The 203,165-nt window shown below is 38.7% G+C and overlaps 12 protein-coding genes across 24 annotated transcripts; 7 read left to right on the forward strand and 5 right to left on the reverse strand.

Annotated features, from left to right (window-relative positions):
- The first annotated feature begins 46,799 nt into the window (after positions 1 to 46,799).
- On the forward strand, positions 46,800 to 53,355 carry LOC148079446 (uncharacterized). Its single transcript, XM_087792287.1, has 5 exons — positions 46,800 to 46,869; positions 50,364 to 50,650; positions 51,991 to 52,182; positions 52,381 to 52,491; positions 52,588 to 53,355. Exons 1-5 carry the CDS (start codon positions 46,800 to 46,802, stop codon positions 52,624 to 52,626), a joined length of 699 nt encoding a protein of 232 aa, XP_087648413.1. The 3' UTR covers positions 52,627 to 53,355.
- Positions 53,356 to 54,831: 1,476 nt separating this feature from the next.
- On the forward strand, positions 54,832 to 68,189 carry LOC148079447 (phosphatidylinositol 4-phosphate 5-kinase type-1 beta-like). Of its 4 annotated transcripts, XM_087791009.1 has the most exons (15): positions 54,879 to 54,967; positions 55,121 to 55,207; positions 58,630 to 58,788; positions 59,102 to 59,232; positions 60,471 to 60,588; positions 60,656 to 60,808; positions 61,813 to 62,109; positions 62,354 to 62,538; positions 63,413 to 63,493; positions 63,559 to 63,607; positions 64,419 to 64,503; positions 64,575 to 64,712; positions 64,791 to 64,872; positions 64,949 to 65,042; positions 67,207 to 68,189. In XM_087791009.1, the coding sequence occupies exons 3-15, from the start codon at positions 58,735 to 58,737 to the stop codon at positions 67,252 to 67,254; spliced, it is 1,515 nt and encodes a 504-aa protein (XP_087647135.1). In that variant the 5' UTR covers positions 54,879 to 54,967; positions 55,121 to 55,207; positions 58,630 to 58,734; the 3' UTR covers positions 67,255 to 68,189. The 4 variants fall into 4 exon arrangements, with proteins under 4 accessions (XP_087647137.1, XP_087647134.1, XP_087647135.1 ...); XM_087791011.1 differs by lacking the exon at positions 55,121 to 55,207 and having other exon boundaries at positions 54,832 to 54,967; positions 67,203 to 68,189; XM_087791008.1 differs by lacking the exon at positions 55,121 to 55,207 and having other exon boundaries at positions 54,832 to 54,967.
- Positions 68,190 to 68,925: 736 nt separating this feature from the next.
- On the forward strand, positions 68,926 to 107,091 carry tjp2a (tight junction protein 2a (zona occludens 2)). 9 transcript variants are annotated; one of them, XM_087791018.1, is made up of 25 exons: positions 68,955 to 69,095; positions 78,646 to 78,775; positions 85,166 to 85,219; positions 89,799 to 89,923; positions 90,968 to 91,070; positions 91,157 to 91,916; positions 92,050 to 92,153; positions 94,009 to 94,162; positions 95,064 to 95,175; positions 98,705 to 98,835; positions 98,910 to 98,988; positions 99,052 to 99,202; positions 99,259 to 99,367; positions 99,441 to 99,660; positions 100,673 to 100,860; positions 100,944 to 101,039; positions 101,101 to 101,180; positions 101,249 to 101,459; positions 102,777 to 102,877; positions 102,946 to 103,170; positions 104,393 to 104,497; positions 104,574 to 104,783; positions 106,156 to 106,233; positions 106,336 to 106,421; positions 106,494 to 107,091. In XM_087791018.1, the coding sequence occupies exons 2-25, from the start codon at positions 78,770 to 78,772 to the stop codon at positions 106,648 to 106,650; spliced, it is 3,645 nt and encodes a 1,214-aa protein (XP_087647144.1). In that variant the 5' UTR covers positions 68,955 to 69,095; positions 78,646 to 78,769; the 3' UTR covers positions 106,651 to 107,091. The 9 variants fall into 9 exon arrangements, with proteins under 9 accessions (XP_087647145.1, XP_087647144.1, XP_087647138.1 ...); XM_087791012.1 differs by lacking the exon at positions 68,955 to 69,095 and adding an exon at positions 75,772 to 75,903; XM_087791013.1 differs by lacking the exon at positions 68,955 to 69,095 and adding an exon at positions 75,772 to 75,903 and having other exon boundaries at positions 98,708 to 98,835.
- Positions 107,092 to 108,811: 1,720 nt separating this feature from the next.
- On the reverse strand, positions 108,812 to 127,203 carry LOC148079449 (uncharacterized). 2 transcript variants are annotated; one of them, XM_087791022.1, is made up of 13 exons: positions 126,973 to 127,203; positions 120,117 to 121,726; positions 117,891 to 118,163; positions 116,917 to 116,956; positions 116,686 to 116,831; positions 114,056 to 114,088; positions 113,875 to 113,964; positions 112,738 to 112,932; positions 112,482 to 112,661; positions 110,598 to 110,810; positions 110,398 to 110,517; positions 110,191 to 110,331; positions 108,812 to 109,217 (listed from the first exon to the last, which is right to left on the reverse strand). In XM_087791022.1, the coding sequence occupies exons 2-13, from the start codon at positions 121,698 to 121,700 to the stop codon at positions 109,146 to 109,148; spliced, it is 3,087 nt and encodes a 1,028-aa protein (XP_087647148.1). In that variant the 5' UTR covers positions 121,701 to 121,726; positions 126,973 to 127,203; the 3' UTR covers positions 108,812 to 109,145. The 2 variants fall into 2 exon arrangements, with proteins under 2 accessions (XP_087647148.1, XP_087647149.1); XM_087791023.1 differs by lacking the exon at positions 114,056 to 114,088.
- Positions 127,204 to 127,207: 4 nt separating this feature from the next.
- LOC148079450 (MAM domain-containing protein 2-like) lies at positions 127,208 to 147,274 on the forward strand. The gene is made up of 17 exons (XM_087791024.1): positions 127,208 to 127,291; positions 128,944 to 129,065; positions 133,099 to 133,236; positions 133,344 to 133,454; positions 136,806 to 137,080; positions 139,958 to 140,042; positions 140,144 to 140,281; positions 141,961 to 142,238; positions 142,363 to 142,456; positions 142,526 to 142,672; positions 143,822 to 143,941; positions 144,004 to 144,146; positions 144,233 to 144,329; positions 145,526 to 145,681; positions 145,757 to 146,010; positions 146,736 to 146,820; positions 146,978 to 147,274. The coding sequence occupies exons 2-17, from the start codon at positions 129,041 to 129,043 to the stop codon at positions 147,022 to 147,024; spliced, it is 2,193 nt and encodes a 730-aa protein (XP_087647150.1). The 5' UTR covers positions 127,208 to 127,291; positions 128,944 to 129,040; the 3' UTR covers positions 147,025 to 147,274.
- A 689-nt stretch (positions 147,275 to 147,963) lies between these two features.
- slc30a5 (solute carrier family 30 member 5) lies at positions 147,964 to 155,845 on the reverse strand. Its single transcript, XM_087791025.1, has 16 exons — positions 155,423 to 155,845; positions 155,072 to 155,194; positions 154,931 to 154,997; positions 154,768 to 154,853; positions 153,778 to 153,865; positions 153,614 to 153,701; positions 153,465 to 153,541; positions 152,374 to 152,544; positions 152,022 to 152,310; positions 151,751 to 151,959; positions 150,876 to 151,033; positions 150,681 to 150,810; positions 149,538 to 149,808; positions 149,253 to 149,479; positions 148,994 to 149,122; positions 147,964 to 148,217 (listed from the first exon to the last, which is right to left on the reverse strand). Exons 1-16 carry the CDS (start codon positions 155,497 to 155,499, stop codon positions 148,047 to 148,049), a joined length of 2,361 nt encoding a protein of 786 aa, XP_087647151.1. The 5' UTR covers positions 155,500 to 155,845; the 3' UTR covers positions 147,964 to 148,046.
- Positions 155,846 to 157,282: 1,437 nt separating this feature from the next.
- On the reverse strand, positions 157,283 to 162,613 carry LOC148079452 (annexin A1-like). Its single transcript, XM_087791026.1, has 12 exons — positions 162,575 to 162,613; positions 162,415 to 162,508; positions 162,211 to 162,316; positions 161,959 to 162,053; positions 161,014 to 161,127; positions 160,830 to 160,920; positions 160,628 to 160,764; positions 159,545 to 159,638; positions 159,209 to 159,304; positions 158,957 to 159,015; positions 157,559 to 157,681; positions 157,283 to 157,493 (listed from the first exon to the last, which is right to left on the reverse strand). The coding sequence occupies exons 2-12, from the start codon at positions 162,481 to 162,483 to the stop codon at positions 157,437 to 157,439; spliced, it is 1,041 nt and encodes a 346-aa protein (XP_087647152.1). The 5' UTR covers positions 162,484 to 162,508; positions 162,575 to 162,613; the 3' UTR covers positions 157,283 to 157,436.
- A 1,544-nt stretch (positions 162,614 to 164,157) lies between these two features.
- tmc2a (transmembrane channel-like 2a) lies at positions 164,158 to 172,613 on the reverse strand. Its single transcript, XM_087792288.1, has 20 exons — positions 172,577 to 172,613; positions 171,418 to 171,456; positions 170,891 to 171,338; positions 170,653 to 170,811; positions 170,499 to 170,589; positions 170,352 to 170,433; positions 170,168 to 170,274; positions 170,010 to 170,108; positions 169,105 to 169,247; positions 168,877 to 169,024; positions 167,711 to 167,899; positions 167,452 to 167,631; positions 167,217 to 167,375; positions 167,016 to 167,144; positions 166,866 to 166,933; positions 166,391 to 166,630; positions 166,207 to 166,332; positions 165,987 to 166,065; positions 164,783 to 164,903; positions 164,158 to 164,351 (listed from the first exon to the last, which is right to left on the reverse strand). Exons 1-20 carry the CDS (start codon positions 172,611 to 172,613, stop codon positions 164,158 to 164,160), a joined length of 2,838 nt encoding a protein of 945 aa, XP_087648414.1.
- Positions 172,614 to 173,854: 1,241 nt separating this feature from the next.
- Positions 173,855 to 178,576, reverse strand: LOC148079454 (AN1-type zinc finger protein 5-like). Its single transcript, XM_087791027.1, has 6 exons — positions 178,346 to 178,576; positions 176,839 to 177,016; positions 176,617 to 176,761; positions 176,209 to 176,300; positions 175,004 to 175,111; positions 173,855 to 174,925 (listed from the first exon to the last, which is right to left on the reverse strand). Exons 1-6 carry the CDS (start codon positions 178,556 to 178,558, stop codon positions 174,777 to 174,779), a joined length of 885 nt encoding a protein of 294 aa, XP_087647153.1. The 5' UTR covers positions 178,559 to 178,576; the 3' UTR covers positions 173,855 to 174,776.
- A 667-nt stretch (positions 178,577 to 179,243) lies between these two features.
- On the forward strand, positions 179,244 to 181,086 carry LOC148079455 (G2/mitotic-specific cyclin-B1-like). The gene is made up of 9 exons (XM_087792289.1): positions 179,244 to 179,264; positions 179,360 to 179,496; positions 179,674 to 179,749; positions 179,821 to 180,009; positions 180,072 to 180,230; positions 180,299 to 180,535; positions 180,600 to 180,740; positions 180,806 to 180,916; positions 180,979 to 181,086. The coding sequence occupies exons 1-9, from the start codon at positions 179,244 to 179,246 to the stop codon at positions 181,084 to 181,086; spliced, it is 1,179 nt and encodes a 392-aa protein (XP_087648415.1).
- Positions 181,087 to 184,533: 3,447 nt separating this feature from the next.
- LOC148079456 (G2/mitotic-specific cyclin-B1-like) lies at positions 184,534 to 187,930 on the forward strand. The gene is made up of 9 exons (XM_087791029.1): positions 184,534 to 184,599; positions 184,682 to 184,810; positions 185,698 to 185,781; positions 185,862 to 186,050; positions 186,479 to 186,637; positions 186,702 to 186,938; positions 187,000 to 187,140; positions 187,203 to 187,313; positions 187,376 to 187,930. The coding sequence occupies exons 1-9, from the start codon at positions 184,579 to 184,581 to the stop codon at positions 187,475 to 187,477; spliced, it is 1,173 nt and encodes a 390-aa protein (XP_087647155.1). The 5' UTR covers positions 184,534 to 184,578; the 3' UTR covers positions 187,478 to 187,930.
- Positions 187,931 to 189,503: 1,573 nt separating this feature from the next.
- On the forward strand, positions 189,504 to 191,967 carry ccnb1 (cyclin B1). Its single transcript, XM_087791028.1, has 9 exons — positions 189,504 to 189,601; positions 189,687 to 189,815; positions 190,144 to 190,251; positions 190,314 to 190,502; positions 190,572 to 190,730; positions 190,798 to 191,034; positions 191,095 to 191,235; positions 191,306 to 191,416; positions 191,487 to 191,967. The coding sequence occupies exons 1-9, from the start codon at positions 189,581 to 189,583 to the stop codon at positions 191,589 to 191,591; spliced, it is 1,200 nt and encodes a 399-aa protein (XP_087647154.1). The 5' UTR covers positions 189,504 to 189,580; the 3' UTR covers positions 191,592 to 191,967.
- The last annotated feature ends 11,198 nt before the right edge of the window (positions 191,968 to 203,165 follow it).

Here is a 203,165-nt window from a genome sequence, read left to right on the forward strand (position 1 = left end):
TAAGAAATGATAAACAGATGGTAGATGAAGAAAAATACATGTATTTAAAGATACACTTTACAATGGACACCATTATTCACGACAATGTACTCTCTGAACTGAAGCAGCTTTCTGCCACACTCTTGTCTTTTCAGGGTTATTTTGAGCCATGTTTCTTTACTATTTAGTGTACATTTAATTTTTTTTAGGTTAGGTTAGGTTAGGTATAACTTTATTGATCCCTCAGGAGGTCTCCTTCGGGAAATTGTTTGTTTTTTTTCCAAATTATCCACAGCAAATACAGCAATTTTTAATAAAAAATAATCAAAATAAAATAAGAACAAGAACAAAGAGAAAGAACAAGATGATACGATCTAAGTCTAAAGATAAAGAACATAGATCAAAGAAAAATAACAAAGACAAAGGATACAAAGATTAACATAGAACAGAACATCATGATACTTTTACTCCACTCCTGCCCCCGGACTCAGAATTGTACAATTTAATAGCCCGAGGAAGTTGATCCACATTAACACAGCTTTAAAAACACCTGCTTACGAGTTTCCAGCTAAAGGTTTGGTGTATTTATTTTTGAAAACTTGTTAAAGTGATACCAAACAAATGACCTGTTGCTGACTCGTTGACACTCAAACACAACTCTGTGTACATCATAATAGATTTATAGATGGTTCGGGCTTATCCCAGCTACTCGGGGGAAGAGGCTGAGACACCCTAGCCAAATGCTAGTTACCCTTTTATTCTTGACGACAACTAATGTTAACTTCATCAAATATTCTTGAGAAAAGTTGTGAACTTGAGTTTCAATTTAGCAAATGTTGATATAGTATATATTTGTTAACTGAGTTTGTTTGTTCATTTAAGTGTATACACATAGCATATAACATAGTGACATACATGACTAATGCATAGATTAAAGATGCAAATAACATACTGGTATTTATGATGTATGTTTTTGTACTGAAATCAGATTAGTTCAACTTATTTTATTGTCAAATATACATGTATCAAGACAAACAATCGTAGTCCTCTCTGACCCACGATGCAAAACATGAGACAGTTTAAAGGACATTAATAAGACGTTATAAATAAATAAATAAAAATATATAATCAACGAAATGGAATAAATAACAGACAATACTTAAATAATTAACTAATAAACAGAATATTCACAAAATGAACAAAGTTAGGGCACATTAGTCATCTAGTTTTATTTGATCTATATTGTTTATAGCTAACACTAACTTTGTATGTTTATCCAGTGACTGTCCCACTCCCATGTTCAAGTAAACGTTATAATATTTGGAGTAAATTACTAATTTTAACAGATGTATGACTATGAAAAGTGCTTATCATGCAAAGCTTTTTAGAAACATAATTGTATGTCCAGTATGAACCAATACATGGGAAAATACACATAACCTTCATCTGGAATATTATGAGAACAGTTAAAATATTTTTTATTTCAATCTCATTTGAGGAATTATCAATAGAAATAAGATCCTTTATTATTTTAATGTTTATATTTCAGTCTACATGTAACATTATGTGGATCAAAGGCTGTGTTTTGAGCTCAGGCGCCACGTAGCGGTTAAAAGAAGAATTGCATTTCCGAAAACCACATACAGACAATTTTATCAAGAAATAGAATCCTTTTGTTGTGAGTGATGTCATAAAAGCCGATGTCTGGTGGAGTGCAGCTCTGTCTGGTGAGTGGTCCTGGTTCTTTACTGAGTCAAGGTTCAACAAAATCTCCTTAAAACAACAGAGGAACAGAAGAGCCTTATCTCTGGTCGTAAACTTTACTGAGACCCTGAGCAGTCTCCGCTGCTACTTTAACGTCAGCTTCTGTTCACAGATTTATGCCAACTTGAGAGGCCCCGTTGCTTTCAACGTTCATGGAAAACGTTTTAACTGTCAATAAACAATAAAATGAGAATAAAAGTGCAGTAAAGAGAGTCTTTTTACCTTCTGTTGTAGATTTACGAGGTGAAGTGTATTTCTATAGTTCTTGGTAAGTCAAAGTGGTTTAGTTTTGGTTATAATTGTTTTAATTTATTTATTCTTTTAACTAAGCTTTGCTTTGAATAAGAAAACATTTGTTTTGCAATTAAATTAGTTATTTTGTGTTTCTGTCACTCCCTGTTTATGTTTGTGCTTTATTAGCAAGTTAAGCATTTGTTCACCAATTCCAATTGTAATATTTCTTTAATATTTTCTTTAGAATACATGCAAAAAATGTTGTGCACATTGTCATTGATCTTTTACTAAAATAGTCACCACTTAAATTAAAAATAGAACTATTTTTTCTTTCATTTTTCCTCTGTCACTATAGATTTTGCCATGAAATGAATGCATTTTAATAGATCTCTCTGAGTACCTAAAAGAGATTTTAAGACCAAAATCTTAGTCCTTTAAATGTTTTTATCCAATCAAAGCGAATCGTGAAGCCAGTCACAATACAAGCAGTGACACAACATAATCATTTTTTGGGTAAAGAGGTGATAAAGAACTAAGGATTCACTGAACTGGCATTAGCCAATGAATTATCCATGTTCCCCTGTTTGAGTGGTAAATAATTTAGTTTCTAGATTGGTTGAAGATACTTTTAAGATGCAAACGAACTTGGGGTATACAGTGTTTTACACTTCAGTGGTCAGAAAATGTGTGAATTTAATCTGCATTATGGTTATGCTGTTTGTTACAGATGAACAAGGGCTTGGTAAGAAACACTGACCAGTCAATAATAAAAATCTTCATTTAAATAAAAACCTTCTGACTAAGAGGAATCACAAAGTGCCTACATAAGAGTGGAAATAAAAACAACACTTTAAGAGTTCAGTTAAAAATGACACACTATATTTAGAACAGCAGAGAACATCAATATGATTAAAAACAAGATAGATTCTGTGAAGGTATTAAACTGAGTACAGCGGAATTAAATGCTAGAAATGAACTAAATCAGAGTTTAAACAAGTGAAAAGACATGTATAAATGTGTTTTTTAAAAGTGTGTTTTTAAAAGAGATTTTTTTAAAGAGGACACACTAAGCTAGTCTTATCTTCACGACCAGGCAGTTCCAAAGTTAAGGGTCCCAGACAGAGAAGTTGTTTCAACCTTTGACTTTAGCCTGGACTTTGGAACACCTAACAGGGACCTGTCTGGGGTTCTAAGATTGCGATCTGGCTCATATGTGGTCAACATGTTTCGCAGGACGTACTTGGGAGCCAACATAACTTTTAAGAAATCTACTCTAAAACGCAGAGGAAGCGTGTGCAATGAGGCTAAAACTGGGCTGATGGGATACGGTCTGTTAAAACCAGTTAAAAGTCTAGCTACCGCGTTTTGAGAGATGTTTGCGATATGCCAGAAAGAAAAGACATGCCATTGTCCAGGCATGAGGAAATAGGGTGTGTGTACGTTTTTCCAGGTCGGCTTTATTGATCATTGATCAGATTTTTCTATCATTACTATTATTGGTTTTCCTTTACATTTGTATGTTACATTGTTATCACAATCTCCCCGTACTTTACTAACACATTAGCACGACTGGTAATCTTTCAATAGCACTGTGTGAAGATGACAACCTTGCTATAGAACTTTAGAAATATTATGGCCTTATTATTCCTGATTTTAGGCCTAAACAAATAAGAATGTAAATTAAAATATTTGCATCGCGTCAGTCATAATTCACGCTCATGAACTCGATATCCTAGTTTCCAAATGAATCGTCATTAAAGCCACAAATAATCGGATCAGAAGAGAATCACAAATATCTAATTCATTGGTTATGTGGAAGCAGACAAAGGCACCGAACCCCCGATATCAATACTGGCATAACGTTTGTCTAGGCTCGTGTTTGGGTGTTTTGTTGTTCGAGCAGACACATTATGTTGGCGCGTAACTAGTCACAACACTGTTGTGTGTCACAAGCACTTCCTCAGACTCCCGCTCATTGTTTACAATCTGCTTCACGCTGTGTTCAGTTGGTCTCGTGAGATCTCTGCTCGGTTTAGGACCAGTCACATTCCCTACATGCATGAGTGTGTTCGCACAAGCATGCGGGTCTGATTGGTTTATGAGCTGATGGGCATGGTTCTATTGTGTGTGTGTGTGTGTGTGTACGTGTGTGTGTGTGTGTCGGACAGTTCGCCATCCTCACCCAGCAGACTAACTAATCCATGAGCTATAATCACCTCATCTCCCCAGCTAAAGTGCCTGTCCTACTTAATTCTTGCCGGCTATACGTCTGTGTTCCCCAAGACAATAGAGCCATCAGAAATTAGGGTCACTGGGGCTGCCTGCTCCGCCGTCTTAATGTTTCTCATGGCCTTATGATCCTGGTGTCACACACACGTACCAGCCCAGAGATTGCTTCGTGAAGGTTTATAATTCAAGTCTGTTGAGCGGGCGGGGCTGCGTGAAGTCATTCGCATTCTGATGAGATTTAGCGATGACCCTATACCTTTGACAAATTTAAAATGAATGGGATGGTTGTCCAGGGTCTCCTCTTCTGTCTGGGAAAGAGCATCAGCTCCTGGTTAGACAGGCATTGGAATAAGTGCTGGAAAATGAATGAAGAAATAATTTAGTACGAGGGTGAAAGAGCCTCAAGATGGACTCGGACCTGCTGTAAAACAGACTTGCCACTGTGCTCTTGAGCAAGGTTCCCCACTGCTATTCAATCCTTCTGGAGCTAAGCAAGGCTTAGTGGTAACACTATGGTTGGGGGACAATGCAACTGTTTCCCAAAGGGCGACCATAAGTTTGGTACACAATCTGAATGGACTGATAAATTATATTCTTTGAATACACTAATCACATTATTGATCCGCCAATGAATACCAATGGAACAAGAAAGGAAACACAAATCCATCCATCCATCCACCCATCCATCCATCCATCCATCCATCCATCCATCCATCCATCCATCCATCCATCAACGCTTCCATGTACCTTAAGGTTGGATCCCAGATGTCAAATAACATCAGTGATTCAATGTTGATTATTAGTCCCGTATGTTTAGTTTTGGTTGACATTGAGTAATCAATGTGGATTCATGGTTGATTTAGTGCAGGGGTCATTGACTTGTTTGCAACTGCGTGCTACTTCTAGGGCACCATGTGACCCTAAGGGCTACCATAAGTTTGGTATACATTCTGAATGGACTGATAAATGACATTCCTCGAATACACTAATCAAATTATTGATCCACCAATAAATACCAACGGAACAAGAAAGGAAACACAAGCAACATAATATGATTTTTGAACAGACCCAGGAGCTACTCCTTTTGTGACCCCCGGTTTAGTGTAACCATTTCAAGGTTGAAAATATGTTGTTGAATCATAAGAGGAATGGATGATGGGGAAGAGGACGCCTGTGGTGGTTATTTGGACATCTGTGGCCATTTGGGAAAGATACATCGTATCAATTTCATCAATAAATATATAGTTAAATCCATGTTGTTTTACTGTTGGAAAAGGTTGAAAATCTAACGTTGTTTTAATGTCGATCATAGCAAGCATTTTCAATTTCAGATTAAATTTTAATTCAATGTATTCCTGCTGTCTGGGATATACAAGTTGATGTTGACATCAAATTCTTTTTCAAGATTTTGTTTTCGGCAGAGAAAATAAATTGAGTTAGCGTAACCATGCCAGTGGGCACGAATACAATAAGAAACTCTCCGAGGGTTCGTGAAGGTTTATTGACTGTGGTGGTGTCGAGGTCTGTTGATCCGATGCTGACGGTAACCGTGTTAGCACCAATTGATGAAAGAAACAATGTCCAGTGTTTTTGTACCTCAAAGAGTTCACTGAGAGGGTTCAGGTCAATAAAGGTTTTATAGAGAGTTGTGTGTTTACCAATGAGATTGTCTCGACACAAATGCGTAGACTCCTGGCAGCCCCGGAGTGAACGACTCAAATGCTCATTTCTCATCCTCACAACGTTAAATGCTTATCGTCAGCTCCTCGCGGAGAAGTAAATGTTTATGTCTCCCTAGTGGGAGCCGTTGGACCTCCTGGTTCTGCTCCTTCATCTCGTTGTCCGAAAGTGAAGTGTGAACCTTTCCAGCTGGACTGCCTGCCGCTTAACACATGACACGGACAAGAAAGATGAGAAAATGATTCTCAAACGTGGGACCTGGTGAAAACCACAGAGATTAAGGTGGAATGGAAGCAGATGGGGAGGTGGAACTAGGAGGATGTACAATGACAAACCCAACTGGACCCGGAGAGACGTGGGAGGTCTGATAGATTCCTGTCGACTCTGCACTTGTGGGTCTGTGTGTGGCACCTCGATGAACTCTCTTTATTTACATGACCCCCTGCAAACACAAATACACAAACTCACACTTCCTCACCCGAAAGCCCTGCAAGTGTGTGCCCTCGCGCAGATAGACAAACACACACATGCCTCATGTGATTTTCGTAGTAAAAAAAAACTCTCCCTCCAACTGTGTTTTCACAATGTTTCTCTGCTTGTAGGTGAGTAATGTCTGTGACCCGTAGAGCTGGTCCTGCTTAGACTCATTACAACTGAGAGCTGCTGACACCGGAATGTGAGCTATGCAGGAGGGGGTGCAGTTCTCACCAGATTTGTACATTTATATAGCGGCATGCCGGGTATTTCTCGGACACTCTCTATATGCATTTATGCCTTGTTTTCACACAAAAGGTGTCTTTGGGTGGCCCGAATACCGTTCTGGTTACGAGTGCTTCCCTGGTCAGACCTCAAGTGCCCTTCTGGGTCAACTAAGTGCGCTCCAGGGAGACAAAAGTGTCCACAAGTGGGTAAGTGGTGCAAACAAAAGCATTTTAAATAGAACGTATTGACCTTCCTGGTGATCCATTACCAACATGCTGGACATCTTGAAACTAAATTACCGTTATCACAGTATTAACACATGCACTGTGGTAAATTGTTGGTTACGAAATAATTATCACTTAAGTTCAGGTCATGTTATTCTTGATAATGTGTTATTACAGTGTATTTCCACCATCAGATGCTGGTATACAGTATATGTTCTGTTTCCCACCATTCTCAGAGTAATGTCAAAAGGGTCAATTCTGTATCTTAGTTACAGCTGGTTTGAGCAAAAGTGTTTCCTCTTATAGGCACTAAGTTAAAAAAAAGAACCATTCAAACCTCTTATTCTCTAAGTTATTCTGTTTTTCCACATTCAGTTCTCAGTCCCATAAAGCAGTGGTCGAGGTTCGAGGACCAGTAACTGGGCTGCAAAGTTAAAGAAATCTATAAATAACCTGTTCTATTGAATATTAATGCTTGAAATGTGTTTCATTTTGAAAACAAACCACATCTTTCTCCTAAATATCATTAGAATGTGACTCTTGACTTGTCAAAAATGAGTAAAACACAACATTTCTGATTATAAATAAATAATGCTTAAACATAAACATAGTCACACATTGGCACAAAGTCTCTAAAATCTAGGAGACACACACACATAGATTTACACAGATTCACTTGCTGATGAACCTAAATGTAGTTTTGTTTTGTTTTATTGTTCCTTTTTTTAATCTGAAGGTTCCGTGAATATAATCCTGGCATAATAAAGGTTGGGGACCCTTGCCTTAGGGCACTGTAACAATTGGAGATTTCATGACAGAGACAATAAAAATAATTAAATTATAAACTGTTTTTCTGTCAATCACTATTATATTTGTCTGTCTTGAGATGAGTTTTCTTGCTTTGAGCGAAACCAATATAAGAGTTTGGCTGTAAAGAGGATAACCCTCCGGAAAACATACTGGTCCTTTATTGTCTGAACGTCTTGCTCAGTATTCTGCAGAGATGCACAATTGTCATTTAGCAGCGCCAGAGTGATGTTTATCCGGCAGGACGAGTGGCAGCCTTGGGTAATCGTACCGTGCGTCGGTGCTAGACTAATCAAAAACAAATTTGCCTGTGGGAGACTGAGGTTATGCATGACAGATTTTGCTCTTGGTACTTAACTGTAGCAACGTGATGTACTTTTTTTTACCTGAAATATAAATGTTACCAAAGAGTCTCATCTACATCTAAGGTTAGGTTAATTGTGTTATTTTCCTCTATCAGATGCCTGTACATTAACCAAGGTTCTTCTGCGACCATGAACCTTATCGCCAGTTTTCTTCAAAGCACTTCTTATAATTATGACTCATTTTCTTTGTTGATACATGAGTAAACATGCTTTCCATGTCTACTCACTCACACAAATGTCTTTCCATTATCTACTAATAAAGCTGCATTCTAGTTGTGGTCAGGCGACTGCCTAAAGCAGTGTAAAATTGATCTAATTTCAGTGTTTGGTGGGGTTCATCAGCTCGTGTGCCTCTCATGACCATACGTTTGTCCAATAAATAATTAGTATTGTACAGCTCCAGGCTGTTTACATAGTCTGTCAGGGTTGTGATATAGGGTAGTACAGGGTGAGTGAAAACACATTACTCAAATTTATATTAAATATTGAAAATCATGATCACTTTTCTTGTGTTGGTGTCAGACAATAATATCCATAACATAATTTTGTTGTCCGACAATACATGATTTCATGTGACACGCGGTGAGTAACCATGCATGAAATAAAAAAATGGTCATATGGCTCCATAGGATTGATTAGTGGAGGAAATCATCACATTACTCATGTGTTAGCTGCCAGCCATGAAGAGAGTGTACCAGGAGTTCAACATTTCTCTTCACGAACGATGCTCCAATAAAAAAGGAAAAACCAGACCGTTGGCCTGGGTCTCTCTGGCACCAACAACAGTGTTTATTTTATGTTGGGTTTCACAGAGAAGCTTTCTTTGTTTTAACATTTATAGAATGACAAACACTTAAATTAAAAAAAAAAGCAAATGGTAATTGGTGGCTTTACAATTTTCCAAAGCAAAACAATGCGTCGCAATAATATAAGAAAATCTAACTACTGTTTCCCGGGTAGATCCGACGAGCATGCTCTCAGCCAGGATTCCAAAAAATGCAGAAAAATCATTTGCCCTTCATGGTAAAAATGAATTTTTAATGGCGCCTGCAAGAGCAACAGTGGAAAACAACCCTTGTTTTAAAATGCATAAATCCAACATATGGGTAATCAATCGTTCTTTCTTTCTACACATACCTAGGATATTTTACTCAGAAAACACAGTGACTGTACTATAAGTCATTTTCATTTTAACAAAGTCGAAACCATCAAGGGGAAAAAGGGGGAGATTAAAGTAAACAATTTTTTACCACTGCTGAAAATGATATTTCTCTCCGTTGATGGATATGATCTTTACGATCCTGATGGAAACATTGGGGTAGTGGAAATTTTCAAGCTCGCTAATAAGATTTATAAGAGACAGGAGGGATGAAAAAAAAAGCAAGGTTATCAGAAGCATTATCTTCAAGAGGACTGTCTCGTAAATGGGAAATGTTCCGATCCAAATTACCCTTCATTAGCACGAGCGGGGGGCATCAGAGGGGCATCCTTAAAGGTTTGCCAAGTTTTACTGCCATAGTGCGCTCTATATCCTCAGTGGTGCGTTTGTTAAGCACCACATGTATCCGAACTGCTGGACCTTACAATGGTTTGGGGTTGTGCGTGAGGTCGTTGACAAACTAGGCTCAGGCAGAATGGGGGACTTGTACATCTCCCCCGACCATGGTTATTATATGCATTAAGGAATTTATCTTTGAGATTTGCTCGGTCGGAGAGAAGACTGCCAAAAACTTATCCGTGACCCAACGAGATCTTCACCTCCTGATGACACAAACTAGAACAGGATCCACTCTGAGGAGATTCATGGAAATGGATTGAATGGTGGCTTCAATGGGGATTCAATGTTAATGTGGGGAAACATGTTTAAGCTCTATATCTTTAAAAAGAAAAGTATGGATCACAATCTCCCTGAAGGCCCTGCTCGAGCACCAGGGAAAAGTTTGGAGTGCAAATGAGATGGATGACGGTAGATTATTGTTACAAGTAACAACAAGGAGTTCGTGGATGATGAGAAGGATTTATAAATGAGTTAACTCGGGGCAATATTCCGTTCACGTCTCGGTTCTGTTCACGGTGCTCTACATACATTAGGCAGGCAGTTTGTACACTTCACTTTCACACCGAGGAGAAGAATTAGCCACAAGGATAATCTCCACCCTGTTTGTTCCACGCTACCTTCGGTGCGTTTTTTCGTCTTCTCTTTCTCCTTCATGACGTGTTTTAAATGTGTGTGTCACTGCCTCTAATCTTAGCTTATTACATACAGTTACAAGCCTGTCCCTCCCAAACTCTCCACCCCTCTAAGTTAATAGACAGACAAGTAAAATACATGTTAGTGGCTAGAATGACTTATGGAGGCAGCTCTGAGGAAACACAATAATGTCTGTTGCTATGCTTTTAATTCTTTAAACAAACAGTCAGTTTAATTTCAGAATTGTGGTAGAAGAACTTACCTTTCGCAACCAGAATCAATACTTGAGGAAAACGATATATAATGGTGTGTCTCTTCGGGTTTATCCTTCACAGGGCGGTTGAAGATGAATTGTCCCCCGAAGGTAACGTGTTAGCTTCCTGAATGGTCCTGCCAGACATGGTGGATCTACAGCGGAGATGACTGGTCCATCTGAAGACGGTTCAGGGGGGGAAGTAGAGGTCACACTTCTTTCTGATGGTCTGCAGGGATTTCTTTAATCCTAACTTATAACAGACTCTCCGTTTCAGAGACAAACAGACGTCGAGGACGTGACAGCGGATTCCTGAATATCTCTGGTTTGTGCTTCGCTGGGATGTGTGGATGTGACAGAGCGGATTAGTTCACCGCGGTAATGCATCTGTTTATCGTCAACACAGAGGTCAGTTTATTGTTCTGTCACCGCGCTGAACTCTTTCTCTCTGTGGCAGAATTGAAACACACTCCTTTTTTCCATTTACACGCACTCTCATCCGACCTAGAGTTAATATCCACATTGACATGTCTGGAAACTTTTTGTTGTTTTTTTCTCTTTTCCTTTTTCTTTTTTTTTCCGCTTGTTTTTTCCTTGTCCCATCAGCTCTCACTCCCTAACAACAGGAACCTTTCCTAAAACTGCAGAGAGAAAGAGCATTTTGGGGACTTGTTTTTATCGAGAGGCATTATTCTGTTTTAAAAAAGTGAAGCCTGTCACTGCCCTATATCCTGACGTGTGATACCTGCTGCCTATCTTGCTCTTATTTATTTCCTACCTCCATGCACATATGGTTGTATCAGAAAATCATAAAAAAAATTATTTACCGTATAGTACATCATGTCCTGTTGAATGTATGGGTATTATAATGACTTAATAATTAGAATATTTCCCGTCTTATTTCATAAAGTAAAAGCAATTAAAGTATGATTTAAGTATGGTTTAAAGAAAAACATAAATAAAATTGATTAATTAACAATCAAGCAAAGTTTAAAACATAATTGAATAATAGTTACTTTGACTGTTTTCTTACTAGATAAATTGATCTATTCCAACATTAAATACCATTGAGCAACTCTCACGATCTTCTGATAAAACCATGTCCGCACGCGGAATTGAAAATGACATCATGAATACGAGCCTGGTAGGTAATAGGGCAGAGACAATACCGAAGTACAAAAAGCATCAGTTCATCGAGTGTCCACTAGAGGCTGGCTGCAGAAGAACGGCAGTTACACACCCAGACAAAAATATGTACTTTATCTGCATTAAAACATATAGAACCTAGTTTTAAAATGGCTTGGTTCTTGGACTCGTATTTCCCTATCAGCACACCCTGTATGGGGGTGAATTATTTTGTGGAATTTTCCTTTTGATTATATTGCATTATATTGACTTAAAGTGAGCGCAAATAAGCCTCTGTAGATGTGTATCGTTTTATCGGCCAATCATAATTCAACCCACCCAAGCTCTGCTAAACCGGAAGACCGCATTTCCAAGATGGCCATGACTGGGAATTGTCTTCGACACCGTGGTCCAGTAATAGACGGATGATGTATGAGAGACACACAGAACTCTTTATAAAAACAACTTCCTCTAAATACAAAATAAGAAAAATAGGACTTGTTCAACAGGTGTGTGAAGCTTAATTTTAGAAGACCTTTGGAAGACATTTCCAAGATTCCATCAGGACAGAAGCTCTCGCAGGACAATTTTAGGCATTCAGTGACATGTGGTTCCTCGAAAGAAGATGTCTCTTTATTCATATCTAGTCCAACCGTTAATTTTCTTCTACTGCAGCCAATTCCAGTGATGTCAGAAATGGACATTAAACGTTCCACCAATCATAGCAACACACCTGCAGGTAAATTCAAGACTCCAATTGACCTGTAGAGGCAACAGGCTGACATAGAAAGTCTAATCGTAATAAGCCTGCCTGAAGTCATCCTCTCTGGTCCACCTTGTCATGCCGCTCAGGTACGCGAGCGCCGGAGAAAATGTTGCTCTACGAGACGTCTAAGCTGTGAGCTCACAGCTGGGTAAATAGATTAGTCTGAGCTGAGACGGAATGATGTGGTCCGGTGACACACCAGCCTTCTCCGAAGCAGGCGGTGACGTCCACCCTCGGGCTCTGGATCATAGTGTCACATGCACATACCGATCCTCGGAGGTAAACCTGGAGCACAAACATCCACTCGGTCTTGTTTTTTGGTCTTTTTTTTTTCTTGGATTCAAATGTAAATAGGCCTCAGCGATGAGTTACATTGTTTCTGTGAATCCTGAGCCACAGAATTTGAGGTTCAGTGGTCCCTTGTTTATTGCAGGGGTAATTTTCAGGAAACCCCCAAATACATGTTGAGGATTCATATTCCCTCCTTGCACTCTTTATAAACACCACTTACTCGCCCTGTTAAATATATTACTTGCCTCTGTCTGCCTGTGAGTCGTTTTCCTACTTTTTTATTTATTAAACCAAATATTCATACATTTGGGAGTGGAACCCTATAGCCATGTTGCTTTTTATTTCCTTTAGCACTGGGGTGTCCAAAGTCTTTACAAGTAGGGGCCACATTTGATGAAGAGAAATCAAGCAGTGGCCAAATATGAACCAAGACATTTAACCAATAGTTATCCTCTTAGAAGTTCAAAATAAAAGCTCCAGTATCATCAAGCTATTCAACACAAAAAATATTCTTAGACAGAAACAATACTTTAGGAATTAGAATTGACCCTTTGCATTGCTTTACTGTGTGTTCTTTCAATTTCACTTGTGTCGCATATAAAATTTTCATCATTTTTTTACTGTCTCTGGTTGAATAATACAGTTTGTAATGACCCTTAAGGGCTGCATAAAATCTGCCCAAGGGCCCCAAATGGCCTGACCTTGGACATGCATGCTTTTAGCATGTTAAGCAGTTTAACTATTTGAGCTATAGTTAGCATTTTCGTCTGAAGAAAATTCACAGTGAAGCAACTTAGAATAGCTTAATCAATGAGGCATGGAAACTACAGTTTCAGAACACAGGCAACAGAGTAACTTGAGTCCATATGCAGTACTGTACGCAAGAGAAATAACAAAACCACAGAAGGTGAACCACGATATGGAGAGGGACCACTGTATTTGTATTTACCACATATTGAGAAACACATTAGTATACCATGTTAAGAGGGGTGTAGTTGTTGTAGCAATTACATATAAAATATATTACTGTCTTTATTTCCACATCTCTGCACAACAATAGACATTTTTCCTGTATAAGAAGCACAAATATTATATTTAAAATATTGATGGTGCGTCTCAAAGATGAAAAGGCAACCGATCTTCAATCACTATTCCGAGTTAAAGAGCAGAGCGATGGAGCAGAAGATAAGATGTTAGAGTCCGGGAGGTGAAGCAGCAAAAGGTGCTGAAGAAAGGGAAGGGGTCGGGGAATTAATAGCAAAGATTAATAGGAGAAGGAAAGAGAGGAACTCCAGCGTCAGATGTGTTGCAGGTCGTGGAGGCCACAGCTGAATCCACATGTGGTGTTCAGTCTGGAGGATTTGCTGGTGACCTCCTCCCTCAGAGAAGAGGTGATTTATCACTGAAGCCATTCATCAGCTCGTCTGTCCTCCTTCCTTACAACTCACGCCCTCCACTGTTTACTCTTCCTCCCCGACCATCCATTATGTAGAGATACCGATGAACATGGAGACACACAAGGAGCTTTCCAGGACTGGATTTTTGTAATGATGCAATTATAGACTAGAGGAAAAACACAATACATCCCACAACACATACTTGATTTTCATTATCTTACATGATGAAACTAGAGGGATATGAAATGTAAAAAGAAGCAATTAATAAATGCAGTAATGTATGCTTATGTTAGTGGTTTTCAAATTGATGTGATACCCTTGTGGGTACCTTGGAATAAAATACCATTAATCTAGGATTTTATGTTTTTCTTTTTATTGTCATTCCCAAGAAATAAAGTGACATTTGTTACTGAGGCAAATCGAGACAGTAAAATACACTGATAAATCATTTGCTATAATAGCAACAATAACATTAGTAAATACAAAGTCAGGATATTCATTAACCTGCTAACCTCGTAAATCTTCACTGCCTCTCAGTCAACAAAGGTCTCGGCTCTTACTCTGTGACGCGAGCAGGGTCGGGGGTTTTTGTTGTGTAGGACTGTAGAAATGTTTTGAGACACTACGAGCAGTTAAAGAAAACAGCATTTAAAGAATGTAAATTAAATAGAACAGTACAACAAAAAAAATATATATATATACAATGGCATTTCAAGAATTTTAACAGTGTTTCATCTTGTACTAGAAAAGGCAACAAAGGCTCAAAATAACAACATAAATAACATGAAATGTCTATTTTCAAATAGGGGCCCCTTTTAAATTATTCAAACAAAAACTGTTTTATATCAATTCTCAATATATCAGTCACTTAAAGAAACACATTTAAATCTGCAATATGTGCATTTTTCTTCTATTGAATTACTAGTTTAACAGTTATAATTTATATTGCAACCAATCAATTAGCTAATTAATGAATTAATTTAACATATTTTAAATGATTGTTAGGTTTCTTTTGTGTTGTTCTTGGAAACTCACAGACATTTTTAAAAGTTCCAAAATGAGAAGCTGGTACAATTATTCTTATTCTGAAGTAACCAACGTTTTTACATGCGAGTCCATCATGTACATCACTTAAGACCTGGTCACTCGCCCTCTTCCATCTCCTTATCATTATTATCATTATTATTATTAAGAGGAGACTCTTCCTCCCAGAAGGTCACAGCGTAAGGACACACACATGTTCTGAATCTGGTTCTGCTCGAGGTTTCTGCCTGTTAAAAGGCAGATTTTCCTCGCGACTGTCGCTCATTGTAACTATTTTTCTTTTCTCTTATCAAGTGTTATTTTAAGTGTCTTCAGATAAATCTATTATGATTTAACACGCTAAATTAAATGGAATTAAGTCAGCAAAAGGTTCTTCTTTAGAACCAGGACGCTCTCATTGATGTCCAGGTGCTGCTGAAAAGGACACTTGGGTCCATTCCGGCTTAATTAGGTGTGGAATGTCAGTTCTTTTCTCCAAAATTCTTGCCTAGTTTGGTGAGCATCAACTCTTCAAAAGTGTTCAATTAAGTTTCATTTTTATATTTCATTTTTCAGTTGAGATTGTTTAAGGTAAAGCTAAAGAAAAGCCACTTCAGACAGAGAGGATCCTGGTTCACCTGACGGCGAACAAACTATTCAACATCAGAATGTTCTGATGCAGAAGGAATGCGATCCGGTCTTTAAGACACTTAAACCTATTTAACTTTCATCCGTCCGCCTAGTTTCCTCAATCCCTGACCACGCTGGGCGGAGGATTCCAGAGCCGCGAGTGAAGCGACTCATATAATTTCACTTTGTCTTGCATCACAAGAGCTTATGGTTCCTTTATTCTTCCGGCGCTCAGGAGTGGTCCACGGAACCCAGGACCCCGTCTCTCTACAGACAGGGGTCCTCATTAGCAATGACCCCCTTGTTAATAGCTCCTAATTTCACATGAACGAGGCAACCTTTACCACGGCGGGGTGAGGGGTTGTGACCCGGCACTCGTTATCTCAATGAGACGGCACTGGTTACATTTTATATCCTGGTGATTGAACCCATAAGCTGCCCCCCTACCCCCCCGCCCACCTTCTTTTTAGACTCCATTCTCCCAATGAGTTTATCCAACCCTAACACTCAGCTCTGTTTAGCGCCCAAGAGGGGGGATGTGACCCTTCGCCTAAGCCGGGTGCTTTGGAGAAGATGACACGGCTCTTTGTTATCTTTGGAACTAATTTACTTAGCTAAAGCAACGCCGCTCTGGTCGGCGGTGATAGCAGAACGGTGCGTTCACTTCCAGTTCGAAACTGATGGGAATAGACAAATATTTAAGTCAAATTATTTTCGGTTTCCAAATTCCGGTTAATAATGTATACATACTCACCTTTGTGTGGCAAAAACCAGGAGGAATAGGGCTTGTAATAATAAAAAGCTAACGTCTTTTCATGGTTTAGCGGCAGTTCAGCAAGTGTCCACTAGAGGCTGATGGCAGAAAAACTGAAAAATATGTACTGTAACTACATTAAAAACATATTTAAAGTAAAAATGGCTATTTCACTATCAGCATATTCTGTATCGGGGTTGAATAGATTGAAGTAATTCTTATTTAGGTAGAACTTTATTGATACCTCAGGAGGTCTCCTTCGGGAAATTGTTTTTTTCCAATTAGCCACAGCAACAGAGCAATTTTTCATAAAAAATAAATAAAGATAATATAAGAACAAGAACAAAGAGAAATAAAGAGAAAGAACAAGATGATACAATCTAAGTCTAAACTGTAATACCTGACTGGAAAAACGTGGTGACAAGACTACATAATACTATACATAATACATACTAATAAACTCTTTACCCACTGAACTCAGAAACATGGACTCATTTAATCATTTTAAATTTCCGACTCGAAACGTATTGATTCAAATCTGTTTATTGCACCTGGTTTTAATTAGGTTTTAATGTGTCTTTAATGTTTCAATTATGTTTTAATCTGTTTTATGCTTGGATGTTTTTAATTTCATGTACGGCGTCCTTGAGTGCAGAGAAAGGCACCTCTAAATAAATGTTATTATTGTGAATACTCAATTCTTTATAATAATTTCTTATTAACTTTATATTTGCAGCTAAACTCTCTTAAAATGCATCTAGAAAACATCTTCTCTGTCACTCATTTCCACTCATACTGAAGATTGTTGGTCTAACATTAGTTCTATCCACGTAATTAGATACTTTTTAAGCATTTGTAAATAGGATTTTATCCTTAACACTCAAGTAAGCATGAGCTCATTTTCACAGCAGGTGTCAGGAGCAACAAAGAACTCACCCGCAGAACACACACACAGTAAAAGCATAAACACAAGTGTCATCAGGTGATAAATACTTTAAATCAGTTGTCTGTGAGGCATTTATAAAATTAGTGAAAATGAGTAAAACTCAAACTCTAGAAACAAAACTGTTTCCTCATTCCATACAAATAATGCTTAAGCACAATGATGACAGTTTGCACAAAGTTAGGAGACACACACGTACAGAACTCCATCGTCGGCATACAATCAAATATAAATAGACAAAAGGTTGGGTACCCCTGCTTTAAATGATTCAATGATCCAAGTGTATGTCCAGAAGACAAGTAGAATATTGATTCTGTTATTGTTAAATGATCCACATTTCTTTAAAATTGCACTGTTTATTTTGCTTCCAGATGGATTGACACTGTACGCACATTTGGACTTTAATATTGCTGTACTCTACTGTAATTAGCATGTAACATGAACATTAAATTCCCCATTCATTGTTATAGAGATATTTCAAAATTCAAATTTCACTCGACTAAGGGTTAGGATTATTGTAACCCGTTCCTTTTTAGGGTTATAGGCAGAAATGTAAGTCCATTTTATGGTCTTTATTTAATATCTTATTTAAACCATGTTGAGTTTTCTTCGTCCAAAAAGACGCGCTTAAAAAACTTTGGTCAAACATCGCGAAAAGTTCTAGTCAAGCTCTCACGATACCTACCGGGAGTGTTTCCTGTCTGTGTAGCATGTTAGCATTTAAGCTTCTGCTACAAACAAGCTTAAAATAAAGACTTGTTAGATTTTGATGTTTATATAACAATTTTTCATGTCGAGGCTTAAATACAACAGGGGCGTTACAGGCGATCAGCATGGAAGTATTTGGATGTTTCTAAGTGTCTTTTTGGACGAAGAAAACTAAACAAAGTTTCGCAAAAGTCGAATGAAACATAAATGTTTGCCTCTAACTTCAGAAATGAACGGATTATTCTAAAAAATTATCTCAACCCTTAGTCAACATGACGGTAAGTAGTAAATGAGTGAAATTTGAATTTTTGTTCAACTATCACTTATATCAATTATTATTATGTTGACAAAAAACAAAGGAATGTGAGTCAACAGTTAGATAAACAGCCTTATGAGCAGAACATTATTGTTAGAATCCTAAACTTAAGGTAAGATTAAAAGTAAACTTTGTAACGTGAGATGTTAGACTAACACAACAAAAATGCGTCAACCTCAGAAATCATGAAGGAAATTAACCAGGATTAGATTTATCTGGTTCAGTGATCGTCCAGGGAGATGAAACCAGGAGGAAGTAAAGTTTGTTGATCTCCAAGGGGACGGTTAGATAAAGACAATAATGGTGTGATCACCAGAGGGGCCTGTCAACAGAGACGTTGACAAGACAAACATATCTAACCCACGCAAGCAGATAAACAAGACGCCCACGCGCACAGACGCAATATGGAGATCCCAGCAGGGGGTGTGATGAGGAAAGACTGTTGCACCCCGACTGACTCCAGCTGACGCCCACTGACACCTCAGCACAAACTCAAATAAACGCCTCCAATGAGCTCATCACGGCAAATGAAACTGTGACCAGTGTGTTTTTCTAGCGTGTGATGAGCCTATTAGCCTAGCTTAGCCTCCATCTTGCTGTCATCACAACACATCCATTTCAAAGAAAACAAGATGGCAGGCGTATCAGCAAGAGACTATAATGTGTGTACAAACAAGTTTATGCAATTACAACAGCAGCTCACATAATATTGTAATGTATTTGGTTTCTTATATTCAATCTTCTTTTGTTTATTGTAACACAAGGACATCAAATTGCATGTGTACTTTTTACTTTTTAAATGATTTATTTATGTCTTTTTTACATGTTTTGTATGTATGTATGTATTGTGTTATGTATTTATTTGATTGTATTTATTGATAGTTTTTACATGTATTTAAGATATAACAACATATGTAATGTCTGTACAAATGCGCATTTGTCAACACACACATGCACAGGGTATCATAATCATTTCTACTCATATATTCTATACATTTTCCGTAATAAGTAAGTAAGTAAGTAAGTAATTTTTATTTGTATAGCGCTTTTCCAGACCAGGGTCACAAAGCGCTTAAACAACCAAAACAATATTCAATAAAGTATATACTTTAAAGGTCCAAGATATTGTATTGGATGCATTTTTGAATTTCATGTGTGTTTTTAAAAGCTATTTAAATAAATATTTATTTCTTTTCAAGTCTTAATATAAATAGAATCTTTTATTGCAAGAGTTTCATTTTAATGAAAACTCATTATGATTTGGTAGGTTTTCCAGATAATTTGGGGATGTATTTAATTACTTGTTAAATGAAGAGATTACAATGTATTCTGACAAATATGTCAAAGAAAGTCGCGTGCCGAACAAAATCCACATTCAGGAAACAATATTCTTCACAATCTAAACACAATATGTTATACATGTATGGAAGGCTAATCTAGCATAACTAGCAAATAAAACAAATGTGTGTATCTCTTACAACTAAGTTTACAAATTTTATTTCATGTAATTTCTTTATATTACAGTATGATTTCAACATTGTTTTTAATCCTGTACGGCAGTTTCATATCTGGTCTGTGGGCTCTTAATCACGAAAATATGATAGAATTTATGTCATAGTGATGGTTAGGGTTAGTTCTAAAAGTGTTTTATTTTGACAAAAGTGGCATTAGCTGTTGACCCAAACGTCAAGACACTTGTTTTGGTAAAGTTTAATAATACATTAGTAAAAATGAGTAAAACACAAACTCTCTATCTGGATGTGGAGTAACCAGTCCAGGCTTCCTGCTGAGTCAGCATTTTTCTTTTTTTTTATGCACTTTACGTTTTATTTTCCCTGATCATGCCTTTTTTTTATTATGTATATTTTTCTCCTGAAGGTCGGTCTGTGAAAATAATGCCAACATTTAACGTGTCCGTGGAGCGTAAAAAGTCCGGGGACCCCCTGCTGTGCGGTCTAGTTATTATAACTTTTATGTATTTTTCCAAATGGCATGAAAAAATAAAACACACGCAGTAAAGTGATGACGTGTGCTGCAGCACATACATGTACCTTTCCAGATGTGTATATTTTTGACACGGACGACCATTCAGACTCTTCTCTTTCATGTGCTTGTAAACACTGGCGATGCTGGAGTGTTGGTCTAATGAGCGTCGCTCGCTGCTTTGAACGTCCATATGTTCCTGGGAAACACAGCACAGGTGCACGCGTGACATGTAACATACGACCTCCACCTGCGGCTGGATTTCTCATTGATAATCCAGTTGACTTCAGGTGTGTGGGGATTTGGAACGACTTAAAGTACATTCCAGTGCTGCCATGTGTCCGGAAAGAGCCATATGTATGAATGTGGAGCGCCACGTCGAAAAGGAAGGAACTGGACGTCCGAATGAATTTACATTTTTTTTGAATCCATATGATCTGACTGCGGTGCTGCGACACAGCGGGTTAGTGCTGCCTCACATCAAGAGTGTGGCTTCCATCAAAGATTGATTCTTGGAGGGAACAAGTTAAGAGACGTTTCTAAACGTGTTCACCTGATTGTTGGTTGTCCTGTGATGAAACAAGACTTTTCCAGGGTGTCCCTTGTCTCTCAACGTAAAGAATATCCTCTTTTCTAACGGCGATCATGACCATATTTGAACTGTAGTTTTCCAGTTTAGGTGGAGTTCCAGTGATCTTGTTTATGATTGCGTAACAAAACCACGACTATTTAAGTTATATTTCACCCAAAATTTTAATTTCACTCATTTTCTCTTAACCCTCATGTTGACTTAAGGTTGGGATTAATCTGTTCTTTTTTACAGTTATAGGCAACACTGGGAGAATGTTTTCCTTTTCCGTAGCTTGTTTAGCTTCCTGTACAAAAAAGCATTACATTTATTTATTAATTATTTTTTTTCTGAGCAGTCTTGGCATTAATACAAGAGGGATGTTATAGACGAGCAGTATGGAGGTATTTATATATGTTTTTAAATGGATGAAGAACTGTGAGCACCATTCGGGACCACCAAACGATATACATTTCTGCTTCTAACTCAATAATAGAAAATAATGTACAACTTTGACAAGAGATTCTATTCTATTTCTAACCTACCTACAGTGTAATCACATACTAAACTTAATAAAGTATGAATAAATGTCAATATATTGTTCCAGTGTTTGTTAATGTCTAATTTAAGAAATACTTTTATGAGACACTTTGTTGTTATTTGACATTGTTTTAGGGTTACTAGATAAACCAGAATTCCCAGGTTAGGATTCTTTCTTCTTGTCAACAAGAGTGGTGTGTTTTAAAAGTCTATTTAAATAAATATTTACTTCTTTCAAGTCTAAATATAAATAGAACCTTTCATTTCAAGAGTTTCATATTGTCTTAGTCTCTTAGTTTTCCTAGTTGTTCCATCTACTTTGGGGATGTATTAAACTAAATGAAGCTATTAATATTTATTCTAACAAAGGGTCATTTTTTATTTGTTTATTTTAAGACAGGGATGTTCTTACTGTGATGCTGTACGGATGGATTTCTTGTCTTCCTGCAGCCAGCCTCAAGTGGACACTGAAGGAATTGCAGCTGTGTTGGGTTCACCTTTTATAACCAGATGTTGCCCCTTGTTCTCAGCTTAAGTTGCTGGTATTGGATCCAGTTTCTCTCAAAGAAAACAGTCGAAGGTACAACAACATTTTATTACCCAAAGAACATAATATTCAGATGTTGAATCTACTTATTGTTGTTTTTTCCTTCCCGTAAGTTTACTGCACAACCAAGTGAAGTAGAAAAGATGAAAAAATATCATTTAACTGCAGCGATATGAAGCCATTTTGACCAGAAGTGTGTGAAATGAAGGGAAAGCTCGATCAGTAAGAAGGACTCAAACATCAGATGGTTGAAGCGAGAACGTTGGTGCTGCTTTTGAAACCTTATATTTTGGAAAACCGACCGCCTCACATCTGTAGAAATGCTTATGTAAAGACCAGAATCGACCTTCTGTGCTTCATAAAATGATCTTCTCTCCACGACATCCTGTTATCATTCTGCTCCGAGTCTCATTCCAGACTGTGAAGCCGTGTTGAGTTACCGGCCAATGTAAACGGCTCCGGCGGCTCAAGTGATTGTGATCGTCCAAATATCGTCTTTCCTGAGGGAAAACAAACGTTATTTGATCTGTTATATTTAAAAACGTCCGTTCACAAACGTCTGAGAGGCCGCGCTCTCTTTTTTTTTCAGGAAGTGATCCGTTAATTGACTTTGAAGGATGTCATAAATCTTGGTTCCAAAGTAAAGCCTCATGAATTCCTTCCAGAAACTCTTAGAGGTTCTAGAGTGTGGAAGCAGGTAGACCTCACACCTCCACCTCAAACTGATTTGACGGACCGACTTGTGGCTTTAAATGCATTTTTCACAAAATGTGCTGCCAGAATTCTATGGAAGAAACTTAGGAACGTTGAGTCCGATTCCCAGTCTCATAAGTTACTCAGTCGAGGACATGTCACTCCCTGTATTTTTCATTTTCCACGTTTTATTTCCTTAATGTGGTCGTGGAACACTGGGGCTAATCCCAGCTGCTCAGGGCAGAAGACAAGCAACACCCTGAACAGGTCATCAGCCGGTCACAGGGGAGATAAAAATAACCAACAATTTACAGCCATTAATCAGCATCTGTATGGTTTTGGACTGTGGGAGGAAACTGGAGTTCCCGAAATAAACCCAAGCTGGGATGGGAAGAACATACAAACTCTACTGGGAAACACAGGAAGCTGAACTAGAAACTTTCCTTTCCTTCTTGTTTCGTAAAAAAAAAAACGTATTGTCCGGAAAAAAGTTTCAACATTTTCAGCCGATTTTTATACTTCAATCAAACGAGACCCTGTACCTCTCTGTAGCCTCACAAGAACCACAAAAAAAGCTTGTTGGCTGTACCCAAATATGTTCTTTGTTCTTTTGACATTGTTTTAGGGTTTCTAGATGGATGAAGGGATTCTTTCTTCTTCCCAACAAAAGTGGTCTCTACCTTGCAAGATATTTTAAAAAGCTTTTTTTAAGAAATATTAACTTGTTTTCAAGTCTCAAAAGAAACGGAATCTTTTATTTTCAAGATTCAAAAGATTCTCACTTCTTCTAGGCAAGTTTTTCTAGCTATTTTTGGGATGTAAAGCGATCCTGAGCTTTGCTTTTTATTTTAGGACAGGGATATACTTATTGTGAGCCTGTACTTCTCAGACGTCAAACTCAAAAAGAAATGGACATAACATAATTAGTCGCGGTCCGAACCAAATCCACATTCACGCACGAACAAAATTATTCAGAATCTAAACAGAATCATGTATCAGTATATTATTTAATTAATTGCCTTATTTCATCTCTAGCTAATTTAGTGTAACTAGTACTAAAAAAAATGGTTATTTTACAACTAAGTCTGACCTTTTATTCAAATTGATTTGATTTGCATCAATCTTTAGTCTTTTTTGGGATTTAAAAGAGGAATTGTTAACATATACATATCCTGTCCACAAGCAGAGTAGTTCTATCGATCTAGTAGTTCATGGAGTGGAATGGATTTTAAAGGAACTATTTAGAAGTTTGACACGTTTCCTGTACATTCTTACGAGTTCATTCTTGATGCTTTATCTACTCAGGATGAGTAATATCGCTCTTACAGGGCGAATAATGTGAAAACCTCAACTCTTCTGACTCACATGTTTCAAATGTCTTCCTCTCCAAGATGCAGTAAGTCTCTCATCATGACCATGTTTTTACTTTATTACTTTATAAAGTTCTCCCCCGTCTGAAATCTCAGCAAACGAGAGGTTACGAGAGTGGAGTCCATTATGACGGAATAATGGCTTCACTCCTCCTCCAGCCTGCTGTAATCACGCCCCGCTTTTTTTTACAATGAGTCCCATGGAGGTGGATACTTACTGGATTGATGACACGTGGTGACAAACCTCGAGGGTGGGATGGTTATCGGTGGGCGGGGCTTAAACACATTTTCTAATGTAAATATTTCAATGAAAAGAGGGTTTTGTACAAACAGACACTGATGATACAATACAGTCCAACATCTATTTAAGACACACTTAAATAGATGGATAGATAAACTTAATCATAATAATTATAATAATATCCATTTGAGAAACACTTAAATCAACACATTAGTTTTCCTTATAAGTTCTTAAGTGTTTTATTTTGTTGTTTGAATGAGTAAACTTTGAGTTCAACTTCTTGCAGGTACGAGATTGTTTTGGCTTCTAGATTTCTGTTAATGAGCAGCGAAAACAGTCGGAATCCGTCCGTCCTCCTGACCGACGGTGGAAATCCCTCTTCGGGGTCTCCTTAAACCTCGCAGCCCCGCAAACAGACCCTTATCTTCCGTGTGAGGGATCAGCCTGTCAGCTCTGACAGATCGTACAGTGCCTGCCGTTCCAAACATAAAACCATTAACGTGTCGTGCTGGACTTTTAAACGGCCCCTGCGTCTTCTCACTGTGGATCAGCAGCGCCCCCCAACATGGCCCCCGTCACCAGCCTGTCAGGTGTTTGATTCCGGGGCCCCGCGTTGATGACTTGGACTATTATTATACGCTATATTTTCAGTCACAATATTTAAAGACGCGCATTAGCAGTTGACGTTTATACAAGGACACGTGAACTTTCACCTGAACATGTTTCCAGCGTCTGGTTTCCTCCCTTTTTTTTTTTTATGGAAGCTCTGCATGTTTATGGGATGTACGGGCGGCCGTCTAGCAGACCGTGGCCTCCGCCTGGCGCACGCTTGTTATTGCAGCTTGCTAATTATTCTCGGGGAAGAGAGTCGGGGAATGCGATGGCACCCGCGGGGCAGATAAAGTCAAACGAAGGCTTGATCAAACTTGCATCCAGTCATTTTTATATTTGTTTGTTCTCCACGAGACGTTTGTCAGCATCCTCCCGAGACCTTTTATCTTCGGAGGGGGGGGGAAGGAGGAAGCGGAGAACGATGGGAGCTGTCGAAGGAAGTGCCTTCTATGTGGAGCTGCAGAAGATGCTGAGTCAGCTGGATTTATTTTATCATGACCTGGGTTGATCAAACTTTAAAGTGCAACTAATGTGTGGATTTAAGTGTGTCTTAAATAGATGTTGGACTCTATTGTATCATCAGTGTCTGTTTGTACAAAACTCTCTTTTCATTGAAATATTTACATTAGAAAATGATCTTAAGCCCCGCCCACTGAAAACACTTAACCATTACCACACCCACTCTGCTGTGATTGATCAAGGTTTGGCACTGCATGTCATCAGTTCTTTAACTCTCCACCTCCAAGGGACTCGTTGTATAAACAAAGCGGGGCGTGATTACAGCTGGCTGGAGGAGGAGTGAAGCCATTATTACGTCATAATGGAGTCCGCTCTCGGAACCTCTCGTTTGCCAGGATTTCAGACACACTTTATAAAGTAATAAGTTCAAAACATGGTCATGATGAGTGATTTACTGCATCTTGAAGAGGAAGATTCAACATTTGAAACATGTGAGTCGGGGGAGGTGGGTTTTCATGTTAGTTGACCTTCAACTTTTGGAGGGAATTTAGGAGGAATCCTTTTATTCATTAAAGGGGCGATTTCTGGACTGATTAAAACTTGAAACTTGGAACTTCCATGTCTTTACTTTTAATGAGTGTTGTTTTCAATAAAGGTGCACAATATAAAAAAACAGGCTGTAGATTTTTAAACGAACGAAGATATTAAGGGATTCTTTTCAGTGAAATAAATAAATAAATCCATATTAAATTAACTTGCTGAATCTTGTACCTTCACCTTGTACCTGCAATTATTTAGACATTAGAGAACGATTTTGTTTGATGAAATCTGTCAAGACTACAGAGCCGCTCATGAATGAACTATTTTATATCTTGAGATATTTGAGATATTCAGATCTTATAATCACGTACATTCTATAAGTACCACCCGTTCCACTTACATGAGGAGAAGGTCAATATTATAATTATAATATAGAAATGACTTGTGAAGAGATTCTTTCCAGCTCAGCCACAAATGCTGTTATTTTGACCTCGACAATATTCAGACACAAGGGAAGTGATTTACTTTATCAGCGAGCAGTTAGCAGACCTTGGTCACAGGTGGATGTATTGAAAAGTCTCACAGCTTGACTCAAGGATATACTGTTGGACAGACGAGACAGTACTTCTTGTTCAGCAGACAGTCATTCTTCAAGCTCATTTCTCTTTGGCTTCTGGGCTCTCGATCAATCACTCGATCATCAATGAAGTCAAGAATAAGAAACAAATAAATGTGTGTGTGTGTGTGTGTTAAGTGTGTGTGTGTGTGTGTGTGTGTGTGTGTGTGTGTGTGTGTGTGTGTGTGTGTGTGTGTGTGTGTGTGTGTGTGTGTGTGTGTGTGTGTGTGTGTGTGTGGGGTGTGTGTGTGTGTGTGTGTGTGTGTGTGTGTGTGTGTGTGTGTGTGTGTGTGTGTGTGTGAGCAGATAAAGTGATAATATGTGTTACTTCTGACTTCTAACTTACTCACAGATCTCTTACTCTGTTCAAAACCCAAAACAAAAGACAAACTGATCTGGAAACAGAACTTGTCCTCTTGAGTCCTTACATCAACACGAAAAAACTCAGACAATGCACGACATCATTTGGTGGCTACAGTTACTAGAACTACAGTTATGAACATGAACCACCTGACCGGAAAAAAAGACTCATTTTGGCGAAACCAAGTTACTAAAAGTAACAGTTTTGACATCAATACTAGAGAATATCACTGGTAAGGATTTGTTTAAAGGTCAGTTACTGACTCACATGTTTCAAATGTTGAATCTTTCTCTTCAAGATACAGTAAGTCACTCATCATGACCATGTTTTGAACTTATTACTTTATAAAGTTCTACCCCGTCTGAAATCTCGGCGAACGAAGGTTATGGGAGCGGAGTCCATTATGGCATAATAATGGCTTTTACTGTAATTATTTCAATGAAAAGAGAGTTTTGTACAAACAGACACATGATGAGTACAATACAGTCCAACATCTATTCACGGGACTCTTAAATGAATACATCAGTTCAAATCTAAGTGAAATTGCTTGAGATTTGAATTTCGCAAGATACAAACATTATCAGAAACAAATAATTCTGATATCAAAATATTTAAAACATTTAATTTCGTGTCACCTCACGTGGGCTCCTTGCAAGTCACACCCTGTTAAAAGAAACAAAACTAGCATCAGTTGTGAAGGACCAAGCGTGAAGTGAGGGTTTGAAAAAAAAGGGAAAATACTTTAATTGTATTAAAATCAGTCCAGATGTTGTTATCTTTGACCACAAACCAAAAACTTGCAGATACGAAAGAGCAGCTGTGGAAGCGTCATTCATTCCTGGGGCGAACACTTCCAGATTAATGAAGGCTTTCGGTTGAAAGGGAAGTGATTCACTCTCATTGACCAGCTGGACCATCAGATAAATAAAGGTTTATTTTGAGTCAAGATAGTTTCCTCCACCACCAAGACAACGAGCACAAAGCTCCAATTTTCGAGACAGATTTCGTGATCATCACTCAAGGTGTCCATTATGTATGTCACGTCTTAGATTAGCTCGTCGTGTAATCTCCGCATAGCTTCGGGGGGGAGAAGGAGGTGTAAGTCATGGTGTCACGGAGTGTGGTGACCCAAGATAAACCCAGAAATGTTGGAGTCTCCTGGTTTTAAACAAACAAAAGCCTTTGAGCAAAGACATATCAAGATAGATGATTTACAGAGTGACCACTTAACCTGTGCCTGATAAACCGCAACATGTTGACTTCTGGGTTTTAATTGTATGCTGACAATGCAGCGTTCTAGTGGGATTAAAACTCTTCTAAGAGCCAAGGCTTGGATATCCAACCAATGGAAAGAACATTTAATCCACACTATTGTTTATTTGGAGTATAATGAAATACAATATGTTTTTTTAGAACTGCTTTTAAATTGGAATGTGAAATTGATATAAGAAATGAGTGTCAAACCTTTTGACGGATAAGGGACACATTGGATTAAGTGAAAACTAATGGTAGCCAAATGTAAACATTGACATCGAACCAAGATTTATCTCATTCAGAACCTTTTTCTCAAACTGGTTCTAGACAATATGTAGAATCATTTTTCAGTATTTTAGTAGCTTCAGTTCTGTTGCTCTCATTTGACCAATTGTCTCTTGTCATATAAAGCTTTTAATAAAAGTTTTTTTTTAATGATGACGCCTGCTTTAAGACCAAAGATAGGATTCAGTTTGACGGATTTGTGACAGCATCACAACATGACGATCTGTCTCTGCTTGTCTTTCGAAGAAACCGTCAGTCGTTCATCTCCTCTCTGACAATAACAGCTCATAATAGCTGCTCATGCTAACACTGCGATGCCATTCCTCACTCCACACTTCACTCGCTTTGCAAATCTTCACTCCCCTTTTCACTCCTCTTCAAAGTTCAGTCTTATCTCTTCCTCCCATAACTTACATGAGGGCGAGGGCCAGACCCTTGATCCAGAACTGCTGCCGTGATTAATGGTTCTTGGACGTCCAGCATCAGGCTTTTTGAACACGGTCAGGCATTTTGTGTGAAAGTGCGTGGATTCCTGGCTACTTTTCTTAACCTTTCTAAGGGCAGGGAGTTTATTATTGATCCCATCCATCCAGGAGAGTGTCTGATGAGGAATCAATAGTTGAGATGTCACGTTAAGATCAAGTGGATCGTTCACGTTAAGATCTTCTTCTGTGCCGGCGTGAAGATTGACTGGATGAGTTACAGTAGAAAAACCTCTTTCTAATATACACATTTCTTATTCTATTATTCTATATCTCATCTTATTGTATCCCCATGAAGAAAATATACATATTTTATAGATGGAATTCACCACAAAAACTTATTTAAAATGCATACAATACAAAACAAAACAAGATATTAAAAGACAAAATGAAACCTGAATCACTTGTAAACAGTAACAAATATCTTCCAATGCGATGAAAAACATGAGAAATTCAGAAATAGTTTTTGTTTTTAGTATCTCAAAATAACACAGAAGCACTTGCTTTGATTTCATGACAATATTTTGACACTACAGAAGTTTTATGCTTATGCTTAAGTTAATGTTTCTCTCTACTATTGTTGTAGACTATTGTTGACCTTTTAATGAATGTAAAAAGCCAAAAGGTTTTGTCTCAAGGACTCTTTATGAGTTTGACTTTTTATATTCAGAGTCCTGTCCACGGTTTGGTTGTTAATAAAGCAAATCATGAACTAGTTCATCGACTAATGTGAGAAATAAACGAAAGTATCGTTTGGAATTCAAGTGTTCGATGGTGTGGCATCGGAGACGGCAGCGTAAACAACTCAATGCAAAAAGGAAAACAAAAACCTTCATAGGGTATAAGAGCAGATGGAACAAGCTTGACAAACACTGCTCTAGTAGACTGTTCTTTGTTTTCATTGTTGTGCAACTGAATTGTTTGTGGACACCTGCGGCTTATCGACAGGTGCAGCTTATCTTAGCTTGTCTTAATCCTACCCATGAATGTCAAAAAACACTTCGACCTGAGTTTTTTTTATAAATTCAACATTTTATTATTTTATCTTTCACCTGGTCCGTCCATCATGAAACTATACACTAGTCAGTTAGTTTGACGATGAAACATTTTATTTTTAAACATCAATTGTGTATTGTTAAAAGGGTGTTAAATTAATATTTTCATAATTTTTAAATGTAATTATTCCTCAAAGAATTTGAAGTAATTGCTATGCCTTCATTTTAGTGAGCAAAGAACACAGTAATAGCCATAAATGGTACCAATAATGAGCATTATTTTGCATGTGCCAGTTTTTGCCAAGAATTTTCATTGCTCTATGATGATTAAAATGATTAAAAAGTTGATTAAGATATACAAGTGTATATCAAAGGAGATATAAATGAGTAGGACTGTGAGTTTCTGTTTCTATCTAAGTGTGGCTTTAACTCTATTTGTTTGTTTGTCTGTGTAAAATGATGGACTACAGCACGAACATGAGTGTGTCCTCTGAGCCGGGCTGCAGCTGCTGGTCTGATTCCTGCTCCAGTGATCTGTGTCTGTGTGGCTTTAGTTCCATCTGCCCACTGACATGTTCTTGGAGGGAGAGGCTTTTACTTCTGTTGTTTCTGTGGCGAGGTGAGGCGAGGACAGGTTCCTTCAAGCAGACGCTGGGGTTCGATAAGAGTCATCCATGTCACCGAGAGGGACTTTGTCTCTAACAGCAGATGATGAAGTCAAATGAAAAAGTGCAGGAAATGATGAAATACGGCTTTGGCTCCACAGACCAGTTTGATGTCATGACAAATAATCATTGGGCTCGTTTTTCCACGAGGAAAAATATGTTCCACACAGATTGTTGTTACTTAACTCTTGCTAGTTTGCAGGTTTATTTTGTGTGGTAAAATTGACCAAGAGAGACGTCTTGATGTATCAATAGTACTAATGCTAATGCGAATAAGTAAATAAGTAATAGTTACTTGTAAAGCGTCTTTCTAGACCAGGGTCACAAAGCGCTTTAACAATCAAAAGCAAAACACAGTTAAATACCTACAAATTTAAAAACTTTAAAAGGTCAAGAGTCCCAGAAGATTAGGAAACGCACAAATAAGAAGGTCTTAAGATGTTTCTTGAAGGAGTCAGTAGATCATCAAACACAGAGGAAGATCGTTCCAAAGTTTAGGAGCAACAGCCTGGAAGGATTTCTCTCCTCTGGTTCCGGAACCTTGTTCAGGAACCATCAGTAGATTCGGATCCACAGACCTCAGAGCCCAAGCTGGGGTATAAGTCTGGATCAGATCACTGATGGAAGGTCTGACCATGAATAGATCTGAAAGTAAGAACCAGAATTTTAACGTTAATCCTGAAAGAGAAGCGTTTTAATGATTGGGGGAAATGTGAGTCCTCCTACTAGAGCAGGTCAGAATTCTTGCTGCAGAGTTTTGTGGTACTTATGAGAATCCTTAGAATCATATCAGATACTTATAATCAATATACAACTTACTTAAAACAGATGTTAAAAATGTTTTCTTTCTCTTCCGCCCAGTATCAAATGACTCATAAACCACTACTTCTGGATTATGGGTCAAATATTTTTGCTACAACACAGTTGGTGATTGACGCAACAAAAGAGAAGCTTTTTTTTTAACGCTTCATATAGGCCTGGCATATTTACTACACCAATCTCTTTGTATATGTTTTTTTTTTCTATAACAACATATGGAAAGAAAATAAAGTGAGGGCCAAGCTGTTTTTTTTCCTTGTTTCACTTTCTGAAAAGTCAGATTTGAAAGTGATCTTGATGGAACACCTGAGAGTTTCAGGACCGGCTACAGCTGGGGGCATTTTGCTCGGCGAGAAACCCCCCCCAACCCCCTCGTCTTGTTTTGACACTTCATTTTCACCACATCCTGACATCCAGAATACATTTTTGCAATTTTTAGCAGTTAGACAGAAGCTGCAGGTGTCAACGCCCGTGGCAGCCATTAGCCACCAGAGGTGTCGAGGAAGAAGAAGCAGTTTACAACAGTTTCTTCTGCAGATCACGTGTTAAAGATCAGGAAATTCAAGAATAACTTAACTTTCAGGGTTTTAAATTTCGATGCTTGAAGGTGAAAACTTCAACAAAAAAAAATCACAGTCAAGAAATTCGCTTTTATCTATTTTTTTGTTTTTGCTTCACATTGATTGACTCGGCGCCGGCATCGTCTCCAAAATCTTCTTTTTATTCCCTGTTTTTCACGGTTTCGGTCACTGCAGCTCCCAGCAAGGGTACCCAGGTGTGCAGCAGGCAGGTACCCAGCTGTTAGACCCCCAGTCTGGGCATGTTCCACCCTCGCCTGCACCCGTCAGCGAGTCAGTCACGGCTGACGGAGGCTTCAGCGGGAGGCTGACTCTGTGTCTGATGGCAGGTTCTTTTGTTTTTTTTGGGGGGTGTGTGATGCTTGGATGTTCCTGTGTGTCCAGCAGCTGCTGCAAACACTACATGTATGACTCAGGTAAGAAGCGTGGCATCGAAACCCGCGTGAGGTCTGAGTGTGTTACCGAGACAAGAACTGGCGTCTGGGAAGCAACTGAGATTATTTTCATATATGAATCAAGTCAGAAAATATCAATGAAAGCAGGTTATTGACAAACTTTAACCCTTTTTTATACAGTGTAACATTAGGTATAATTCCCATTAAATTTCCACAAAATTATCAAACAATGAGTGTCAACATCTACTTCTTTCTTCCGTCGGTGCAAAGAAAAGCACTGCATCAGATCTCACACCAAAGATTCACACCTTTTATTTTAACAACCTCCCCTCGTGTTTTCACAAAATAAAAAAAAACCTCAGAAGATCATCAGAGGAGCTTTAAAGTCAAACTCTTTGACTATTGTGTGTACAACGTGCATTAATATACAACTTGTGTGACATCTTGGTTGGAGACGGCAGTTGCATTCATACCAGTTATAGCTAGGGTACTGAGAGTACTTTAGGAAAACCGACACAACCAGAGTCTTTGTCTATTTTTCTAAACAATAGAAAATGAGGACTATGTTCTCAGGGCTGGAGACTCTTCAGTTATCAGGAAAGTTATGCTGCAGTTACGATTTTCCAACAGCGGAGGGAGCCTTAAAAAATATGTTCAATCTTTGGTAGTATATATAAACAACAAATACTTGTAATTTGTAGCATCCATACACTGCCTGAAATTGTGAAAACCTGGATGGTATGGATTAAATATTTTTGCACAAACACAGTTGGTGTAGCTTGCATAAGATGTATACAGTACAGGCATATGTGCTACAATAATCTGATTTTTTTTGTGATCTTTAGATGTTTCGTTTCTACGTTTCCCTAATTTTAGTGTTTTTAATTACAATTTTAAGTGTTTTGCTAATTTCTAACGGCACTCTGGAATAGTCGCAATCTGGATTAAGATTATGTTGGCCAATAAAAAAGGTACCCTGAACTACTCACACTTGAGAGATCTGGAGTATGTTTGTGATTGAATTTTTGACTTGGACATCATTTCTTTGATTTTTTGGTCTTCCTTCCTGTCATCTTTATCCTTCTGTCAGATATGACTATATTTTGATTGCGAAGTGTAATTATGACCAGCTCTATATTATACAGCCCAGTGGTCTCTACGTCCACAGGACCAAGGACTAGTATGGGTCCACAAGGAATTTGATAAGGAATATTTCTTGTTTTATTTTATTATATTGATTATTACGGTCTGATTCTCTAAAGGATTCTCTCCAACGCCATACTAGCATGAGATACACATGTCAATAAGCTATTTTGGTCAATTTTTCTCAAAATCTTTTACCTCTAAATTTGTGAAAATTATTTAAAAAAGATAAAAATTAAAAAAAACTATCTATGGACCATCTTGTTGCAGATCCATCTTGTCCTAACTATATTAGTATTTATTTTACTAGTATTTTTATTCACTTGAAGTTTTGTTTTGCGGGTCATGCTTTTAAGTTTTCATCTGAAGGTCAGTTTGATGGTATAATATCAGTCTTTATCCTGCCTGTTGATCATATTTTCTGCACATTCCCAAAGTTTTGCACAACTTTGTATTATTGCATTTTCATTTTTTTGTGCTGCTTAAATCGTGAATATCTCCACAGACATAAAAAAAAAGTATATTTTTTTCATACTCCGAGCACTTCATACATACTGAGTTTGAGTACTTCAAATCTTCATGTGTCAAATGATAGGTGTTAGGGGGACAAATCTAACCCACCAATAATGTTTGATCCATGATGACTTCCATGCTGCTCAACACATTCCCAACATTGTAAAGTCATCATCGGTGTCTCAGTTCAAAGGTGGTTCCTAAAAATCAACATAAAGAAGTCGTCCTGACAACCGACTGACAAAATCAGATTAGTTTGATGACATCATAGTGTGATGTTGAATGTCAAACCTGTTGTGTGTAGATCATTTGTGTATTTTTGTCCACATTCCCCTGTAGGGGAGGTATGTGTCGTCTAAACACCACCGACATACCAGAGGAGGCGTTTACTGACCACCTACTGGTGCGACTCATGGGTTGATGAACAGGTGCCGGTTAGGAATAAACGCTCTGTGTTTGCTTTTGCATTTATATTGAGATATATTGACAAAATAAAGAGTTACTATTACTTTATTATGATTGAATTTTTCTGAATGATGTTCAGAATCGTCAGTTCCTTGAACTTTAAACTGACGGGGAAATGAAAAACACAATAAGGATAATAAGATAGTAAGTGATTTTATAATGTTATTTCTTAAAATAAAAAAGAAAATGTAGATCATGAGTCATGGGGCTGAGACTTTAAAGTCAGTCAAGTGTTAGGGACAATATTCAAACATATTGATTGATTCATTCATTTTTACTGTCTTATTTTTAATGCATTTATCTTGTTTTAATGTCTCTATCCTGCTTCAAAACTGTAGTACTTTGAGATTTGTTGACCAAATGTAAAGTGCAAAACAAATTAAAGATATTATTATTATTATTATTATTATTATTATCATTATTATTATTATTATTATTATTATTATTATTATTATTATTATTATTATTATTATTTGAATGGAACAAAACCGCAAGTAGAAGTTTAAGCAGAATGTGTGTTTAGTTTTCGTGTCTATTATTAGAAGATAATGGAGCCTTTCTGCTTTTATTTTGTAGTCACACTTCCTGTTTTCCTGAGTTACTAATAGACATCTTTCTATCATCATCTATCAAGAACTCTCCTACCCTTCCTTGGATAATGCAAAGTGGACTTTGTTGAGTGTTTAAACCTCCATGTTTTTTTTTTATTCAGTTTCCATGTTCCCTGTTATTTCCCATTTTATTCCTCGATCTGGTGGACGCTTTGGATTTTGGACTTTGAGCTACTTGGACTCTTTGTTTGGTATTTGTGTGATTAGTCTCCTTGTTAATTATTAAACTGATATTTAATCCACTTGTTATCTCGCCTGCAATTTGGACTCAAAATATTGAAAATAAGTCACAAAAATGTTACTCTTTAACACACTATACTACTTCACTCCTAATATAAATTCAAGGTCTTCCCGGCCATATGAAATGACCTGGTGGACCAGATTTAGACCCGAAGCCTGGAGTTTAAAACTAGTGAATTAAACCACATAATATCACAGTAACATGGAAGGAAATAACAATTTCAGAATGAATATGTAATGAAGCCTTTGTCAGGAAAATCCAATTAATTCCACTTGTTGTTTCACGCCTTTTGTCTGCAGCTCTCACCTGCTGGAGGAGGACGAGGGAATCAGGTGGTTCCTCATAAAACCACACAGCGTTATGTTTGTCTAATTGGTCTCTCCTGGGAACATTTGGATTCTCCGCAGCTTCATCAGGAAACAAGCGCTGGATCTTTGCTCTCCGCTGTGTTATCGGCTGCTTTTTCTGATCAGTGACACGTGTCTCGCCGAGAGCTTTAATTGCAGGATTGTGTTATTGTTTCGTGATCCGCCTTGACTTCTGCTCCGGCTGTCAGGTTATTGTTGTTGTTTCTTTGGTTCATGTTGCTTCTGTTGTGTCTGCGTGACTTTACTGTGTTAGAATAAGAATACATGATGGAGACAAACATGTGACGACAAACAACCAAAACATTTTTAATCAGAAATAGACCAGATTTGTTTCCCTCAATTTCATGTTGAGTTTATTACCTTCTATCAATGATGAGGATGATGATGAGGATGATGATGATGATGAGGATGAAGATGAAGATGAAAATGAAGATGAGGATGAAGATGAAGATGATGAAGATGAGAATGATGATGATGAAGTAGATGAAGATGAAGATGAAGATGAAGATGAAGATGAAGATGAAGATGAAGATGAAGATGATGATGATGGTGATGATGATGATGAGGATGAGGATGAGGATGAGGATGAGGATGAGGATGAAGATGAAGATGAAGATGATGATGATGATGATGATGATGATGATGATGATGATGATGATGATGAAGGTGATGATGATGATGATGATGAAGTAGATGATGATGAAGATGAGAATGATGAGGATGAAGATGAGGATGATGAAGTAGATGATGATGAAGATGAAGATGAAGATGAAGATGAAGATGAAGATGAAGATGAAGATGAAGATGAAGATGATGGTGATGATGATGATGAAGATCATGATGATGATGAAGATGATGATGATGATGATGATGATGATGATGATGATGATGATGATGAAGATGAAGATGAAGATGATGATGAAGATGATGATTAAGATGATGATGATGATGATGAAGATGATGGTGATGATGATGATGATGATGATGATGATGATTATGATGAAGATGATGATGATTATGAAGATGATGAAGATGAAGAAGATGAAGATGATGATGATGATGATGATGATGATGATGATGATGATGATGAAGATGATGATGATGATGATGATGATGATGATGATGATTAAGATGATGATGAAGATGATGATGATGATAAAAATGTAGCAGTTTTCATGTTTTTCTTTCAAACAGAAACCAACAAGAAACACGTCGTGTCATGAAAGCGACATGAACAACATTGACTCTAGAAGATGAACTGATGAACAGATTGACTCCAGAAGATGAACAGATGAACAGATCGACTGAAGTAAAAGAGAGAAGCGAGTGTTCCTGAGCGAGGGAGGAGAACGAGGCACAAAGACGACACACTGAGAATCATTTCCTGAGATCCATAAGTCCGCGGCGCTGCATCAAAGCGTGGACAGGCGTCTCAATATCTCCGTGGAGGAAGTGAAACAATGACACCTGAGACCAGCTGACCTTCACCTGGAGGTCACCGATGCTGGACACATACTTACATTCTGTCTGTTATCTTATGTGCAGGAACCTCTCGCCCCCCCAAGTCATGGTGACATTTAAAAAAAAAAACTTTATTTAAACGACTTAAGGAGGTCATTACGCTGCTGCTGCTTAACATTCAAAGATTCTCAGGTTGGAGGAACAGCCCGTGGCGAGAGAGAAACTTCCTGCATCAATATTCAACGCCTGATGAGTTCGGAGCAGGAAGAGAAGATCCACGCGGTCATTAGGAATAACTCGTCGGGAGTGAAGGAGCAGCACGACCAGAGGCGACAACCGGAACCTCTGCTGACACTCCTGTGGAGCCTCTGCACCCCTTCTTCTTCTTCTTCTATTCTTCTTCTTCTTCTTCTTCTTCTTCTATTCTTCTTCTTCTTCTTCTTCTATTCTTCTTCTTCTTCTTCTATTCTTCTTCTTCTTCTTCTTCTTCTTCTGTTTTTCTTCTTCTTCTTCTGTTCTTCTTCTTCTTCTGTTCTTCTGGCAAGAAGGAAACCGTGGGTTGTCCCCATAATCAAGAGCTGACCCCTAAAACTTATCATTTATCATCATCCTACTTTTGTTGGATCGTGGAGATGAATCCTCTGTTGCTAAACTTACCTTAAACACTCACAAACATGGTCTCTCTGGGAAACACGACCGCTCCATTATTCTGCCGTGTGTCCTGCATTTTGAAAGATGAGAGCAATTTTTCTTCATCCCCCACATCAGGTCCACTTATGAAGAAGCACTTACAGCAGATGTTGTTCAGACCAACACACGAAAACAGATTCACCTTCTTTTTTTTTATTCCTTCTGCTTGGTTGTAGTTCGTTGTTATTGCAGGATAAACCAGATGTTTTTTTTAAATAGTGGGGCCACCAGCATTTTATGTCATTTGCAAATGGGGTTCCTCGGCCATATGCTGATGGTGTCTGGAGGTTGACATGGTGAGGTTTGGGAACCTTAAACCCCCTGCCGGGTATTGATCCAGGACGAGGCTAGCGTCTAAGAAGACGTGATCAATAGCGTGTGCATGATTAGCAAGTTAAACCTCGGCCTTCTGCTACTTTAAGTAGCTTAAGTGGTTAGCTAAGCTAGCTCCAGCTATCGTCGCACATATTTGCAGTAACGTCGTCGTCATGTATAGAATAATATTTGGTTCAAACCATGGTTTGGTAGTTGTCTGTGTATCATGTGACAGAAAAGAAGACATGGAATGTCGAAAACTTGTACTTTTGGTTGGCTGTGAAAGATTATGATACATGAATGTAAATTAGGATGACGATAAAGATTATGATAAAGATAAGGATAGGGGTGATGATTATGATGATGAAGATGAAGATGAAGATGAGGATAGGGGTGATGATGATGAAGATGAAGATGAAGATGAAGATGAGGATAGGGGTGATGATGATGAAGATGAAGATGAAGATGAGGATAGGGGTGATGATGATGAAGATGAAGAGGAAGAGGAAGAGGAAGAGGAAGAGGAAGAGGAAGATGAAGATGAAGATGATGATTTGATGATGATTAAGATGATAATGAAGATGATGATGATGATGATGATCATCACCATCATCATCATCAACCTCATCATGGTCATCTTCATCTTCACTATCCTCATCATCATTTTCATCATCATCCTCACCCTCACCCTCACCCTCACCCTCACCCTCATCTTCATGATCCTGATGATGATCATCATCATCATCAACATCCTCATTCTTAACCTCATTTTCATCTTTATCTTCATCCTCATCTTCATCCTTGTCTTCATCATAATTTCCATCCTAATCTTCATGGTACATGAATGTACAAATGTGTGTTTAAAAAGCCATGGTTGGCCTGATAACTTCATCTTCCTCGACTCAACACATTTATTCATCTGTTCAACGTCTGTATTTGAGATTCATCTCTAAAGGAAACAAACAAACACCTGCATGTCATTAGAAAATCACAAACTTAACAAGTGAGTCGAATTAGCTCCACTTATTTAAGTCAACTCTGCAGGTCAGGTCCGGTACTGCATCATTTAAAGAGACTCTCATCTCAAGTGGTTTTAAATCATCCTGATGAATTATTTGGATGCAGAGACTTCCAGCTCTCTTTTCCTCCCAAAATAAATCACTTCCTTTTTTTATTTTTTCGGGGGGGAAACAGTACAACTTTAGCAATTAAAAGAGACTTAATGAAGTTCAGTCCCAGTGGGTGGACCTGTTGTTTTCTTTCATCCTCCTCCCTTCTTCGTTCTTCTTCTCCTGAGCAGTAATTGGCCTGAAAAGACGACTTCGGCGCCACCGGGCTCACGACGGTTCCAGCCGAAACTCAGCAGGAAGTTCCTGTGTGTTCTCAACTGAAAATGTTCTCCTCACCCCAACTGTTAATCCCTCCGTCGGCGCCAGGAGCCCCATCATGTGCCGTTGATTTCCTCAGGTTTTTTTTCAGGCGAAGACATCGATTTTCTTTCCTCCTCATAAACTGTTTATTCTCCACGAACGTCTGCCCAGAGGCTGGAACTCATGGATCTCTCCATCAAATGTCACTGCCGGGGCAGGAAGGAATAATAAGAGCGGCGCCGCGGTGCCAGGCGGACGGGCGGGAGCCAGCCGGGTCACGGCACCGGGTCACGGCGCCGGGCCAGACACCGTGCCTGGAACTAAATGAAGCTGCGAAGGGAGTCGTACAGGTTGTCCAGGGGTAGACGGTCACATGCTGACACGCCAGAGGAACGAGGTTAATCCAGTTTAGTGTGAGTCACGTCAGGTTTCCATCTCGGCTGGAGTTTATCAACAACGCTTTTGGAAGTGAAGGTGCAGAATAATAGGATGTGTCTGGTTGTTAAAATGTTCTCTGTACTGACATGTTATTATCACGGATTCTACATGATTCATGTATGTTTGTCTTCACTGTGGAGGTTCTTTATTCTTTAATGTGATGAATTATCTTCATCTTTATCTTTATCTTTACCTTTACCTTTATCTTTATCTTCACCTTCATCTTCATCTTCATCTTCATCTTCATCTTTATCTTTATCTTTATCTTTATCTTTATCTTCACCTTCATCTTCATCTTCATCTTCATCTTTATCTTTATCTTTATCTTTATCTTTATCTTTACCTTTATCTTTATCTTTATCTTTATCTTCACCTTCATCTTCATCTTCATCTTTATCTTTATCTTTATCTTCACCTTCACCTTGATCTTCATCTTCGTCTTCATCTTCATCTTCACCTTCATCTTCATATTTATCTTTATCTTCACCTTCATCTTCATCTTCATCTTCATCTTCATCTTCTTCTTCATCCTTTATCTTCATCTTCATCTTCATCTTCATCTTCATCTTCATCTTCATCGTCATCGTCATCATCATCGTCATCGTCATCTTCCTCTTCCTCTTCCTCTTCCTCTTCCTCTTCCTCTTCCTATTTCTCTTCATCATCATCTTCATAATCTTCATAATCTTCATCTTCATCTTCATCTTCATCTTCTTCTTCTTCATCTTCATCTTCATCTTCATCTTCATCTTCTTCTTCTTCTTCTTCTTCATCTTCATCTTCATCTTCATCTTCATCTTCTTCTTCTTCTTCTTCTTCTTCTTCTTCTTCTTCTTGATCTTCATCTTCATCTTCATCTTCATCTTCATCTAATAAAGCTTTTTTATTATTATTTGGTCCAAAGCAAAGCATCATGGGAAACACAAACAAGAGTCTGATGTTTGCTTCCTTCAATTATAAATCCAATATGTCGTCTGCATGTCAAGTTGTTCCTCAGTTACGTCTGCTGGTCTTCTCTGAACGAAGCAGGATCATCTTTTTTTTTTTTTAAAAGAAACGTATTTTCTCCGTCAGTAAGGTCTTGATCACACAATTGTCATATTTAATAAGATCACACCTATTCACTCACACTAGTTAATTTTTTTAATCTCTATAAAAACACAAACTAACGTAGGTGACGTCAACCCTGGATGACGTTATTTTTTTTTATTTGGTCCAAAGCAAAGCATCATGGGAAACACAAACAAGAGTCTGATGTTCAATTATAAATCCAATATAAACGTCGACCCTGGATGACGTCACTCGCTCACGGTGGTTAATGAAGAGAGAGACGAATGAAAATGGATTTTCTTTCTCTCCTCGTCGTGGAAGACGTCGTGACTCTGATGGCGTCTCTCGTTCTTATTCATCAACCGTCGACCGGATGTTTAATCGCTGCTCGTCTTTCCGTCTGTGATGGAACCATCGAGCCTTAACTGATCTGACATCTGCCACAAACAACTGCTTTGATTTATATATGTTGAGAATATGATCACTTTTCTGTACAACTAGAAAACCATCACTTCACAGTCTCCAAAATATAGTTTAATAGATTTATTTATGATATGTTTCTGTTCATCAACACAGTCGTTTTTTTATATTATATTATTTTATATTCAATTTATATTTTTTTCTTTTTAACATAACATTTTGGGAGAAGCAGATATGTATTTTGTCAATGAAATTCAGAAATAATTCATGAGTTTTTGTATTTTATGACTTAAATTATTTTAACTGTATGGTGTGTCGCTCCAAACTCATCTAGCAAGTAATACCTTATTTTATTAGATACAATCTTGATTTTATTGATTATTACTGACTGACAGGTGTTTCAAAAGACTGTATTTTATCAAAATCAATATTTCCATGTTTGTTTTTATTGGGTTTTTTTTATGAAGGTCAGTCTGGGAAAATTATTCTGATATATTATATATATAAATATATGTCTGTGTTAATTAAATGTAGCATGAGTTTGTATTATTTATATGTGTGTATCTTTTACATATGAAATTATACTCAACTTCTCTTTTCCTTTTTGTTTAATTAACTTGTTTATTTTGGAATACCAATAATAACTGTCATACCTTGCCTGATGATTTTATTTTGAAACTTGTTTTGCATATCCTTTTCTGTTTCCTGAGCTCCACGGCGCCTGTTGCTGACAACAGCTGCAGCTCATCACCTGATCACGGCCTCGGCAGCAGATCTTAAAGCCACCTCTCCTGCAGCAACAGGCGCCGGATTTATAATCGTCACTCCCCGGTATGTACGTGCTCTATTCTCTGTCTCTGGATTACATTTTTATCTTGTTTTAGTGTTTTTGTCCGCCTTGTGCCTGAACATGCTTTTGTTGTTTTATCCAGCGTGTGTGTATTTTCTGATCACAGCTATCTTTGTTTTTTTAGTCTCTAGTCTAAACCTCTAAAGTCTAAAGTTTCTCCTTTTTTATGTTTTATTTTGACAGGATTTGTATCCTTAGATCGTTGTCACGAGATAGAGTTAATTCTGAAGAATGTACGACCTCAGTTTATCAGACTAGAAGATATATATTACATGATATTTGGCTCAAAATATGAATATTTATACAGTGAATGTGACGAACTACGCAGCCTTGTTGCTGCACAAGTGAATATTTCCAGCATCATCCGGAGCGTTGATCTCGGAGCGTTGACCGTCTCGTGGACGAGGCCTGACGTCTAATCCCGGCTGACGGCGGGCAAATGAAACTCCCACACGATGGCAGAAGGTCGTGCACATCATCCACACCGTGATGAGGTGAATAATAAGATGGAAGGAAACCAACGTGTGGACGGAGAGAAGGAATGTTGGGAGGAAGGTTTTCACCATCAGAGCAGAATCAATACTGTTGTCCAGGTTGTGTTGTAGTGGATCCTACAAGTGAGTGTCGAGTTGTGTGTACTTACAAGTGAACGTCGAGTTGTGTACTTACAATTGAGCGTCAAGTTGTGTGTACTTACAAGTGAGTGTCGCGTTGTGTGTACTTACAAGTGAGTGTCGCGTTGTGTGTTCTTACAAGTGAGTGTTGAGTTGTGTGTACTAACAAGTGAGTGTCGCGTTGTGTGTACTTACAAGTGAGTGTTGAGTCGTGTGTACTTACAAGTGAGTGTCACATTGTGTGTACTTACAAGTGAGTGTTGAGTCGTGTGTACTTACAAGTGAGTGTCACATTGTGTGTACTTACAAGTGAGTGTTGAGTCGTGTGTACTTACAAGTGAATTTCGATCTGTGTACTCACAAGTAAACTTCGAGTTGTGTACTTACAAGTGAACGGCGAGTTGTGTACTTACAATTGAGCGTCAAGTTGTGTGTACTTACAAGTGAACGTCGAGTTGTGTAACTTACAAGTGATTGTTGAGTTGTGTGTACTTATACGTTAGTGTTGAGTTGTGTGTACTAACAAGTGATTGTTGAGCTGTGTGTACTTATACGTTAGTGTTGAGTTGTGTGTACTTACAAGTGAGCGTCGAGTTGTGTACTAACAAGTAAACTTCGATTTGTGTACTCACAAGTAAACTTCAAGTTGTGTACTTAAAAGGGAACTTCGAGTTGTGTACTAACAATTGAGCATCAAGTTGTGTCTACTTACAATTGCGTGTCGAGTTGTGTTTACTAACAAGTGAGCATTGAGTTGTGTTTACTAACAAGTGAGCGTCGAGTTGTGTGTACTTACAATTAAGTGTCGAGTTGTGTTTACTAACAAGTGAGCGTTGAGTTGTGTTTAATAACAAGTGAGCGTCGAGTTGTGTGTACTAACAAGTGAGCGTCGAGTTGTGTTTACTAACAAGTGAGCATTGAGTTGTGTTTACTAACAAGTGAGCGTCGAGTTGTGTGTACTTACAATTAAGTGTCGAGTTGTGTTTACTAACAAGTGAGCGTTGAGTTGTGTTTACTAACAAGTGAGCGTCGAGTTGTGTGTACTAACAAGTGAGCGTCGAGTTGTGTGTACTTACAAGCCTGGTCGAGTTGTTTGTACTAACAAGTGTGCGTCGAGTTATGTCTACTTACAATTAAGTGTTGAGTTGTGTGTACTAACAAGTGAGCGTCGAGTTGTGTGTACTTACAAGTGAGCGTCGAGTTGTGTGTACTTACAAGTGAGCATCGAGTTGTGTACTTGCAAGTGAGCGTCGAGTTGTGTTTCCTTACAAGTGAGCGTCGAGTTGTGTGTACTTACAAGTGTGTGTCGCAATAAGACAAACCTCATGACTGCTGAATAATGAGCCTCTTGTTCTCTTGGTTCTCCACTCAAGGGTTAATTCGATCCTCTCTCGTCCACAGAGACGATCTTGAGTTGATCTCACGCCTCACACCTGTCAGCTTCCTTCTGGTGAGAGATGGAATCGTACCGACACCTGTGACCTCGCAGTTCAACCCTGGTGTTGGTGGAGGAGTCAGACTTGGTTAGTGGAAGCAGAAGATTCTTCTTGATCTACTGTCTGTAGGAACGTGTCGCTCACACGACTCTACAGTATTGAAGTATCTCTCTCACAGTTTCAAAATAAAAGCTGAAATATCTCCAACCTGTTCAACACAACATTTGTAAAAACAGTTTCAGTATTTAGGATTAATAATCAACACTTTTATTGACTTAAAACAAAGTTGTGTGACGTTTAAAAGGTTTTATTTGGACAATAAAAAATGTAATGTGGGCCACAAATGGCCCCCAGGCCGCCGCGCTCTGGACATGCCTAATTTAGTAAATCTATAAACAGATGATAAACGAGCTTGTGTGTGTTCACCGTAATAATAAGTGAGTTGGATTTAGTGTGAATTAGTTTCAATGTTTTTTAGTCATTCTAATATATCTGCCATCAGAGCCCCCATGATGCACTGCAGTTGAATCAAATTATTTTGCAATGTTAAACTTTTATCAAACTATTTCTCAACAATTTTCTACTTTAATCAAACAATTTCCAACTATAATTAAATATTTTCAACTGTAATCAAATCATTTTCAACTATAATCAAACTATTTTAAACTGAAATCAAACAATTTTAAACTATTATTAAAAATGTTCAACTATAATCAAACAATTTTCAACTGTAATCACAAAATTTTAAACTATAATCAAACAATTTTCAACCGAAATCAAACAATTTTAAACTATAATCAAACTATTTTCAACTATAATCAAACAATTTTCAACTGAGATCAAACAATTTTCAACCAAAATCAAACAATTTTCAACTGTAATCAAACTATTTTCAACAATAATCAAACAATTTTCAACAATAATCAAACTATTTTCAACTGAAATCAAACGATTTTTAACTGAAATCAAACAATTTTCAACTGAAATCAAACAATTTTAAACCATAACTAAGCAATTCCAACTGAGATCAAACAATTTTCAACCGAAATCAAACAATTTTCAACCGAAATCAAACAATTTTCAACTGAAATCAAACAATTTTCAACTGAAATCAAACTATTTTAAACCATAATCAAGCAATTCCAACTGAGATCAAACAATTTTCAACCGAAATCAAACAATTTTCAACCAAAATCAAACAATTTTCAACTATAATCAAACTATTTTCAACAATAATCAAACTATTTTCAACTATAATCAAACAATTTTCTACTGAAATTTGGATTTCTGATGAATCTAGTTCAAATTAAATCCCACAATCCTCCTCTTCTCCTTTCCCGCATCCAGTCTGAGTCACTTCCCATCGCACCTTATCTCTCCGTCACCCATTTCCTCCATTTGAGTCATTATCACACTTTATTTCATACATTCTCACCATCAGGTAATCACAACACTTGGGCACTTGTTTAGTTCCATCCTAAAGATAATATTTGTGGTTCATTTTTGTGTGATTCATTTGAAGTGTAAGTGCGATGCTGTGCGAGAAACACAGGCGAGTGATGTATGGAGATGTGAGCTGTAGGTGAGGCTGCTGTTTGTCCGTGAAAAAGGTCCTTAATTGTTTCCTTGGAGACGACGAGATGATGCCCCTGAGTTCAGGCTCTGAGAGAGCGAGGGAGAAAAATCACTCCCCCGTGATTGGTCTCTTTCCTCTAATTCCACTTCTTTTATTACCTTTTTGAAATTCATGTTAACAGCATGAAAGCATCGCTCCGACCCTGCCGTTAAAAACATGTTAGAGAGGATCACGGCTAAAAACACATTTTCATTTCCTGCACCGAGAGTTTCCACCGGATCTTGGACCGGGATCACATTCATAGAAAATCCCATGAAACATTAAATAAATTGTTTTTTTAAAGCTGTTTAGATATGACCATGTTTTTTTGTACAGAAACAGCCGAGATTATACGTTTTTAAATCATCGTATTATTCATCATAACGTTGAGATAAAAGTATGATTTCCATGTTTTTATCTGAACCGAAGCATGTTTTCCAAGCGAGGCATGGAGAGCAAACCTCTTCCTCTTGTCATCGCCGGACCTAATTTGAAATGATGACACATCCTGCACTGATGTTTGACCCCTCCTCGCCTCCTGTAAACGCTCCGCTCTCCCCCGACCATCTTCATCGTGTCCATGACAACCGCTGAGTATTGATTTAGCCATTTGAACACTTTGCACATCTTGTTATCCCTTATTATCCCGGAGAGGCGTATATCACTGCAGTCGCCGGGCTGCACTTTCACTTCGGAGACTCGCCGGCTCTATTAAGAGGCGTCCTCGGCCGATTCTGGCCCCCGAGAAACACTTTAATAGTGCCATTAGTGCAGGGGTGGGGGGTGGGGGGGGGCAGTGGTTAGTGTCGGTGCAGATGGACGCAGCAACGGGGAGGAAGTCGTCTTCGAACCAGACGTCTTCGGGTCACCGGCTTGTGGCCGCAGGTGAGAGTAGGAACGTAGATCGAGTTCTGAAGCTCTGTTTTCTCCATCACTCAAGAACAAAACCCACCGCCTGATACTTGAGCCGTTCAACTTGTGGTAGCGTCATCACTTTTCTAACTCAGCAAAAATGGTCTTAGACTTATAGAATCTTATGATTTACAGTAAGAAATTAAGCGTTAATAAAACATACTGTATGATGACGGAGGGCCAGTTGAAATCTTATCCGGAGCCTCAAATAATAAAGTGAGGAAAAAAACATCTGATATAAAGCCAAAATAAAACCAATAGTTTGATAAATGAGCCACAATAATGGCTGCAAAATGTGTAAATTATTAGTATGAGAAGAGAGGGAAAATAAATTGATGGTTTAATCATTGTTTAAGTCGTTAATGTCCCTTTAAAAACATGAAAATACACGTTTAAATAAGACATGAACCTATATGTTATTAAAGCTCTGAAATTAAGGAGCCATTTTTTAACCATTATTTATTCATATGTTTAATTAATTTGTTAATATCTCAGGGGTAAAAAAAATGTATCTATGTTACGAGGCTTTAGAATAAAAATATATATTTACAAAAATGTAGAATAATCAAGGTAAAATGTGTGTCGGTATTAAGAAAAAACAATGTAAACAATGAATCACTAAACTAAGGAGAGGAAGACGATAACAATGCAGTGCAGATAATTTATGAAAAAGTGGTCATTTTAATACAAAATAGTCAATAAAAGAAACACTTCGGTAAAACATACGAGAGGAAGGCGCAAGTCCAAAGAATCCTAACAAAGTGAATTCAGCACAGTTTTTAACTCACTCCAAGAAACACAATAGAGGAATTCCAGACGGGGTGGCTGCCAGACTTTATCGAGGGTAAAACACAAAAGAGAACAAAGTCGATGAAATGCTGTGAGTAACTACGGGAATCGATGAAATAACTGCCAGGAGTCAGAGTTGGTTAATATGAGGTGGAACTGAGCAACGAGCTGACGCTGGTCCACAGAAAGTCCAGCGTACAAGTAGGAACGAAGATTACTGGCCAAAACAGAAGGCAGAGTACAGGTCAGGAAGTAACAAAATAAACACTATATTTGTTTACTTACACATTAAAAACACTTGGAAGATTATTTTACAAGAAAACTGTTCGCCTTAAACATAAAACACATCTAGATGCACCTTTACCTTTAGGTTCCAACTCCTCTCACATCTATTCAGTCGTCCTCGGGCATTCAACCATCAACCCAGTACAGTCTGGCCCCTGACAACTCCCATCCACAGGTTGAACGACCAAGATGAACGGAGGTCGACGCGCTGCTGGCTCTCCTCCATCTTCTCCGGTCAAGCGTTTGCACTCACCGTCACTCTGTCACTCCACGTCTCTCCGGGGTCGTGACCCCTGAAAGCTCCATTAATCACAGGTAAGGCGCCACACAGAGGGCGACAGCGAGGGCCAGTATTGAAAGGCAACCGGGGTCACTCCAGCTGGGCAAACTCTCGCAGACATAAAGGTTCTCAGTGAAGTCGACCAAAGATGTATCTAGTAAATTAATATAAGGGGTCTCAACCTTCACCCATGGGGGTCATGTGTGGCCCATCAGATGATTTTCTGTGGTCAATGGTTGTTGATCTCTTGCCCGAAGTTCTTTTTATGAAAGTAGACATCAAGTTATGAATCAAAATGTACCAATAAATGTTGACCAATTATGTAACTTTAACTTTTGTCGCCTTACAGTTCATAGCTGAAAACCTTGAAAGATTTGAAAATGTCCCCCTCGGAACATTCTTCGTCTCTTTACTTTAGAGTGGGTGTGTTTTAGTTCAGGCGATACAACATCGCCCACTAGTGGACAACAGTATTCATGGCTGAAGAGCATGAAGCTAGAACGACTAGAATGAACAGATGCATTACGTCTTTATCAATATAAATTCAGTAAGAAGGAGTCGATGATAAACACGAGACTGTGTTTAACAAGATTTTTATAAAAGTAAATGATTCATTTTTCATGAGTTTCTTTTTCCTTCCGGGTAAATTTGGTTGTCAAAATTAATAATAATAAATTCACTGAAGGTTCATGTTTATTGTTCTTCCTTGAATTGTTTTGTTGCATGAGGATATTTCATCCCCCATAACATTTTTTTTTATGTACTGTATATACATTTTTATTTAAACAGTTTTATAACAAAATAATTTAATAACCTGAATCTGAAATATCAGGGTACAAAGACACAGGACATCAACAAAAACAACAAAAAAACCAACAAAGTAGAAATAAAATAATAATAATAATAAACTAATAATAATAATAATAATAATAATAAAATACAGTAAAAATAAAAAGACAGCAGCGAGACAAACTGTTCATAGAATGCACATGTAGTCCAAAGTGATTTTTTTAAAATGTTTATTTGTCTCTTTTGATGAACCTAAGGAAAGGAAATTTAACAAACGATTGGAGAAAATATATGATGTCGCTTAAATCTTTAATCTACATTTAAATCGCACTTTAGGTTTTAAATATAAATCAAAGACAACACAAATAATTAATTTTAAAAATGTGTACATATTATGAAGGGGGGCATTTTTTCATCCTTTCATTTGTAACGATAAGTTTAAGTAAGTAAGTAAGTAATATTTATTTATATAGCGCTTTTCGAGACCAGGATTAGAAGAGAGAATGTGTTTTTTTTAAGACAGCACAAAGTACATTTTTAACTATTTGAATTTTCCGAATAGCTCCGAGATAAGCCGAGCAAGAGTCAAAGCCAAAGTGGAGCTGGTGGAGTGAGTCAGTCTACTTCCCGATCACCTGGAATTTCAAATATGGAATGTGACATTAGTTTATAAAAAAGTGTTTGTAAATAGAGACATCCACGGAAAAATAAATATGAACAAAAAATTGGAAATATGTTTAAACGTTTATCAATACTCACCATTAAATGGCTTTTGGTAAATAAATATACACATGAACGTTAATATAAATAAGGAAATACGTGTATCAATCTTATATTACGTATTACCTACAACTCTTTTCCCATATAGTCTTTTTGCTTATCTTGTTTTCCCTCACAGTGGATTCCCTCGTTCTTTTCGTCGTACTATACTGTAAGCATGAATACCAGTACTGCCACAATTAAGAAACAATTTCTTATCACCTTATTCTGGTACATTCCATATTCTAATACATCTAAAATGTGTTTTTAAATCCCTGCAGACTTAAGAAACATAGCGCTCGCCTATTTTTAAAAGAGCGTAGCGCCATCTCGTGGACTGAAGACAGAATCACACACAATAAATGAAGTGAACTATTCGGAATAAAGGGAACAAAAATGCATGATCTAACCTCTGAATATGTCAAAACACAGCAACAATTCAAACTGATTCTATATTCAAGGTGGTTCAAAGTGGTCTCACTCGGACCCTCCCTCCTTCAACGACTCTCCTCCCTCACTCTTCTCTGAAGTTCATCACCACTTTTCTTTTCATTTGTGATGACAGCGAGAGGTGTGACGAGACACCGAGAGCTGCCGTTGTTGGTTCTGATCCTGGGACTGCTGTGGCAGGTCCCGGGCGTCCGTCCTTCTGCCCACGAGCAAGGCCTCGTCCCCGTGTCCCAGCAGAAGGTCCTGTCTCAGGGCCTGACTCACCTGCTGCATGGGGTGCAGGAGGTCAGCAGACGCCTGGAGCAGCAGGAGGGAGACCTGGAGGCCGAGGTGCAGAAGGGGAACAGGAGCCTGGGAAGACTCCAGAAGAGAAACCAGTACGAAGGACGGATTTCCCGGCGGGTGAGTATATATTGACATGTGTCTGGTTGTTCATTTTTTAAAATTTACTTCACACTTGTTTAAACACGTTCTAGTATATCTTGCATTTCCTGTTTCAAGCTATAAAACTTGCTCATGATTCACTGTAAACATTTGGTAGTTTATTTGGTTAACCTTTGATGAAGTTACAACCATCTTGAACAGTGAATGACGGCGTCTCAACTTTAAAGATTGTGCAAAAGAGAAACGTTTGATTGTTTGAGTTTGTAGAGTATGTCATGAGACGCCTTCCTCCCGCACTATGAACACACATGTTTCTAACATGTTTCTAACAGGGTTTGATGAAGAAAACTTCTAAACCATCTAAAGCAATGGAGGGAAACGATGAAGTGAGAAAAATGGAAAGACAGAAACAGAAACAGAGAAGTTTACCTTAGTTTACTGCAAAAAGTCTGTTGATATTGTAGCTAAAAATATTTTTTAAGAGCCTATTTAATAATCACTGTATCCAGATCCATAAAAGAATAAATGTTTAAATAAAAATCAAGATTTCTTGAAAAAAAATCACAACTCAATTAAATACATTTTGTCAAATACTTTCAGCCTCCAAAGAAACACTATAACTACTTGAACTCACTATGAGATTAAATTAGTAATAAATAAATAAGTAAAAAACAGGGATTTAATCGAAAATGTCTTTTTATTCAGCATTTCTCACATTTTCTGATGTTTTTTTAAAACTGATTATATTTTATTTTGTATTATTTTGATATCGAGTTTTATTCATTAAAAGTTTCTTTTTTTTTTTACTAATTTTCATGTTGGCTTTGTCTGATTTTCTACTATTATATTAAAATATGTGACATAAATAATCGTATACCTAATGTTTAATTATTCCTTTATGGTCACCTATGTATCATCAAATTTAATGAGTATCTTACCAAAATGTATTGTGAAAAAAATGGATAATAATAATTAATATTGTGTACGTTTTTAGAAACGTTGCCTTTACCAAAGAAGTCAATCATTTTTTTGATGCCTATTAATACTGACCCAACATTGATAAGTTGTTTTAACATGCATACTACAAGTCCCACAATTCATAGCAACAGTGGCCGCTCACATTTTATTGGATGTTGTAAAGGGAAATGAGTTGATCACTTTTGATGTGTCGATGATGCTTCGTGAAACATTGTCCTTGTATTGAGAGCCCAGTAGATGTCTGCTCTATAATCTATTTCTTTGAACACAACACATTATTGTTGAGGGCGCCACTTAGTGAGCTTTCATGAAGCTTCATCGACCCATCACTGCAACAGAACCCGATCGAGACAAATCTGCTGTGACACTGTCAATTACAGGTGAGGAAGGACTTGCGAGTAATGAGTGCAAAGCAGGAGAAACTATTTAGGGAAGTCCAAGATTTGCAGAAGATCTTTGCAGACCAAGACCAGGAGCAGGAGGTCATGGAGCAGCGACTGACCCTGGTCCTCCGGCGACTGAATGCTGTGGCAGAGTTGAGGCCAGGAGATCTAGATCTCAGCTCCATGAAGGTAGAACTGAGGGGGACCGAGGACGGCCGTGTCAATTAGGACCCTAACCCTAGCCCTAGCCCTAGCCATAAGACTAGCCCTAGCCCTAACTCTAACCCTAGCCATAAGACTAACTCTAACCCTAACCTAGCCATAAGACTAGCCCTAGCCCTATCCCTAGGTGTTTGATCACCTTCATCTGGTGTGTTTTCTTCACAGCTTCTCATGGGCAAACAGACGCGTCGACTCGCTCACCTGAGGTTCAAGGTTTCAGCCCAGACGAGAGTGATCGACCGACGCGGGACGAAAATTCAACACCTGGAGAAAAAGGTGTTTGATCGTTCTACAAATGTTCCTGCACAAAGAGAAGAGAATAACTCAAGTGCAGGAACACAGACCACATCCTCGTATGTTTAATGTCTCCAGAGGTTCCTGCGCCAGAGCGACGGGGGTCCGACTGAGTGAACCCAGGAACTCAGCTGCGACAATAAACTCTTCAACCTCCTCCCCGGCAAAGCTGAGAACACAAGGTCGTCCTCCTCAGATATTCCGAGTGACTCTTGGATCATGCCTGAATAAAACTCCCTGAACACAAACACAACAAAGACAACAGATCATGATGGATGTTTGAAGTGTGAGTGTCGAGATAGTTGTTCTTCTGATGGTGATGCTCACACTTAATCAACTGACCTTTAACACCAAAGGTCATTTAATGTTGGGATTCAATAAGCACAGTGAAAAGAAAATCACTTTAAAAATAGATGTTTTACAACATATTTTTATCAGCAAAATACAAAATTAAACTGGATTTCTAGTTTTTATTAATACGTCATGTTATTACAATATGTTTTAAAAGACACAGCAGCACCCTCTAATGGTTAAAGATAGAAATACACACGATAATACTTTCTAATGTATTAAGGTAAGGCAAGGTAATTAGTCTCATAATTCCTATTATATATATTTTTGTTAGTCACTAGTTGAGCTGCATATTTTTTTCAAATTATTAAACGATGCGCTTGTTAGAATTAGTCATTAAATGGTATCAAATGAATAATTGTGAAAAAGTGTTTTGAAAAGTTTGGAACTGTTTGTAAACAAACCCACAAAACAAAATGTACAAACTCAGTACTAGTTCCGAGAATTAATCTTTTTTTTTTGCTTGACATCCTTTGATCAATAAAACATCTTTCATCTGCAGCGACCTCTGCAGGCCAAGAGTGCACTATTGAGATGAATGTTATTTAGGATAAAAATGAAAACTCATATTTCCAGTGATGAACTTTGACATTAAAGACAGTTACATGACATTCTTAGACAAAAATATGTTTTAAACATGAACATTGTTCACATCAGAATTGCATTCAACAATTTCCACATATCTGTCGGTGTATCTGTACAACAATCTCTCACCACTTTCCCAGAACTAGACATGTCTGATGTTTGTGGTGTTATTTTTGGCTTCTTAGTGTAAAATTAAATAAACAGACAATTTCATGAATAGTTAAACGTGCATTACTAAAAAAAATATGAGAGTAACCTGAAGAAGCAAATATGTTTTTTATGTTTTTACTGAAACCAATGACAAGCTAAATATGCTAACACCAATTTCAAGCTAAAGATGATAACACAAATTACAAGCTAAAAATGCTAACACCAATGACAAGCTAAATATGCTAACACCAATGGTAAGCCAAAGATGCTAATATCAATGAAAAGCTAAAAGCTAATACTGATGACTAGCTAAAGGTGATAACACCAATGACATAATTAATATAATGACACCAATGTTAAGATAAACACCATAACACTAATAACAAGCAAATACGATAACACCAATGACAAGCTAAAGACGCAAACGCCAATGACATGCTTAATATGATAACACCATTAAAAAGCAAAATAAGCTAACACCAATGACGAGCTAAATACGATAACACCAATCACAAGCTAATGACGCAAACGCCAATAGATAGATAGATAGATAGAACTTTATACAATAACACCATTAAAAAGCTAAATACCCTAACACCAATGACGAGATAATGCGATTACAGCAATGACAAGCTAAATGCGCTAACACAATGACAAGCTAAAGATGCTAACACCATTAAAAAGCTAAATACGCTAACACCAATGATGACATAAATACGATAACAGCAATGACGAGCTAGAGAGGCTAACACCAATGGAAAGCTAACAGGTAGTGATAATGGCAGGCAACAGGGAGTCACTTTTGACAAGATCCTGTCAGTCAAATGCAAACTACACAAATCCTGTGATGTATCCTATTTTATTGTTGGCCAAGTTAAAGCTAGCTAAGGAACTTCCGAAGGCTAGCTAAAGACTAAACTTCAAACTGAGTAGATGAATTAAAATCCTTCACCTTTTGCAATTTAACATAAATAGCTATATTTGTTACATATAACTAGAAATATTTGACTAGAAAAACATATATAATAACATATTACTTATGTTATTATATAAATATTATTGACATCTTGTTATTCATTCTTTTATCGGACCAAGACTTGACTGTATTAACTAATGATTAACGGTGTATGATTAAGTAAATAATCTATTCAGGGTTCACTTTTATCTGAAGTGTTACCATAAAGTTCTTTCTTCACACAGGAAGTACAGCAGGTAGGCGTGGAGAGACACGCTCGCAGATAAACACACACAGACACAGCTAAGGATGAGGAAGTCTACAGTCGGTTCGTCACTTTGCTCTGCAACACACTTGCTTCACTTCATTATGCTTCGCTGATCACAAGCGCTCTGTTATGAGAGAACACCTGTTCAGGTAAGACTGCTCAGTGTTGGTTCCGTGGTTCAACCACAGCATGCGTGTGCACTTGATGAGTCTCTGACTTATCCCATGGTTTTATTTTCTACATTAAAATATAGTTTTTTTGTGTATCACACTTCTCTGATCTCTCGTGTGAATGCCATGTAGGTGGTTGAACTGTCATGGTGGCACAGAAGGAGGAAATCATCTTTACTTCCCTTCACTCAGGGAGAGGATCTGTCCTCGCAATGACAGGTGTTATTTGTTTTCCATATTTGCTAAAGAGAGAGTCGTAACACTCGGACGATAACATCAATGGAACATTCACTACCTTTATTTTCCTCATACTTAACTGAGCTTACCTGGAAAACTTGCTTCCTACTACTTTAGATCAATTACACAGAAAAAGACGTTGTTCGATAAAGAGGAAATGTGAACACAGGAATCATTGATTCTTTTTTATTTAATTTTTATTTCTATTTTTTTTTGTTTTACATTTTTTACCATCGATATTATTTGAGACAGGGTTTTTAAAAAGGATCACATTATGAACAATGCACTTTAACCCTGGTTTCTTTCTTTCTTTTTAATCAAAAATAATATCTTTTGTTTAAGTTCAGACACATTTTTCCAAACGTCTGTCCATGAAAGTTAGTTTTTCTCAAGTTGATTTTAGATTGTTCTCCATTATAATGTGCAGATAATTAAAAACAATGCGCTTTACTATACGGATGGGATGAAACAGTGACATCTAAAGGCCAAAATAACTCATTACATTATCCGTCTTTCAACTGCGAAGTTGCGCTCGAACAAAATACGACAATAATAAACAAGTGTAACCTCTTTTAAAACAATATTTATTCATTTTAGTCACATCCTGAGGGCTTTTATGTCCTTGTCATAGTTCATTTAACTTCCAAATAAAATGAGTTATTTATTTTCAATTATGTAAAAGGAAACCTGGTTGATTTGTTTATTGTCCATACTAGGGCAATAGGAATATTTTTTCTTATCTTATTCAACTCTATTCTCCTGAGGGACGGATTTTTGTAGCCTCGACTACTATTTTCTGTTGAATTAAAAATAGATACACAACTTCTTAAATCATTTAGCACCGATTTATAGTCCTTGTTGACGGTGCAGACGTGATAACACAAAAGGAAACATTAGATTGTCTCGGGTTTTTCCCTTTTTGTAGATATTTTTCAGTCCATTCCTCTTCAATTATTTTATTTTTCGTACAGACTTTACGTTGTGTTGAGTTGTGTTATCTAAACTGGAGCTTAAAAATGACGCAAAAGTGCCTCAGATCAATAAAACTACACTTTTATTGGCTTTTTGATAAGGCATTATTTATAGGTTAATTGTCCAAATTGCTTGAAGATGACGTCCGTTGAACAGCCCTGGTCTATATAAGCTCTTTTGAATGATGTGGCTTCAATGAGCTTTGAAATGTACTTTTCCTCCATCAGTGTTTATTGTTTATGGGCCACAGAGCAGACCTGAGTACCTGTTATGTTCTACAGGAACAAGGAAAGGTCAACATTTGTCACTGACACTGAGTTAATGGCAGGCGGCTTCAGAGAAAGATGAAAATAAATGAGGTTGTCTGGACATCTATGAGGTGACGCAGCAACAAACACCCACAAACCATGAAGATAGTTTCTGTATTCTGACAACCTCAAGCATCTTCAAATATTTCCCTTTGACAACTGGTTTGAACCGGAGCGCTTTCTGCCGACTCACGGTCCCTCCAGCTTATTGTGATATTTCAGGTACCGCGATGTACCTCAATGTTTTTCTTTCACGGGCTGTTTTCAAAGCTCTCTGTGAATGTCTTGGACTGTTTTCGGGGCTAATGCAGTGACGAATGTTAAACCCTCGGAGTGAACTTAAATCATGCAACGTGAGGGTTTTACAGTAACTACGAGCGTTAGACCCGCACGTGTTGAGCAAACTTCCTACGTACTTGTATGATCAACGAGCAGAAGATGATTTAGAAACAAGTTCATTAGTCTTTTGAAACGACTCTTCCACAACCACAACCGCCACATCCTGGAAACCAACGTTAAATAAACACGATCTAGTCAGTCTGGTTTCAAACTGCTGCAGTTCCCTCATTAACACTCTGTTGAGGTTAGAATTGAAACGATCATTTACTTTTTTACTTCCAAGAGGAGTTTAGTATAGTTTTATTTCTAAATTATTATAGTAATAATTGATAATTATAAGTATAATTAGTGAAGTAAAATGTCTTTATGAACAAATGCTTATAGAAAAACACACCATTATAATTTTTCATATAATGACTTTATTACTTTTTGTTTTTGGTCCATTATTCCCTTTTTTAATTATTTCCCTATTGACATTTTAATTAAAATGTTCAGATTTAAAAACTGTTATTGCCAGCGTCATTAACACAACATAGGAGTTTGTTGTGGTGTCAGTACAGGATAACAGAAGGAAACAAATAAGCAAAAGAAATAAGAATCAAGCTGATTTCAATATTACATTTTTTCTCTGTAATACGTATATTGAGATAAATAGAAGAAAGAATTAGAGGAAACATAAAGAGACATTTCAATATTTAAAACATTATATTCTTAAAAAGAAGAATGAAAAGAAAACAATCATACAAATAATATAAATATCTTAAATAAATACAAGAATATAAATATAAGCTGTAAGTTGATTGACAAGGCTGTTTAAAATACATCCATTTCCTGTCATTCTTTTTGACCGAAAGTTGTGACAGTTTAGACCAGGGCTGTCCAGCCTGTATATTTGGAACAGATTATGAAAAAAAAAAATACTGAAATGAATGGAAAAAAACAAAAGTAAATAATTTACAGTAAAGATATATTTGGTCCAAATCTACACTATAGACATAAATGGTCCAATTCTACTGTAAATATTACAATAAATAGTTAAAATCTACAATAAATACACAATAGTTTAAATTTACAGTAAATACATAAATGGCCCAATTCTACAATAAATATATAAATAGTTAATATCTGCAGTAAAAATATAAATAGTCAAAATCAACAGTAAAAACATAAATAGTTCAAATATAAAGTAAACACATAAATGGTCCAATTCTACAGTAAATACATGAATAGTTAACATCTACAGTACATACATAAATGGTCCAAATCAACAGTACATACATAAATAGTTAAGATAAACAGTAAAGACCTAATCAAGTCCAAATCAACAGTACAGTAAAGACATACATACTTAACATCTACAGTAAATACAACAATGGTCCAAGTATACAGTAAAGACATAAATAGTTCAAATCTACAGTAAAGATATAAATGTTCCAAATCTACGGTAAAGACATAAATGGTCCAAATCTACAGCAAAGCATTCAACAACAGTAACAACATGTGTAGTATCTGTGGGTCAAGGGTCACCTACTTGGGCTCATATTGACCAGGAATTGTTTAGTTTCTCTCTCTGTTGTGTTATAAAAGGACTAGTTTGGTATGTAATCCTTCTCAGCTGGGATCAAGTGATCAAGTGAGGGACTGCGGAGGTAAACTCTCGCCCACAGACTGTGGAGGTGCTGCCGACACAGAGGTCCGCACACTTTCAGTCATCGACTCAAAGAGCACACTAGTGTTAAGAGCACTTGAGTGATGTGACATTTCGGTCTGTGTATCAACTGACAGCGATGCGTTGGAGCCAAAACTCAAAGTTTCGTGACTTCACTCAACTCTGAGCCGCTGAAGAGGAAAAAGGAACTATATCGACACAAACTTCCCACTGACGGTACAATGTCATCTACTGGAGGAAGAGGAACCTCCAAATTGACAAAGGTTCATAAAAAGGTATGAAGAGAGTTTTTTTTCCACCACTAAGTTCATTTTTCCAACTTTTGGACAATTTTAGAGTATGAGAGTAAACAAAGAAACACCCCAAATGTACACATATGCTGATGACACGCCGTTTTGGTTTCAGTGATTCTGGATTAAAGGAGTTATCTACACAATTTATACTATAATAACATAAATACAATAATAATGCAATTCTGTTATTGATATGTTTTCTATTGTTAATGGAATTTCTAAAACCACTGTCATAATCAGTCACGTTACAACTTTCAAAAGTAACAACCTCGATCGTTCTTCCGTCAATCGTCAGCCGACAGCAGCATCTCTGAAAGGAGCGATCCAGCTGAGCATCGGCTACGCTGTGGGAAACCTCAGCTCCAAGCCCGACAGAGATGTTCTGATGCAGGACTTCTCCGTGGTGGAGACTGTCTTCCTTCCCAGGTGAGCTTCAGCTCTTTTTGTGTGGATGTTCTCCTCGTGCTGAGGTGGGTTTACTTCCTAAGTGTATGGTTATTTGTTTTTCTTTGTTTTCATTGGACAGCCTGGCAACCTGTCCAGGGTGTCCCTTTGCCTCTTGCCATTGGTAGCTGGGATCCTGATAAGGGAATGAAGACTCGAAAAATAAATAATCTTATTTAGTATTTAGTATTTTCAGAGTTGTGCTTAAAAGGTTAAGTCTCATTATTTCTGCTACTTCCCTCTTTTTGACTGGACTCAGTCCAGGAACCAGTACTGGTCTATTAGGCATTTGTTTGTTTATAATTTATATTATCTCTGTTTTATTGATAATTCCTGTACGTAATGAAAGGCATTTTGGTTTTGAAGATAAGACTTTTTGGAGACTCTTGACGCGTACGGATGATATTTTAGTCAAAAAATAAACCTGTACATTACTGAAAATGAGTGAAACGTGAACTCTGTATGTGTTTTTATTAAGATGCTGTTTTTATTTGAAGGTCAGTCCGTTAATATAAAGCCAACTTTAAAGCGGTACATGATGCAAAAAAGATTCGGGGACCCTTGAACAAGATAACACATTTAATAACTATTATTTTTGTAAAATAAAAAGCGCAAATATTCCAGGAATAGATCAGTTTTGAATAAAATGAAATTGTAAATAATTTGTTAAGAAAAAAAAACATAATTATAATGAACTTTATAAGACATACAAAAACATGTTAAATCACTTGTAAATCAAAGTTTATTTTTAAATAATTTGTTAAGAAAAAAACATCGACTTGTTTTTTATTTAAAGTAACATAACATATATTTATATCATTATGATTTATATATGTTTTTATACCGTTTATATAGGTCTAATACATTACAGATAACTCTAGTAACTCTTAGTTATATTTGTTATGGTTATGTTTTACTCTCTTAAAACTGCATTAGGGAGATTGAAGAGTCAATCTGGCAACAATGGTTGTTCAATTCAATTCAATTTATTTTGTTGTTGACTGTAAAGCTCCTAAAATCTAACCTTAAAGTGCTTGTGATGTGTGTGATTTAATAAAGTCTTGTAGTTAAGATTTTATGTTCCAAAAGTCTGTTTATTTTTATGTATATGAGTCAATCCCAAACCCTTAAATATGAAGTAAATGGGCTTTATTTTATAATTTTATGAGAGAGTTTTCATCAAGTCCTATTTTGTGACTCACTCTTTCTATACTTGGCAGTGAAGGCAGCAACTTGACGCCAGCTCACCACTTCCCAGACTTCCGTCTGAAAACATACGCTCCTCTGGCCTTCCGCTACTTCAGGGAGCTGTTCGGCATCAAACCCGACGACTACCTGGTGCGTCGCACTCCTGACCGACGACAATCAAACATATTAAGTGTGTGTTCCTTTTATCTTGGTCCAGTACTCCATCTGCAACGAGCCTCTGATCGAGCTCTCCAACCCCGGAGCCAGCAGTTCCTGGTTCTACCTCACCAGCGACGACGAGTTCATCATCAAGACCGTGCAGCACAAGGAGGCCGAGTTCCTGCAGAAGCTGCTTCCTGGTTACTACATGGTACTTCATCTCACACCCGTGTGTCCTCGCATGTGTACTGAGGGTGTGTGCCGTGTGTGTGGTTCTGTACAAACACGAGACTTGCTCAAAATATGACTGAGAAACACACACTTTTCATGTTAACTCAAATGAAAGTAGATTCACGTTCGTGTGGATATGTCGACCTATAAATATGCCAGCGTTTTAAGATAAGATAAGTTGCTTATGGATGTCGACAATTATACAGAAACTTCAAATAAATGTTCAACCGATGTTTAAGATTCAGATTTAGGCAATGTATCGATCAGACTAATACTATATCAAACACAATTACAGAAGATTTTCCGCCCGCGACTCAATGATTTTGGGCTCTTGTGTGATGAGTTACACACTTCTGCTACACAATATGAGTCAAACCTATGTTGAAATGAAGTCATTTGTTTGTTAAAGGGGACAATTACAATAAATTCAGTGTCAAAAAATGTAAAGACAATTTCAAAATATAACTTCCTGTTGGTAAATATACATTTTGATCAGCCTACGACCTTGCGTGACAACCCCGGCTTGTAGTGTGTGTGTGTCTGTTGTGCGTCAACAGAGAAGAAAAGCCTGTTTAGATCTTATCTGTTGCAGTTTTGTTTGTGTGTCAAAGTCGCTGACTTATTTAACCATTCGTTTCCTGATGCTTTTTGACCTTATGGGGGTGGCGAGGGGGCTGGAGCCTATCCCAGCTTCTCCGGGGGGACACCCTGAAAAGGATGCCAGCCTGTCGCAGGACACACAAAGACACACAACCATTCACACACACACTAATACCTACAGACAATTTCCTCAAGTCCCAAATGAACCTCTGTATGTTTTTGGACTGTGGGAGGAAACCAGAGTGCCCGGAGTAAACCAACGCAACACGGGGAGAACATACAAACTCCATAAGTTCCTCACGCCCAACCTGGAAGCGAACCTGCAACCTTCTTGCTGTGAGGCGATTGCGCTTTAAAAAAAAAATGGTATTTGTGTTCCTGTAGAACCTGAACCAGAACCCGAGGACGCTCCTGCCCAAGTTCTACGGCCTCTACTGCATCCAGTGCGGCGGCGTGACCATCCGCGTGGTGGTGATGAACAACGTTCTCCCTCGCAGCATGAAGATGCACTACAAGTACGACCTCAAGGGCTCCACCTACAAGCGCAGGGCCTCGCGCAAGGAGCGCACCAAGCCCTCGCCCACCTTCAAAGACCTGGACTTCCAGGAGATGCACGAGGGCCTGCACTTCCCCTCGGACACCTACGGCGCCCTGATGAAGACCCTGCAGAGAGACTGTCGGGTCAGTGTGCCGGCTTACATAAGGGTGGATTGAGAGTGTGAACAGGGTGTCGGTCATGGAAGCTTGTTGTAATTAATTGGTCTGGATTCAGGGTAATTGGACCCGGATGACGGACCTCTTTGTCACATCATGGTTTACGGATTACGGCTTATTTCTAATCCATGTTTTAAACAGGAACCTTTCGTTGGTGTCGACGAGGGGACAAGCTTGTTTTTTTTCTGAATGATGTAAACGATGTGTTCAGGTGCTGGAGAGTTTCAAGATCATGGACTACAGTCTGCTTCTGGGGATCCACGTGCTGGACCAGAAGCCTCTGGTGCGAGGGAACCGCGGGGACAGCAGGAGAGGGCAGAAGGTCCTCTACTCCACCGCACTGGAGTCCATCCAGGGGAACGTGAAGGATCCGGGGCCGGTCGCGGACGATGACACGTAAATGCATATGAACTTATCACCGTGGCAACACGAGGGATAGCACAAACACATTTGTTTTCAGGGCCTTCGGGCCACCTTGAACTGAGTAAACAGTACAGTTAGAAGAGTCGATTAACCTTAACCCTTGTGCCTTGGAGGCACCAAAACAAATATGTTTGAGGTATCCCTTTTTTTGTCTTTGGGTCAACGGGAACAACCTCTACCACTGCATATTTATAAATGGAAGCTAGGGACCCAGACACAACACAAGGGATACCACAAACACATTTGTTTTATTTGGGCAATTGGGTCAATTGGGTTATTTTTTTTAGGGACAAAACTACTTACAAAAAGACCAGAAAATTAGGCTTAGTCTTCAAATTATTATTATTTTTAACAAATATTTAATCTTGATTTAGTTAAATTTGAACAAGTATTGAATAAGATTATTTAAAAAAAAAAAACAATGTAGTGTTTGCTATGACATAACATTTCTACATGATCAGTTTTCTCGGATCTCATGATGGCTTCACGTTTTTAAACCTTGTGTTATCTCAGGGTTAGATTGATTTAGAAAGTTAATTTTAACAAACACCTACTTTACAATTGTTTTAAGCACACATGTTTATATTTGTTTTATATTTATTATTTATACTGTAAAAATATACATGGATACATTTAACAAGTTCACTTGTGTTGATAACAAAAACATTCCTTACTTACCTGAGTTTGAAAAGAGCCACAGGCTCCAGGACTTTACTCCTCTATTAGAGGAGAACATCCACTTTTGGTCGAGCATCGGTCGGGCTGAACAAATGAATAAATCCCAACTCAGATTCAATCCAACAACCATCAGACTCCACATGACATTTTCAAATGTATGTTTTTCCAGAATGGGTGGAATCCCTGCGAAGCATAGAGAGGAAAATCTTCTCATATTCTTGGGAATCATCGACATCCTTCAGTCGTACAGGTACGAATCCATCGAGTGACACAACTTCACACGTCGAAGGAACTTCATCAATTATTATTTTATAGGTTCATCAAAAAGGTGGAACATTCCTGGAAGTCCATCGTGCATGACGGCGTGAGTATGACTGTCATTCTGCAAAAACCCTCCCTATTTTCTTACTTTTGAAAAGATATTCTTGGTCAAAACATTTTGAAGATCAACTCATTAGACAAGTTGTTTAAAATTATTCCTAATAATAATGTTAGAATTTGGATTTTTTAAATATATAAACTGTTATGGGGTGGAAGCACTCTTTGAAATGTAAATATTATGGAATGGGATGTAAAGCTTGTACAGGCATAGATATTTCCTTTTTTAAATCCATGTAATAAATTATGTATAGTTCAGGAAAATATATACAAACATTTTTTTAATTAATTAAAGGCTCCGTGACATGATGTTATTCAAGCAAGGTGTCATTATTAAGAAGGATTATTGTGTTTTTATTCAATGTATTCACAAATAAAATGAATACAATTGTATTTATTTATCCTACACTTAATAACATTTTCAGTTGTCGTACATATGTACACAACAAAGATGCCATCAGTGAGGCGGAGAAAGTTGTGAGTGATATATCAGCGAAAATATGAATTATTTGAGTAAAAAGAGTATTGAGTATTCATTTAAATCATTGAAAAAAGGCCAAAAAGTGGTTCTAAAGGCTAAATAAATATCAATACTCATGTAAAAAAAAGGCTAAAAATATACCAAAAATGTGTTTCTTGTTTGTAAATAAATACAATTTATTGTTTCATCTGATGTTCACTTTAATCACAAAACAAAAACAAATGTTATAATTCTGTTTTTACATTTTCAAGATTCGCTGAACTGGACAGGAGCTTTGTGGAATGATCAGTATTTTTTATCTTTATTCACCTCACAGGACACCGTCTCAGTTCACAGACCAAATTTCTACGCAGACAGATTCCTCAAATTCATGGGGTCGACCGTCTTCAAGAAAATCCACCGTGAGTTCTTCCTGCAGAAAGATTTTGATTCTACGTCCTGCGAGACCGACTGACATGTATTTGACCTCCAGCTCTGAGGGGAGCCTCGTCCCGGAGGAAGAGGACTTCCCTTCACGCTCACAAGTCGGCGTCCCAGGAGTATCTGTCTCCTCAGAAGGAGGAGAGGAAGGAGAAGAAAGCTCTAAGCATGGACAACCTGGATGGAGACTGTGAGCCACAAATGTTTCTGACATCAGATGTCAATAAAGTTACGTGGACGAGCTTATTTCATCTTGTTCTCTGGACAGTCGACAGATCCTCCAAACAGCCTGATCTCCTCAACACTGCAACCGTCTCCTTCCACGGCCTTGAAGACGACGTTCAAATCAGGTCTTTGTACAGAAGGTCATCATGAGTATCTGTCCGATGAATAGTGTCTCGTGATACTAATGGACTTTTGCTCCAGAGAGGCCAGACGATCCTCCAGTTCGACCATCGCCCTCGACGACCCGCTGTCCGTCAACAGACGCCTGTCGGACTCTGAGGTGGATGTTTACTTGGTGGGTTTCATGTTATAATAGAACAATAACAAAGATTAACTTTGTCTCCATTAACTTGGTAAATCATCTTAAGGTTTTTGTTTTATTCTACCTTGGTTTAATCATAAAGTTCAACTAATGTGTTGATTTAAGTGTGTCTTAAATAGATGTTGGACTCTATCAGTGTCTGTTTGTACAAAACTTTATTTTCATTGAAATATTTTCATTACAAAATGATCTTAAGCCCCGCCCACTGAAAACAGTTTGTTTCTGTATAACCACGCCCACTCTGCTGTGATTGGTCAAACATAGATGTTTGTCACTGCGCGTCATCGACATCGGAAGTCTCCACCTCCAAGGGACTCGTTGTATAAACAAAGCGGGGTATGATTACAGCTGGCTGTAGCCAGCCATTATTATAATACATAATGGACTCCACTCTTGTAACCTCTCATTCGCCAAGATTTCAGACGAGGGAGAACTTTATAAAGTAATAGGTTCAAAACATGATGAGGGATTTTGGAGAGGAAGATTTAACATTTCAATGTGTCAAGAGAGTTGGAGTTTTGCATTAGTTCCCGTTTAAATAATGATTAGATCTACATTTGGCACTTTTTGAAGACTCAATGAACAATGAAGGAGGACTATTTGAAAAAGCAATTCAATAACATACTATATCGGTATAGAGGTGCTACAATTTTGTAAATTATTTTAGTTTTTCTTGTTACAGAACAAGATAAAGTTGTTTGTTGTGTCAAATATCTTTTATTTTCCTGGTAAATTAAAAAAATTAGAGGTCAGTAGGTTTTGCCATCAGTTTTAAAGTTATGTGATGTTTCATTAGAACGGTTGTTCAAAACAAAGGACAATGTTACAGAGACCGCCATCTAGTGGACTCTGAAGATAATGGCACTGCTTCATGAAGCTTCACCAGACACACTACCATCTAGTGGACTCTGAAGATAATGACACTGCTTCATAAAGCTTTACCAGACCATCACTAGTGAAAGACTCCCCCACATCTTAAACAATCCATAAGGCACTGCAACAGTCAAAGCTTTTACAACTGAAGCGGCGTCAAACTCGATCATGCAAGGGACAGTCCAGGTTGTGGGGCGAACAAATGTGTATTTTTAATAAATTGTAGTATTCTGTCTTAGTTATCTGTGTTTTCTCTTCAAACACAAGATGAGTTTTAATCAATAACAATACATCACATCACATTATTACATTAATTTAGTCCCAGTGTGACACATAAAATAACTAGAGATTGAAACACTTGTACCACAGTTTTAATGCCTGATACTTTGGTTACACTTCGTGGACAGTTGAGATCTTGAAAAGGACAGAAATTATGAATTATTTCATTTCATTTCAGGCCGAACATCGTAATATCTTGTTTTTCAAGTCAAACTAATAATGTTTGCCCAGCTCCCCCCCCCCCCCTCTCCGTCCTAATGTTACAACCCAAAGATCCCTGAACACTGCTCGCCCTCCTCCAAGACTTCAATTACATAACCACAAATCCCCATTGAGGCTTAAATTTAGTCAGGCCACATTAAAGGACTTGCACTCAGACTCCGGGTGGGCCGCAGACGTCGCCGCTAATCTGATCTCAAAAGCCTGTACAGACAAATTGTTTCAGTTCAAGTGAGTCGGAGGGGCCGGCATCTGGAATCATGAGAATAACTTCATCAACCCTTGTTCGGGAAGCAGCTCGTGAAACTTCTCACTCGACGTTGTTTGACGATGAAAAAACAAAAGTACTACAGGTTTGATCGGTTACGTAAAAACCGAGCTCCATGTTCTCCCGGATGATTAGAAAACAATGTTAATGTTTGATAATAAATCTCCTCGTCCAGGACGGAATGAAATCAAAGCTTTCGCCAAATTGAGCTTCGAGATTAAATTGGTTCGCGGAGTTTAACATAAATGTTTTGTAGAAAAAAACAATTCCGATGATTGCTCCGGTTTCAAGGAACCGGAGAGAACTCACGCTGCCTAGAGTGAGATGAGGTCGACTGGGACCATGTTGAGGGTAGAAAATTACTTTTTTTTATGGATGTAAAATTAACAAACATGTTGTCAAAATGGAAAAAAAAAAGATTGTCTTGATGGTGGTTCTCTTGTTCACTTCTTCATCTAAATTCTCTTCCTTTCTCTTCCCTCTCTTCATGCAAGTAAGGCGGCAGCACGGCCTTCAGCTGCACGCCTGGAAGAGAGCGAGATATGAAGAACGCAGCGAGGACTTCCTGAGATGTTACTAATGACAAGAATACACTACAATATTTGTGTCTCTCTCTGCATCTGCTGCTGCTGCTCGAGATATTGTTCTATTTTCTTACACTGGGTGTGAAACCCCTCAGTGGCTGGCTCTCTGAGGATGAATATAGATTAATATATATATATATATATATATATATAAAATGAATCACCAAAAGAGCTACAGTCGTCCCTGTGAACTGTATTGTCCTTCAGAGAATAATTTTATACACAATGTAATTGATTTATAGTGTTTTGAATACGGTATAAACACATCTGTGTTATGTTTTAACATTAGGGACATAAAATTGGGATTTTATTTGATAAGTCATACATAACAACTTATAGTATGTTCTGTATTCTCATAGATTGATTCTACATATATATTACACAATGATTAAAATGTATGTAATATCATCAGGAATGCTGTATATTAACTAAATTAAGGATGTATATCATAGTTACTTTCACTGTTTTCATTTCAAGTGTGTCCAAAACATTTCATTTATTACATTTCTTGTGTCTGTTAATTTGGTAAAACAATGTATAACCAGTTATTTTATGTTTATATAGTCATATTCTTGTCTCATTCTCTGCTTAGAAAGTTTAAAAAAAATACACACATGCAATAAACTTTGCACCAAATGAAAATGTTGCTGCATCACATATATCAGAATAACACGATTTTTACAAGCTTAAATCAAATTTAAAGTTTAAATATAACATGTTAAAAAGAGAGACGGTTGAATAGAAACTTTGTTTTAAATCATTTTAAAATGGTTTGTTTATTCTAAATTCTGTCATAAAATTGTTCTAAACAATGTGTACAAAAGGTTAAATTAAAATAATATACCAAAATAGTGTCATAAGTCAAAACACGCTTAAAATAAAGAAGAAAAGAAAATGTGTCAATGTTGGTACTTAAATGAGGGAAAATGATGATGTTTTACTGTGAAATACAATTTTTAAATTACTATTATGTTGGAATTTAAAAAACTATACAAATTTAATTTAATATACTTTCACAAAAATAAATTAAATAAATATAAAAGGTAAGTTAAAAAACACCCTTACAATAAAGAAGAAAAGAAAATGTGTCAATGTTGGTACTTAAATGAGGGAAAATGATGATGTTTTACTGTGAAATACAATTTTTAAATTACTATTATGTTGGAATTTAAAAAACTATACAAATTTAATTTAATATACTTTCACAAAAATAAATTAAATAAATATAAAAGGTAAGTTAAAAAACACCCTTACAATAAAGAAGAAAAGAAAATGTGTCAATGTTGGTATTAAATGAGGAAAAATTATGAGGTTTTATTATGAAATACAATTTTTAAATTACTATTATGTTGGAATTCAAAAAACTATACAAAGTCTATTTGATACACGTTTACAAAAATAAATTAAATAAATATAAAAAGGTCTCCATCAGCAATTGAAACGTGTTAATTTTAGATACATAACGTTACAAAAATAAATAAATGATGGAAACGTCATCGTTTAAATATGACTAATATCCAGTTTCGACTTTGGTTTCTACTGCTATTGAGTCATGAAAACCGGACGCGTTCTTCGAACAGATGATGACGTCACACCAGCGTTCTGAACACACCTGCTACCTTAAGCTCCGCCCACTATACCTGCCCGAACAAGGAAGTCACTCGCGACGAACAGGTCGCGGTCCAAAATCTCAACTTTCGACCTTTTTTTTTTATTTGTATTAAATCCAAACTCATTGTTCCTTCTCTGGCGGACCTGAGGTGGATTAACTTGGACCAGCAGAGACGAGAGGACGAGCAGCAGGTATGTACCTGCACCGCTGTGTCGACATGTTGTGCCGAGAGAACAGCCATGTTAGAACCTCGGTCCTCCCTTCAACACACACTCGATAAATGTGTTTTAAATGTATTTTAAACCGTCAATAATACACAGTTTTGGAGCGAAAAGTTTGTTTTTGTTCACCTGTGGCAGGACTGTTGTTGCTTAAACAAGTATTCAAGTCAACAAGAGGTTGTTTTTTTTAGTAGTACTGAACCACCAGTATTTAAGGTGTGTACTACTTTCTATTTACTATAAAAGCCAGTTAATTTAGCAGAAACTGACTTTCTACTAAATAATCGTTTCCAAAATGTGTTTTCTGTTGTGTAACACAATGACCCTGAACGGTCAATATTCAGAATATATTCATTAAGAAACTTTAAAGAGGAAGTAAAAAAAATGTATTAAAAGGCAGTTAATGATCTTTAAAAATGGAAAATGAAAGAGTCCATAGTACTCATGGCCACACCCAGACAGGTACCAATTGGCAGAAATAATTGATCTAAAGTTGGATATTAAATCTATTTATAAAATCTGAAACGGTAATAATATGATACTGTGTGTCAGCAAATTATTTGTATCAATGATGGTGTTGTGCCCTGTGTAGCTGGGAACAGTCAAGATTTTGTCACTCTCGGAATGTTCACACACACATAAAGTTTACAAATATATTAAAACTAAAATGATATAGTTATTTGGAACTAGTCAATAGACGATGATGCTTGTATTAATAACAACCCTATTCATTTCTATTATACATGCACTGTATAAGTAATCTTAAAAAAAACTATTTTAAATTGAATTCTTGTTTTATATGATTATTAATATGTTTTTAAGACTTATTTTGGTATGCATGCTTCTAAGAGGTCATATTTTTTCTACTTCAAACACCCTCTAAAGACAAACTTTTTAACTTGTGCAACAAAGGATGCAAACGCAGTGGTTGGTGTTGTAAAGTTAATGAGCTGGATTTACGAGTGAAGACAAAAGCCTGTCATTGTTCTCATGGATTCTTTCTTTTATCTTCACCTTATCTTCAGAGTTTTTGTGGATTACTCCGGGGTCACTGTCCAAGTCCATACCTGGATTATTATTGAATTAAGAAGTTATTCTGTCCATTGTAGACATGAAAATCAGTGTGTTTTGTCTACTGACTCCTTCAGGAAACTTCTTTAGACATTTTTATTCGTGCAGGATTTTCCTTGATTTTCTGAGACTTCTGTGTTGTTCTCGGTGTTATCTTGACCTTTTAAGTTTATATTTTATTGAGTATTGTTTTGATTGTTTAAGCGCTTTGTGACCCTGGTCTGAAAAAGCGCTATATAAATCTAAATGACTTACTTACTTACCTTAAATGTCCAGTTAAATATAAGATATACCTTTATTCTTCCAGCATTGAGGACATTTCTTCCTGAGGGTTTCACGTTATCAGAGAAATTGAGCGAGGGACTTGTCGACTGGATACAGCCTCCGTTACCAACCATGAAAGATTCAGCAGTGGCAGCTTGTTGTGTTTTAGTAATAGCCGCTGAACTCTCCGTGGTACTTTGTCTTAGCAAAGAAAATCTCCTAATACAGCCTTAAAAAAAACATTGGTGTCCAGCATATGCTGTGATGAAGCTTGTCTGTCCTCATTTCCCCTTAAACCCTTAAATTATCACCCGACAAATGAATCCGCTGGACTATATTTAGTGTGTAGCGCTCACGCATGCCTGCGCCTTCATGTAGCGCGATGAACCAGATCCTACCTGTACGCACGATATCCTCTTCATCCGTCTGCCAAAATGTCTCCCTCTCCCTCTCTTGAGACGGCAGAGTCGTGAGTGGCATGTGTCCATCCATCTGGCCCTGCACACGGATTGCAGTCGGCGCGTTGCATAATGGCCTTTGCTTCTTAATAACTGCGCGCCGAGGCGCTACTACAGCACGTGTAGAAGTGACAAGAGGCGCAGAAACACGGATTATGTAAAAGTATTAAGATGACCAAAGGGGTCCAGCTGGGTTTTTTTTTTTTTGTTTTGGCCTCTGAAAGGAATGCGGAGAGACTGTAATCCACATTTGCACCACCGAGGCTGTGCTTCTAAACATTAGATTAGAAGATTTTTGACAAAAACACAAGTATATTTATTTTTCCAGTAAAAGTTAATGGACAAAACACTTGTTCCGTGTCAGGAAGTCTTGGAGCGTCATGTGTTGCAACGTCTGAAAGTACTGTGACAGTTTGTTGTGTGTTCTTGTCTTTTCAGCATCAATAGTTGAGAATTAAACCCACTTTTAAATACGAGTTTTAAATTCACAGGTACTTAGTCACAAGAGCAGTGTTAGGTGTTTGTCACCGGATACTCTTGAGAAGGGTTTCGGTCGGATGAATGTTCTCGTTTGTGCATCTTAAAAAGGTGCTTTAGTTTAAAACGTCAATTTATTTACTACCTTATCTATGTGATATCAGTTTTAAATATTGAGGAGAAACTTGAGTGTATTTATGAGTAATTTACAGTAACTTTTTTCTTTTTAAATGAGCATATCTACTTCTGCTGGCCCCAACACAAACATGTCTTCATATAACTCCAGCAAAGGATCATGGGATAGATGACACACAGGGCCCTGAATAAACAACTGATGGACTTCATGGAAAAGTCCAACTTCCGTTTTAAAGAAAACATTCTTGAAAGATGATGAAGCGAGTTATGGATTGTGAAGGAAATCGACACTTATTTGTCTATTGAAGAGGAAACGCATATAAGAAATAATCATTTATTAATGCATTGAACCAAATGCACTGAGTGGTTTAAATATACTTCAAATGTAATGTGTCAATAATTCATGTTCTTATTGATCGAGACTGTTTCTAGATATTTGCAAAGGCATCCTTCTTTTCTCAGTGCTTTTATTCACTGAGGTTAGTCTATATACCTTAAATAAATAAGAACATTTAAAGTTGTTTTGTTGCTAAGCTACACTATGGTTTGTGTCAGATGCAATAAAAATAAAACACGGTTTCTCTATTTTTTTTGTTAAAAAGCTGTGCTAAAAAAGGAGCTAATTCTAATAACATAACTGACGATTAAGGTGAGTTTTAAAACCTTACCATCGTTGCAGCCGCTGAAAGAAAAGTCTGTATATTCTTGCGTTTAAAATTATATCTAACATCTCAAAGATGAGTGTTGACTATATGGTTAAAAATGAAAACGCCAACATATTTCAAACCTCTTCTTTCTTTGATAAATTAAAAAATGGGAACTAATTAGGGATAAACAGTATTTGATCTTAAAAATTCATTTTCAAATAACGGAGGTTTTGACTAATAAAATAAATAAACGCTTACACTGACTCTACAGTAGGTGGCGGCAGAAACAAAAGCGGACAAAGCCAAAACGCATTTTCAGTATTTTTTTATTTTTTATTATTAATTTGCTTTTATGCTTGTTAAAATATGTTTAAATATTCAATTGGCGTAGCAGTTTTATTTACATTTTTTATTTTATTTATATGATATTTATCGTTACATGTTATAATTGTATAGAATTATTTGTTATATTTTCTATGACAGGTGTGTTGCTTAGTGCTGTGTTATTAATGTTTTCTATTTTTACAATTAAAAAGTTAAATTTAGGTATTTTATTAATGGTAATTTCTATCCATTCATCTAATTTCTTCATAATATACAGGCCTGACCTACAGAGGTTATTGATATTATCACATGTTGCACAATTTAAATATTGGTTTAAAAAATAGGATTTTAAAGCAATAGAAATTAGTCGAGGGGGCTGCAACATATTTAATACTGCCTGGCTAAAGCAGACCTGGAGTGGAAATAGGTGGAAAAAATAAATGCATAAATTCATTGTTCATGCTTTGTTGTCTTGATGTGTGCAAACATTAAAAACCCAGACTGCACACACGCATAAATGCATCTGGTCTCAGGTGTGTCTAGTGAGCGAGTGAACAGCAGTTGTCGCTCCCAGGACTCTCGTATGTAAGCCATGATTGTTTTTATCTCGGCCAGATTACAGCAAGGTGTTGGATTATGATCTCATGTGATTGTTGTGCTGCGAGTTAATGGATTCAACCCAGACATGACTCTTGGTCTGAGAAATATTGGGTATTTGTCAGTGACATTGTTCCTCTATATTAAAAAAGAAAAAACATGAACATTATTCAGCTCCGGTTTGTTTGTCATGGTCGGGATTTCAGGGAAATCTGCTGCATCTCTCGTGGCATGACCATCCATGGCCGTAATCCACACATCACAACTGTTGGGGTATAAATCCGGTCGGAGCTTTGCATTGGCTGGCAGCTCGTGAAGAGGCCACAGAGATTATTTATTTATTTGAAACCTCACAGGACAGGCTGCCCCATGTCAGCTGGCAACTCAGAGTAGTAATGCGCATGTGGAAAAGTCTGAAGCTGCCAAAACATCCATGGTGCTCTGCCTTCAACCGTTTCCTTCAAGAGGGGATGATTTTCATACACATTTTTGTTTGTTTACGTGAAGCTTAAAATGTCAATTGATTTCTTCATATTTAGCTTTCAAAAAAGCTAATTATAAACATCCGGCTTCCTCTCGATCTTCTGATTTCGATCACCTGCATATTTGTTTTTCCCCCAAATTACTTGAATACGGCTAAATGAACCAACAAACTCGGAACCTGAATTGACAACAATGAAAGTGTAAAAGTCTTGTTGCATGTGATGTGAAAGTCAGTCGTTTGGTTACAAGAACTTAACAAGATGTTACCCTGAAGATCCTGTGTTAGAGCTCTCATCATGATCTTGGGCAACCAAGTTGAAATCGGATCTGTACGAAGAATGTAGCGTCCTACTGTCGCTGTCTCACGTGTTAAACTTATGGTGGCCATATCTTGTTTGCCAATAAAATACTAGTATATTCTCATGATGATGATGTTGATGATATTATTGTGACCTTAAATGTGCTTGTAATTAAGATGTACTTTCTATGTCAACAAATATACCAGTTGTTCCAGTAATATTAGAACTCGAAATCGAAGAATTGGATTTCAATTGTATCGTTTAATGAACACAGGATAAATGGAATCGATTGAACCCGAGAACGAAAAGACAACATCCATTTAACACTTAAACTTACGTACCTGCATACATCCTGTTAAAGAGGAGTTTGGTAAATATGCTTTTGGCCTGCAAAGTAAACTGTTTAAACTCCAACTCACTCACATGTTTCAAACGTTGAAGTCATTCTATCTAAGACACAGTAAGCCCCTCATCATGACCATGTATTGAACTTATTACTTTATAAAGTTCTCCCCCGACTGAAATCTGGGCGAACAAGAGGTTACGAGAGCGGAGTCCATTATGACGTAATAAGGGCTTCACTCCTCCTCCGGCCAGCTGTAATCACGCCCACTTTGTTTATACAACGAGTCCCTTGGAGCTGGAGACTTTGGGGATTGTTGACGTGCGGTGACAAATCTTGATGCTTGACCAATCACAGCAGAGTGGGCGTGGTTATGGTAAACAGGATTTAATCCTTGGAATTTGGATACATTGTTTTGTCTAGTCTACATTTTCTGGGTACTAGAACAGTACTAGAATACTTTTTTTATTTGGTTTGGTCTTTTGTTGACCTTTTCTGACAATGATATCACGTGATATCACAACAAGATTGTGTTCCCCCCGTGATGGAAGTAGAAGCTATAGTAAGTATAGTCCTGAAAATGCTAAAAGGTCATGTAATAATTGATCTACTTGCTTTTATCTGTAATGATCGTCTAGAGAGAGAGAGGCTCTCTGAATGATCTCCTGCCACATTCTTAAGAACCTCCTTTTTAAGGAGCTTATAAATCCTGGATGATTGTTTCGTTTGGAATCCTCGACAATAAGACGGTCGTAGTTAGCTCGGATGTGCTTTATTCCGCATACTTCAATAAGGACATTATCGCAACCGTCCTCTTTATCCCCGTAAGCCCTGCCGTCCCGCTTTTGAAATCCATTCAAAGGAAATGATTGAGTATCATTCACTCTCCAGATTAACGCGGAGTCCTCGCTGGAAAATTCCCCTCAAACGAGCCGCTGAATATACCTTGAATTTCCGCCTGAAGTTGCGACTTTAAAGAGTGGCACGTGTGGCCGGGGGGACGTGGAGGTGTAGTAAGTGGTTGGACTTGATACGATGACTTCTCGTGGTTGGGGGATTACTGTGGAAAGGGGGCGGGGAGCATCCATGATCTGTCAGAGCTTAGTCCTGCAATTATTCCAGCGGCTGCAGCTGCGGGAGTGACGGCGGCCGCGGCGCAGTCGGTGCGAGCCGTGTTTTCATTACTGTAATGTCCAAAGAAGCTCCAGAATTATGTAAGCGTGACGTGCCGTCATCCCCTCCGAGCACGCCGGCTGCCTCGCACAAACGTGCCCGATTTTGTTTTCCTTTTATCCTCCTTCACGAGCGCGGAACAAACCAAAAGGACATTTGGACGGTCTTTTTAATTTGGGGGGCGGTGGTGGTGGGGGGGGGGAGACGAGGACTTGTAGTACTCCTCGCCATGTGGACCCTTCTGGGACGGAGACGCTGAAGCCTGAGAGCGCTCTCGTTGACGGAGACGCGAGGATGTTGTGACAGGAGCTTGGATGCGAGTGACAGGCTGAGCAGCAGCATCAGCATCAGCGGCGGCGGCGGGAAATACCGAGGATTGTTTAGAGGGAGATTGTAGAAGATGAAGTTCAAGAAGTTCATCACCATCATGCAGGCTGCCATGGGGATCGTACCCCTCAACAAACGGGAGCTTCTCCCCCCGGGCAGGAAACTGTGGAGACCCACGGGGTGAGTTCCACTTTCATGTTGGCCTCCAGCTCGCGTTGGAACGCTCGAAGACGGATATTTTCTGTGTCGAATAATAGATGAGCATTTCAGCATATTTTCAGCTCTTTATCTGTCGTCGCTCGTTCACTGCAGATATACACAACCAACTGTATGTTGAATATAATTTATAATTCAACATGTGAATTCAATTTTATTGGACGATTACATTTAAATGTTTTTTTCTTTTTAGATTTAACATAGTTGGGTCCTTTCACCGAATAAATTAGTGTTAACATAAAATATACTTAAATGACATACACCAGGCCATGATTGCTAGAACTCTTTGTATAATGTATAATCCTCATTACTTCAAAATATAACTTTCTGACTCACGCACACAACGCTTGAAACCCAAAGCAGAAAGATGAGTTTTCTCTTGTTCCTCTTGATAAATAATTTATATATATATATATAATGTATGTTTCAAAACTATTCATGGTCAAGCTCATCCTTACATCAGTGATCTGTCACAGACTTACACCCCAGCTCGGGCTCTGAGGTCTGTGGATCAGAATCTACTGATGGTTCCTGAACACGATTCAGGACCAGAGGAGAGAAATCCTTCCAGACTGTTGCTCCTAAGCTTTGGAACGATCTTCCTCCCTCTTTGTTTGATGATCTACTGACTCTTTCAAGAAACATCTTAAGACACTTTTATTTGTTCAGGCTTTTCCTTGATCTTCTGGAACTCCTGTGTTGTTGCTCAGTGTTTTCTTGATCTTTTAAGCATATATTTTATTGACTATTGTTTTGATTGTTTAAGCGCTTTGTGATCCTGGTCTGTAAAGGGCTCTATAAATATAAATTAAATACTTACTTACTTACTTGTATATTTAGGGTTCAAATGATAAAGAAGACTAAACTAAAATCATTTTTTCCATTTATTTCTATTTTTTTAGGCCAATGGACAGAAGTAATGAGGCTTTCTAGTGCGTAAAAGGATCAATTCAGAGCCTCAAAACAGTTTGTATTAGCAGAATTCTGGAACATTAAAGAGAAAGTAGTATAAAAATGACCCCCACATTCTCAACTTAAGTGCACAGATGAAGTTCAAAGTAGCATAAATATCTACCAGTGCACAAATATTGTTGAGCGTTTCCTCTCTTGTTTGCTTCTTAAACCTGCATGCAAACACATGCACACACATACACACAGATGGATAAATATTTTCAGTGAGCAGTGCCACACCTATTTGAACTTGGACCAGAAGAGTCAAAACGGCTCCTTGGTTCGATTCTTGGTTCGACCCGCCATGATTGTTAATGCAGGGTTTTTTTAATTGTGAAATTAATGATACACAACGCAAATTTGTATATTTGAAAATGTGAAGTAAACATTTAGCTTTTAAGAAAGAACATGGCACAATTATTTGTTTATATTATCATTTTGAACATCAAATTACAAAATCAGTCGATGAATTTATCCTAAACCTGCTTTATGTTCTTCAGCCTTTTATCATGACTTGGTATTCAACGTTTAGTCAGTTTTATTCATGTGCGTTTGTTCCATTTGTCGCTGCTTTCTCTACGTATTTTAAACATAAATAATACAGTGTTGCTTAATTTCATCAAATAGTTATCAGGCAACTGTGGTGAATAAATATTTGAGTAATTACTGAAGAAATAAAGAAGCAATAACATTGTGTCAAAGTAAAAAAAATAAATTAATAATTGCTGATTTGAAGTAGTGACTGAAACCAAGTCAAACTAAAGCATCCCCTTTCTGTTAAATCATGTATATATTCATTAAACCATGATTGTTATTCACCTCAAAGGAGCATGAAACTTGCAGGACTTATAACATAATTTCATTTTTAACGTTCACTTCTTTAAAGTTTAGGTTGTGTTAAGTCTGATGGAAATGATTTTCTCTATATAATTCTAGTATTTACAAACAGTATGGACTTGGTCGAGGTTGTTGACCCTCTTAAACACTTTATAATACTGGCTCTTATGTTTCACTGACACATGACACTTTTGTCCCGCAAAGAGATTCATTTCAAATCTGGAATGCACAAAAAAGATACAAAAATAAAGGATAGATTTGAAAGTTATACTCTGAGGAACTTCCTGTTATTAATACTTTATCGTTCATTCGGCACCGTGGCATATTTCTAACTCTTTAATTGTGATGGAACTTGTAAGAGGTGGAATTGCAACTTGTGATACTAAAGTTTCTAATCACATTTCTTATTTTCAGTTTCAATGCAAACAGATGATTACATAATCAAACGTCAGATGATAAGAATGTTGAAATGCAGGAAAATAATAAAGAATCTGCAAGTGAAGTTAAACTCGAAGAACGAAAATCTTGTTCGCTGGACTGCACTCGTCTTCAGTCATGTTTTTTATAGATATCGACTGCAGGTTCCGTGTAACTCGACTCTTCTCCTCACCAGACTGGCTTCTGATTTAACCTGTTGTAATGTCTGAGGAAATGTTTCGCAACAGAGCGGAGAAGCACCAGTCGGAACATGTTCTGCTCTGACTTTATGGGCGTCTTTTAAAAATGAATTCACCCCTCTTCATATTTTCGATGTGATGCAGAACTATTTGGGAATGTTTACATGAGTGAGAGAGATAATGAATGTTTATCATCAATCAAATATTTTAGGAATAATTCTGAGATCTTTAAATACAAAAAAAAAGTTTACTTTAATAGCTTCATCATTTTAAAACATTCATGATCACTGTTGGACCGCAGGGACCAGCCGGGTTTAGACCAGACCAGCACCGACCTGATCAAGTGTGGCCGCAGATTCTGCTGGTCCAGAGAAGCCCAGTACCTCTACCTTCGCCGCCTCTCTTCACGAAGCTTCTCAGCGATTATGATGGTACGTCTTGGATCTATTCCTTCTCTTCCACTTTGTGTCAGTCGTCCTGCATCCTTGCTTGCTGTCTTGAAAGTCACGTTTGTGTTCAGCGGTTTCTGATTTGAAGCAAAGTTTTTGGGAGAGACTTAAATATAAGATATTGACTCAGATTAAAAAAATGTAATACAAGTCTTAATAATGCTTATTCAGTTCAAATTTTAAAAAAAACGTACATATTTATTTACTTTGTTGACATTTTAACATACAAATTCATTCTTAGACACAGGAAAACGCTCTAAGATCATCTTCTCTTGTATTTGATTTTTAAATCGGAGCCGGAACTTCCTGATTCTGCTCCTCAATTAATCTGGAATTTTATTTTTCTCATTGAATAATTGGCAAGTCTCTGTTCATAGGATCAGGAGGGAGTTCATTCTAGACATATTAAAACCACTCGGCCATCATTTTGCACAACTTTTCTAAAATAAATAAGTCTTTTGTCTCGATCGAATCATTCTTAAGTAGTTATTATTTTAAACATTAACACTTATCTGTCCGTCTTCAACGATTGCAAATGTTCAGATTCAGTCTGGGTTTTCCATCCCAGCATAATGAGCTTTGCATGATGAATTTTAATCCTTTTATTTGCTGAAAATGGTGGGAGTTTGTTTTGTGTTTTATCTAAAAATAGCGAGCAAACAAGTCCTTGTTTCTCTTCCCAGACCCTCTTTTTCTTTTTTTTGTTGTTGCCTCATTAAAACGTGTCTCTGTTCCCGCATCACCAGGAATGATCGCCCCAAAAACATGTCACAAGTCCAATAGTTTATTCTCTTAATGACGAACGGCAAACATTTGTGAGACACCCGTGTCAGAGTTGCTGCACATTTATTCAGCTAACTAAGCTGAAAGATTTTCTGAAACACTTCATTCGTGTGGATGTCAGCGTCTTTCCATTCTGATGTGAGATTTTTGGGTCAGATGTATTCGCCGTTGTTGGACTGCATGACAGGAATTCTGTGGAACGGGTAGAAACAATGAGTACTTATACATGTGTACGTCCTGAAACAAAGACGACAATAGCTCATTGTGTGCGGCAGCTGGACGTGGTCATCTCGTTCGTCCTGATCTGATCTGCAACCTGCACCGGACATTTCTCACATACTTCTTTTCCATCACAACATTCCTCCCGTGTACTGGTCCGCTTCACTTTTGCGAGAACTGATACATCAAAGCACTGCAAGGTTTGAAACAGTGGCTCTTCTTGTTCACACTGTTACTGATATTGTGCAGTTGGACACACCCACGGTCCTGCTGTGGTCACTGCTTGACACATTATGCACTTTTGTATTATTTTGCTCAAGCACGCTCATGCTAATGACCCTGACCTACATCCACCCTCATTATGAATGTTTTTCACAGCTTCCAAAGAATAGTATTTACCAACCAGATCATTGAGAATAATAATCATTATTATTTATTTAATCATAAGTCACATTGTGTAAGTATCATGGTATTACCAGATATTAAAATGTATATGTGATATATTAGGACGAGATAAAGATAAAGTTAGTCATTAGTTAATATATGAATAAACGTTTATGTACACGGGTCATAATATTGTAGCATGTGTATATACATGATTTATTTATATCTGTTTAGTATATGCATATATATTGCACTATATCATGTTATATTTTTAATTTTTAAGGCAAAATGAGGTACCTCTATATGTAATGTATTGCTACGAGTGCTTGTATATTACATTTTTTATTAATATATGTATAGAAATATGTGGCAATTTCGTACAAACTGGAGAATAAGTAAAATTCAGTATGGCATTTAAAAACTAATACTTTTTCTTCTCTCTACTTTTATTTTGGCGTTATTTTTATGTATATCTTCTTTCTACTCTATGTATATCCTTTTTTATGTACAAATGATTACATTTTTTAACAGAACTTTCTACTCCTTTTTTTAACTACATTTTTCACTTTTATTTGGCTTTATTTTTGTTCATTTCTTTTTGTGTACAGATTATTAAATTAAAAAAATAAATTCTTCTTTCTACTCTATATCAAAAAAGTATTACATTTTTTAACAGCACTTTCTACTCCCTTTTTAACTACATTATTTTACTTTTATTTTGGCTTTATTTTTATGTATATCTTTTATGTACAGATTATTAAATTTAAAAAATAATAATTCTTCTTTCTACTCTATGTATATCAAATAGTTATTACATTTTTTAACAGCACTTTCTACTCCTTTATTTAACTACAGTTTTTACTTTTATTTGGCTTTATTTTGTGTATTTATTTTTTTAAGCACAGATTATTAGATTTTAAAACATATTTTACTTCTTTCTGCTCCTTTTTTGAACTACGATGTATTCTTTTTCTTTTTGTATTTACATATAATTACATATTTCATACATTTTTTTAAGTCAAGTGAATGGATTCATATTTAATTAATAAAAGTACATTTCCTCGCTTCATATGCAGGAAGTGTGAGCATTAAACTGCTTCGACACTAGTTTAAGTCTGTTGTTGTGTTGAAGTCTCAGGACCTTCTCAGCAGGAGGCCAATAATCACTCCAACTTCGGAAGAATCTATGTTACTGCTTGTAGGGACCATATGGTAAAGCGTATTTAAATAGCGATTATTTACGGCATCTCTCAACCCATAATTTTTACGCGAGTTAATCGAGTGTTAATGATAAACCAGCGGACATTCTCACGGTTGGATTTGTTTGCGTTTAAAGAATATCCTTAAAATTCGACCACCCCCTCTTCAGGGATTGAGAATGGTATCTTCCGCGCCGAGCCGGTAGAACTCGGTGCTTTTGTTCAAAATAAGTAAACTGTGGTGTTTGAAGTTCCACATGCGCCTCGTATTACTATGTTTTAAACTATTTCGCATCGAGAAAAGTCAACTTAAACCTCTCTCGAACACCGAGGTTCGGCGAATTTGTTCTTAAAAAAATCTGCGACGGGACGGTTCAAAGTGCGTGATGCCAGTGAAGGGAGGGGGAGCTCTCTCCCTCAGCTCCTATGCTACTCGCTATTTCTCCGTAAGTACACGATTATTGAACACTTCCTCTCCACTACATCATCCTTCTATACTCTTAGAACGTGTGGAAAGTACTTCACTGCTCATATATTCAAGGCAAAGTGCGTGTATTTTGCTCCAGAGTGACGTTTCTCGCCTCATCCTGTTGCACCTGCTGTTTGCAAACGTCATGCTCGGGTTTAGCTTCACACCGGCAGGAAAAACTACAAATGTCACTTTTATCCGAGGTTATGATGGTTGTCATGTCACTGCTGATGCAATGTTTACACGAGAACTTGTTTCCGGGTGTGTTTTTCAAGGTCTTGTCTGTTGGGTGTAATGACCGTGTGCTGCTGCTAGGGGGCAGGCTTGGATCGCAGTTTCTCTTATAGTAACTTTTAAAAAAAGTATGTGGGAAAACGTTAAACCTCTGTTTTTGTCTAATACAAACTGGAATTGCTAGATATTTATCCTACGAATATCCTTTGGTTTCTGTTTTAGTGATTTAAAAAGAAGGTTCAATGTGTCAACGCTGGGATTCAATCGAAGCAAAGAAGAGGAAACAAAACAATGGAGCATCACTCATGCATTCTTGTCCATGTCAACCCATTGATTGTTTCTGTTACACACGGAAATCCTGTTACTCTGAATTTTTTTTTGAACCTCCCTGTTCATGGGCTAGTGTTTGTACTTGGTTATATAACCAGCAACTCTCTCTGGAGACCTGGACTTATGCCGCCAGCTCAGAACGCTTTGGTTCTGTTTATGCCTCCGTTTATCAACACAATGCCTACATTTCCTGAACACTAACTGTTATTTGCTACAAGATGTGAGTCAGTAAACGTTATTTGTGAAGCGCCTTTTGTGAAACCTTTAGCTAAATTGTCCCCAAGTGGGAGCACAAGAGTTATGTTCCTTTGATAGCTTTCTGAACTCTTGTCCCGTTATATTATCTTTCCAAATAATGGTAACTATTTCTAATGTTGCCATGGGAACCTGAAGTCATTTGTGTAGTTTCTAAGATGGTCAGGATAGGACACAAGAGAGGAAGGATGAGATTACTAGTCTCCCAAGTCTGCAGTGATGTATACAAACTCTCTCACGTATCTGATCGACTATTTCCTCTTCCCAAGATAGATCAAGGCTTTTTTTTTTTTTTCCTTTTAAAAAAAATGAGTCCGAAGCTAAGCTGACAGTGACTTGAATTTGTCTGTTTTATATCTAGTTTTAGCAGTTATTTACGGGCACGTCTTCTTCAAGAGAATACATAGATGAACACTGGGTTTAACACAACAAAGATTGTAAGTAAGATGCCAAAGATTGACCTGTAAAAAGTTCAGATCAAAAATGTTCTTGTAAAAGCACATCATATATTTATATTTAAACGTGAACATTCTAAACATACACATGCATCAGGAAAGTTTCAAACGCAAGAAAGGCCCTTAACATCAAGTAAAAACATGAAAAGAATGTTATTTCTGCATAATATTATTAAACAAATGCATCTGAAGAAATACTGAACGTATTGGTTTGAATTTTCACAGAGAAACCATTACAATTAAAAACAAAGGTTTTGAACATAACGTCATTAAACGGGAAAGATATCCTGAGGCAGGAGCAGGTGAGCAATGAGTCATTTTCTTTTCTTTTGCAACAAAAGAAGTGAGTCTATAAATAGAATAGCTGCCTCAAAAGAGACAGAAGTGGCCTCATCAGATCTCATGTCCTGGTCTAAAAAAAGGAACTCTTGCAAATGTATCTTGTTTTTTTTTTTAAACTAGAATAATTAATTATTGATATTGTCATGATGTTTCATTGTTAACGACAGAACATTTGACATATTATTCAATTATATATGGATTAAAAAAGCCTATCAATTGGCACTGAAAAAAGAAAGAGCTAGTTAATGATTATATATAATGTTTCCTGATAATAAATTGATAAAATTCAGAAGAAGTACTTTGCACTTTATTTAAAAACTATGACAAATGTAGCTGATTGTAATATATTTGATCTTAAAAAAATATATATTCTTCAATAGAGATTTTTCTGATTTAAAAGCTCTTTTTTTTTTACTTAAATTGTAATAGTTTTAAATTATCATGTTATACAGTTAAAAAGGGACATTTTGATGGAGTTCAGATCCAGTATTTGTTCTAAAAGGGAGGAGGGAACGTGGAACCAATCGTTATTCACCGCCTGAAGGTCGTGGGAGCAGAATCATCGATGGAATGACCTTGTGCATAAATGCCGCCATTTAATTGAGGTCGACATATTCTTCGTCAGTTGACGCTTCAACCCGACAACTCGTCAGTTTTTGCTCATCGGAAAATGAGCAAAGAAGTGCAAGAAAAGTAAATTCACGAACAAAGTTACGTGTGATTACTTATAACTTGTAATTTATTGTGAATATTATTGGAAGTTATCGAATGAAATTACTTGGTTTATTAACTTCTGTAACTTTGAGATCCGGTCGTTCCGTTGGGAATCCACAATAAAGTTGAATCAAGGCGTGACAGTGGTGAGGTCCGTGTGTGTCGGCACCCGTTTGCAGTGGTTGGGATTTGTGGCGAATGTAGGCCAGCAGAATCCCTCTTACGTCAACGGCAGGCGGGCAGATGCAGGCATAGAGCTGCTGGTGGTTTTGCAGCTGTGTGTCCATGGAGGGGCACATCCGCCCGCCAGAGCACTGCTGCCGCTGAGCACGGGAGATACGCCGAAAATTAACAAGACGGAGAAGGGGGCGCGAGCGATGAAGACCGTCCTCAGCCTGCACCGAAAATGGGCTCACGCAGTCAAGACCATTCGCATCCTGCAGGGACTCGTGAGTGCTTCTGCTTCCATAGCTCAGGTTTGGTCCGATCTACGGTCGTGAAAGTAACTCAGCCTGGCAGTCCGACCTTTTTGCGGTGGTTCGACTTGAAGTTGTGATGGAGGATGGATTATTTAGAGCGGAAATCGGTGCGAGTTCTGTGAACTTTTGTTTTAATCTTTATTGTTTGTTGAGACATTTTTTGAATCAGAAATAAGTAAAAAGTTGTTACTTGGATTAGAATCTGAGCTAGTTCAGTAGGTCGGAGGTTTCCTTTTGACGGTTGCAAACTGTTCTGCAGATTTAAAAGTATACCCTGAACTAGTTGGTCAACACTTATTATATATTTATATTTATATATATATATATAATGTTGTGAGGACCCGGCATGTTACTCTGCTCTCGGTTTCGGAGTGTCGTTGTTTCTTCAAGTACCTTGTGTAGTGACAACAAGGCAACTGAAGTGGTCGTTACATCACTTAATGCATTATTAATCTGTACGGTGAAATCAAACCAACCGTGGTAATCTTTCCCCCTTTTTCTCTGCACAGAATCCCGCCATGGAGGAGACCGTGTGGGAGCAGTACACCGTGACCCTGCAGAGGGTGAGTCCGTCTGCACGTTTCATTCCCATGTTTACATTCTGCCGCCCGGGATTTAAGTGATGGGTTTTACCACGTGTTCATATATCTATGGATTAAAGACTAAAGATGTACTGGTTTTTGCTCGGAGGAGATCAACTTAAAAGATGTAATTCAGATGAAAAAAAAATGGAAGCAGGACAAGAGGTGAATAATCACAAACGGCTTTATTTGAAAATATAAACTCTGTTGGGAATTTTCATTTTATAAATATAATGGAAATAAAATAGGATGAATAACAATAACTGGTAGAAGACACAGGATTTTTCACATTTATATTTGAAATGGCAGAAGAGAAATAAACTGTCCTTGTGTCACTAAAGATGAATTTAGCTTTTTTACATGAAAATAATGTGTTCGCCTTAAAGACGTGTTCAATCGATAAACATTTTTTTAAGCATTACTGTATATTTATTGTAATTTTCTTATGTTGAACAAAACTAACAAAACACTAAAACAATACATATCAAACCAAAATAAATAAATACTATAATATGCATATATCCACTCAAACACCTGCACTATCTTAAAAAAAAGATTTGAAACCAAAAACAAAACGCATAAAAGTCAAATACAACAGATGTCATTTTAAATCAATATAAATTCCTCAAATCATTTTGTCCTTATATGGTTTCCAAAGATGTTGAAATTCCTTCTGCTTGCTCTTCAATATGTACTGTAAGTTTGTTTCGCTTCCATGTGTCCATATATGGATGATTTAAACCTTCAATTTAGTTTAACTAAAAGGTAAATATTGACATGTTTCTTTTTTATCTTCTATCTATTGCAACTCAAGTCTTTTGCATCCATGTATTTTTTAGGTTAACTACAGTTCACCCTGTGTTGGCTAATATTGTGTCAGTACAGATATGTCAGAAATATTCTACCATCTAGTAAATATGAATGGTTCAGCTAAATATGAACAAGCCATAGTTAGATACTTCAGTGTCTTTATTCACATATTTTCCATTAACATCAAACTGGTGAAAGGCTTTAACTAGCATAGTTTATCCACCACCAGGAGGGCTTTGAATACAACGATGGCAGGAGGCTGCGATCCAGTGCAGCAGGTGCACCAAGTGTACTCGCTTGAATATAGTTCTGATCTCAAGAGTAACCAAGCTAACATGTGTGTCATTATTGAGATCACACGAGCACAACATAACTTCCTCCTTTCTCCGTCCATGAAATGGTATAAAAGGTTTTTTATTTTGGTTTAAACGTTTCGATCTCATCTTCTCTCTCCTGCATGTGTCATCTGTGCAGAAATATCAACCACACATTCAATTGACTTGTGTTTCGGGTTAGCACTGAGTCATGATGCCGGTTTTGTTTATTCACACAGAGCGAGGGAGAGAGGGAGAGAGGGAGAGAGGGAGAGAGAGAGAGCCATTTCCAGGCTCAAGCTTCAGTGAATTGACTGATTTGATGTGATGATGAGAAATAAACCCCAAAATACACAAGATACATTTAGATGATGATGCGAGTTAGTGTCATGTTAAAGCATGGAACCCGTTCTTGCTCATCCAAGGTTTATTTCTCTTGTCTGTAGATCATATTATGTCCCTAGATTAGTCTTATCAACCAAGATCATGATCATATTTGGTTGCTATGATGTGCACCATCCCTTAGAAACCAGATACACATCATGAACAGAAGACCTTTGACCTCCACCCTTAACCTTAACCGGCTGTCAAACATCTCTTCTTTCCTCCAGCTTCAACACACACTTTATCATTATCTGAGCTGCACCTGCTTTATCTTTTTCATTTCCCAGTATAATGTTCATTATTCGCCCATGTTTTTGAAACAAAGTTTCTGGACAAACGTCTCGCCCTCAAGGTTAGGGTGAGCTTCATTATTTCCAGATTTATTTTCGCCCAGTCGAGCGGTGATGCAATCGTACCACGCACATCAAACCGACATCACACATTTAAGGGGAGAGATGTTTCCTCGGTTAGTGCAGGTTCGCTGCCCTGCTCGAGGGCAGGATCTCAACCGGCGCGTCTCCTCGCAAAAACACCGAGTGTAAGCAGTCATGCATTTGAGGGGATGTGTGTGTGAGAGCCAGGAAATCAAAGGTTGAGCCCTGAGAAAATGAAATGCCAAACATTCTCCACCTTGTTTTGACCGCTGCTCGCTTGCACTGCATACATGTACAGTAACAAGAATGCTACGAGTATCTCAGAACCCATGGCTTGATGTGAGTCTCTCCTTCCAAGAAGTATGGATTAATGTATATGAGCCTGTCTTTCATTTAATGTGTTTGACGTCGGCTTCAAATCCATAAAAGTTCATCCAAAATCATCATGAAATGGAAAAACCTCACTTGAAAACTGATCACATGCAAAGATCATTCATATTGTGAACTATTTGGATGTTTGAAAGTGTTGCCATTTGACAAAAGGCTCTTCTTGCAAGTGTAGATCATAATTGCCAAAAATAAATCATTGAAATCAATATTTTGATTATTGAATTCGCAAATTTGTTGTTGTTGTTTTTTAGTTTTGTCTAATAACTAAGTCAAGAAATTCGAAAATAAGAAATACTTTCAAAATAAATGTTTTTTTTTACCTTATATTAATATATAATAATATAGAAAATAATATAGAAAATAAATCTCAATTCTCAATACAGTATTTTTAAATTCCAACCCAAACTACTTGATCAAACTCTCAGCCAATGGTGTTGCTATTATACCAGCATTTTATTTTGAATTTAAAATAATGCAAATATAAAAAATATTTTTAGACTTTATAAACTACTTTTTTTTTTTTTAATTAAATTATGTATAAACGGAACAAAAAGAAATACATTTATTCGATGTTACATGCATGTATATAATTAAATTATTTAAAAAAAACAAATTCTACCTTTCAATAGATGAATTGTTGAATTAAATGATTCAATCATGTTTTAAACCTTTTTTAAACGTTAACATTCCACCAAGGTTCTTGCAAATGCAGATCTAAATTGCCAAACATTATTGATTGTCCTGAAAGGCTCCTGCATTGTTTGTGATTCATAAGACAAAAAGCTCAGGGATGCATGTGTTATAATGTGAAGTAGTATTAGTAGTATATTGTTTGATGCTAATGTAAATGATCCTCCAATAATTCAAGACTGATATAATCTGTGTTTGTTCGAAAGCATATTTTGTCTAAACACGCTTGAAAAGGAGAGGTTATAAATAATATCAATAAAGACGTATATATCTACGTCAGAAACGGAGAAAAGGGTTTATTTTTTATCCATCTTTCAAGAGCTCTTGGTCTAAATTTAGACGAATCCATTTCGTGTGATTTCAGGAAAGACGATATTTACACTACATAGACTCTCATGGAAACTGAGAAACTGAACCTTTTTGATCCAGTAAAAGAAGAAACTTTGATGAAACAGGGAATTGGTTTAGTGAACAAAATAATGCTTTCTTTAACTTTATATACGTGTTTTAATTGATTTAACCTGGTATTTTGTCTGTTTTTTAAAGTGGTATTAATAGACCTTTAAAAAAAACATAGTTTATTCTTTTTGGTCAAAAAAGGAGTACATTTCTGAAACATCTAAGTAAATGAAGTGCTTTATTTGGATACTCCGACTATCTTGACGTTTATCTTTTTCAGTGCACTTAACCCTATTGTTATTTCAGGGTCAAGGTGACCCAAAAACAAATGTGTTCGTGCTATCCCTTGTGTTCCTTCCGGATCAAGGTAAACAAACTCCCTGGCTTCCATAAATACATAGTGTTGTGGGGGTTGTTCACCTTAAACTAAAGGCAACACAAGGGATACCACAAACACATTTGTTTTCAGGCCTTCAGGTCACCTAGACCTGGAGATAACAAAAGGGTTAACTCAGCTTTTGATGCCTTTCAAAGTCCGAACAGTCCTTGAATCAGTCAGAAATGTCTTCCGTTTTAAACTATACTCATGTTAAAAAAAGGAAACTAACACTAGGCGATGAATGATGATGATTATATTTCTAAGCCCCAGAAGTATTATCTCAAGAGAGTAGAAGATTTACTGATTCATATGTTTGTTGTGTCGATATATATACATGTATATCAACAACATACATAGCAACATGTTTTGTGGGTGTTTTTCCACGTCATCGTTTCCTTACAATTGTTATTTTTCCAAGGAGAATAAATCTGCATTTGAGTGAGCAATAGAGTGTGTTCTTCATTAGTGCTGCTCTCCATCCTTTCCCTCCCTCTGCCTCTCACGGCCATCTGCTCTCCACGGGGAAAGTGGGGAATTGTGTGGTTTTGATGTGCAGATGGGAGGGAGGGGATAAACACCGAGGGGTCATTCAATCTCCAGCCTAATCTCATCTGGGCGAGCTGGAGCAGTGCGAGCAGGTAGACTCGTAGGCTCGTCAATACGCAGGCGACATCGCCAGCCGCCATGTTTACATCACACCCCGGGCGAGCGTGCGCTCAATGCTTGGGGAACGATGTCCATGGATGGATTTGCAGATTTGTCAAATCACAAAAGCACATGGACAAAATAATAAAAAATGAAAATCATTCTGTTGCTCTCAGGATCCTAAGATGGGCTTCGGTATCGCCGTGTCAGGAGGGCGGGACAATCCCAACGAGGACAGCGGAGAGACGTCAATCATGGTGTCTGACGTCCTGCAGGGCGGACCAGCTGATGGATTGTTGTTGTACGTATTACAAGCTTGTGGTTTTTTTCATTAGAGAAATGTGGACATAGATTATGGAGGTATGTCAGTGCCATCAGAATATTGCATCATCTTAAATCGGATATGGTTGTTTTTTTAAGCATTACATTCTTTTTTTTAATAATTATATTGAATATTTTTTATATTGAAAGGCTGGATTTATTTTTTATTAAATCTTTTTTATATTGATTTTGTTTTGGTTTTTTATTAACTGAATAAGGAAATTATATTTTTCTTTTTTTACACATAGTTTGATATTCTTATTCCAATAATTTAAAAATAAATTTCTAAATTAGTGTCACCATACAATACCGAGCTACTTGATCTTTCATCCAATCACGGTGTTGATGTTATACCAACATTTTTATAGTGTATTTGAAAAAGCTAAGGATAAAATAATAAGAATAAAACGTTTTGCATGTTCGTAGTACAGGATTTATTTTGAATATTTGTCATTAAAATATCAAAATCCATGTGTGAAAAAATTGAACCTTTTTAAAACAAATCAATGTATACAATGTATTTATTTAAAAAAACGAATTTAACCTTTTAATATAGAAATTGTTGAATTAAATTATGACATGCAAAGACCATTTATGTAGTGAACTATGTAGATGTTTTAAAGTTTTGCCATTTGACAGGCTCTAACAGTAGTAGATCATAATTGAAGTCAGTTTTATAATAAGCTGTTTTTTTACACGTAGAGTGCGATTTTGTATTTTCCATAATATAAAAAAATCATTGTTTTAATAAAAAAACGAATTTAATGCTAAAGAGAAAAACAGTTTTATCATTTGAAATGTTAATTTCCACCATTCAATATTTTGATGCTGTTCTTATACCTCCATAATGGATAAAACAAAAGCTCTGTCTTTGACATAATATTAGATATTTTGATCAGCGTTGTTGTGCGTTTCATCCGAGATTCTGAAAAATGATCAATTTCACTGATAACAGTTAATAAATATAAACTTTATGTTTACAGAAATTCTATATCTGATCTACTTTTTTTATTCTTGTGTCCAGTGAAAATGACCGAGTGGTTCAGGTGAACGCTATTCCCATGGATGGAGTCACTCATTCCTTTGCCGTTCAGACCCTGAGAAAATGTGGAAAAGTTGCAAAGATTGTAAGTTTTTCAATCGTCTCTAAAGTTGATCATTTTAAGATGTTTTGAGGATCGTTCGGTTCTAAACTTTGTCTGCATGACCACAGACTGTGAAGAGGCCCAGGAAAGTCCCGGTGAATCTTCTGAACAGACCCGCGTCCCCCGACGACCGGGTCTTCAACAACGACTACAACGACGACTACAACTACGACCAGGACCGGCCCAGCGTGTACAGCGCTGGGCGGGAGCACAGCCTGGAGCGGGAGCGCGGCGGCGGCTACATGGACTCCGGCTACCAGACCAGGGAGCGCGAGTACGACAGAGATTATGACCAGCGGGAAAGAGGAAGGAGCCGCGACAGGGACCTGAGCCCCGAGCGAGACTACAGGAGGGACGGCAGCAGGGGACGGACTTTGGACCGGGAGCGCAGCCCGGAGCACCACAAGAGCAACAACGCCTTGGACCGCGACTACAGCCCGGACCGGCGGTACCGCCGCGACCCCCCGGCAGAGCGCAGCCCCGACAGGCGTTACAGAAGCGAGCGCACCCTCAACCGCGACCACAGCCCCGACAGACGGTACCGGAGCGAGCGGACCTTGGACCGCACCAACAGCCCGGACCTGAGATACAGACGCGACAGCCAGAGTCCTGGACGCGCTCACGGCAGAGACCCCAGCTTCGAGAGAGGACGGGATCATGATCCCAGAAAGTACGAGGAACCCGTCAAGCGCAGTGCCAGCAGGGACCGCCTGGACTACTCGCCTCCCCCTGCGGACCTGCCCATCCCCCTGCCGAGACCGGCCCGGGACCTGGAGCCCCTGGAGAAACCTGTTAATGTGCTGCTTCTTAAAAACAGGCCGAACGAAGGTCAGTTATTGATCAACTTCCTTTTGGTTTTTTTTCGTATGTTCTTCATCTTAATCAATCCAAAAACAACCATCGTCTTGTATAATAAAGATCTGTCAAAACATCAGCAAACTTTTTCTGTTCTGTCTTCTAGAGTACGGCCTCCGTCTGGGCAGCCAGCTCTTCATCAAAGAAATGACCAGCACAGGACTGGCCAGTCGAGATGGGAACCTGCAGGAAGGAGATATCATACTCAAGGTCAGATTTCCTTTCCTTTTATCCATTTCCTCTGCACAACATCGTGTATACAGCTATTGACGATCGTTCCCCGGCAAATTAAATCTCAGAATCCATGCCACTGATAAACAGAAAAGGTCAAATTGAAGAGATTTTTTTGTTTGTCCGACAAGGATCTGTATTTCTGCTGATAATTCGATTTGTATAGTTCAGCGTAGAACTAATGTGAGACTAAATCAAGTTAACATGGGTCAGATATGAGGCTCTGTTTGCTGACACGGACGTCTTTGTTTATCCAGAATATCAGCTGCCGCCAAGTTCATGCCGCGATATTCTGACCTCAAAACACAGAAACATATGCAAGTAGTTCTGCCCGACATTGAGGAGTGTAGATCAGTAACTTCATTCTATTGGGAATTTTAAAAAAAACACCCAAGTTTTAGTAAAAGTGTGCAGTACACAATTGATTTGGATCAGAACTGGCCTAAAGATGCAAATGTATAAAACAAAAATTCACCTCACATATCAGTCCAGTGCACTCATCATTAATGACTCAAATAAAAGCTGAAAATGTCATCTAAATAATTAATTATTGATTGATATTCTTAATGATCATAATAGTGTTCAACTTGATAGACTTGTTCCAAATATGCATTGAGTGCTCATCTCTGATTTATTATTTATTTTCCTTAGTAATGGCATATATATAGAGAGAGTGACTGAGTCCACTCTCAAAACATTGACTACAGAACTAGTTGTACCATAAGGCTAACTAACTCATTCAGTAGATTGTTACTGTGTAAGATTGCACGATACATAATTCACAAAATACCACAAAGTTGATACGTAATTATGCGTAATAAAAAAAAAAAGTACTGTTTGAGTTCAAACTTAATGTAACTTGTCATATAAAAAGGCACCACAATGATGAAGGAAAAGACACAGTCCCAATTGTTGTTCACGTTGAAGCTGCTTGTTTTCAAATTAAAGATGGTTAATAATAATAATAATAATAATAATAATCTCTATAATGTCAGCAATTATAGGGAAACTTAAAAATAACTGGATAAAAAGGACAGCAAAATTTGATCAGGACCTGAAAACGCTTGTTTTTCTCAAGTTAAAATATCATTTACCATAACCACGTCCACTCTGTTGTGATCGGTCACACATCAAGGTTTGTCACCGCACGTAATTAATCCCAGAAGTCTCCACCTTCAAGGGACTCATTGTACAAACAAAGCCGGGTGTGAGTATAGCCGGCTGGAGTAGGAGTGAAGCCATTATTACGTCATAATGGACTCTCGTAACCTCTCATTCGCCATATTTCAGACAGGGGAGAACCTTTTATAAAGTAATAAATGTAACAGGTTCAAACTATTTTGTTTGGCCCTTTGACTTAAACTGTGATAAGATTTCTTGTGTGATTGAGTTTGTCACGACTGATCTAGATAAGGACCAGCGTGGAAGCTTGATGGGCAGAACAAGAGCTCCAGATATTTTATATTGAGGAAGAATGCAGAAGGAATGATGAGTATTTAAGGAATCTCTGGGGGTGAAGAAAGAGAGGGCGGAGAGCGTTGAACGAGTGGAGATGACGGGCAGGGTTATATATTTCACAAAAGATAAGTGGCAAGAAAGAAAAATAATATCTTTTAGAACGATAGTTTTTACCGAGAGAGACCAGAAGTGACAAGAATATAAATCACAGGCACGTCTTTAAATCTAAACCTCAAGGAAAGTTGGACACAGATTTATTTTCATGCGGTAACGTGGCATGAAAATAAAAGGTGTGACTACTAACAATAGTGATCTAGATCGGCTTCATAATTCTGTGGCATCTAAAGACTTTTTTTCCCCGTCCTCTCCTGTGCAGATCAACGGCACGGTGACGGAGAACCTGTCCCTCAGCGACGCCGGGAAACTCATCGAAAAGTCCCGTGGAAAGCTGCAGCTGGTGGTGCAGCGAGACAGGCGGCAGGTTCTGATCCGAGTCCCGCCGATGGTGGACAGTGACTCGGAGCTCGACGGTGAGAGACGCCCAAAGCTAAAGAGCAAAACCGTGTACTCGGTTTAGACCACCAAACAAAAAAATACTGGACGTGTAATCAAACGTGTTTTGTTCTCTGTTGTGTGTTTGTGCATCCAATAAAAGCCTTTCATCTCACCATCCGTTTTTAAGTTTCACTCGATCACTAACCTGGCCGGCCGCGCGAGCCAAACCACTCTCTGAAACAACTGCTATAATCCTCATTTCTCTCCACCTTCATAAATCTCTTTTATAGCAAATTTTACTGTCACATGACCAGAAGGTGAGCTGTGATTGGGCAGGACAGATTTAGATAAGCAGGGTGAGTGGATTGTTAGCTCACCAAATGTCTGCAGGAAGAAAGGACCAGCCCTGAAGACTCGTGACCCACTTTGTGTGTGTTTTTTGTGAGTGTGTGAAAACACTCATTCTGCCTTTGGCAGGGTGATCTAATCCAGCACTATAATCCTGCCATTGGAAATGGCAGGATGTCATTACGCTATGAAGCGGCCGCCTGGTCTCTGTCGCCCACCGTCCATCTCTTGACACGACAATAGTTTGTGTGTTTGTGTGCATGTCTGACTAATCGACTGGGACAGGATTGTTCTGCTCTGCGAGGCCCAAATCACCCAGAGTGCATCTGCTTAAGACGCGTCGTCTCGTGTCATTTGTCGGACTCCACCAAACCCCCGAACGCTCACTGAAACCGGTTCATTCCATCATGTTTAATCCACGTCATGAGATTTTTAAACCCATTGTTCGTTGACCTTTGCTGGAGCAGAGGGCTTTGCTCGTCCCTCTGATGGCATCTGTGAATACGTTGTCTTGTGAGTCATTCCTTGTGTCCAAAACGGAAACTTTGAAACTTCAGCGTTGAACTTTTTTTTGGGGTTTCTTTCCAGACATCTCTGAGATCGAGTCGTACCGCTCGTACTCGCCCCAGGACGACCGGAGAGGCCATCACTCGGACCTCTCGTCCCACTCCTCCAATGAGCGGCTGCGAGAGAAACCCAGGTAATGAACCCACTTCCTCGTGTTCTTTTGAAAAGTCAAATGGTTTATCCTGATAAAAAAGGAGAGGCTCTTGACTTAGATTACATTTGAGTGTGAGAAAATGTTGATACTTAATATCGCGACGTTGTTTTCACGAAACTCGATCGAGATTCAACAGCACTGTAAAACACCTTTTTTTTTTAATTTTGTTGCGATCCCTGCCTGGCCTGCCATCTCTTTTATGGTTAATATTTCAAATATATTTGATTTATTTATATACAGTTAACATGCAAATGTTCATGCTGTTTGTTAATTTTTGTGTTGCAAATACATTTCTGGCCGCTAGATGGCAGCGGTCATTACGTCCTTCGCAGCTAATGGAACAATGAAATCCCTCGAGATACTGGTGATGACTGAGGACGAGAGGATACAGTTGACTCCAGCAGCTTTTAAAGCTGATGTTTAGACTTTTTTTCTGGTTTCAAAACAAATGAAAGTAGTAACAACTTCGTCGAGAGTCATGTGGTCTGTAAATTCTGCGGACTGGGACTGGAACACCAGAGTCAAGTACTCGACAATACTACAAATATTGTTCCTACAGTATTGCAATATATCGTATTGTTGCCCCTGTATCGTGATACATATCGTGTCCAGCCACATACCAATCTTTTAAACATGACGTTAAATGACATTTAAGGAAACGGACAAGGTTGGAGAGGAACTTCTCTGTAGACCTAATGTAAAAATTTCAGGCCCGAGGGCCACATCTTGCCCGCCTTGTCATTTAATGTGGCCCGCAGGATGAAAAAAACTTTTTACCACTACAGATTAATGTTGATACAGTGATCCAGGAAGATAATATAATAAATTGAGCTTATTGATTTCAGTAATTTTAAGTAAACTTGATAAATAAATAAAGTTGTTGTGACAAGAGACTCTGATGAATTGTTTTGTTTTGTTAAAAAACTAAAATTCAAGTGAACTTTGAATTTTTTCCAACCCTCTGACTCAAGACTGTGTTAGATGTGATGACAATCCAAGTCATTGAGTTCCACACCCTTGCTGTAAATGTGTTATGTGTAATAACAGAATGCACGTGAGGTGGGAGGAAGAGTGAAGACAAGGGAAACAAATAAACAGTTGATTACAGAGTTGTAGATAAAGCGCATGGTAGGTGAAGAAGATAGTGCAGGCAGGGTGGAACGGGTAGAGAAGATCAGTCGGAGAATAGATGAAGAAATAATAAAAGTGTAGAGGAAACAATAATTTTGAGTGTTCAGATGTAAGGTGGAACGCAAATTAGGATAATGTAGGATTACGTTGACTCATGCTTAAGCCAGTATATCCCCTAATATCAGGAAGTGATAATACTGTTGTGGAATGTGTCTTTAAGCCGTCGAAAATCATCCATATTTTCACTGCATCCTAAGCCAGATCCATGTGACGTTAGTGGGGAAGTGACTCGGTTAGTTGTTAACATTTCCAACATTATTACAGTGACTTGTAGAAGCTGTTACAAACAATGTTAGTGTTGAAATTCACCATAAGCGTAACCAGTTATGGTATCAAAAATTACATAGTTCGATTAATACCCGGACACATAGTTGACCACCTACAAATGTTGCATAATCTGTCTTGGCTTTTAAGGTGCGTCATATCTGCCATGTTGTATTGGATAGTTTGTTGGGTGGCATATCTTTGTTGCCATGTTTTTAATATTTTATGGGGTGGCATATATTTGTTCCCATGTTTTTAATATTTTGTGGGGTGGCATATCTTTGTTACCATCTTTTTAATATTTTATGGGGTGGCATATCTTTGTTGCCATGTTTTTAATATTTTGTGTGGTGGCATACCTTTTGTTGCCATGTTTTTGATATTTTGTGGCGTGGCACATATTTGGTTACATTTTTTGGATATTTTGTGGGGTGGCATATAATTGTTGCCAGCTTTTTTTTTTTATAATTTAAGGAGCTGCAATATTTGTTGCCATGTTTTTAATATTTTGTGGGGTGGCAAAGCTTTGTTGCTATCTTTTTAATATTGTGTGGTGTGGAATATCTTTGTTTCCATGTTTTTAATATTTTGTGGGGTGTCATATCTGTGTTGCCATGTTTTTAATATTTTATGGGGTGGCATCTTTGTTTCCATGTTTTTAATATTTTGTGGGGTGTCATATCTGTGTTGCCATGTTTTTAATATTTTATGGGGTGGCATATCTTTGTTGTCATCTTTGTCATATTCAGTGGGGTGGCATATCCATGTTGCCATGTTTTTAATATTGTGTGGGGTGGCATATCCGTGTTGCCATGTTTTTAATATTTTGTGGGGTGGCATATCCGTTTTGCCATGTTTTTAATATTTTGTGGGGTGGCATATCCGTTTTGCCATGTTTTTAATATTTTGTGGGGTGGCATATCTGTGTTGCCATGTTTTTAATATTTTGTGGGGTGGCATATCCGTTTTGCCATGTTTTTAATATTTTGTGGGGTGGCATATCCGTTTTGCCATGTTTTTAATATTTTGTGGGGTGACATATCCGTTTTGCCATGTTTTTAATATTTTGTGGGGTGTCATATCTGTGTTGCCATGTTTTTAATATTTTATGGGGTGGCATATCTTTGTTGTCATCTTTGTAATATTCTGTGGGGTGGCATATCCATGTTGCCATGTTTTTAATATTGTGTGGGGTGGCATATCCGTGTTGCCATGTTTTTAATATTTTGTGGGGTGGCATATCCGTTTTGCCATGTTTTTAATATTTTGTGGGGTGGCATATCCGTTTTGCCATGTTTTTAATATTTTGTGGGATGGCATATCCGTTTTGCCATGTTTTTAATATTTTGTGGGGTGGCATATCTGTGTTGCCATGTTTTTAATATTTAATGGGGTGGCATATCTTTGTTGTCATCTTTGTAATATTCTGTGGGGTGGCATATCCATGTTTCCATGTTTTTAATATTGTGTGGGGTGGCATATCCGTGTTGCCATGTTTTTAATATTTTGTGGGGTGTCATATCTGTGTTGCCATGTTTTTAATATTTTGTGGGGTGGCATATCCGTGTTGCCTTTTTTTTTATATTTTGTGGGGTGGCATATAATTGTTGTCAGTTGTTTTTTTTTATATTTTGTGGGGTGTCATATCTGTGTTGCCATGTTTTTAATATTTTGTGGGGTGGCATATCCGTTTTGCCATGTTTTTAATATTTTGTGGGGTGGCATATCTGTGTTGCCATGTTTTTAATATTTAATGGGGTGGCATATCTTTGTTGTCATCTTTGTAATATTCTGTGGGGTGGCATATCCATGTTGCCATGTTTTTAATATTGTGTGGGGTGGCATATCCGTGTTGCCATGTTTTTAATATTTTGTGGGGTGTCATATCTGTGTTGCCTTTTTTTTATATTTTGTGGGGTGGCATATAATTGTTGTCAGTTGTTTTTTTTTATATTTTGTGGGGTGGCATACCTTTGTCGTTTATGTGGCAGCCATCTTGTAACCACGATGATTCAACTAATGATACAAAAATCATGTTTTCTTCTGACTTCAGAAGGGACGACCCCCCTAACAGGTTGGCTAAGATGGGGGGCCTGCCAACCCCCTTCAGAGGCGCCGACAGAGCAGAGGACGCCCGGCCGCCTCAGCCGGAGAGGGAAGAGTCACGAGCAGAAACTCCTCCAGGTACACGTTCTACTCCCAACAATCATCGTTGAAATCACACCGAAGGTATTGACGAGTCTGTTTGTCGCCGCCAGCTGTTGTCGTCGTTCCGAAGGTCCACGCTCCTCCTAAAGTTCCTCTCAAACCCAGCCTGGAGGACCAGGAAGTTTACGGGTATGTGTTCACTTCCTGTTTCCAAAGATGTCCGCTCATCTTTTTTTTTGTTGCATCTTCCAGACCAAATACAGTGATGGTTCGATTCCAGAAGGGGGACAGCGTGGGCATGAGGCTGGCAGGAGGGAACGACGTCGGCATCTTCATCGCTGGGGTCCAGGAGGACAGCGCGGCCGAGCAGGAGGGTCTTCGCACCGGAGATCAGATCATGAAAGTGAGTCAACGTTTCTGCCTCAACGATGTCATATTGAATCAAACGTCCCGTTGCAGGTCAACAACATGGACTTCAGGGGGATGGTCCGCGAGGACGCCGTCCTCTACCTGCTGGAGATCCCTAAAGGAGACGACGTGACCATCCTGGCTCAGAGCAAACCAGAAGGTACTCGTGATGTTTGACAGTATCATGATTATTTGAAGGAAGTAAAACTTTATTTTTTGTTGTTGTCCTTCAGTCTATCAGGATATCCTGGAGTCCGGCAGAGGCGACAACTTCTTCATCAGGACCCACTTCGAGTTCGAGAAGGAAGCTCCTCAGAGCCTCCCGTTCACACGAGGAGAGATCTTCAAGGTCACCGACACCCTCTACGACGGGAAGCTCGGCAACTGGCTGGCGATCCGAACGGATAAGAGCAACCAGCTGCTGGAGAAAGGAATCATTCCCAACAAGAGCAGGTATTTAGAAGATTCTTTTTTACACTGAATCTTCCGAATAGTGGAAGTTTATTTATTTTTTTGTTTAAATGCACGAGGCTTCAGAATTCCCTCATAAAACTTTCCAAAGCTGTCATGAACATTCAACACATTTTCATACTGTTTTTCCGCAAAAAAAAAATACATTATTTATCAATAATGGAAATGATGAAAATAACAAAATTAAATTAATAATTAATTTATACAGCTTTATTCTTAAACGTTGACACAGCAGGATACAAAAAATATTAAACACATAGTACACATTAAAAAACAATAAGAAAATAACAAGAAATCTAAATATTAGAAAATTAATATTTTAAAATGTATTCATCATTTATTCAAACTTACTAAAACATAACTTATAACTTAACTAAACATTTCATATGAGATGCCAGCCCTCTCAACAACCCCCTCAGTAACGGTGACCTGACCAGCTCTCGTAATGCTTTGCCGCCCAGCCAACCAATCAAAGCTGTCGATCACAGATGTAGCATTTAGGTACAGTATTGTAGCGGCCAATCAGAGGTCACTAACTAGTGTGCAGAAAGGGATCATGGGAGTTCATGTGATTAAAAATAATAACAATCGTACGTAAAAAGATGGTACAAAAGAATACTAACAAAATAAAAAGTTTCAGCCACATGTAATTGACAACATTTATTTCAACTTATAACTCTTAACAACACTTTCAGTAACGGTGACCCGAACAGCTCCTGCAATGCTTTGCCGCCCAGCCAACTAATCACTGCTGTCCATAGCTTTTAACAAGGCAACATGGGTAGTAGCATTTAGGTACAGTCTTGTAGCGACCAATCAGACGTCGCTTAGTAGGGCTTTGAGTAGAAGGGGATCATGGGAGTTGTCTCTGTCGTTGGCGCCATAACATTTTCAAGTACCGTGTGCAAAAAAAAAAAAAACTATAATAACGTTCTTAGCTCTGAACGGAGATAAAACAATATTGGATCTATTTTTCTCCTCGTCCACGTGACAGGGCCGAGCAAATGGCCAACGTCCAGAACGCCGCCCGGGCAGCGTCGGGTAACGACCGGGGAGACTTCTGGAGGCTGCGAGGTCAAAGGGCGGCCAAGAAGAAAGACCTGCGCAAGAGTCGCGAGGACCTGAGCGCGGCTCCGGTCACCACCAAGTTCCCGGCATACGAGCGAGTGGTTTTACGTGAAGGTAACGAAGAAAGAAAAAAAAAAAAGTAGCCGCGCTATAGCGCCGCCGTCATCCTGCGTCTGACCCGGGTCTTCCTCTCTCAGCTGGCTTCAGGAGACCCGTCGTCATCTTTGGACCCATTTCTGACGCGGTGAACGAAAAACTGGCCACGGACCTGCCGGGCGAGTTCGTCGTCGCCAGTAAGTGTTTTTTTTTTCCGGATGATTTAAAAATGTTTCGCTGACTCCGTGTTCTTTGAAGAAACGGAACCAAAGGACGCAGGAAGTGAGAAGTCGTCGGGCGTGGTGAGGTTGAACACCATCAGGCAGATCATCGAGCAGGTATGATGTCGCCACAGAGAGTCGGAGGTGAGATACGTGACATCGTTTTTGTTTTGTTTTCGTCTCAGGACACGCACGCGCTGCTGGACGTCACGCCCAAAGCGGTGGACACGCTCAACTACACTCAGTGGTATCCCATCGTCATCTTCCTCAACCCGGACTCCAAAGCAGGGGTGAAGACCATGAGGAACCGCCTGATCCCCGGGTCCACCCGGAGCGCCCGCAAACTGTACGAGCAGGCGGTGAAACTGAGGAAGACTTGCTCGCACCTTTTCACCGGTGAGTGACTCCTGGAGTTATTTTTAATTGTTTTTTTTTATAATTTAATTCAATTATTTCTTTAGTTAAAGGTTGATGTGTTTTTTAATAATTTAATTTTAAAAATTGGATCGTTTTAAAGCTTTTTAAATGTTGTCTCGTTTAATTGTTTTACAGGCAGGTTTGTTTTTAAGCAATGAAATGTACTTTTAATTCAATAAGTTCTTATTCATTTAAAAAAAAAAAATTAATAACCAAATTAAATTTCATATTTTTTAAATAAATGTTTTTTTTACAAATAGAGTTTGATATTCTTATTCCAATAATTCAAAAATAAACTTTCTACATGCAATATTTATTAATTTGTAGCCTTTTAAATTCAATATAAAAATGGCACCAGCCAATAGCTTTGCTTTGGTTTCTCTACGATGAATTGACATGCCAGTGCTTCCACCTCGTCATGTGACTGCTGTGTGTCTCATGATTGGTTGAGAGCTCGATCAAGTAGCTCGGTGCTCTTTTGTTATTGTCTGGTCGTACTATTATACCAACATTTTTATATTGAATTTAAAGGCTACAAATTCAAAATGACTACATATAGAAATTTAATTTTTGAATTATTGGAATCAGAATATCAAACTTTATGTGTAAAAAATATGAAATTTCATTTGGTTATTAATTTTTAAAAATTAAATGACTAAGAACTTATTGAATGTAACCATTAAAAATACATTTCATTGCTTAAAAACAACCTGCCTGTAAAACAGTTAAAAGAGACAACATTAGAAAAGGAACGATGGAAAACTAGACGTTGAAGGAGAACAGTTAAGACAAATTGAGCCTCAGAAGAATAAAAATACTTAAATCTGACATCTACTTGTATGTAAATATATTTATATATATATATATATATATATATAATATATATATTGGCCTAAATCTTCTACCTTTGAAAACAATTTGGTCCATTTTGTGAGTGAGTTTTAAAACCCCTGGTTTAATTGGGGGAAAGGCCAAAAAACAATTTTATTATCATGTAAGTCACTAAATGGATCAATAATTCTTTATTTTTTTCAATTTTATATGTTTGAAGTGACAAAATTGTATTGTAATTGTATATATTGTAGCTGTTGTGCTAGAACTGAGCAGCTTAGATGGACCTGCTGAGACACAGTTGAGAAACAAAACTCTAATAATCCAAATACAACTAACTAAAATAATGTTGCGTTCAGCGCTCCCATTTACTCACTCCCTCTCAGTGAACTCATCATCGCAGTTGTAGCGACTCATCGGTGCTTCATGTCAGCGTTCATTGACTCGTCCTCTCTCTCTTCGTAGCGTCGATCGACCTGAACTCGTCCAACGACGGCTGGTACGGCAGCGTGAAGGATTCCATCCGCGAGCAGCAGGAGCGAGCGGTGTGGGTGTGCGAGGGCAAGGTGGGCGACACACACCGGCGCCGGAGGCCAGAGGTAGTTTAAAAAAATCAACACGTGTTTATGTGCAGCTGGACGGCTCTGAAGAGGACCTGGACCTCCACGACGACCGCATGTCCTACCTGTCCACCATGAGCGCCGACTACCTGAGCATGGACAGTCGACTGACCAGCGACTACGACGACACGGCGGACGAGGGCGGAGCTTACACCGACAACGAGCTGGACGAGACTCTGGACGAGATTCAACCCGTGTCGGCCATCAGTCGCTCGTCGGAACCGGTGCTGCCCGACGAGGTGTGTGACTCCAAACACACTGATGTGTGTGTAGTAAACCCTCCTCTGTATGTGTGCGTTTGTTTGTGTGTCGCTCTATTGTGTGTTTTTCTGTTGTGTGTGTGTGTGTCCGTCTTGTGTTTGTGAGCGTCTTGTGTCTCCTGTTTTTGCATGTGTGTGTATATGTTTATTGTCTGTGCATGTCTTGTTGTCTTGTGTGTTTATCTGTTTTGTGTGTCTTATGGGTGTGTGTATAATGTGTATTTGTCTTATGTGTGTATTCGTCTTGTGTGTGTCTTGTGTTTGTGTCTTATGTGGTGCGTGTGTGTTTCTTTTGTGGTCCATGTGCATTTTTATTTTTGTTGTGTGTATCTTGTGCTTCTATGTCTGTGTTGTGTTTGTGTCTGTGTTATGTCTTGTGTGTGTTATGTGTGTCTGTATCTTGTTTGTATTGTGTGTGTGTGCATCCTGTGTGGGGTGTGTGTAACATGTTTTTGTGTTTCTGTGTTGTGCGTGTCTTTATCTTGTATATCTTGTGTGGTGTGTGTCAATTGTTTGTGTGGTGCTTGTGTGTGTGTGCGTCCTGTGTGGTGTGCATGTCACATGTTTTTGTGTTTCTGTGTTGTGTGTCTGTATTTTTCTGGTCTGTGTCATTTGTTTCTGTGTTTCTGTGTTGTGTGTGTCTTAATCGTGAATATCTTGTGTGGTGTGTGTCATTTGTTTGTGGGGTGCTTTTGTGTATCTTGTGTGTTTCTGTGTGTGTGCTTCCTGTGTGGTGTGTGTGTCACGTGTTTCTGTGTTGTGTGTCTGTATCTTGTTTGTATTGTGTGTGTCTGTGCGTCCTGTGTGGTGTGTGTGCCACGTGTTTTTGTGTTTCTGTGTTGTGTGTGTCTGTATTTTTCTGGTCTGTGTCATTTGTTTGTGTGTTTCTATATTGTGCGTATCTTTATCTTTTATATCTTGTGTGGTGTGTGTCATTTGTTTGTGTGGCGCTTGTGTGTATCGTGTGTGTTTCTGTGTTGTGCGTGTCTTTATCTTGTATATCTTGTGTGGTGTGTGTCATTTGTTTGTGTGGCGCTTGTGTGTATCTTGTGTGTTTCTGTGTTGTTCGTGTCTTTATCTTGTATATCTTGTGTGGTGTGTGTCATTTGTTTGTGTGTATCTTGTTTGTTTCTGTGTTGTGTGTGTCTATATCTTGTATATCTTGTGTGTGTCATGTGTCATGTATTGTGTGTGTGTGTAGCGGCAGCACCCTCTACCCCGGACTCGTATGAGGAGGTCAGGCAGCAGAGAGAAGCTGAACCGAGAGCCTAGCCCCCCCCCTACCTTTGTCCCTGAACCCCCCAAGGTCAGACCCCACCGTCCCCCCCACATAGACACCTTCATATCACCAGAACCCTCCTCTTAATGATGTCGTCGCACAGGTCCGGACCCAGACGAGGACGGACTCGTCGCGCAGCTACGACTCTCACTCCAGCAGCACCATCAGCAGCATCGACGCGGTGGGCGGCAACAGACCGGCCCCCCCGCCCGTGGCCTCCAAGCCCCACCCCAGGACCCTGAGCGCCCCGACCGAGGAGCACGGCGCGACCCCGGAGCAGGACGACCCCGCCAACAAGTCCTTCCTGGGCAAGGTCACGATCACTCACCCGACTTGTCATTTCTGACCACGACTTGCTTCCGGAATCAAACTCACAACCTCTTCTTCACTATCTTGTCTATGGCTTCTAATGTGACCCATCAGAGCGAGCAGGTAACTGGTCATGTGACCCTCTCACCTGCACCTGTGACTCATCGTCATCCTCACCCGTGGTCACACCTTGAATGAAAAACTCTTTGTTCCACAAGATTCTTGTAAAAGGAGTGAAAGTTCTGGAAGTATCGTGACATCAGAGGATTGAACATTTAAAAATATATATATATTTATTATTCCATTAAAAATATTATCAAAATTAATGATAGTTTGTTATTCTTATTCCAATCATTCAAAATTATTTTTTCTACATTCAATATTTTTGAATTCATAGCCTTTTAAGTTCAATATAAAATGTTATAATAATACGATCAGACAATACATGATGAATTTTCATGCCAGTACTTCTGTGTCGTCATGTGATCGTCTGTGTGTCTCGTGATTGGCTGAAAGTTCCATCACTATACCAACCTTTTTATATTGAATTTAAAAGACTACAAATTCAAAGATGTACCATTTAGAAAATGTATTTTTGAATTTTGGGTTTTAGAATATCAAATATATATTATAAAAATAATTCATTTTGAAAATGTTCGACTTTTATTTATTTATTTTTTAAAGAAATCAACCTTTTAATATAGAAATTATTTAATTAAATGATTCATAAAATACATTTTAATTCTTAAAAATCAACATTTTCAATTCATGACGTAATGTTTTTTAAAATTACGTTTTATTTTATGGAGATTTAATTAAAAAAATGCTTTTTAAACACTTTTTGTTTCTTAAAACGTCTTTTGTGATGCATAAAAATAGACAAATTTAAAGGGAGAAAACAAAAAAAATGCTTAAAAAAGTTGTATTCGTAGTTGAACTAGTGATCAATAATATCAAAAAATACAAAAAGTGTGAACTGAGGAAAGTTGTTGCCTTTTCAATTCAATATAAAAATGTGTTTTAATATTTTTATATTGAATTAAAAAGGTTATGAATAAACAAATATAATGTATAGAACATTTATTTTTGAGTTATTGTTATAAGAATATCAAAATCTATGTGTAAAATAAATGTAACTCATTTTTAAAACATTTTTTTTTATTATTTAATTCCACCTCAATATAGAATCGACTTAATTAAACGATAATTTAATCTGTAAAAAAAAAAGCACTGGTTCAATATTCTGACGTCTGACATACTTCCGGTCATCCAACCTTCCTGGTCGGCGCGGAGTCGACCCATGACCCCCTCATGAATCGCCAATCGTGGCCGTGACGGTCGACGCCGGCGCTAAACGACGTTTGTTGAACTTCCAGATCAAAGCGTTCGAGAAGATGGACCACTTGGCTCGAGCCCAGCGTCTGCTGGAGCTGCAGGAAGCTGAGAACGCCAGAGTGAGTTGTTGTTGTTTCGCGTGTTCCCGCACCTCGGCATGCTGGGTAAACGCTTGATCTCCGCTGACATAACTGGGGCTTCTCTTCTCCCCCCCCGCGCAGCTGGAAATCGCCCAGAAACATCCCGACATCTACGCCGTCCCGGTCAAGATGCCCAAACCCAACCTGAACCGTCCTCAGCCCATCGGGTGAGATTCTCTCCTCCTCCTCCGCCGACGACGACTTAAATCTCCGCTCACTCTTTCTTTTCTTTCCTTCAGATCCAGCTCCAACCCGGAACCGCAGGCCCCGGCCCGGCAGCAGTACCAGGACCCCCGGGGGCACGAGGACGACGAGATCGAGTACCGCCGGCAGCTGCAGGACCAGAACAAACGAGGCTACTACAACCCGCAGAAGTACAAGGACACTGAGTTATAGTGACGTCGTCACCGACTCTTCTCTGGCTCTCTGGACCCGCCGAGGAACTGGACCGTGACCGTGAGGAGTCAGGAGGAGGAGGTCCAACCATATAAAGTCCTGGATGCTGCAGAAAACCATCGCAAAACCACGTTGAAAAAGTAGTTACTTGTTATTAACCGGAGCGTCGTGATCTCAAGTGTTTTCTAAACCGCACTGTGTCAGGAGTGTTGAACATGTGACCACTTTTGTATCCGAGTCTTCGACTGTGTAGAACGTCCACCACTTTTGTGACAATCGTTTGTTCTTTTTTTTATATATATATAAATATAAGAAATGCTCACCTGTATCTCAACCGACAATCAGTGGTTTTTAAAAATGTACGTTTGTGTTTTTTTTTTTCCCTCTTTTTTTAACTCCTAAAACACTCACTGAAACTACAATAAATGCAATTTTTCAAGATGTTCTCTCGTCTTTCATGCGTTTGAAGATCAACTAAAGTCAAACTCTCTTGATTCACACGTTTCAAATGTTGAATCTTCTTTCTCCAAGATGCAGCTAATCTCTCATTATAACCATGTTTTCAAACCTTTTTTGAAAACATGTTTTTCTCTTTGTTTTGATTTGACTTCTTCTGACTTAAGTTTTGTGCCTCATCTCCTACAAATTTTATTTGAACCATTCAAACTTTTATTGATTTGGCTCATTCCTGGAATGTTCTAGTTTTCTTTTATCTCTTTAACTCTTTCTTCTCTTCCTCTTTCTACCCTCTACCCTTTTTCCCCCTCATTTACTTGAATGATAAAACTCTTCAACTTGTGTTTCAACTCCATCCACTTTGACCTTTATTCATCTATTCACACCTGGAAACTGTATTCACCTTAAAATCACTTTTGTCTTCTTACAACTACTAATAATACTACTATACTTGTACTACTCATTCTACTACTAATCTTACTGCTGCTTTTACTAATTCTACTAGGACTTCTACTTCTACTACAAATTCTACTACTACTTCTATATCTAATTCTACAACTACTTTAACTAATACTACTTCTTCTCCCACTACTTATACTTATACTAACAATTCTTATACTACTACTTATTATTCTACTACAACTACTACTTCTTCTACTCCCTCTACTACTACTTCTACTACAAAATCTACTTTTTCTTCTTCTCAACCTTTTTCAATTTATTTCAACGCTTTCACATCAGTCTTTCTTCTTTTTGCCATCATTTCAACTGTTTTCACAAATTTCTACTTTAAATACTAATAAAACACTTTTAAACATTTCTGTTTACAGAGTCAGCATTCAAACTGCATTTTCTTCTGGAAATGCAAATGTTGTAGTTATTTTACTTCTTCTGACCTAAACTTTGTGCCAATTTTGTAGTTAATTAATAAAGTTCTCCCCGTCTGAAGTCTCGGCGAAGGAGAGGTTACGATGTCTAGGCTTTTATATGATCTCAGGGGCCAAATTATACACTGTGACTGTTATGAGGGGCTTTTGTGTATATTGGTCAAACTTTAAAAAACAAAAGCCCCAAAAAATGGAAAATGTGTGTATTTTCCATTTGTATTTATATACAAACAGTTTATAAATACTCCATATCTGCGCAAATTACCTGGGCGAGGGGCAAGACATATTTGCAGAAAAGCACAAAGAAAATAATGGTTAAAAGTCCTTAAAATAAAAAGTTGTGTTTGGAGTTCATTCAATAATAAATACAATTGTTTGCTGTCACTATCTACATGTATCAGTTCTACTCTGACATCATGACGGCTGTACAAACACAGTCAAAAGTGCGGGGTGTCAAAATATTGTTACAGTTAATGCAGTACACAGAATAAAATGTATATTTACCAAACTTTCTTCAGCAGGAAGAACTAAGTCTGATTGACAGTTAGTTGAAGTTGAAAATCTTATTTTTGGTTTAATTAAACTTTATATATATATATATATATATATATATATATACATCACTTTATCAGCTACTGAGAACTCTTCTGTTGCCTCCACTGTCACATTCTTCTTGTTCTTCATTCCAGGTTTTATAAGTTGCCTTTTTTCTTTCTTTTCTTCCTACTACACATCTGGAAACTAAATACTTTGGCTAAAAACTCTGCTATTTTACCAAATGTTAAACCGAAAAATGAAGCCAAAATGAAAAAACAAGCCCAACTTGACCTTCACTTTATTCAGGATCACTCATGCAGCTTATTTCTTGTTGCCGTGGCAACGTCTAGGTCCAAACGTTTAAAGTTACATTCAAATATTGTAGCTATTTTGACGAGACTATAATAACAGTGAGTTACCGAGCGGTGCCGAACAAACCCTCAGCTGGTCTTTGGTCCGAAACATCACCAGCATCTGCTGCAACAACTACAGAGAAGTGGGTTTGTACAGTTTAAGGCCACAGAGGGCAGCAGCGGGTGTAGCCGGGTGAGTTCGGGGGGGAGGGTTGAGGGTGGGTGTGTGTGTGGGGGGGTGAGGGGGTCGGGGAGGGGGGTCTCAGATGTAGACGGGCTGCTCCTGTGCGGTCAGCAGACGGTACATGGCGGCAGGCATGGTCTTCATGTGGATCTGGAAGAAAGAATTTCACTTGCAATTACAGTTCTTGGCCAGAAGATGGTGCTGCACGTTTACTTTTTCTGTTACGCTGTTAAATAAATGATCAGAATCAGAAACAGCTTTTGTCAACACAGGGTTGAAATTATGAAAATGAAAATGAAAAATGTTTGAATCATAGACAGCAATGGAGTAAAACTTTTTAGTTTAAAGAGTTTAGAATGAGTGTTTAAAGAAGACTTTAAATTTAAATGTTATTTAAGATATTTACCGGCTGTTAAAATAACATCAAGATTCTGTTCTGGATTTTTGAAAAACACAAGTAATTGCGACGAAAACAACTGAAGTGTAATTCCTTGGTTCTCTGGGATCCATTATTGCAGACTATTGTGTCCTGCTAATGTTAAGGTAAATATAAATATGGTTTTAAAAGGACATGTATTCCTACAATGGATTAGCACCAACAAATATCCATTTAAATTTCCTTTTTTTTTAACTAAAATGTTAATTAATTTCATTATTCAAATGATCTTCTGATGGTATTCATCTGTTATTTTAAATTTAATGAGAATTTATTGAATACAAATTTTCATTTTCATTAGACAGTTTTACAGTTTTGAAGTTTAAAGTTTATTACAAAAGCAGTGTTTCTTTAATCAACACTACAAACAGTAAACAGTTGGATTTATTTACCCTTTTTTCTTTTTCTAATGTTATAAAAACTTTTGCTTTAACCACATTGTTAAGTGAATAAGTTGTATCTTATACTTGCTAGCTTTACTAGTACAAAACAATGTTAGCGTTAGTTTATCTTTTGTTTATTATTTAATTAATATAAATTATTAAGATCTAAAAATAAATAAACAAATATTTTAATTGAGGATAATTCTATGACATGATTATATTAGGTTCTAAATCTTGTTGAATATTTTTCCAGGTCAGAAAAGTTCAGAGAAAACTGTCTGAACGATCATCTTCTTGACCGTACCTCGCCCATGGCGTTGGACAGGATCTGGACGATCTTCTCGTGCGCCGTCGCCACCACGCTCTGACCGTTGATCTCGATGATGCGATGGCCGACGCGGACGCCGCCTCGCTCCGCGATGCCGCCTCTCATGAGGCTGCAGATCTGCACGGACGCACGGAGAGGTTGAGGACGACGAAGACTCGCTACCGCAAGATCGAAAATACCCACAATGCCGTTCTGCACGCTGAAGCCCAGCTGGTACCGCAGATCCGGCCTGCGGATGAGCACCATGGTGACGGGGGGGCACCTCACGATATTCATCTTGATCCTGGACTGAGACTTGAGACCCTGGTGTGGACAGAAGACAGACGTCAGACGACAGACGTCAGATGGCGGCGGCGAGAGACGAGAGACTTGTTCCGTCGTACCTTGATGATGCTCTGGCAGGTGGTGAGCGGGAGGCCCACCAGGCTGGTCCCGTTGATGGTCATGATCTGGTCCCCGATGTTGAGTCGCCCCGACTTCTCGGCGGGGCCGCCGTGCATGAGGCTGGCGATGATGACGGTCGGGAGGATGGACCCCCAGCCCGACTCCACGATGACGACCCCCAGCATTTCACCTTTCTGCTTCTCGATGTAAACCTGCAGCAGAGCGTCGACAACTTTGACCTTTTACCTCCCGTTTCTATGTCGGCTATTTCTAAGGGGCCACATTAGAGGGTTAGGACTAGGGTTAGGGTCAGGGTCAGGGTTAGGGTAAGGGTAAGGGTTAGGGTTAGGGTTAGGGTTAGGGTTATAGGCTCTGACAATTTTGAGGGCCCGTCAAAAGATTAAAAAAAAAGAGATGAAAAGATAAGAGAAAAAGATGGGAAACTAAAAAAGGAAGAATAAATGGAAGAAAGAAGACAAATTAAAGAAAGAAAGAATAGATATAATTAAAAATTATAAATAAAAGAAGGGGGAAATAAAGAATTATGAAATTATTTAATGAAGTAAATCTTCTTTGTTTTACTTGTATATATTTTGTTGGGATTTTACTAAAATAAATACTATACAAATCATAATATAATTGAATGTTTTGAGGTTTAATCACGATAAACCACCAATTAAACTAAGGAAACAAAGAACTAGTTACAATAAAAAACTTATATTCCTAAATATTCCTGGGCCGAACTGTTCATGTCTAACTTAGGAAGTATAAGTGTCATCTGAATATTTAATGATTAAATTTAACATTTTAAATGTTGATTTATTGAAACTTTTTTTAATAATCAAGTTTCTTTGGAATAATTAAATTCACTTATATACATATATCGAAACATTGATTTCTTTTTTTTTTTAAACTATTGAATTAAAAAAAATCAATGAATTTAAAAGGCTATAAATTAAAATGTATTTCATTTATAAAATGTATTTTTTAATTATTGGATCTAGAATATTAAACTCTATGTGTACTTTTTTTTTTTAATTCATTTTGACAATATTCGTAGCCTTCTAAAGTAAATATAAAAATGTTGGCACTATAATAACAACATCTTTATATTGAATTTAAAAGGCTATTAATCAAGAAATATACAATTTAGAAAAGTTATTTTTTAATTATTAGAATATCAAACATAATGTGTGGAAACAAGTTCATTCACTTTAAAAATATATTCGATTTTTAAAATTCAATTGCTAAAGAAAAATCCACATTTCAATATAAAAAATATGTATTATTTTATTAATTTATGAATCAATTAGTAAAATGTATTATAAAAATAAATGTAATTCCTAAAAACAAACATTTAATATATTGAATTCAAACATTAATGTTCTGATGGCACTGATATTATTTAAAACAAGTTTACTAAAAGTATTTAAAGCTCTGGGTCGTTTCCCTCGAGCCTCTAGTTTGACGCATGTTTACCAGAGAAGATGAATTTCAATTCAATTCAATTCAATTTTATTTAAAGTGTCTTATCATAACAAAGTTATCTCAAGACACTATACAGTTGAAATAAGACTACAGTTGATTAAGGAAAAATAGATCCCAGCAATTCAACAAAGAGCAAGAAACAAAACACTGTACAGTGAGCTATGGCGAGGAAAAACTTCCTTTTAGAAGGCAGAAACCTCGAGCGGAACCAGACTCATTGTTGACGGCCTGCCGCTTTGACCGGCTGGGAGGAAGGATGGGGGGGTAGACAGATGGATAAGGAGAGGAGTGAGGGAGGATATAGTGAGAGAAAAGAGGAGAGTGTAGGAGGGTCCATGGGGGTGCTGGAGAGAACTCGGGATCTGATGAAGAAACCAATGATTTCCAGGACTTACATCCCTGCAGTTCTCTGACTTGGAGAAGTGGATGAGGTCGTCGTTGTACATGTCCTGAGTGTTGAGCAGGTCGCTGTACTCGCGCTGACTCAGGTCCTGCGGGTCGATGCCGTTGGCCCTCAGGAACTCCTGGTAGGCCACGCTGAAGGACTGACCGATGGACTGCGCGATGAGTTGCGCCTGAAGGGGGCGCCGACAAGTTAAAGGGTCCAAAAAAAAACACAAAAAAACAAGTGCTGACGAGCGTTCGACTCACGTCCTCCGACTCGAAGACGTGACAGATCATCCTGTAGAGGCGCCGGTCGTCCTGGCCGCTCTCCTCCGGCGTCTCCTCCAGGTTCTCCTGGGCGCTGCGGGACCGAACCATCTTGCCTCGGGCCATCAGGACCACCATGTTGCCGATGTCCGCGATGTAGGAGATGGTCCTCAGAGGAAGGTCCATGAGCGACTCCTGGTGGAGGCCAGAGAGAAGACATGAGCAACAAGTCCACGCCAGGGACGTGTATTGACAAAAACGACACGATGCAATTTTTAACGATATATTTGATACTGTAGTAACACTTGTAGTATTGTCGAGTACTTGACTCTGGTGTTGCAGAATTTACAGACTACATGACTCTTAATGAAGTCGTAACTACTTTCATTTCTTTTGAAACCAAAATATGTACGAACATCAGCTTTAAAAGTTGCTGGAGTCGACTGTATCCTCTTGTCCTCAGTCACCGCTGGGATTTAGCAGTGTTTCATTGTTTCTTAAGCTGTGTAGAACCTAATGACTGCTGCCATCTAGTGGCCAAAAGTTTAATTGAAACACAAAAATGAACAAACCCTGTGAAATGTCGCATGATTTAAGTAAATTAAAAATGTTAAATATTAAATACACACTTGACTCTGGTGTTGTAGAATTTACAGACCACATGACTCTTGACGAAGTCGTAACTGCTTTCATTGGTTTTGAAACCAAAATTTTCAACCAAAACATTAACTTTAAAACTGCTGGAAACCACTGTATCCCCTCGTCCTCAGACAGTGCCAGGATCTATCAGGATTTTGATTTTTCATTTATCTGAGGAGGATGTAACGTATGCTGACATCTAGTGGCCGGAAGTTTTAATTGCAACATAGAAACGAATTTTTTTTAGTTTTACATAAAAAGAAAAAAAAGAAAAATTATTGTATTGTATACACACTTTAATGAAACATAAACCATAAAAAAATACTATAATAAAAAACAAAATATGATTTTAAAAACAAAGAAACAAAACAAAAAATTAAACAGTGCTGTCAGACGATGATACCGTATTGTGAAAAAATCGCGATATATTATGTATCGATATTTTCTCACACCCCCAGTCAACACACACACACACGTCTGCTAAACTGAAAACATTACCTGAGTGTCGGCGTTCAGCACCTTGATCCTCTGCGTGGACATGAACAGATCCACCTCGGCCGTGGGCGGACCCTCGCCCTCGTCCCTCTGCTGGAGAGAAAAAATGGCGGGCGAAGTGAAGTTAAAAAAAACAAAAACAAACAAGAAAAGCGTCTTGAACGAGCAAAAAACAAAGCGTCACCTTCTTCTTGTTCTTCGCCTGTTTCTGAGCCGCCTGCACAGAGAAGACGTGAACGAGTGAGAGTCCTGATCCCAGACGCGTCGCCAGGGACCAGGAGGACGTGTTGACGGCGCGAGTGCGACCGAGGACAGCGATGGCGTCCGTCAATCAACGGCTGACAGACACGAGCTGCCGCCGGTCTTTTTTTAAGCAAACTTCATCTCAACTCGGCTACAGCGGTGTGACACCAAGAACCCGGTGGGAAGGAGATGTGGAAGAATTTTGGGGGGAAGGTCACGTGATAATAATAGTTCTTAGAAAACCATCAGAGGAAGCTGAGGAGGCCAATACATTATGACCACTGATGATCAGGAGGCCCTTGGCAATTATTGACGTGTTCTGGAATTGACAGGCTGGTTTCAAATGGTTTAAATTAAAGGTTTTTTTTAAATAGCAGATGATGTCACTCAAACCCTTGCAGGAGCCAAGGTCACAAGTTCCAACACAATTATGTTTTTATGGCATTTGTATTTTTAAAATAAATATTTTTTTAATTTGTAGAAACAGAGCTAAAAGTGATCGCTTCTATTGATGTATATCACAATATTGAATGTTTAGAATGTAACATTTCAAATGCAGGATCTGGATTTGAATCATTGAAAGGTTTTGATTGAAAGGTTGAATTTGTTTTAATTAAAAATGTAATTTAATTATTTTTATATTAAAAGGTTGAATTTGTTTTTATTGAAAATTGAATTCATCATTCACATCATTTGTATAATTAAAAGGTTGGATTCGTTTTTTTTTCGTTTTAAATACAAATAATACGAATAAATATTAGTAAATAATGTAAATAAAAATTTGTTTTGAATTATTTGATTTAAAAAACTCAAACGAGAACCAAGTACTTCACCAAAACTTCAGCCAATCATGGTGGCACAATTATACAACATTTTTATATTGAATTTATAAAGCTTTGAATTAAAAATTAGTGGATTCAGGTATTTTATTTTTTAATTATTTGAGTAAGAAATTCAAAATCTGAGTAAAAAAAATGTGTAAAAATGTTTTTTTTTTAAATATAATAATACAAAATAATTATTTATACATTTAATTATTTAAAGAAAAAAATCAACCTTTCAACATACAAATTATTGTATTCAATTACTAAGAAAGGAAATAAAATGCTTACAAAACATTAAAATAATTTCAAACATTTGAAATATTAAATTCAACCATAAAGTATAATGATTTACTTCCATATAACTAATACAGATTAGCTAAGCTAGTTGATAGCAATGCTATTTTTAAGCATTTTGAATATTTATTCCAATAAAATGATTTCCAAATGAAATTAAAAACCTATTATTTTATTTATTTTATTTAAGAGGGTGAAACATGTAATTCTGGTCCATAAAATATGACAACAATTATATTGAAAAAAAATATTATCTTATGCTCACATTTATTCACCTTTAAACATGACATGTAAAGAGTATTAAACTTCTCAACTGAAATCCTCCAATAAATGCCTGGAAAACCTTCACTCGTCTCGAGGACAATCACGAACCTTGAGATAACTCGACACCAACACAGTCATAATAAAACTGTTTTGTAAGAAAAGCAAATATTAAACATGTTCATTAGAGAAAGTTAGTTCAGTGTCAGTAACATGTTTTAAAGTAAGTTTCATAAGTAGAGAAAGAAAGAGCAAGTGAGTAACAAATGCGTCTTTTTCTTTGTCCTTCTTCAACCTCGACTCAGTCTCTGCCCTGGAACTGTCACTCAATTCTTTTTTCGAGTTTATAACTCAAGAGTTTGTACTAATCCAACCTCTGGACTTATTCATGCAGCTCCAACATTCTTATGCTCCGCTTGTCTAACAGCCTCTGACAGGTCGACTCAAACCCCGGTCGCACTCGCCGCTCCTTAAGGGTCTCGGCTTCGACTGGATCTTCGAGTCTGAGGCGTTGTTGCTCGTTTTCTCCGGTCGTGATCCTTGTTTATACGTGTGGGATTCATGGACCTGATCCATGGAGCAAGTGTTTACCTGATGCTACCATGAATCTCTCGTGGAAGTATCAGATTATTTAATGGTTGAATTTAACGTTTTAACGTTTATTTATAATTTAATTTAAAAAAAATTAAAAATATTTTTTAAATAAATGAATGTATTTACAAAGAGAGTTTGATTTTCCAATTCAAATAATCAAAAAACAAATGACCTAAATTCATTTGTAGCCTTTTAACTTCAATATACAAACGTTGGTTAAATAGTACCACCAGAAAATACTACAATTTAAAAGAATACGAATGAAAAAATATGAATTATTATTATTTATTGGAACTACAATATCAAACTCTATTTGTAAAATGAATCATGGATTTCAAAGTGTTCGAGTTTTAAAAACTAAATTACATGTATAAAAAAAATTAACCCTTGTGTTATCTCAGGGTCAAAGGTCAAGTTGACCCAAACACATTTGTTTCCAGGCCTTTGGGTCAACTTGACCCTGAGTATAAAAACAACAACATTTCAAATGTTAAATTTAACCATTCAATATTGTCATAGCACTGATACATGTACCGCTGCAGGACATTTTATACTGTAGACATGGCTAACATGGTGTTCTGTGACGGGCGCGGCTCACCCTGACTCTGCTCATGGCCTCCTGAGCCTGCTGCATGCGGGCGCTCTTGCTGGGCGTCCTCTCCGACAGCAGGTGAGTGCAGCCCAGGTACGAGGCCGCGAAGATGATGCCGTCGATCAGGTCGTCGGGGTCACATGGTCCTGGAACTGCAACGGGCAAGTTAGACACATACACACTTAAATAACCTTCAGTAATTAAGACATTTTTATACAAAACAGAGAATCTACTTGCCATCAACAAAGGTGGGAAATGGTGGAAGAGCTCTGCGGAGCTGAGTCAGGACACAAGAGAACAAATCTTATCAGGTCGAGTGAAACTCTATCAGTAAAAACATTTATATCAGATATACATCAGAAAATGTCTATTGCCAGAAATAAAAAAATAAAAAAACAGGATGTATTTTTGTGTTGTTGTGTAAAAACATGATAATGTCAAATGAATTATATTAAAAAAAAGATCAGTCAAATAAAACAAGATCAGAGACTTTTAAACTAAAGTGAAAAGTAAATAATTTAACAATAAGTTACAATGATTAAAGTCAAAAGAATACAATAAAATAAAATAATTTCGATAAAACCTTATTAATTAATGCAAACGTTAAGGTGAAATTATTATTTTTTACGTTGAACCCTAAAAAACAGCCAAAAGGTTGACCCTTGTCTTATCTCTGGGTCAGGGTGACCCGGTGGCCCGGAAACAAATGTGTTTGTGGTATCCCTTGTATTGTCTCTGAGTCAAGATGAACGACCTTCACCACTGGATATGTATTTATGGAAGCCAGGGAGGTCGTTCACCTTGACCCAGAGACAACACAAGGGATACAGCAAACACATTTGTTTCCGGGGCCACCGGTTCACCTTGACCCAGAGACAACACAAGGGATACCACAAACGCATTTGTTTACAGGCCAAGTATTATTATGATTCAAGTATTATTTTATCACATAGATTCTTTGTGGTAAAACACAAAAATTGTACCATTATGAAAGAAACAAGTTATTTTCTTGACTCTCTCACAGGTCATGAAGGTAACAGTGCAGACATTATACTTTCTATAGATTTAAAAACTATATTATTTAGTCGGTGTTTAAAGCTCCTGTGACCTCAAACCTCTGACTAGGTGGACTGTATTCGAACCCCCAGGCCCTGAGTTTGATCGATCAATCCTGAGATGATCCTGTGAAGATCTCCTGGTGGTCCTCTCACCTCCTGGACGGTCAGCTGGGGCCCCGGAGACTGAAGCTGCTGCTGCTGCTGAGGCGGCGACTGCTGCTGATGTTGTCTCTGTGGATTCCCCGCCTGTGCGGGAGGTTGTCGGGTCGAGTCCCTCTGCTGCTGCGACGAGTGCGGCTGTTGGTGGTGGTGGCTCTGCCGGTGGTGCGTTCGAGGGGCTCTGGAGGACTCGGCCTTGGAAGGTGCGGCGGAGTGCTGCCTCGGGGCCGGAGCACCGCGGGACTCGGACTTGGACTGGAGAGTAGCCTTGAGTCCAGGGTTAGGAAAGACGGAGTGTTTACAACTTTAAACTTAGAACATCAACAGATTTTAATAGAACGATGGTAGACATATATTTATTTATTATTAACTTTATTATTACCTCTGGAAATCTCCTTCGGGAAAACAATGACACAAGGGCCTCATTAGATTGTGCTCTTGTTACTATCTTGAAGTGTCGTTGTGTGTCTATGTTCGATTTATTTTTGTTTCCGTGTTGCGGTGCAGTGTGTTTCTGTCTCAGTGTCGAGTGTGTTTTTTGTGTTGGGGTGGTGTTTTTAGTTTTTTTGTGGAGTAGTCAGTGTGTATGTTTTCTTTTTTATAATTCCTCTGGGGTGCGTTTTCCGTGTTTGTGTTGGGGTTGTCTGTGTTTTCTTTTTCTGGGGTAGTGTGTTTCTGTTTTCGTGGGGTTGTGTATTTTTTTTCAGTGTTTGAGTGGTGTGTTTCTGTATTGGGGTGGTGTGTGTGTTCCATTTTTTGAGTTGTTTGAGTGTGTATATGTGTTTTATTGTGGTGTTGGGTTTCTGTTTATGTATTGGGGTGGTGTGTGTTTCTTTTTGTGTTTGGGTGTTGTATTTGTTTTTCTGTATTGTGTTTCTGTTTATATGTTGTGTGTTTTATTTTCAGTGTTTAAGTGGCGTGTTTCAGTTTTTATTTAATGGGGTAGTGTGTGTGTCTCCTTTTTGTGTTGAGTTGGTGTGTTTGTGTTTAAGTATTGTGGTGTTGGGTTTCTGTTTATGTATTGGGGTGATGTGTGTGTTCTTTTTTGTTTTTCGGTGGTGTATTTGTGTTTTTCAGTTTTTTGGGGAGTAGTCAGTGTGTATGTTTTCTTTTTTATAATTCCTCTGGGGTGCGTTTTCCGTGTTCGTGTTGGGGTTGTCTGTGTTTTTTTTCTGGGGTAGTGTGTTTCTGTTTTCGTGTGGTTGTGTTTTTTTTGTCAGTGTTTCTGTTTTTTTTATTGAGGTAGTGTGTGCGTATCCTGTGTTTCTCTGGGTGATGTGTGTGTTTCTTTTTGTGTTCAGTTGGTGTGTTAGTGTTTTGGTGTTGTGTTTCTGTATTGGGGTGGTGTTTGTGTTCCTTTTCTGTGTTTTAGTATTGGGGTGTTGGGTTTCTGTTTATGTATTGGGGTGATTTGTGTGTTTATTTTTGTGTTTGGGTGGTGTATTTGTGTTTTAGTATTGTGGTGTTTCTGTTTCAATGTTGTGTGTGTTTTTTTTCAGTGTTTAAATGGTATATTTCTGGAGTTTTTTATTGGGGTAGTGTGTGCGTCTCCTTTTTGTGTTCAGTTGGTGTGTTTGTGTTTTGATGTTGTGTTTCTGTATTGGGGTGGTGTATGTGTACTCCTTTTTGTGTTTGGGGGATGTATATGTGTTTTGTTGTTGGGTTGTTGGGTTTCTGTTTATGTATTGGGGTGGTGTGTGTGTTCTTTTTTGTGTTTGGGTGGTGTATTTGTGTTTTAGTATTTGAGTGTTGGGTTTCTGTTTCTGTATTGGGGTGGTGTGTGTGTTCTTTTTTGTGTTTGGGTGGTGTATTTGTGTTTTAGTATTTGAGTGTTGGGTTTCTGTTTCTGTATTGGGGTGGTGTGTGTGCTCCTTTTTGTGTTTGGTTGGTTTGTTTGTGTTTTAGTACTGGGGTGTTGTGTTTCTGTGGTGGGGTGAGGTGTGTGCAACTATTTTGTGTTTAAGTGTGTGTTCCTTTCTTTTGTTTTGTTATATGGCATGGAAGTCTATGTTCGTAACACATTCATGAGTGTTGTTAGCCGTTCACTCATTTGGAAACAATACTTCATGAAGCTTCATCAACACACCACTAGATAAAGGCCTCGATGTATTGATCCTTCAGAAATACAACTTCTGCTCAGTATAAAAAACAACCAGTTGTACCAGGACTACACAGAGACACACTCTGGCTAAGGAATCCACCAAAAATGTTGACACTTACATTGACTTCTCTGCACTGCGAGACGTCCTCGTCATCCGTCGGACTGTCGTCCTGACGCATCACCCAGATGGGTTCGGCGATGTGGTCCGGCGTGTAAGGCGAGCGCACCGCCTTCGTCTTGACCTCCTCGATGGCCTCCCGGATGTCCCGGATCACCAGACTTATGGCGTCCCCCGATCCCTTCCCTTGTCCCGGAAGACTCGACTCCTCCTGCGGCTCACTGACCGTACCCTTGTTGTTGTCGGCGGCGTCTTTCGTCGGCGCCGGTTTCTTATGGATCGGGCTCTGATCGGCGCTCTCGCCGTCTCCGTCCGACTGGGCGTCGTAGTGGTGCAGCCGACTGCCCACGGACCGGCTCATGGGGGAGTGCAGAGACCGCGGCCTCGGAGCGTAACCGGAGCTCTTGACGGGCGGCGCTGGCTGGACCGCCGGCACCGCGAAGGAGTCCTCCTCCTCCGTCTCGGACTTCAGAGCGGACTCCGGGTACGACGTTCTGAGAGGTTCTGGGAAACTATTGGGATGCGCCTTTGGAAGAGGATGCACGTCTTCGACCGGACCCAGGTACGACTTCTGGTGGGACTCGGTGTAGAACTCTGCATAGGTCTTGGGGTAATACTCGGAGGACGGGGAAGGCCGCGGCGGGGCGCTCGACTCGGAGGACCCCTCTTCGTCGTCGTCGTCGTCGTCCGGCAGCAGGTCGTGGTCGGGCAGGGGGCTCAGGTCGGCGTCCTCGCTGAAGTGGTCGTACTGGGGGAACTGCTGCGAGTCCGGCGAGGACGGGGGGGTGGGCGACTGGAGCGGAGGAGGGCTGTGAAGAGGTCCGTCCATGCTGAGCGAGCCGGCGCTCTCCGTGTCGGAGCAGAGGTCGGTGATCTCGCTCTCCTGAGAAGCCGCATCCTGCGCCTCCTCTTTCAGGGACGACGTTTCTACCACTGCTTCTTCTTCTGGCGGATCCTCTTCGGTCTCTTTTTTGGGCTCCTCCTCACACTTCACCTCCTCCTCCTCCTCCTCAGGTGGGGTGTACGTGGACAGGTGGCTCGGGGGGACCACGGCCACGGGGGTCTGATGCGGAGGAGCCACTTCCTGTAAGTGTTCTTCAAAGGAGTCGTCGCTGGCTTGTCGCGGCACGTCCGGACTTCCAGGCGGCTTGTCCGAGTCCAGGGACGCCTCCTGTCTGGCTCTGACGGGCAGCTTCTGATGGTGGCTCCTGGCCCTGTTGTTTCGATCTCCATGACAGCGGTAGCGCGTGACAGCAGGACGTGGGTGCTGGACGGGCACCGACTCGGCGCCTGCACAAGCCGCCTCTTGATCCCGCCTCGGTCCGCCGTGCTGCTGCTGCCGCCGCCTGTGCCTGGACGGAGCGCCGGCCGGAGCGTCGCGATGGTTGAGGGGTTGATGTTGATGATGATGATGATGTGGGTTCGGTTCCCCGTCCTGATTGTGAAGCTGACACGGCCTCCAGGACCGACGGGCCGCCGGAGGCTCCCCCGGACTCGTGCCGTTTTGCTGCCGACTCCTCTGAGGGCCGGAGACCGCCTTTTGCTTCTCGTCCCCGGGGGTCTCCCCCGGATTCTTCTGGCTCATGGTTGAAGGTTCACAGCAACTTCTCTCTGAGAAACAAAGAAATAGAAAGTCACTTCACTTTGAGAGTTTATATATATTTTTAATCCTTTTACGACCAAATCTGACCGTTCTGTACGGACCCTAGGGCTAGTGTGTGAGTTTTTGTTTTGTGGTTGTTTTTGTTTCGTGTTTTTCATTCTTGTTTTTGGGTTACTGTGTCGTTTTTATCATTTTTATTTTTGGTTGTTTTGTTATTATGTTTTTGTGTTTGACAGATTTGTGTTTCTATGTTGGTGTTGGAGTGGTGTGTGCCTTCCTGTTGTTGTGTTAGGGCTAGTGTGTGTGTTTTGGTTTTATGGTAGTTTGTGTGTGTTTTTCATTCTTGTTTTTGGGCTATTGTGTAGTTTTTATAATTTTTATTTTTGGTTGTTTTGTTATTATGTTTTTGGTGTGAGTGGTGTGTGTGTTTCATTTTTGGGGTAGTGTGTCCTTTTAATTATTTGTATTTATTGTTTTATTGTTGTTCTGTTTTTTAGTGTGGTCTGTTTTTTGTTTTTATGTTGGAGTGGTGTGTGTATTCCTGTTTTTGTGTTAGGGCAAGTGTGTGTGTTTTTGTTTTGTGGTAGTGTATCGTTTTAATCATTTCTATTTATTGTTTTATTGTTCTGTTTTTGGTGTGGTTTGTTTTTTGTTTTTATGTTGGAGTGGTGTGTGTGTGTGTTTCATTTTTGTGGTAATGTGTTGTTTTTTGGGGATGGTTTAGTGATTGGTTTGTAGATGGTATTCGTGGATGTTTTCTTATCTGATTGATGAATCTGATAACATTCATTTAATACGGTAGACATTTTGACCAGGAACATAAAATGGATGTCAAAGTTAAGTTAAGGTTCATGAAGTTATGATCATGACTTCATAACCGCCTCAACCTTAATCCCTTTAATCCTCACCTAAACCCTAGACCTAACCCTAACTCTATAACAAAAATAAACTCATTAAATCAGACATTTCCACCTCCATTAACCAATTTATAAACACAGTAATATGTTCATACCCAGTTCTGTAAAACCCTAACCCTAAGACTGACCCTAACTCTTAACTATAACTGTAACATAATTAAGTTTGACATCAGATTAATTGCATAATCTCAGGTGATAATTGGAACGACGAGCTCTTCCGAGACGCCGCGGTGCGACGGGCGCTCGCCACAATCATCTTGAATTAATCCCCGCCATTGATGGTCGAAGCGCTCGAGTCTGCAGCCAATCGCGGGGCATCAGGGCACAGCTGGATGTTGCTACGAGATGAGCTTAAGAAAAGGTCAAAGAGAAGACGCCGGAACATTTCAGATAAGAGCCGCCAGATAGAGATGGATGCAGTGCTGATCTGAATAATAAACGCTCCGGTCGCGTCGGAAGGTCAACTCGGAACGTTATCCAATGTGATGAGACTATCAGAGCGACTATCAGTCATCCGCTGACCCACGCTTGACACCGGTGGACACCATGTCGCTGCTTATGGAGAGCAAGCATGTGGCTACAGGGTGTGATGAACGACCCTCTACAGGTTTAGATTTTTGTATAAATAGCAAAGACGTTAGCAACGATAAACACTAGAAAATTTATTCAACCGATATTATTGCTGTACCTTTATTTTATCTGCAGAACTAGGTTGTTTTTTTTAGCATTTGAAATACCATGGATCGCAATCAGCTGTTTAACCATACGAGATAGATGCTTAACAACATACGCAACACAGGCGACAAGGTTGCTAACAAACTCACAGATACAGCAACAGTATAACAGCAATAATATAACCTTCTAACTAGAAGTAACTAGTGACGACTTACATCAACGATAACACGGCAAATAACACACGAGTCGTGTTACAAAATGAATATGAATATACAAAATTCTGGATGATTAAGATAACCTGGATCCAATCTTTTTCTGAATATTGATTTAAAAATTTGAGATTATCTTTATTACTGAACATATATTTAAATGGTGATTTAATAAAAAAAAAAATAATGACTCACTCACTCTGTTTTACTCTATCTTTTAGCCTTAGAAGTCGAAACGATACCGAGCTGCCAGTCATATTGTCACCCCTCAAGTTCAAATAAAATTAATTAAAAATTAACAATCATTTTATAGTTCTTATATTGTTTACAGTTCAAAAAAGAGTTCTTATATATACATATATATATAATAATTCGATATATTTATTTATTTATTTAACATGCAATAATTTAAACCGTGTTCATTTTTGTGTTACAATTACACTTCTGGCCTGTAGATGGCAGCAGTCATTACGCAGCTATAGGAACGATGAAATCCTGCGAGATACCAGCGATGACTGAGGACGAGAGTATACAGCAGCGTGTAGCTGTTTCGACATACTTTCAAAACAAATAAAGCAGTTACGAATTCATCAAGAGTCTTATGGTCTGTAAATAATAGAACGCCAGAGTCAAGTACTCGACAATACTACAAATATTGTATATTCTTGTTCCTACAGTATTGTAATATGTGGGGAATTATCATACCGGTGCTTCTGTATCGCCAGATTCTTAACAGTACACCCTCCTACTTTTTAGTACCCTCCATGTGATCATCGGCACATTTGGATATATCTAGTAGTTTTTTTCTGGGTACCCCAGATCATGTCAACCTAAAATGGGTAGAAAAACTTGAGGTGTTAACTCACAATCTATGGACCTGTAGATTATAAATTGAGATTCATTCTGACATGTACAAGAGCAGATCCTGTGGTAGTTTGTTTTCTTTAATGAAGTCAGTATTAGACACACTGTCATGGTCACGAGTTCATCTGCACAGAATCCATCAATGATTCTGTTCTCTGACCACCGAGTCCAGCTGTCAATTTGTCGAAAAAGCTGCTTCGCTGTCATACTTGATGTTTTCGGGGTGGGAGGCAAAGGTCCCAGGAGGAGGCTGGATTGTGTCACAGATGGCTCGGCAGCACAGCAGCGTGTCTGAGGCGCCGTGAGCCGAGTGCTGCATTTCCATCTGTCCGGCTGCAGTGAAAGCTGCAGGCGGAGGATTTGCTAAACCATTAACTCCCTAATCTTGAACTGACAAACACACATTGACAACAAGACACGTGCCACTTGTGTGTAAACGTATTGACAAGAGATGTATTGTTCTGACTTAAATTATGAAAACAATACAACGTAGAAGTCAATGTGTCTGACTGGTACGTAGTATAATGTACTGTCACGACATCAGTATCTGTTGAGAAATATTTTAATTGAACAAAGAATTTGCTTAAAAGATTTAAATTAAATAAATATATTCTCTATTAAGGACAGAAAAAAATGAAGATAGCTCTTTTTGGCTAAATTATAATTAATTTAATACACGGATACATTTGTTATATATTCCCTCTTATCAGTGGTTATACCAGGGGTGGACAATTAAGATTCTGTGAATGTTGTTAGGGGCCGTCAAACAAAAAGAAAGACGAAAAAATCCCTAAAAAAAAATGACATGCGTCATTAGGCCATGTCATTTATTAAGCTAAATAAGCTGCAATTTTTCTTTCTTGTATATATGAGGGTTTTTTACAAATCATTTCTTCAATTAACTTAAAAAAAATGTTTTGAGGTATTAATATATACTCAAAAAATTACACACAAAAAGGTGGGAAGTGTTATGTAACAATGTAAATAAATAATAAATACAAAATACATTTGTTAATGCATTAGAAACGTTGGGCCGAACTTTGCCCAAGTCTGGGTTATACAGTAAACATCATCTGATTTTGGGCAGTAAATCACAATAATTTATTAATGCAAATCTATATTTTTTTCCTGTTTATTTCAGGTTCTATTCAGGTTGATTTTCATGAATATATCACTAAATGTTGAGATAATACAATGCATGGATGTTTACATACTTTGCGTCTCACTAACCATGATGCATCTGGATGAACCCTTATTAAAAAGTCATTAGCTAATATTGCCAGAAGCTAGTTTTCCTCTGATCATTAGGCGCAAAGACTTCAGCATTCACTTAAAAAATGTGTCACGTTCCTATTAGAAATGTGAAATGCTGTCTTTGGATTTATTATTATTCGAGGTCATTCTATTGGTGTTTTCTGTCGGTGGGCTGATGAAGCTTCATGAAGCCTCATTTTCAGAACACACTAGATGTGCAATATGTGGTTTTGAGCAGCTATTCTAGTGGAAAAGTATTATTACATTATGATAATTTAAAGCCAAGAGTATCATCTGCGTGGCTCTTAAAATTAAGCCTTTTTTTTATCAGCCCTTCCTAGAAGTCAAAAATATGACAAGGATATATAGACTTTTCCAAAACAATTTATCAACATACTGTAGTAATATGTGTATACCCAGTGCTGTAAAATATATATTTCAATGAAAACATCTAATCTTTTTATTATTTATTATTTATTATTGCATTTTAAACATTATTGAGGTTCATTATTCATTTTATCAAGTGCTACTTTATTTTTTGTCAAACATAAAAAGCAGTTTTGCGATTTACTGTCATTGCTGTGTGCATGAGTTACACACACACACAAAAATATATCTTATCCCACTTAAATTCCTTTCCTCCTTCTCATCATCCATCAATCATTGCTTCTCTGGGATGGAGTTTGTGTGCATGTAACTAAATTAAAGAGAAGATAAATATTGTTTTCTGCTTTATTGACATTGGAGTCCCAGGTTTGGATGGTCGCAGGCGGCAGATGGCGATTGCAAACGTCAGATTGAATGTTCCTCGGTCGCCTCATATGATACCCCATCAACACTATTAATCCCTTGTCTCTATTTCATACTTAATCCAATACTGCTTAGAGACATGGAGGGAATTACAAAAAAACTCCATCTTATGAGCCTTGTGTGTTTGACTCGGGATTTACTACATTTTCAAAAATAGATTCATTTACAGTCGGGATTTAACTTAATAATAATAATAAGGATGTTGATTCATACAAACAAAACAAAAAAATGGTATCGTGTTTATATGTAAATACAAGCAGTCCCGGGCTCTTATTTTGAAAGGCAGCTTCCTGTCGAAAATTAGAAAACGTAAGGAGATGTCAAAATAATTCATATTGATCATTATTACGTGTGATTCCTAATCATTTCATCTACTATTTCCTTTTTTTTAAATAAATTCATATTAAAATTGACAGCGGACTGAATGTCAAACGCGAAAGTACAACAACACCCTGAAGGTGAGAACATGTCGTTGAATATATATCTCGTTATTCGACATTAATAAATAAATAAACAACATTAAACCTGTGGTAACGCGTCGCTCGGAAGCTCCTTCAGCGAGGATTCATGTCCGATCATCTCGACACCTGCACGTCCACATCACCCTGGTCGTCGTCGTCGTGGCCGCGGCGGCTCCTCCGGGCATCCTGGTCCTGGTCTGGGCTCGGCTGGCGTCCTTGGTTCGGTACGTCCGTCGGAGAGAACATGGATCTACCGGGGATCTGAGCCCCTCCGGAACCGTGACATCAGAGCGGATTAGCGGTTGCACAAAGCGCCTTTACACTCGCTGCTGCTGCTGCTGATGGAGGAGCTGCACCGACACTCCTCCTCCTCCTCCTGCCTGGTGTGTGTGTGCGTGTGTGCGTGTGTGCGCGCGCGCGCGCGGGTGTGTGTGTGTCAACGTTGCATTGACTATCTATAATTTATCCGAACCACCGCACCCTTTCAATGTAGCTGTTAGCTAGCATTAATGCTAGTTTGCTAAGCTAACATTAACAATTAGCATTTCTAATAAATGACTCTTAAATGAGTTTTAATTTCATAAACATTTGAATGAAAATAATGATAATTCATATTTTGGACGTATGTTTTATGTAAATTATTACCTTATTTTACAATTGGGGTTGAATATGTGATGTTTTATTTCTGACTAGCTCACCCTTGTGGACCATTAATGTGTGACTGTACAAAAAAAAAAATAAGGTGCAGTTTTTCTCACAAAAGAAACTATTGTTCTAACTGGTTTAATGATGGATGGCGCAAGCAGAGCTTTGGTAACTCCACTTAAAAAATGAGACGCCTTGTTTTGTGTTGTGGGAATTTAAAGGGCAACTAATGCAAAACTCCAACTCTTTTGACTCACATGTTTCAAATGTTGAATCTTCCTCTCAATGATACAGTAAGTCTGTCAACATGACCATGATTTGAACTACTTTATAAAGTTCTCCCCTGTCTGAAATCTGGGCGAACGAGAGGTTACGAGAGAGTCTGTAATAATGGCTTCACTCCTCCTCCAGTCAGCTGTAATCACTCCACACTTTGTTTATACAACGAGTCCTTTGGAGGTGGAGACATCCGGGGGTTGATGTCATACGGCAACAAACCGTGATGATTGGCCAATCACAGCGGAGTGGGTGTGGTTATGGTAAACCAGATTGAATCTCCAGAACAACAAAGTGTTTTAAGTGGGCGGGGCTTAAGATCATTTTCTAATGTAAATATTTCAATGAAAAGAGAGTTTTGTACAAACAGACACTGATGATACAATAGAGTCTAACATCTATTTACGACACAATTAAATCAACACATTAGTTGAACTTTAAAGAAGTTAACACAAAACAATTTGATTTACTATAAACATTTAAACCACTTTAGCTTATAAGTTTGGTTTGTTTAATTTCATCGTTAAAGTGATAGTTCACCGAAAATTCAAACTTCCCTCATTTTCTACTCACCTTCATGTCGACTAAGGGTTAATTATTTTCAGAGTCATCTGTTTCTTTTAGAGTCATAGACAAAAAATGGACGTTACAGACGAGCAGTATGAAGGTGTTTGGATGTTTTTAAGTTTCTTTTTGGACGAAGATGAAGACGAAGACAACTGTGCTCCAGTCGCTACATTAAAATGAACAAACATTTTTGTCTATAACTCTAAAAAGAACAGATTACCCGGAAAATAATTAACCCTTAGTCGACACAAATACAATGCAGTGACTGAAAATAACTAGTAGTAGTAGTAGTTTCTACCTTGGTTTTGTATAGGTTTAACATGTGGAAATTACTAATAATAATACTGTAATTTTACTAACATTTATGTGACATTTCCTGAGTTGTCTTGTACTAGCAAATTGTAAACCAACAAAACAATCCGTAGAAGTACATTCATGTTATTATGCCATGACTCCACCGGTCCGGCCCACTTGGGAAAAGATTTTCAAACCCCTGGTCTACAGTGACACTTGTCCATCTGACGTTGATTTGCTTCCGTGTTGCCAGGTTGCAACTGTTGCTGTTCCTTCTGGGATTTCCACGCCTCCCTTTCCTGGCTCTTGACTTGTGGATCCGGGGATAAAATCGGCTCGTCTCTGTTCTCATGGGCCTTTCTGAGGAAAAACAAGGTGAGTAAAAAAATACCTCAACAGTCCTTGCTTCTGTCCATGTTGAGTAAAGTATTTTTGATATCAAGGAAAGAAATCAACTGGCACACAAATCCCTTTCCTTTCAGTCATGACCCCCAGTTATGTTGGGAATCAACTGAAGCTTTAAGCTCTCATAATCAATTAATCTCATTTATCTATATTTCAGTTATTGTTTATTGTTCATCCCGTCATTTCCTTAAAAATAAACGTCATGTTGTTCCGTTCATTCAATTTCATTTTCATGCTTGTTATCGATGATGTAAAATGGCTTGTGTCGCGACATTAAAGCTCGGGTAACACATTCTCACCTTGCTCACGTGCATCCATCTGTCAGGGCGGCCGTTACCGTGACAACTGCATGTGATGGAGAATGCTGATAACGGCGTGAAGTAGTCGCCATGGCATCCAATCAGTAAATGAAAGCGCAAAGATTAGTCTCGACAGTGTTATCCGGACGATTTTGTGTGTGTGTGTGTGTGTGTGTGTGCATCGATGAAGAGCGCGGCGTAAAGAACGAGGTCATCCAAGTGTGTTTGAGGTCATGTGACCATTTCACTGCTGCTAACAATTCATGTCACACAGCCTATATTTTCCGCACCGAGTCACTGCTCTCCCTTTTTTTTCGGGTAGTCTTGAATAATTTACGCTGTTCCATGTCTGCATATACTGTTCTTATTCAGTCACTTTTAAAGCTTATCATGAACAGGCAAAAGCACTCCCAGGTTGCAGGTGCAATTCCCTGTATTCTAGCCTGAGATTATCTTCAATTAGCTTGAAATATTTCTTTAAGTGCTGAGGTTCCAGGATTGTGTGTGTTTGAGATTTACAGCCGTGAATAACCAAAAGAGTGAGAAATATTTACAGCCATATTGCACAAGTGCAGTTTCATGCGGCCCCTGGGGGCCACGTGAGCCCACCCCCTGTGTTAATACAGCCCTTATGAGCTCAGAATAAAGTTCTATGTATTTATCTAAACTCATAAGCCTTATGATTATTTATAATGACTAAAAATGTATATTGTTTGATGATTCATTACTGATTTAACTCTTTATTTGAGTATTTCCTGTATTGCAAAATAAATAAAAAAGAACATTTATTTTATTATTATGTATAGATTATATTTACAATTCTAGTTCAACACTGCAGAAAACTCTTTACTTCACCTGAGAAAAATCCCTAAATTTAGGAAAATGTTGTCACAACAGGATCTGGAGTTTTTAATCCATGTGTTTGTGTCTTCTCGTTTAGACTATTGTTTGTGTCTAAACAAGAAGGATCTGTCTCGCCTGCAGTTAATACAAAACTCTGCAGCGAGAATTCTGACCCGCTCTAGTAGAAGAACTCACATTTCCCCGATCCTTAAAACTCTTCACTGGCTGCCAGTTTCTTTCAGGATCAACTTTAAAATTCTGGTTCTTACTTTCAGATCTATTCATGGTCAGACCTTCCATCAGTGATCTGATCCAGACTTACACCCCAGCTCGGGCTCTGAGGTCTGTGGATCAGAATCTACTGATGGTTCCTGAACACGCTTAAAATACTACTTTACTTTACTTACTTTACTTAATATATATATTGTGGATATTTAAACATCAATATATAATTAAATAATATAAAGTAAAATTACAACTTTAGCTATTTAACATTTTGAATTATTTATTTTGAGTCTTTCCTGTCAAGACTCTTTTTCTTCTTCTGATTCTTCATTTGATATAAAGTCCCCTCAAAAAAATGTCCAACATGTAATGTCGTCTCATAGGAAATTGAATTTGCCAACTCCTGTGTAAGTGATGTTATAAAAACATCATTGTATTGTTGAAAACATTATATTTTAATTATTTTAACTACTCACAATTTGTTAATATATATATGCATTTCTAGTAAATAAACTCTTTTTTGTTTTGCTTATTTAGTAATAACACATTCTTTTAAATATTTATTTTATTGGGGTGTTGAAACAAGAGGAAGTAAAATGTATATGCAATATTGTTTAGACTGTGAAAAGACCATTACAGCCTATGGAGCAAATCCAGTTTTCTACAGATGTCATCTGTGGCTGAGTTGGAAAGAAAAAGAAAATCTGTGCAACACAGCTGTGTTGAAATGAGTCACATGATAAATCGATGTTCGTCTCAGAGTTTTTTTTCTTCCAAGATCCTATTTTTTAAGTATATTTTAACCATAAACCAACTGAGAAATCTTTTTGAATGTTTCCTGCAAACGGTCGTTGAACTGAACCACATTCCTAAATTCAAGCTGTGCAGAATATAAAGCAGAACCTTTACACCCCTTCCCCGTGATTCTGGCAGCTACAGGTCATTTATCGAAGCTGAATCATGTTTTTCAAAGACGAGCAGGAAATCGAGCAGATGACTGGAGCTGGATTTATTCAGATCAACATGGGATCAGATTCAAGATATTCTCTCCGTCCACTGTAGTGGAGCCAGTTGTTCTGTTTACACGATGAAATGATTCTCTTATGAGTTGCAAGATCTAATGTGTTTGAGGTTAGTCAGATGTCAAGATTCTCGTGGAAGTCCTTAAGGGCTTCGATTTGTTTTGCATGGGCGGATAAAAAAATAAAAAAACGTTGAATAAGAAAAGTCCAAATGAAGTTGTTCAGAAGTTATCTCAAGATATATTTATTGAAAACATGCATTTTATTGAGCTGTTTACTATATTTAATTAGATGAGTGTGCAGGGTTAACGTTACATATATACTGATGCACAGAATCCTTCATGAAAGTTGCCTTCAGTCTCATCAATCTCTGCCTAGGACTCATTCTGAAGGCTGCCAATGAGGATTTGCTGTCAATCAGAGACAAGCTGCATTAGTTAGTCTGAACCCTGATGCTGGCTGATCATTCCAAACTCCCAGTGGGTGTTCCCGCTTTATCTCTGGAGATTGGGAGTGGGAGAGTCCGCAAGGTTATTTGGTCCAAAAGCATTTGCTATTAATCGTAGGGATTTTTTTCATTTTAAAACTGGTTGAAATCGTTTTTATCAATAATAATTGTATCAAAAAAAGTTCCTTTTTTAAAAAAATAATGTTGTTAATTCTACCGCCGTTTTAAGAAATGTACAATACATATCATGCCGGAAAATAATTGGAAAAAGCGACTTTTACAGAGATAGAATTCTCGAGTTTAATAAGGAACATTATCTTTTTGACCACCAGAGGCCGCTGGTGAGTAAATGCTGGTTTGTTTGGGTCCTCGTGTGCGTGATCTCACTGTATAGCCTTTTGAAATGGTCTTTTTGAGGTTTTTATTCTTATGACATGTTTGTTTTATAGAATAACGTAACTGTATTAGTTAGCCCTAAAGTGTATTCAAGTAGGCATCTGAATAATTTTTGAGAATACTCGAATATGTAGCAGTTATAATCAGGATAGAAGTACATTTTAGAACTTAAAAGGAATATACTTGAAGTTTCCTGTTTGAAAATAAAGGATTTTGTTTTACCTAAACTACGACTTAGAATGATTTATTATTATTATTATTATAAAATTATTGATTATTACATACGTGAACTGTAATGCTTTATATATTATTATATATTATATTATATATTATATTTATACCGATATTCTTCTCTGACTTGGTTTTACTGTTTTATCCTTTACTCTTGATGTTTATCCAACTGTTTTTTTGTTGCATCTTTGCACCTTAGATGTTATGTTTGAATGATATCAAAACAATCTGAATCTATATATGAAAAAAGTTGCCAAATAAATATTTTGCCAGGTATGAATTTGGCATGTTAGGGGTTAAATCACCTGATGGTTATGATCAAAAGAGAAGCGGAAAGAAAGATTTATGAAAAGGGAAAAAATGTTGGAACAAAAAGTCCCTTTTTCAGAAAGTTTCACAGTTGTGGAGTTTTATGTATGAGGGTCGAACCCATACTCCTGCAGACGTACCTCCCCAAACTGTTTTCCCTCTCTCCCTCGCCCACCATCATTCACCATCTCTCTCTCCTCCCTCTCCGCCTCCACCCTCCTGCGCTCCAGCGTCTGCAGTGTTCTGCCAGGGAGCTGCAGAGACACTCGAACCGGAGTTTTCTCCGGATCAAACTTTTCCCCAGTACCTTGACAACAACTCGCAGAGTTCGGCGATGATGCTTCTGTTCTTCGTTCTGTCCCTGGCTGGTGAGTTCTGCTCGGGCATCAGTGCGAGAAAAAAACACTTTTTTTCTGTTCATGCCAGTGTCCGTGATTCATACTTGCCATGTCCTCTCCTGCTCATTCTCTCCAAGCCTCCATCCAAGCCCACAAGCAGCTGCTGCCAGGATCCTGCGACTTCGAGTCCGACACCTGCGAATACACTCCGGATGCAGACTTCGCGAGCTGGACCCTCCACAAAGATGGTAGATCTAAGCTCGGTTCAATGGTGTTTAGAGATGCTGCGCTCCAGACCGGGGGGAAGCACATCTGCTTCCAGATTCCAGCTTCTTGCAAACATCTGGAATCGGTGAAATCCACACTCTTGCATTCTTGTCAGCTTGAACTCTCAGCTGATACCAATATGTGTCGTTCACACGCAAATCTGCGTCCTGTCAACGTCAGGTTTGACGAACCTATCAAAGATTATTCTGGGATTATTTATCGAGGCTGATTCACTACATCAAACAGGGATTCTGTTCTCCCACTGATGTCGCTGGTCTTTAATCTTATTTCATTTATTATTCCTGTCATTTTCACTTCCTTTTATTAACCTCATTATCATCTTTCATCTTCATTTGCTTTCTTACCCTTAAGTGTCCAACAGACCTGAGTGTAATTGATCTTCAACAATAGACTTAATAATGGGTGTCAAACTCAATCACACAAGGGGCAAAAATATTTTAGCACTTTTGAATTTTTTATCAACCGAACTGTCTTCAACAGGACGTATGAATCAATTTTCTTCAACCTCAATTTTACTTTAAATGGAAGACTATATATAATTTCAGTTCTTTTGTCTCTTGGAGCCAAATTTCACTTCCAACACGTGATCAAAACTAGTTAATGTGTGGATTTTTCACTGACAAAGGCAGTGAACATCAGGTTGATTCTTCACTTTAGGAAGTGTTCTTTTGCACTGTGTTCTTTAATATTTCTGTAAGGAAACAGCTTGGCTGTTAAAATGAAACTCAAGATTTGTACTATGTGTAATTTAATGTTCTTTTTGGTAGAATTGATCTTATGAAATTGGTATCGAAAAAAAAATATGGTTCAGGAACAGGTAATCGAAGTTATTGGTATCTGTAGCACTATCGAAAATGTTCGATCGATACCTGGCCCTACTTATTGTTGAAATAGATTAACTCTGTTCCTTATCTTATCTTAAACACAGGCATCTTTATGGGTCGCCTTATCAACATTGAAATTAGTCTCCATTCATCTGAATTAAACTATATTGCATCGACTTTATTTGAAGATTTAAACAAAAACAAAGACATTTCAATAGGTGGATGTAGATTCACAACCATTTTCGTTGAAGCTCAACAATTCCAAATGGTTTGGCATCATGTTGAGAAAGTCATTTACAGTCTTGACTAACAGTACGCTACCAGTCTGACTCCAGTTTTCCAGCCTGCATCATCCGCCAGCGGACCAAACCAGCAACTTATTTTCCATGTCTGAAAAAACATCCAAAAATATTGATAGATTTCCCTTTCATTCATGCGACTGACAGTATGTAGAAAATATTTAAATATTTGGTTAATATCTTAACGCCCTTGATTGGTTGGGATTCAAAAATTAATGTGAAACGTTTCGTAGTCCAGTTGTGTGGTTGTTTGTGTGCCAGTCACCCTGGAGACACACAGAGTGTTGTGACTGCAGCTTTTGTTCTCAACTAAGCGCTGAAGCTGCTCGAAACATGTGCGGCTCATCCACCCCTTTATTTATTGTATCAGCTTGTTCGTTATTAACCAGGGTTAATGGAACATTTGAGGATTTAGAACGCTTTGATACATGTGAAAGAGTGTGTGTCTGTGTGTGTGTGTGTGTGTGTGTGTGTGTGTGTGTGTGTGTGTGTGTGTGTGTGTGTGTGTGTGTGTGTGTGTGTGTGTGTGTGTGTGTGTGTGTGTGTGTGTGTGTGTGTGTGTGTGTGTGTGTGTGTGTGACAGTATGATGTAGCGACAGCATTCCACAGCCCCCCCGGTAATAAACGACAGACCTTTCAGGAGAGAACTTCATAAGAAGAAGAAGAAGAAGTCAGGAGCTTTTCTCTGATGGGAGGAGAGAGTAGTCAGATGTTCCCCCTCAAAGGAAACTTGCGTTCGCGTTCGTGCAGATGCACTTTAGCGGCTTTAAACTGTGACTCTTCGATTTGTGCTTAATTTATCTTCGTTCACAAGTGTAACTGTTACCATCTGCAAATATGGCCTTAGATGTGAACAGAGGACGATCCCAAAGAACAATCTTACCCTTAAGATGTATGTGAGAAATGCTTCGATGGGATTTAACATCACACTATATCAATTGGGATTTGTTTTATTTTTAAATGCAACACTGTTTAGTTCAGGGGTCTCAAGTCAACTGGCGGTGAATATAATCAAAGCTTTCTCAATGATTTCAACCAGTTGTACAATGATGTCCTTTATCGGGGTGTAAGAAAATATAGATCTTTTTTTCCTTTGAAATAACATTCTATTTTAATTCAAATTTATATAATGGTTTATATTTCAATTGTGTGTGCAAAGAAGACAATCATTCGATGTTTTACTTTTAAATTAACACTCGGCGTTTGAATTTTTGTTTGGTGCAATTAAACCTCCGGCCACTAGTTGGCAACATTCGTCATTGCTTTCAAAGTAACAACAAAACCGGCGAAAAGGCAGCAATGAGTGAATGGAAAGTACACACCAGGCTCCAGCAACTTTTAAAGCTGATGTTTACACTCATTTTGTCTTTAAAACAAAGTTTAAAGTTAAAGAAATGAAACACTGACAGATACTGGATATTGCATGTTGCTCCAGGTTGTTTGTTGAGGCACTTCAGTGTTTATTGTTAATATAAGTTTACATTTTTGGTTAATATTTTGTAAAGCACTTTCACATTTGATTAGAGAAAGTATTTACTCTTACTTTGTTGTAAAAGCCAGAAACAGTGTTGTCATTTAATGTGGCCCCCGGATGTTTGGCTCAAAGTGTGATTAATTCACACGTTGATATCATGAATTGAGCTTCAATAAATATTCCATGACCTGCTTGTTTATTCACCAATATCCTCTTTTCCTGAACTCTTTGTACTCTTTCACTAGTTTGGAAATTCAATATTTCCCCAAAAGATAATCATATTAGTTTCATGCTTCAGTGAACTCCTGAATCTCCCGGTCTGCAACTCATTATTTCATTATCCTTCATGTGTGCGGGAACAACAACCAGTGTTTGTTTTTTTATTGACTTGCTATTAACTTCATTTCTATGTGAATTAGGTCACATGAGAGATGGGGACGATCTTCTAAACTTACTGCTGGAAATCATTCATTTCAACATCTGCTACCTGCTCATTTAATGAGGAAAACACCCGTCGTGAACCGCGGTGTTGTAAATATCAGCGTTACCTATAAGTTGTGTAACTCTGACTCGTTGTTGAGCAGATATTTGTGATTGTTGCGAGGAGACTAGATTACATCTGGTTAACAGAGTTAAAGTCATGAGATCCAGTCAAGAACGTTTGGATGAAAAACACATTTCAATTAAAAATGAAAAATTGTGGTTTTTTTCCAGGCCGTTTCGTGGCCTTGGACACAGATTTAAGAGACAACGGCGAGGAAACTGGCGCCGGGACGAGGACGACCGGGATCCTGTTGAGTCCGGATCTGGAGCAGGAGGAGTGGAGCTGCCTGCGTCTGGTCTACCAGATCAGCGCCTCTGGCAGCCTGGCGGTCCTGCAGCGAACGGAAGGCGAGAGCCTGGACCGGCCGCTGTGGAGCAGCCAGTCGCCGTCGGATAGCTGGGTCGTCTCCAGCATGGACCTGCAGAACATCTCCGCGCCTTATAGGGTAGGTTGAGTCGATCGTCTTGTCGTGGAGGTTTTTCTTGGCTTTAGAAACTAGACCAGGGAAAAAGTCAGTGATGGAATTGTTACACCATCTGTTGTTTCTGTTAATGTTGCTCTTGCCCCTGCTGCACCTCATCATCACCTCTTTAAGCAAAGAAATCACTGAATTCCATTGAACAAAAAGCATGCTCAAGGGTTGAAGGGTCTAAACAAGCATATTTCTCTTCCTGTGTAGCAAGTAAGCGCCTATCAGTTCATGTCAACACAAGGAAAGGATACAGATTTTTTTCTGAAGTCTCAAAAATGTGGAAAAACAATTATTTTTCTTCAATATATAAAAAAACAACTCTAAAATTGGGAGAAAAATGGAGCAAAACCAATGTTTATGTCTCGGCAGAGCATGTAAACACAATTTTTCAAAAAGTATCAAAAATCTGGAAAATTTGTATCAAAGATGTGGAAATAATTGTTTTTAAGTCTCTAAACTTGGGGAGAAATGCAGCAAAACCAATGTTTATGTAAAGAATGAACCAGCAAAGATAACCCAGAAGCGAAGGACAGCAAGTTACCAGGCAGTGGTTTACGATAAACAGTTAAATAAACACAAAAAATTCAAAGTAACACACAAAATGATGGCATCAAAGGTTCAGAGTCGAAATCTCAGTCTTTTAACGAGTCCACTTAAAAACCAGATGTCCAAGAAAACTAAAGCAAGCGATTCCACTAGAAAACACCAAAAGGCAAAAATTAAATCCAGAACTCACCAAAGGAACACAAAGCGCTGACAGGAAAAAACAGGAGAATAATGTCCAAGAAGCAGAACTACAGAGAGGTTCACCGATGGTCCACAGAAGACATGCTGACGCCGACTCAGGTCAGGACCAGACTCTACATGCAACACCACTGATTGGCCTGATTGTCCATAACCGTGGATCTTGCCAAGCACCTCGCTCAGGAACTGTCAAGATATCAGCGCAAACACAGGAAACCCAGGAAAAGACTGTACAAAATAAAAGCCCCAGGAAAGGAAACGTGACAGTTATTTTACTGGCGGACCATGAAAACACAAAGAAATGTTGTCAACATGTTTCTGTAGTCTCGAAAAAGAAGAAGTTGAAACTTTTTTTATAAGTCTCTTAAATAGGGGGAAAAAATGCTGCAAATGTATTTCCCCGATGGACCACGTTAGCATTCCTAGAAGTTAAAAAAACTATTTAAAAGTCTATAAAATTGGGGGGGAAATGCAGCAAATACAATGTTTATGTTCCAGGGGACCATGTTAAGACAAAGAGATGTTAGAGAAATTTCAAAAATTTAATTTCCTGGAGTCGTTAAAAAAACGATTTTGCACCACAAACCTATTTAATGCTGAAATTATTTTTCACAAACAACACTCCTGCTAACAACACCAAAGAGGAAATGGCACGACCTGCAAAAACCAAACGTTAAGTGAATAAAGATACTTAGATGGCCTCGTATAGATTGTAATTATTTACATATTTACACACTATTTTACTTAAATCTTTGAGTAAACATGACAGAAATAACGTCCAATGGAGTTAAATAATAATATTACTTTTGTTTTCAAAATAAAAAAAAATCAATTCAAAAAAGAATCAAAAATAAAACATGATTCAGTCACTCATAATCAATACAATGTATATTAAATAATGTGTTTTCTCTGCCTGTTCTGAGTCGTGGACCGGCACCAGGTTCCCGGTGGTTGGGGACCACAGATTTATACACCGGACCCTGCTATGAAAGATATAGGTCGACAATTCAAGTTCGACTCTCATTTGAAGTGGAGAGAAAACACACACCTTCCCTCCCAGCCTGATTATGAAAACACTGAGTGGAAACAGTCCGAGATGTGTTTAGATTATCCGTGGAAGCAGAGCCGGCTCTGACAGGGTCGCGACCTACATAATGGCGGACTGGGGCCTCTGCTTGAAGAGCATGTTGGGTTTTTTTATCTCACGAACCCTCCGAGTCTGAAGCATGAAATTGTTACTGCTCACACGAATACTGTCGGTGTTCTCATCCGTTATCTACGACTTCTACCTCTGTGCGACTTCACAGTAGTGATGGATTGATGAAGCTTCATGAAGCAGATTTTTCAGAGCCCAGGAGGTGGCGCTCTTCTCTCCCAAAATAGATCGCAGAACTTAAGCTAACGCTAGCAGTTCTTTGATGAGGTTTCATGATACAGTTCGATACAGTTATTTTCAAAAACCATTAGAGGGCACTCTCTGCTTTTTAATTGATGGATTCAATGAAACCTCCCATCATTTTTAAACCGAGAGCGCCCCCTACAGAGCTCTGAAAATTGCAACACCGAATCATTGAAACTTCATCAACACTCATAATTATTGCCGGTCTTTTTAAGTTGCTAATCTCTATTTATTCATTTTTTGTGTTTGGCAAGTTGAGATTTTACCTTTGTAACTCAACTTAAAACCATTAATATAGGGTAAAATAAGATAGAAAATGTTTTTTCTTCATTAAGCAATTGTTCTGCAGTTGCTTTGAATTATCAATATGACAAAAAGGGATAAAAATATATATAAATTCACTTAAAAAAGTTGAAATAATAACTATTAATAAACTGAAAAAGTCTGTTATTCTCTGGGACAGAGGCAAGAATCTTACTGTTGTTTCCAATTATACAAAGAACTTAATCCCTAATAAAGTTACTCCCTGTTTATCATTAGACAAAGTGAAATTGCCTTATATTTTAAATAACGACTAAATGACTTCCATGTCCTCACAGCAGTTACGTGAGCGGCATGTCATTTCCTGTATTTAACATTTGAGCTGAAGTATCTCGGGCCCCGGCGTGAAGTCATTGGTCCGCGCCTCTACATGTGTTCCCCATTAGATCGTGATCGAGGGTAAACCTGGAGAGGAACCGGGCAGCAGCGTGGCCGTGTTCGAGATCCACATCAGACCGGGATTCTGCCTGGGTCAGTGACCTCCAGCACTCCATCCAAACCTTGATCCGGTTAGATGTGACCGGAACTAATGGTGACCATAACTGTGGTCGACCTTGTGTGTTTTCTCCCAGAGTGTGACTTCGAGGAGTCTCACCTGTGCGGCTACAGTAACCAGTGGAACGCCAACGTCAACTGGTACGTCGGGGGCGGAGGCGGGAAGCTGCTGCACAACAACATGATCGACGATCACACCTACAAGAACAAGTCAGGTGAGCGCGAGGAGATCTTCAGCATCGAAAAATTAAATTAAATATTTATATTTAAGACTTTTAATCACTTTCTGTGTGGAGTTTGTACGTTCTCCCCGTGTTGCGTGGGTTTACTCCGGGCACTCCAGTTTCCTCCCACAGTCCAAAACAATACACAGGTTGATCGGGAACTCTGGGAAATTGTCCATGGGAATGAGTGTGTGTATGAATGGTTGTGTGTCTTTGTCTGCGACAGACTGGGGTCCTGTCCAGGGTGTCCCCCGCCTCTTGCCCAAAGAAACTGGGATAGGCTCCAGACCCCCCAGCACAGAAAATTAATAAATGAATGAAAGAATATCACTCAAGACAAGCTTCATTTTATACATTAATCAAATATGACAAGAGAAGTTAAGAATAACTTAAAGTACTTGTTAGTCCGTTTTTTCAGTTTTTTCTGTTTTTATTGTTGCTTTCACCTCATTCAATTATCTATAATTCCATCTTGAAAATATCTCTGAAGTCACAGCACATGATAATAATGTAGGATTACATAGACTTTTATCTTTAAACTTTAGTTTCTAATAAACAGAGATGATTCACCAACTGAATACCTCAGTGGTGCTGTTGCAGAACCACTTATCATTCAATGATCTATCAAAGAAACAATATAAACCGTATTTAACTTGGAGAATAAAGATGGTTTTCTTTACAAATGTCACTAATACTTTCATTAGGTACCGTAATAATAATAATCGTCACATAGATTTGAACTAGATAGAACTTTGTTTTTTATTTTTTTATTGGGAGTGATGGGTGGATGAAGCTTCATGAAGCATTGCCTTTATTTTCAGAGCCCATTAGGTGGCGCTCATGCTCTAAAAGAAAATGCTCCAAAGATAATTAATGTGTGCCATCTAGTGGACACTGAAAACGATGCTTCATGAAGCTTCATCAACAGACCTAACCAACAGACCTGATCTTCAACCTCAGTCTCAAAATAGATCACGGAACTTTAGTTAACTCTAGCGATTGGTCAACGAGGCTTCATGAAACAGCTGATGAGGTTTCAGTCGATAAAGTGTCCTCGTTTTCAAAAGCAGTCGCTCTACACTTCGATGAAACCTCACATTATTTTGAAATTAAAAGTGCCAAATACTGAGCTGAGAAATGTTGCAACACTGTATCATGAAGCCTCACCGACACTAGCTGACACAAATTCATGGCCGGCCGAAACCAACTCATTGCCGGTGGATTGTCGCGTCTGTATCCATTCTTACACTTATCGTGGTTAGAGTTGTCGGACCTGTTCGAACACAAGACCCTGCTGGGCGTGAGAGGCGACTCAACATCTGCCTTCAATTTGTTGTGAACATTTCAGTCTCAGGAGGAATAGAACTACTGACTGTTGTCAAATTATTAGTCCTCATTTTTACATTATAACGTCACTTTTAAACAGGTGTTCCATTTATATTAGTTCACTTATCTAAATTCCAAATGAATCTCATGTAGAAAAAAGTATTGATATGTGAAAGATGTATTTAGGTATATAGAAATAAGTGATGATCATCATTATTATCTTATTCTAAGTAACATTTATGAATTTATTTTGTCATAAGAAGAAGCAAAGGTTTAAACACAGGTGACGAATAACAAGATCAAACAACAATATAAAACAGTTTTTCTCTCTCCACCTCTTCAAGGTCACTTCATGTACGTGGACTCGGTTTATGCCAAGACTTTCAAGGAAGTTGCCAAACTGGTGTCTCCGATGGCGGCGGTTCCGATGTCCGGCTGCCTGAGTTTCCAGTACCAGCGCAGCGAGGAGCGAGGAAACCTGTTCTCGGTTTACACCCGCGACCCGTTGAGACAGTACCAGGAGCTGTGGAGAGCCGGTCCCGAGGGCCCCAATGACTGGCATGCTGATGTTGGAGAGTGGATACCAGTTCAGGTGGACCTCAAGGCGCCGTACTCTGTCCAGGTCGGTTTTTATTCAGGAGCTAAAACGTCTTTTTTCTCTATTTTCCTGAGTGAGATGAGCATCTGGCTTCACGGCATCTTCACTATGGTTCATAAACTCTGTTTCCATATGTCGTTCCGTCCAGGTGGTTTTTGAAGTGGCCTTTAACAGCCCCAGAGGCGGACGTGTTGCTCTTGATGACATTTCCTTCTCCTCAGAGTTCTGCAGCACCGACACTGGTGAGCCACGAACACAACCTTCCTTTCCGGCAGCATCGACGTTAACATCATTCAATGTGTGTCGCACAGAGCCGACCTTCGACCCCTCCATCGCCAACTGCGACTTCGAGTCGGGTTTATGCCAGTACAAGCTGGACCTGGCACCGGTTTCCTCCTGGAAGAGAGTGTCCGTGAAGCCCAACATCTTCAGGAACGGAGATCACACCACGGGCACAGGTGAAGCACAGAACCTGACAAATCACAACATGATATATGAAGAGGAGCTTTGGTCTATATGAGAAACAGATGTGACCCATGATGCAACACTGCACAGAACTGCACGCAGCACAGAGATATGTCGACGACTGTCTTGTAAGACAAGAGGAAACACAAGTCAAACTACCATCGAAGACTCAAATGAAAAGGTTCAAAACTAGTTCAAAGTTAAATTAAATGAGAATATTCATTCAATTATTGGTGATTGATTGAGTGTATTTACTTGTTCAAAGTGTGTCTGATTAAGCTGTATAAATTCAGATAAAACTATGAAACTGATCATGTGATCTTTTGAACGTAAAGTCACAACTTTATTATTAATAATAATTATTGCTGTTTTAATTATCAATACTGTAGCTGTTTACATTCTTTGTTTGCGTCACATTATTTTCTATTTCTGCCATTTTCTCCATTTGGAATTGTTGCCAATAATTCTTGAATTTATGTTACTTACACATATTTTGTCAACAGAATACTTCAACAAAATCATGTTTTAATATTGTCAAGATTTAAACACATTTGGTCACAGCTCGTAATTAGACCCAGCATTAAATATAGTTACTCAAACACTTAATGGAAGTTCATCAGTGACTTCAGATCAATAAAGTTCTACCTTAACCTTAACCTTAGAATATTGTTGAATTTATTTATTGAAATGTTGTTGTTTTTTAGTCTTTAAAAAATACAATTGAATTTAATAATTCTATATTTAATTTTCTTTTTGATTAATTTAATGACAAAATACGAATATGTTTTCAAAGTATTATTATTTCTATTTCTCATAGAGTTTAACATTTTTATTTTTTCACATAGAATTAGATAATGTGTGTAACAACAATCATTCATTTTGAAAATACTCACATTTAACCTTAAAAACAATTGTAACCTTTCAATATAGATAATATTGAATCTATCTTTTTATTAAATATGCAAAATGCTTGTAAAAACTAGCATTTTAATAAGGAAATTCAAAGTTTAAATTCAATATTGACATACTTCCATAAGCCTGTTATTAGCTTTTCAAGCAGCAATATCATGATCCACCAGCAGGGAGGCAGCAGCCACAGCAGGAGCAGATCAGTCGTAAAAGTGATTTGTTTAATCCATCAGGCTCCTACATGATGACCCAGTCCCGCCTGAACTCACAGTCCAGCTATGCGAGTCGCCTGGTGGGTCCGACTCTTCCCGGCAACATGAAGTACTGCCTGAGGTTCTTCTTCTCTCTCAGAGGTGGGTCACGCCTTTAGCGCCGCCAGGTGGACACGTGTGTCACATGACACGTCTGTGAGCAGGTAACTACAACAACACGGAGCAGGCCCTCAGCGTTCTCCTGCAGCACGGCGCCAGCCACGAGACCATCTGGAACCTTGGAGAGAAGTCCAGAGGAATCTGGATCGCCACCGACGTGACCTTCCAGACAGCACAGCCCTCCAAGGTCAGGTTTGGGTTTGGACCCGGAAACCACAAACACTGTCAAACATGTGTGTGTCGTGGTGTGTGAAGGACCCTCTGTGTGTGCAGGTGGTGTTTGTCAGCGCCTGCAGGAGCCTGTGGGACTGTGGTTCTGTCGCCCTGGACGACATCAGCGTCCGCCTCGGGGACTGTGACCTCACCACAGGTAAACACCAGCGTCACAGCTGTGAGGGATTTAAACTCTCGCCTTTGATTCACCTTCTTGACATCTGTGGACAACCAAACTGATGATGTTTCATTAAACAGCTGATGATGGTTCATTAAACAGCTGATGACGTTTCATTCAACAGCTAGTTAGGTTTCATTAAACAGCTGATTAAATTACATGAAACGGCTGATGATGTTTCTTTAAACAGCTGATGATGTTTCATGAAACAGCTGATGATGGTTTGTTAAACAGCTGATGATGGTTTGTTAAACAGCTGATGATGTTTCGTTAAACAGCTGATGACGTTTCATTCAACAGCTAGTTAGGTTTCATTAAACAGCTGATTAGATTACATGAAACGTCAGATGATGTTTCTTTAAACAGCTGATGATGTTTCATGAAACAGCTGATGATGGTTTGTTAAACAGCTGATGATGTTTCATTAAACAGCTGATGACGTTTTATTAAACAGCTGATGATGTTTCCTTAAACAGCTGATGATGTTTTAAAAAACAGCTGATAATGTTTCATTAAACAGCTGATTAAGCGTCATTAAACAGCTGATGAGGCTTCATGAAACAGCCGATTTAGTTATATGAAACAGCTGATGACGTTTTATTAAACAGCTGATGAAATTTCATGAAACAGCTGATTTAGTTTCATTAAACAGCAGATGACATTTCATTAAACAGCTGATGAAATTTCATGAAACAGCCAATTTAGTTTCATTAAACAGCTAATGAGGCTTAATGAAACAGCTGATTAAGTTTCATGAAACAGCTGATGATGTTTCATTAAACAGTTGATGTTTCATTTAACAGCTGATGACTTTTTATTAGACAGCTGATTAAGTTGGTAAACAAATGATCATGTTTTATTAAACAGCTGATGATGCTTCATTAGGACGAGAGGATACAGTCGACTAGCAAATAGCTGATGAGGCATCATTAAACAGCTGATGAGGTTTTATTAAACAGCTGATGATGTTCAGCTCTGTGTTTGAAAATAATGTAAATTTTCATTGAATTGAACAATAATCATCAGCTCGTTGACCTTCATTAAGAAAGTCACTGTCCTGGCAATTCTGTCCATTTGAAGTTTGTTGTTTTTCTACCAGAGAGATGAAGGCTCACAAGAACTTGACCTCCTTGGCAGAGGTAACAATATATTTAGGCTGTTCATCTGGTCCCCAGCGTCCTTGTCCAGCCTCCCGGGTCAGTGTGACTTCGAGGCGGACCTGTGCGGCTACTCTCAGGACAAGCAGAGCGACGACGGCGACTGGGAGCTGAGGAGAGGACCCACCCCCACCTCCTACACCGGACCCCGAGGGGACCACACCTCGGGCCTGGGTGAGGGTCCACGATATAAGAACAACCTTTGCTTTGGTCACCATAGCAACCGATGTTTTAAACACTGACCCACAGGGAACTACCTGCACCTGGAGGCCTCCCCGCTGCTGCCGGGCCAGACCGTCCGCCTGCGGTCCCGCGCTCTGAGGGGCTCCTGGGGGCCTCAGTGTCTGCGCTTCTTCTACCACATGTACGGCTCCGGCACCGGGCAGCTCAGCGTTCGCCTCGACAAGGACGGAGGCGGCGCGTTGCTGTGGCAACGGAGCGGCGAGCAGAGCGTGGCCTGGCTGAGAGCAGCGATGGAGTATCAGAGCGACAGCCAGCACGAGGCAAGAAGACGAAACACTCTTTAGTTTTATTGTTAATAACTTAAAAGTTTTGAGAGGCTAATTCTGAGAAAAATGACTAGAGGTGAGAATCAGGCGAAACAATACGTATCATGATTCAGGGGCAACAATACGATATATTGTGATACTGTAGTAACGAGTACATGTGTGTAGTATTGTCGAGTACTTGACTCTGGTGTTGCAGAACTTACAGACCACATGACTCTTGACGAAGTCGTAACTGATTTTGTTTGTTTTGAAACCAAAATATGTTCAAACATCAGCTAGGAGAAGCTGCTGGAGTCGACTGTATCCTCTCAAGCTCAGTTATTGCCAGGATCTTGTGGAATTTAATTGTTCCTTTAGCTGCGTAGGATGTAATGACTGCTGCACAGCCATCTAGTGGCTGTAAGTTAAATTACAGCACAAAAATGAATTGAATGTGCAATCTTATTTTATTGAAATTCAAACCATAAAATAACTTTGATGAAAATGCAGGATTGGAAAGAAAAACTTAAATAATTTTATAAAAATCAATTCAGTGCTGTTGTGAAAAATAATACTGCAATATTTAAGTGTGTCGATTTCCTTAAACCCCCACATGTGACTAGCAAATATGTATTACATTTACATTTACAAATGAAGCCTAAATGTGTCGTTTAAACAATCTTCTGAAACACAAGAAGTGAGAAAGGTCACCTGACCTGACATTTGACCTCCTGCTGCAGATCGTGTTCGAAGCCACGCGAGGATCATCGGTGAGAAGCGACATCGCCATCGATGACATCATCCTGGAGGCTGGACCTTGTCTTCGTAAAACACTTTTTTTTAAATTTTAATGTGTGGCGTGTATGAGTCACACTGGCACCGACCATCTTGTGGAAACTTTTGTTCAACCTTTGAATCATTTAAAGTTCCTGTAAACTTCCTGACGATCTTCTCTCCCACGGTTCTTCTTCTTCTTCTGCAGCCGAGGAGCTTCGCACCGGCGTGGAAACCTCCAACGACATCGAGTAGTGGCGTCGGCTTCATTTTTTTTTTGATGAACATTTTTCAATTTGACCGGAGTCCGATGGATTCCCTCGTCTCGGGAGGTCTCGTGGACCACAAGAAACCGTTTCATTTTTCCGCCCGTAGGTCCGTCTCCGGAGCCAAACTCATCCCAGCGGCATCATAGTCTGCATCTCGCTCTGCACTGTAGCCTCAGAGTCTCTACACGTCTATGCATTAGATTAATGCTCAAATAAAAGCCAGTGGTGAACCAGGAGAGTCGCTGCTCATTTCAACAGTGACGTGTGGACGTCACATGACCCGTGTTAAACAGCTGATGATGTTTCGTTAAACAGCTGATGATGTTTCATTAAACAGCTTATTAAGCTTCATTAAACAGCTGACTTAGTTTCATTAAACAGCTGATGACGTTTTATTAAACAGCTGATGAGGTTACGTGAAACAGCTGATGACGTTTTATTAAACAGCTGATGAGGCTTCATGAAACAGCTGATTTAGTTTCATGAAACAGCTGATGAGGTTTCGTGAAACAGCTGATGACGTTTTGTTAAACAGCTGATGTTTTGTTCAACAGCTGATGACGTTTTGTTAAACAGCTGATGATGTTTTGTTAAACAGCTGATGATGTTTTGTTAAACAGCTGATTAAGCTTCATTAAACAGCTGATTAAGCTTCATTAAACAGCTGATGAGGCTTCGTGAAACAGCCGATTTAGTTTCATTAAACAGCTGATGTTTCGTTAAACAGCTGATGAGGTTTCGTGAAACAGCTGATGACCTTTTATTAAACAGCTGATGATGTTTCGTGAAACAACTGATGATGTTTAATTAAACAGCTGATGAAATTTCATGAAACAGCCGATTTAGTTTCATTAAACAGCTAAGGTGTTGTGGACGTCACATGACTCACGTCTGCAGAAGCTCAGTTATTGATCAGAAAAGTTAAAACAATATATTCACATTTATTCGTTTTTTTTTTAAACTCTATACACGAGAAAAAAAGGGTTTGGTCCGAGGTGCGTGTGAAGGTCACATGATGCACGTTCCGTCCTTCAGGGATCTCATGGATTCCATCTGCTGGGTCATGGCCAGGACCTCCTGGAAGCCGGTGCTGAGTCCAGACATGTGCTGGAAGTACGCCTCCTTCTCCACCTGCACCGACAGGTTGTTGACGCCCGCGTCCTTCAGGATGGCCGTCACCTGCGGAGGACACTTCTGTGTTAGAGCGCCACCTACTGGACGGAGGCAGCTTTTACGATAGAACGTTTTGGAGGCTAAACCCAAAAAAAGAATCTGAGGATTTACATTTATTGAACTGTTGCAGCACATTAAGGAAAACAACTAAAATGTTTTTCTTAGTATATACATTTTAAAAATGACTTTTTCCACTTTCAAAATATCCAATAGTTCACATGCAGGAAAGTATTAAGGATGATAAATTAGTTTAAATACATGTGTAAATACATAACTAAATATTTAAATAAATCAACAAACACGTGAATTAATATTAAAAAAAAAAAAAGATTGAATCAAATAAAGATTTTATTTTTGTTAAAGAACAGTTCTTATTCTTTTGTATATTTACATGTATGTATGTATATATTTTAAAATGTATTTGTACATTTATAAAGGTATTTATTCATGTATTTATAATATAATAATGTAAACATCCTTCATAGGAAAGAAACGACTTTAACAGAATAAAATGTAAATTGACACGATCTCACATGGACGGCAGTAGGCCGCGACGCAGTGCGCCAGCAATCGGCGTCTTGCTTAGGGACACAACAGAGCTGGGATTCAACCGACAACTTCTGAGGCCACAAACAAACCACTGTAACGTCTGAACATTTTATCCCAGCTGAAATAAATCATCTTAGGAATGACATTTATTAAACTGTTGCAGCACATTATGACATTTTTTTAAAACAACTTTTTTATGAAAAAATAAATGTAGTTTTGTGTGGTGTGTTCACCTGCTGGACGATCCTCTGCTCCACCACGTCCAACATCACCTGCAGGTGGATGGTTCCTGCGAGGGTGTTGGCTGAATGTCTCCAGAAGTGAGGGTCTCTGTAGGACAGAACCCCATCGATCTTCTCCACCTGCAGGAGACACGTGTGAGGCTTTGTTAGCGAGCCGAAGAGAAAGAAAAATCATTTATAAAATGTCTGTTTGATCGATTATTGATTATCTGAAATCTGTGACTCGTGAAAACGTCCTGATCGACGTCACCTTCTCCAGCGCCTTGTTGAGCTCCTTCTCCTGCTCCGGCGGCGTCCTCAGCAGCAGCACCTCGCAGGCGTCCTTCAGGAGAGGGATGACGCTGAGGAAGATGAGGGTGGCGATGAAGAGGGAGCAGATGGGGTCGGCGATGAGCCAGCCGAACTGTCGGATGAGGACGGTGGAGATGATGACGCCCACGCTGCCCAGCGTGTCGGCCAGCACGTGAAGAAACACACCTGAGAAGGAGGAAGATGAGATAAGATCTCCTGGATCTTTCAAGATTCGCTCTCCAACCTCTCATGTTGGCGTTCATGCCGCCGCCGCCGCCGCCGCCCGAGCTGTGAGGGTGGCTGTGGCCGCCGTGGCTGTGACCGTGACCGCCGTGGGAGTGTCCGTGACCACCATGGCTGTGTCCGTGACCGCCGTGGCCGTGGCTTCCGTGGCCGTGCTCGCTGTGGGAGTGTCCGTGGTCGTTGGACGAGCAGGTTTTTCCTCCGTGGGCATGAGCGTGACTGAAGGCACAGATCCCCACCAGGTTGACCAGCAGACCGCCCACCGACACCGGCTGTTCAGGGCGGGGAAAAAACTCATAAGAAACATTTTTGTGTCCTTACTTCAGATATAGTCACGTATAGGGGTGTGTCTCGGCAAGAATATGGCGATATAATGTATTTTGATTGAAGTATATATTTGTAGTATTGTCGAGTACTTGACTTGGTGTTGCAGAATTTACAGACCACATGACTCTTGACGAAGTCGTATCTGCTTTCATCTGTTTTTAAACTAAAATATGTCCAAACGTCAGCTTTAAAAAACTGCTGGAGTCGACTGTATCCTCTTGTCCTCAGTCATCGCCCTGATCTCGCAGTATTTCCTTGTCCCTTAAGCTGTGGAGGACGTAATGACTGCTGCCATCTAGTGGCCAGAAGTTTAATTGCAACACATATGATCAGACTTTGATAGTATTTGCATGTTAATTGTAGATATTGTACCTTTTTTTCCCCAAATCGAATTATTTTATTTTATTTTATTCACACTTTATTGAAGTATAAACCATATAAAACTGTGATAAAAAAGCCAAAATGAAAAATGTACAAAAAATGTTTTAAATATCAATAAAGCGTTGTTGAATATTTGATTTATTTGATAAAATGTATCTAACACCACTAGTGATGTGTCGATGAGGCTTCATGAGAGTGTCCTCATTCTCATAGGCCACTAGATGGCGCTCTCTGCTCTATACTCTTTGGCTCTAAACCACCTGACAACATGTTTAGAGCGCCACCTACAGGGCTCAGAAAGTAACCGGACACGTCAAACAGTAACTGACGACGACAGAGAGAGAAGCAGGATCAGAAGAGACGTGAAGAAGGAACATCTTTCTTCAAGTGCTTCCATAGATTATCTGCAGGATAAACAGCAGCGACTTGAACTCACCGTCAACATGTCTGTGTTTATGTTCGGAGGATCCACCAGCCGAGTGACGGACTCCATGAACACGAAGAAGGCGATGACCATCAGGAACAAACCGTTGATGAACCCGGAGAGGATTTCAACTCGGCCGAATCTGGAGACGTCATGCTTTTATTTTGATGCTCACGTTGCATTGCATTCCTTTACTTTCTTAATCACCCGTATGAGAAGATCCTGGTGGCCTTCCAGCGCGTCATGAGGGCGGCGAAGAGGCCCAGGACCAGAGCCGAGCAGTCGAACAGCATGTGGAAGCCGTCGGAGATCAGACCCAGACTGTTGGTCCAGACTCCGTAGAACAGCTCCACGAAGGTGAAGGCCTGAAGATCAAGAGTTCTTCTTGTAAGTCCACGAACACACATATGGACGTATGTCAGCGCCGACAGAATATTAACGGTTGAATTCAACATATTAAACCAAAAAAATATATATATTGAAATCCTTTTAAACATTTCAATAACTCAATAACTTTTATATGAAAAGGTGTTTTTCAATTTGTTTGATAATATTTGAATTTCTAAAATTAATTTATTAAAGATATGTACAGTATATATATTAACAAATTTAAGTACCAATTCCAAAAATAACAAATAAATAATCTTAATTCCATAATATACATTTTTAGTCTTTTTACTACAATATAAACTTTTAGCCAATCATGCGACGCATAGACGATCATGTGATGACGTAGACGCACATAATGAATTATTCAATTGTTCTAAAAAAAACAATACAAATGATTGAATTAAATTATTAAACTATGGAACTTTATGTGTAAAAAAATTAGAAATATATTATATAAATAATAAACAATAAATATATCCTAAACACTTCAACAATTACATTTTTGAATTACCTAATTTAATTATTTAAAAAATGTAAATGCCTGAAAAACAATATTTCAATAAAAAAAGTTTCAAAATTTGAAATGAATAGTTAATTCCACAATTGAATTCTGACGGAACTAACATACTTCCTGACACACAACACTTGCATCTCAGTCGCACTAATGGCTACATTATGAAAAACGTTCCCACCAGGTTGAGGCAGAGGAAGTAGAAGATCTGCCTGGAGTCGTACTCCTCCAGGATCTGCTTCAGCGAGTCTTTGATGAACCTCGGCAGCGACTGCGACGTGTGCTGCAGGGCGTCGCCCATGAAGTTGTACAGCGGGGTCCCCTCGGGGGAGTAGCCCACCAGCTGGCCCTTCTGACCCCTCCTGGAGGGCGAGGACAGGATGCCGGACGCTGCGGAGAAACGGAGTCAGAGGGAGGTCCATCTACAGGGTTCTGGAGGGTGATGGTTCTACCCATGATGAAGAAGACGGCGCTGACGAGCACGCCGCCGGAGAGCACGTGCTCCGTGCTGATCTGCTGCGGGGGTTTGCTCATGGAGCGCAGGTGGTCCGTGAGCGGGTGGGTCCAGAAGTTGGCCAGCAGCAGGCCGCTGAGGAGGAGGGCGGCGGTGCCGTAGCGAGCGCACCGGGGCGCCTCCATCTTGGCGCTGCACACGGCCTCCACGTAGAACTCCAGGATCATCACGGAGAAGATGATCATGGCGAAGGGCAGCAGGAGGGACCACCAGGACTCCACTTTACTCTGGAGAGACCGCTCAAGTCATTCTCTCCCAGGAGGTCCAGAACACGTACGGCTCGTACTCACGTCGGTGGTGGCCGAGAGCACCAGCGCCCACGGCAGCAGCACCAGCGCCGACACCAGGTTGTCCAGCGCGTACAGTCGCTTGGCTCCGCCCAGTTCCACCGACAACTTCCTGGAGAGGGTGTGGAAGCCCACCTTCAAGCACAGAGAGACCACCAGCAGCACCACGCCGCCCTGGCAGGACCACAGACACCAGCGGGATCTTCAGACTCTTGTACATTCTTTGACTAAAACCATCCATGTGAGGAACTTCATCAATGCCATAGAAATATTGAGAGGTTGAATTTAACTTTAAAACATTTTTTGAAGCTTTTCATCCATTTTTCAAATAAATGATTTAGTGATTTCTATTTGGACAGATTGAATTTATTAATTCAATTTAGAAATTTAAATATTTTCATAATTTTTTTGAACACATAGAGTTTGATATTTTTATTCTAATAGATAAAGATAAATAATAAATATATTATAATGAATAAATAAATAAAGGAATAAATAAATTCTCTATATTCAACATTTATTAATTTCTAGCCTTTTATATTCAATATAAAAATGTTGGTATATTTGTGCCACCGTACAATACCAACAAATATTTTTTATATTGAATTACCTGCGAAATTAAACATTCGAAATTTAGACAATTTATTTTTGAATTATTGGAAGAGATTAACCCAACTATGTGTTTAAAAAAATGTAATATTAAATATTGAGAAAAATATTTCAAGCTTTCAATATATACATTTTTAAATATGAATTTAAAAAAATGAAATACTTGAAAAACAAACATTTATGTAAAAAGTTTCAACATTTGAAATGTTAAATGTATTCATTCAATATTTTAACTAAATATTATAAACTACCATAAACTAAAAAAAAAACACGTATTGACTACAAAGCAATAGCCATCGTTCGATGATGCTTCACGATACAGTTTGATAAAGTCTTATTTTCAATGACCACAGATTTCTGCTCAACAATTTTTAGATAATTCAAGGAAACCTCCCAATCATTTTTCAACCCACAGCGCCACCTTCAGAGCTCGGAGACTCACGACACCGTATCATGAAACATCATCAAACCTGCTCGACACTCACCTTGTGGTCTGCGACGCCCAGGAAGGCGATGGCCGTGTAGAGGAGATGTGTGAGCGTGCTGTCGTGATGCCCCTCGGCTGGAAGAGGAGTTCAGGAAAAAACAAACAAACACACGCAGTTCAACGTCATCATAAGGCGGTCGAGGATACGGTGCTCGGCCATCTTTGCCATGAGGTCGTCGTTGTCGAACAGCAGAAGGCAGATGACGGCGATGATGAAGAGGGCGGCGCCTCGAGTCTGAGGAGAGTTGACGGAGGTTATCGGTCGAACGGTGATTATCGGGAAGAAACACACGACCCCGGCTATGTCTCACCTTGGAAGGTCCTCCGCCCGAGCTGGTGAACAAAACAGCCAGGAGGGCGACGACCACCACGTCGCTGTGTTCAAAGAGCAGCAGAGTCCTTCAAGACACAAGAGGATAAATCTATTTATGGTCATGATATTAAAGACTACGTTAAAGAAGGGAAGTGAAGCTTTGCACTCGTATAACTGCCATAAAGTTGGCATCAAAACACACATTAACTCACTCTGTGTAAAAAAATGAGCTGAAATATTGCAACATTTTTGACAGATACCTTAACACTGTATGGATATGGAAAAATATATATATATATTTTTAACATCATTTATTTTATGGTTTATATTTATTTAAAGTGTGAATAAAATAAACACATCTACTGTTTGTATTTACAATTAAATATTTAAATATTCACACCATTTCTATGTTGCAATTTAATGTCCAGACGCTAGATGGCAACGATCCTTATGTCCTATGCTGATAAAGCTACAGTTAAATGTTGCAAGATCCCGGCGAAGACTGAGGACGAGAGGATACAGTGACTCCAGCAGCTTTTAAAGCTGATGTTTGGACATATTTTGGTTTCATAATAAATTAAATCAGTTACGACTTCGTCAAGAGTCATGTGGTCTGTAAATTGTGCAACACCAGAGTCAAGTACTCCACAATACTACAAATATATATTGTCACGAACGTATCACAATAAGTATCATAATTGTATTGTGATATGTATTGTATCACCAGATTCTTTCCAACACACACCCCTCAATAACTCTTGAACAATCTGTGTGACTCAAGAAGCAGAAAATTAGAACTTTCTGGTGATATAATAGTTGCATAAAAGGTTCTTAGAAGCCCATAGCTGCAGGGATGGGTTCACTGGGAGGGAGTGGGACAAAGAGAAAGAGGTGCTGGAGCGTTTAATAAATTAAACTCTGGCCATCTTTACAAAACTGTGGTCACAAAAAACAATAATGTTTTTCCTAATGTCATAGGAGTCGTTACCTCAAAGGTCCACACAGGGTCAGTCCGAAGAAGCCCAGCAGTGATATGACGCAGCTGATCACTGCATGCTTTAATAACTTGATCCACTGTTGACACACAAACCGACACGACGATGAGATGCAGACAAGTCGACACCAGACGTACACTTGTTTACGAAGCACACCTGTCTTTTCGAGATGGCTTTGCCAGACGAGAACGGCTTTTGAACTAAAAGAAGGATAATTGCACTCCTGGAAGAAAGCGGAAGGCAGTGGTCAGTGACATGAGAAACCCAGAATAAAAACGGTCCATAAGGGCAACATACCCCAACTTGAGAATAAATATAAACTGCACAATGTGGACCACTTTCAGGATGTCGTAGGACTCAAATATCCCCAGCGCCTTGAGGACTTTGGAGACAATCAGGAGGACGATGTACCTGGTCAGCCTGCAGAGATGAAGGTGTGATGGTAAGAAAGATGACATTACTACTACTTTTATCTATTAAAAGTATTTTTCATGTCATCTTTAGAAGAGATTTTCCAAAGTCAAGATGCCAAAGGTGGCGACATAGATTACAAACAATAACCTTCAAGGAATATAGGTTTCAATGTTGGTTCAGATGGTTCTGGCTCTGTCTTTGAAAAACGTTATTACAGATGTCAGTGGATATTACCTGGAGTTGGGCACCTCCACCATGCCCAGCTTTCCTCCTGACAGAACGTTGCTGCTGTATTTCTCCTCCATTTTCATCCGCTTTAAATCCCCTTAACGCGTTTAAGAACCTGTAACATCACTGTCACCTGCATGCGGTGTTTAGCTCAGAGTCCATTTGTGGTCGTGAGCGACAGAAAGAAGCTGAATTAGCTCAACATTCCAGCATCACAACATCAGCAGTAAACACAAGCCTGTTAGCTTCAAGCTAGCTACGCTCGTCTTACGAGAAAACTACTTTGCTTTAGGGAAAACCTCAGAAAACTACAGACCCGTGTATATAAATTTCTTTAAAGTTGTACACCGTGTGTGTAAAAAGTTGCAAGAATAAACTCGTGGTGTTTAATTTAGAGTAAATACTGGAGCTGACTTGGACTAGAAACACTTCCGGACACGGTTTACAATCCACGTCATGCACACGGATGCGCGGAACGCTATTGGTGTGGACTTCACGTGCCCCGGAAAAAATAGGAATTTCCACTTCTCCCGATTCCTAATCGTATAAGTAATGTTAACTCGATTAAACAATTATTTGGCTATTTATTTATTTCATTATTTAGCTTTCGATTAATATCTTAACAATCCTTGTTTACTTTTAGACAAACTGTAAACTGTGTAAAACTATTTTATGTTAAAAAATAAGTATTTAATAAATAAAACCATAACTACTGTGTAGTCGAAACGTTTTTACTAAATTAAAAAATAAATGGTTAATTTAATATTAAAAATGTTGAATTTATGTATTCAAATTACTTTCTAACCATTTAATTATTTCTCTTTTAATAGCCTTTTAAATTAAAAAATAAAAATACATTTTTTTTTGTTTTTGTTCGCTATTTGTTACATCTTTGTATTGAATTAAATATTGGATTTTTAGAAAATTCTCTGTGTAAACAATTTGAAAGAAAACAATTAAATTTCAAATTGCTGTCTATTTTTTCATGCATCAATACAGTCAGTGTAAAATTGAAAGTGTAAAACAATTAAATCTAAGAGCAAAATTCAGTGTAAACCAATAAGTTATTTTAAAAAAACCAATGCAAAATAAAATGAAAGTAAAAAAAAAGAAAAGTAACTAAATGCAACGATTACAACTGCTATGTAGTCAAAATTAAAGTCTTCACGTGAGGTTATGGAAGTATGTCAGTGCCATCAAAATATTACATTTTATATTTGAAATGATTAATCTTTGTTGTGTTTCATTTAAATTGTTTTTATTTTTATATTGAAGGGTTGAATATCTTTAAATAAATAAATTTGAATATCTTCAAAATGAATAGGTTTTTTTAAATGATAGAGTTTGATTAACTAATTTCAATAATTGAAAAATTAATGTTCTTTATTTTAAAAATAACTAATTATTAAAATGTATTAATTATAAAAATATATATTTTTCATAGTCAGCCTTTTAAATTAAAATATAAATGTCTTTTGGTATTGTCCAGTGGTGCTGCTATACCAACATTTTTATATTAAATTAAATATTGAATTTTGAGAACACACTTTGCATGAAGAAAACATTTCAATTTCTCACACAGCATTTTTAACTTTGAATTGTTGATAAAAAATTATATTTATTTTCACTATTTATAATTTCTTAGAATGATCTTGACACTGAATTTATTAATGCATTAAAAATCAAATTAAAAAAACAACAACAGTGCTTGAAATGTAATGGTTTTGCAAATTTAAAGTATGTTTTTAATGCTGTAAAATACAGTGTGAAAACACCAAGTGACAAACATGTCCTTCCATACACTCCCTATCCTCATTTATGTGAGTATGATTTGGAATAAAAATGAAAGCATTAAACCAGAATATATACAGAATATTCGATCGACTTTTATTGCAACGATTGGGAAAACAATATAATAATGTTGTTTTCTTTCTTTATTTCCCTAATAAAACACATTTGACACAAGGAGCCGCCATCGCTCTGCTGAAGCTTCATGTCTCCTCAGGGTGGTCTCTAGACCTCAGTGGGGGCCACACAGTCCCAGTAGGACGGCCCGATAGTGTCCTTTGGTGTCGTGCTGTGGGAAGATGGGCGAGTTAGTGAAGTAGAGACGGCATCACTTCGTTTGTTCCATGTGTTCACCAGAATGTCCTCCTGCAGGGTGGTTTCGTACATGGACCGATATTCCTCCACGATCTTCTTCAGGTCCACCTCGGAGCGGCTCACCAGCACACGGATCAGGGTGTCCTCACAGGTGCCGTGACCCTGACAGAAAGTCGACCATCATTTACTGATTGTTGATGTTGGACTAACTTCAGCAGCTCTTTTAGGGTATGATTGAAACTGTGAGCCAGTTTAATGGATGATTAGAATTCATGTTTTTTTCCTACTTTATACACGACAGGGTCTAATTGTATCAGAAATCGATGCTGTTCAGTGAAAAGCAAGTCCTAAAAATAGTGTTCCCCACTTTGGACCGGTTTCATGTCGGCTTTATATTCACAGATCCATCTTTGGATGAAAATAGAAAAAATAAAACAACATTACAGTCCAAAAACACGTTAAGTGTGTGGAAAGTACACCTCAACATATCAACAAGAACTAGAAAAATAGTTTCACAGAGCATTTGAGTTTTATTTATTTTCACTTGTTTTAAGTTTTATTTTTGAGTGAATTTGACTGAGATGATCACCTTGACGTGTTAACAGTAAGTAAGTAAGTAAATAAAGTTTATTTGTAAAGTGCCTTTCTAGACCAGGGTCACAAAGTACTTTAACAAACAAAAACAATACACATTTAAAACTATATACATAAAAGATCAAGACACGTAAGACAAACACAGGAGTCCCAGAAAACTAGGAAAAAACACAAATAAGAAGGTCTTAAGATGTTTCTTGAAGGAGTCAGTAGATCATCAAACACAGAGGAAGATCGTTCCAAAGCTTAGGAGCAACAGTCTGGAAGGATTTCTCTCCTCTGGTCCTGAACCGTGTTCAGGAACCATCAGTAGATTCTGATCCACAGACCTCAGAGCCCGAGCTGGGGTGTAAGGCTGGATCAGATCACTGATGTAAGGTCTGACCATGAATAGATCTGAAAGTAGGAATTTAAAAATTGATCCTGAAAGAAATTGGCAGCCAGTGAAGAGTTTTAAGGATCGGAGAAATGTGAGAGTTTTGTATCAACTGCAGGCGAGACAGATCCTTCTCGTTTAGACACTAAAATAAACTGTTACAATAGTCTAAACGAGAAGACACAAATGCATGGATAATAAACTCCAGATCGTGTTGTGACATCATTTTTCCTAAGTTTAGAGATTTTTCCCAGTTGAAGGAAACAGTTTTTGGTCAGTTTTCTGCAACTAGAGACATGTCTTTGTCAAATACAACACCCAGGTTTCTCAGGCTCAGTTTTACACACAGGCTAATGTTACACCAGAGAACATCCGGTCTGTTTTTTCTTCCAAAATAAAACACAAAACAACAGAAAATAAACGATAAAGGTTATTTTGCCACAACGCAAGCTTCCCAACATACACACCTTCATGGCCTTGTGCAGCTTCTCAGCGAAGAAAGCTGGTTTGTTCCAGGCACACTTGACTGAGGACGGAGACAAAACGTCACTTAACAACCTTCGATTCAATTTGATCTAAAGTATCTCAAGATACTTCAGTTCACATAGAAGAGAAAACAAGGTCCCAGCCCGCCACAATAACGGGCAGAAATCTCAATCAGAACCAGACTCAGAGGGGGAGGAGGGAGAAGAGCAGACACAGGGAGTGAGAAAACTCACCGACGTCAATGAGACAGTCTTCGATGTCTCCTCGAAGCTCCAGGTCCAGGGCTTTGGGCAGCGAGACGTCACTGAGGGAGGCGTATCTCTGGAAGGCTGGCGACACAGTCGAACCATTATTTAGAATCGTTCGGGTTTCTTCCGGGCGTGTCTCAGCTCTGGTTCTACAGGTTTGATCGGGCGTGTGTCGTGTAGCTGCTGCTGTGACCGCACTTCTGTGGTGGACTCAGCGTTTTGACACATGAATTCATTGCCAACTTAGAACATGTTAACAGGTATTAGGTGAAGACAGAGTACAATATTAGAGTCTTCAAATAAAAGCGTCTCATCTCGTACTCTTGGAGAGCTGCGGTCCGCTGCGTTTGGTCAGGATGTTGATGAAAGTGTTGACGTCGATCCCCTCGCCGTCGTCACTGGCTTCGAAGAGAGTCTGCGAAGTGAAATATATTTTGTAAATAAACTATGTTGTTTCTGTTCGGCAATATTTTATTAGTCGTTTAAAAAATCCAATTATAATAAATACATAATAAATAATACTGGAGTGCTGGTGGTGTTTTATTTATAGGTATTTTTTGTCTCTTTAAGTGATGTCCCTGTTGTCATGTAGCTTTTTTTGTTTGTACAATTATGTAAAAAAGAAAAGATAACATCATGTTTAAAAATGCATGAAAGTATTACTGTGAAAAAAATACTCGTAAAAGGTGAAAAAAAAACCCAAAGCTAAATAAAAATGGAATCAATAAATAATTTTAAATTAGTAAAACATTAACACATTTGAACGAGAAGCGAAAAGGCTGTAAAATGCATCATAATTATAGACCTTGAATCATAAAGAAAAAGGTTTTTTCCTGCCTTGGCAGGACGTTTGAAACTAAAAGATTTTAACCCTTGTGTCATCTCAGGGTCAAGGTGACCCGAAGGCCAGGAAACAAATGTGTCTGTTGTATCCCTTGTGTTATCTGAGGGTGAAAGTGACCTGAAGGCCTAAAACCTTGACACTGAGACAAAACAAGGGATACCGCAAACATGTTTGTTTTCGGGCCTTTGGGTCACCCTGACCCTGAGATAACACAAGGGATACCACAAACATGTTTGTTTTTGGGGCATTTGGGTCACCCTGACCCTGAGATAACACAAGGGATACCACAAACATGTTTGTTTTTGGGGCATTTGGGTCACCTTGACCCTGAGATAACACAAGGGATACCACAAACATGTTTGTTTTCGGGCCTTTGGGTCTCCCTGACCCTGAGATAACACAAGGGATACCACAAACATGTTTGTTTTTGGGGCATTTGGGTCACCTTGACCCTGAGCTAACACAAGGGATGCCACAAAAACATTTGTTTTCAGGCCTTCGGGTCACCTTGACCCTGAGATAACACAAGAGTTATGAATGTAATCCCCGGGCCAGCTCACGTGCGCGTCCTTCTGAGCCAGGTCCATGTTCACGTCGTGGCTCTCGTCCTTGTCGGCCTTCAGCATGGCCAGCAGAGCTGTGTTGAAGTCTCCGTTGGTTTCATCGTGGATCACCTCGTCCAGCTTCACGCCGTACACTGTCACCAGAGAAACGTTTCGTCAAACGACACGATGGCGATCGGAGAAGAACCCGGAAACACACCTTTTTCATACACCTGCTTCAGCTCTCGGATCTGCTGGTTGGACCGCGTCGCGAGGATCTCCACCAGGACGTCCTCGTCGGTGCCCCAGCGCTGGAATTACACATGTATTCTTACTGTTCAGTTGAACTGCTTCACTCTTATTAAACCTGACAGGAAGTGGGATGACGAGTGTGTGTGGATCACCTTGGTGGCCTTCCTGATGAGGAAAGCATCAAAGTGGGCCGGAGACATCAGCAGAGCCAGAGAGACGTCCTCCAGGTCAAACTTTAAAGCCGACTTGAGATCCTCGTCCAGCTTCTGCGCCACAAACATGCACGACCAGTGTTACAGCCGTGTTCCACACTCACATTTGCCATTCAAATAATACACTCAAGCGCATTCATACATCTATACAACCACACACAAGTTTTAGTTACTTTCTTTATCCACTCTTGCTTTCACATGTCAGTAGTTTGTGTCGAGGTTTGGTGTCTATGGAAGTATCGGTGCCATCGACTTATCAAATGGTTGAATTTAACTTTTTTAAGGTTTATTTTTTTTTGTAATAATATTTTAATAATTTAATTCAATAATTATTATTTAAAAATGTTTAGTTTTTGTTTTGTCTTAATATTTGATTTTATAATTATTATATTAAAAGGAGGGGATTTATGTTTTCATTATATGATATTTTCAAAATTAATAAAAAAAGAGTTTGATGTTCTAATTCCAATAAATAAATATACATTTTCTAAATTCAATATCTTTTAATTTGTAGCCTTTTAAATTCAATATATAAATGTGAGTAATATAGTGTCACTGTGATCTGTATACCACTATTATACCAACCTTTCTATATCGAATTTAAAAGGCTAATTAAAGGCAAATTTTAAAAAATATTTAATATAGAAAATCTTTTTACTTATCGGAATAAGAATATCAAACTCTATGTTTAATTATTGTATTTAAAAATATTTAATTTCCTTTTAACCAATACTTAATAAAGAGATTTTAAATTCAACATAGAAATTATTTAAAATATAATAATAATAATAATAATAATAAAGAATGCTTAAAAAAATAACAATATATCAATAAAAGAAATTCAAGTTCCAACTGTACTTTGTACTTCCATGTGTGTCATCTCACCTCCCCAGTCGACGCCTCATAAACCGCTTTGATCTTCTGTCTCTGTTCGTTGTTTCTCTTGACCAGGACGGAGATGATCACGTCCTCGTCGACTCCTGTCAAGACCCAGTTGAGCGCACAGACGTGAGGACTGGTCAGAACTTTGACTCGTAGTGCAACATACATTACATCCCATTATTTATTGACATTTACCGTCAATAAAAGAAGATTCCGGGGGAAGACTTGGAAAATAACGACGGGAAGTTTACGAACCTTTACTTTCGATGGCGCTCTGGAGAACAGAGACGTCGCTGCTGGCGTGGAAATTGGGGTACGGTGCCACGGTTCCATAGAACTTGGGTTTAGGTTGACCCTTCACCTGAAGGACGGATACAAATCAAGTTAAACCTTTTTTTTTTATGGGTCTTAGAATTACAATTTCATGTCAAATTTAGGTAAACAAAAGAAAACACTTACAGTCACAGTGTCTTCCTCAGGGTTCCTGTCACGAATAATACTCTTGAAGAATTTCTGGAATATGGACATGTTGGCTGGTCTGTGGCGACGGTTCCTGTCGAGGACAAGAGATTAAAAAGATAAAGCGAGTGATGACTGTATTCCAGCTGGACGTCCGAACCTGTGGTCACACCCTTGTGCAGCAGATCTGCTGCTTGTATTTAACACGGCGGCTCCACCCCTTCAGGGCAGAGGATCGTCTGGCATGCACCTGCAGAGCATCGACCAATCGTCTGACACTTACCTGCCGGGCGACAGGTCGAGCCACTCCTCGGTGTGTTTCTTCAAACAAAAGTCAAGGGAAAAATGTAGCTTCTCAGTCGTTACGAAACTAGAAACTCCACATCTTGCCTTGAGTTGAGGAATCAAAGAGTTGAAACTCATTTCACTGATCATAACAACAGTTGATGATCGACTCAAGCTTTATTTCAGCATCGTTGCTACATTTGAAGAGGTGCCAGTCGATGACACTCTCACTGCAGGACGAGCAAGAGTTTACAAACACAGACTCGCTGATTCGTTTTTCAAAATAAACTTAGTTGAATTAGTTTATTTCACACATTCTTCAATGGAGCAGCGCGAGGAATCCTACGAGCCGAGTTTACTCTTGTGTCACATTAACTAAATAAGGTTCCAACAGCTTAGGGCGGTGGTGGGATGTTAAATTTCCTAATGGGCCTCATTTTATACAGCAGCTGTTGTGGGGCCCTCAAGAAAAAAGAAAAGAGCGAAAGGTATAAAATTATATTTATATGCTAATGTTATTTTTTGTACAATTCTTTTTAAATCTGATATAAATTGACCTTTTTCAGGGCCAAGAAACAAAAACCCAAAACAAAAACACCATAGTCATGTTTAGATATTACTAATGAATAATATAATTTAATACAAAATAAAAAATTTAGTTTCTAACTGGTTGTACAGACGTTTTTAAATTATTTTACACTTCCCATGTTGCTTTAAGATCAGTAATGGACAATTTTCCTCCAGGGCCACATTTAATACAGCGGCTGTCGTGAGGGGCCATCAAACCAAAAACATACCAGAGAAAAGTATTAATATAAAATAATAAAAGAGCTTAAAGCTAAGCGTTGTTGCAGTTTATATACATTTTTAAATTTTAAATTTCTCATTAAAATCACTTTATTTCCAAATGTGTTTATTAATTAATTAATTTTCTTTTAAGGGCAATAAATACTCAGAAAAATGCTAATGAAGGAAGACAAAAGTCCTAAAAACAAAAACGCTATATTCACATTTAGAGGCTAGTGATGAATAATAGAAATAAATACAATATAAAATTGTTAGTCTCTACAGGATAAATACAGATCCTGTAGAGACTAAATACAGTCAAAGTGCTGCATATCACTTCACCTCAGGTCTGCCTTAAGGTAAACATTTATTTATTATAAAGTTCCTACATGTGTTTCTTATTCATCTGTCTATGGTCACATCCCTCCAAACAATTCCATCATTTCTCATTATTTAAGATATTGTTTTAAAACATTAGCCTGAGCCAACAATAAACACACGTCTCAGGATCAAGCAGACAAGTTCAAGTACCTGAAGAGACAGATGATCACCTGTGTTGATGAAGAAGAATGAAGACGTGCAACAACAAAACCTTCAAGCTACAATCACAACACCTTGTTTGTGTCGTGTAGACATGACATCTTGCTGTAAGGAATGTCTGTTTTTACTGCTTCATTTCGGAGGCGGCCCCCTCCCACGACCAGGTCCAGCGCCAGGCCTGGCTCCGGGTCCCCTCGGCCCGGGTCCTCGAGTCACGGGACCTTGAGCGTTGGGATTGGACGCGGCCAGCGACACGTCTTTCTGCAGGTTGACGCCTTTACCCGGTTTCCCCCTGGTCGGTTTGGCGTCTGGTTCTGGTTTTTTCTCTGAAATAATTTGGTATTTTAAGTTTAAGAAAAGTAAAATACAGGAGCTACAAACTTCTGTTACATCAGCCGCCTCACACTTACATAGACAGGAATTTAGAAAAACGTTTATTTCCCAGCGGAAATTTGAGTTCTTATAAATATGTTGAGTAGGAAAATGAAGGTCTTCTGCGTCTAATGATTTCTTCTTTTTCACACCGGACTTTGTGTTTGGAAGTTTTGTGCCGATTTTGCACTTTTGAAATCTTTGTATCTCCAGGTTTACAACACAAAAACTTTTCCATTGTTCTTCTCCATTGAGGACGGAGTTTTAAAATATCAAAATAATTGTCTTTTCTAAAAATGATTGTATATATTTGATGCCAAATTGCCTACAAAGATGTTTCCTACATACCCGGAAATGTGTTTGAACGTGGCATCATACGACTGACCTGGCTCAGGTGGAGGAGGAGGAGGTGCGAGCGAGTGGTTTGGAAGCAGGTCTTCCAGGTCCTTCATCACCTGGTTGGTGCTGTCTGTGTTGTTCCGCCTGTTCTTCTCCTCGTCCCGAGCCTTGAATCACAGTAAATACCCTCTCATCACTCAAGGGTCACCATGCTTTATAATTTACATTGTTGACAATAGTTTATAGACACACGTTACATTTGTACTGCTGGTTATTTCTGTTTGTTTGCAAAATAACATCAATATAAGTTCCAGGAAATTTTGCTTCAAGACACATTTCAAGTGTATGATGCGATTCAATTTGGATTCTGGGTTTTTAAGGTTTTAGAATTCAACTTCCATGTGTTGCTACTTCTTATTCTATATTGTTTACTGTAGAGCTAATGTCACTGGTGGCTTTATAGAAGTAAAGGTGCTTCATGAAACAGCTGAAAAGCTAAAATAGATAAATAAGTTAATCGTGTGTGTTACTTAAATTTAAAGTTACGGCAATGGTGGAACTATTTTTCACGGTTTCTAGGTGGGGGGGGCTTATTGATGTACCCACAGGCAGACTGCTCACACAAGAGTACAAGTTTTTGGAAGCTACTTTTTCTTAAATGTCTTCCCGGCTAAATGTATTTATTTCCCATTATACATACAATAAGGTGAAGTGCTTCTATTTACAATGTTATCATTGTAATTATTAGAAGTCCGTTGTTTTTAAATGTCCTTTAAGACTTTTAAAATGTAGTTTTCACGGCTGAATAAATGCCTGTATTCACAGCGAGTATCCATTGGGTTTGTCATATGAAAGTCGAGGGAAGTCACAAGGTATTACGTCTTCACTTTAAAAGACCACTAGATGTCACTCTCTGCTTCATGATCTTCGGCTCTCACTGATGAACTAAAGATACTATCATGATACCTCATCAGTCGTCTCATTAACCCATAACTACTTTATAGAAAATTTGCTTTTACTCAGTTTTTGCTTCTTAGTCACAGAACTTTTGACGTGAGCTTGAATTAAGAACATGGTTTTGATTTTTTTTTGTATGCCTCATGGTTGTAGGATTTAACAAAGCCATGTGTAATTAGCTCCTTGGCAGACGTATGTGCCAGCTCGGTGCGTATTCTGTTTATACATTTCAATCACTGTGTGTTTTTAAACAACGTTAAAACTATTTTATGTGGCATATTGTGCACATTTACCATCTGCATCTTCTTCTTCAGTTCCATGTTGGAGTTTTGGTAGGCCTCGGACACAGAGTTCAGATAGTAAATGGCAAGTCTGCGATGTGTGGAGAACAAACAAAACATATATGATTGAAATAGTCATGTAAAACATTTGGGATCTTACTTTTATAACATTTTGTGTCGTTATTCAAGACAGAAAAAGATTTGAAGTGTGTGTGTGTATTTTGACACTCACACCATGAGCAGAACAGCTGGAATAATGAGTCCAGGATTAGCTGCGTAGCTAAACAAAGTCCCCAGGAAGGCTGGAAGGTCCAGATCGATGGTCTCCATGATCACATCAAACATCTTGCCCTTCCCACTTAAGACGGAAACGTATATATTAAACACGCTCTAGGTCTTCCCATCCACGCTCTTACCTGAAGGGTCCGCAGTCGAAGGAGGGCGGCAGGGTCATGATGGTGTAGACCACGGGCAGCAGGCTGAGGAAGAGGATGAGCAGCAGCAGACCCATGTAGAAGTTGTTGGACTTGGAAGCCTTGAAGACTCTCTCGTGTGGGACGTTCGTCGCCATCACTGCCCAGCACTGATAATACATGGAGCTGAGCAGACGGAGGACGTTGATGCCCACCAGACCGGGCGCATAAAAGGCACCCATCCTTAAAAAAAAACAGTGCACATGTCAACGGGTCTAGAGTCGTCTCCATGGTCTGCCCTTCTCTACAGTCTTCTTTCCATCCCTCTGTATCCCCTCTATGAGTCTGGTTCTTCTCGAGGTTTCTGCCTGTTAAAAGGAACCTTTTCCTTGCCACAGGAATTTGATTTAATGGGATTTCCAAAAATGTCTTCTTGACAATGATGTTAAAAAAAAAACAATCAACATCAACAACTCACCAGATCATTCCTTGGTTGAAAACCAGTCCCAGCACGTTCCCACTGATGTCAAACTCTCCGTATGACGGCTGTGAAATTGAAGGGACATAATCAAGTGTTACAACTGAAACTGGGTCTCACCTGAGAGACAAATTCAATCATCAGACTCACAAATCCTGCCTCCAGGTCCCAGCACCAGCAGTAGTTGAGGAACCGGACGATGACGGCTCGGGCAAAATCCCCGATCAGGATGGTCAGATATGTCACTTGGATGTCTGACACCGTCAGTTTGACAAACTCCTACAAATGAAGGTTTCTGATTATGAAGCTTTCATTTTCTTAAATACAAATTCAATCTTTTAATTTATTTACAATTCCGACAGCAGTCTCCCAGCAGGGTCCCCTGATAACATCTGAGGGGTCCATGGGTGGCGGAGTGGATTCAGTGTCATTTAACAGACGTGTGTAGTTTGCATAATACTCCTTCATCGCCCACAAGGACGCGTTCCTAATGGACTGCTCTTCCTTCAGCTGCAAATAATTGATCAAGACAATGAATAATCTGCACAGACGTCGAAGAGGAAGGTCTCAGTAGGAGCCGTTTCACCTTATTTTCCACTTCATCGAACAAGGCAAACAGAAACGTGTAAAGGTTCCCCAAGAAAAGAGCGAAGATGCGGCCCAGCTGCCACTTGAGGGCGATACGGGGGTGATAGTCCTCCAGCTCAGCGATGGTCTCGAACAGTGGCGGACAAACCAGACCCAACAGAGACATGATGATCTCCAGCTGGATCGAACAAAACTTGTATCGGTGAGAAGTGCAATTCCATGTGTGCTCGTTCTGGATTCATGGCAAACATAGTTACCTCGTTCTTCTCGTACCAGCTGAGATCATCTCTCGAAGCAAACTCTTGAGATCTCTTCACCACAAAGTAGATCAGGTAGCCGCTGCCGCCGAGGCTGCAGGTGATCAGGAAGTTGGCCAGGACTCTCAGGAACCGTCGTAGATGGATGTTCTCGTCCTTCTGGTTCTCTTGCTCGTCCACGATGGACTCCTGTTAATTGGACAGTGAGTCATGATCCTTCTGGAGAATCCAATGCACCCAAGTTTAGACTTTTGTAAACCTGCTTAAATCCACACCAATTTGGTGCTTGACTTGGTAAGTGAGTCAAAGCTCTGACGCACTCAAGGGACCACAATGTCAGACCCAGTCCAAGTTGTGAAAAATTAAAAATGTAAGTATTTTCAATTGCTTGATTAAACAGTCGCTTTGACTTGTATTGTGAATACTGCATGTACTCAATCATTCACTTCCTGTCTCTTCTACCTGTGTCTCTATTATGTTGAGCTTAACTAAAGGCACATGGTAGGAACTCATCATCATGACTAGACAACCTACTTCAACCACCTGAGTCCAGAACTTTTTGCCAGATCAAAGGAATTCCTGCCTCAGTAAAGTTGTTGCTTCAGTCTTGTTTCCAAGAGTTTGGACTCTGTGTAATTTGTTACGGTTTTTTTTTATGCTCCTATGTACGAGAGCTTTTGTTAGTTTCTTGTTTGGAGGGATTTTTACCTCTGCTCAGTTTCGAGGTTCCCCTTTTTGTGTCTTTTTGATTTATTTTTCATTCCCCGGTTCGGTGATATTGATATTAAATTGTATACTTTTTCTGCTCACTTTGTCATCTGCTAAAATCCCGCACCTGCTTTTGAGTTCCGTCATATTCAGACCGTAATATATAAAAATAAGTTTGTAGGAAGATATGGATCCCAGGCCTTGCATTTAACACGTGGAGTTTCATCAGTTGTGTGATTCTTGGGCACCCGTCTTGGTCTTAAACAAAACAACTGGGAAACCAAAGATTGAAATGTATAACTCATTTATTTTGCACAATTTGATAGTTCAAGATTTATCAGGGAAACGCTCTTGATACCTGGTGGTCATAATGAAATGGTCTATAGGTGTGTAGCTTATTTTTAAATGTTGGTGGTTGTCGTTCAATGTTAAAAAGTCCTTTAAGGTCCAAGAGATACCTTGAAGCTGGTGGTGATCGAGGCGTACTTGTTGTCAGCCGTCTCCGAGTTACCAATCAGGTAGTCCCAGCTGGTGAACATCTTCCAGGCAAAAGTGAATTCTCCTTCGTCTCCGTCGCCTCCTCCGACATCAGCATTCTTAGCCATTCTGAGGAACAACGTTAGAGTCGAGATTTAAGTTAAGTTAAGTTAAGTTAACATGTCGACAAACTTATTTTCAAGCCTCACGTGCGGATGACGACCATCAGGCTGTAGCCAAACGACCCGATCCCGACCATGAGGTAAGACAGAGGCAGTCGAAACTTCAACAAGCCGATTGTTCTCTGGTCGTTGTAAAATCCATAAAAAAGGACGGAGTATTTGCAGAAGCCCTGAACAAGGGAGAAAAAGAAATCTGGATGTAATAAGATGTAAAAATAATGTATTTATAAATCATTATAAATCATCAATTCTTTACCGGTATTAGTCCTTTTTGTTGTTTTCGTGCACATTTTATCTTCATAGTTTTTTTTAATTTTAAGTGAGTATAAAATAAAATAATTTTCCATTTGATTTACAATTAACAGACCAATAATACATTTGTGGATTTTTGTGTTGCAATTAAACTAGTAGCCACTAGATGGCAGAAGTCATTAGGTCCTCCGCAACTGAAGGAACATTGAAATCCTGAGAACATTGAGATCCTGGCTGTGACTGAGGACGAGAGGATACAGTCGACTCTAGCAGCTCTTAAAGCTGATGTTTAGACATATGGTTTCAAACCTAATGAAAGCAGTTACAACTTCATCAAGAGTCACGTGGTCTTTAAATTCTGCAACACCAGAGTCAAGTACTCCACAATACTACAAATATATCAGTGTCCGCAAAATATCGTAATGTTGCTCCTGTGCGTATAGAATCGCTTGTTTCTTGCCAATACACACAGTAACTCAATAATATTTTATATATTCAAGTAAGACATTTTTCCAATTAAAATGATCGAAATAAATGAAAGAAAAAAAGCAAGATTTTCTTTTATTCTGATGCCACCTAGCAAAATAAAGGATAATATAATTTAACCAAAACGTCTTTTTGACTCGCTGGTCATCACATTGAGGAGAATTCATTAACAATACTTCAGATATTATTCTTACATTGAAGTCCATGAGTACTGAGTAGTCCTGTGCTGTGTCCTGTTCTGCTCTCGGCACCGTCTTCCTGGGTATGGATCCATATGGAAGACCCATCAGAACCTGTGGAATGATTCATATAAGCTTGAGGATGAGTTATTGATACACCAACAGTATCTCACCTCCGGAATCACCACAAGGCCAAAGGTGAAACCGAACAAAACCAGGTTCATCCCGTACATCCACCGGAGGAAGATGAAATAAGACGCCACTGATGACCCGAAGTGACCTTGAGTGGAGGCAAGTTTCGACATGTCAACATTCTTCCACTAGAGGTCGCTGTTCAGCCCATAAGATGAAACTCACTTTCCACCTCTTTGATTTTCCTCTCCCAGGGAATACAAGCAGTTCTGAAATTCTCAAAATCTCTTTGAAACTTAATCCATTTCTGAGAAAAAAACAAACGTAAGACACAAACACATCGCAAACATTTACTGTCTGTATGTGATTCACCTTCGTCATCATCACTTTGTAAGCGTACCACTTCCTTCCTTTCCCCTTACCAAGCGCTCCTTCAAACTTATCCACAAATTCTTGAGCTTCTCTGTAAAGTGAAAACACGTTTACGGGATGAATTGGAATCACAACCGTGTGGGAAGCCTTTTACTTGAGGTGCACGAGCCGCCTCTTCATCCTCCAGGGCTTGTTCCTGATAGTTGCGATCAGTTTCTTCTTCTCCTCCACCTCCTCCATCAGCTGAGCCAACTCTCCCTCGGACATCGATTCTTCCTCTGAATCGTCGGAGTTGGAGCTTGAGTCGGATGAGCTGAGGATTTCAAAGAACATCCACTTATGGTCATTGAAATTATTATTTAATATATATATTATATTTAACCTGACCTCACCTGTCACCTTTCTTCTTTTTCTTTTTCTTGTCATTGTCTTTGTCCTTTCCCTTGTCTTTTCCTTTGTCCTTTCCTTTGGTGTCGCCCTTTTTCCCTTTGGTGTCCTGCTCCTCTTTGCCTCCTTTCTTTCCACCGCCCTTCCTTCCCTTCTTTCCTTTCTCCGCCTCACTCTCCTCATCACTGTCCGGAGCTGCTTTCCCTCCTTTCTTCTTATTAGCCGCACCTCCTTTCTTCTTCTTCTTAGGCGCATCATCTTCACTTTCATCATCCTCATCACTGCCGCCACGTTTCTTGGCGGGCTTCTTCGCGTTCGCCCCCTTGCGTCTTCTTGGAGCTTCATCTTCCTCTTCATCCTCCTCATCCTCACTTGCTTGTTTCTTGGCCCGTCCTCTCGCACCCCCCCGGGCTCCTCCTGGCCTCCTGTTGCCTCTCCTCTGTGCTACAGCATCTGGAAAAAACAACAACTTTATTATCAAATTACTGTCGAGTGGATTCTTGTTATGGTCGTGAAACAGTGTCATATTCACCTTCGTCTTCACTCAGCTCAGTGTCTATTTCTATCCCAACTGCAAAAAAGAAACGTGTTGTTTATCGCGGTCTCCACATAAAACATGTCATGTTGTTACAGATGGTTGCTTTAATGTTGATCATTGAAGTTATATTTACTAGTTTTTAAACATACTTTGTACAATCTTTAGCTGTTTACTGTCTGTATATATATGTACAACATTTACAAAAGCTCACTATAACATTTGTTGAAACTGTTTTTATATTGTTTAAAATTATATATTGAATAAATGTTTTATTTAACAGTTTTACGGTGCAAAATAAGCTTATAAATACACATCTGCAGTAATATTTTATCTATTAAATCGCCTGTATTTATTAGCAGCATTGCTAGCAACATGCAGCTAAAGCTAGCTTTCTCATCTAAAAAAAAAAAACTACTTTAAAATGTACCTACACACAGAGCAATAAAGTCTATTTTTCGGAGAACAAAAACATTGTAATAATCACAACTATAAAGCGTTCATGAACTTGCCTTTTCACTGTATCACACCATATAAACTACATTTAAATGACATAAACGCGCCCAATGCATCATGGGAAAAAATATCACATTTTAGAAATAATAAACAATTTATTACTCCCTAATATGTTTGTTTAAAACTCAATTTTAGTATAATTTTTTAAAGTGAAGGATAATCCGATATTTATCCAAAAAATGAATTGAATTGTGAATTTTAAATTTGCTTCTAATATGAGGTTTGCCAGCATTAATAATAAAAATACATTTTATTCAAGGTTGGCTTTCTAGACATTCAAGGTCACCATAAAGGTTCATTTTAAAATGCTAAACACATCACAGATAAGAGATGCAGAAATGAAAGTGGATACAAGTGCAAAAAAAAAATAAACCATGTGCAATAATTATTTAATAATATGACTTTATTATGTATATTCTTAAAATTAGCAACAAATGTAATAAGCACATGTAAAATGTAAAAAATGTAAGCAAGTATTGTCCTCCAACAACATAAATGAGAAAAAAACTTGAAATAGGTTTTATTTTTTGTGCCAACAAGATATAGAAATTTAAAGTAATCCCACTGATCCATTACACTTTAAAGAATGTTCAAGTAAAGTTTTCGGTTAAAAAAAAATTTTTTAAAAGAAAATGTTTACCTTCTTCCAGAGCAGAGACATCACTTTTTCGGGGCATGATCAAAAAACCGTCTTCGTCTTCTTTACTCTAGTATGGCAAAGGCAGATCTGTTCTACTCTGAATCCCAGCCAGCACCCAACTCAGGTATCCCTCAAGGTGTCACCATGACGACCGCCGCACGTGCCGTGAAGGACGTTTGGAGGATTGTGTAGAAAGTTTATTAAGAAGATGTGAAAGATGTCCATAAGCAAGAGACATGGAGGATCATGTTCATCTAGGACAAAAGAATGCAACAAAGCTTTATTTTTAACACCTTGGGTTACGACTCCATCTCACTTTTCACCTGGTAAATGGCCAAAATAGATCCTATTAACTCATGTGGAGAAACTCTCGCTTGTCTGGCTACTGTCTACACCACACACGGGTTTCAGTTTCTAAACACAGACCACAGCAGAGTCACCTGACACCGCTTTAAACTGTGAACACCCAAACTTTTTTTTACTTTCATCATTTTTTACATTGGGCAGGAACCGGCGGAGCTCATCTGTGCGTAGAACCGAAAAAGAAAAACCATCAACACCTCATTGAATAATGGAGTAGAGATCCATTTTCACATCCAAAATGATTCGATTACACGGTCTTCAGTTTCCACAGGTGATCACACACGCAAGGAGGCGTACAGGTGACACATCTGGCAGGAGAAACCGAGAAGATCCCGTTTCTCCGCCGGGCATCATTAATTCACAATTTTGACAGCTCTTCGTGCATCGAGTGACAGTGGGATTATGAAATTATTTAGAAAATCACAATATATTAAAACATTGGAAAAATAATGTACCTTATAATTTGAAATTCATTTTCCCAAACACAAATGTATGTCATTTCATTCTATTACTATGCGATGAGCATATTAATGCATCATTCCTGTGTAATATGCTGCAAAATAAATACAATCTTGAAGCTGAAATGCTATACTAAAAGGAGGGAAAAAGTGAAAATTGAGTCCAAATAATCAGCTCAAACCTCACGATGAGATAAAACATAGATCTGTGTCATAGACTAGTTTATCATGGAGATCTATTGAATAAGAAAAATATTGACATTTACTCATATGAAGCTCAGTTTTCTTTCCGTCACGACAAACCCCAACAGAGAAACATTTGGCGTTTCATTATGTTGCAGACGTCACATCCTGTATTTCCCCAGAGTGGCAGGAACAAAATGCACATCATCATCATTTGAATCAAGATTAAAAGTCGCTGCTAAATAATAAATAGGTGTTGAATTAGTGATCACTGTAAGGTTGTGAACATTTTATTTACATCATACAATTTATTTAGTATTATTAGAGGGTTGCACACACACACACACACACACAGCAGTATAAATAAACTTGTACAAACTTGCATAACTAAAGAGGATTAAAAACCAAACAACACAGCTCAAGCAGCCTGACAAAAGTAATGAAAACGGTTGATAAGTGGTGAACTCTTCTCTCTTCTACACAATCATCATAATAATCACATCTTGTGACATCGCAAGCACACTTTAAAAACTGAAGTGAAATAAGATATTGCTAATAAAGCTACAGTCTTTCAAAACGGAAAAATGAAAACACGGAACACACGAAACAGCTTTCATGATAATAATAATAATAATAATATAAAATAAAAAAAGATTGAGGGGAACTTTCTTTTTTTTCTTTCAAAATCCAGATCCAAACAGTTATTGTAGTTGCTGCACAACACACAGGAGGGATTGATGATCACTTTGTCCACTTTTTGTCTTTGATGCTGAAATACGCGTCACAGGCAGGTATGGACCGAGGGAAGCGGTTATTAATGGTCGCCCACATCAGGCCGGAGGAGGGAAACGAGTCTTCTACTTTGCTACTCAAGCCAGCAGAGAGCAAGCGCAACAACAACGACGGCGCCGCTCGGCCCACAGCAGTAACAGTCTGAAGAGTCCATACGCGCAAAAAAAAATACTTCACACCTTCATCAATGTAGCCCACTAACCCCAACGCAACAACACACTCACACGCACTTGAATCAACACAACTTCCAAAAGACTAACTAACAAATAAGAATATGGATGCTCGTGCACTTTTGAGTGTGAAACAAACAGCAGGTCCTTTCAGGAGAACGCTTGAGCTCAAGTCCACTTGTTTGAAAAAAACTGATCAGTCCGTGGATTCAGGGGGGGAAAACCATCTTCTCTTCATATTCTCTGGATCTTCTCGGCCATGACGACGGGGTTCTCTTTGCGGATTTTGGCAGCAGCTTCGGCTTTGTAATCGTACGGACAGTTGTGCTTGTCTGAGTAACGGTGGATTCCACAGAAGATGTTGCCGCAGCGGCAGTCGAACCCTGGGGAGGAGGGCGAGGAAGATGTCAGACGACAACAACAACATGTGCAACAACATCTCTGGGTAATAACCATCTTACCGGTGAGGCCAACTTTTTTGCGACACATAAAACAGCGGTTCTTTTTGGGTTTGATGGGTTCCGGAGACTCTTCGGTGCCAGATGCGGATGTTGTCGGCTGACACACGACTGAAAGGGAAGAGAAAACGACTAAATACTTCTGATGTTTCTGAGGTACGAGAGAAAACTAACCATTTACCAATGAATGTTCAAATCATGTCGTTTTCCGTTTCTAGTACAGTTGAGGAAAGATCAAGAATACAGACGTGGACATTTTCAAGACCAAATATAACGTCGGAGTCAGTGCTCGACGCCACAAACATTTCAAATGCATTGATCTAATAATCGGAATGCCATAATGGGAATTGGAAACGGCTGCAATTGTGTCATTTTACAGCTGCATATAGCAATTAGGGAGAGCATAAAATATATGTATATAAAGAATACATTTACAAATATGAATGTAGGCGCTGCAGAATAACTGCCTTGATGCTAGGTTATTATTCTTTATTGCCTTTTTGTGCGTTTTCTCATTTCATCCTTTTATTCTACCCTGACACCAGGAATAAATCTAATGTTCCAATGTGGTAATAAAGGTTTCTGATTCTGAATACTTTGAAAACTCTTACGACTGATTCTTAAAGTCTTTATAAGTATTTTCGAATGATGTAATATTGATCATCTTTCTGTGACACATACAGTACAGAACACAAGTTTGGAAACACTTTCTCATTGACTGATTTTTCTTTGTTTTCATGATTATTTACATCATAGATTCTCACTTAATGCATCAAAACATGCAGAATTATGTACTTGAAAAAGTGTCAAATCACTTTGAACTTGTCTTATATTCTAGTTGCTTCAAAGTAGCCACCTTTTTCCCTGATGAAATTTATACAGATGTTTGCATTTTTATGACCTTGAAAATAATAAGTCACCTGGAATGTTTCTTACTTCACAGGTTTGTCTTTTCAAGGTAACTTGGTACAATGTTTTGCCCTTTAAATAGGGTTGAGGCCATAAGTCGTGTTGTGCAAAAATCAGGTTGATACAGCCATATTGGACAAAAATTAATTTTATGGAAAGAACCAACCAGCTAAGTAAGGAGAAATGAGTGGCCATCATGACAAATATTCACATGTTATTGGACAGTTAGAAAGAGCAGTTAACCACAGTGTGAAGATTTTCAGCTGGGGACGAGGCCTGTACTTTTGTGGAATAAATACCTGGATCTGTCAGTTCTACTTTGCCTCCCGATGCATCCTTCTCCTCACAGGACAAACTCAGCTCTGTCATCTGATGTGTTACCGAAACACCACTGAAAGGAACAATTGAAAACACAGTTGGGAAAACACTCTTGCAAAAGTGAGGATTACACTAAGATGTGGATTACTAGCACCTTATTAAACACCGTCAGTTGGAGGATTGGATTTTACTAATATTTTCATGGTGGCCAATACTTCTTTGCCATCGAGACACAGTTTCATGATACTTTGACTATAATTTATAACATACATTAGAACCATTAGATTGAGGCAAAGTTATTTTTAAATGTGTTTTTGTTTTCTTTTTAAAACAATAAGAACATATTTTGCAATTAAAATAATGCATTTAAGAATGTGCTACATCCATACCTGAAGCTCTCGATGGCAGCAGCTTCTGCAGATGATGCAGATTCTGCCGCTTCTTCAGCCGCTGCCACAGCAGCAGCGGCAGCATTGTTCAAAGACGCTTCTAACCGCTGGATGGCCGACACCTCGACAGCAGAGCCACTGCTGCCTAGAGACACAACAGAAAAGGGCCTGTGAGGGCACACGTTGAGTCTAACAAGTTATGATACCCAAAGCCAGTCTTACCAATGGGAGCCATGGAATTTATTCCCCCATTGTTCTGTCTGGACAAGTGCTCCTTGTGGCACACCGAGCACATGCCATTTGTTCTTGGGTTGCCATAGAAACCACAGCCCGTGGTACAAAGAACAGGAACTGGACTTTGGTTGGTCTCTTGGGCCATCGTTTTGGCTGGTTGATGGACCTGGAGAGAAATAGGTTGACATTTTTAGATTCATGAATTTGAGCGTCAAAATTCAACAATTCCAGAAAAACATATCGATTTACAATAAACATTCACTTGTTCTTTGATCTATCTTTAACTTATACTTAGGGAACAAGAGCAAAGTTTCTATAAAAAGAAAGTGAAAGATTACACCATCTATGAATCGATCGTCTGCGTTGCTGTGGGCTGGAAAGGGATCAAAAAAGTTGTATCTAGTCAAGTCAAGTTCTTTTATGGTCAAATATACATGTATTAAGACATACATCAATCTATGTGGAAATTATCAGCTTGTTTTTATTTAAAGAAATTCTATATTGCAAAAGGCTTTATTATTAGATTTATGAGAGTTTTTGGTTTTACGAACTTGAATATCAGACCCAATACTTACAGAATATATTAATGTACAATAAATATTTACCTTATTTTTTAATCAATTAATATACTATATTTTAGATGTTAAGGCTCTACATTGGATCCGATCCACAACCATTGTCATTCGATCGTATAACCGTCTTTATTTCTTACTTACTTTCGATCTCTTGCTCTCCCGTTAATGTTTAACACTAAGATGGATACGGACATGCTCGAGCATGTTTGTTTACGAGACAAAGGCCAAGCTCACCAACACCGTTTTTTAACATCGAAATGTCAACTTTATGAGAGGAATCTGTGCGCACAACGCTTTATTAGGGGGTGTTGTTGATATTTTCACATTTATCAGAGAATCAAAGGCGCCTCGTCTTTATCAAAGACTAGCCACTGGGCCACTGTCGAGAAATGTACTGAGTCATGCTAGCGAGCTAAGAGCAGACAATAAAGAAAAGCGTCTTTTTATTCGTCATTGACATGAAAGTCGTTTGGCAGCCATAATAATCTACAACACAAGGCATGTCGGATAAGAAACGTGTATCTAAAACACTCCTAAACAACGAATCATAGTTTAGCTAACACTAGCTTGTCGTTGCTACATAGTAGCGGATGCTAACACTTAGCTTTAAAGGGAAAACAAGCAAAGGCCCTTGTTATTCGACAGCAAAAACGTTCTTTTTGTGAAAAGGTCGTGTTGTGTCAATCAATAAAGATTATTATTATTTTAAACTTGGACAGAATCCAAGTGTTGATCCAAACGTTAAAAGTGATCTGTACATTTTTTTAAACTAAAGCAGCTAAACGTGATGCTGAACAAACGCTCGATCAACAACTTTTCTAGATGAAAACAAAGAATACAAGTTGACAAATGACTCTTTAAAGATTGTTAAAAGCTGCTTCAACGTGATCGAATGTAAAGTAACCACTAAGACGTCTTACCTTGAGCTGTGAATAAATGTTTGGACGGACTTTGCTCGCTGGTTTGACTGTAACTCGGACTTTAATCCTAAAAAAACAACTAGGGCCGTCTAGGTTAGTCGTCGACGTCGTTCTTTTTATCGTTCGTTCCCCAAATGTGCCTCGACTAATCTTGTTGACGTCACCTCGTTCGTGATCGCATCTGTTTTGTTCAACGTGTTTGCGTTGGTGCATCCGGTGACGTCACAGGGACCCGTAAAGTCCCCCGGTTCTTGTTCGTTTGTTGTTATTTTTTGTCATGTTGGCACGCACAGCGCCCCCTCCGTCCAACCCCTGAAATAACCTCGTCAATAACAAGTTAATGCCAGGCGACAATATTTGAGAAGAAATTGCAATATTCCAAAATTAAACATTTATACATGAGCCTTCTTTACTTTCTTATTATATTCATGACCCATGTTGTTACACTTGTTTAGCTTTCCACAGATAAAGTTGTAGATATGAATGGTTTAAATTTTTAAAGCAAACATGTTCACTGTTTCAAAAAGAAAAAGGAAATTACCTTAAATGCATGTAAATACTCAATATGAACACAAGTTATCCGCATATATTCCATTTTTTTAAAAACATCTTTTTACATATAGACAGCTGTTTTTATAAATGTCACTAGTATGCACTTTTTAATTGAAAGATCATGAAGTGTTGAAGACAATTTGCAGATAAAATCAATTGCATATTCATTGAAGTGATTAGAAGCAGGTGTGCTTGACCAATTGGGTCAATCGGCCAATCACCTCGCTGCTGTTAGAGGCGGGAGATGTATATAAACCCAAATACCCACTTACAGAAACATTGCCTGTTGTAGCCTCATTGCCTGTTGTGAGCTCCTCCGCCTTTGTTGACCTGCAAGCGTAATATCATGGCCCTTCGTATCACAAGAGTAAGTTCTTTTTTCACTCTGTTCAATGCATGTTTAGCGATCATGTTCTTGCAGAAAATTGCGGATTTCATATTTTCTTATGTGTTCCCGCTCAGAGCCGCATGGCTATGACCAGGTCTGAGTTTGCCGGCAATGCCTGCTCTTTGAACGGACCTGCTGGTAAGTCACGAGCCGTCCTGGGAGAAATTGGAAATGTCGGTGTCCACAAAGAACTACAGAAAAAGGTAAAGGTGTATTAAGGCATTCTGAACTAGTATTTTCATCCTGAGCTTTAAGACTTAAAACAAAGTGTCAGTCAACATTTTGCAACAATATACTTGTACCAATTGGAACTCTTCCTAAAAGGTTATTTGCTGGATCCAAATTTAACCTAGAGATCTCTACTAAAAATGTTCCAGGATTCCACAAGAGAAGTGAAAAAGTCAAAAGTAACTAGCAAAGCTGCAAAGCCTAAAGTCCTGCCTCCTGTGGCCCCTGAAGTTCAGGTAGGAATAATTTAATTGAGCTGAGCTTAAAGATGAAAAGGACTACTTCTCACTTGATTATTACAACGTAGGTTGCACCAGAGCCAGCTTCCCCAACTCCAATGGAGACCTCTGGCAGTGAGCCTGTGGAGCTCTGTCAGGCTTTCTCTGACGTTATGCTCGGCACTGCAATCAGAGACGTGGACGCAGATGACTACGACAATCCTATGCTGTGCAGTGAATACGTGAAGGACATTTACAAGTACATGCGTCAGCTTGAGGTTGGTTGCTGTGTTTTTTTTATTTAAAAAAAGGGCTTTGGTTTGACAATATCTTTTTAAAGGCTGAGCAGAATGTTCGGCCAGACTATCTGAAGGGTCGGGAAGTGTCTGGTAACATGCGAGCCATCCTCATCGACTGGCTGGTGCAAGTGAGCATGAAGTTCCGTCTGCTGCAGGAGACCATGTACATGACCGTTGGGCTCATCGATCGCTTTCTTCAGGTCAGAAAACACTTCCCAACTTCCAAGGTTTAACATCTTACGACTTTATTGTTTATTGCAACCAACAGGAACAGCCGGTCTCAAAGAAGCAGCTGCAGCTGGTCGGCGTCACCGCCATGTTCCTCGCCTCTAAATACGAAGAGATGTATCCTCCTGAGATCGGAGACTTCGCCTACGTGACCGACCGGGCGTACACCACCGCACAGATCAGGGAGACTGAGATGACCTTCCTCAGAGTTCTAAAGTTCCAGTTGGGTCGTCCTCTCCCGCTGCAGTTCCTCCGACGGGCCTCAAAGATCTATGAGGTTTGTAATGGAAGGCTTCTACTTTTTGCTTTGTCGTAGACTCTAAAATGGTGGCATCGATCAGGTCACAGCCGAGCAACACACCCTGGCCAAATACCTGCTGGAGCTCACCATGGTTGACTACGACATGGTGCATTTCCCACCTTCAATGGTGGCCAGTGCTGCTCTCGCCCTCACGCTGAAGATCACAGATGGTGTGGAATGGGTGAGAAACGTGACTCTGGAACTTTGAGGTTTTAGGTCAACCTCACCAACGTCTTTCTCCTCTAGGATGCTACCTTGACTCACTACATGGACCACACCGCAGAGAGCTTGATTCCAGTGATGGCACACATTGCTAAGAATGTTGTGAAGGTGAACAATGGGCAAACTAAGCACATGGTGAGTAGCTGAATATGCAACCTTATTTGAGTTAAATGAATGACTTTGCTCTTTCTTTCCAGGCCATCAGAGCCAAATATTCTTCTTCCAAGCAGATGAAGATCGCCACCGTCTCTCAGCTGACTTCAGCCGTGGTGACTGATCTGGCAAAGCAGATCACCACCCAGTGAGATGTGTTTGCATCTTTTTAAGTGACATTTTAACCTTGGTCAATAATGCTAGCACTTTAAGCACCTGATTTTTAGCTTTGAGGATGTACATTTTTCTGTGACATGTTTTTAGTAAATTTTAGAGTTTTTGCCACAAGCTAAATGACTCTCATAGGGTCTCGGGTCTAGTCACATTTTAAATCCAAAGGATTGATATTTATTGAGTTGCTGTAACATGTGATGCCTTTGGTTTCTGTGTAGCATTAAATGATTTTAACAAACATTGTTTCTGGATTGGTTCATGCTGCTGTAATGTAACTTTATGACTGCTTCTAAACCTTGACCCAATAAAGATGAATGGCTTGACATTTTAAATTGTTTATTGGCCAAATATTTTGCCTACTGAAATTGGGGCCTGACTATGACGGCATTTTCAAAATATCTAATCTTGAGAAAAGGGTATCAAAGACCATAGCTACAGCTTCAATGGTTGCCATGTAATGGGTTAGCTGTTATCAATAACTATGAATTTAAGCCTGGCTCCCATGTACGAATGTGTTACTGCAATGTAAATGTATTTGCCAAAACATTCTATATAATTTTGTTTCAATCTTAAATGCTTTCAAAATGCTGACCATTTATGCAAAATTGAGTAAAGATGAGCCAGAAGTGCAGGAAAACTGCTTATCCAATGCATTAAACTTATCTGAAACATGTAGGTAATGGCTGCAAAAGCTTCTGGGATTTGCTCATTTGTAACTTGGCAGCGGAATCATTTGTGTACAGAAATATTGTGCCAAATTAACATGGCAGGAGAATGACCCAAAGCACACTGGAAAGGGGAAAAGTTTTAGACTTGCCAAGTGAATCAGCTGATCATAATCCAATACAACATGCACCTTTCCCTCCTGGAGAGGAAGTAAAGTTATTCTGTCATTCCTCTCCCTAACAGAACACCACACTGTACAGGTTACCAGCCCATCCACTAATCAAAGTTTACCTCTTGTTACAACTAGAAGTACTTTGTAGAAAATGGCACAATCAAGATGAATGTGCATGTTTGGTGTTTACCCGGGTCACGTGATTTTAGTCCTCCACTTGCAGCTGTGGATGTACCTACAATATTGGCTTGTAGGGCAAGACCCATTTGTAGTGGTTGGTGGAGAAATTTCAGTCGTCAAAAAAAACAATTATCTTGAAAGAGAAAAAACATGACATTGTTTCTGCTATGAAATTCTGCAAGAACTTTTAAGTTCCTGCTGGTGTGTCCAACTTTGGAAAATACTGGAGCGCATAGCTGTTGCACTTTGGTGGATGTTCTTCAACACGGCATGAATACATGCATTGAGCTCACATTGAACATCTGCATCAGACCGTTATTGAAGATAATGGGTTGTTTTTTTTAATATATTGGAATTGGGCTGTCCCTGAAAGAAACATTGACATTTTTTTAACCTTCATTATCAGCAAAATTCATGGAAATTATTTTAGTATGTTACAACATAGTTTTAGAATATTTGAAAGCGGCATCAGAATCTTCAGGATCCTAGTCTTGGAGGAGTATTTATTGGTAGTTTTTCTCTTCTCCTTTCCTTCCTTTACCTCCGGACAAAGTCTCTTTATTGGTGGAGTTATATAGGTGTACACCTTGAAACAGGATATGACTCTTTCAAAACGCCGTCAGAGACTAATGATCATGGGTTAAAAGTCTAGTCTTGGAGACACAATTCAGTGCACAGAAGATTCTTTTTTTCTTCAAGTTCAGACAATGTCTCTTCATTCATGAAGTAAAAGGTCTAGAACTCGAAGCAGGTAGTGAGTCTCTGAAATCTTCAGTGGACATTTCAACATCATTAGAGTACACTGAGGTTTTTTTTTTACAGTGCAACTGTAAAAATATATATATTTCAATGAAGACATTGCATATAAATTTAAATCTGAACCAATATTAATATCAGGGACTCATTCATTCCTCGTGCTATTAGATTGTACGATTCTGAGTTTGGCGGCAGGAGTGGAACGAAAATATCATGACATTCTATTCTATGTTAGTCTTTGTTTCCTTTGTCTTTGTTATTTGTCTTTGATCTATGTTCTTTATCTTAAGACTTAGATTGTGTCATCTTGTACTTTCTTTTTTTTTTCTTAGAAACTTAGTCTGGTTCTTACTTTTATTTTTTATGAATTATCGTCTCTATTGCTGTGTTCTAATTTGAAAAACAATTTCCCGAAGGAGAATCTATCTATTAATATCTATCTATTAAGCTGTACTGTTAGAATGCCGTCCCCCCTTGAAAAGTTGTGGGTCAATATTGCAATTACTCCTAAAAAAGTAACTGTTCAGTCTTCTGTATATTTTAAAAAGAAAAGAAGAAAGCTTTACATTTTTGTTTCAATACATTCCACAACATAAATAACGTTTAAACTGTTTCCTTAGTAATAAAAAGCACAGAACTGTCGATTTAAATTCCCACATTGCTTTCTATTAACATTTTAATAGCATGGGATTTAAAAACAAACAATTACAATACATTTTCATTTTGTTTGTCACTTTGGAGAACAAACAAAGAACTTACAAAAATATTATCACAATTCTTGAACGTGAGAATGTTTTAAACCTAATTATGAGACTGGAATTTAATGAGGTTTCTGCACAACCTCAAACAGTAAGCTGATGACGTCACATCCTTCATTTTCGTACGAATTTTCCCAAATATTTTTTTTATTATTCATGAACACAACTTTAAATGGCCGATTTAAGGAAGCACGTTGTACCACCCACGAAACATATCAACATATATAAAATATTTATAATTCTGATAATTTTCCAAGCTTCTGTCCGTTTTGTTACTTCCGGGTCGGACAACGCTTTCTGATTGGCTGACGCGTACGCGTTGCTTTTTATTTCCCATCACACGTGAATCAGTATCAACTTCTAACAAGTAAACAAGGATGCAGCATAAAATGTAGTTTTGATTTAAATAAAATAAAATAAATAAACATTTAAATAACGGAACTTTATTGTCACCCTTATGGAATCCGTCCAGGGTTTAGTTATAATTTCAAACGCATATTGGAGTTCCAAATGTCCACCATAACATCCCAAATATTACAAACAGTTTTGTGTTTTTTTTTGTATAATTCGGAACCTTTAACTTAATAAAGTAGCTACTTATGAGTATTTGATGTATTCCCACGTCATCATCCTTTAATTTTATCTATATTTGGACACATTTCTGTATGAATTGTTCTTTTGGGGGTAATAGTTTAAATTAACATTTGAATATATAATCGACTGCAGTTAAACTGTCTCTGTCGCTTAATCACTGTAGTCGCGGGAACGACCCGGATACAAATCATCTTGGCCAATCACGTCCCGGTGTGATTCACAAACCGACCAATCAGCGACGAGGCAGCTCGTATTTAAAAGTCAAACGCGCGCTTCTGTCATAAAACGGCAGCGTGACTCTTCTCTCGGTCCACGTGCTTCTGAAACAACAACAACACGCTGCTATGGCTTCCCGCGTGACCAGAGTGAGTGCACTTGTATAGATTGTAACGTTTGTGTCTCCTAAAGTAGATGTTTCATTAACAATATGTTGACAATGTTCGACAGACTGGCCTGGCTTCCACCAGGACTGAGCCTGCAGCGAAGACCTGCTCGGTCAACGCGCCCACCGTGAAACCTCGCACTGTTCTGGGTGAAATTGGCAATGTTGCCTCGAAAAAGGTTACTCAGAATAAGGCAAGTTGTTTTGTCGTCTTTTAAAAAAAGTAATTGTCATCGGTTCTTCGGGTAACTATTGGCTACAGTTACTTCTAACTTGTTTTTAACTTACTTTTTAAGTAGTAGGATTGAACTTAAAGTCAAATTGTGCACTTCATTTAACCACATGTTTACGTTCAACATTAACAGGAGAAATGCATTATAATATTATTCACTTGCAGTATACATGCTCCTAATGTTAGTTCTCTACACTTCAGTTTGCAGTCGGATTATGTATCCAACAGTTTTATATTGTGTTATTTCCTTTTAATCCATGTTCTTTATATCTGGATGTTGTCATCCCTTGCACTTTAGTCTTTATTTTAATTTGTTCTTATGAATCTATCATGTCAGCTGGAAACTCAATTTCCCCAAGGAGATCTCCAGAGGGACTAAAAGTCTATCTATATGAATCCTACTTGGATCGTTACGTAAATAACTCGTGCCATTTGCTTGACTAATACTGTAAAATTTAACATTAAAAAAACGTACAGGAAGGCAAACATTTGAATCCTTCTGGACCACTGTCCTGTGCAAACGGTCTGCATTAATCACCTTCTCTGTAATTTTATTTTAACTTATCCCTTTGATATTAATTTCTTCAAAAGCCAACCTAGAGTCCTAATGATTGATATCATGCCTTGCACAAGAGATCTGCTACGGTCAAGAATTGTTGACTTTCATGGAACTAAATCTCTAGTTTGTGACACCCATTTGTCCATGGTAGGAGAGCTAAAGAAAGTTCAGCACTATTGCTACTCTTTCCCGATGTCTTCTTCCTATAATGTCAACGCTCAATAAAATGACATCATGGGATGAGATTTGAAAAACAAACTCTTTTTTTCTTTTTTTTTTAATCTTAACAGGATGCCAAAAAAGGTAAGGCCAAAGTGGCCACCTCCAAAGTGGCAAAGGTCGAACAGCCTGCTCCTGTGGTCCCTGAGGTTCCGGTAAGTGCGTTGATGGCCATTTAAAATAATAATAAAATAAAAAAGTTGCCATATGTTCAGTCTCAATGTTGCTTCTGCAGGTTGCCAATAAGCAGACCGTCTCAGTGCCAAAGGAGAAATCTGTTTGTGAGCCGGCAAACATTTGTCAAGCCTTTTCTGAGATCATGATCGACGCAGCAGTCAGGGATGTGGACGCAGATGACTACGACAATCCTATGCTGTGCAGTGAATACGTGAAGGAGATTTACAAGTACATGCGTCAGCTGGAGGTGGGACTTTTTCTTTTGATGAATAGAAAACAAGAATCTTGCAACTGCGAATGTACCACAATACAGGGGCTACCATATGATGTATTGCATTACTGTAGCAACAGTGACATTTGTGATATTGTAGTAACAAGGATACATTTGTAGTATTGTCAAGTACTTTACTCTGGTGTTGCAAAAGTTACAGACCATGACTTTTGACCAAGTTGTAACTCATTTATATGTTTTGAAACTCAAGTATTTCCAAACGTCTGCTTTAAAAGCTGCCAGAGTAGGCTGTATCCTCTCGTTCTCAGTCGCCTTTATTGTTGCTCTGCTGTGGAGGATGTAATGGCCAGAACTTTTCTGTGCATCACAAAAATGAAGAAACTCTGTGAATATTCGCAACTTGTAAAGGAAATCAAATTACTTAAATGTATGGTCCTCCGCAGGTTGAGCAGAATGTTCGGCCAGACTATCTGAAGGGTCGGGAAGTGTCTGGTAAGATGCGAGCCATCCTCATCGACTGGCTGGTGCAAGTGAGCATGAAGTTCCGTCTGCTGCAGGAGACCATGTACATGACCGTGGGGCTCATCGATCGCTTCCTTCAGGTCTGAAAACGCTTTTTAATGTCCAAGGGCTATCTTTCTATGACTATTTTCTGACGTCCAACAGGAACAGCCGGTCTCAAAGAAGCAGCTGCAGCTGGTCGGCGTCACTGCCATGTATCTTGCCGCCAAGTACGAAGAAGTTTATCCTCCTGAGATCGAAGACTTCGCCTACGTGACCGACAAGGCGTACACCACCGCACAGATCAGGGAGACTGAGATAGCTTTCCTTGAGGTTCTGAAGTTCCAGTTGGGTCGCCCTCTCCCGCTGCAGTTCCTCCGACGGGCCTCGAAGATCTACGAGGTTTGTGATTGGAAGAGCTTCACTTCTTTGGCTTCAACTCTAAAATGGTGGCATCGATCAGGTCACAGCCGAGCAACACACCCTGGCCAAATACCTGCTGGAGCTCACCATGGTTGACTACGAAATGGTGCATTTCCCACCTTCTATGGTGGCCAGTGCTGCTCTTGCCCTCACGCTGAAGATCACAGATGGTGTAGAATGGGTGAGAAACGTGACTGTAACATTGGGGTTTTACGTCAACGTCTACCTAACCTTCTCCTCTAGGATGCTACCTTGACTCACTACATGGACTACACTGCGGAGAGCTTGATTCCAGTGATGGCACACATTGCTAAGAATGTTGTGAAGGTGAACAATGGGCAAACTAAACACATGGTGAGTAACTGAATATGCAACTTTAGTTGAGTTAAATAAATGACTTTGCTCTTTCTTTTCAGGCCGTCAAAGCCAAATATTCTTCTTCCAAGCAGCTGAAGATCGCCACCATCTCTCAGCTGACTTCAGCCGTGGTGACTGATCTGGCGAAGCAGATCAAGTAGTTGGCGGCACGTTTTACCTGGAGTTTTTACTGCTGTGCACTTTTTACAGTTACATTTTAGCTACAATAGAAGCACTTTAAACCGTTTTTAAGGTCTGGAATATGACCAAGTTTAGAGTCGGTTAAATAATCACCAATAAGCTAAATATAATATTGGTCAAGTTTTAAATTATTTTTTTGAAGGCTTTATTTATTGATGTGTGACTTGTTTCATTTTGTCTCATTAAATGGGTTGACCTGAGAACTGCTGTTTGTGCCTGCGTTGATGCTACTTCAGAGATTTAAAGTATCAACCAAATTGTTACTAATTTAAACTGTGATTTAAGGATTTTGTCATTTGTTGCATCAAACGGATGCCTAGTTAACAGGGAATGTATCGGTTTCAATTTAATGTCCCTAATCGGTTTCAGTACTTTTTTTTTTTTTTTTCTTTTTTTACAATCGTAAATTTGGATTGGTGTGCAATTTTTAAACATCTACAATTGTAAAATTTTAATAAAATCTTCACTTCCAAATCAGAACTCTAGTTTTTCATCTAAAAATAATTTCCAGGTTAAGCTAATCAAAGTTTCAGCTGACCAGAACTTGTTGAATAAAGAAGTGGATGATGCTGACTTTAGTAATTTGTTACCATCAAGTAATATGATTTAACATGTATAAGAATGTACACCTATTTTGTGTTTTTTTTTGTTTTTTTTTTCCTGAAGCATTGTAGAGAATTGACTACTCTGAGCTTTTTTAAGTCTGCAAGTTCAGTGATCCATATTTGTACTTTTTGTGGATGTGTTTGTCTGCCTCAAAGTAGTTTGAACACATGGTTGGAAATCCTCGTATGTTTTATTTAAAGACGTTTTGATTTTTACTGGGCTCCTTCCTCTTAGTGCTTGTGACTCTTTACATAAATGCTGTTGTCTGGATGAAGAAGGAGAGATCTTGAATATCCCATGATGGAAGAAATTCTGCACTGATGGACATATGAAGGGTTTGGTCAGGACACAGCTGGGACTGTAGAAGATGAAGGAGGGACACAAAGAACTGAGGCTGATTTGAAATGTAGGCATTGACTCAAACAAATAAAAAGACATGGGTGGTTGAGCAGCTCCTTCTGCAACAGGCTACAGCACCCAAAAAATGATTAAAAACATCAACACAGGCCGTTTATGGCTCAAAGTTTTGATATAGTTCCAACACCAATGTGGTATTTTTTTTTTTCTACACTACCTCCATCATTTACACTATTCATTAACATGTACATATGTTTACAATAGTTTATAAACTCAAGCATATAAAATAGTGGTCGGCAGACTGAAGGCTTATAGTCAATAAATACCGTTAGGTATGATACATAGGTATGTATGTTATACAGACAAGTTAAAATAATACAAAATAATCTTTATGTGAATTAAAAAAACTGTTTAACCCTTAAAATCAGTATCCACAAATAATTGTATGTGTTAAAATCAGTATCCAAACGCTTGTTTGTTTGCACAACACCACTGCCAAAACTAAATTTGTCACATTTTCTTTCACACAATCATTTGAGGGGATTTAAATATAAATATATCTATTATGACTGTCTCGTATTTTGGGTCTTGTCAAGACCAGCCTATGTTTCCAGGAGTAGCTTTGCAAGTTTCTCCACTAGACCATGATAACATGCTTTAATAACTCTAATACGTATACTACAAATTACAAATATAAAAGAAACATCAATTGATCAAAGTACTCAGTGAACTACTATTGACTTATTTTCAACACAAGTAATAATAGTTAAAAATGATTTACTCTTGGAGAAATAGGTAACATTATTAAAAATATATATAAATGTTTAAAGTCTCATTGTGATGGAAATAATTGGTCCGTACATTATTTAAGGTTTCTAGTTTATTTTCGTTAATTTCTGGTTAATGCTTAATACGTCAAAGGAAATGGAATGACGACTTCCTGTCACGTGACCGCCGCACCCAACCGACATGATTCCCCTCGACCAATCAGCGTCCAGGGAGCGAGGATTTAAACCCAAACACTGACGCTCTGGTCACTAGCGCAGCCTCGTCCTCCATTTCCACACTCAGGACTTTTTAAGCTTTAACGACACGTCAAGATGGCTTTCCGCGTCACAAGAGTAAGTCCTTCGGCTACGACACTTTGTTTAATTTTCTATGAACTTGTGTTTAACCGAACCTTGTTTTTTTTTTGTGGTCCTGCAGAACCGCTTGGCTTCCTCCAGAGCCGAGATCTCGGCGAAGGCCTGCTCTGTTGCTGCGGCCACCACCAAACCCCGAGCTGCTCTGGGAGAGATTGGAAACGTTGCCTTGAACAAAGATGTCCAGCAAAGGGTAAATTGTGTTTTTATTTTTTATTACATGGCGATCGGCGTAACCGAATACATTAGAGAGAGAGAAGTGTTTCTAGTGAACTCAACGACGACAGCAATGTTATTATTGGGAAAATCCTTGAGTCTTTACGTTATTTGTTATATTAAAAGATGTATTAACTGATCAAAAGCTCAATTTAAAATATGCCTTGTTAAGGTTTGTTTTCGTTTTAAACTATAGCTTTTACTTATCGCTTTTGTACGCCCCCTTGTGTTCATAAAGGGAAGGATCATAAACTGTCAAACCATTTATTTTTTTCTTAAATGTTTTTATTTTTTTGCGTCAACAGGACGCTAAAAAGGTCGTTAAGAAGACCAAGCCCACTGTGGCCCCCACCAAAGTTGAAACCATTGAGAAGCCTGTGGTTGTTCCTGTTCCTGTGATACTAGAGATTCCAGTAAGTACATGGATGGTGGTTTAAGTACATCAGCATGAACTCTCTAAAAAAATTTTTTGAAGGTTGTCGAAGAACAGTCTTCGCCGACTCCGATGGAGACTTCGGGTTGTGAGCCGGCGGATCTCTGTCAGGCTTTTTCGGACGTCATGCTCGACACGGCAGTCAGGGACGTGGACGCGGATGATTATGACAATCCTATGCTCTGCAGTGAATACGTGAAGGAGATTTACAAGTACATGCGCCAGCTGGAGGTTTGTGGAAACTCGACCACGTAAACCGGAGAAAAGTGTGGTTTTCACCTCGCCTTTTATGGTCCTCAGGTTGAGCAGAATGTTCGGCCAGACTATCTGAAGGGGCAGGAAGTGTCTGGTAACATGCGAGCCATCCTCATCGACTGGCTGGTCCAAGTGAGCCTGAAGTTCCGTCTGCTGCAGGAGACCATGTACATGACCGTGGGGCTCATCGATCGCTTCCTTCAGGTCAGATTTACACATGAGGATTGCGTGTAGTTTTCTTAGATGACTTAAACTGACATTTTGCCAACAGGAACACCCGGTTCCCAAAAGGCAGCTGCAGCTGGTCGGCGTCACCGCCATGTTCCTCGCCTCTAAATACGAAGAGATGTATCCTCCTGAGATCGGAGACTTTGCCTACGTGACCGACCGGGCGTACACCACCTTGCAAATCCGGGAGACTGAGATGACGTTCCTTGAGGTTCTGAAGTTCCAGTTGGGTCGTCCTCTCCCGCTGCAGTTCCTCCGACGTGCCTCGAAGATCTACGAGGTTTGTGATGGAAGAGCTTCACTTCTTTGGCTTTGACTCTAAAATGATGGCATCGATCAGGTCACAGCAGAGCAACACACCCTGGCCAAATACCTGCTGGAGCTCACCATGGTTGACTACGACATGGTGCATTTCCCACCTTCTATGGTGGCCAGTGCTGCTCTCGCCCTCACGCTGAAGATCTTGGACATGGGAGAGTGGGTGAGTGACTTTAAGGCTGAGACGTTTCCTTGTTTTAGAACGCTGTCTTATCCTTTTTTAAATCCTTTAGGATGCTACCTTGACTCACTACATGGGCTACACCGCAGAGAGCTTGGTTCCTGTGATGGCACACATTGCCAAGAATGTTGTGAAGGTGAACAATGGACAAACTAAACATATGGTGAGTGACCTAAAGTCCACACATGGTTCAAAATTTTCCAACACTAATCTTATATATTTTTTTTTTACAGGCAATCAAAGGTAAGTACTCAACGTCGAAGCAGATGAGAATCGCCACCATCCCCCAGCTCAAGTCATCGGTGGTCACAGACCTTGCGAAGGAGGCCCCCCAGTGACCTGGACCCGGCACCGCCTGCGCTCCTGTACAGTTGTAAAGTTGCAGCTGAGAATTTTACCCTTGGCACAAACGTGGACTTTTTAATCGATGTTGATGACTTGTTTTTACTTGGATTTTTCCAGTTTTTTTTGGATAAAAATGTACAGCAATACTTTAATCAGGATTTTATGTTCTTAACTAATTAAATGGTTTGACTCAGCTTTTGCATATTGTCATTTTATAAGCAATCATGAGTGAAAATCATGTTTAATGGAAACTGGGCTTAATCAGGTTAAAGTCCTCTTTTTTCCTATGACAGTTTATTCCCTACTGATGTTTCTTAACTAGAGTTGTGCTTGTTATATAATCGACCATTAAATATTTTGAATGCACTGCTCATTCTTGTTGAGTGTGTATTTACATGGTTAATGGCTTGTGTAACACTCCTTTAAATTAACTGGTACCACATTTGTTAATTTATCCCCTTATAACAGTGTTTAATTTAAACTGTTATATGGGGAATTTGCTAAGGCGCTCTACCAGTCATCGACGTCGGGTGGCGCTATTCTATCACTTGTTAAATCTGAGAAATTACGCGGAAGTTGACGGCAAATATATATACAAATATAGGGTTGAATTATATCTTTGATACCCAACATTTTTGGTAAACAGCCGCTTATTCGAGTTTCAAATGTTTTCCTTGGTCACCTCTGACCTTTTTGTTTAGATTTTCCTCTTATTTCACGTACAAAGAATGGCGCAAAATGTCTTGCTGATCGGAACACAAACGACAAATACAAAACGTCTTTTTAAAAACCTTCAGATTAGTGGCACTGATTTACTGTGAATAGTTAAACGGTGTTAACCTGTTTGTCTATATTCTACCATTTAGAACCCAACGCAGTCCTTTGTATTTATCATCTATAAATTCTATTTTATTACTAGTCCCTATGACTAGGGCCTTTTTTTTTTTAAGACTTTGATCCTCTGCTTTTGTATTTTGAGTATTTTGCCCTCAAAAAAAATGTATATAAAAAGACTATAATCATGGCATATTTAGCTTGATTTTGTACTTGTTGCTCCTTTATTGCTTGCTGTATTAAATGTGACACTTGAGTGAAAATGTGGCATCAAAGTAGTTTGATCCTCACGTATCCTGGCTGTGTTGCAGGGGCCATGACTGCATGTTCACACCGTTCATGTCCCGAAAGCCCCCACTCGACTATGATAACTTTATAGTATTGTTAAATGGCTATTGTAATACTTGTTGTATATAGTGAAGAGTGCCCTCTAGTGGAGACGATGCTTCATATAGTTGCGTGGTTTGTCTTTCCTGACTTACAGACGCAAGTTTCTGACCCGCTTTAATCCATTTCCAGCTGAGACCCTTGACTCGTCCTTCTTTGCACTCACTCGGGCCCCTCAGAGACCAGGAGGCTCTCATGTACAAGACCATCTGCCACGACTTCTGACATCCCTCTGGGAGAGGACGACACATCTGTTTCACTAAAAGCTTCTTCCATCGAGGAGACTCATGTTCTGAATGTGTTTAAAGCTGCTCATCTGTAGCTGGAACACAGTCTTTGCCATGTCATTGTAAAAAAAAACTCCAACTATACGTTCACTTGAATGCAAAATAGAGGAAAATCAGTGGCTTTTCAAGTTATTTTGGGACTCTTAAAGACAGGGGGCGCTACAGGACGTCAAATGTGCCCCAGTATAAGACCCGGGGCTTAACTGTCACTGTGAGTTCTCCAACAAAACACAAAAAAAGGAACATTTGTTTGAATGAATCTGCACATGAAGCTCTAGAAATGGTTCAAATTATCAGAATCAAAGACACCATTCATGAGCAATGCATGTTTACGAAACACACCGTGTTACAATGCATGCTGGGAATTTAATACTAAAGTGTGACTCAGTAGATTGAAGTAAATTATGTATATTATAATAAGTAATGTACTGATGAAGCTTCACCAAGTGTTGTCCTGATTTTCAATAGTTGCTTTATAATATTTAGCTTAAAGCAACTATTTTAATGATTAAATCTTTTTTTAGCCGATAGCATCACTTCCTTGGCTCCAAAAAATAGGACACTTTTTTCATGAAGCTTCATGACATTACATACATTAATAAATAAGTCTTTAATCTAATCTAAACCACTTCTTAAGAGTTTGCTTCTTTAACTTAAATAATTCAACCCTTTTTCTACATTTAACATTTAATTTGAAACTCCTCTAGCAGTGTATTAGATCAATGGTGTTCATCAAAGGGGCCACAATGGGGGCCTCAGAAAATGGGAGCGAAAAGAATATAGAATTTAATCAAATGTTATATTATATATAGCTATCTAAGCAGAACAGGGACTGGTATCTGACTAGAAAGAGACCAAAGGAGCAGACCAACAGTCCTAAAGTGTTAGACTATGCTGCTGAAAAAGCTTTATGTCCATCTGAATATGATTGCACGAAATGCTTAACACATAATTAATTACTGAACAGTGAATAAAAGTAAGAAAATACACTGTAAAGGTTGATTTTTATGTATATTTTTTGAAGCTTTTGCTGTGTTTTGCCACAGGAGTCTTCATAGGCCAAAGGTGTTTGGGGGGTTTGGAAAACTAATAATAAGCTTAATTAACAGTAACCTTATTTTTTTAGAGCCCAGGGCGTCACACTGTTTGTGTAAAAAATGCTCGGTTTCATTGAGAAAGTTTGTAAAACAATAAATAAACAGCAATAAGTGGCATCTAATGGAACAATATTGACAATCAGAAGTTCTGTTTTTGGCCTAATTGCTACAAATGAAATGCATGCTGGGTAATTGTTATACACCTATAATCACTCACGATTAAGACCCAGTACTGCCCGAGCAGATGAACCTTCCCATCCCAGGCTGTTTTGACGTGAGAGAGGCAGCGTGATGCGTCCAAGTTTACAAACGCTTGACTAAAAACAGACTAGTAAGTAGATGATTCAGAGATGCTGAGGATCATGTTGAGCATGTTAGCCTCAATCACCAGACGCCTGAATCCCTCATTTGTTCCGACCATCTAATCGTGTTTGTACTTGATTTCGGAGTGACTGAAAGGAAATCCCCAAGCCCCCCCTCCACCCCCCCTCATGTGTTGTTGAGATAATAAGCTCCGGTGGTTCCGGGAAAGCGAGGCTTTTATGCTCACACATCATATGGACCCTTCATTCTTGGAGGATGAGGTCACGACTGGGCAGGCGTATCAGTTTACAGGAGAGATTCCTGCTCCGTCCACCAGCAGCTGTCTGGGACTCCAACGAGCCGCTCTGACAAGCATGTTAGCCTGCATTTGTGATGATGAAGGGCTCCATTTACGAGCCGGCGACTCAGTGTGTCGGTGCAGGAGCAGCATTTTCAATTAGTGAGCAGAAGGGCACTGAAAATAAACCAATTACAATTTGGAATGCTGAAAATGACATGTTTCTGCAACTGGCTAATGTAGTTAAAGAGGTAGAAGATCCAACAACAGATGTGTGTTTGAAACACTACACCAGAGGTTCTCCGATAAATGAATTAGACAATGAACAATTGAAAAAACTCCCTAAATTTAGGAACATTATGTCACAACACGATCTGGAGTTTATAATCCATGTGTTTGTGTCTCGTTTGGACTCTTGTAATAGTTTATTTTCATGTCTAAACAAGAAGGAACTGCAGTTAATACAAAACTCTGCAGCGAGGATTCTGACCAGCTCTAGTAGAAGAACTCACATTTCTCCCTTCCTTAAAACTCTTCACTGGCTGCCAATTTCTTTCAGGATCACACGCTTCAGGACCAGAGGAGAGAAATCCTTCCAGGCTGTTGCTCCTTAGCTTTGCAACGATCTTCCTCAATCTCTGTGTTTGATGATCTACTGACTTCTTCAAGAAACATCTTCAGACCTTTCTATTTGTGCAGGTTTTTCCCAAATTTTCTGGGACTCCTGTGTTTGTCTTATGTTTTCTTGGCCTTTTAGAGTTTTTAAACTTGTATGTAATTTTCACTGTGTATTGCTTTTGATTGTTCAAGCGCTTTGTGACCCTGGTCTAGGAAGGCGCTTGATTTTTTAACTTTTTAACTGTTACTTACTTTTTTTTTTTAAATGGAAGCTCCAAATCCATGCTTGGATCGGAATAAAGTTTGGGAATTCTCTCTAGGTTGGAGATGAGATCCTGCCTCAAGTGGAGGAGTTCAAAAACCCTGGGAGTTGGTCACAAGAAGGGGTAAAATGGGGTGTGAAATCAACAGACAGATCGGGGCCATTATCCCTTAGACTTAGGGTGAGGTGAATTATCATTCAGTTAAAGGCTACAATCACTAGATCACGTCTGACTCTCCGTTAGACTTAGGGTGTCTGACAGGAGAGTTCCCTCAATAGAAAGAGCTGAGATGGAATGATTTATATTGTGATTTCATAGAGATGTGCGTCAAACAATTAATGGAGAGGCTCAGTGTAGAGTTTCTTCTTCTCAAGAGTCAGTTAGGGGTCTTTTTTATCTGATTAGGATCTCCTGGTGTTCTGGTCAGGTCCCACTGGTAAAAGGACCAGGGTGGAAACCCAGGACACGCTGGTGGGACTGCTGGAACTGCATGATCCCACAGGTTGATATATAAAAGACGTGCAATTACTCTGAAGATTTTCTCAAACTTCAAAGTGTCATTCACAGCATGAATCTTCTTCTTAAGTGGATCTTTTTCATAGAAATGTTTGAGCATCAAGGCAAACTCAAAAACCAAAAAAGGAACTGATGCCGAAATGAAGACGGGCGATAATGGAACCCCGAGGGACCCTCGAAAGCCATCTTCTTCGAGGACATGAATGGTTTGACGCACACGTCTATGAAATCACAACATAAATCATTCCATCTCAGCTCTTTCTATTGAGGGAATTCTCCTGTCAGCACCACAAGATATGCTAATCTTGGCCTCGAACTCTTCACCGACACGACTCTCGCCCTCAAGTGTTCGTCGTAGCAGCGTTCCAGACAAAACACCTCTGGCGATGGCCAAACCATAGCAAGTGCTCCTTTTACAATAAGTCAATATCCATCCTACGCTCCCGCATGTCTCGCTTCAATAAAAGGAAAGTCAAACAAACAGTGGGAACGTTCCACCAGGGCGCTAATAGATCAACGACTGGCACCAGACCTGGACTTCTGCTCCGAGCACAGAGAGGAAGATCAAATAAACACTTGAACATTATGTCTACTTTTTTGGTGATCTTTCAAATTCAAATCATGTGCCGAGGCTTTTAAGATAGACACAGACGGCCTTTTGTTTTTCCTAACGGGGTCCACGCCTCAGACCTTTATCTGAGGTCATAAGAGAGCGCAGTTATCTTCTGGTCATCAGAGTTATCCAGACGGCACAAGAAGGAATCATTTGAGGAACAAGTGGTGCTGGGTGTAGCTCAGGTGGTGGAGAGGTTATTTGGTTATCACGGAGACAACTCCCAGGATTTTTCGGCGACTGTGTTGTGAAGTCTGTTGATTTTTCTGCTTTAAATATGCCAAATATATCCAAGAAGTCGAAGCTCATGCTCCTCAAATAAAACAGAATGATTGTTTCTTCTTGAAGGCAAATACACCCGTAAAAAAAAACAAAAAAACCAATGCTTTTTGGTCTTTTTCAGTAGCTCTATAAACTTGAAGATACAATTCAAATTGTATTTAAAAGGATCAAAGCTGAAAGTCGCAGGTTTGATTCCAGTTCAAGGCAGTCAATAAGAATGTTTCAATTCTTGAATAAAAGGAGGGATTTAGGATTGTGGGGAGACAAATTTTATTTTTTTCTGTCGCAGGTCATACTTACATAAAAAATATTTTTACAATGTCAATTATAGAAATAAAGATGAAGATCCAATTTTTATCATGTATACAAGTTTGATTACAGAGATATAAGATGTATTAACAAATTCTAAATTCACAGTGAAACCACACAAAATATTATATAAAGAAATATCAATAAAATTTAGGTTAAATATGCTCCTGACCACAGCCAACCCTGGAAAATAATGTTTTACTATTATTTTTAATAGTTCCTTTGGCACGTTGTAGCCACAGTAGCCCTGCCAGGAAGAATAGATTACTCAAAATGCAATAAGAAAAAAACTAAATCAAGATTATACTATTTAAATGCAATCTTGTACAAAGATGGAAATTCTCTGAGGCAAGTCATTAAAATAAAATGGCAAATAAAAATAAGAATAAAATAATTTGGAAGGAAAATTGATAGTAGATGATCAGCTTAACGTCCAGTTTTATTTTGTTTTATTTATCATGTCTACAACGACCAGTTAAGATTAAAAAATCAACTGGCGAGCACGGAGGTCGGCCTCAGGTCACAGCTTCATCCGTAATGATGCAGACTCTGCAACAATCCACTTGTCATCCTCTCAAATCAATTCCACACCGACTCATTAGGACTTCCATACACTTGAAGATCCCTCTCTTCTCCTTTGAAGTTACAATACCCAGAGCAAAAAAATGGACAGTTCTGCCCCGTGTTCTTTTATTTCAATGTTCCTGTAATGATTCTCCAGATGTATAAAAGGGTGTAATCTGAACCCTGTGATAAATCCTGAGAGTGTTTGGAGGAGGGGAGACTTGTGCTGACACACTGTAAATCAACCCGTGGGTTTCTTTAGTCCTCTTTGTTGTCTGCAGGACACTTCTTGCATTTAACATGACAAGCGTCAACCTACTGTAAAACCGGTTCAGATATTCACTTTTATACCTCGCTCAAAGGGAAATTTGAGTTTTTGAAGCAGTTAACAAAAATGCATATAATGCAACAAACATGTTGAAAGATGCAATACCCATTTAATAATTAAAGTTCAACTAATGCGTTGATTTAAGTGTGTCTTAAATAGATGTTGGACTCTATTGTATCATCAGTATGTGTCTGTTTGTACAAAACTCTATTTTCATTTAAATAGTGATTTTAAAACATCAAGGTTTGTTAGGCAGTGTCATCAAATCTGGAAGTCTCTACCTAATAGGGACTCGTTGTATAAACAAAGTGGGGCGTGATTACAGCTGGCTGGAGGAGGAGCAAAGCCATTATTGTATCACAATCAAATCTGCTCTCGTAACCTCTCGTTTGCTGAGATAGACGGGGGAGAACTTTATAAAGTAATAAGTTCAAAACATGGTCACGATGAGGGACTTACAGCATCTTGGAGAGGAAGATTGAATATTTGAAACATGTGAGTGAATGAGCAGAGTTGGGTTTTAAAAAAAGGTTAGAGATCAGACTTAAAGCTGAAATGGAAAGAACAGATATCAGAGATGGTTCAAAGTCACAATAATTGTACTTGTACAAGGAGAGAGGAATACAGAACATACATGTTTTTATAACTTTTCTCTGATGCAAGAACTGTTTTGGTTGCATTTTTACGCCCGATAGTAAGTTATTCATTATCTAAGAGACATCAGTTAGAAAAACACAGACTGGAATACATTTACAGCTGGTCTGAGATGGAGGACAATGTTCTTCCTGAATTTTCCTGAAAATTAAAATGAAAATAAAGTAAGAATACTAAATCAATATGAACACAATTGTAAATATCTTTAAGATTAAAATCATTCTAGCCTTTCTTCTGTTGGAGGTGACCATCTATTACTATAGATTTACTCAATATTTAGACTTCAAATGCGTTCGTGGCACTCTCAGAGCTCATCGGCGGCATTGATTGACGGCGCAAAGTGCAGCGAGTCATTTAGCTCGTGTCTCCTCCTCATTATTATTTCCACCACTGTAAACGGCGCAATGCTAAGTCAGCACTCTGCTAAATGAAATCAGAATTGATCCGTCAAACTCACGAAGGTTAGCTCCGCCTGTTTTTGATTAAAACAATAACAAGGATGATGTTGCGAGGCTTCATCAGTCCTGTCGTACTGCGACTATCTTCAGGGTAAGTTAATACTCCCTCCCAGGGGACACTCTGGGGGGGGGGGGTTAACAGAAGCTCAGTTATTGATCACATTAGTCACTTCTGGCTTGTTTCCTTTTCTGACCATTATTCTAATGCACTGGATGTCCGACGTAGCCTTGCAGGCCAGGTTATAAAGTGCACCACAGCCCCCTAAATTATTCACTAGTCCCCTCCCCTGCATGGGCTCCATTAGAGGGAGAGAGGAGGGTGACCATGATGTCACTGAAGCCTGATGAGGGAACATGAAACACAGAATCAGCTGTGAATACATCAGCTAGTTTTGTCCGGATGCTAGTTTTGTCGGAAGTCAGGGATGACGAGAGAGTGAAGACGAGGTGGATGATGGTAACGGATGGAGAAATAATGAAGGAAATGGAGAGAGAGGCAGATACACTTCATATACACAGTCTGTACAAGTAAAGTAAAGGTTATTTGAAAAGCGTCTTTCTAGACCAGAGTCACAAAGCACTTTAACAATCAAAAACAATATACAACATACAAACTATATACAGCTAAAATAAATGCTTTAAAAGACACATAAGACAAACACAGGAGTCCCAGAACATCAGGGAAAAACCTGCACAAATAAGAATGTCTTAAGATGTTTCTTGAAGGAGTCAGTAGATCATCAAACACAGAGGGAGAGGAAGATCGTTCCAAAGCTTAGGAGCAACAGCCTGGAAGGATTTTAAAATGAATCCCGATAGAAACTGGCATCCAGTCAAGAGTTTTAAGGATCGGGAAATGTGAGTTCTCCTACTAGAATAGGTCATAACCCTCTCTGCAGAGTTTTGTATAAACTGCAGGTGAGACAGCTCCTTTTTTGTTTAGACACCAAAATAAACTGTTACAATAGTCTAAACGAGAAGACACAAACTCATGGATTACAAGCTCCAGATCGTGTTGTGACAACATTTTTCTAATTTTAGAGATTTTTCTCAGTTGAAGGAAACAGTTTCTGGTCAGTTTTATGCAGTGTTGAACTAGAGACATGTCTTACAATACAACACCCAAGTTTCTCACAGCATTTTTATATAAAATTCAAAACAATACTCAGTTTTTTAACTCACCAGATCAACCTCTAAAGATCAGGTTGACTTTCACATCCCACTTAAAGAAACGTTAGTCATCATGAACTCATTTCATGACCACTTCCTTTAATCTTAATAAGTTCACTATTGTCTGCTGTTCCATTTTGGTTTCAGCCCGACGAAGCTTGACGTCAGTCTGTTGTATAACTATTTATGAATGAACTCTTTTTTTTCTTTAGCAATGGTATCTCAAGAGATCTGTTTATCAGTTTCCTGGTTGACAGACTGTGTGTGTGTGTGTGTGTGTGTGGGTCGTTATTATCATTATCTGTCTTCTATTTACTGATTATTATTTTTTGTTATTGTTTTAATGCTATATTATTCTTCCGTTTTTAATGATTGTCATCAAAATGTGATTGTGTTTGGACTTAATACAGATATTTGAAATAAAATAAAAACAAAATAAAATGTTACATAATTAAAATAAAATAAAAATTCATGGCGAATCAGAGAAAGGAAAAAAAATTATAAAAGTAAAGTCCATTTTTTTCAATCAAGGTTTATCTCTTAAGGAAGAAAGAAATGAATCAGAAGCTTTTATTTTGGTTATATTTCCTTATCCTACTTCCGGTTTATTTCTTTGTTAGTCTTCGATCTGTTGCACTTGTTGCTTTTGTAGCTCGTTGTGGCCCCTGACCATATAAATGTTATTTTAGTTCCAGTTCATGTTTTAACATCAAAATATCATTTTGTCTTTCTGGACGTTATGAAACGAGATCTTGTACTTCAGGTATTTAATTATTATTCTTGTTTGTGATTCTTATCCAGATTCTTTTTTTTCGTTTATTGCTGTTTTTAATTATCAGAGCTTTTTTATATCTTCTTTTCTTATGAATGATTTGGCTCATGGGCCCGATAAAGGTTGTCAAAGGGCCACAATTGGCCCCCTGATTTATAGTGAACATATAAAGAATAGAAATAATGTTTGTTCTGTCCATTATTTGTACATTTAAATCCCAGTGAAATGAATACCACATAAAACATTACACAATAAAAGGTAAATAACATGAAAAATACTATTTAAATCACCTCCTCCACAGTGTGTGAGTCACAGACCATCAAGCTATTTACTTGTGTCTCTACATGAAACATAATCATTGTTCAGCTCCGTGGAAATCCACCGGAGGTTCCATTAAAGCGTGGACGCGTCATTCTATACAGCCTTCAGAACAAGACGGTGAAGGACGTGAAGAAGAAGGTCCTGCTGACCGAGACAAAGAGATGATGGTTCCGCCTGAAAGTGACACAATAATGGGACACTATTAGTGTGTACACACATGTGTGTGTGTGTGTTTGTGCTCCTGCAGGAGTCTTACAATGAGTATGTTCTGAATCAACTCATCAATGGATCCGGACCGATCTGGCAGCAACATTAGCGACTTGTGATCAGGAAACGGCGCTGATTGCTAATCGTGCAATAGATTGTGATGACACACCTGGTCATGATGGTTGAGGCCAGAAGTGTGTAAACCAGGACGAGGTGTCGATGTGTGAGACACTTATCTCGTCAAAGAACCATTAGCAGTGTCAACCTGGTGACAAAGTGCCTCACATGAGGAGTGACAGTCCTTTTATCTCTCTGTTCTGTCAGTAACACCACATTAGAGTCGATGGTGCTCTGGACGTGAAGACAGCTCGCCTGGATCTCAGACCAGCTCACTGATAGACCCCAGTACTTCAGGCAGGGGGCGCTCTTTTCTTCACACATCTTTTTTTTTCGTCAACACACTTTACACCTGGTACACTTATTCATATCCAGCAGTTTGCAGATTACTCTGATACGTCAATCCACATCCATCCATCCATCCATCAATCCATCAATCCATCAATCCATCAATCCATCAATCCATCAATCCATCAATCCATCAATCCATCAATCCATCAATCCATCAATCCATCAATCCATCCATCCATCCATCCATCCATCCATCCATCCATCCATCCATCCATCCATCCATCCATCCATCCATGTGTTCATTCAATCCATCTGTACATCCATCCATCTGTTCATTCAATCCCTTCATCCATCTGTTCATCCAATCCATCCATCCATCCATCCATCCATCCATCCATCCATCTGTTCATTCAATCCCTTCATCCATCTGTTTATTCCTATCAACATCCATCCATCCATCCATCCGTTCATTCAATCCCTTCATCCATCTGTTTATTCCTATCAACATCCATCCACCCATCCATCTGTTCATTCAATCCCTTCACCCATCTGTTCATCCAATCCATCTATCAGCAACCATCCATCCATCCATCTGTTCATTCAATCCCTTCACCCATCCGTTCATCCAATCCATCTATCAGCAACAATCCATCCATTCATCCATCCATCCATCCATCCATCCATCCATCCATCCATCCATCCATCCATCCATCCATCCATCCATCCATCCATCCATCCATCCATCCATCCATCCATCCATCCATCCATCCATCCATCCATCCATCCATCCATCCATCTATTAACATCCATCCATCCATCCATCCATCCATCCATCCATCCATCCATCCATCCATCCATCCATCCATCCATCCATCCAT

Source organism: Callionymus lyra, chromosome 5 (assembly GCF_982586985.1).
Source record: "Callionymus lyra chromosome 5, fCalLyr1.hap1.1, whole genome shotgun sequence".
Classification (NCBI taxonomy): Eukaryota; Metazoa; Chordata; class Actinopteri; order Syngnathiformes; family Callionymidae; genus Callionymus; species Callionymus lyra.

Bases quoted from the DNA above. Each gene is read 5' to 3' on its own strand.
- LOC148079446 (XM_087792287.1), top strand. From the start codon at position 46,800: ATGGACGCAGCAACGGGGAGGAAGTCGTCTTCGAACCAGACGTCTTCG. The intron at 46,870-50,363 runs GTGAGAGTAGGA...TTGTGATGACAG, and splicing joins TCACCGGCTTGTGGCCGCAG to CGAGAGGTGTGACGAGACAC. The intron at 52,183-52,380 runs GTAGAACTGAGG...TTTTCTTCACAG, and splicing joins TAGATCTCAGCTCCATGAAG to CTTCTCATGGGCAAACAGAC.
- LOC148079450 (XM_087791024.1), top strand. From the start codon at position 129,041: ATGGGCCTTTCTGAGGAAAAACAAG. The intron at 133,237-133,343 runs GTGAGTTCTGCT...ATTCTCTCCAAG, and splicing joins CTTCGTTCTGTCCCTGGCTG to CCTCCATCCAAGCCCACAAG. The intron at 143,942-144,003 runs GTGGGTCACGCC...GTCTGTGAGCAG, and splicing joins GTTCTTCTTCTCTCTCAGAG to GTAACTACAACAACACGGAG.
- LOC148079449 (XM_087791022.1), bottom strand. From the start codon at position 121,700: ATGAGCCAGAAGAATCCGGGGGAGACCCCCGGGGACGAGAAGCAAAAG. The intron at 116,832-116,916 runs GCAAGTAGATTC...TGCCCGTTGCAG, and splicing joins ATTTCCCACCTTTGTTGATG to TTCCAGGACCATGTGACCCC. The intron at 110,811-112,481 runs GTAAGTCCTGGA...GCTCTGCTGCAG, and splicing joins AGTCAGAGAACTGCAGGGAT to GTTTACATCGAGAAGCAGAA.
- LOC148079456 (XM_087791029.1), top strand. From the start codon at position 184,579: ATGGCTTCCCGCGTGACCAGA. The intron at 186,638-186,701 runs GTCTGAAAACGC...GACGTCCAACAG, and splicing joins TCATCGATCGCTTCCTTCAG to GAACAGCCGGTCTCAAAGAA. The intron at 187,141-187,202 runs GTGAGAAACGTG...CTTCTCCTCTAG, and splicing joins TCACAGATGGTGTAGAATGG to GATGCTACCTTGACTCACTA.
- tmc2a (XM_087792288.1), bottom strand. From the start codon at position 172,613: ATGCCCCGAAAAAGTGATGTCTCTGCTCTGGAAGAAG. The intron at 171,339-171,417 runs GTGAATATGACA...TGTTTTTTCCAG, and splicing joins TGAGCTGAGTGAAGACGAAG to ATGCTGTAGCACAGAGGAGA. The intron at 170,434-170,498 runs GTGAATCACATA...TTTTTTTCTCAG, and splicing joins ACAAAGTGATGATGACGAAG to AAATGGATTAAGTTTCAAAG.
- LOC148079455 (XM_087792289.1), top strand. From the start codon at position 179,244: ATGGCCCTTCGTATCACAAGA. The intron at 179,265-179,359 runs GTAAGTTCTTTT...GTTCCCGCTCAG, and splicing joins TGGCCCTTCGTATCACAAGA to AGCCGCATGGCTATGACCAG. The intron at 179,497-179,673 runs GTATTAAGGCAT...GGATTCCACAAG, and splicing joins CTACAGAAAAAGGTAAAGGT to AGAAGTGAAAAAGTCAAAAG.
- LOC148079452 (XM_087791026.1), bottom strand. From the start codon at position 162,483: ATGTCCATATTCCAGAAATTCTTCAAGAGTATTATTCGTGACAGGAAC. The intron at 162,317-162,414 runs GTAAGTGTTTTC...TCCGTCCTTCAG, and splicing joins CTGAGGAAGACACTGTGACT to GTGAAGGGTCAACCTAAACC. The intron at 161,128-161,958 runs GTGAGATGACAC...TTTGTGGCGCAG, and splicing joins ATGAGGCGTCGACTGGGGAG to AAGCTGGACGAGGATCTCAA.
- ccnb1 (XM_087791028.1), top strand. From the start codon at position 189,581: ATGGCTTTCCGCGTCACAAGA. The intron at 189,602-189,686 runs GTAAGTCCTTCG...GTGGTCCTGCAG, and splicing joins TGGCTTTCCGCGTCACAAGA to AACCGCTTGGCTTCCTCCAG. The intron at 190,503-190,571 runs GTTTGTGGAAAC...TATGGTCCTCAG, and splicing joins AGTACATGCGCCAGCTGGAG to GTTGAGCAGAATGTTCGGCC.
- slc30a5 (XM_087791025.1), bottom strand. From the start codon at position 155,499: ATGAAAATGGAGGAGAAATACAGCAGCAACGTTCTGTCAGGAGGAAAG. The intron at 153,702-153,777 runs GTGAGACATAGC...AACTCTCCTCAG, and splicing joins CGGGCGGAGGACCTTCCAAG to ACTCGAGGCGCCGCCCTCTT. The intron at 149,480-149,537 runs GTTGGAGAGCGA...CCTCCTTCTCAG, and splicing joins CATGAACGCCAACATGAGAG to GTGTGTTTCTTCACGTGCTG.
- LOC148079454 (XM_087791027.1), bottom strand. From the start codon at position 178,558: ATGCACCAACGCAAACACGTTGAACAAAACAGATGCGATCACGAACGA. The intron at 177,017-178,345 runs GTAAGACGTCTT...ATTTCTCTCCAG, and splicing joins ACATTTATTCACAGCTCAAG to GTCCATCAACCAGCCAAAAC. The intron at 176,762-176,838 runs GTAAGACTGGCT...TTGTGTCTCTAG, and splicing joins AAATTCCATGGCTCCCATTG to GCAGCAGTGGCTCTGCTGTC.
- LOC148079447 (XM_087791008.1), top strand. From the start codon at position 58,735: ATGTCATCTACTGGAGGAAGAGGAACCTCCAAATTGACAAAGGTTCAT. The intron at 58,789-59,101 runs GTATGAAGAGAG...GTCAATCGTCAG, and splicing joins TGACAAAGGTTCATAAAAAG to CCGACAGCAGCATCTCTGAA. The intron at 60,809-61,812 runs GTACTTCATCTC...GTGTTCCTGTAG, and splicing joins TGCTTCCTGGTTACTACATG to AACCTGAACCAGAACCCGAG.
- tjp2a (XM_087791012.1), top strand. From the start codon at position 75,797: ATGAAGTTCAAGAAGTTCATCACCATCATGCAGGCTGCCATGGGGATC. The intron at 101,040-101,100 runs GTAAGTGTTTTT...TGTTCTTTGAAG, and splicing joins GGGCGAGTTCGTCGTCGCCA to AAACGGAACCAAAGGACGCA. The intron at 104,498-104,573 runs GTCAGACCCCAC...GTCGTCGCACAG, and splicing joins TTGTCCCTGAACCCCCCAAG to GTCCGGACCCAGACGAGGAC.